The following is a 288,358-nucleotide window of genomic DNA, read 5'->3' as shown; positions in this document are numbered from 1 at the left end:
AGTAATTCATTTATATTTTGCATTTGATTTGTATTTTGTATTTGATTTGTTTTATTTATTGCATTTATTGTTCATGTTGTTTATTATTGTAATGTAATGCTTATTATTGCATTCATGCTTAAGTTGTAAGTTTGGCTTCCAGTCCAGGGATTGTACTGCCCGGGACGTGCAGTCCTTGGGAAGGGGGCAGTGTTACGAATTCGGTACTTAAAAAGCTAATGTTACTTCAATTATAAATTTATTGGTTTTATTTCCCGCGCAGTGCAGCGCGTGACGAATATTAAAAGAAGAAAGCTAAGCCGGAAAATTAAAAATACAAGAGCGCGTGCATTAAATAAATAAATATCTCTTTTTGATTTAGAGAAAGTACTGGAAAATTCTAGCGCGTGATTTTAAAATCTTATAAAAGGAGGAAAACATCTCAGTTTGTAGTAGTTGCTTAGTTTGTTGTTGTTTAGAAAACTACTGTTGTTGATTGAAATATTATATAATGTTTATAGAGACATTAGATATTTTAGGAAGCAGGAAGATGAAAACTGAGCAACACCTTTGCCGGGAATCGAACCACGGACCTTTCGAATACGCGCCCAGCGTGCAGACCACCACACCACGAAGGCATGCCAAAGAGGCGGGAGAAATACGTTATATGTTACTTAAATTATATAAAATATTATATAATATTATTTAAATTATATAAAATGGATGTTGATTGAATACTAAAATTCTAAAATACATTTCTTTATATGCTACGACTAAAATTCTGTCCTATTGTCAAAAGGCTATGAATTATAATTACGAAAAATGTTTTAAAGTAATAACTGAACTACGTAAATTTTAATTACTGAGTAATTTTTGTAGGTTATTAGTGTCAAAAGCATAAGAATCATTTTATCTTGCTGACTTGTTGAGAGACTTTCTTTATTGCATAGAAACAAGTTTCAAGTTTCAATACAATTCACAACTCTTACGAAATTTTCAAAAATACTGAAACAGATATTTGAGTAGTTTCATCCCTTTAAATCAAAGTTAACTTTCAATCTATATCTATAAATCTTTAGTTTGGACTTTAACAGCAAAAACGGAAAATCTTCGAGGTTTTCAAGCACGTTTTTCGGATATTATTAACAGCCTTTTATTTGTAAGAAACAGTGAAATTCAACCAAAATATCTCACTAAACTAAGTAAACTAAAAGTATTAGTTTTGAGAAAAACATGAAATATTTTCGTTGGTGCAGATAATTCTTGTTATGTCATTATTAAGTCATTAGATAATTATAACCCCAGGAGAGAACTGCAGTCTCAAGTGACCACGAACTGTTTTCCGTAATTCGGCGTAGTAATTTTATCAAAGTGCATCTCAACTCGTGCTTTAATTTTTCGTCTAATTTTCAGTCTCCCTAAGGAACTCTAAAAGATGTGCAAGTATAAACGTGCTGTGACTTAGACATAGCCTACGATCTATAACCTATAATCATTCAAATTAAATAGATTTTATTAATTCAAAAACGTTAAGCTGTGAATATAAAAAGGTTACATAAAGTTGAAAATATTTTCTAATATCTGTAATAGTTAAATATAACTAATATAAAACCTCAGTAATTTTATACTTTATCTTTTAATAAAAAGTTTAAGCTTTGTTATAAATCTCATAAAAATTTCCAAATTCTTTCAAGAATCATAAATTAAATATTACATTCAATAGCACTTGTACATTACTACATATCATTTAGCAATTATGTCAGATTTTTATGTCAAACATTTCGCAAACATGTAGCCTATAAGAATATATGTCGTAACAAGTGCTACATTTCTAAATACAAAATAAACTAATAGTGCTAGCACGATCTCAATTTAATTTTAATTAAATACAAATAATTTACTTTTACAGTTAATTAATACTTATAGTTTACTAATTACTATTGTAGAAAATTTACATTTTCTTTCTTGCGGCTGCGCTAAGAGGAAGAAGGTAAAGTATATAATCTCGTAGAGAATCTTCGCGATGGTTGTGAAGACTGTGTGTCCTCCCGATGTGCTTTATAGACGTTGTCAACAATCCTGAATCATTCCAGAGTGATGTGGCGATTTCTAGGCCTGGAAACCTGTTATAGAATATAACTATGAAAGAATAAATTGTAACAGAAATGTAGCACAGGATCCCGGATAATATATTACGCCGCTAAGTACCTGTCTGACTAAATGCTTTATCAAACAGACTCAACTCACGTTGTACCAGTCAGGTGCATTCATCTGTTATTCACCATCTGTTTTACTAACGTGTCACAACCTGACATGATACGTTCACTCTTTTGTAAGGGATCCACTGCTGCGTATTTATACTGCTGCGTATCACTCTCATAAACTTTCAAAAATTCAAAACAGCAACTATAAATACTAAAAACTAATTACTAATATCCAAAATAATTACAGTTTGCTAATTCTTACTTTGTTTTATGCAAATAAAAAATAATTTCTTGGTTTAATTTTACTGCAGTGAATAAGAAAAAAAAAAATAGCATATTGTTACGAATTTGGTATTTAAAAAGCTAATGTTAGTTCAATTATAAATTAAATGGTTTTATTTCTCGCGCAGTGCAGCGCGTGACGAATATTAAAAGAAAGCTAAGCCGGAAAATTGAAAATACAAGAGCGCGTGCATTAAATAAATAAATATCTCTTTTTAATTTCGAGAAAGTACTGGAAAATTCTAGCGCGTGATTTTAAAATCTTATAAAAGGAGGAAAACATCTCAGTTTGTAGTAGTTGCTTAGTTTGTTGTTGTTTAGAAAACTACTGTTGTTGATTGTAGCGAATTCGCGGATTAGCGTTCTTTAGCTGTTTTGAATTACGTTCTATTGGATATTTGAGTAGTTAAAAGATAACTACTGTGAGATATTGTAATACTGCATGATAATTTGAGAAAATTTAAGCATTTTTGTTGTGATAATAATAAATTTTTGTTCATTTTTCATCGGACTTGTGCATTCATTTCGTAACGAACCCGTACGCACGCAACAATATGTTAGCTGTGAATATAACAGTTAAGTCTATTGTTTTAATTTATTTAAAAATTAAAGGGGTAAATAAAATATTACAGTATTTAGACTGTCAGGATTTTAGAAGCAATTAGAAATTTCGGAGGAGGAAACACAACCACTCAATAGTTCTCCTGCGAGATTCGAATCATTGAATCTTCCAGTCTGCTAACTGCAGATGCAGATCTACACCGTAAGATCACGCACTGTAAATGCAATAATTTCTTATGAGATAAATGTGTTTTGCATTTTATTTAAAATAAATAAAATTTCGTATTGTTTTAAATTGCATAATATTTGAAAATAAAACCAGACTAGCCCATTAACTATTGTTTGGCTGTACAGGAAGGAAAGTAAGCCATAAATCTGAAATTTTGTTTAACCGAGTAGGCTATAATACTAGTTAATACAGGTAAATGGTTCACCGTAAATTAATCGATTTTTGGATGCAATTCTCTTTTTAGTTTTTCATTCTATTAATCTTTTCCTCTAAAAATAAATTTCTTAAGAGAGCAATTCAACATCTTATACTAAATTTGCTGAGACTGCTTATTATAGATATTTCTCTGAAAACTAAAAATCAGTTCATACACATATAATGTACTGCTTTTACGAAGTCACGTGAAAGAAACAAAATTCATTCTTGCAAACGGACACTCAGATTTAAATTGTTACCAACGTTCTCAACATCAGGAAAGAGCATCTTGCAAGAAGCTTCAAGAATAGATATATTTGGAGAAAAGAACGCAAAGTTATTAAGGCTTACCTAGTACAGATAGTAATCTTAAAAATATAGTAAATATACAGCAAAATTATTTTAAATATAAGCTACATAAAACGGAAATTAAGATTATTTTAAACAATAAACATATACAGTTTAGGAAGCCATTTTAATTTAGAGAAGTCGAAGTCAGAATCACTTAAAGCATAAAAGCATAACCAACATCTTATGTTAAAAAATGATAAATATGAAAATCATCTGCATGATCACAGTGAAAATAAAGCTTATAATTCAGAACAGTTTTCTCACCACTATCCGCATACTTAATTCAGAGGATTTAGTGAAAAAGAGGCTTAGTTAATACAGCAAAGAAATTCATATACATCGATACCTCATCTTTCTCACCATTGAACTTTTATTGAAAAAGACTAACTGCTTTATATGTTTCCTCTGGGAAAGATAGCGTCTGAAAATGACTACGAGCTTCATGCAGTGGTCCGTACAGAATGCATAGTATTGCTGAATCCATACAAAAAGCTGAGTAGGTCAAATAAAATAACAATTTTCTAGTGTTCATCAATGGACAAAAACCAAAATACCTACCATTCGTCTAAAACACAGCTTCATCCAAAAAAGCAAACAAAAAGAGAAGAAAATTCAAAATAAATAACTAATTTTAAAGCTAAAATATTTTATTTAAAACTGAAATGAATTTTAAAGCAAAATGTGACTTATTATATTGATAAAAATATGAATAAACTTCCTCCTATTTAAAATATTGAAGTATCTTCAGGAAATTCATAATATTAAACGGCTCAGAATATTTTTATGAAATGCGTAATGGGATTTGTCTTAAAATTTGACAATTATCCGGACGTGTTGCTAACTAATACAATATCGTGAAGAACTGTGGTGTGGTAGCCATTACAAGTAAAAGTCGTCAAATGAAAAATCGGAAGACTAAACTAAAGAGATTTCTGATCTCAAAAGTCTATCCAAGATATTTTTTGATGAAAAATTTTTTTAATGTTTTTGGAAAGTCAGTTGTTCTTTGAATTTGGTTACAAAATCGTTCTACGATTCATGATTACAAATGTCGCCAAAATCGGCGATTTACTACAGTTTACAGGATACTCGCATAAAACGCGAAATAAGCGGAGATGAAAAGTGGCTACTCCGTCACAATTCATTTGATGATTAACTCTCCTGGAAATTGCGATGATGATGGCATTCGTTAAATAGGTGAGAATTGATTAAATTGCATCCTCGGGTCAGGGCACAATCAGATAACCTTGAAATTAATTGCGCCCAAGCACGCGTCTTTCAGTTCCAAAGATTAATAAATCTTCACATCCAAACAATTGCAATGAAGGGACAGCTGGGTATTTTAAAACATGTTCGCTATAACAAACACAATATGAATTCTACTCAGAAATGGACTAATAAAAGTTAATACATTCATGTTTTGTGAAACAACTAAGTTCATGCTGTTGTATTTATACTAATTGGATTTAATCCCTTTGAGAGGCAAATTAATTCATTAAGAGCAATGGCCGTAGCTCCTCATCAGCAAAATAAAAACTGCCTCATAAATTACACATTATTAACACAGTATTACGCTAACTGAAATGTTCCTCGTAAAATCCTATGATGCTTTCTATTCTCGGAAGTCTGTGTTGTTATAGCTCAGCCCCTAAATAATTGATATACTCCGTTTATAAATACAAGCAGTAAACAAACCTCACACTTTACTTTCTGATATCTAAGATGTGTACGGAGACAAAAGGGCCCCCCCCCCAAAAAAAAAAACATTGCAATAGCTTTGGCCATCTGCTCAGCATCTTTCAAAGGAGATATTGCAATGGACACGATGATACCTGACAAGAAGAAAATGGAAAGTACCTACATAATAAAAAATATAAATTGGTGACAGCATTCAGTAATCTGCATATTTGGTAGCTAAAATCATCATACCGCTCTGGAAAGGAATCACATGCGAAAAGTCAATTTAACTTATCAATCTTTTTTATGTTGTGGCTTATGAAGTTACTGAAGATGTTGTGACTTATCTCAATTGTCCGAGAGTATTATTAGAACAAACCTGCGAAAGTCTTCATGGCAAGAAGTACAAGATTGCGCCTATCGTTATCAACAGCCTTGAGCATTATATAGGTGACAGTAGCCTTTTACTCATTTCCGCCCCCCCCCTACTACGAACCTCTCTAGAGGACGTTCAGCTAGTCGAATGTTTAGAGTGCCCCCATGCCGCACCGACACTATACATTTACAAACATCCATTCCTTCTCTGGGATTCGAATCCGAGCCCTTCGGTAAGACAGTCAGCGTCGTTGACCATTATCCCGGTTAGGCGACCTAATGTTTCTTTTTAGGTATATAAAGAATTTTAATCAAAGGGCTGCTGACTCACATAACAGTGTAATAAACTGAGAATTTGTCTCTTTGTCAATACTCACTAAGCAGCTGAGGCTTCCTCATCCGCGCAATGCCCTAAATATTTCTTATACATATAATAACATCAACCTAAATATTTCTTACAATTTGTTTTTAGAATTAATTTCAAAAGTGCTTTCACCGTTGACATAAGCACATAATTATTAAGTTTGTTACAGCAAATCGATAAATAATGTTGCCTTGAAACTAATGCTTTTGTTGATTCAAACTTTCTCTGGGTATATTGTATATCTGCCTCACTATTGATAGAAAATTCTATGTACATATACTTTTTCGTCGGATACCAAATACGGTACGTAATTTACAACGCTTATTTATGTATGTTATTGTTCAATATTAATTATCAGAGAAGGAACAAGAATTTCAACGCTGTCTAATAATGCCTTTATAGAATCTTGATGAAACTAACTAAAGAATAAAAGATCCATACTACTGAAAATGATCTCTTTCTGAAAACGGTACTTTATTATCACATAGAAAAATTCCCATTGAAGTTTCATTTGAAGTATTTATGTTGTTACACCGAAATTCATAAAACAATTGTTTTAACTTCTCATAATTCCTCTTTTTAAGAGTAATATATAGCTTCTAAGCACCATATGTTCAAGGAATTTAAAAGAGAAGCTACACCAATAGAATGTCATGAAAATTTTAAAATTCTAAGCAAAAATTCCCAGCTTGCAGAAATAAAATAGCATGGATAGGCAACCATCAAGAACCTGAAGAATAAAAGCCGCAAAATTGTGTTGTTGGAATTTATAAAATATATCACATATTTGATTCAGAAATTCTTCAGTTTAGAGAAATTATTCATGCTCTAAATATCGTAAGTTCAAGGGATTTCAAACATCAGCGTGACAAAGAGAATGGCATTAAAACTTTAGACTTTTAAACGGACTTTCTTATCTTGCATCAACAAAGTGGTTAGTGCAGCAAAACAAGCAGAATTTGAGAAATAACTTAAATGAAACTCAATAAGTTTTCACTTAATCTAAATAAAATGTTTTAAATATTTTATAAAATACTTCAGAATCATCTCTATTTCAATTAATGCCTATTTATGATTCAGTTTTTCCATTTAGTTTAAAATATTTTAAGTTTTCTTTTTTATTTTTTTCTTGTAAAATTAAGATATAAATACTCGTATGTTATTTCAAATGACCGGCATTTTCAAATTAACGCATTCATTGGTAATAGACAAAATCTTTCGGTCTCTTCGCCGAGAACGTTGCTTAGAATGGTCCACAATGGCGACCGAATTACCCCGCGATAAAAAGAAATCTTCTTTTGCACTTCGATAGAGAATATCACAGTGGACGGGTCCGAGGTTCTCCAACCCTTCTTTCTCTATCATCAATCACTCGAGTGAATTTTCGTTTCCAAAACATTTCAAATGCTCCTATGCCGCTGTGGGGCACGCTGAAGAAATGGCAAGATGTTGAAGACTTCCACTGACCAGGCACTAATTCTGTTTGGCAATTCTCACAATTACCTTAAGTCGAAAGCCTGTATCAGTGGCGAAAAGTACACACTTAAAAATATTCGTGCATTCTCCGTGGTTTTCCCCATGTGTAACGTGTATACGAGCCAGTTTCCCTTAGAAAGTCCTCCACGAAGGCATCCCTCCTCTTAGGCAGATAGCCCTCGAGGCTTTGCCATAATACACACACACACACACACACACGTGCATTCTCCGGCATATGAACCTTGGTTTAGGACTGTGGCAACCGGATGCTTTGCCGCCGTGTGAACACGGCCCTCTGCAAAAACTCTGCAAAAAGCCCTCGAGTGCTGGTATCATAACAGTAAGAAAATAAATTAGTACAGTAATAAGGTTTAGCTTGAGATTTAATTCATGTTAGTTAACAATGCACCGATTTTAGTGCTTCACTATATGGTAAAATCTTAAAGTTTGACTTTCAGATAAATCTACTGCATTTCAAACAAAAATTTAAAGAAGTGTTTATCGTTCACTCTAGCTGAAATGAAATTAGTGCACAATGAAATCACTATATGGGGATAATATGTAGATTGATTAAATACTAATGCACAAAATTTCAGATGAAACTGCAATTTAGTGATTCCAATGACAAAGTTATGACCATTATCAAAACTAACATGAAACCTTTTTCCATATCAATCCGTTGTGATACTTGTAAAAGAACAGGAATTATGTTAATAAAATCCAATTAATAGTCTCCATAACAACTGGAGGACTCATTGTGAAATTCACTCAATTGTCTGAACTGTCGAAGGCCAAGTGGAAAGGAAAACTGGAAATTTGAACCGAGTTTCTATGCCCGAACAGTCTTTAGCTTTTATTGCTATTACTAATAATGTATGTGAATCTTTAATAAAAATCGTAATTTTTGAATTTTTTCAAATATAAAATCAGTTAATTAAAATACAGATGTAATAATAATATCTTTCAGAATAAAATTATTTTCAGCTCATTGAACTCAGTGTTTTCACTGAAAGTGACCGATGTATATCGGAGTTTCACCAAGTCACCTGAAAAATTCATTAGCTAAAAAGTGAATATTCGTGCCCCTGGCACCTATATTGAACAAGCTAAGAGTCTTTGCTATATATTGCTGATGGTCCTTCGCTGTGACCGCATAAAACTACCTTAAGTTCATGAATGGATAATATAAAGAAGACAGTAAGTTGAAAGAAACTTAATATTACTACAATACTGAAGTGTTATTCTAAGACTCTACTACAGTACACACCAGAATAATTACGGAGTTCCATAAAGAGCCTTAGAATGAATGGTACATGAAATGTGTCCCTCATAGGAGGTCTTGGATGGCGACTTAATGGTTTTGCTGGTTTGAAAGTCATAGAGGGAGGGACGTATTTATATTTGAGTTAACAGTTCTGCCAGAATGCATGTGCACATATATGCCTATATCCATGGAGAACTATGAATTGGGAAATTAGTCAAAACCAGACTGGTGCAGTTGTGGACTACAGCTGTCGAAGCTTTCATTATAAGAGGCTCTACCACAGATTGCAATGGGTATTGCGGAGAGACAGACAGGGGGAGTTACAAGAGAAAACGTACGCCAGCAAAATATTGGGCAAAATGGTTAGAGGATATTAGCTGCTTGCAGAAGAAATGGCAAGTATAAGCTCACCAACACGGTTTCACAGAACAATGTGAAACGTGTCATGGAAGCCTTATCACATGGATGCGAACTGTGAAAAGAGAAATGAGACGGCATAATTTTCAAGGTTAACTGATGCCTGTATTATCTAGATTCTTGCCTAGATCAACACTGTTATTTCCCAATCGTATAAAGTTCCTGCAAACACTTGTAGAAACATTAGATAATTTTGAAACAGGAGATGGAAAAAATGTGCTATGCCCGCGCCGGGACCTCTCAAATACGCACCGGGACTGCTACCGTTACACAACGAAGGCTTGTTTTCGTATACGTGATTATGGCAAAGGCTCGAGGGCTATATGCCTAAAGGAAGGGATGCTTTCGTGAAGGATTTTCTAAGGGAAACTGGCTTGTATACACGTTACACACGGGGAAAAGCACGAAAACGCCCATGCAGCCAGCCCGTTTGCAAGATTCGAACCTCGGACCGAACTACCAGTGTTCAGCGACTTTAGCGCTCAGCCTCTGTTGAGCATTCCGCTTTTAAAACAGCGAACTTTCATTAAAAAAACACTTTTTTAGAATATTAAATAAAATTTTTTCCATTGTTAAGGTGCAATGTAACAATTCGAAAGCAATAATTGAAATTTGCAGCCCGTTCGTGGGATTCCGACCTCAGACCGAACAACTAGTGTTCAACGACTTTACCGCTCAGCCGCTGTTGGACCTACCCAACGAAGGGCATGCTGAAAGGAGGGAGGAAATACCTTATACACTCACTTGTATCTTTCTGTTGTTATTTAAAATTAGTAAGTGCAATATACGTCACTATATATGTCTTAGATAAAGATTAGCTCTTTTATATATAACTAAGACTATGAATTTAAATAATTTTTTCTATTAAAAGCATAGCTTTAAACTGCCATGCTTTTAAATTTTATTTGACCGGTTTTCAGAGATGTAAGAATAACAGCTGTACTCAAAATATCAGCTATAAAAACATCTTTTATGTATTGTAAAGAACTAAATTCAAAACTATTCTCTATCTAAAAATGAAAGATAAAACCTTCTGTGTTTCATGTGAATGATTTTTCAGCACCTAACTAGCATTGGTTCTTTCCCTTAACTTCTAGGTCTTAAAACGTGATTTAAATTTATTATTCAATTTCGATTCCAATAAAGAAATAAATCCATTCCTTTTATTTTCAGCTAAGTGATTTGTTTCGTCGAGAGCATCTACGAAGTATATACTAGATTTTACATTAGCGAGATAAGTTTTCCTCTGCTCAGTCTCGAAATAAATGTTTTTCACAATATGCTGATCTCAGGAAATATGATTAGGAGTTCTGTGGTGAAGAATATTCTCACAAATATTGGGCAAAAATTTGTATCTCTTCTTTTGTATATATTTGTATTTTATTTTATTATTTATTTATATATATATGGTTATAAAAATTTAAAAACCACTATTTTCTTTTCCCTTCAATTATTTAAAGATAGGCTCGAAGGAAACTAAAATTTTACTTTTTAGAACAAATTCTAAAGCAAATTTAGTTGTTTTAGTATTTTATAACTTTTTTCATGTGCTGTATTTTTCGAAATTCCTTTTTAACATCTCTATTTAAATTTAAAAATACTCTCATTTGTATTTTTTTCTGTTTTAATCCAAAATTAGAGTGTGAGTGCATTAGCACAGTATCTACATTTTATATTTTTTGGCAGCCATAAAATTGAGATTTCCAAGCTAATTAGTTGCTAATTTCAACTGCTACAAAAAATGAGATCAGTAGTAAAACGTGTTTATCTGAAAGCAATATATTTTTTTTTCTTCAGATTCATTTGCTTATGTTACTACTTAAAACCAATCCAGGAAAAAAAATTGATTTAACACACGCAAATAGGTTTCAATGCATGAGCAATTCGAAAGTCTATGCCTGCTTTTACATAGATAGAGAAAACTTAATTCTTAATAGAGGCAAATATTACAGAACCAGAATTGGAATACAGAGCCAGAAAACTAGGTATTGTTACGTGCGTAGGGGTTTGCAATGGACTGAATGCACACAGAACCGATGACAGTTTGATAAAATTTATTGTCTCTCCTCCCAAAAAAACGGTTCTGGAATTTTCCACAAAAGTACTCGATACTTCTCAGTATCACAGAGCATAATCAGTAATTACTACTTCAAACTACTGAGAATATTAAACTAACAACGCTGTGCAAACCGCATTCAACCATCGAAGCTCGTACGGAGATCTCTCAATACTCGGAACTTACCTTTGAAGTAAACAATGGAAAATTGATTCTCTCTCCGATGTTATATAGTTTTTCCCCGACCGCCGAGAATTTTCTAGTACCTTCAATTTCTCAAAATTGCTGTAAGGCATATATACATACAATTAGGGTTATATATAAAGTGGGATATAGGTATACTTACATAAGAATTAGACCAATTACAGTTATACCCGAATGAAAACGGCGACTCGCCAGCTCGGCGCCTTTCATATTACATTATACAAAATTCGTAACAATATTTTTCAGTGCTAACTTGATAATGTGAAATCTTAACGATATAACATAAAACGAACGGTTTTTTCAACGCAATTCCTTATTTAATTTAAAGCTCCATCTGTGTGCGCAAGGTGTAATAAAGAATATGGCATATTTTCGGCTGTCCAAAGAACCGCCCAAACACTCTGAAACAGAAATACCGAAACGAAAATGATTTCTAGGAAAATGAATGCTAGTGAAAACGCGAAATTTTCGTTTTCAAGCAGTTTAATTCTTCACGGAATTCGTTTCCTTGCCATGAAAACCTTTGCCATTTTATTCGTTTCCTTGCCATGAAAACTTTTGCCATTTTATTCGTTTCCTTGCCATGAAAACAAATGAATAGTGAGCGCCGCCTGAGATAACCACTGACCTGACTTTGTTGTAAAAGTCTTACAATGTTATCAGCCATCCTGGCAGAAGGGAAAATTTCCTCCGTGTAAAAATATACATATAAATATTACATGGGCATACAAGGCCTGTGTATAAGCATAGATATGTTGATTACAATCATTGTCTTGTACAAGTTACATATGATAGATACATAAAATCATGACAGCTATGTGTACATTTAAACATTATATGAATTCATATTTACAATACTTTTACTGAGATAAACAAATTAAACTTGTAATTCATTTACACATTGACTGGATTTTCAATATCATTTAAACTGCTTTACAATATTATTTTTATCAAGTACATACAAACTACAAATGAATACTCGTACATTTATTTTAAAGTATAAGTTCATCAAGTTATGGCAAGTGGTTTGGAGCTGTAATAGAATTATTAGGCTCTTTAAACTAATTTTAAGCAGTTAGATGAAAATTGTAATTAAGAGAAAATTACTGCAGTAAACAGCAACTAAATGCCTATTTTATATTATGGCAACAGATTTTGAAAAAAATTACTTTTTCATAAGATTACTAATAGTATTTCTTTTTTACTTTATTAACCCAAATAGCAGAGTAATATCTAAACATGTTTTCATTTGAGTTGTGTTCGAGCTCTTATCTACAATGCAAGTTAACTTCAGCCACCGCTCGTTATAACGATCATTTATTATAGTGGCTGTTCTATAACATGGCCCTTGCAAACTGCTTCCAACTGACACTAGAAATCGTTATAATGACACTATTCTAAGGACACTAGAAATCGTTATAATGAACATGAACTACATAATATATCAAAGGCAATTTTCCTTTGATTTATTTCATTATCCTTTGATTTATTTCATTATCCTTTGATTTATTTCACTCCTTTGATTTATTTCAATTTATACCAAAGGCAAATTATCTTTTGTTTTATACTTTTGCCTTCCATCCAAGGCAAAGGCATTGCCTTTGGTCTTTATTATCAAACTGCTTTTCTTGCAATTTACCTTTGATAAATATAAACATCTTTATATTCCTCAAGGGTAAAAATTTTAAGCGTAACAAGAGTAAACATAAAGAAGCATAAATTTTAGCTGTATTAGAATTAACATGAAGTCTTCCGCTTTAAAAATAAAATTTTAATTTTTTTCATTCCTTTGACACTAACTATTTTAGTTTATTATTTCGCATATCTAATAGAACAACTTAGAAAAGAAGTCATGTCTTTTCCTAGCTTTATATTCCAACCGTGACAAAAAAAGGAACTAAAGTGCTGATTCATCTAATCTGTCTAGCAGTAATTGCAACTAAAAGTAATTTCAACATTGTCCAGCAGTAAATGAAAAACATTCACAAAGATAAATTAGATATGGATACAACTGAAAAAAATGGTACCTTACATCTCATTAAATGGCAAAGTCTATAATTAAAAAAGATGAAGATTGTGAACGTTTTTTTTAAATGAAGCAAGAAATTGATAACATGGAAAATTAAAAAAAATTTTATGCTTTCGTTCAATCTCCCGATACCAATTCAAGAGAGACTTTGAGTTTTTACTATTACTGTAAAAACTCTAGGCAATTGTTGCGCCATCTACGTTGACTTCGTGAATTTTTAAATTTGTTTTTGTGAAGTTGGTTAACTCTGAGCTTTAATGTGATTTCTTGCAGTACAAATTATGGTAAGAGTTACATTTTACATTAAACGGAGACAGAAGAGAATCACTGATATCAGCAGCCTGGTGTTTCCTAGACAAACTTACTCTGTATTCATTACCCATAAATTATTTTCAACATATTAGATTCAGTGTTAAATTTAAACTTTCAATACATTAGATTCAGTGTTCAGAAATAATGTATACGATATTGTGAAATTCTAGCACGGTTGAGAATAAATTCAAATCACTAATTCTTCTCTTAAATCAACTGGAAACAAAATTGTTGATTCCTTTCTTGGACTGAATGGAAATCATATGATAAAATATATATACTATAGAAACTGAATTTCTGTAAGGTAATAAATTAAATAGATTAATTTATATTTGAAGAAGTTTGTCCCTTTTTACTTTCTCTCAAATGTAAACTAAAAAGCGCCTTCCTAACTGAGAAAATGGCTACGAAATATTAATGGAAATCAGGCTCAACCATACAGACAATTAAAGCAGTATCAAGCTCATTAATTCTTTTAAATTATTGATAATGTTAAAGATTTTTACTTTAAATATTATATGTTAAACGTTTGCTTCTTGTGAAACGTTTCAAAGCTGAAAATTAATAACCATATATTTTTAATGAATTTTTAACTTTTTCCGTGACTAATTTTGAGCCGCTACTAGTTTTTCACCTGAGCTAAATGCCTCAATCGTCTCACCTTTACCCCGTCACAATCAGATTTCGTTCTTTCTAATAAAATTTGGCAATAAATATTGCTTTAGGAGAAAAGCATGGGAGCTTTATGTACCTCGAATCTTTTGTAACTAGATTCGCTCAAAACGAGAAAAAGGCTATTTTCCCCTTAGTCATTAATTTATTAAAATCAAATTTAAAACACATACTGAATGAAATATATTTCTGTCTTACTAAGTGTCTCGCATATTTTGTTAAGATTTGTGTCGGTGCCATCGTGCCAAAACCATAAATCTACAAAATGGTATTTCAAGAAAAGAGCTTTAAAATTGTGATACTGTGGGCTACATTGAGTTATGATTTTTACATAATTCTTTTGTTGCATTGCAGTCAATACACATATATCTGTTTTAGAATAATGTAAAATGACTAATATAAAAATGTCAAGAAAATGTATTTAAGTAAACAAATAAAATAACATGACTTTGCTGCGATGTTAATGAATATCATTTTTATAATAGAATTTACTTCTGCTTAAATTTATCATTTTCTTTCGGGAGAACAGTATTCAGAGCATAAAGTTCTGGGAAGCGAATAATATTCTTGACAGCAAGTACTTTAAAATAGTACTTGAAAGATGACATTTCTTATACACGAAATAAAGCAAGCAAATCATTTACGAATATTTAACCTATGAGGTATGAAGTGGCATTCAAAAACCTCATTTTTTTACATACAAACATACAAAATTCTCTTGTACCACAGACGTACATCACGGAGCTTACAGAAGTAAGTTAACTAAAACATTAAAAGTTGAATACATAAATAAAACGAACAAAAGCAGTGAAAAGCTGTCTGGACTTCACAAAAATAGTTCAAGTTCACTGGCCAATTTACTCCATACCTTTTCAAATCGTTCTACAAGCATAATCTAGGGCCATCAAATATTGGGTATGAGAAGATCAAATATTCCACATCCTGAGGTACTCTTTTTGAACATTCACTTAAATTGTTTGATCTTCGGTTGAAACGAAACAGATAACTTGCAAATTCACCGTGACCAGATAAAAACTGAGAAACTTTAAAAGTAATAAAGAGGAAAGACTCGGAATGCAATCTACGATAAATAGAAGGAAAGAACATTTTCGTGACCTCAGCATTTACAAGATGAAATATATTCCTCATTCCACTAAGCTAAAAGCTTCTTATAATGAAAGGACTTCCAATACCTCTTTGGAATGCTAATGTTGTTACCAATTCGTAAATTTAAGGCATCTTCAGGTAAGAAATTTGGAAAGAAAAGAATAAATATATTACGCTCTGTCTGTGCGAATATAACAAAACTTAAATATATTCTATCACATCGCCCAGAAGCAAAAGTCACTCGCCTTATCTGAACCAAAACGAATCAGTATATCACATTGTATTCGTTATGCGAACGTAACAAAAACTAAGGCACTCGTCCAAATCATCCTGAAGGAAATTTTTCTTCGCAATATGTTCTTATGTTTCTTTAGTCTATTACTTCAAAGCTCATAAAGAATATTTGCTTAAGGGATTGCATGCCTTCGTGGAAAATATTTTAAAGAAATATTTTGTATTCATGTTACACATCTCATTTCTTTTCCTACATCGGGATGTTCTGTCGCGTCAGAAAACGTGATCATTGTCAATATTCTCAGGTTTCTTTGCGCAACACTGTGGAAAAAGTTATTTTTAGTAACAGTTCTACTTCGCAATATATAAAAGTCACAATCGACAGAACATTTGCTCCACTAAAAGCTCACGAAATAACACGAAAAACACGCTGCACATGAGAAACTTCTTATATAAAGAACCCAATCATAGGACTTCAAACTCATATTGCTGTCATTAGATAGATAAACAAGATTACACAAAAGGAAAATCAAAATACTTCTGCGATTGAATAAAACTTGTCAGCTTGCTTAATCGCGACCACGTTTTTAGGACTAATGTAGAAGTGTTAAAGCACCTTTGAAACACACAATTATAAAAGAAAAAAATTTTATTTTGCAAAAATGCATAAACAGAAGTCTGAAATGTGTCAGATTTTAAGTCTCCAAAAAGGGAGTGTTAAGATTGTTTACTCTGTCACGGATATCGTAGTCTACCAGTCTGTCCAGGTGTTGACACTGCTCAATTTCAAAACGTTGAGTGTGCTAATCAAAAACTCATTAAAGTTTTACCAAACATGAAATATAAAATTTGGAATTCAGAATTTGTCATTCCAGGTGCAGATGTTCCGGAAGAGAACTCTGTTATTCAAAATTTAATGGCTGTAATAACCATCATATTTCACAATGCGAGGAACATGCATATATATATATACATGTAGATTCTTCATTATTTAATTTCTTTAAAAAATAATATAGGGCGATAATATTTGATGGCAACAATTTAAAGAGTAATATAGTAGTTTACAGTGAAAGACCAAAATCGCGTTTCGAGACTTATAGCTCATTCGGGCTATCGCCCTTTTGGGCTAAAAATGACATTACGTAAAGTAACAATCTCATCTTGGCATAGAATTCAAATAAAATCTGTCGACTTCGAAGGCGATCAGATGACAGTTCTTTTTCAGGAGCAGAAACATTTTGAAATATATGACAACTGAATATATCGGAAATGTTTCACAAAAATAATTTTGTGAAACATACATGGCAAAATGAATTTACACATTCATAAATTTATTCGATATGATATATACTGGTGTGTGTGTTTGTGGATTAATTCTGTCTATAGCAATTTTCAAATTTTTGTTTTATTTGTATCTTACACTGAATATATAAAAGTGACTTTGGAAATCCAATACTAAATACGTAAATTCATAATTTCTTCATTCTACCTAAACATTATATTTTCTATTAAGGAAATTTTCAGTAGAAAGTGGGTTAATATTGTCCCTACGCCTTCCTTATAAGGAAAAAAGGCACTGTAATAAATAAAAAATATGCAAATCTAATGCTATTTTTTTTTCACTGTTTGTTATAAACTCATGTTTAATTCGTTCAGCTCAGAGAACTGTAATAAATGTTTATATTCTAGCATTTACCCATATTAATTTTAGAGGCTAACGTAATTAAATGGTGAAAAACATTTTAGTTTGCTTTAAACAACTATAATGTAAATCAAGACATTAGTTTCAGTTAAACTCCTAATACTGTTCTACCCTTCATTTTTTCTATTTGAAGAGCCAAAATATATGGTATTATCGGAGTTATTTTCTTCATTATTTTCTTAAATGCAGTTTAAATCATATCATATTTCTGCTTCCAGAGAATATAAATTTTACCCTTTGTTTTCGGTTTAAAATGGTCTAGTATAATTTTTATACCTTGATGATAAGGTAATATAAATGACCAAACCTCAGTTTTTCTCACTCTCTCAATCAGTCCTTTCCTTTGTTAGACTTTTTTTCCTGTGTTAGACTTTTATTTACACTTGAGCTGCCATTTTTTGTTTATTTTATGTCATCACTATTCACTTACGAACAGAGTATTCTCTCATTTATTATTTTGTTTTTATTTTCATGAATATGAAGTTATTCATCGCAAATTTTTCGGATTAACGCCTGATATATTTTCCAATATTTATTAAGATTAATTCCTCAATCAATATATTTTCTTCTTTCAGATATTTTTTTTCTTTTTTTTTCTGGTTGTTGTATAGATGCTGTAGGTATTGAAATAAGGATGAAGAAATGATTGAGCAGCTATTTATAAACTGAATTTTATTCAGGGCATCTTTTCGAATAAAGTGCTTCGATTTTTTTAACAGTGAGACTATTACGAAATATCTGGAAATTCACAGCACGTAGATACTATCTTCCCGGTAATATAGTTGTCCAATTTGCCACTAATATACACAGTGCCAGTTAGTTAAATAATTAACACAAAAAACTAATGAATTCTCATTTTTGTTTTCGTTTTCCCTTTGTTAAAGGACATGTTTGAAAGTACACATATTTTTAATTTGTGATTAATATAATAATAGCAGTATGAGGTTTTATGATTATATATAGTTATCTCAGTTCCATTTATATGCTTTGTAGGGTGTTTCTCCCGCCTTCTTAGCGTGCCTTCGTAGTGTAGCGGCACCACGCTCGATGCGTTTTCGAGAGGTCCGTGGTTCGAGTCCCGGCGAGGGCATTGCTCATTTTTCACATCTCTCCTGCTTCCAAAAAAAATCTTAATGTCTCTACAGTGGCGCCCGAACTAAAAAAAGTGGTGGATGATGAATCTCCACCACCGGGATTCGGCGATTGGGTCCCCTAATCCCCAGTCGCCATTTAAAAGGGGGAGTATATAAGGTAGATTTCCCGCCTTCTTAGCATGTCTATGTAGTGTATTGCTCACCATGCTCTACGTGTATTTTAGAGGTCCGTGGTTCGAGTCCCGACGAGGGCATTGCTCATTTCTTCAGTTTAAAAAAATTCTAAATGTCTCTACAGTGGCGCCCGAACTAAGAAGGGTTATGGATGATGATTCTTCCCCACAAGGATTTGGCGATTGTGTCTCCTAAAACTCCAGTCGCCCTTTAAAAGGGTAGTATATAAGATATTTCCTCCGCCTTCTTAGCGTGCCTTCATGGTATAGTGGTCAGCACTCTCGACGCGTATTCGAGAGGTGCGTGGTTCGAGTCCCGGCGAGGGCATTGCTCATTTTTTACATCTCTCTTGCTTCCAAAAAAAAATCCTAATGTCTTTACAGCTTAAAGATATATATCAGAAATAAGAATTCACAATTATGTTAGATAAAAATACATATGAAATTTTAGGTATATATTGTTGAGTTCGTACGGATTCGTAATAGACTGAATGCACACAGGTCCGATAATAGTTTAATAAAATCTATTTTTATCAAATGAAGCGTTTTAAAGTTCTGGAATTTTCCACAGTACTCGTACCGGTGTTCACAGTATCACAATCAGTAGTTACACTTCAAGCTTCTAAGAACATTAAGCACTAGGCAATGTAAAGCGCATGTAAAAAGAAAGCTAACCCGGAAATATCTCAGTTCACATTGAACTAACTCGCAACAACAATAACTGAAAGCAGATGCCAAAATCGAAAAGATGAAAGCGAATTTCACCTTGGTTCTCAGTTAGGCAGTCTCAAGATTTGTTGTCGCTAGTTGCAGTCTCGCTTTTACAAGTAAAATGCAGTTCTTCAAATATGCTACAGAACAAAAAACGTCAAAATAAAAAAGGACTGCGTATTCTGCCAATTTTTAACTAATGGTTATCACTTTGCTGACCAATGTTATGTACGGAGCTGAAGATTATATTATACGATATACGAGACGAATAACATTGATTTTAGTGATGAAATGGAGGACTAAGACACCAAGACATTCACTTGGATTTCCTCAAGCAGCCATTTCCGATGAACGTGAAAGCTGGATAATTGTATAATTCCCGAAGCGGCTTCTAATATTAATGTACTTGTATATTATAATATAAATTATTAAGATTAAAATAAAATATAAATATCTTTTATTTAGGTAATTTATAACATAATTTTGTATGATCAAATTATTTTAAAATTGTTTTGAGGAAGTGCATAAAGCGACGTTTGACGAAGTCTGTAACTCGTATATAAGCAGCCTTCCCAAGTTTCAGCAGTAAAACATTTGCTAAATTTCTTGGCATACACTCGAAAATATAGGACAAACTTCTTTTTGGCATGATCAAGTCCCAGGGACCGCTAGGGTCATTTGATGAGTTTTCACTTAAACAGCCAAGTATTTTAGAGGAACGTTTGTATTTAAAGTACTTTTTTTTGTAGCAACTTAAAATTAAGGATATTGAGAGAACGGTTTTACTTAAACAATTGCTTATATTTGTTTACAATTATTTTATTTTATTCCTCATTACATATTTTGGGGGATTATCCTCTATAACGTTTTTCCTTTATTACTTCAGGGCAATTATTTAGAGTATTCATATCACACGAAAATGACTCCATTAGGTACATTCCTACGGAAACTTTTGATATGCTTAAAAAGATTTGCAAAAATATTTCTTTTACATGACTTCTTGGAACATAGCAATACCAGTTACGAAGTAATGTATCAATACACTTTTGATAACTTTACTTAAATAATTTGACTACTTTGATTTGCTTAAATTATTTTACCTTTACATTTAAGCCCTGTCAGAGCATCCATTCACGCCAAATAAACCCTTATATTTTGTGTGCAATTCATTTTTTCATTTTATTTTACTTATACGAAATTTCATCAACACTGTATGAGCAGACAATTCTGCATTAGCAATGGCATTTGTTTCTTTCAGCACTTGAAATCATATGTTACTATTTTCACTGCATGACAGGTAATTTATTTACGGTTCCTGCTATTAAAGTGCACAGCTTAATCAACGTAATAAAGTGAACTATTCAAAAGAGTGTTTCCTAATGATATTTTGCAACGTGTTTGTTAGCAGCCATGCAATAATAATAATAATAATAATAATAATAATAATAATAATACAAAATATTAATAAAAACATCTTTAATACAAAAAATCCGTTTGTTAGGTATTTTTATAGAAGGAGACGTGAAAAATGAGCCGTGCTCTTCCTGGGACTCGAACCAGGACCTTTCGAAACACGCGCTGTGCTAACCGTAATACCACGAAGTCACGTTGGAAGAAGGGAGAAAATACCTTATAAGTTTTGCTGGATAATAGTTGTATAATATGTACATTCATTGCAAATTTTTTTTTCTATTTCCTTCGTACATTATCAAATAAATTAAAATAAAAACCTAAGTCCATCTAAGTTAAAATTCTGTAGTATTTTGTAGATCACAGTCGTTTATCTTACTTTTCAATTTAAGCAATGATGTTCTTTTAAATAAAAGATTGATACTCTTTTATTATATCTTTTTACATTTAGAAACGAAGTACGAAAATAAACGATCAAGGTTTTAAATTTAAAACTATTTAATGTTGACTGTCCATATTAATTTATGCTGCAAAACTTTGGTTTTTAGCAGATGACAATAGCAGACATTACTTTTATTTAAAAATAGGGGGTAAATTATTTGCATGATTTATCACTCGTTTGCATTTCACTAAAGTTTGTTTACTGAATTCGGAATCTTTACAATTTTTGCTTAGTTAGCATATCAGAGGTAAAACTGAGTAAATAGTGTATTTCTTCTGGAACAACAGAGATTTTTTAATTAGCATATGCGTATATAATAAATATTTCTTTTTATTCAAAAACTAATTTAATGATAAACTCCCCGGCTTATCTCAAAGGCGTATGTTTACACTAGCGAGCGAATATTAACTTGAAAAATTGAAAAATTTCTCTACTTATATTTATTTATTTTTCATTTCAATCAGAATTACTCGAATGTGTGTAAGAAGTGAGAAGCCGAGAATAATAGAAATTGACTTTCTCTAGCTGCAATTAAGAATTTCTCTAGCTGCAATTAAGAATTGATTTAGTCTGCTGTTTATTATATTTCCGAAAGAAATTTTTAGATTATATGTAATTTAAAACTATTAAATAAATTACATACTTACTAATTATAAGAAAAGCAATTTTCTTTGGCTGTATTAGAATATTTGCTTCCATCTCATGATGCTTAGTAGTACTGATTGTTATCCACGTTTCTTGTTCGGCTTGCTCCAAGTTGTTGTTTCTTGACCTTTTTTTGTATTAGAAGATGGATGAAAAGGAAATGTTTATTGCAGCGCCGAAATTATATTTTTTTTAACACAAGTGAAGAAAAAAGTAAAGTTTATCATACGGAAGATCTCCACTAAATTCTTTTTTAAAACAGTATAAAATCCTAGATTGTTTTCAAACAAAAAATGCAACTCAACGGAACTACATTTTTAGCTATATGTTAAAACATTAAAAGATGGAAATATAATTTTCTGGAACACGTGAAAATAAGAATTTAAAAAGGTCTTTTGTTGCTGATAATGACAAGTCGAAATATTTTACTCAGTGTTATCTTCCTATACGATTTTTGTTACTATTATTATGTACTAATAACATGAACGCACACATATTTTTAATACTTTATATATTTATTCCTATACTATATTTCAATTCAGGTAAAAGGATCTTTAAGCTTTGAGTTTTTAAGGGTAAAAGGATTATTAAGCTTTGATGTTTCTTTGATTTCTTATTGTTATGAGCTCGTATATAACGAATTCTACTGCAAACATCCTCTTGATTTTATGCGCAACTACATAGTAGTTAAATTAACTTTCAATAATTGTAACGCAGTTTTAAACTTAAGTGTCTTCGAGCCGGAACAAAGGTGAGCCTCAGGTAAAAAAAAAGGGGGGCGCCAAATTACCTACGAAAATTTAGAAATTCCTTTTTAAACATAAACTATAATTTTTACCTTTCAACTCTGAAATGCACCAATGAATATGAAAAAGAGTTTTGTGCTGCAAAAAATCAATCTAAATTAAAAGGAGAATTAATAGTATTAACATATTCTCAGAGAAAATGAGGTTTCAGTGTACAGCATGCACTATTTTCTAGCATTATTATTGGAAGTGACATACTGAAGTTAATTTGCACTTGCTGGAACGAGCGACATATGCTAAATATTCATAAAATTTATCATACTCCCGACATTAATAATTCTTTACTTTGTCTCATATTAATTTGCACTGCTCCTGTTTTGCCATAACTAGCTTTCCAAAGTCCACTTACTGAGCACAGACGGCGACGCAATTGCAGACGTTTTTTGCAGCGTGACGCACAAAGGCTCACTGGAATAGCATCGGGAACTGAACATGAGTGTTTGTAAATGATGTGTATCTTATTGTTAGTCTTTTGTGTAAAATTTGCCAAGGAATTTGCAAATGGTTTGAGGTTTGTTTTCTTGTAATCGTGTTTAATTTGAGCGGAAACTATGCATATGATTATTATTTCTAAATGCGACTCGTTTACTGGACGGATTAAAGGAATCGGTATACTAGCTTGTCTCATTCTTTGTCGACTGGAATTAAAATGTAAGTAAAGAAGCTTTTTTCTGTTATTCTGTCAATTACAGTGAAGGAATAAAATGAATTTTTTAAAGAAAGTAAAGAAGGGGTTTTGAAACTTTGAATGCTTTGACGAATATTTAGTTCATATTAGTTAGTTCTAACATAACTGATTTTGATACAAAAGAACATATTTTAAAAAATTTAAGTTTTATTCTAAGTTTCTAATCTATATTCGAAGTTTCTTATCGATATAAAAAATGCTATTAAATTTTACTGAAGGAAATTTTGAAATACAGTTTTAGAAAGCCTGAAAGGTAAATGAGCCTGATGAAATGTTGATAACAGATTTAAAACATAAATATTGGGCTAAAGAGCAGAATCGCCCACTTTTATGGCACTTGCCGATGTATACATAGAAAAGTCCATGGAATGCGCAATGCCAAGTTTCGTGCAATTCTCTGATGTTTTTTGTAAGTGAAAATAAGTCGATATGTACATGGATTTACTTTGGAATTCTTTGACTTGTTATTTTCAAGTTATTTATTATAGTTTGTGGAATTCTTTGACTTGTTATTTTCAAGTTATTTATTATAGTTTGTGGAATTCTTTGACTTGTTATTTTCAAGTTAATGCAGAATCGCCCACTTAAATGGCGTGTATCAATGTGTGTATGGACAAAGTCAAGGAAGTGCACAATGCCAAGTTTGTGCAATTCTCTGATTTTTTTATAAGTCGATGTGTACATGGATACCGACTTTGTGCAATTCTTTGACTTGTTATTTTCAAATTGGAGATATTGAGAAACGTGCGAAGCAGTGGATGATTCTGCACTTTCCCCAATATCGAATTCAGTTACACCAGAAACTGTAAATTTGTTCATTATTTCAAATAAAAATTAGTGGCAAACTCTTTATGCTAGCGAAATTTAACACATCAAAGCCTACTGAGTTAAGATGTGGGGCAAAAGTAAATAATAAATCTTAAATCTCGTTATTTTTAAAATCATTTCTATGTTACGGGTATTAACTCGTTAGTTTAAGAATTATTCATATATTTTTAAAGCCCAACAGCGGAAGAGCGTTAAGGTCGCTGAACACTGGTAGTTCGGTCAGGGCTGAGTATTTCCAAACCCTAAAGCTTCCAAAATGCATATGTTACATTTCTCTATTGTATACGCATTGAATGTGGATTTCTCACTGAAATCGAAATAATTTTGCTATTGGCTTAACATGGAGAATTCTTTTATTGAAATATTTTTTCTCTGTGCCATTAAACTGCATCTACTACAAACTAAAAATTAAAAACTGTTTTTAAAACATTTTGAATTCTTTGTCATATTGATCTACGAAGCACTAGATTAGTGAGTTTTTATTACATTATTGACAAATATAGTTTTTAAACAAACAAAACATTTTCAGCGCAGATAATTTTTTTGTCAAATCTGAGCTTGTTTTCAAAGCGAAAATAAATGATAACCGATAAAAAGAACATTCACATTTCTAACAAAGTAATTTGCTTTGATTTAATCTTTATAATACAATATATTTTACAATGATAGGCAAAACCCAGTGTGAAAGGTTATGTGAAGATTACGATAGTACCTACATAGTATTCAGCATTTCGTATAATCCTTTAACCAGATAATAATATTAAAATTAATTTTATCTGAACGAAGTTTTCCTTTTATAGAAACAGTCAAATTATGCAATTACATAAACGAATGCACTTTCAGACTATATACTTAGTACTGTTTACAAAGTGCAAGCCAAAGTTCTTCTCGCCCTTCAGCGCATGCTCAAGAATTACCAACCAGGCGAAACTAGTCGACTTTTCCATGACGTCAAAAATTCGAAAAGTGGAGTAGGGGTTTAAAATACGCGTCCGGGCTTCGAATCACGACGAACGGGCTGGCTGCATGGACGTTCTCGTGATTTCCTCGTGTGCAAGGTGTATACGAGACAGTTTTCCTAAGAATGTCGTTCACGAAGGCATCCCTTCCTTTAGTTAGATCCCCGTCATTAGTAATGTCATTGGGTCTGTTCATTACGTAATGAACAAACCCAAAATCAACCTTTTAAAATTATACATGTTTTACTGTAGTACCATACTTATTTTAAAATTATACATACTGTAGGGGTATCATTGTTTTTAAAATGTTACTGGAAAGATATGATTTGTTTTTTAAAAAGAATTTAAACTAACGGTGAAATATGCTTGGATAGTTTTAGAAAATCTAAATGGTTCGAACATGAAAATTATGTTCAATATGAGTTAATGCCTTATAGTCTACCTAGTATTATAAACATAAATTAAGAATTATTATAGATTATTATGCTATTTGCTATTTAACAAAAAGATGCTTTTCATTTCAAAATAGTAAATCATTATATATGTGTTTCATTTTTCAGAATATTTAAAGATATAATTAAATATTTTTTTCAAGTATTATTGTATTAGAATTTTAAATAAATAGATTTAATGCGCATAAAATTGCGTAGATATTATATATACTAATATACATAAAACATGCCCATCAAATTCCTTACCTGCCTTTATTAGATATGTACTTCCAGTTACTTAAATGTTTTGAATAATGTAAAGATTCGTGCTTTTGGCATTATTGAATTTAAAGAAATCAATTTTCTAAAGATTATGATGTATATATATGTAATGATAGCACAATTCTGGAAGCACTGATGTAAAAACAATGAGATGTAGACGCTTAGAAATGCCGATAGCGAAGATATTTGATGCTTAGAGCGTCCAGCCATCTTGAAGAACATGTAGTCGAACCGGATTAAATTTCGTATATATTTTAATTCACATTTGTGGCCACAATTGACTTGGTACTCCAATCGTACCTAGCATTTCCAGAACATTTACAATTTTGATACTATGGCGAAAGAAGCGATCACATAGCTGCACATAGATGATTGCAGCAGCGTCTTAACAGGATGAAAGCATAAGCGAAAAGAGAGAGAGTGTAGCAGTAGTAATGCACAGGAAGAAGTGAGGGAGTCAAAACTTTTTTTGTTTTCAATTACTTTGATTGGGCAATATATCTGCATTAAGTGTTACGTAAGATCGCCTGATTAATTTGAATGACGCAGTTTAGACATATGGCGCTGTTTCTAAGACAGAGAGCGGAAGTATCCAAATTAAATAAAAAATAAAAGAGGTTATAGCCAGTTTAAATTAGAAGTTTGCTTTCATATTTTTTTAATATTACATGCATATGCATATATATTATTTCTTTTTATCCCTCTCCTCTAAAACATACATGACATAGGAGCGCACATTTATCTCTCATGTGAAAAAATATGTAAGCAAGGCTCTACGTAGGAGATATCATTTATATCAGCGGTCGTCAACCCTTAGAACTTCAAGGACCACTACATATACAATTTTACATTTGGCAGACCACTAATATGAATTCAAAAAAAAGGTACATACATTTATCAATAATATAATAATCAGGAAACTACACATACACTGGTGTGCAAAAATTAAGGACGAAGTCGAAAAATTAACATATCAGCTGAACGAAGAGGCAGAGCGGACAGAAAGACCAATCAGAAGATTAAGTAAGGTGATGTACGATAGCACATGCGCAGATATGCAGGTAGACGTAATGGGGAGTGTCTGAGTAGTATAAAGCATGTTGTCGGTGTAAGATCAGTATTTCTGGCAAAGAGATTGCACGCCGTATAGCAGTTAAAATCACACCGAGTTGCTGCCTCAGCGAGAATAGCGAATAATCAATCTGTTAGACGACATCTGGATGCTTTTACCCGAGGTCGAATCATTGGGAAGTTGGAGGAAGGCCGCAGTGTGACAAGTGTGGCTGCAGAGTTCGCAATTTCTCACAGCATCGTTTCACGACTTTGGAGACAATTTCAAACTACAGGAAACAGCTATCCGGGGGTTTAGTAGTGGTCGTCCACGAGGAACCACACCCGCAGATGATCGGTATATTGCCTTACAGGCCAGAAGAAACAGGCGGCAGACAGCGGGAGAAATCGCTAGACACACGACACAGGCGAAGGACGACCGATATCGCGTTTTACCGTGGCCAGAAGACTGCACGGTGGTGGTCTGTTTGCACGACGCCCTGTACGGTTGTACCTCTAACGCCTGCCCACCGGAGAAGGCGTTCTCTGTGGTGCCGGGAACACCGGAATTGGAGAGACAATGAATGGGGACGAGTACTCTTTACAGATGAGAGCAGATTCAGTCTGAGTAGCGATTCTCATCGCATACTCATCTGGAGAGAGCGAGGAAGCCGCAGTCATCTCTCGAACATCATTGAAAGGGACAGGTACGGAGGTGGCCGTGTTCTCGTTTGGGGAGGCATCATACTTGGTAGTCGTACAGACCTTCACATCTTCGACGCAGGTTCAGTCAATGGGACCCGTTATTGTAACGAGATTCTTCTTCCATATGTGCGTCTTTTTAGAGGCGCTATGGGTCCGCAGTTCCTTTTCATGGACGACAATGCACCATGTCATTGCACAGTAGCTGCCGAACAGCTCCTAGAGAGTGAGGATATTGAACGTATGGATTGGCCAGCACAATCTCCGGATCTCAATCCCATCGAGCATGTATGGGATTTTCTAGGCAGACGCTTGGCAGCTCGTACCTTACCACCAGTAACGATTCCTTCGATTGGCGCTACAAGACGAATGGGCAGCAATGCCTCAACAACTCATTGACACCCTCATTCTCAGCATGGGCAGACGCTGTGAAACCTGCCTAGCAGTCAGGGGAGATCTTATACCCTATTAAGGACCGGATGTTTCTTGCTGGACACCCATCACAGGGATGTTTCGGCCTTCAGTCGCATTGCGCTCCATGCTACTTTTTCAATAAAGCTTCTTTTTATCCCTCTGATTTCTCTTTTAGTAAGGTTGCTTACAGTACTCATGTCCTTACGTATTGGGGATCTTACGGTATTAAATGTGTTGATTTGGAAAGCTTTTGTACAAAGTTATATTGAAAAAACCGTCTCGTCATTAATTTTTGCACACCAGTGTATTTCGTTCACATTAAAAAATTTTATGAAAAATACAAAATTGTTACCTTCTTGTACAGAAAGCTTCACATTTTCATATCACTGATTAGGAACTTCACGAAAAGCAAGAACAAACCGTCAAACGCTAAGCAATATCAATAAACTGACAGTGTTATGCCGCGAATTTTTATTTGTTGAAACATAATAATCATCATTTACTCAGCAATGTCGATATCGATCAACAGTTAGACAAAATAAAAACGTAAACTTCCAGTGATACAATTATAAACAGGAATGCAAATGGTTCTCATAAAAATCCATCAAGATGCCAATTGACACGAAAAAAAACTATGTTATTAACGACCACAATAGTATATGTTTGTCATTCAAAAGGAAAGAGAATTCCAAATCACTCTATTATTGATAACAGAAGCATATCCATTGATGCCAACTCTCACTTTCAAATGTCGCTATATACACCTGCAAAAGTAGCTAAAAAAGCGCTAAATTCAGAAGGAATTTCGCTAAAAGTAGTAGCTAAAATTTTTAAAACATGTGTAATCCATATTCCATAATAGGTTTTGTTACTCGTCATTTTTAAACTGAATCTTCATAAAAATATAAATAATGCCCCAATTTTTCTGCGGACCATCAAAACGTTTTCATGGACCACTCCACTTTTACAAAGTATGAATACTTACTGCTTCTTATGCTGAAGCACCATTATTCTAGAAGATATACTATTTTATTGTAAAAGCCAAGGCCCCTTTATTATTTTCAGTTCTTCAATAAAAATTTTATTATTTGACTAAGCATCATCTTGAGTGACAGATGCTCCTATAAATACACTTTTTAGAAAGGATTTAGTACTTGTTGCTACTGCTTTCCGGACGAAGAAACCTTGGTCTATGTCAAGGAACCGAACAAACCATTTATCAACGAATTGTTCTGAATTATATCTGAATAAATTGCAAAAGGAAATATTCAAATAAATTCCTTTTACTTCTTTGTACGATGTAAAGGAAGTATTGTAACCGCGAAAAATTTCGGTTTTCAGATTTCAAGGGAAATATCCATTTTTACTAGTTCCGTCGCGATCTCTATATGTACGTACGTAGCATAACTCAAAAACGGGTAGCCGTAAAATTTTGAAATTTTCTACACCTGCCTTGTTGGTTACAATCGGCTGTGCCAAACGGGCACGTTACTCTAAGAGTACTTAAGCTCAGTGAAAATATATTACAAATGTAAATAAAAAATTTAGTAAACTTTCGTTGTTTTATTTTTTACATTTTATTGATGGTTACATCATAATAATTTAAAAAGCATAGTATTAGATAGATAACAGACATATTTAAAAAGCAACAAATGGACTTTTACTCTATTCTAATGTTACAGGTAAGATAGTTAAATTTATTATTATGTTATTATTTAACTATGAATAATAACACCTTTATTATTCACGATACTTAATACTTTATTATTCATGATAATTACATATTATATGTTCGTGATGTATTTGAACAGAACCTCCGGTTACCAATCGGAAAGTCCGGTGTTCGAATCCCGGGAAGGCCATCCCGTTTTTCATGTCTCATGCTTCAGAAAACCTAATGACTCTACAAATAGTTAAATGAAGACCATTATAGATGTCATTTATTCTGTTTCAAACAAAGCTATGTCACACTAAAAACAAAGCTCATGATAGAGTTAACGTTTCAACTATCTTATTCAAAAACTTGAATTTACGAATTCAAATCGTAGTTTCCTAACATTTCTTTTTCATACGCGACAGTCATTCTCCAAAGAAATATATCACTTTGTATCAAACAACATGTAGGGAATATTCACCTGAGGTGTGTATTATAAAAAAGAAAAAGATCAAACTTTACTTGAATGATTAGTCAGTTTATACATTTTCGTAGTCGAAACTTGTCGAACTACGCAGGTGGACGCAAATTACTTAGGCGGATTGAAAACTAATTATTGTGGAAGGAATGTCTTTTTCCCCAGAGTGGAGACAGATGGCGCTAGTTGTCTTACATCGGTTGTATGGGTATGTAGTGTAAGTTCACAGAAGCGTTAGAGGAATTAAAAAACCAAGACGTTTAGAAAAGTGGTCTCTCTCGGAAAGACGAGCTTTGATTCCCTTTTTAGTGAAAAAAACGTGTCCGCATTTGATAACCCGCCCTCAAATCGTGGAAGTTTATGATAAAGAAGTAATGAGCACACAAAGGGTAGCGAAATAGTGTTCGCTGTTTTCAGTCGTGCAGAGAGGTTGTGGAAAACCGCTATAGGGTAGCAAGCGGCAGTCCAAGTTCTACGACAAAACTCAATACGGCAACAAGATGAAAAAATGATTCAGAATGATTGATAGGTTACTGCACGTGCAATCGCATCGATCTGCAACTGCGCTATGGTACCGTGTAAAGTTGATATTGTAAGGTTTGGTGCCAACTGGGTACCACGTGCATTAATTGAAAAGCACAAAACCACGCGAATGATGTGCAGTCTCACGTTTCTTCAGCATAACATTCTAACTTCATTCATCAGATCGTCACTAAGGAAGAAATGTAGCACTTCATTCATCACATCGTTACTGGTGACGAAATTCGGCTTCATCATTTCATCTCCACAATCAAATGAGTCACTGTGGAGTAGAGACAAACTGGATCACCAATGAATAAGTTTAAGGTTACACCCTCTGTAGGTATACTCTGAGATCCATGCAGTGATATCCTGAACAAGTATCTAAAGCGCAGCTATAACGTTACTGTCGATCGTTATCGTGCATACAAGCCATACAACGCTAAAGCCCTGGCCATACAACGCTATACAACGCCATACAACGCTAAAGCCCTGGCATGTTAAGTGATGGTGTTATAGCTACAGACTACCGATATTTAAACTGAATTATAATTTAGAAACACCAAGAATCACAAACGAATAACAAGTTTAAAGCTTTTACTCTTTAGATATCAAAATGAGCTGCTATTTCGAATAACAAAAACAATAGACTCTAAATTCGAAAACAAAATAATCACGAGCACCTACTTGTTGCGATTCAGTATAAAAGAAATATCGAAACGTAAAAGTTAATTTTACGAAATAATTAAACACATGCAAAAAATATAAAATAGTACAAATCTAAAATAATTATTACTTATAACTGGGCCACTACACTGCAGCCCCACCAGTAACTACATTATGTTAAAAAGTTGGAGAACTAGGGAGTGATTAGTATTGCAATGTTAATCATCGTCAGAGAATTAAGACATTTTTAGAAGAATTTAGATATAAACCTTGAATCTGACAAGTAAACGTATAGTTTTACCTGTACGAAAACGTTTTTGATCCACATCTCGGTTTGACTCCAGTCTCTGCAATTTGTTATGGTCAGGTTTTTTCAACTAAGATTTCTCCTGAGCTAGAATTATAAGGTGGTTTCAAGCGAATGAGGGATACATTGACATATTTCCCTTTTATGCTAATCGTAAAATATTATTTTTTCGATCAACGACAGGGAATTGCTCTTCATAAGGAAGTTCCAAAGGTTTGTTTTACCCAGTCAATTCCCTGAAACACATGACAACAGTTTTTTACGTCTTTATGTAAAAGTATCTGTTTAGATGAAATTTTACGAATCTGTCCCTCTCCGACAACTACCATCAGTTTCTTGAGATTATTAGTAAACGTTTTCGAGGCTATCTGAATATTTGTTTTTTGAAAAGCTTTCCAAGAGGTCTCAGATTCTGGCCATAAATTACTTACAAGAATGATTTATATCTTCTCGGATAGCAGTACGCCAAACCAAAAGTACTGCTGGTAATGTGTCAGTTCAAAACAGACTGTTGTGAGCTTTTAATACTGCTCTTAATGTTCTGGGAAGGCTCTCAAGTTTGCCATCACAACAGAAGAGCAAATTGGTTCCGCAGATTTTGGACAAAGCTCGTAATGTGTCACATTTAAATTGGGATCAATGATCACTAACGAGTTTGCTTTTACTTCCCAAACATGCTAAAAGGCTCTTGCTATACTATCAGCTGAAATATTATCTAAAGGAATTGGCTTCGATCCAATTCAAAAATCTGTCAATGCAATTAAAACAATAAATATTCCCTTTGGATACAGGGAGTGGTTTTATGAAATCTATGGGGGTTACAGAAAATCTTCCTGGTGGTACTTCAAAATCACCTAATTTTGTCTTACTCTGACGTTGAGTTTAGCTGTTTGAAAGGAATACATCTTTCTTATTCTCATCTTTCTTCGGTTAAATGAAATTTGATATTATTAGTTTTCAGTCGATTTTATTCCTAGATGTGATAAACCTTGAATTCGTTGAAAGCTCTGTTCTTTGAGAACACGAGTAATATGTGGCCGAATATTTATAGTTGAGGTATCACACCGTGAATATTTCTAGTAACACGTTCTAGTTACACGTTCGATTATATAGATCAATAAATTAAGTTCTGATTTAATAACAGCATAATTTGGCATAGTGCATCTTATTCTGGATAAAAAGAAAAGTTAACTTTACACTCAGCTGCTAATTTAGAGAAAAGGAAGTCTGTTAACAAATTAACACAATGATTTGGTTTTTGACATGAGAAGCCATGGAGTTAGTATTGGACGTGAACGTAAAGGTGAGAGTGAAAGACTAAGGATTAATTCACGATGGGCCTTTAAGATGTGCGAAAAAGCTGCTAGATAGAGGTAAATAAATTAAGTTTGGGTTTAATGAAGATATACTTCTGTGAACTATACACTCTATACTGACTGAAAAAATGCCAGTACTGCTCTAAAAAGAAAACATATAACTGACCGCTTCCAGAAGAAAAACTAAAACTATTCTAATATTACTTTAAATTAACCTACTTGGAAACACAGTGCTGTATGCCGATTCCTTTAAAGACTATATGAAACTCATTTTCAGCTACAATGCATCATTATATGTTTGTCAGTTATGCACGTGTACAAGTGCAATAATAAATTAAAAGTAGTAATAAATAAAATCTGGAGGTCAAATGCCTGCAATATAAGTGCAATATTAATAGATATCCTTCTGAGGTCTGACTTTCAGGAAATAAAAAATAAATTCAAATATAGTCACTTCAGATATTGGCTGTTATCAACAGAAACAAGAGACTACCATATAAATAGTATTATCGATTTTACATTAGAAAAGCTTCGGTAGTTTTCTTGTTTCGCTTTTGGTTTTGAAACGGATTCCCTTGCCAAGAGATGAAAGTAACATACCAAATATTCATTAGGGAGTGCTAAACATGCAAATTAATTTCTTTTTTATCAGACATTGGATTTCTTGAAAGTCACCATTTTATGTCATAAAACGCATTCTAATATAAAATAGGGGTATGGCTATGTAATAGTGACAAAAGAAACATCTTTATGTCACTTTATTTTTCCGAGTAGAAGAGCTGAACACTTTTTATGGCTTCAAAAACAAATAATTAGAATACCTAGAAAATTCGTTTCAATTTTCTTCAATTAACTTAAACACGCTTCAAAGAAACTTGGTAATTTTATGTTTCGCTTCACGAAATTATTACATTTTAATTACAAATGAAATACTTTTCCAGCATTCGTCTTAAACAACAACACCCTTTGGATAAAATATTATCAATAAAAGAAATACAGATCAGCACATGATCCCTGTACATCTCTTGTAAATCATAGTGTCGTATAGCCAGTGGTGTAACCACTGCTTTTGCCACCGCTGGCGATACGTCTACCACCTTTTTCTTTGCGCAGTAAAATATCTGTAAACTATCAAAACGGCATATAAAGAAATCAATAAAAGCTCTCTGCTTATAATTTCGATTCTGAATTCTTTTTCAGTTGTAGTCCTTCACTGAATACTCTCCTCAGTTTGATATCGTTACTAATTCACTGGAGAAAAATTTGCAACAAAATTTCTGTTGAGTTCGATCTTTGAGCTATTTTAGAGTTAAATAGGCATTCTGATTTCAAAACTGTAGTTAGTTTACTTCTACCAAGTCAACTGTTTTTACACCGTATGTGAATATTTCCACTCTCCGAGACATCGAGTGTGGATCATGCGAAGTACTTCTGCTCTCCTGTTGGCTGACATAAAGCATCCGATTGGCGCCGGATGAATTAAGCCACAGGAGACTAGTGATGCATTACTTGTTTAGACTAGTTCCGTTACGCCTGGATTGGATTGGATTATTCAATTACGGCAAAGCACACGAGGGCTATCTGCCTGAAGAGAGGGATGCCTTCGTGGAGGACTTTCTAAGGGAAACTGGCTCGTATACACGTTACACATGGGGAAAACCACGAAAACGCCCATGCAGCCAGCCCGTTCGCGGGATTCGAACCTTAGACCGAACTACCAGTGTTCAGCGTCTTTACCGCTCGGCCGCTGGTGGGCCACCGTTACGCCTGGGATACTATAATGAGACGTTGTGTGTCGTCACTCTGATATAGTCAATCTCGTTCCAACTTGGAGTCCGAGTTCTTGTTTGCATTAAACCTCTGTCTCATTGAGCAATTTGTTAAAGCTTTGCTAATTGAAGGAGGAGACTGTTTCAAGTATCTCATTTCGGCATTCCCTAGTCTGTCATTTCAAAAGACAAAAGCCAGTGCGATGTACACAGATTCGGCAGCTTCTTAGAGATGAACATTTCATTGGAACAATGACAGAATTTCAAAAGAATGCTTGGTTGGTATTCAAAAACATTGTCAAAAATTTTCATGGGAATATATAAGCACAGAATTTCAGCGAAATTGTCCAGCAACATTTGGAGAAATTCAAAATGCTTGGTCGTAACATAAGCATCAAATTGTACGTTTTACGTAGCCATCTTGATAACTTCCCTAAAATCTTGATGCAGTCAATGATGAGCAGCATGAACGATTTCACCAAGATTTTAAGGTTGGCTGTTAATGGAGCCTTCAGGCAAGAATGTCCTCGCATTAAACACTTCAGTAAAAGGCCACAATGTATGTTTACCGTTCGGTAAAACAACCTTACTATTTGTATGGATAAAATTCAACTTGCAATAACTACATATAGTCTTTGTATGAATAAAACTATTCTTTGTGAACAGCATGTTTGGCAAGTTTTTCCCTTTATTTTTCTTTATATACATGTTTTACGTGACTTGTGGGACAAATAGAGAGTATCCTTCAGCTTAAAATATAGACGTGACAGACAGAAAGAGGTTATTTTTTGATTCAGAGGCCAAAGGTTAGTCAAAAAGGGCTACAGATCTAAGACAACGAAATTGTTGCTCCCCAGTGGCACCTAACTGATCAGAAAATGCTTTCGCTTTTTGCTCAGTTGAGGAGCTTTTAGTGGGAAAGTAATGGAGGATATGATAGATCAGTGCTTCTCGACCTTTTTTGGTCCGCGGACCGGTAAACCTTACGAAAACATTTCGCGGACCGGTGGAATTTTTCCCCAACACCCCCCCCCCCAAAAAAAACTTTACAAGGTATTCAAAAATTACTACATAAGTTAATTGTAATATTCTTATTACCGTTTGCCTACAATCATATTTAAATATAAAGTAAATATTGTAAAATGCTTTCGTTGGAAAGAACATCTCTACAAACAACACATTCAGGTTTTAGACAATTTTCTTCTGATTGTGCCCAAAGGACAAAAGCACATTTCAAATAGTCTGCGATATAGTTCCTTACAAAGCTTTTTCTTTTTTTGGCAGATTGTGGACTATATCCACTTTCATCTGTATTTGAAGGGGTGGACGACGTACTTGGTTTTGAAGAATCCTTTCTTTGCCTGAAATTTAACAATGTGCCTTTCGTTTCTTTCTTACTCATCCTGATTAATAACACAGTATTAAATTCAGTAGTTATTAAAAACGTACGCTGGTGTATAGTTTTCAGTTGTCCAAGCGTTCAGAAGAATGTAAGCAAGATAAAAAGTGGAGGCGTCTAGCGATAACCTAAGGCGCCTCAAACACTACAATTGATATTCAGCGTTCAAGTAATCAGGCAGACAGGGGCACACTATCTGGTGTACTAAGTGTACGGCACGGCAATTTATGAAAGGTGATTAGGTACATAGTTGCCAGTTTGTTATATTTTTCGTCATAGATTGTATTACTTTCTAAGCTAGTAAATTATTGTTATTGTAATGTAGGTGCTGTTATAATATCGGTTGTCGGCCGATGATAGCTGTTTTGGACAGAGATAGCTGAATATTTCGCGGACCGGCAAATATTTCTTGTGGACCGGCGGTTGAGAAACCTGTGATAGATGACGTAATAAAAATGCTAGACTTTCTAAACTGAAGCTAACAGTCCTAATTTTGTTTGGATGTGCTTCATCTTTCTTATATCGCGCCTTCGTAATACAACTGTAATCTCATCAGCTGTAGATCTCATAAGCTGTAGATCTCATCAGCTGAAGATTGTAACAATCTTCAATTGTTTATTTAATCTTCAATTGTTACAGTCTCAATCAATTGTAACAATTGAAGAGCCTCAAATCCCCGCTGCTAGGGCACAGCTTCCTTTTCTTATTTTCTAGCTTACAAAAAAGTGCTCAATATCTCACAAATTGCTCCCAAACTAAATGCGACGGACAGCAGTTTGTCACTACCAGGATTTGGCGACTAGATACCCCCTTACCCATTCGTCCTGTAAGTGGAGGAGAATGCATAGGATTTTTTTTTTCTTGCGCCTTTGTGAACTGGAAGCACGTCCGGTTAGCAATCGGGATATTGTGAGATAGAATCCCAGCGACAGTATTACTCATTTTTCCTGTTTCATGCTCCGAAATAAATCTAAGGACTTTACAACTTTTTTTTTTTTTTTTTTTTTTTTTTTTTTTTTGTAGATAGATACGAGACAGTTTCATAAACGCAAGGTACTCAGTTTAGGTCTTAAATGCTTCTTGATTACTTTATATTTAAAAACGCGCCTCTCACAAATAACACTTACAGAAATTGGGAAGAAAATACACAGTAGATTTCTATTACTTGGAATTGTGTTTTGAAAACATTCTGTATTTTTGAATAAACTGAAAAAATACAAAATTACCATTCTTACACCTCTCTATTTCGTTTCTTCCAGCAATAAACAGAAACAGAACAACAAGAAATAAAACAGAAATAAAACTCCTAAGTATCTCTCTTTCAGTTAGGTGCCCACCAGCGGCCGAGCGGTAAAGTCGCTAAACACTGGTAGTTCGGTCCGAGGTTCGAATCCCGCGAACGGGCTGGCTGCATGGGCGTTTTCGTGGTTTTCCCCATGTGTAACGTGTATACGAGCCAGTTTCCCTTAGAAAGTCCTCCACGAAGGCATCCCTCCTCTTAGGCAGATAGCCCTCGAGGCTTTGCCATAATTACACACACACACACTTTCAGTTAGGGATTCTTTCTTACTTATATCATCATGTGGTAATATTTTCTTGATATTCGTATTTTTCATTCTAAAGTTTCGATGGATGAGTTTTGATGAGCATTTTCGGGGTTCACACTACATATAACTTCAATACGAAGCAGCGGGTTTTTCGAAATGTGAATATGATTCAATTTCTAGTTTCGAAGGCCTCGATGGAGACCTTTAGTCCTCCACGCAGATATCCTCTGCTTATATATCTCAAGCAGATAACTGAAGTGAGATTTGAATAACACAGTAATTTTCAATCCTTCTTTCTGTTTCGAAAATCTGCATGACTAACTACTCTGAAACTATGTTTCAGGAAAAAAAGACACCCCCAAAAATGCGCCACCAGGGAAGACCGCGTCCTTCGCTCTCCTCCAGGCACGCCACTGCGGAGAGCAAAGAAGAAATGATCTTTAATTCACACAAGAAAACTTTTTAGTTTAACTAAAGACGAAAACACTACAATTAGTCTACATGTAGAGAAAAGCAGAAAATCTGTTAACATTTCCTCTTCGTTAGAATCCATTAGACAGATAGGTCAATGATATCTGTGCTTCATAAAAACGGCATTCTTTGTGTTCAGATTCTTTACAGCTAAATCTGGATTCATTACGATTCTATTGGATTGCATTCATTAATAATATGGCTATCTGGCTACAGGTCAAAGATGCCATCTGCATAATTTTATAAGAGAAGCTATCTTGTATTTACGTTACACGTTGGGAAAACCAAACGTGTAACGTGTTTTGCAGGTATGCTTAGAAATATATTGTCTATTCATTCAGCCGAGATTCAACAAGTTTGGAACTACCAGAGCTACTATTTTATCCATACGGCCACTGTAGTAAAGGAAGTTCCACATATAAAAGGTGTTTACATATTTTTTACAATGATTTCGATAAAGAATTTTAAAAAGCAAATATTTTGGGATAAAACTTTCTGGCAAAAGCTTATTATTTAAAATGAAAAATATAGTTTGCGACTTTTAAATTCATTCTTCTTTCATGTAAACAAGCTGGGGTTAAATGATGTGGTTTTGCTCTTTCCGAAAAGAAATATTCCTTTTCCGTAATTCAAAAACCTTGCAAAATGCTTGTATTAAAATTTCGAAGTGCAAATATGCAACATTATTAATCGGAAAAGGAAAAATTGGACAATCATTAGTGTTACACGGAAAGAAGACTTCAAATGAATACCAGAAAAGGTTAAAAAAAATAAAAAAGAGTACAGTTCTATATCTCCCGTTCTACTGGGCCGATTGACGAGATTCAAATTGCGCTTTTCATGTCTCGAAAGCGCGACTTAGGATATATATTAGATTTACATATAGCATTGTTTTGGACTTTTGTTAAATAACATACCATTTTTTTTCCATATTTCGATTCTGCGACTCAAATTATGTTTAAATATTAAATTTTGTAAAATTTGGTGCGAAATTTACGGTGAAATTTAAAGATTTAACGTGGCGCATTTTTTTTTCAGTTTGCGCGAAGAATAATTCACTTGGCGAACTTCTTAATACATGGCAAACTATTTTCCTTTCCCTTCCATTGAGCAGGAGAGGAAAAAATGTCAAAAGGTCACATCGTTTCTTCTTTCAAATAATTTTTAACAAAGTGCCTAAACAGTATTTGATGTTATTGTTTCTTTCAACAAATATGCCAAATTTCAAAACGCGCCAATATATAAATTCACGTATATCTTCGGAAATTTTGAATAAAAATCTGTAAATTTTTGCAGGTATGCTTAGAAATACATCTACTTTAAGAAGATAGTAAAACTTTTATAGATCATAATACAAAATTGTTTTCGAGAAATTTATAAAAATTATTTTAAAATACAAATTTTAAAAATAAATCATAAAAAATAGGCTAATTTTATTTGGAATGAACCTAAATTTCTAAGTATCAAAGAAAAAAATCAAATAAGTTTAATAAAAAAAAGGAGATATTAATAAATAGATATCAAATTCAATTAACATTGAGGAGATAAAATTTTAAAAGCTAATTTTATAAAAACTATTCGTGCGATTTTTACAAAACTTGGCAATTTGGCATAATTTGAGTCTTAGAATCGAAATATGGAAAACTTCATTTCAGAAAAAGTCCGATTTTGTGTGAAAATACCTATATTAGATATTTTCACACAAAATGCTACATATAAATCTAATACATATCCTAAGTCGCGCTTTCGAGACATGAAAAACGCAATTTGAATTTCGTCCATCGGAGCTTTACAATTTAAAAAGGTTAAAAAATTTAATGTTTACCAGCTTTTGCTGAGGCGTGACTCAAAGCAGAACCATTTACAATTGTAGAACTCTGCATGAAAACCATTAAACAGGAGATAAATGGAAATACATTATGACGCTTGATGATCGAAAACGAAGAGAAAAAATATTTACAAGCCTTTTTTTGTGAATGCAACGAAAGTTTCAGCAAGAAGTTTATGATTGTTGCAGGATTCTGTTACAGTGGGGGATTAAAAATAATGAGATTGGAAAAAAAGTGCTAAAATCAGTTCAACGTACTATCAAGATTACGCTTTATGTCCAAATATTTACAAAAGAAATTACATTCCTTTATCCCGATGACTTTCAAAGAGTGAAACTTTCTCAAAACAAAGCAATAATAATAGTTTGAAAAGTATCATTCATTCCTTGAAAAAGTGAAGACTGGTGCAAGTGTTGCATATATATCTTTCCAAAGTATTCCTGCAAAATTCCCTGATGTTTCACCTATGGAGTATTGTACCTCTGGTCTCTTGAAAAGAACTCTTTGTAAGCGCAAACCTACCGCGATTGATGGACTCTGAGTAGTAGTGGAAGAGGGATGGAAATCAATACCCCTGGAAATTTAATGGAATGCTTTTCTGTCATGGAAATCACGATGGAGGCTTATAGTCTAGAAAAAAGGCTATCAAATCGAACATTTGAATAAAATAATCTTTAAGTTTTGCACATTCATCAAACTGCCCTGAAATAATTTAAAGAAAAGTGCAAAAAAACTCTGTATATTTGACAGTTTTAATTTTTAACAAATAACTGGGCCAAAATGACATACTGGCGAGGATGCGAGGCCCACACCTTCAAACTGGGGCAATCCTGATAAGACAATTTAAAATGATAAACATATAATTAAAAAAACAAATTGACTCAAAATGAAAGAAGACTGCAAAATACCCTTTACTGTTATACTGTTTTCTAATGTTTCTAAAAATCCGCCGACGCAGAAATCAGTTGAAAAGTCTTTAAATGCATCTGTAATAACAGTAAGTCAAATAATAATCCAAAATTTACAATTTGAAAAGGTTACAAAACATAATGTCCACCAGCTTTTGCCAAGATATGTGGCTCAGCGCAGAATGTATGAAAACTGTTTAGAAGGAGATAAATGGAAATAAGTAATGACCCTTGATGAAGCATTGTATTTACCCAAATGACTACAGCCCCCTCCTTCCCTCCCAAAAATAAACAGGCCTATTTATTATCAAAAATGAAAAGTAAAAATTTATTAATCTGGTTCTGTCAGTTCAGAGGAAGTAAGGGGTTTATGATTGCCGCAGGATTCTCTTACAGTGGGAAATTGAAAATGAGGAGAGTGGAAAAAAATTACATATTATAACATATAAGCTCGATACGTTTAGAAGAAATTTCGCTTCTTTATTTCAGCATTTCTCGAAAAAATGGTGAATAAATACTCAATTACATATATACATTTTTAACGCATTCGTGCGAAGTCCAGTGATGTTTCACCTATGAACTATTGTGTCCTTGGTCTCTTCAAAACAGTTCTTTCTAAGTTCCACATAAGAGTTCTTTTTAAGTGTTTATGTTCAAACCCACGACGACGGGTGGACTCTGGATAGTAGTGGAAGAGGAATAAAATACTGTATCCCTAGAAATTTTATAAATAGTCTTTCTTTCATGGAAATCACGATGCAGACTTACTGTGCAGAAAAAAGGCCTTCAGATTGAATGTTTAAAAAAAGCACTCTTTACATATAAAAAATTAATTAAGCGGCTTCAAATGTTTTCTTAAAAATGGGTAAACATCCTCTGTAAAATTAAAGCGACGTTAATTGCCTTTCGAAAAGCAAAGAATGTCTGCTTCAGTCTAATTTTTCCCCTTGGTAGTCAATATAAAACTAAAACAATATTTAAAAAATTTAAAGCTTTAAATTTTTTTAGTGAGAACAACACATACATTCTCAATAGCAAAATTCAGAGAGATATTTAATAGTTTTGACCCATTAATGGTCAAGATAAGATTGCTGAACAATGGTTGTTTGAACAATAGTACGATTCTTAGAGTTGGAATTTCCATGGTTTTCTCTATCTCTGACGCAAGTAGAAACAATGCCCTTGGAAAGTATTCTCCAAAGCATCCCTTTGTTAAACAGATATGCTTTGTCATACTGGATTAAACGACATTAATAACTTTGAGTAATTACCTCAAAACTTTCACGTTATTTGACAAGATATTGCATGATTGTCTTTTTATTTTTTTCTGTTAAGCTGACATTATTTAGCTTCCTCTCCTCATCTACTGTAACTTTTGAAAATTATATTTTGTTGAAAATGCGTGCAATGTAGTGTATTTTCTCTTCCATAATATAATGAGAATTATTTTTTGATTGTCCGATATTAGAGGACCACTTTAGTCTAGCAGGAGGTTGGAAAGGAAGTATTAAAGGGCTTTCATAGAGACGCATTGAATATTTTCATATAGCAACTTCAAAAAGGAATTCGCACATCTCCCTTCTTCAGGCATCATTTATGTAGTATTTGACGACAAGGAATATAACTAATTTTAAGTAAAATACCGTTACAACAATTCGAAATGAAATTTGGTAGCATATAGAAGCATACTGCGTGCTATTTTAAAGTAGAACCTTTTCATACTTAAATAACTTTTTATCGCCAAACGTTTGCTATTATCCATCTATTTTAGACGAGACTTTCCTTTGACTATGTTAACTGAGGACTTTCGATTCAGCAAATATTGATCATAAGAAAGAAATTTTATAGTTTCATGATAAAATTATTCATGTTTAGTGTTAAACTCTAGTGTTAAACTACTTGAAATTAAATAAAAGCATTTTTTAGGAGATCCTAAAAATGATTCAGACACAATAACACGCCGAATAAATACTAATTCAGAAGTCAAACAACAAAAATCAGCGTTATATTTACAAAATTTTCACAGGACTAGTTTCGATGGTTTTACCGAACCACCATCTTCAGCTGCAATTGCGGTTTTGCAGCTGAGGATGGTGGCTCGGTAAAACCATCGAAACTAGTCCTGTGAAAATTTTGTAAATATAACGCTGAGTTTTGTTGTTTGACTTCTGAATTAGATCCTAAAAGGTTAAGTATTAAGAGTAAGGTTAAAAAGTGTACCTTAAACAAGTTTTCTGAAAAGGAATTTTTATATGAGTTTAAAATTACTATGTGCTTTTGTTCAAAATCTATGAATTTTATAATTTTATATTTTAGTCTTATACAAAATAAGATTTATTACTCATTTTATAACTCGAATTCGCAATTCACAAAAGTTACCAAAAAAAAAAAAAAAAAAAACTAAAGTAGGCATTTTTATTTAAAATTTAGGTGAACATAAGAAAAATTCTTATAAAAATTACTTTTCATTGAATTCAAGATATAATACTCATATTTGGTCATAATGTATTTTTCAGTGATAATAAGTTCACGCTATGTAAAGAAGAATTGCCAGGTTAGATAGAACTTAATCTAGCTGTGCTTGTGTTGCCACTTCATGGAAAAAGAAAAAAATATAAGAGAACGAGATGCTTAATTTTCAGTTTAATAAAATGAAAATTACTGTTATTTCGATCAGGAGGTAAGAATGTAAAACATTTCCTAATTTGCATGCTGTAATTACCACTTCTCAGTCTTTTTTTTTAAGTGTATTCTTATATCTGATCTAAAATTATTCAGATGTATTCAATGATGTACGCTGAAAAATGATTTCAGTCAACAAATTCCTTATATTACGGCATTACGAATTTTGACGTTAAGAATTATGAAACGCTTTGCATTTAACTTATTAAGACATGAATAATATTTTACTATTGGAAGACCATACCTGAAGTTACATTTTGTGTTTAAAAGGCTGCTCTACCTCCAGTATTGAAACTGTTCTCATAAAATCTTCAACACTTAAAAAAATACTGCCCAGTAACCAATTTTTAAAAAATTCATATAGCTAAGTATATATACAACATTTTTAGCAATAAAGAAATCTGTTAATCTCAATAGCCTTTAATAATGATTGATTTATCTCAGACTTAAGTTTAAAATAAAATGATAAAAAGTAACACAAAAAAATTCATTTGTCATGCATCTTATTGTTTTAAACTTTCCAAAAAGTAAATTCTAATATTGCACAATTACCTGTGTACCGTAAAGTTACCAGTCGTATTGTCTCTCGCTCAATACGCAAAAGAAATGTAGTGTGGTTTTCGAGTGCGCTACAAGTAATACTTAGGCTGAAGATTTTAGCCGCGTTTCTTCTACGGTAAACCCTTGCCGAACGCTGACTTCCAGAATGCGATTTTGCGCTTACTCGTTATCTTAATTGCTTCTCTTTCATTTGTTCAGAGCGAGTATTTCCATTATACGGTGTACGCTGAAGAGCAATGGCCGCATTGCGATAGACCTGGTTCAAAAATTCATTCATTAAAAAGTCAAATATTAGTAAAGTAAAACCTGAGCTTCAAAGTTCTCCTAATTCAGGTTAAATGCTTCAAATGGTTCAGATGGCGGTGCTGAAACCCTCATAACATTGCATCCAAATGTAGAGGTTTTATTACTTCTACCGAACACCACTTCCAACCGCTGGATCAAGGAATCACGAAAACATTCAATTCCTGTTAGGTGAGGCAACTTTATATCTCTGAAAATAAAGATTTAGACAAAGGAAAGCATGACACACTAATGGTGTTTCGGAAGCAATTCAGGATAAGATACTACATAAAAAGGAATAAATTCACATAGAATATAGGATTTCTAATCATTGAAAATGAGGCTAAGTAAACCGTATAAATTGCAAAAGCAATAAGCGACGAAGAGACTTTCATGTATGGAAGAAGGAGAAATAAAAGAATTAATTGAGAATGACGACAGCAAAATGACAAATGAAGAATTGAATGACCTTATGACACTAGCCGACGATGAAAGCAGCGATGGCGAAGAAGCTAACGAGCCTCTACAAGAAATTAAACGAATTCTTAGAATAGGCACAGGAACTGTCTGATTTGTAGTGAAGATTCACCCAAATGAAGAAACGTGAGCACACTTTATGAGAGGTATTGAAAAAACATTGCATTGCCTTACCGCGAAATGTTTAATGAGTTGCCTCAGACACTGCTCCGAACAAAAGTCACCAGGTATTTACAAAAATAATTTTATCATGTTGTACCTATTTATTAAGCAGTAACAGAAATACTTTCAATTAACATTTGTTTCATTTTTCTCTTTCAGTTCCAATAACCTTTAAGTTTGTATAAATTATGCACACTTTCTTAATTATACGCAACACGTTTCTTCCATATAAAATCAACGTTGCGGAACACGATTTTACGGTAAGCGCAAAGTATTAATGACGTAACCCTTGCGCTATGTAAGGGTTTACTGTAGTCTGCTGATTATGTCTCCATCGATTTTAAGACGCATATTTTAGATACCAATTGCACGATATAAAAAACATTAATCAAAAAATTGAAAGCTTTCAGATTTTATATCACGGCCAAAGTGGCTTTTTTTAACGTTTTGTGTGTTACCTGTATTTATTAAATATCATGTTCTTCGCGCTTAAATCATAAAATTCAGTTCAACACCAATAGCACAAAATATTTGAAAAGAGCATATCTTTAGAATTTCTGATACACAGTCTCGCGCCCGGGAGATAATTTTTTTTTTTTTTTTTTTTTTTTTTTTTTTTTTTTTTTTTTTTTTTTTTATACAGTGTTACTATTGTTCAATTTGAAATCGTTGAGTATGTTAGTCAAAAATTCGTTAAAGTTTTACAAAATAGGAAATAGATAATAAAACAAATTCCAAATTTGGGTTTCCAGATATGGGCATATTCGAGTGGAGGACCATGTTATTCAAAATTTAATGTCTCTGGGTTCCGTTGAATTTTTACAGGGAAACATACATACATTCATGCACATTCTTCATTATTTAATTTATTTAAATATAATGCAGGACTCTAATATTTGGTGGCAACAATTTAAAAAGTGAAACGCAGTTTATAGTGAACAACGCAAACTGCCAAAACGAAATTAATAGCCCTCTGGGCCAACTGCATCTTTGGAGTAAAAATAAATAATTAAAAATTTAAGACAATGAAATAAAATCGTAAAATAAAAGACATTTAGTAAATATTTTGTTACGTTATTCCGGTTTTTATAACAATAGTATAATTACCCAATTTAATAATTTGGAAAAAGAAATTTCTTTGGAATAATTAATAATTCTGAAAAAAATTTACAATTTTAAGTCACCAGGGATTTTAATGTGCACTTTATTTTAAGTTACTTTTACACTAAAAAAAAAAAACTGAGTTTTAGAATCAAAGAAATGCAGCTTTACAATTATGGTTTTTATCCAATAATGCTGATCCAGTGTAAGGGAGTCAGGAAAAAAAAAGGTCAAGTTTCATTTTCGTTGTCAATTTTCAACCGTTTCGAAATTCGGAGTATTCCCTGCCTAGTTTCAACATATTTTCTGTAGAAGAAACAAAGATGTATGACAAAAAAAAAAAAAAAAAAAAAAAAAAAAACTTGATTAAATATTAACATGACTCTCATCAAAGAATACAAAACAAAAAATATCTTAAAATTTTGCATAGGAGGGGAAAAGAACAAAAAAACTACTAGAAGTCACTGAATTGGTTATTAGTGTCTTCCCTTGGAGAGCTCCGTCCTTGCTTCTTTTTGTCATACGTCAGCACAATCACAAGATTAAACCTGAATACTTGAAAAAACAGAATTCTTTGGAAATGAAAACCCTCTATTTAAAATCGACAGTGAAAGGTGATCCAAAGGAGTGCGTTTTACTTGACACTATAGAATTTATAACAACGATGAATTATCATTTTTACTTAGATTTTTCTCTCTCAAGCAGTAACTGAAAGCGAATAGTAACGTTATGCGGCTTACTAGCAAATTGTAATTCTCACTTCCTGTAACAAAATCTTCATTTCCCTATAAATCTAGTTCAGTGACAAAGGAAAAGAAAGGCATACAGTCAAGGATTAAGATTACCAGACAGAACATGATCATTAAGAATGAATTATTCATGAAAATGATGGCTACGATACAGGTGCTCTTTTCTGGTTGAGTGATGTAGAAAATAAATCCCTCTCCATCCGTTTTTTTTTTTTAAATACAATGCATAATAAAAAGCTTAAAAAGTACAGATAATAAAAAACAATATATTTTATGATATGTGGGGGAAGTCATATTGTACAAACTAATGTTCCTGAACTACACTCCTATACTAAATGACTGAACCCGTTTTACAAGAGTATAATTCTATACCTGTAAAAACAGGTTCATTTGATAAGAAAATGTTAATAAATTGACCAGGATGTTTTTCTCGGACCTAACTGTTAACGATAAGAAATTATAACATAAAGGTTGGCGAATTATTGCCTCTGTTACGGCTTAACTGTTGCTATAAAAAAAAAGAAAAAAAAAAAGAAAAATAGAAACAAACTAAACTTTGTGCCTTTTTGTCACTTACAGCTGCTTGCAAGTACGCTAAAGATGTAACTAAAATACCTGAACTTACACAGATCTACAACATACTTTGGATCGGAACGAGAAGTAGCTAATCTTCTAACATTTAAAAAACTCGATCAAACGTTTGATAGATATAAGTTCGATTTTCGAGCAGCTTCTGCAGGAAAACTGCAATTACTCCCAAAGAACTTTTAGTTAGCTTTTGGCTATTTTACATCCCAGTTTTAAACTATGCCTCTTGCTGTAAAACTTGTTTCCTTAGCATTATATCCATTTTCTGCTGCATTACTTGATTAATTTCATCATTAATCCATTCGCATTGCATTGGGTTTCCTTCGCATTACATCAGTCTCAATGCAACGACAGACTTGAAGTGTACCTCATAGCTGGTATTTTTTGTCACTGCATCTTAGGCCATAAGACGTTTTCGTTTGAAACATGTTAAAAATTTTCACCTTTATCACAATTGCCTATCAGCCCACATGATCTCAAAACCTGTTTTGTTATTGCTGCAAAAAGCAATAAAAAATACCTACGATAGCCCGTGTCTGATTATCGTCTTGATATCGTTTTAGCAACTTGGCAGTTCTCAACCGTACTTCCTTTTTTTTAACAGATCGGAATTAAAAGTCTAATATAGCTTCATTTCCTAGAAAATTCCTTAAATTCTCATAAATATACCCTTCAAATATAAAAAGCTAACAAACTACTAAGGCATATTTTACTCTGCTGAAGATTATATATATAATAAAAAATATTTCAGATGTGACAAAATTATTCAAAGATTTCCAGTTTAATTGCTGTAACATTCATCCCTTAATAACCAGTTAAAAATAAGTAACAATAGCAATAATTTGTAGTAAAAAGGTTAAGAAATTGAGCACTTTTACACGAATTGGTTAAAAATAAGAGAAACAATATAGTAATGTTTCTAAACAAAATTTTTTAACCGAAATCCAGCGAGTATAAGCCCTTGAACTTTTATAGAAAAAAGAATACATCTGCATGGCTAAATTCAAATTTCTGGTACTTTATTGGTCAATACAAAATTTCACCTAGAGATGCGTCTCCAAATTTAGTCTATTGCTAGGACACTGTGAATGAAAAAGCTAATTTCACATAAATGCGCTGTAGAAAAATGTATTGCAAACGTAATGGCTCGATCAGTGACGAATGGAACCTCATTAAAAAAATGTAAACAAAATCTCGGGGATGAATAGTTTCTCAAAACAGGGAAATTAAGGCTTCTTCGTAATATAAAGAATTTTGAGATATACTTATAGAGAAAGAAGTTTAATAAGTTTATAAAAAATTGAAATTTTTCGCAGAAGATATAGTAACTAAGCTCGACATGGATTTTACATGACATAAACAAAAGAAGCTCAAGTGCACTTTTTCTTTGAAATTTTCAGAGAATGAAAAAATGATACCCTTTTCCTTGCCCTTTTTATCTGAAAATCCCACTTTCCTCCTTTACTTTATCAAAAACCATGAAATGCAGTCTATTTACTCTATAGCTATTTGTTTAACTGGATGATAGTTGAGAAACTAGGTTGCGTATCCACTGCTTATTTGCAAATTTCACACTTGCTATCAAAGAGAAAATTTCTTTCTTTAGTTCTTACAAACATGAAATTCATGTCTTTTGAGAATCCACTTTACCTTGGCGTTACAGAGATATTTTGTATTCTATATCGGTTTCAGATTACACTAATTTGAAACTTCCGTTTTCGAATTTTATGATAATAATGATCTCTTCTGCTCTCCTGAACACAATTTTCATATCATTTGCATATTTCTGGTTTTACACGCCTGTTTCTGGTTTGCACCCTTGTTTTTAAAGACTACGGTACACAAATTTTGCCTGAGGAACAAAGTTTCAAAAAACAACGTCATCATGCTTGCTATTATAATCCTATTGGTTCTAGGAAAAAAAAACCCACAGGAAAAAAGCTTACAGGAATAATGCTCACAGGTATAAATGCTCACAGGATAAAATCAAAAAAGCCCTGACAGAAATATGCCCACATAGAAAAAAAAAAAATACTCACATGGAAAAATGATCACTTAGAAATATGCTCACACGGAAAAAAGCTCACATAGGTATATGCTTGCATGGAAATAAGCCCACTGATAAATGAAATACGTAGAAATATCCTTACATTAATCAATCGATAATTAATCGATTTTAACATCGTACACCTACTTGAATTTTTTGAAGAAAAATTATTTGATCTTTTAAACAAAAATATTGGACAAATGATCATATTAACCTTTTCAAGGACGGTATATAAAAGAATGAAAACTATAGTAAAATTTTTCATATTCTGTAACATTTTATACCACTGTCCGCTGTACGACATTTTTATTTCCTGTAACTGCCCATAGTTTATTTTTGTTTTTATTTACTCTGTTTTTGCATACTTTTGATGTGCATCTATAGAAATTGATGTCTGAATGTAGTTATTTACGTTTGGAGCCAAAAAAGTTCTAGAAGACCACAGTTTCCAATCGAAGTGTGGAATCATTATAAAGCAGCTTTCGAAAATCTCCTAAAACAACAAATTATTACGGAAGGTTTCATAACATAAAGTACTAAATTCATTATTTAATTGTAGCCATTCTAGTATGCGGTTTTTGTTTGACGGACTGAAAAAAGAATTAGCCTGTCAACGTTTATTGCTAGCTATTGTAAATACAGGGCGTACTGAAGTAAAAGAAAATATGAAAATTTACATTTGGTAATCGCGAATCATGTAAGAAACTATGATGAAATCGATGATAAAATTAGATATTTACGTATATTAGCTAATATTCAGTAAGTTTGTAGAGACATTATGTATTTTGGAAGCAGGAGATGTGAAAAATGAGCAAAGCCTTCGATGGGAATCCAACCACAGACCTCTGGAATACGCGCCCAGCGTGCAGACCACCACACCACGAAGGTATGCTAAGAAAGCGGGAGAAATATCTTATAATTTTATGTGAAGTATACATGATTTTTATATAACAAGGTATTTTACGTAATTTAAATAAAATAATTATTTCTATTTGCTTATTCTTCTAAATGTTTATATTATAAAATGTGTAACTTGTACTTACTATTATTTTGTTTCTTTAACAATTAAAATTGTAATAATTTTTCGCTGTATATTCTGTTTCATTTTACTTCCTTCCTGCTCTCTTTTTCCTAATTCAAAACGGCCCATTTGTTAATCTTATACAGCAATTAAATCTACACATAAGTTATACAGTTATATATATATATATATATATATATATATATGTACCATAGATGTTTTGGTAATTTAACTAATTTTTCTTTGAAAAATTCAAGTAGGTGTACGATGTTCAAATCGATTAATTATCGATTGATTAATGTAAGGATATTTCTACATATTTTATTTATCAGTGGCTTATTTCCATGGGAGCATATATCTATGTGAGCTTTTTTCCGTGTGAGCATATTTCTAAGTGATCATTTTTCCATGTAAGCTTTTTTTCTATGTGGGCATATTTTTGTGAGTACTTTTTTCCTGTGAGCATTTATATCTGAGCATTATTCTGTGAGCATTTTGTGAGCATTTTTCCTGTAAACGTTTTTCCTGTGGGCATTTTTTCGGTTATCAGTCTTATTAAGGGCAGCATAAGAGCAAATGAGAATACAGTCGCATCAGAATTATTCACCTTAGTCTATATCAGTGTTAGTTTAGTACATTGGAAACTTATAAGGCCATGCAAATAGGTGACACTGTCACGCTATTCAAGAATTCCACTTAGAGTAAAATATTTCGGGACCATTTCGGCTGACGCCTCTTTGGACTTCATATCTTTAGAATCTCCGATAGACAGTCTCACGTTGGTGATATAAATATATTATTTCATACAGTGTGTTGCTACTTCTCGCTTTTAAATCATTGAGTTTCTTAATCAAAAGTTCGTTAAGGTTTACAAAATATGAAATAGATAATAAAACTCATAATTCTATAATTCGAAACTCAGGATTCGGGCTATCAGATGCCCATCCATCGGCTGAAGGACTACTTTATTCAAAATTTGATGGCCCCAGGTATTGTTGTTTTTTCACAGTACGAGAAATATTCATACATTCATACAAATTCTTCATTATTTATATTTCTGTAAATAAATATAATACAAGGCGATAATATCTGGTGGCAACAACCTGAAAAGTGATACAGCCGTTTTTAGTCGTATGATGCAAAATGCCGTTTCGAGACTACGCCCCTTTGGGCTAATAATTGCAAATAAGTAAAATTTAATACCTTTAGTTTTATGCAAACACTATTTTTAACATATGCAATTAACAATTGTCATAAACATCTACTTGTCAATAAACGTACTCAGTGTGAAGGATGTATTCAAATAATCGTGTTTATTATACTTTGCAGAAAAAGAAACTGTCGAGTTTATTCAGATTGTACGTTAGTGTCAAGTGTTAAGGAAAAAAAATTCAGGATTAAGTGAAAATATGAAAGTGTTCTTTGAGGGAAAAATAAGTTTGGGTGAAAGCAGACAATCAAAAGAAACTATTGCTCACAGTCACCTAAAATTCGGCTCATTTGGTTATTTTGACCTTTCGTTAGTCAGCTTCTGAAATCTAATGTACCAATACGAGCATATGCACACACATTCAGGAGGGAAAAAAAGTATTTAGACAGTTCTATATCTCTTGCCCTACTGGGCGGACTGACGAAATTCAGCTTGCGTTTTTCATTATTCGAAAGCGCAACTTTGGATACATATTAGATTTATATACAGTGGCTCTCAAAAGTGTTCGTTAACGTACGAGTTTCAGTGAAATATTGCTTTATCCCTTAATAAAAATTATTATTTGAGAATAACAATTTTTCAATAATATCCAAAAATTTAATTTAAAAATACATTAATTATTTTATAAACATGGTAAAACATTTTTTTTTGGAAAATCAATAATTAAAAGGTAACAGCAAAGTTACCTCACAAAAGTCTTCGTACACTTTAAAGAAATCTATACATCTGAGTAATTGCAAAATTTCTCTCAGTTAGTATTTCATAGGATAGCCTGCAGCATTTATGACAGCTTTCAAACGTCTGGTATAGAGCTCACCAGATTTTTAGCCCAAACGGTCAATTTGCCCAGAAGAACTATTAATTTCGTTTTGGCATTTTGCGTTGATTCACTATAAATTGCGAATCACTTTTTAAATTTTTGCCACCAAATATTATCGCTCTGTGTTATATTTAAAGAAATTAAATAATGAAGAATCTGCATAAATGTATGTATGTTTCTCGCAGTGTGATAAAACAACGGTGTCTAGGGCCATCAAATTTTGAATATCATACGTCTCCACCCGAATATGGGCATCTGGAATTTGAAATTTGGAGTTTGATTTTATTCAAAATCTCATCGAGATAGTATGAAAAAATATCGGGCCTTATATTTGAATTTAGCTCCCCGCAACAGCACGTTTTCTACAACTTATTAAAGTGTACGAATTCTTTTGGGAGCCACTGTATAACATTGTTCTAACATAGGTATTTTGGTATAAAACTGGTCTTTTTCCTGAAATGACATACAGATTTTTTTTTCTTAATTTACTATTGAATTGTTACATTCTTATGTTCTGTTACGTAGCCAAAAGTGGTGGTGATTTGTGAGCACGAAGTGTGTGCAGATATTTTAATTTAGATTCAGATAAAAAGATTATTCAAATCTTTCATCTGCATTATTTATTCTTAAAAATATAACAAGAATTCGCTACTTAGTCTCTGACATAGAGTTTAAAAGTGTGTATTCCCAAAGCATACACGAAGACTATATTACTGGTCCCCCGAAGCAGTCTAGGACAGCGGTTGTCAACTTTTTGACTAAAGTGTTCACCTAAACAAAAATTGAAAAACTTTAGTACCAACGCTAAATTTTACAGTGATTATTTTTGGATTTCTCAAATTATAATACTTTAATTCTAAAATTTAGTGAGATATTTGGGCCTCTTTAAGAGAGATTTCTTTATGTGTGGTCTTATATTTCGCTTAGTATTAACAGTAAATTACGAACCACTTTTAATTTTGTTCTGTATTTATTTTTCAGATATAACATGGAAGAAAATCCTTGTTCACACAAATAGGTGGTGCAAAAAGGCAATAAAAATTTAATAGCTTTATTTCAAATTCCTTTAAGGGGAGTTGGAACCCCAAAATCTTCAAAAAATTGTGATTTTGGAATTTTGCATTTTCAAATTCTCTACACTTTTATCTTTCTAAAAATACCATTCTTTAATCTCTATGAAAATTAGAACTGTAAAAAAATCTAGTTTTAATTTGTCATCTACTGCTTTGATCAATGAGGATTTTTACATAAAAACGCGTTTTTCTCCAAATGTGATTTTTTTATACTCGATGTACCTTTTCTCAGGAACTATTGCTCACAGGTATCTGAACTTTTTATGGCTTATTTATTAGGTTCCCTAATATTTACTGAAATGAGCTTTTGTAATAAACTTGGAAAAAAAAATTTTTTTTAATTTTTTTGTGTGAGAAAAGTGCTAAATTTTACTATGCCTAACAAAATATCCTGTAATTTACTCTAAAATTCAAAATGTTTGAAAAGCTCATTTCAGTATAATCAGGTAGGTAAACTTTAATTACAGAAAAAATTTCAAGCTTGTATCTACAACAGATTTTGAGAAAAGGTACATCGAAAATGGCCAATTTAACATTGTCGATATAGGGGTTTCTGATACTCCTTAAATTCTTTTTTTCAGTTCAGCCAAACGTTAACAACTGTGTTGTTTTTGAAATCTTCAGTTAGGGATCGATCACAGGAAATTTCTGTCAATTGCTCTTTTTCTTCATGAGATAAAATTCAGGTACACTGCTCAAAAAAAAAAAAAAAAAAAAAAAAAAAAAAAAATGAGACAGTCCTATTCTCCCGATCTACTAGGCCGATTGACAAAATTCAAATTGCGTTCTTCATATCTCGAAAGCGCGACTTAGGATATATATTAGATTTATATATAGCACTATTCTAACATAGGTATTTTGACACAAAATCGGACTTTTTCTGAAATAACATACCAATTTTTTTACATATTTCGATTCTACAACTCAAATTACGCCTAAATATGAAATTTTGCAAAATTTGGAGCGAAATTTACGGAGAAATTCACAAATTTATGTTGGCACTTTTTTTTCAATTTGCGCCAAGAATAGTTCACTTGGCGACCTTCTTAATATATGGCAACCTAGTTTCCTTTTCCGTGAGAGGAAAAAAAATCACCATCGTCTTTTTTCCAAATAATATTCTTTATATTATACTCGTATTTTTAATTATAACTTATTATTTTAAGTAATTTTTTATTTTTCGAATTTCATTTTAATTGTTTAAGTTGCAATTTTTTTTTTTTTTTCCGAATAACTGTTTTAAAAATTTCTATTTACCTATTCGAACTGCGTAAATAAAGGTGGAGCGTTTATTTTTTATCAAATAGTTTTCTTTATATATATTTTTGGTCATAGTTATTATTTTATGTAATTTTTAAATTTTTATACTTTAATTTTTATTATTGTCTCTTTAGATAACTGTTTTAAGATTTTCCATTTATTCCTTCGAACTTAGCATTTTAAATATATTTATTAATATAAATTTTCCAGAATTTGATTTTATTTATTTGAATTGCGTTTCTTTCGGAACAATACTTTCTAACCCACACTACGATGCGTTTCAAAACTGCATATATTAAAAGAGAAAATACAGTAAAGCACAGTTAACACGCCTTTCAATGTTCCGGTCAGAAAAGATATATATAAATAAGAGACATGTATAACCGACATTTTAACTTCGGATGACTTGTATACACTGCTTTGAACAGTTTTCTCATTGTACCCATTGCTTTACACAATTTTATCATTGTACCCATTGCTTTACACAATTTTATCATTGTACCCATTGCTTTACACAATTTTATCCTATATTTGGTTTCTTAAAATGTTATTCATATTTTAGTCAAATATTTTATTTTTGAAATCGCAAGAATCAAATATCACAAGATTAAAAAGTTTTAAATTAAAAAAAGTACAAATACTAAATTTTACTAAAAAATTTATATTTGCTTCTCTTTTTCTTCAGGCATTCTACTTCATTCTTGCTCTTTTTCTTTAGGCATTCTGCAAGTAAAAATCATCCAACTTTTCGAAATATCTTGATATTTCTGACAATCATTTTAAATAAAGTTATCGCCTTCCATTTCATAAAGGCCTACAAACGGCCGAGCGGTAAAGCCGCGGAACACTGGTAGTTCACTCAGGGGTTCGAACCCCGGTAAACGGGCTGGTTGCATGGGCGTTTTCTTGGATTTTCTCATGTGTACCGTGTATGAGAGCTGGTTTTCCTTAGAAAGTTCTTAACGAAGTATTTCGTCAGAGCCTTGTTCAGCGACTTTACCGCTCGGCCGCTGTTTCATCAGGAGGGAAAAAAACGCCTTTAGGTGACATCCACATACAATACTGGATAAACTCCTGAATCTTCAAATAATTCGACAGAGAAAATCATGTGATTCTCTATTTATGATACTGTTGCGTAGAGAATTTGTCTGATCGCGTTATAAAAACTAGGTGAATTATTTTCTGATGTATGGAAATCTTAATTTTATTTGATTCTGAATTATTTATTTTAATGCTTTAATTTTGGGGAAAAACAGATGCTTCTGGGAATATTATTTAGTTTAAAGGATATTATTTATTTTTCTTTTATTTGCAATTTTTGTACAAGCTTTGATTCATTGTGAAAGAAGCAGGGAAAGGGAGGCAATTTTGCTAAGTCATGATTTCGCGCGCTTTGTCCTTTTGAATGTTCTAGAAGAAATTTCATTGTGCAGTTGACCTTAGGACAGGAAGTACGTGACAGAAGGGTCAGAGGTTGCCACTTAACCTTCGATGTAAGTCATTCAGGTTTTGGCGATCGGAAGGTCCGGTTTGGCTAATTAAAGAGGGACGCGCATGCGCCTTACTTCCGCATTCGGGGTTGAAACGCAAATTTTGCCCAAATTAAGGGGGCGATAATTGAAACCATAGTGGGAGCCCGCGTTTGTGAAGGAGAGGAAGAAAATTCGAGTTTGAATGACTTTTCATGCGGAACTTACTTTTGAACGTTACTCTTGAAACTTGCTCTGGGGTTGAGCGTTAGAAACGATGTAATTTACGAAGAGAGATGCTCCCCGGCCGCGTTTTGACTCAGAGGCGAGAGACTTTACTCACTTACTCTTGGAATCACTTACTGGGTGGACTTACTTACTTTTGGGCTAAGATTGTAACTTCGAGCTTGCTCTTGGGATGAGCGAGAGAAGGCGAGCTGTAATTGCCTAGAGAGACGTTTCTGGCCGGGAGCTGCAAACATGCTTCCCTGCCGCGTTCTGGTTAAAAGGCGAAATTTAACCCGGGCGAGTGACTTAAGACTTTCAGGATCCAGGCGAACAGCCGTGCTGGGCAGCAGTGCTCCTGTTTCTGATTTCCAGAGTGAAAATTGCTTCGTCGTTATGAAAACCAGTTACCTGCCGTGTGTGTTTCGCCAATAGTGCCAGGACAGGACGATGTCCTCTGAAACTTCCATTTTCAACCATGGATAAGCGCCGCCGACGTCAACTCTTATTAGGATACGAGTCCTCCACTTCAAGATGTACACCACAAGATAAGTTTCTATTTTTTTGTGTTTGAACTTTAAGTAAGGTTTCAACGACTTCCTTGGAATGTAAAATAACAACGTCGAATCTTAAATTAATTCTCAGGCTTTCAATTGTTTCCCTTTCCCCTTCTAAATTACCGAGACAAACTTTAAGGTTTTTATATGAATTAGGATGTAATAATTTAAGTTGTTTGTGTAATCTTCCTTAGAACAGATGTGAATTGCAAATAATATGTTTTCCTTAACCTCTTAGAAATTATAGAACGGGTACCCGTTAAATTAAAAGAGTTATGTAATAGATTTGCAAATCATGAGTTTAGATGTAACAAAAAGTAAATGACAAATTGAAGAATTCCCCTGTGTCTAAAATAAGTAAATTGAAAATGTAACACAAATAAGAAATTTGACTCTCTGATTACGATAAGACTTAATTTTTATTGTGAGGAATTTGAATAAACTGATATTTTATCTGGAAACCTATTACTTATGTTTTCTGTATATCTGTTATGTGTTTTTCTTATATATATTTTGATTTTACCTGTTGTTTATTCGATCCTCTCACGGCGCGGTCCCGGATGCATTTTCACAACGCAATGCATTAAAAATTCACTTATACGATCAATAAAAGTTTGGTAATTAGCAAACTCTTAAGAGTTTAGTTTCTCAGTTGATATTTAGTTAGTTACGGTTTCACCTGTCTGTTTCTGCATTAGTTTCCTCCCTAAGAGGAACTAGTAACACAGCATTGGTGCCCATGATTTTTCGGCAAAGTATAGAAATAAAACATAGGTTTCTCTCTCAGAAACAGAACATTGGTGTCGTAGCTACTTAACATTGGTGCCGTGACCAAGATTCGAACCTGGGTGTCGTAGCTACTTAACAATACGATATGATGTTCTATAACGTAATTTAAATTTATACAAACATATAGTCTAAAACCAGTCGTTCTTCACTTTAATCTGCAATGATATCGTTTTTGTCTTTTCTGCTAACACAAGCTCAATTGACGGTATTTGCTGGTGTACACGTCTGTTGTGTAATTTGAAGAAAAAGGCTAGAGGGCGCTGTTGCTCGCTTAGTTGTAGAGAATAAAGTTTGTTCATGTTGAAGGCGGCGGCCTAAGAATACGCTCTGTATATAGTAATTAAATATTGTCAAAAATGTAAAAGTGTTAAAATTAGTAAACCCACTGAACCACCATCATCTGATTTGGAGATGCACAAAATTATTAGATGGTGCATCGGCGTAAGGAATTAAGGCTTTGTGAAGATTTTAGGTGTTCGATCCAACTGTTTCGATTTCAATGGATATTTCATATTCAAGTGACAATGGAATTCCAAATAAAGGTAGGGAAATCTTAAATTAATTATTTAGTGATTATTTGTAGTACATTAGTAAGTATTTATTATTGCTGTCGTGGGTGTATTTAAATTAAATAAAATGGAAGAGAAGTTAGATAGATTGAAACGTAAACGTTCCACATTGAGATCGTCTGTTACTAGGTTAATTAAAGTGATTGAAGATAAATTAAAAATTGAAGGGGAGGAAAATTTGATTAAAGAATTACGAGAATTGTTTGAATTATTAACCGAAAAGAAAAATAATTTAAGAACGCTTGATGATGAAATACAAGAGTTAATTGATGTTAACTTAATTGAAGAAGATTGTAGTATAAGCGAAGAATACAATGACAAATGTATAATTGCTTATAGTCAAATTAAGCAGTTTCTAGGTACGGTTACCGCAGTACCGCCAGCAAGTTCTGATTTAAACCAGTCTAGTGGTAATGGAATTTTGCATGTAAGTTCCAGTTCTAGTGGGAGTAGTACGCTGAAATTACCAAAATTAATGATTGATAAATTTTGGGGAGACCCCAAACAATGGAATGAATTTTGGAATAGTTTCGAAAATTCGATACATAAAAACGAAACGCTTTCAAAAATACAAAAATTTGTATACTTAAAAACGTTCTTAACGGGACAAGCTTCGAATGTTATGTCAGGCTTTGAGTTAACAGAAAGTAATTATGATAGTTGTGTAGCATTACTAAAGGACAGATATGGTCGAAAAGACCTGATCATTAATTCATTCATGAATAAAATTCTCAATTTAGAAGCCGTTAAAAATTCTGCTAACGTAAAGGCTTTACGTAAATTATATGACGAATTAGAAGTTTCGATTCGTAATTTGGAAACTTTAGAAGTAACTTCTGGCTCATATGGACATTTATTAATTCCAATATTATTAAAATTAATTCCGGACGATTTAGTTTTGGAATTTAATCGGCAAAGAGGATCGAAAGATAAAGTTGAAGTTTCGGAATTAACACAATTTATTAAAACGGAAATAAAATGCAGGGAAGTTTGAAATCTAGTATTAAGCGAAAGGAAAAATCCTGTGCCTCGCGAGTCGATCAATCAAAATATGAAACTAGAAAATATGTAAAAAATACACCCACGGCTGCATTTCATACTGCAGTTAACCGAAAATGCATCTTTTGTGATAATTTGCACGAGTCATTTAAATGCGAAGTGAATGTTTCTGATAAATTAAAGAAAATAAGATCCGAAAACCGCTGCTTTTCTTGTTTTAAAAAATTCCATACTTCAAAAAGGTGCAGAAATAAAACTAAATGTAATAAATGTGGCGGTATGTATCACAATGAATCGATTTGTACTAATAAATCCCTTGTAAACAAAAATTCGGAACAAGGTTATTCCGAAAATGCAACTGAATCTCTGACTTTGAATTCTGAGGAAAGAAATAAAGTTCAAAACTTAAAATTGATTGCTTCTGTTCCTCAAGGTGATAATAATAATGACTGTAATGCCAGGAAATATTATTACAAACTTGTACAGTTTATGCTTGTTCTAAGTATAAATCAAAATTAACTAGATTAATTCTTGATCAAGGCAGTCACAGATCCTTTATAACGAAAAAATTGGCCGACCATTTAAAACTTACTCCAATCCGTTATGAAAGACTTTCTGTTTATTCATTTGGTGCGACGAAGGCAATGAATCATTCCTATCCGGTCGTTGAAATCGAAATTCAGAATTGGAAACAAAATAATAAAATAAAATTTGAATGTTTGATCTCGGATGTTATTTCCTCGGCGTCCATCAGTGTGCCTAGTAAACAAATTGCAGACTTCATGGAGCATATGGGGTTGCAGATCGCCGATTGCGCAAGAAAAAATAACAGATGTTGAGATATTAATTGGAGGGGATGAATTCTGGAATGTAGTTTATTCTGAAAGAATTAAAATATCTGAAGGGTTGTACGCAGTCAGTTCTGTGTTTGGTTGGGTTGCCGCAGGAATCGAGAAAAATAAAACAAACAAAAATTGTTCTGAAAATTTAGCGGTAATGACAAACACTGTTGTGTTGAAAGATTTAAAAGGTTTTTGGGAATTAGAACATATGGGAATTAATGATTTTGACGATTATTCCGATATTGACTGCGAAATAGTAGACCAGTTTGAAAGAAATTTGCAGTTTAAAAACGGAAGATATGAGGCAAATTTAATCTGGAAATACAGTCCGAATAATCTAGGAAATAATTTTGAGGTAGCTAAGAAACGATTCGCAAACCTTCACAATAAACTAAGTAAAACTCCGGAGATTTTTCGGGAATATAAAAATATAATTGAGAACCAGATATTAGAAGGAATTGTGGAAGAATGTCCAAATAATGATACAAATTTGGGATATTTTATGCCGCACCGAGCAGTGATACGACCTAGTGAAACTACTAAGATAAGAATTGTGTACGATGCTAGCTCAAGGACAGAGGACACGAATTCGTTAAATGACTGCCTTGAATCGGGACCTAATCTAAATCCAAATATACTAGACATTATGTTAAATTTTCGTAAGTTTAAGATAGCGTTTTGTGGAGACGTTGAAAAAGCCTTTTTGATGATAGGAATTGCTGAAGGTGATAGAAAATTTCTAAAATTTCTTTGCTTTAATGAAAATAATGACTCCTTTAAGATTATGCAAATGTGTCGCGTAGCTTTCGGTTTGACTATATCTCCTTTCATTTTGGCCGCCACTATAAAATATCACATTCGAAAATATAAAGATAAAATGCCGGACAGTTTCCAAATGTTAAATTCTTCTGTCTGTGTCGATGACCTATATTTTGGAGCAGGAACGGTTGAAGATGCATATCGATTATCTGTAGATGCGGTTAATATATTTAAGGATGCTGGGATGAATTTCAGAAAATTAAGAACTAATTCTAAAGCATTAAACGATTTATGGGTCTCAGATGGGATTAAGGAATCAGATAACAAATTAACTAGTGAATCAAATTTCTTAGGCATGATTTGGAATTCCATTGAAGACAATATAAAGTTAAATTTAAAAAATTTAATTGACTTTTCTACTGGAAACGATTTTGCTACAAAAAGGAAACTTTTGCAAAGCATCGCCCAAATATACGATCCATTTGGATTTATTGCACCCTTTGTTATTCGGGCAAAAATTATTATGCAAGAAATCTGGTGTTCCGATTCTGACTGGGATGAGGTCCTTCCTGCAGAGATTAAGGACAAATTCAACATTTGGCGGGAGGAACTTAATGATTTAACTGAAATATCGATTCAGCGAAATTTCTTTGATGACGATCCAATGAATATAAGCCTTCACCTATTTTCGGACGCTAGTCCTAAAGCATATGGGGCCATCTCATATTTCAGATATTGTACGAGTGATTCTAAAATTAAAACTTCCTTTATCATGTCGAAATGCAGAGTTGCACCTTTAACAGCAATCACGCTTCCTCGTTTAGAGTTAATGGGAACACTCATGGCTGCTCGAATGTATAAATATTTGAAAAAATTGTTTGGTGATTTAATTGAGGATGTTTATTTTTGGAGTGATTCCGAAATCGCGATTACTTGGATTAAAGGTTCGCCAAATAATTGGAAACCATTTATCGCCAATCGTGTTACAGAAATACAGAGTATATGCAACAAAAAATTGTGGAACCCTTGCGAAGGGAAACAAAATCCTTCCGATTTACTAACTCGAGGAATTAGTGCTCAGTCACTAATTAAGAATGATTTGTGGTGGCATGGGCCACACTGGTTACGTTTTCCTATTGAAAACTTTCCAAAACAAAAGAAATTAAAACCAAATTCAGAATCGTTGGAGTTAAGAAAAAGTATTATTTTGACTGCACCTGTAATTAACAATGAATCCCCAATTTTGCATATAGAAAAATTCAGTTCTTTAGGAAAATTACTTCGAATTACTGCCTATGTATTTAAATTTATTGGGAGGCTTCGGAAAAGGTCTACAGGGAATGGACCTTTAAGTGCTTTTGAGATTAAAGCAGCTGAACATTATTGGGTAAAAATTACGCAACGAGAATCGTATCAAGCGGAAATAATTAAGTTATCAAATAAAAAATCAATTCTCGATTCTTCCATCTACTCCCTTAATCCAAGGCTTGATGAGGAGGGAATTCTTCGGTTGAAAGGTCGCATTCAATTTGCAGACTGTCACGAGAATTTAAAACATCCTATTCTATTACCCTCAAAATGCAAGTTTACCGAGTTGATCATCACGGACTCGCATGAAAGAGTATTCCATGCTGGAGTTAATTCGACACTAACTCAGATCAGAGACAAATATTGGATCATTAAGGGAAGACAGCGTGTTAAGACTATCATCAGCAAATGTGTGATATGCAAACGATATAGTGCTCGTCCTGGGGTACAGGATATCGCTCCACTTCCTCCAGACAGAATCCAAGAGGCGCCTCCATTTGCTGTGACCGGGTTGGACTTCGCCGGTCCGTTTTTTACGAAAGACAGGCAAGGTAAAGTTTACATGCTGTTGTTAACGTGTGCGGTCACTCATGCCTTACATATAGAGATAGTAACTGATCTCAGCACTGAAAGTTTTTTGCTAGCTTTCCGAAGATTTTTAGCTCGCCGAGGACTGTGTACCACCGTGTACTCCGATAATGCCAAAACTTTTAAAAGAGCTGATAAAGAACTAAAATATATTTTTAAAACTTTGAGTGACTCATCTGTGAAAGAATTATTTTCTGCTAGAGGCATAAATTGGAAATTTATTATTGAGAGGGGTCCATGGTGGGGAGGGTTTTGGGAGCGTATGGCACGAACCATAAAATCCAGCTTGCGAAAAATTATTGGTCGATCATCCCTTACTGTGAAAGAGCTTGAAACAGTGCTCATTGAAATCGAGGCAATGATTAATTGTAGACCAATTACCTACGTGTTTACCGATCCCAATGAACCTTCTCCACTAACACCCTCTCATTTTCTGGTTGGTAGACGATTGCTATCTCTGCCTGCTAATAAATAACATCAAATAATTTGATTGGATCAAGAAATTCAATTATTAAACGATATAAATACCATCAAGATATTTTAAATCATTTTTGGAAGCGTTGGAGATCAGAGTATCTTTTTAATCTGAGATCTGCCAATATTTGTCCTCCACACTCTAACGCATCTCAGTTTAAAATCAAGGATATTGTCTTGATTCATGACGACAAACAACATCCCAGAAATCTTTGGACAATAGGTAAAATTTTGGAATTAATGCCAGGCAGAGATGGTAAAATAAGATCTTGCATAATTAAAACACCTACTGGTACCTTAAAAAGGCCTATACAATTGTTATATAATATGGAACTTAACTAATGTTTGTATTTTGTATTTTTAGGTTTGATTCTCCTGACCTTGCTGATAGGTATCATTTAATGTTTTGTAAAATTTTATGTGCTTATAATTATGTATGCATGTTTGTTATATTTAACCATTTCTCCAGGATTTATTGTCAAAATATTAATTGAATATTCTAGAATATATTATTGAAAGATGAACTCTCCACCGAGTTCAGGTGGGGAGTGTTGTGTAATTTGAAGAAAAAGGCTAGAGGGCGCTGTTGCTCGCTTAGTTGTAGAGAATAAAGTTTGTTCATGTTGAAGGCGGCGGCCTAAGAATACGCTCTGTATATAGTAATTAAATATTGTCAAAAATGTAAAAGTGTTAAAATTAGTAAACCCACTGAACCACCATCATCTGATTTGGAGATGCACAAAATTATTAGAACGTCCAAGTGCTTTCTCTTTGAACGCCTATATTCTTTGAAGTATCCTGAAAGTATATTCAAAAGTGTCCAACTTTTTGAAACATCTTGGTACGTCTGACAGCCAAATTTCGCTGCAAATGTTTACTTACTTTTCTCCCTAATTTTCTTCTTTCCTTCTACATTTATTTTCAGTGCTCGTACAAGACAATTAAGATTTTTCGATTGTTAGGATTCCATAAATTTTGCATTCTTGTCAATTTTTTAAAATATCAATTACATGAATTGCGTTTTAGCTAAAGACAGCTTTTTATTTTCTAGTCATTTTACTATAAATAAAGTTCAAAGCGAAGTCCAAAGGATAAATATTTTAATTAAAAGATTTTTGCTAAATGACAAAGAAATAAAACAGTCCAGCCTGGTTTACTCTGTACCACCGAGTAACCCGATTCTTATATCGGCTGAAACAATCTAAATCATATTAAAGATCATGTTTTTTATACAATCTATAACGCGAGAGAAAAATTAGCTTCTTAAAACATTCTTTCTAAGAGAATTAATATAAAAGATTATGTTTATATATATATTTTTAAAGCTGGGATTTGAAACAATCTGTCAAACTTATAAAGTTTAATTTCATGGTCGTTATAATTAAAGTTTCAATTTGAAATGGTCATAAAAGGAAAACTACCGGACCAAATGTTATCAAACTTGGGAATTGTGTAAAGGAGGTTATGGGGATTTATTTTCCGCCGAAAAAAAAAAGACTTCAGAAACACACCCCCAAGGTAAAAATGGCGCTGTATACAATATTGTTAATGGAAATAAGACACGAAAACATCTGTTTAAAATGTGTTTAATATTTTCCAAAACGTGTTACAAAGCATGTTCAATGTAGCGTCCAGCATTTTCCGAAAGCAAGTTAAATCCTGTTACTGCATTCTCAACAGCAGCTCTTAGCATATCAGGAGGAATGTTACGGACATGTCAGTGTATCACATTTTTCATTTCTGCCAAATTGTTTAGATTATCACCATAATCAGTGCTTTTGAGATAACCTCATAGCCAAACGTCACAGAGATTGAGGTCTGGTGGGAAGAAGGCAAGTGCTGGCTTATAAGACGTTCATTCGTGAAATGTTGCCTAAGTAACTGTGCAATACATGTTAGGTGGGGCCCAGCCCTGCATAAAAATCGTAGTATCTAAAATGCCACGTTACTGCAGTTCATGTATCACGAAACATTTTAACATTGACTCTAAGTGAGCTGCAATCACAGTGGTCCAGCTCTTCATAGGAAAATGGTTCAGTTATAAGCTTAGCTGTCATTGAACACTAAACGGTGTGGAATGACTGCTATACAATCGAATGCAGTAGGCGAATGCAATAGAACTAGATAGATAACATGAGAGGTTTTTTTGGCCCAAATCGAATAAAAGCGTTTTGAATCAGTATCTTCATGTTTTAGTGCCGAATTCAGGCTGCAAAAATTACAAATTAGCGATCTGTAAGAAAACGATTTCCAGATTGTACGCACTTGTGCGAGTGATTTGCGATCTCATATTTTCTAATCGCTAATTCGTGGTTTTCACGAACAAATTTCTCACTTACACGGATGGCGCACTCGACTTTTGTCGAATTTAACGCTTTTAAAAGGCAATTTGCCTACTTCAAAGTTTCTTAAGCGTATACAATATATTTAACCCGTGTAACAAAAGGTTAATTTAGATTCCGACCCATATTTCGTTTAACAATTTTGCATACAGCGCCATTTCCCCCCTGGTGGTGAGGTTTCGAACTCTTCTTTTTTTTTTTCGCGGAAAATAAATTCCCATGACTTCCTTTACACGATTACCAAGTTTGATAACATTTGATCCAGTAGTTTTCCTCTTTTGACCGTTTTAATGTGGAACTTTAATTATAACAACGCTGTATATTATTAAATTTTAATTTGAAGCTATGCGTTATATGTATACAATGCGTAAATTTTTCGCTTTTATGGATAAATAAATAATCGAAGCAAATATACTTAGGATAATGGACCGAAAGTGAAAAAATTTCCCCTCCCTCCGAAAATAAAATATTGAAACTTCGACCTTGAATTTATTGTGTTTTCGAAATATTTAATTTGACTTATCTTCAAAGTCCTAGTTCCGACAAAAATTCCGAATCACTTAAGCTGAAGTAAAAGATTTAGTATATATTCACTGTATGTTAATAAAGTAATCAGAGTGTAATAAAATAGATCATAGAATTTACGCTGATGCAACTTTTTGTCTCACTGCACAACATGTAATGGAAGAGAAGGCTTGTAGAGATCTGTTTTTGACATGCCTCTAAAAGTAGATGTCATAATCCTTTTGTCTCTTCAATGTCAAAAAATTTTCCTTTGAGAGACAGCTTTAGTTTTGGCGAAAGAAAAAAAAATCATAAGAAGACAAATTTGAAGAACATGCAGGACGATTGAGTACACATACTTATTTTGGGAACACAAGTGGTCCTCCGACTGGTTATTGAATAATGAAAAGATGCATTGTCATGCAATACAAAACATTTGGAATACGTTTTCTGACTGAATAATGTAAGATTAAAAGTCATCTACTTAATTCACAACCATTTACAAGTTAACTACTCGGGCAATTGCAGAATCGTTTTGATTTTGAACATGTAAGACAAACCTAATTTCACTGGATTTAAACACTTCTTTAATCTTCCGAGAACGTTCCTTCTTTAGCTCATATTCCAAGAATATTAACTGAATACAATTATTGTAAAAGAAATTGAATATTCATTTGCACTACGGCTTGGTAGTTTACTAACGAGTTAAACTTAAATTCTGCTTTTTGTGTCTAAGAATACAACAATATTTTAAATATTTACAAATAAAATATTAAATTGGAGATTTAATTGGAGCCTCAACAGTTGCCTAGCATTTGAAAATTGTTAAATACTAATTGTTTATTGCGAAGTCTAACCCAGGCTGCATGGTTGGTTTTCGTAGTTTTCTAGGTTCTCTATGAAAGCATCTTAACCAAATATCCCCCATGTACTTTCTATGTTCAAATAATCAACTAACTAAGTTTAAGCGCGATTTCCAAGTGAAGTTACTAGCAAAACCGGAATACTCATTAACTATTATTATTGTTTAGATTTTAAATATTTACAAATAAAATATTAAATTGGAGCCTCACCAGTTGCCTAGCATTTGAAGATTGTTAAATACCAATTGTTTGTTGCGAAGTCTAACCCAGGCTGCATGGTTGGTTTTCGTAGTTTTCTAGATTCTCTTTACAAAGGTTCTCTATGAAAGCATCTTAATCAAATAGCTCCCATGTTCTTTCTATGTTCAAATAACCAACTAATCTAGTTTAAGCGCGATTTCCAAGTGAAGTTACTAGCAAAACCCGAATACTCATTAAAAATCATGTAGCTTGCCAATCGGGAGTAACATGAAAGATGCGGCGCCAATAATTGAATTGCTGTTACGGTACGCTCTTTCTAAACTTTGATGGTCATTCCTTAATTAAATAGCCCACCAGCGGCCGAGCGGTAAAGACGCTGAACACTGGTAGTTCGGTCCGAGATTCGAATCCAGCGAACGGGCTGGCCGCATGGGCGTTTTCGTGGTTTACCCCATGTCCAACGTGTATACGAGCCAGTTTACCTTAGAAAGTCCTCCATGAAGGCATCCCTACCTTTAGGCAGATAGCCCTCGTGTGCTTTGCCATAATTAAATAATCCAATCCAATCCTTATTTAAATATAATTGATTTGTAACTTCTACTAGAACTGACGGTAAGAATTGAAGTACAAATAAATAATATCGTGTGCTATCTTGATTAATATAAAAATAAAAATATTTACATAGAAATATATTTGCATTTAGACAAAGTTTTTTTAAATATTTGCAATTACTTTATGAGAAGGATTTATTAATAACCATAATAATTACTTATTATATTACTGATGATTAGAATTCAGTTCTTGAAAATTACATTCTAAATTAGAGTTTTAAGCATCTAATGAAAATACGCTATGCATAAAAATACATTTCAGGAAAAAAAAATGAGTTGATTTTTTATGTTTAAAAACTTCTTAAATTCATTTAATAAACATCGTACCACGTTGTTAATTGAATCCAGAATTTGGGTGTCGTTTATATAATTATTTTTACTTGTCCACAGAACCTGCAGACTTATACAGCCATTAAGTAGCTGCACATAATTTCTACATAACCATTGAACTTCCATTAATTCAGTCTCTAGAGGGTTGTATGTTTATATCATAATTTGACTTTTATAAATATGATTATTCTAAATCTTATGTTTCTATAAAAATATACTGTGCTTTAAAAATATAGATGATAGTATCAGCCGCTCTTTCAGCCACTTCATAAGCAACAGCTTGTTTAGAAATAAATTATGCAGTTAATGTCATAAAGTATTTTCGTAAAATTCAAATAAACATCAAACGAAAGTTCTCAGTTTTAGACAATTCGATTTAAACGACGTTAAAGTAAAGTAGCAGATGATAAAACGCCGAAAATAAAAATTTACTTATTCAAATATTTTTTTTAAATAAGGAAGAAAAAGAGAAATTTAAAAAAATAGTTAAAAATTTGAATAATATCATCTATAGTTTTTAAAAAATAGCTCTTCATATAGTATTAATAAATATTTATTACGCATCATTGAGGGAAAAAATTTCATATAATTAATTCTCTGTAAAATTTTACTTGAAATTTAAGGTTAAAAATAGCTGTGGCAATTCACTGTAACAAAAATCCATAAACCACATTTGGCGTTATTATCGCTCAAAAAAAAGATGCAAATTTCAACACGCGAAAATATGTAAATTCGTGTATATCTTAGAAACGTTTGAATAAAAATGTCTAATTTTTTTCAGATATGCTTAAAAATACACCTACTTTAAGATGGTGGTTAAAATTTTATAGGTTATAATTCAAAATGTTTTTCAAAAAATTTATAAAAATAATTTAAAAATAGAAATTTAAAAAATAAAACACAAAAAATGGGTAAATTTTATTTGGAATGAACCTAAATTTCGAAATGTGAGAGAAAAAATCAAAAACATTTAATAAAAAAAGAGATATTAATAAATATTTGCCAAATTCAATTAACATTGAGGAGCTAAAATTTTGAGAGCTAATATTTAAAAAACTACTCGTACGATTTTTACAAAACTTGGTATTCTTGCATAATTTGAGTCGTAGAATCGAAATATGGAAAAAAATTGGCATGTTATTTCAGAAAAAGTCCGATTTTGTGTCAAAATACCTATGTTAGATTAGTGCTATATATAAATCTAATATATATCCTAAGTCGCGCTTTCGAGACACGAAAAACGTAATTTGAATTTTGTCAATCGGCCCAGTAGAACGGGAGATATAGCACTGTCCCTTTTTTTTTTTTTTTTTTTTGAGCACTGTACATCTGAATAAAATGGATTTGTAATACATTTTTTTTTTCATAATCCTCAGGAGAATATATGTTGAGATTATTTATCAATGAATTCTTTGATTATTAGCTCGAGTTTTTATCATTGTATTTATTGTACACTGCCCCCCCCCAAAAAAAAAAAAATGGGACAGTGCTCGTATATCTCCCGTTCTACTGGGCCGATTGACGAAATTAAAACTGCTTTGTTCATGTCTCAAAAGCGCGACTTAGGATGTATATTAGATTTATATATAGTACTATTCTAACATGCGTATGAAATTTTGTAAAATTTGGAGCGAAATTTACGGAGAAATTCACAAATTTATGTTGGCGCTTTTTTTTTCAGTTTGCGCCAAGAATAGTTCACTTGGCGACCTTCTTAATATATGGCAACCTAGTTTCCTTTTCCGTGAGAGGAAAAAAAGTCACCATCGTTCCTTTTTTCCAAATAATATTCTTTATATTATACTCGTATTTTTAATTATAACTTATTATTTTAAATAATTTTTTATTTTTCGAATTTCATTTTAATTGTTTAAGTTGCAATTTTTTTTTTTTTTCGAATAACTGTTTTAAAAATTTCTATTTACCTATTCGAACTGCGTAAATAAAGGTGGAGCGTTTATTTTTTATCAAATAGTTTTCTTTATATATATTTTTGGTCATAGTTATTATTTTATGTAATTTTTAAATTTTTATACTTTAATTTTTATTATTGTCTCTTTAGATAATTGTTTTAAGATTTTCTATTTATTCCTTCGAACTTAGCATTTTAAATATATTTATTAGTATAAAGTTTCCAGAATTTGATTTTATTTATTTGAATTGCGTTTCTTTCGGAAGAATACTTTCTAACCCACACTACGATGCGTTTCAAAACTGCATATATTAAAAGAGAAAATACAGTAAAGCACAGTTAACACGCCTTTCAATGTTCCGGTCAGAAAAGATATATATAAATAAGAGACATGTATAACCGACATTTTAACTTAGGATGACTTGCATACACTGCTTTAAACAGTTTTATCACTGTGCCCATTGCTTTACACAATTTTATCCTACATTTGGTTTCTTAAAATGTTATTCATATTTTAGTCAAACATTTTATTTTTGAAATCGCAAGAATCAAATATCATAATATTAAAAGGTTTTAAATTAAAAAAAAAAAAAAAATACTAATACTAAATTTTACGCAAAAATTTATTTTTTCTTCTCTTTTTCTTCAGGCATTCTACTTTATTCTTGGTCTTTTTCTTTAGGCATTCTGCAAATATATTAAAAAGCATCCAACTTTTCGAAATATCTTGATATTTCTGACAATCATTTTGAATAAAGTTATCACCTTCCATTTCATAAAGGCCCACAAACGGCCGAGGGGTAAAGTCGCTGAACACTGGTAGTTCACTCCGGGGTTCGAATCCCGGTAAACGGGTTGGTTGCATGGGCGTTTTCGTGGATTTTCTCATGTGTACTGTGTATGACAGCTCGTTTCCCTTAGAAAGTTCTTCACGAAGTTTTTCGTCAGAGCCTTTATCAGTCTTTAGATGCTAAACATTTTGAAGGTATGAGATGAAAGGAAAGACTGGTTTCATCAAGAGGTTTTGGTTTATTTAATTATGACAAAGCACACTAGGGCTATCTGCCTAAGGGGAGGGATGCCTTCGTGGAGGTTTTTCTAAGGGAAACTGGCTCGCATACACGTTACACATGGGAAAAACCACGAAAACGCCCATGCAGTCAGCCCGTTGGCGGGATTCGAACCTTGGACCGAACTACCAGTGTTCAGCGACTTTACCGCTCGGCCGCTGTTTCATCAGGAGGGGAAAAAAACGCCTTTACGTGACATCTACACACAGTACTGGATAAACTCCTGAATCTTCAAATAATTCGACTGAGAATATCATGGGATTCTCCATTTATGATACGATATGATGATTTATAACGTAATTTAAATTTATACAACCATATAGTCTAAAACCAGTCGCTCTTCACTTTAATCTGCAATGATATCGTTTTTGTCTTTTCTGTTAACACAAGCTCAATTGATGGTATTTGCTGGTGTGCACGTCCAAATGTTTTCTCTTTGAACGCCTAAATTATTTGAAGTATCCTGAAAGTATATTCAAAAGCGTCCAACTTTTTGAAACATCTTGGTATGTCTGACAGCCAAATTTTCTTTGCAAATTTTTGCTTACTTTTCTCCCTAATTTTCTTCTTTCCTTCTACAGTTATTTTCAGTGCTCACACAAGAAAATTAAGTTTTTTCGATTGCTAGACTTCCGTAAATTTTGCATTCTTGTCAATTTTTTATAATACCAATTACATGAATTGCGTTACAGCTGAAGACAGCTTTTCATTTTCTAGACATTTTAACTATAAACAATATATACAGTAAAGTCCAAAGGATAAATATTTTAATTAAAATATTTTTTTGCTAAATGACAAAGAAATAAAACAGTCCAGCAGGGTTTATTCTGTACTACCGAGTAACCCGATTCTTATATCGGCTGAAACGATCTAAAGCATATTAAAGATCATGTTCTTTTATACAATCTATAACGCGAGAGAAAAATTAGCTTCTTAAAACATTCTTTCTAAAGAATTAATATAAAAGATTATACTTATATATATTTTTTTAAAGCTGGGACTTGAACGAAACTGTCAAACTTTTAAAGTTTAATTTACATGGTTGTTATAATTAAAGTTCCAATTTGAAATGGTCATAAAGGAAAACTACCGGACCAAATGTTATCAAACTTGGGAATCGTGTAAAGGAAGTTATGGGAATTTATTTTCGGCGGGAAAAAAAAAAAAAAAAAAAAAAAAAAAAAAAAAAAAAGAGTTTAAAAACTCACTGCCAGGGGGAAAATGGCGCTGTATACAATATTGTTAAATGAAATAAGACAATAACCATGAAGAAACATGAAGATAACTGTTCAACTGAACACGAAAGCATCTGTTTAAAATGTGTTTCATATTTTCCGAAACGTGTTACAAAGCATGTTCAATGTAGCGTCCAGCATTTTCCGAAAGCAAGTTAAATCCTGTTACTGCATTCTCAACAGCAGCTCTTAGCATATCAGGAGGAATGTTACGGACATGTCAGTGTATCACATTTTTCATTTCTGTCAAATTGTTTAGATTATCACCATAAACAGTGCTTTTGAGATAACCCCATAGCCAAAAGTCACAGAGGTTGAGGTCTGGTGGGAAGACGGGAAGTGTTGGCTTATAAGACGTTCATTCGTGAAATGTTGCCTAAGTAACTGTGCGACACACGTGAGGTGGGGCCCAGCCCTGCATAAAAATCGTCGTATCTAAAATGCCAAGTTACTGCAGTTTCTGTATCACGAAACATTTTAACATTGACTCTAAGTGAGCTGCAATCACAGTGGTCCAGCTCTTCATAGGAAAATGGTTCAGTTATAAACTTAGCTGTCATTGAACACTAAACGGTGTGGAATGACTGCTATGCAATCGAATTCAGTAGGCGAATGCAATGGAACTAGATAGATAATATGAGGAATTTCTTTGTCCCAAATCGAATAAAAGCGTTTTGAATCAGTATCTTCATGTTTTAGTGCCGAATTCAGGCTTCAAAAATTACAAATTAGCGATCTGTAATAAAACGATTTCCAGATTGTACGTACTTGTGCGAGTGATTTGCGATCTCACATTTTCTAATCGCTAATTCGTGGTTTTCATGGACAAATTTCTCACTTACATGGATGGCGCACTCGACTTTTATCGAATTTAACAAGTTTAAATGGTAATTTGCCTACTTCAAAGTTTCTTAAGTGTATAAAACATATTAAACCCACGTAATAAAAGGTTAAGTTAGATTCCGACCCATATTTCGTTTAACAATATTGCATATAGCGCCATTTTCCCCCTGGTGATGAGGTTTCGAACTTCCTTTTTTCTGCGCAAAATAAATTCCCATGACCTCCTTTACACGATTACGAAGTTTGATAACATTTGATCCAGGAGTTTTGCTTTTATGACCGTTTCAATGTGGAACTTTAATTATAACCTCTCTGTATATTATTAAATTTTAATTTGAAGCTATGAGTTATATGTATACCATGCGTAAAGTTTTCGCTTTTATGGAAAAATAAAGAATCGAAGCAAATAGACTTAGGATAATGGACCGAAAGTGAAAAAATTTCCCCTCCCTCCGAAAATAAAATATTGAAACTTCGACCTTGAATTTATTGTGTTTTCGAAATATTTAATTTGACTTATCTTCAAAGTCCTAGTTCCGACAAAAATTCCGAATCACTTAAGCTGAAGTAAAAGATTTAGTATATATTCACTGTATGTTAATAAAGTAATCAGAGTATAATAAAAATAGATTATAGAATTTACGCTGATGCAACATTTTGTCTGACTGCACAACATGTAATGGAAGAGAAGGCTTGTAGAGATCTGTTTTTGACATGCCTCTAAAAGTAGATGTCATAATCCTTTTGTCTCTTCAATGCAATGTCAAAAAACTTTCCTTTGAGAGACAGCTTTAGTTTTGGCGAAAGAAAAAAAATCATAAGAAGACAAATTTGAAGAACATGCAGGACGATTGAGTACACATACTTATTTTGGGAACACAAGTGGTCCTCCGACTGGTTATTGAATAATGAAAAGATGCATTGTCATGCAATACAAAACATTTGGAATACGTTTTCTGACTGAAAACGTAAGATTAAAAGTCATCTGCTTGATTCGCAGCCATTTACAAGTCAACTACTCGGGCAATTGCAGAATCGTTTTAATCCTAAGCTTGTACGACAAACCTAATATCACTGGATTTAAACACTTCTTTAATCTTCCGAAAACGTTCCTTCTTTAGCTCATATTCCAAGAATATTACGTGAATACAATTATTGCAAAACAAATTGAATATTCATTTGCACTACGGCTTGGAAGTTTACTAACGAGTTAATAAAACTTAAATTCTGTTTTTTTGTGTCTAAGAATACAACAATATTTTAAATATTTACAAATAAAATATTAAATTGGAGCCTCACCAGTTGCCTAGCATTTGAAGATTGTTAAATACCAATTGTTTGTTGCGAAGTCTAACCCAGGCTGCATGGTTGGTTTTCGTAGTTTTCTAGATTCTCTTTACAAAGGTTCTCTATGAAAGCATCTTAATCAAATAGCTCCCATGTTCTTTCTATGTTCAAATAACCAACTAACCTAGTTTAAGCGCGATTTCCAAGTGAAGTTACTAGCAAAACCCGAATACTCATTAAAAATCATGCAGCTTGCCAATCGGGAGTAACATGAAAGATGCGGCGCCAATAATTGAATTGCTGTTACGGTACGCTCTTTCTAAACTTTGATGGTCATTCCTTAATTAAATAGCCCACCAGCGACCGAGCGGTAAAGACGCTGAACACTGGTAGTTCGGTCCGAGATTCGAATCCAGCGAACGGGCTGGCCGCATGGGCGTTTTCGTGGTTTACCCCATGTCCAACGTGTATACGAGCCAGTTTACCTTAGAAAGTCCTCCATGAAGGCATCCCTACCTTTAGGCAGATAGCCCTCGTGTGCTTTGCCATAATTAAATAATCCAATCCAATCCTTATTTAAATATAATTGATTTGTAACTTCTACTAGAACTGACGAACTGAGAATTGAAGTACAAATAAATAATATCGTGTGCTATCTTGATTAATATAAAAATAAAAATATTTACATAGAAATATATTTGCATTTAGACAAAGTTTTTTTAAATATTTGCAATTACTTTATGAGAAGGATTTATTAATAACCATAATAATTACTTATTATATTACTGATGATTAGGATTCAGTTCTTGATAATTACATTCTAAATTAGAATTTTAATGATATAATGAAAATACGCTACGCACAAAAATACATTTTAAGATAAAAAATGAGTTGATTTTTTATGTTTTAAAACTTCTTAAATTCATTTAATAAACATAGTGTCCTCGTTGTTAATTGAATCCAGAGTGTTGGTGTCGTTTATATAATCATTCTTACTTGTCCACAGAATCTGCTGACTTATCCAGCCATTAAGTAGCTCCAGATCATTTCTACATAACCATTGAACTTCCATTAATTCAGTCTCTAGAGGGTTGTATGTTTATATCATAATTTGACTTTTATAAAAATGATTATTCTAAATCTTATGTTCCTATAAAAATATACTGTGCTTTAAAAATGTGGACGATAGTATCATCCGCTCTTTCGGCCACTTCAAAAGCATCAGTTTGTTTAGAAATAAATTATGCAGTTAATGTCATAAAATTCAAATAAATATCAAATGAAAATTCATTTTAAACGAAGTAAAGTAGCAGACGATAAAACGCCGAAGGTAAAAATTTACTCTTTATTTTTTTAAAAAAAGGAAGATAGAGAGAAATTTTAAAAAAATAGTTAAAAATTTGAATAATATCACCTATAATTTAAAAAAATAGCTTTTCATATAGTATTAATAAATATTTATTATGCATCATTGAGGGAAAAAATGTCATATAATTAATTCTCCGTAAAATTTTACTTGAAATTTAAGGTTAAAAATAGCTGTGGCAATTCACTGTAACAAAAATCCATAGACCACATTTGGCGTTATTATCGCTCAAAAAAAAAGATCAAAACCAAATTTCAAAACTCGAAAATATGTAAATTAATGTATATCTTAGAAAATTTTGAATAAAAAAGTCTAATTTTTTTCAGATATGCTTAAAAATACACCTACTTTAAAATGGTGGTAAAACTTTTATAGGTTATAGTTGGAAATGTTTTTCGAAAAATTTATAAAAATTATTTAAAAATAGAAATTTAAAAAATAAAACACAAAAAATGGCCAAATTTTATTTGGAATGAACCTAAATTTCGAAATGCGAGAGAAAAAATCAAAAACATTTAATAAAAAAAGAGATATTAATAAATATTTGCCAAATTCAATTAACATTGAGGAGCTAAAATTTTGAGAGCTAATATTTTAAAAACTACTCGTACGATTTTTACAAAACTTGGTATTCTGGCATAATTTGAGTCGTAGAATCGAAATATGGATAAAATTGTTATGTTATTTCAGAAAAAGTCCGATTTTGGGTCAAAATACCTCTGTTAGAATAGTGCTATATATAAATCTAATATATATCCTAAGTCGCGCTTTCGAGACATGAAAAACGCAGTTTGAATTTTGTCAATCGGCCCATTAGAACGGGAGATATAGCACTGTCCCATTTTTTTTTTAGCAGTGTACATCTATCAGTAATTAAAATTTTATCCTTGTAATCCTAAACTTAATTCATTTAACTTTCCAATAATATCAACTAAATACGCTAAACACGCCAACCATAATTCACTAAATAAACATTTTTGCAATTCAAATTTGGAGTCACAGATGAAAATTTAAATTTTTTATCGTAATTCAAAAAGAAGATTTAAAACTTTACCTCTGGATAACCACCTTGCTTTGGAATGTAACAAAAGCGTTTCACGTTCACTGCCCATCTCTTGGCATAAAATTGTAAATGTTCTTGAATTTAAAGCTCAGCTTTACATAAAATTAACAATATTCACAGCTTGATTCAAAACGATTTTCAGGTTTTCGGGGATTGTTTTGGCTACTAAAGCTTCATGATGAATGGAGCAGTGAGTAAATTTAGTTTCAGTTGCGACTTTCTTTATTTGAGAAATAACACCTGAATGTTTTCCATTAAAGACCGAGCTCTATCACTGCATATGGCAATGCACTTATTCCAATGAATATCATTCTCAGGCATAAAATTGTCAATTACTTTGAAAATTTCATTTGCAGTTGTTCTATCATGAAGGGATTCACAATATACCCATCGGCAATTTGTTTATCTTCTTTGAAAAGCATGTAAACTAATAATTGAACAAAATTCGTTACATCAGTAATTTCATCCAATGGCAATGCGAAATACCTACTGTGCATTTTATTTTTTGAATAAGTGTCCCTTTTAGGGAATTTTCCATTTCATGAATTCGTCGACTTACTGTATCAATTGATAGTGGAATATTATTCACTAACATAACCGCTTTTTCACTAAATAATGTTTAAAACGATATTTTAGCTGTTGGTAATTTAAGGTTAATACTACTTTTGGGGAGCAGCACTTCTGTTTGCTGCGCGTCTAGGTTCAGCGCCGTCTCTTTTGCTTTTGCACCACTCTCACAAGGCTAGTCTTTATAAGCTTTATATTCATCAATTTACCAAACAACCAATCATGGAAATGTCCATCACCTGTACAACTACTATCTATCATTCAAACCACAATTTTATTGCTTCTTTGACAGGGGGAGAAAAGCAAAGAAAGGGGGAAAAAGCAATTTAATTTGAAGTTAATTTTGCTATGCATATTAAATCAATATTGCAAGTTCTCTCCCTCTTTCTCTTCAGCTGGCAGCTTTTTCCTTTAATAACTGGCTATATATCTTTCTCACTTCATGGTGCACATGCTGGTCATTTTTGTTACTGAAAAATATTGAAATAAATATTCAAAAATATTAATTTGAATATTTTTTTCAATATTTGATATTATTGAAGAATATTTCAGAGCGTTACCTAGTTTAAAATAATCCTTCCCAATTTCCCATGTTTTATGAAATGACGTTTAACATAAGAAAAGATTATGAAGCTTGATGTACAAATCTGTAAAACATAAATTAATTAAACTGAGTGAGGGTCTGAAATAAAATTTTCTTGTATTATTATTAAACCTTCAGCAAGTGCAATTAATCTATGAGATACTTTCTTTACATTTAAGTTTAGGGAGGACAATCCCACTAATCAAAGTATTGATATGTAAAACTTACTATAAAATATGGCTAACTCTTGAGTAAAATATTGCCAATATTTGTGATGGCTATATGTGAAAGTAATTTTAGAAAGTTATCTTCATCTTCAGTTTTTAGTGGACAGCAAAACTCATATTTCAATTTATACACAGCTACCTAGATACTTATGGTTAATTTTAAAATTGATCTTATCTTAACATTATCATGTGTGCTTCTGAGACTATTTTTTTATTTTCTGAAGCTATTTAGACACTGTTCACTCAGCAAAGAATACAAAAACAAATCGAGAGGGTCTACCATTTCCTGTTCTGTATTAAGTAGTGAATTTTAAATCTCCATAGTAAACTAAGTGTCGAGCCTTATTTAATGTATTGAATACACGGAATATGTATGCCCCTGCCTCCAAAAAAAAGTTTAAAAGTGCAGATTTTAGATTATAACAAGAATAAGATTCCAAGGCACTCTTCAGATAACAAAGAGTGCAAAAAGTAAGAGTAGTAAGTAAGTACAAAGATACAAGGTATGAAAAAATGTAACTTTTTTTATGCATGCCAAATCATAATGTCAGACCTAAAACCAAATTAATCACTAAATGAAAACTACTTGAATATAATACTGTGAAATAAATATATACACACACACACACACAGAAAAAAAAAAAAAAGTAATACAAATCTTTGTTTAAAACTGCATTTATTTGTTTGATATATGACAGACAAGAAATGCAATCATTAATCACATCAAGATTTCAAAAAAAAAAAAAATTAGCAATAAAATGTTCCCATAATTTCAGTCATTTTACAAGAAAAATTATCACATTTACAAATATGGTTGATTTTTGATACACAATATACATTTCTTAAGACAATGCAACTCTGATACACTGACTTTAAAAGTGAAAAACCATACAGAAATAATGCTGCTTTTTTCACAAAAAGCTCAGGTTATTAAGCAATAAAATACAAAGTATAGAAAGGTCATAATTCAAATTTACTACATTCTGAAAAAGGGCAGAGATTTCACAATGTACTCTGTTAATGTAACATATTTCATACACAGTTTGAATAATAATAGTAATTTTAAAAAAATGGGTAAATGATTCAATAGATAGTTAAACTTACTCGTGATAATAATGAAGCTATCAAAATTAAAAAGGAAACAAGATCATGTAAATTATATAAAAACATTTAATGTCTAACTAATGACAGCTGCCCACAGCAATTAAAATTTAAATCAATTATATTTTGGCAGCTACTCTTCCAGAAGCTTATCTTAAAGCTACATTAAACTATTTGCATCATTATAGCTGTAGCTTTCATTCAAGAAAACAACTAAATAAAACAGACTTAATTCTTGAAGGTCTTAGGATAAGAATTAATAATACCAAATACTACCAGATTTCAGTTTAAATGAATACATACAGTTCACAAACACACAGAATTATAATCTTCCAGACTATGGAAAAAATCTACAGAAGAAGCATTTCATTCAAAAATAAATACTAGAAAAATACATTACAGTTAAGTCCCAAAGAATTTCTGCCAGCAAAACCAAAACATTATGGATTATATACAAACTACCTTTTTGTTCAATATGCTTAAACACTATTTATGAAGATAACCAAAACAAATCAATGCAATTTTGTTCTTCACACCATTTTTCTTTAGTTTTTTTTAAATTTCTTTTAATTTGAAAAATAGCAAAAAATAATTTATCTTTTTAGTGCAAACATCTTAGAAGGAATTGCCAAATTTTCAGAATGCTTCAACTCCATCATGTGCAAGCAATACCATCACCTTACTGTGCATTCTTTTACTTACATTTGAAATGTTTTTATATGCAACTGACTTTTTTTTTTTTTTTCCTTCAAGTAAAATTTTAAAGTATGCACTTGCGAGATTTGCTTGCAATGAAAGAAACTATGGCAAAGTTTCTGCAGGAATATAATATTTTATTGTCAAACCACTAAAAAAAATAATAAATATGAAAGCCTTTGTAAAGTAACTGTCATGAAATTTCTGGCATATTAAAAAAACAAAAACACTGTTTAAGTAAGATAATCAGATAAATACTTTACTACAATATACATGTTCAGAATAAAAAGTAAAGGTTTTTTTTAATTACAAGATATCATTCTTTTCCATTTGTAAAAGAATGCCAAACTGTGCCAAGGTGGTTGTGTTAATACGTAAGCACCTAAAAAATTAGTTAAAATAGGAAAAATTATAAAATTAATTATTTTTTAAAGAAAATCTTATAACTCTTATTTCCCAATTTTTTAAAAATACCTTTTACACTGGAAATTTTGAATTTCTTTTTAAACTATAAATTTAATAAACTATATATATATAACAGCAAAGATAAACACACCATTTTTATTATTTTATGTGCAAATACAGAAATAAAAACAGAATGCCAGCTATTCCACGTCACCATTATAGTCTAAAAATTATTTCTTTAGACATCGGGCAAAATAAAAATGAAAGTATTCCTTCAAAATAGTTTATTCAACCCAGTGTTTACCAAAACATGTGTCTAGCACAAATTAATTTTCGCTCGGAAATAATAAAAGTTATTTCAAAAGCTTTTAGAATATTCTTCTATTATGATTTATACAATGTTGCTTCCCAAGAAGAAATAAATGTTTAGCATAATTGATGACATCAGCACCAATTGTACAAAAGACAACTTTTAAAGCAAAACAATGCACAGCAAATATTTTCATTTTCTCTTTCAACAATGCAATCATACATATCCTCTAACAAAATCAGAAGATAATGTTTATCCTGTATTTTATGCAACATCATAAAAAATACATTTTTCAATAAGAATAGAAATTTTAAATTACTAAAGTATTGCTTCATTTGTAGATATTTGCCATTCACTATGTATTTCATTTAGGTGTTTGAATATAAGTATGGATTAAATATTTTTTAAATATGTAGGGCATTAAAATTATCCAGGGCTTTTATTACAAGAAACACTACAAATAACTAATAAAATTACAAAGCATACAAACTGGTTAAAAATACATTTAAATTTTTACAAATAAAAAAATTATACCAAAAAATCTCAGCTTAAAATATAAATTTACAATAAGGATTTTAAATCTTTACAACTGAGAAACAATTCTCAGTCAACTTATTGCAACATATATGATGGGTAATAGGTAGTGACTAAGTGTCAAATGCAGAAGCTTAATATTACGTCTTCATATATAAAATTTTAAAATGTAAAATGCTGATATTACAGAAACTGAATTGTTAAAAAAATTAACAATTTAAATCCCGTAAATGCATACAGTATTGAGAAGAATGTGCAGTACATTTAAACTAAAAATGTCTTCTAGTGAGTTATTTTTCATCATAAATACAATATTCTTTCAAGTGTTCAATAAATTCAACTTCATATGTGCCTTATAGTTAACTGAAAATGTCATAATGTAAAATTCCTCAACAGCTGCAGAAGAAAATATTTTTCAATGGGAATTAACACACAGATCTAATTTACTTAATGCAATGGATTCAGTCCTTAAAATCAAACAGTTTTCAAATCAACTCTTTGCATTTTTCAAACCCAAAGCATCTCTCAGGAGCTTTGCAACACTTGCAATATCATTTTCTTCCTCTCCTGTAAATAAGAAAATAAAAACTAATATATATTAAACATATAATTAGAATACTATAAGTATTTTATTAATCTTAAATGCGCTGCTATATGACTATTACAAAACTTGCTGAGTATAACCCCCCCACCATGACCAAAGATGATTACAGTTTTGACTACCAAACCTTTTATTTAATTATACAATCACAAACAGTAATTGTCTTGGAAAGCTAGCAGCCAGAAAAGGTTTCACAAACTCTCTTCTCTCTATCTATATAAAACACAAACATTATTTAAAAAAAAACTTTTTTAATTAAATCAAAAATGATAAAAATATATAATAGTTGTGCTAAAAAATTACACTCAAAATTAGTGGTAACATATGTAAAAGATACAAGTAAGAATAAAATAGCAACTGAAAAGTAGAATATAATCCACGAATATATTTCCAAAACCCAAACTTTACAATGCAGCCTTGTAATATCGGAGATAGATTTGATTATTTACTCTTTATTTTATTATTACTTTCAATCTGCTGATTAAGAACATTTTCTAAACCTTTTTTTTTTTTTTTACTTTTAGGGGAAACATCTCTATCTATACTTGCAAGTTTAATCAATTATTTACCCCAGGGGAAAAAAAAATTGCATTGCTTATTCCTTTTCTCACCTCTATATATAGACACACACAACAGACAAACACTGAGATATACGAGTATTTAGCTTATTCAATGCAAACCTGCACAGTTATGCTACTGCAAAATCAGTCCTTGACTGAAACTACAAGAGCAGCATATTTTTTAAAGATAGCTAACAATATATAAAGGCATGTTTTAAAAAAGAAAGAAACAAACAAGAAGGAAAGCATTATGCATTTTTTATGAGTAGAGGCAAAACTGGATACTAAAAGTGAGCAAAAGGCAAGAAAAACCAGCCTGGAGGAGTTGTTGGATCAAACCAAAATGGACAGTACGGCCTGGAAAACCAAACCAAAGAAACTTGTAGGTGATAAGGAGGAGAAAGATGCGCAAAGCAAAATGACACAGAGGAGTAATGTGATATTCCTTATCAAAATGTATGTGGACACCAAAGTGAACAAAGAGGATATCATGGATAAGGTAACATTTCTGTCCCCCTTTCAACAAAGCAAACAAAAACTTGCAAGGGCACGTTCCCAAGCAAATTTAACAAACCAAAAATAATATGTGATACTTTTCGAAAATTATAAAAATTTGCAGTATTACATTTCAAAATAGCATACAATATTTTTAATATAACTATCTAACAAATGCATTAAAAACTGAAAAATATGAATTATTTAAGCCATTACTAATTACAGTTTTAAATTATTACATACATCATTATAATCAGACTCATACCTGTCTGCTAGGAAGAACAAGGGAATGATAAAACATGAATTTAAGAATTATTTATCTTTCATTTACAAGAATGGATGAACACATTTTAAAGATAAGAGAAAAATGTCCATCTTAACCATTTAAATTAAAAATCAGATTTTGCCATTTCTGAACTATGGCACAGATTTTATGCCTTCCTTTTAGTATTTGATTCTGATTCAGTTGTTTTTAGACACTGCTTTACATATATTTCTAAAGCACTGTACTACCCCATTTCATTTTAATTTCTCAAACTATTTTAGTAGTCAAACTTGTTTGGCATCAAACACCAACAAAATCTACATCTACAAGGTTTGCACACACTTCTACACACAGAAATTTAGTACTTTTAAGGAACATTAACTCTTTGAAAGTTGTCCAGACGTTATAGTGGTTAGGGGAGCCTACAAATGGAACCGAAGGGCCCGGGTTCGAATCCCAGAGGAGACATGGATGTTTGTAAATGTATAGTGTCGGTGCGGCATGGTGGCACTCTAAATATGAGGCGAGCCGAAAGTCCTCTAGTGTGGAATGGTGGGAGTGGAGAGGGGTGGGAGAGCCCCGGATCCTCCCCCCTCCCCGAGTGCTCTTCCTCAAAATTGGGGAGGAAAATAGAAGTCCAACCTCTCTTTGGAGTAGTCTCTTGCAAACATTGTTCCATGTAACATGGGCAAGACAACAACTCTTTGAAAATCAAAGACATCGCTAACCTGTATGCTTGAAATATGGAAGCCCCCAAAATACCTTTTGAGTTCACAGAAGTTTCCTCCCCTCTTCATCCATTAACACACAAAAAGGTGTGAAAATTTAAAATGCCATCATTTCTACCTCTTAACAAATAAAGATAAGAAACCACAAATAAATACTTTCAGGACAACCTGTCTGCAATAAGCTGATACGATGCATTTGGGGACATTGCACCAGTTACTGCATACCTTAGGAGGAGCCAAGAAACGAACATGGCAATTTTGGCCATTTCAGGCAGTTGTAGTCGTTTGAATGAAAGGTTCTCTAAGGCATTTTGGTCTTCAAGGAGTTAACAAAAAATAAATTAAGGACCTACCAGCTAATGGGAATTGAATAAGATCAATTAAAGATATTACCTATGCCTGAACTTCGCTTTTGTAAAATAACAGGCTTTGTACACATTTCTGCACACGGAAATTAAGTACTTTTAAGGACTTTTAAGGACCATTAATGAAAAAAATTAAGGACCTATGAGCAAATGTGTACTGAATAAATTCAATTAAAAATATTATCCATGCCTGAATTTCACTTTTCTAATCCCTAAGTTTCTAATCCCAATCATTATTAGTAAACATGAATTAATTAAGATGATTATTAATAAGTTTGAGAATAAAATAAACAGTAGCATTAAATATTTTAAACTTATAATAGTTGGTTATATTTAAAAGAAGATAAGTGACATTTACGTTTTACTAACAGTTAGCTTTGTGTTGATTTTTTTTTATGTCTCATTTTGTCACATACTAGGTCAGTCTAGAGGTTTAGTAAATAGCAGGCAGATTTTATATCAAACGGCATAGGTTAAAATGAGAAGTAAGATCATAATCAGCATGATTCAAAACAAAAGACTGAATGCTGTCACCGCTGCTGCTTGTCTAGAGAGAGACCTGCTGATTAGAACAAACCTGAAAGGCCTGATGTAGGCACAGTTGGCAAGTGTTGAAAGTTAGTTTTCTGTTTCAGGCTTTGTTTGATGCAGTTAGTTTCATAGCTTCGTGTAGAGTTCCAGGGGTTGTAACCCAGTTAATATATTTTAAGGTTCCAATAAGCCATTAAAGCACCAGAGGTGATAAGTTGTTTTGCATTATTTTAAGTCTCAGTAGATGCAAATAAGTTTTACTTGAATTTTTACATTTTTAAATTTTATCTTGTAACAACCACAGTGATTATTAATTAAAGGCAACAACTCGCTTTATTATGTAGAAATAATTTTTAAGAGTAAGGAGTTAGTTATAAATAATTAAATTAGGTAGTTAGTAACCTTAGTCATTATGGATTTACATGACAACTATCAAATTGTATTTTTTAACAATATTTGTTAAAAAAAACCCTATTAAAATCAAAATCTAATAAATTAATCTAATTGATTCTTAAACAATATTAGGATAATTACACATTAAAAGCTACAAAACAAAAAATGTTTTGTAACAACAACACTCAACAAAATAGTTATCCGCTATTTTAATTTGAAGCCTTCCCAGATATTTTGGCTACTTTATATCGATTTCCTTCTCTTTAAGCATCTTTTTCTGACAAATATTTGTCTCAATATGCATATCAATGCTCTTGCTAGTCTTTGTATGCTTTATCTCCTAACTTGTCAACCTCTCCATAATGTAGCTATGAGGGTTTAATTGATCTGGTAAAAGTTAAATAGTCCAAAACCCCCAACAGACATGAAGCTAATTACCACTATATCTGAAAGTAACTACAATATCAGACAAAGGTTTAAATAAGCCTCTTTTTTATTTAAAAAAAAAATTAAAACATAAAAGCATGTTGATGCTAATAAAAGTCAGTTACAGCTCACGGTGACGTTATTAAACAAGAACAGTCAAATTCAAACTAATAATGTGGACTAGTGGTCAAAGATTATACAATTTAATTTTAATTTTATCTGGCTCAGTAAATCTATCATATGAGGAAATAGAAATGGGAAATTATAGTAAAGGCTGAACTCATAAACAATTGGGTAATTTAAATAATAATAACTGCACATATCTTTGGAGAATAATTTTCTTTTTATATTCAGTTTCTTTAACACATTTCCTTTTCATTTTAGAATTTTTGGATTTAATTAAAGATTTCTGTTATTCTATAAGAACACTAAATGCATTTAGAATGTACAGAACGGCTAATTTGATTTCTTTAGTAAAATGAACATTTAGAAGAAATTTGAAATACATATGGTAAAGGCCGGTTACAGAGCTGATGTGGCAGAATTTTTAGAATTTAGTGAAACATCGAACAACAAAATCTAGAAATGGCAAAACTTTTAGAATTTAGACAGGCACTAGGCAGCAGAATTTAGGATCCACAGAGATTGCATCAGGTGGGAAAATGCCTAGTGCCAGCTATGTGTATGATGCATTAAGACATATTAGATGAAGCTTTTAAATTTAAGTTCTCAATTTCCTTATTAATAAAAAAATCCCTATTTATAATGCCTGTCCATGTGATAAGATTAGAAGCATTTTTGATATTTTCCATGCTAGTGTCTAGTGAAAAGTAGAGAAAATAAAGAGAAGATAAACATGTTAAGATTCTAGTTATCAGAAGTAAAACATTTAAACATTATGTTTTCATTGTTCTTCCAGACATTCTCCAAAATGTAAGAAATTCATTGCAAACTTTCTGTAAAATACATCCATTACGTGTTGATACCATGGAGACAATTTTCATTTTGTCACATATTTCTCGAATCTTCTAGAATCGTGGGTCTATATATCTTGCCTTCAAATCCTTTTAAGCTTTCCAAGCTGTAATGTCTAAAATCCTAAAGAAAAATAATCCCTACCATTTCTGTAACAGCAAAAAGCCAGAAATATTTTGGGAAAAATGAGGGGGGGTGTAAAATTAATTTTGTAGAGAAAACTGATGCACATTCTGACAATTTTGAATATTCTGAGACAATTACATGGGAAAAACTCTTACTATGAAATATTTAAAATTACATAGCTAATTTTGCTTTTGCTAAAAGCTGTTTTGTAAATTGTACTTTATAGCATTATACATTCGTTATTTTTCAGATTTAAAATATTGTATAATAAGTTGCCAAAATGAAACTTTATAATACGACAGCGAAAAATAAAAATATTTTATTTTAATGTTATTTTTTAAATATAATTTCAATATATTACCATTATTTTAATAAAGTTTATCAATGTTACGATTTTTAAAAAAAATCATTGAAAAATTTTCAGATCTCAGAATTAAAAAGTTTCTATAGGAACTGATCTTAAAATCGCCAAAATGTTGAAAAGTCACCAAATTTAGAATGATTTAATACAAGAATTCACATCCCCCAAAGCAAAAAGTTTTTAAGAGCACTTTATTAGTAAAAACGAATTTTGAAATGCTTATGTTTCACTTCTTGCATATACGTCGGTGAAACCCCAAAAATATTCCTCCAAAATGCTAATTCCCACTCAAAATGGCAGTCATAAAAAGAGACAAAAATTTCAGATCATTAAAATTAAGGACCTTCTGCTGATTTTGGTCAAAATTAAGGACTTTTAAGGACCAAAAATCAATTCCATAAAATCTAAGGACTTTTAAGGATGCTTAAGGGCTGTACGAACCCTGAATAAGATGCATTATTATTAAAAATAATCCACTATTAACCATAACTATAAAACAAATGTGAAATTAAAATCAACTTCATACAATTTTTAGAGTAGCATTTAATATTTTACACTTATAATAGTTAGATATATTTTAAAGAAGGTCAGATGCATTTTATTTATGTTTTAGTAACAGTTAGCTTTATGCTGATCTTTTCTTTTACATTCCCATTTTGTCACGTAGTTGCTCAGTCTAGAAGTTTAGTAAATAGCAAGCAGATTTTATGTCAAACAGCAAAGGTTAAAAGGAGAAGTAAATCATAATTAGCTTGATTCATATGAAAGTTAGCTATGCTGTCTCTGTCTGATTCAGTTAAGTGTAGGAGCTTTGCGCAGAGTTGGTGGGGTTGTAAACCAGTTAGCATACTTTAAGGTTCAAATAAGTCACTAAAGTACCAAATATGATAAGTTGTTTTGTAATGTTTAAGTCTCATCAGGTTTAAGGAATAACGTTTTACATTAATTTTTACATTTTTGCATTATATCTTGTGATCACAGTAAGGTTAATGAAAGGCTAATAACTTGGTTTAACATGCAGATATAACTTTAAAGGGCAAGCAGTTAGTTACAAATAATTAAATTAGGTAGTTAGATATGCTTAGTCACTAAAGATTTACATGACCACTATTAAATTTTACTTAAATTTTGAAAATATTTATTAAAAAAGGTACCATTAAAAATCACAATCTCAGAACATTTTAGAATTTTAAAGATATGTAATTAATTTATGGCACTGATACTTAAGCGACAGTAGAATAGTTATACATTAAATGCTACAAAACATTTATGTTTGTATTAACATAAATGTTAATCAATGTTTTTTTATTTATGTTTTGTAACAACACATGAAATACCTACATCTTTCTAATTTGAAAAACTTCCCAAACATTTTAACTAATTTATATCAATTTCTTTCTCTTTAAGCATCTTTCATAGCACAAAGAAATTTGTTTCAATAAGCAAACAAATATTTCCACTAGTTTCTGCTTCATCTGACTTGTCAGTTTCTCAACACTACATTTTTGGATTTAAATAAAGATTTCTGTTATTCTAAAAAATGTAATGTATTTAAAATGCATAGAAGAAATTTGCAAATTTTATTTCATTAATAATATGAACATTGGGAATAAATATGAAATGCTATATGGTCAGGGCCAGTACCAGAGCTAGTGTGGGAAAATTTTTAGGATTTAGTGTACCACTGAGCAATAGTATCTAGAAATGGCAACATTTTTTAGAACTTAGGACAGGCACTCAGCGGCAGATTTAGGGGCAGAAAAATTTTAGAATCTAGGGAGACACTAGGCAGCAGAATTTAGGACCCACAGAGATTGCATCAGGTGGGAAAATGCTTAATCAGCCCTTTAAAATATGCTTTGAGACATGAATCTTTTAAATTTGTAGTTTTCAACTTCTCTAATAATAGAAAAGATTATTTCTGAAATGCCTGTCCATTGTGACAATATTAGAAGCACTTTTGTTATTTTCCGTCTTTGCATATAGTGGAAAGAAGAGAAAAATAAAGGGAAGATAAACATGTTAAAAGATAGACTTCAAAAATAAGAAGTAGAAAATTCAAGTAATTAAGTTTTCATTTTCCTCCAAATTGTAAGAAATTCATCATAAACTTCCTGTAAAATACATCCATTATATGTTAATATCCTAAAGACACTTTTCATTTTGTCACATTGTTCTGGAATCATAGGTCTATAAATCTTGCTTTCAAATCCTTTAAACCTTCCAAGGTTCAATGTTTAAACCCAAAAGAAAAATTATCCTTAAAAATTCTGAAACAGCAAAAAGCCAGATGTTTTTTGAAAAGCTATTTCAGAGAAGAAAAAGTGTCAAATGTATTTTACAGAGAAAACTGTGCACATTCCGAGAATTTTGGATATTCTGAGACAGTTACATGGGGGAAAAACTCTTGCTATGAAAAAACATTAGACATTTTAAAATAATTACAACAGCTATTTTGCTTTTTCTAAGAAGTGTTACAGAAAATTGTACTTTACAGCATTTATTATCTTTTCATTTTTCAGATTCAAAACATTCTAATAATAAGTTGCCAAAATAGAAAGTAATGTCACTATATAATATGACAGGAAAAAATGTTTTATTTTAATGTTATTTTTTAAATATAATTTTAATATATTATCATTATTTTAATGAAATTTATCTATAATGTTTTAAAAAAATCTTTGAAAAGTTCACAAATCTCAGAATTAAAAATTGCGTATAGAAACTGATCTTAGAAGTACCAAAATGTTGATAAGTCGCCAAATTTAGAGCTGTTTAATAAAAGAATTCCCATCTCCAAAATGGAAAAGTTGTTTATGAGGTTTTCATTAACAAAAAATAATTTCGAAATGCTTACATTTCATGGTCTCGCCCAGAAACTTGAGTACTGCATCATTTATATTGGAAGTACGAACAAATTCAAATGATAATCCATCAAATACATATCTGTCAGTGAAACACTAATAAATATTCCTCCAAAATGTTAATTTATACTAAAAATGACAGTCGTGACAGTCGTGAAAGAAAACAAATTTCAGATGATTAAAATTACAGACCTTCTGGTTTCAGTCAGAACTAAGGACTTTTGAGGATAAAAAACCCTTTCCAAAAAACCCAAGGAGTACCCTTAAGTATTGCACAAACTCAGTATATATATACACACACACACTCATATATACATCTAATTTAGTGACATAGGAATCATTAAGATCTGCAATAAGTACAGTGGACATTTAAAAAAGAACTGTCGGAAAAATAACTGTAATGTGTGTGTGTGTGTGTGTGTGTGTGTGTGTGTGTGTACAGCAAAATGTAGGAGGGCTATCTTATCTGCCTAAGGTGAGGGATGCCTTTGTGGAGGACCTTTTTAAGGGAAACAAGGTCACATACACATTACACATAGAGAAAACCGCAAAAACACCATGCAACCAGCCTGTTTGTCGGCATTCGAACCCCGGACTGAGTTACCAGTGTACAAAGACTTTACCACTGGGCTGATGTTCAGCTAAATAACTGCACGAGAACATAGTAGCCACTTATATTTATCACTTCTGAAATCTATTAAAAAAGACAACACTTTTGTGCTAGAAGGAAAGACTATTTTCTAAGTATATATAAATGTCTAGTTTTAAAACTCTTAAAAAAAAACTGAAAAACAAACAGCAGAAAAAGAAACACAAAATTTACAGTAAAACTTTTAACCGATCTCTAGTAAAAGTTATTAACTGAAAATTATTGTCATAGTTGAATTCATAAAAAAAAAAGTTAAGGTCAGTAAACATAATACAATACACTTTCCTTGCTAATCACACTAAATAAAGAGAAAAAAAAAAATACATATAATTAACACTACATAAAGAGATTTGTTACATGAGTAATGGCGGAGATTAATAAATCAAAAAACAAACAAGAACAGACTACAATTTATATAATACTTTCTCAAATAAAATTTTCATCACAAATGCTCTATATTTTATTCATAAAACTGAAGATCCTCATGTGACAACATTTTATAGTCTTGTAACGATTATATTAATTTTTATTAATAGTTAGATTTTGAGTTAAACTTCCTTTCCTATCGATTCTTAACTTACCACTTCTGGCCAGAATGTAGTTTTAGAATCACATCTGAGTACAAAATGAGGAAGAGCGGTCTTAACCGCAAAGTTCTACAGTCTTAGGAAGAGAGATACCAGATACTCTGGTTGCACGCATCCGCCTTCGTAGGCTACTCTCTCGTAAGCTATTATTACGCTCGGCCGTACTTTAGGCCCTTGATAGCTTCGCAGTCTATTAACATTAAGGGGCCAACTCTGTTAGAATTTTAATAGCTTCGGCTATATCTCTTTAGTTAAGATTAGTTTAATTTTTAGTCTCTTAAGTTCAAGCCCAAGTGTCGGCTTTATTGTTCACTCCAAGACGGAGTTTTGTTAATTTTTAGTTGGAATAATAAAGGGTTATTTTACACTTCTATCTTCTTGTTTCCTATCACACGACTCAAGCGATTACTCGCTTATCAGTTCTTAAAGGTCTTCACTTCCAACAATAGCTTAGAATTACACAGTGAGGAATCCTACAGTCTCTTTATTATATAGACTGTAATTTAAGCAGAGAACCAACTAATGCTTCATATAAGCAATTAAGAAATAGTTTTAAAATGCTTTTATGACTGAATGCAAGAGAATGTTCCTAATACAAGTTTAAGTTCAAAAAGTTTTTAGCTCCACGTATCATTTATTCTCCAAGCATTCAATGATTTAGCTTCCCAACCCTTAACTTTCCAAAAAGGCTGAAGGTGAATGGTATTCATGATTATAATTAAAAAAAAAATAACCCTCCCACTTTGTACTATGACTTTTCTTCCAATGCATATACATACTATAACCCCTTGCCTGTGGAATATATTTGAGAAAAACGTGCCAAAAATGGAATTTTTTTCCTCTTTAACTTTGTTCGTTATCATCATCAAAATGTTAGAAATAGATTATTTTAAAAAAATTTATATTTTAAACAAAATAATTACTAAATTCAATATTTTCACATATATGGAAAATGATAATGGATTACAGCAACATTGTGCTTAAATTATAACAAAATGAATCAAATGACAAAATTTTCAAGATAAATATAATAAACTAATAAAACAATATTTATATCAACTGTCATGAATTTCAGGTCTTGCAGACTTTTACGGTGGATTTTTACATGAACGGGCCAAGTTTTGTTAGTTTTGCATTACAGTGTGTTTCAAGGTCGACTTCTTCTTTGTACACAAAATGTAAATATTTTCTTATCATTTGAAATCTATCGTAGGACATAACTTTGCGAAAGAATTCAGTTTCAAGACATGTCTTTTTTGACCAAAATATTGAGACATCAGGTTTCTGAATAATAACCTGTAAAACATTGAGCAACACAAATATTTTCATTTCGTGGTCATTTGCAGGCACTGAAAATTTGGCTTCAGATTTTGGCTTTTTGGCCTCAAATGTTGCATTTCAGTGCATTGCTGTGCATATCTATTAGTCTCTTCCGTAATGGTGTGAATCAAATTGTCATCAAAAAATAGTCCAAAATATTGTTTTTCTTGAGTAAAAATAGAAGTGTCAACTGTTGCACCCACTTGTGGATGCTGGAATGGGAACCTTACAGTGGCTGGAGGAAGGTAATTCAAATGTAGTGGCATCCAGGTTCAGTATGAAAGAGTTTCACTTTCGTTGTCACTTTCAGAATAGTCATACTCTTCTGTTGAAATACTGGTATTTGAGCATAAAGAGCTTAACGAGTATTTTTCATCATCGTCTGATTCCGACATTGCGAACATAATGTGATTTGAATGAAATTTGGGAAGAAATGCAAAATTGCAAAAATCCGACAAGTGGTGCGAAACTGCTGAACATTTCGTGGAAACGTATCGCGATCTATTAGTAAAATGGGAAATTACATATTATGCATTGGACAAACTAAGTTTGGGCATCACTGAATTTAAACATCGATTTTCCTTTTGCCTGAATTCTGGTCAGACATTCCAAAATTGCCGCATCTGCATTGCCGAACTGAGTTCGGGCGGTACAGGCAAGGAGTTAATTGGCTAAACACATTTCAAGATGCAAGTTTGTATATTTGAAGGTATCATAGCAAATATTTTTTAAGGTATATATGTGGCTTAACTACTTGAAGGGTTAATCTGAAACCGGATTTTATTTAGCAAAGCATTATTATCTCTCAGCACCTCAGGAAGAGAAAGATTTATTATTAAACCAGTATGCAAAAGTTGAATTAAACCAGTATGCAAAAGTTGGAAATGGCTTCTTATTGAATATGATAAAACATTATAATTACCAAATAAAATATATATTGTATATATAAAAATTCAAATTTTCCTGCACAAAACAAATTGAAAATTAAAATACAAGATGTTCTAAGAAAAATTATAATTCTGCACAAGCCAACTTAAAGGAAATATACTTTTGGAAACTATAGGTTTAACTTCAAATGATTACTAACCATTTTCCTCATGTATATCCCTTTCAAGTTTCAACTTGTCTTTGGCCCTTTGCAAAATACCTTCTTCAATTGTATTTTCACTGATAAATCTAATCACTCTGACATCTCTGTAAGAAATAAAACATGTAATTAAAACTCAAAAAGTAAAAACCTTTAACAAATAACTTTAAAGAATCATAGGATTACTCTTTTACGGTATCACTCTAAAAATTATTCCAAATAACAGAAGTTAACACAGAACTTCTTGCTTTCACATTTAAAAGTGTAGCAAAGTCTCATTAATTTGAAATTAGATAATTTAAAATCTCATTTAATTTTGAACAAATGCTGAATGAAGGCTTCAGTATATATTAATTAGGAATAAATGATATTCAGAATACTTTCAATAACTCAAACCCTGATAATTTGAACAAACTTTGTAACTAATACTTTGAAACTCATAATTTTAACAAAATTGCTCAAATTATCAATTTGAGTAGTTTCGTCAGTTTTTAAGAATTCAAATTTAATAACAGCTTATTGTACAACCCCTTAAAAAAATCTGGTTTTACCAGCTATGCCAGATTGTTATAATCAATGGAAGAAAATGATTTATCAACCAGATTGTATTCTCACAAGCTGCTTGATAATGAATTGAGAAATTTATATGACTGACTTTCACACAAATGAAAGCATAACACTTTTTTCTTATACTTTTATTTTAACCTAACCAATTATTTTATCACTAGACTAACCAATTTTTTTTTTTTTTCCCTTTAAGCCTAAATGCAAAAAATGAGACGGTTTGGAAACTGAAAAATACACACACACTTATCCTGCTTAATAAGATGTAGGTTCTCCTTCGTAGTTAAAACAGTTTTGATGAGCCAGGGCATGCATTCAGTTAGATGTTGATAAGATTACTTGTAGTATATCATACTCTGACTGCAATAGAAGCCCACCTAATTCTTGTAAATTGCACAACTGTGATACTGATGCCTTACATGCTTTGTTCAAAGTGAAACTAAAAGTCTTGATACAATTATGTTAGAAAAATTTAGATGCTATCCATAGCCACACACTTAATAGATGTAAAGGCAGGTGTAGAAATTCATCTATACATGCATTCCAAAACTGACAACATTAGATAAGCTGTCAGATAGATTAGATCATTGTCAAACTGAACAATTTAAAAATGTGAATTCTTGACTTTCATTAATGCGCATAGCTTGTCATCATACAATTTTGCAGAATTATAATAGGCAAAATAGAAAGGAATAATGAATCTTGTTCCAGCGGTCTTGCGTCACAAATACCTATCTTCCGAAGTAACTTTATACATTCTTCTACAAATTTTAATATTCTATGGTGATTTTTGGCTAGGCCAGCGACAATCAGGGTTCGTACACTTTTCTGCACACGGAAATTAAGTACTTTTAAAGATCATTAATGAAAAAAAATTAAGGACCTATGCAGTGGCGTAGCGAGCATAACTGGCACCCGGTGCAAAATACCTTTTTTGGCGGCCCCCCCCCAAAAAACACTTACAGTAATATAATGTATAGAATAAATTCATAATAAGAAAATAATGCAAATAATAATAAAATGCTGAATCTGCCATAAAATACTCTAAAATATATTAAGAACAGTCACTACCTAACTACACTAGCATTGGATTCGGAAAATGCATCTGTGTCGGCGGAAAAATCAGTTTTTAAACAATTAAAAGTTTAATGTATATTATAGATAAGTAAATATATTTATTAACAAAAATATAGTATTATAATACATTAATATAATTAATTACTATGTATACATTTTTCTCGTCTTGGATGAAGCAAATTTATCAATTACTTCATCAAAGTCGGTCATTTTAAATTTTTCTCTTTCCACATTTAAAAATGCTAGATGGCTTAGGGGATCTTGTCCTATTGTCGATTGTAAATATGTCAAAATTTATTTTAATTTGCTGAACGAACGTTCATAGCCAGCATTTGATAATGAAATAGTAAGGAGTATTTGAAGTGCTACTCTTTGGTTTGGAAAAACATTTTCTCCATAATGGACTTTTAGGTTCAGTTTCTTTTCTACTGTGGAATAACATCTTGCAAACATACACTGCTCAAAAGAATTAGGGGACATTGCGAGTTCGGTATTAAATAAACGTATAATCGACAAACTTTTTAACAAAAGGAAAAAGAAAAGATTATAAAGGAAAATTATAACGTTTACTAAGTTGGGAATATGCAAATTTAGCCTGTGACATCGGAAACTATGCGTTTTACATAAGGAGTAAGGAGCAACCTGCAACATTCTTTTTTAGTAGGAGACTAAAAACAGCTGACATGCATTGAATGCTTTGTACCAGTGAATATACGATGTCTCAGCAAGATGACTTAGTTTATCGGTAACCAGGGAGAGCATCAATCGTTTACAGGATAGTCAAACGCTATCCATTATAGTGGAAGCATTACGAGTTTCCCAAAATATCATTTCCAGACTATGGAATAGGTTTTTTTAGAAACTGCATAAGTTTGAGGAATCCGGGACAAGGTCGTGTTATCATTTTAAAATAAAAAACGGGAGTTACACGTACATTTCGTTTAAAACAATAAAAATATATCTCTGTTTTAGAGAAATAAAGTGGTCAGAAAGAACGTTTTGTATGGGAGATATTTGGTTGATGTACTACAAGTTTTATTTTATTACACATTTTGTCAGACAAATCAAGAAAATAAGTAATTAAATATATTACAATAATTATTAATTTTAAATATATTTTCCAGAAATCAATCGAAACAAAAACTGAAATTTTCTGGAAAATCTTCTTCGGAGACCATTTGGCGCCCCTCTGCGAACGGCACCCGGGGCATCATACACCCCCTTGCTCCCCCCCCTTTGCTACGCCCCTGGACCTATGAGCATATGGGAACTGAATTCAATTAAAAATATTATTCATGCCTGAATTTCACTTTTCTAATACCATACTAAAAATAAAATAGATCCATAAGTAGTATGGATTATTACCGAACGTAAATTGATTAACATAATTATTAATAAAGTTTTAGAATAAAATAAACTTCATGCAGTTTATCAAGTAGCATTAAATATTTATTTATAATAGGTTGGACATATTTGAAAGAAAATAAGTGACGTTTATGTTTTACTAATAGTTAGTTTTATGTTGATTTTTTTATGTCTTATTTTGTCACATACTTGATCAGTCTAAAGCAGAGGTTCTCAACCGGTGGTATGCAAGAAAAAGTATGTCCACAAAAAGAAGCAAAGTATTTTTAACTATTTATTTCAAAAATTAAAACCTCAACATCCTGATTGAGTTTTTTCTCTACCACTAATAAATTGATGCGATCTGAGCTTTGTTCACGAGTGGTGGTGGTAGTAGTACTTTGGTGGTACTAAAGGTTTTCAATTTCTATTCAGATGGTACACATTAATCAAAAGGTTGAGAACCGCTTGTCTAGAGGTTTAGTAAATAGCAGGTAGATTTTATGTCAAACGGCATAGGTTAAAACGAGAAGTATCATAATCAGCATTATTCATAATAAAAGACTGAATGTTATCACCGCTGCTGCTTGTCTAGAGAGAGACCTGCTGATTAGAACAAACTTGAAAGGCATGATGTAGGCATGATGTAGGCATGGTTCGCAAGTGCTAAAAGTTAGTCAGGCTTTGATGCAGTTAGTGTCATAGCTTCGTGTAGAGTTCCAGGGCTTGTAACCCAGTTAATATACTTTCAGGTTCCAATAAGCCATTAAAGCACCAGAGGTGATAAGCTGTTTTGTATTAAGTCTCACTAGATGCAAAGAATAAGCTTTACTTGAATTTCTACATTTTTAAATTTTATCTTGTAACCACAGTGATTATTAATTAAAGGCAACAACTCGCTTTATTATGTAGAAATAATTTTTAAGGGTAAGCAGTTAGTTATACAGAATTAAATTAGATAAATAGGTAACCTTAGTCATTATGGATTTACATGGCCACTACTAAATTTTATTTTTTAACAATATTTGTTTAAAAAAAGCCCTATTAAAATCAAAATCTAATAAAATTCCACAGTTTAAAATACATGTTTATGACACTGATTCTTAAACGATAGAAAAATAATTACACATTAAAAGCTAAAAAACATTTATGTTTTGTTAAAACAATACTCAACAAAATATTTATCAGTCATTTTAATTTGAAGCCTTCCCAAACATTTTAAATAGTTTATACCGATTTCCTTCTCTTTAAGCATATTTTCTAACAATAATTAGAGATTTTTCTCAATATGCAAACCAATGCTCTCGCTAGTTTCTGCGTGCTTTATCTCCTAATTTGTCAACCTCTCCACAATGTACCTATGAGGGTTTACTTGATCTGATAAAAGTTAAATAGTCCAAAACCCCCCATAGAGAAGCAAATTATCACTATGTCTGAAAGTAACTACAATATCGGACAAAAGTTTAAATAAGCCTCTTACTTGAAAAGAACTTAGAACAAACATAAACGCATGTTCTGATGCTAACAAAGTCAATTATATATCACGGTGACATAATTAAACAAGAACAGTCAAATTCAAACTAAAGAGTTGGACTAGTGGTAAAAAATTACAAAATTTAATTTTAATTTAATCTGGCTCAGTAACTCTATCATATGAAGAAACAGAAATGGAAAATTATAGTAAAGGCTGAAATCATAAAATAGCGTAATTTACATAATAATAACTGCACATATCTTTGAAGAATAATTTTCTTTATGTATTCAGTTTCTTTCTTCAGCATGTTTCTTTTTCATTTTAGAATTTTTGGATTTAATTAAGGATTTCTGTTTTTCTAAAATCACTAAATGCATAGAAAAAGTGAATAATTAATTTCTTTATTAATATGGAATTCAGAAGAAATATGAAATATATATATGGTAAAGGCCGGTTACAGAGCTGATGTGGCAGAATTTTTAGAATTTAGTGACACACCAAACAACAAAATCTAGAAATGGCAAAACTTTTAGAATTTAGACAGGCATTGGAAGCAGAATTTAGAAAGGCACTATGCAGTCGAATTTAGGATCCACAGAGATTGCATCAAATGGGAAAATGTGTATGATGCATAGCTCTGTGTGTGATGCATTAAAACATATATGATGGATCTTTTAAATTGTAAGCTTTAAATTTTTTTATTAATAAAAAAACCCTTTTTATAATGCCTGCCCCAAGTGATACGATTAGAAGCATTTATGATATTTTCCATGCTTTCTAGTGAAAAATAGAGAAAATAAAGGGAAGATGAACATGTTAAGAAAAAGATTCTAGTATCAGGAATAAAACACTCAAATATTATTCATGTCTTCATTGTTCTTCCAGACGTTCGCCAAAAAGTAAGAAATTCATTGCAAACATTCTGTAAAATACATCCATTACGCGTTGATACCATGGAGACATTTTTCACTTTGTCACATATTTCTCGAATCTTCTAGAATCGTGGGTCTATAAATCTTGCTTTCAAATTTTTCTAAATTTTCCAAGTTGCAATGTCAAAAGTATTAAAAAAAAATTATCCCAACCAATTCTGTAACAGCAAAAGGCAGAAATATTTTGAAAAAAGAAAAAAATGCGGGAAAAGTGTAAAATTACTTTTATAGATGAAACTGGTGCATATTCTGAGAATTTTGAATATTCCAAGACAATTACATGGGAAAAACGCTTACTATGAAAAAATTAAAAAGAAGATTTTTTAATTAATTACATAGAAGTTTGCTTTTGCTAAGAGTTGTTTCGTAAATTGTGCTTTATAGCATTATACCTTGTTTATTTTTCAGATTCAAAATATTGTATAATAAGTTGCCAAAATGAAACTTTATAATATGACAGCAGAAAATAAAAATGTTTTATTTTAATGTTATTTATCAAAGTTATGATGTTCTTTAAAAAAAAAAAAAAAAGTCGTCAAAAAATTCTGATTTCAGAATTGAAAATTTTCTCTAGAAACTGGTCTTAAAATCGCCAAAATGTTGACAAGTCGCCAAATTTAGAACTGTCTTAATGCTAATTCACATTCAAAATAGCAGTCGTGAAAACAGACAGAAATTTCAGATATTAAAATTAAGGACCTTCTATTGATTTGGGCCAAAATTAAGGACTTTTAAGGACTAAAAATCGATTCCAAAAAATTTAAGGACTTTTAAGGACTCTTAAGGACCGTACGAACCATGGACAATAGAATGCTCCACCAATTGAGTACAAAAGCTAATAGTCATATAACAGGCGGCACAGCAACACAGTTGGTTGTAAGTAAGTGGTCTTGGGTGTGAAAGTTAACATTTTATTCCTTTTCATGCTAAAATTATCTCAGTTGCCTGCCTTACATTAAAAATCCATTTCATAACATTGAAAGGTAATCAAAAATCACATGTAAGGAATGATTAAATGATTTTTTTAATGGAAACATAATCCTGCTTGGAAGTTCTTACTTTAATATTATTATAATTCAGATTAACAAAAAAGTCAGAAACAGTATGGTATATCTCTATATCAAAAGTTTTTTAAGCAAAGTAGAATCTTTTCCATACTTTAGGAACTGGCAGCTTACCGAAATATAAACCAATCAACTACCCAAAACGAATATTTAATATAAAAATAATGCGAGCCATAAAATATATAATCCTAAAAAGTATAAAATGTAACTCATACTTAATGAAAAGTTATTAATAGAAATTTGTACAAAAGCATTTGTTAATATAAATTATAATGTTAGGCAGTTGGTTATTTGCAAAATATTGAAATTAAAACTAAATTTATGGAAATTGGAAAATGATGGGAAAATTAAGTCACCTATTGTGAAAAATAATTTTCTTTAATATGGTGTATGATCAATTTAAATTCAGACAGATATGCATACGTCACATCTTGATTTCATAGACTTTACCAAAGTGTTGATCAAGTCTAGTGGAATTGGACACCACTCTTATAAAAGTGCACTTTTCAGTTCCTGGAGGGCCTGGAGAGGAATCTGGTGCACTGAAATTCAGTGCCTTAAGGCAGTGGTTCTCAACCTTTTGACTAATGCGTGCCATCTAACAAAAAAATTGAAAACCTTTAATACCACCACTCTTGAACAAAGCTCAGATCGCATAAATTTACAAGAATTAGAGAAAAAAACTCTAACAGGATGTCGGGGTTTCAATTTTTGAATTTAAGAGTTAAAAATGCTTTGCTTCCTTACATACCACCGGTTGAAAACCCCTGCCTTAAGGCATCCCACACATGCTCAATTGGGTTCAATTTGGGTGAGACGGTCAATCCATTTGAGAGGTAACTTCTATTTGCAAGTATTCTGACACACGTGTGCTTGATGAGGCCAAGCACTGTCATCAATTAGCAAAAACTCTGGGCGAATAGCACACCTAAACAGACTAACCTGGGGTTCCAATACCTCATCCATATGTCTTCAAGTGGTTATAGAACCTCCTTGAAAGATATCCAGCTTGGTGCAGCCATTTGTCATGATTCCTTCCCAAACCATTAAATCGTGGTCGCAGAAACTGGTTGTTTCATGGCTAAGGGAAGGCAAGCTATGCATCGCTTCCCCTCTCTAGTAGATCAAAATATGTATAGAATGTCTGTTCAGACTATACCTGGACCATCAGTAAGCAATATTTGGACCCAGACATCTAGGCTCCATTGAACATGACGTCAGCACCAGTTTAAACAGGCCCCTCTGGAAGCTGTATTGTGTGGGACACACACCATTGGTTTTCTTGCATACAGTCCAATGTTGTTAAGCCTTTGTGCAGCAATGTTCTTGTGGCAGCCTGAAAAGCCCATTTAAGTTCTTGTGGCAGCCTGAAAATTTGAAACCAAACCTCTTGTAGTCGCTTTGCGGTTTCTTTGAGCCAACAAAGGTAGAAAATGGCCTTATAATGCAGTTCCTGCTGTTGCTCACCCTTGACCTGGCTATCTATCAACTGATCCAATGCTTGAAAAGAGGCTCCAAACTCTTAATATAAGACACTTTGAGAGAGAATCAAATCTAGGGCAACCTCCATTTGTGTTTGACCTTACTAACTGTTTGCCACTTTTGACCTTCACTGAAATGATGCCTTTGAGCCGTAATTACTAAATACTGATCACTCTCAGAAACCACATTCACTTTAAACAACACTACAGACCAGAATTCCAACATGCTTCCACTGCACGCCACATTGTCAATAACTGAACTTGAATATTTCCAGCACTAACATATGTGCAGGAGTGCAATTTTGTGTTCAATTGTATTTACTTAACATAAATAATTTCAGCATTGGACATTAACTTAGAGAGAGGATGTATTTTCACATTAAACTTTAATTTTGATGACCAGTGTAAATCCTATTTTGAAGCAGATAATACCAACCCCAAGAACAACGTAATCAAATTCTTTTGTGCAATGAAGGAGCTCAGAAGTATCTTCATAATTAATAAATTATCCCAATTAACATTCCTCATTTTTAGCAATTTATAACAGCTAAGGAGTGCTTACACTCGAATAGAGAAATATACATTTTATTCCTAATCACAACATTCCCCAAAAATATTTAAATCTGCCTTGCCTTATTTGGATTTTTCACAATACTACTCTGCTAGCTCCAAGGTAAAAACATGATTCTTCTTCATTCTCATAAAGCTAAGCAGTCAAAATTGCAGTAAGTACTTGGCAAGGTGACTGCTAAGGCTTTACTGCATGCTTCTCTACCTATTGTTCTCATTAATCAATATTTATTCAATAATAAAAAACAATGCAATTTTGTTTTTCAATAATAATAAACATTGCATTTATTAATTTTGGAAATACATAGTACATGAAATTTAAAATTAAATTATAATTGAAAATAGTAATTACATTAGAAATATTAAAATAATAGTAAAAATTAATGGACTATTTAAATAAAAAATAATAATTATAAATGAAAAAGTGTCTGTAAAATAAAAAAAAAAATAAAAAAAAAAAAAAAAAATCGCATTTAAAGCATACCACGGAACAAAATGAATTCTCCAATAGAATACTTACACTTTGCATTTCACTAGCATTATGAATGAATTTTATTCGTATACTGCATGTTTGCTTTATGCATACTAGCTTGGACTTCCTGAGGTGAATGAACTAATTTAACATTGCTTCTACGAAATTTTGCCTTCTCATATTCACATTCTCTGAATGAGCCATTCCAAAACTATACGAGATTCATAATAAGGAGCACTAAGGTGCCATTTTCACTCGGTAAGACAGTGAACAAGAAAGGGGTACAACTGGCCTCTCAGGATAATATGTGGAGGCGCAAAGATTGTTTTGCACAATGGTTAATAGAACCAAGCACATTCCATGAAAAAGAAATCGCTCACATCATAACATTCTCATCGTCTTGTCCAAGAGATTCTCTGTAACAACAAACAGCAGTGAGAATGGCTATGTACTCTAATAGACAATATTCTATGATGATCTGCTTGTTCTGATACATTCCTAAGCATCACAACTATTAAACTAATTGGAAAAAGTAGCTACTGTAATTCGTCTGACTGCACAAACATGTCAACAAAATCTCTGCTAGTGAAAATATCAGTTGAACAATCAGTATTTCTTAACCAGCTAAAGCTTTTCGTCTAGACTGTGATGCGTGCCAGCAAGAAAAGCACCCATTTCCAGCTGGTATACTGATATTATACAGCGTTTTCTGATTCACCCCCGGTGACCATACATTTGTGCCAATGTTTTAAAGATCCCTAGATGGCATTCTGTATCCATTACTTTAGAACTGAATATAGTTTTAGGATACTGACCTTCAACTTGATCACATTCTGTTGTCAGGTGTTGCGGAGGGAGGAGGGAAAGCGTAATGTAAACAACTTGGTTCTTTTACTCACCTCGTGTTATAAACATTTGTATTTCTGATAACCCTCTTTTTTTTTTCCCCCTACTATGTAGATCTTTCAGGATTACTATGTGGGTTCTATTATGTTTTGCATTGCTTTTTTGCTTATATTTCACATACTTCCCTTTTTACTTCGGAAAGCCTCGACTTCAGTTTATTATGGCAAGCAAGCATTAATTATCAGAGAAGGATATACTCACATGGTGAGTCAATTAGTGACATGAATGCAAGTGATGATTCACTTCCTAAAGAGCAATATTTTTAGTGATTCCCATATTGGCATTCTGTCAGATAGAGAGCTCACCAAGTATCTGCTTTTTAGTTCACGTGAAAGATTTTGTTACTTTCTTCTTGTAAATAGTCTTTCTTGTAGTTTTTTTAAATTAATCTAAAAGCTGATTAATGTATTTTATCAATTAAAACTTTGGAATAATTTGAATAGCACTTCTGAAAATTATTTCTCAAAGTAAGCATATTTTTTTATATATATATTTCAGGGTTCGTAGCCACATTTTAGTTAAAAAAATAAGCACCTATAAGCACTTTTCAAGCACATTTTAAGGAAAAAATAAACACCTGTCTAATTACATTATACATAACTGCATAACCTTAAAAGAAAAATTAGACTTGTAATTTAAAATATGAGCAATGCAATATTTATTAAGAGAACGAGCATTACCTCAACCGTGGAAAACAATTAACTTTTTTTTTTTTTAATTTTAAATGACAGTTCAATTTACAGAATTAGTTTACAATGAGAGAAAAAAAATATGCAGAACTAAACTATATTACAAGGTTTAATGATGAAATTTCAGTTCAAAATATAGAAAATAAATAATAATAAGCCATATTAATTGTATTTGTTTGGCACCTAATGATAAATACAATTTATTTTTCCACTCATATTAATATTTAAATAATTTAACTTAAACCAAAATTCTGAACATTTTCTCAATTTTCATTGCATAACAGTTTTTCCTTAACATATATTCCAAGCAAAGTAATTTAAGTAAAAAAAGAGGCACATTTCTGAAATCAGAAGATGGGAAATTGCTTCATTCAGTCATCCTTTAACAGTAAAAGCTTAACTAACCCGCATACTCGGAAATTGCCGAATATTCTGGATAGTAACTGGAAAAAGAGGAGTGGGGAAGATTGTAGCCGTTCTTTAGATTTAAATTTAGGCTAAATAAATGATTTTGACATTTCGATATGTGCATCATATAAAAATAGACCAACGGAATTGAGAAATATTCTGCTTAGAAAGCACAGTAAAACTCTTTTAAGTGTTCATGACAAATCTTAGACTGAACATCAAAATTAATTATCAATGCAAAATACCGCAATTGCACAATACGTGCGGCGTAATTCTTCCATATGTGATATTACGCAATCGGAATCAACACCTGCCGGTATTCGGAGAATAAAGAACTAAATAAAGGAAAAGAAAGAGGCTTACTAATCTGGGGTGTTTCCGATTCTAATTTTCAACAGATTGCATTAAATTTTCGGAACAGAATCAATCTTCGCTTGGGTTGGGTAGACCGCAAAAACTTTTAGTCCTATTCAATCCAGCTAGGACAGTGACAAAAAAAAAGTCTGTTGCTTCAACATTAAAGATTTTGGGGAGAAACTCCCAACCTCTGTACTGTATAATGTATTGGGGGAAAAAAAAAATTGACTATTCGATTACTTTCCTTTTATTTATGCCATTCCGAATATTATTCCTTAGAAAGCTAATCTGTGAAAAACACACCCATTTTTGGAAGTTTATCTATACTTCAGCAGTTACTGCAACTGTATTATTATAAATATTCATACATATGCTCATAATATAAGCATAACGATCATAATAAACATGAATATGAACTGACCACGTGAAACAAGAATGCAAATTATTAAAATCTTGATAGAAATTCAAACGTGTGTAGTATTTGGGTGGGAGGAAAAGAATGTACCGGAATTTTCTACCGTTTTCGTAATTCTTTGACCAATAAATAGAACGACGTGCACCTGTCTGTACTCTCGCGCACACCATAGGTTACGTTAATGCATAGGAAGGGGGGAAAGCAATTTCCGGAAGTATGATTCACTATCTGACGTTGCATATAAGGAAGAAAAGTTATTTATTTAGTTTCGGCTTTGGTAGTGGGGGAAATGCGCGTTCATTAAAAACAAAGAATTAAAAAAAAGCACTAAAAGCAAAAAATAAGCACTAAAAACAAAAGATAAGGGCTTTAAAGAAAAAGTAAGCACCTATAAGGGCCTTTATATTTTATTTTCAAATATAAGGACTTATAAGCACTTGTAAGGACCGCTACGAACCCTGTATTTTCATGTAGAGTAAAGGAAAATATTATTAAATGCTAATTTTAACATAAATGATAGCTTCTGTAATAATTTGAAATGGTACTAAAAATTATGACATTAGGTGGTAAACTTTTATTCCTTTCTAAAGTTAGGCTTAGCAGATGCAAAAGCCCTATTTTGTGGTATGATTCCTTTCAACTCCTATTTGTTCCGAGGGAACGTCTTAACCCCTTCGTGCCGGGTAGCGCAAACAGACACTGCGTAAGACACTGTCGGCGCACGCTTATTGCGGAGGCTGGCAGTGTCTTACGCAAGCGTCTGTCCAGGGCCGCTGGCTTTTTTGCTATTAAGCCTAAATCCATGAAATTTCGGAAGTATCAACACATTTTTCAATAATGCTCTATAGAGTATTTAAACGGATTATGCTTTATAGATATTTTTATATATACTTTAATTACCTTATTTCTTGTTTAAATGCATATTTTACACATTTTATTTTCATTACTCACCTTTTATGACTTTTAACATTATACATCTGAAAACTAAATATATTACTTAAAATTCTCTTTTCGTATGAAAAATTTGAAAACAGGGATCTACACACAGTCTTACGTTACATTCCTTGCACTCGTAATAACTCATTTGCCGTTTTGGAGGATTTTTCCGGGAATGTGAACAAACGAAGCATCATCGTTCACATTCCCGGAAAAATCTTCCAAAATGGCAAATCGTAATAACTCATCGCCAGATTCTTTATGATCAGAATATATCATAGTATCATTATCATTACTATCAGAATCAGTTTCAGAATCAATATCTGAAATATTCTGCATCATTTCTGCTATTTCATGCTCTGTTAAACATTTTCGACGCTTCGACATTGCAACGGTAAAAGCAGAAAGAATTCATGTCTAATAAGATCTAATTATTTTTTAAAAACTGAACTGCAAACCGAAATACCCAACGCTTTAGCGAAAATAAAACTTCTCTACTTACAATAAACAACTACCACGTGGAAATTTAAAGAGACGTCATAAATCACGCCATTCGGAAACATTTATTTCCCCTTATATAATCAAAAACACGTGTATTTGAGTCATGCTTCTCTCATTTCGAGTAGAAGGTCAAATGTACATGAATCTGAAACCATATAGACATACAATGCCATCTTGTGGCAGAAATTATATTTTTTAAAATGTTCCAGGATACTGGCACAGTCGGGGCTGAACGGAAAAACGCTCTGGCATGCCTGCGTGTTGGCCAGGAAGTGAGTGTGTTCGTTGCTGACATGTAGACGTGACAGTCGGCGTGAAGGGGTTAAACAAAGGCATGCTGTCTTGAAAGGATTAATCTTCAGCTAGATATTTTACTTTTTTACAACTATCTTTGATATAAACTAATGATTGCATTTCACAAACAGTTAATAAAATTTGAAGTTTTTAAATGCTTTTAGCCAGCCTATTGGCCATATCAGCCTACCCTTTGTTGAAGTCATAAATCATGACCTTTGCTCATGTTGCAGTGATGCAAGTTATTGCTTAACAAAGCAATGTCTCAAGGATTTAGGTCTTCTGGAAACCCAATTCCACTTACCAGATGATGACAGAAGTGTGTCACAGACCCTTTAGCAACCTTTAAGGAACTGACGAAACATCACATATATCATTATTAGATTTCCAATCAACATTTAAAAGCAAAATACAAAATTAAAACTATCATTACATTTGTTTTAAAAACACCTAATATGCGTCCAAAATGGCACACACAATATATCACTGCTTATTTTGGATAGATATTGAATGACATATTTAGTGTGTCACTGGTCATACAACATGTAATAAATTTTGACTACTGAACCTAAAATTGTATTGAAATGCACATTTTAATATGGCTCATAAGAATGTCACAGATAAAAGATTAATATGTTTTTAACTTTTCTATGTTTGATGCTTTTTCCAATGATTTTCACATTATGTATCAAACATTAATATATATTTATCTACAGTTTAGCACAAGATGTACTATAAATTTAAGGCTGAAATAATCAGGATTCTTCCTCCTTTCTCTGTAAAATTTTGATTCTAAAACAAAATGAAAGCAAATACAAAATAGAAATTCACCTTAACTGCCCCACTCTGTGGCATCGATCCTCAGCTTGTTTGTCATTATAGGGATTAAAATCAATATCATGAAGAATAACTGTATCAGCAGCTGTTAAATTTATTCCTAAGCCTCCAGCTCTTGTAGACAAAAGAAATACAACAATTTCTGGATTGTTATTGAATTCATCAATTAACTGCTGCCTGAAAAATTTAATAAAACGTAAAATATTTTGCTTCTAAAAATATAAAACAAGCATAACTCAAACAAAAAATTAAAATAAATCAGAGACCTGCAATTTACTCATGTACTGTTAACCCAAGTTAAACATTATACAGATTATGTATTGGCTGAACTAAAACAGCATTAAGGTTACGCATTAAGGAACATGAATCTTATGTCCGAAAAGATGAAATTTACAAATCTTTGACTGCTAATCATAGTTGTAAATTTAATCACAATTTCGACTTTGGGTCTGCAAGATTTATTGCAAACTGCTATAGCAAATCAGATATAGCATTAAAAGATTTGTTATTTTTTTCTTTTGAAAAAACTAAAAACGTTAATCATAAATTAAATTTGATAGCCTTTTAAATATTCCACTGCATTAAAGAGTAAGTTAAATTTGTATTTCTCTCTTTATAAATATATCTTTTTGGCTAACATATATTTGTAAGCACACGAAATATATTTTTAGCAGCCCATTTAACTTCAATCGAAACGTCACTTTAAAAGATAATGTTTTTTTGTAAAAAAATGTACTAGAAGCTGAAGAACAAACTCTGGTGAATTTTTTAGTCGATAGCAAAATGAAACAAGACCAAAAAATTAAGTTTTAAGAATTGATTTACTTGATGATGTACATAAGCCAAAATATGCATATGAATGCCATGTGATGCTAGCTTAATGGTAAACCTAACAGTAACAAGGTTTAACTTTCGAGGTCGTGAGTTCGAATCCTATACGCTTTTTGCACCCTGTCTGAAACTTTCTTAGCTTTTTGTTCCAATTTGATTTATATTTGTGTTTTATAATTTATTTCTATTATTATATGCATTAAATATACTGTTTTATTTATGCTCTTATTTATTTAAATTTTCCCTGCAAAAAATTTTTTAAATTATATAATACGAATTTAAAGCATACCCTGTACATATATATTTGAATTTAACAAACATTCTCTATTCGTAAAAAGCAAATTTAAAGTTAATTAAATTCAGATGAAATTTAATGCAAACAAATAAATGATTAAGTATTGTTGCAAACTAATCTACAATATCATTTAAATTCTGAGAGCATATGTAAATCAAGTGCAAGTACCAAATCCATGGATTTTGATACTTACACTTGATTTACATATGCTATCAGAATTTAAATGATATTGTAGATTAGTTTGCAGCAATAATTAATCATTTATTTATTTGCATTAAATTTCGTTTAAATTTACTTTTTACGAATAGATAATGTTTGTTAAATTCAAATTTCATTCCTTGCAGCAATGTCGCAAAAGAATTATTTAAATTTAATTTATCTTTATTTATCCTTTTCAAACCCTGTACATACATATATATATATATTTTTATTTCACTTTTATGTGAATGTACATACACGTGCTCAAACATTGGGATATTTACGGCTCTAAACATTCATTACCAATTAACATGATACAGTATTAATGCCCTAAACATTTTTTAACAAAAAATTACTATAATGATTGCTTTTAAATTCAGTCCTCTCCAGCAGAAGCACAGGAATTAATTAAATATTTCCATTTTCTTTACCTAATGTGTGTATACATAAAGAGAAAAAGCTTATTTTTATAAAAAGCTTCTTCTATAAAAAGAGATAGGAATTAAAAAATTTTAAATTAAAAGTAATATTTTATGGATTATGCATAAAATATAACTGCCCATAGTGCATTTTAAAACAAACGAGATTTCTAATAAATTATCGAGCTATGATCTTGAAGTCCACGGTCAGTGGTATACAAGCAGAGCAAATTTTGTGTAAATATTGTGAACCTTTCTTTACAGTTGCTCTGTATTTTTAAAGTATCAACTATTTTTTAATTCGTTTAACTCTTTTTTTTTATTTATTTATTTGTTTATTTTTTCACTAACAGTACATTTTAGTTTTAATAATATATACAGTCAAAAGTCATTAATTCGGACACCCATAATCCGGAATGATCTATAATCCGGACCTCAAAGCTACAAACTTTCTGCGCATGCGTCGCGTTGACACATGCGCGTAAGACCTTTACGGCTGCGAATATGTTTGTGCGTGTGCGCGTTTAATGTATAACGGACGGTTTAAGGTAAGCTAAAATTATCTATTTATCTATTTCAGTTAATGTTGCAGATTGCATTGTTCCTTAATCTTCGAATAGGATCCGGCTTATTATTTTTTGCAAACCATTACAGCAGTTTTATAAAAGTAAGCTTGAACTTTCGATTATGTCAAACAGAATTTCTGATATATATTTACTAATACGTAAAGGATTTACAAAGCGAAAGTATATTTCGAAGTTCATTAAACAAAAAGTGGAATTGCAGCAAAAAATGGATAAAGGCATATCCTTTGTTTATCTAAACTTTAACGTTTGTTTATCTAAACTTTGTTTATCTTTAACGCCGCCGCAGGCATGCTATCAATTGGAAGTTGATCTGTCAGCACTATCCTTATCTTCAGGGCAGATGTTTTTATTTTATTTGGCTTATAATTCTTTACTAAATGTAGTATTTCATCTCGATGTACTCTGTCTTTGATATGATTTAAATCAAGTTCCCCGTCATTATAATTCGCTTCCGATAGTTAAGAAAGTGACAGAGAGGTTATTGAAAACGAAAACATTTCGATTGACAAATTAGTCGGTATTCTCGACACACCAATTATAGGACTTGAACAGCAGAACTTTGTAACTAAACAAGAAATTATGTCTGTTTAATAGAATTAAAGAGAAAGTATTATGACATGAAACGAAGCAACTCAAACAACTTACACTGAAAGAAATGTTTAATAAAGTAAACAAATAAATATTAAGCTTTTTCTTTTTGCAAATTTTGATACCCTTTAGATTATAATTATTCTTTATTTCATAAATTACGGTTTCATATTTTTAATTTTGTTATTTCTGCATGCCATCTTACCAGATTTAAACTGATGATCTATTATCCGGAAAAATCGATAATCCAGAATCGCCGAAGTCCCGACGAGTCCGGATTAACGACTTTTGACTGTATATTATTTCATTAATATTTAAGGCTTCTAGAAACACAAAAACATTTTTTAAATTTATTTCAGCTTCTATGGAATTATGATGTTCATAATATGCATTATAACCTTACTTATCTAAAAATTGCTAGCGTACTTTACTTTCGCAGTTCATAAGCAGAAATAAAAATTTCCAATAACATGGAATTTAGAAAACAAAATTTTTCTGCGTTTTACGTCAGGACGACATATCAACCTAAAACAAAAAATACTCGCTTAAGCGGGAAAAATTCAGATGTTCAACGGTGTAACTCGAGAACTGCTTGTTTGGCGCCAAAATATTACAGTGACACCTAGCGGAGGAAAATGAAAATAATCTATGGATACGCGGCAGTATAAATGCTTGTACGGATGCTGTAGGTGTGTCTTCAATTGACACAATGCGTTCGTATGCAGTAGTGGAAACGGGCCTTAATGGTTGTGTTCCTGAGGCATATTTTCTGCTACTTGTGCTTTAATTTTTAATACATAAAACAAAAATGCCAAATTAAATTATTATAATACTTAAAAACAATATGAAATCAGATTTCAGAGTGAAGCCAGTTAAAAATAAGAGAAGCCTAAGAATTTTTTAAAAAAAAAATCTGAGTACATAGTGCTACAGAGACATTTATCCTCATACAATATTTATTTCTAGAACTTTCAATACTCTTATTAAAACTTATTATTATTATTCATAGTAATGGTTTTTCATGTTATACACATTTACAAACAGAAAACATTTATGCAGTATTTATGAAATTTTACAATGATTTTCTTTCTGTCTAAAATGCTCTTTAACGTTATTTTATTTTTATGCTTTACATTTCTTTTTGTTACATATCAAACAAGGCTTGTAATAAAAATTATCTTGAGATAATATTAATCTTTGATTCATACATCAATTTAATTTTATCCAATGAAAACTATATATTCATAGTTGGATGAAATACCATTTACATTCTTTCACTTTCACAACTATATTTGCTATTATACAACAAGCACAATCTAAATATAATCTCAATAAAATAATGTTGAAACGTAGTACAATTGACTCCCAATTATATGGGAGTAGATCAACCTGGTCCTATGTATACAGAAAGTTTGTTAATTGCAGAATATTCCAAAACATTAATGTATAAAAAAACACCATGTTGCATACTGCAAGACATTTTCTATACTTTTTGTTGTTTAATTTATAAAACACATTTGAAAATAATATAAATATATGCTTGCATATACATTTTTTAACTTTTGGAAAGGGGGAGGAGAAAATGGTGAAAGGGTTGTATGGAGCAAAAAAGGATGAGCACCGATGTAACATGGAGTATAAGCATAATAGGTAATATGTATAAACAATGTATGCATAAAATATAGTGTACTTACTGAACATGCTTTTTAATATGCAATATAATACAAAGTTATTCAAAAAGACGGACTCAATTCAATTACTATGTATTTCATGAAGTATGAATTGCATATGACAGTCTACATACCGAAGGAAAGAGCAAGTTCCAAAGTTTTGTTTACCACAGCTGGTGTGGTGATAGTTGTGTAAATCGTCGATAGGGTATTCATGCCAGTAGGCGCGCATTTTGTTTCACTCTCAGTTGTAGTAAGATGGCTACGATGCAGCATAAGGTTTTCTGTGTTTTCGAGTTTGCAAGAAATGAGTCTGGAGTTACAGTGCAGTGGACATTTCATCTCTGATTTGGCATTAACCACATCAAGTAGAAAAAGCAGCAAATGTTGTTTTACGCAAAGGAACTAGACGTCTCTGCAAAGGAAAAAGCTCAGGTCAACCGCAAGTATTACAGGATGACGCGAGATGAATAGAAGACAGTTTTGTGCTTGGTCTAAGAGAGTCAACTAACTGAACTTGTAAAGAACTAGAAATACCCCAACCAACAGTATGGCATATTTTGAAAAATGTTTGCCACACAAGCTCCACTATTTACAACTTACGCAGGCTCTCAGTAAGAATTGCAAAGAAAAGCATACTGAATTTTCTGGTGATATGTTAAAAATGATGTAGGAGGATGCGTTAGAACTGAGCTTAATTTTTAGTGATGAAGTTATGTTCTACCTTAGTGACAAAGGCAAAATGAATCGACACAATGTTCGCATATGGGGTCTGCACATACCCCATCCAGCATTACAACATGAGAGAGTTTAAGTGAAACTAAACATGTTCTGTGTCATATCACGGACAAAAGTGTATGGACCATTCTACTTTGTTACATGTTACACCATGTTAGAACAATGGCTTTTTCCTCAATTTACTGAAGATTCATACGACTTCTTTTTCGACTCCATTCTATTGGCACAATGATGTCTGAGGATTTTTAAATCAATCCCTTCCTCAGAGTTGGATAGATCACATAGGAAATCAAGATCTGGTTCTACACTTCTGGCTACCAAGATCTCCGGATCTCGCATTGTGCGACTTTTTCTTGTGGGACTATGTTAAGAAGACTGTTTACATTCCACTGCTAATAACAACTCTGGCTGACCTGCAGAGCCATGACATTGCTGCAGTGCACTCAGTAACAAAAGACTATTTTTCGTGCCCCTCGGGGGGAGGGTAAAGTTTGTCCAATGCTCAGATGTTGGCTGTGCAGCAAAGGGGGCACAATGAACATTTACAACTAGTGTACACAAACTCTGAGACTTCCCCTTTTCATTAACATACATATTGTTCATGTCCAATTTACACTTTATGAAACACAAAGTAATTAAATTTGGTCCACCTTTTTGAATAACTCTGTATATAGAAATATGCAGTTATATGCAACATTGTATAATTAAATGTGTAGCAAGCAATAAATTGGAGTTTATATGGTATAAACATAGCATGCAATAACAAATATAATATTTTACTGAAAGCTCTAAAATTCTTGAACTTAACTTTCTAAAGTAATTCCTTGGGTCAAAAACATGCTCAGTAATACTACAAATATGAATTTTATTATTGTTAAAATAATCAGTTGTAGCAAAAAGCCTCTATTATGAAACATTTACTATGTAATCTCAGTAATAAAATATACACTGCTCGACATTGAAAATGCAACACCTAGAAGGAGTGGTCAGAAAGTGATGAAATTTGGAAAAAAGACATAGACAGCAAGCAGCAATAAGTGATCTTTATTTCAAAATGATAGTCAGAATACAGAAGAGAACAGCGTCGGCTCAGTAGAATGTAGGACCACCGTGGACAGCGATGCACAAAGAAACATGTTTAGGCATTGAGCCAATAAGAACGCGGATGGTGTCCTGAGGGATGGCTCTCCATTCCCTTTCAACCATTTGCCACAGTTCTTCTGAACAAGGCAGGGGCAGAGTGTGCAAACAGCATCCAATCACATCCCACACATGTTCGATTGGTGACAGGTCAGGAGAGTATGGTGGACAGGGAAGCATTTGTATACCTTGCAGAGCATGTTGGCAGATGCGAGCACTCTGTGGTCGGGCGTTATTCTGCTGAAAATTTACATTATGCAGCCCTTGAAGGTAGGAGATTGCCACCGGCCACAGTACTTTATCCAAGTATCGTAGGGCCGTCATAGTGCCCTGAACACGAACTAGAGGTAACCTGGAATCGCAGGCAATAGCACACCAAACCATTTTGCCATGTTGTCACGCGGTAGGGCGTTCCACAGTTACTGCCAGATTAGATCTGTCTCCACGTTGACGCCACACACGTATGCGGCGACTGTTACTGGATAAACAGAAGCGTGACTCATCTGAGGACACAACGTTTCGCCATTCTGTCATTCACATCGCTTCAGTCCGGCACCATTCTAAATGTTGCCATCTATGCTGTGGCGTCAATGGCAGTCTTCTTAACGGACGCCGAGAGTGCAGGTCACGTTCAACCAATCAACGGGAAATGATTCTGGCACATGCTGCAGAATCACGGTACAAGTAACTTGCGGGACAGCAACAGCTTGCGTCGATCCACACGTGGCCGATGTCACTCTGGTTGCACCTGCACCCCTACTTCTTCCCATATTTCCTTGTTCCAACCATGTTCGCCATAGCCGATGCACTGTGCTCACATCCATGTGGATATCAGCTGCGATTTGACGTAAGGACCCTGCACTTCTCAATCCGATCACCATACCACTTGTAAAATTGTCTATCTGCTGGAAATGCCTTCGTTGACGGCGGCCTGGCATTCTCTCCTATTACACGTATCCTTCGGGACAAAAAGCAACTTTCTTTGATAATTCATCTGGCAGAAATAACGACACGAGTATTGCCCATTCTGTACGTTCCTTCCCTTATATATTACTTCACGTCCATCGGAGAGCTGCGCATTTCACATCATTCGCATAACTCAGTGACATGCGTCTACTCTAAAATTTGCATAAATTTCTGACCACTCCTTCTTGGTGTTGTATTTTCAATGTCGAGCAATGTACGTATTCTAGTAACACAACACATATTTGGCAGTAAAGAGTGGTGTAAAGGAAATGAAATGCTATATTTCTTTGGTAATGGCAACCAAGATTTTGCATAAACAAAAGAAAAAAATACATCTACTCTGACACCTAAACTTCTTATTTATGCAGCATACAGCATATTAACTATGTTGTTCATCATATAGCACAGTACAAAATTCTGTGTATTGTAAACTCAAAATTTTGTTCAAAAAGCCACTATTCTGCAGAATGTTCCTTTCGTTGCAGTCTGGGATATAAGATTTCCCCACAGGATAGGCAATAAAGCTGATAACTCAGTTATACAGCTGTCTATCCCCTGGTTTAAAGTAGTGTCTATCAGAAATATGGGGAAAAAAAAAAAAAAAGCATAGGATAACAGCAGCAATAGCAGATGATATTCATATGGTTTAATCACTTTTACTTAGCAGTTTCAGCTGTCTCAGATTAACAGCAATTTTAAGTTAAATTAACTGTGGACAGGTTTCCTAATATAACTACGGTTAATTTGAAGTTTACTTGTATTTTAATTTCCAATTTTTCATGAATTATTCTATTTTACTTAATTAGAGCATCATATTTCAGATGTAAACATTAATCTTAAATTAAAATACATACCTTTCTGCAACTGGAACCTGTCCATCCAACCTCAAAAATTTGTAACCTTTAATGTTCATGAATTCTTCTATTATATCTAATACCATTGTAAATTGACTAAACAATAAAATTCTGTGATCCTGAAAAGAAAAATGCAATTATTATTATACGAAATAGAATGTGATGATATTACTATATTGTGCAAATTAACTGGGACAAAGTGATTTTTTCCAAAAGAATTTTTAGTTAGCTGCCAACTGGAACCAGCACGTCCCTCAAAGCAATTTTAATATGCTTTAATGTCATCTGAATGTTTGCTTGTGACTTTAGAACCAGTTTAGACAACAAATTGAGATCACTGCACTATTTTTAAGCTTGTTTCTGTGAAAAGAGGATATTATTTTCGCATAATTCTTAAATACATTTTGCATTCATTCATTTTAGTGTACTAAAAATGAATACAATCCCTAGAAAAAAAGCAAATATTTTACTTACCAGTCACACATCCAAGACTAAGATATATTGCTTCCATGGTTGGTTTTGGAAAATGAAAGTGTTCCTTGAATTCTGAGAAGACACAATTAAACTGGATCACTTTCTCCACAAGGTAAAACAAATGTGAAACGTAAAAAGGGAAAAATTTCCAAAATTCAACCAATTTCTACTCCAAATTAACATTATTAGTCCAGCAAAAATTAGAAAAGACATTAAAAGAGATCTACTGTCTATTAGTATTGATATTATCCTTCAAATATGCAGCACAGACTTTTCACTGGTGGTCAGAAGGCAAGAAAACCAATTAAAAAAGCAATTCTGGACACATCAAATGAAGCAAAAGCAATTATTGTGGGGGTATACAAATCTTGGATTATAAAAAACAGGAAAAAGGTCATTTTTAAGCAGTGAGACTTATTTGTTCAGGGTTACAGATTTAACATTGTTAGGTGAAATAAGGGTGAATCAATAAGGTGGTGTATTTAATTATGGCAAAGCACACTAGGGCTATCTGCCTAAGGAAAGGGACGCCTTTGTGGAGCAATTTTTAAGGGAAACTGGCTCGCATACACGTTACACATGAGGAAAACCATGAAACCACCCATGCAGCCAGCCCGTTCGCGGGATTCAAGCCTCGGACCGAACTACCAGTGTTCAGCGACTTTACCGCTCGGCTGCTGGTGGACGTGAATCAATAAGACCTTAACATATCCATAAACCCATAAAATACCCTCGGAAACTCGTTTTATGGTTTCTTCACTGCAGATGGCACTAGGAGTCTAGTTCCTATTGAAGGAATGATGAACTCTTCAAAGAAATTTTAAAATGTAATTTTGTGCCATTTTCAAAAACCTTTGCAGGGACATTTCAACAGGACTTAGCTCTATGCCACAATTTAAAATCTATTAGAAGGTTCCAAGTCGAAAACAAAATTATTGTGTTAGATTGGCCTGGTAATTCAATAGACTTGTGATTGAAAACTTGTGGCACATTCTCAAGGAATATCTTAGAAAAATGGACTGCATGATTAAAGAGTGCATGATTAAGAATGTTATACAAGTGAGGTACTATACTAAAGATAAGAAACATATATGCAAAAGAATAGAAGAGTCAGCGCCTAAGCACATTCTAGAGGTAATTTCTATTAAAGGAGGGCATATTTTCAATTAATTTTATAATTATCACTGTATATGAAGGTATGCATATAAATTAGCAAAACATTACTTTATCCCAGTTACTTTGCAGATTATAGTATGTTTAATATCAATAGTTACAACATAGCATACCTCTTCAATAAATTTCGGCAACAATTCTTCCAAAATTTTAAATTTTCCCGATTGAAGGATATCATCATCAGAAAGAACATAAGACTTCAGAGTCTTGGGGGAAGAAAAATATATGTCAATTATACTTTTATTCTCAATATTCACACAGAAAAAATAAATGCAAATCATTCATAAAAATTAAAATTATTTTATATTTCTAAAATTTTTACATTTGAAAATTTAAACCTTTGACCAGTTGTTTGTCACTTTTTTAACCTCCTAAAAAATGCTAATTTTTCAACACCAAAAGCTATAATCATAAATTTCTAGTGTTTTCTTTTGATTCTAAAATCACCACGGTATGAATGTCCAATATTTTGAAGCTATGAAATTAATATACCTCGTTCCAAGGTATCATGTTTGAAGATTGATAAATTCTATTGGAGAGAAAGAAAAAATTCAAAATCTGCAAATATATGACATACACATGCTGAATCTTATATACTTACTTCATTTCAGTCAGACGTGATAATTAACAAAAGATTATTTATATGATTTAAAACTAGTATATAATATATACCAGCACCCACACTGAGGGTACCACGCCAATAGATGGCAGCACCAGTCTTCTCCTTTTCTACTCTGTGACATGAGAGAATTTCTTTACAATTATAACAGTTTATGATGTAATAATTTTTATGATTAATTTATAAGTTGTTTAGGATTCAATATTTTGTTCATAAAGGGAGGGGAGTTTACTGACCATGCGCTGGGGCTGAATACAAGTATATTAATTTCTTTGCTGCACTTGAGTTTTATTTGTCTCTGTTTAGCTAAAATTTTTATTTCAGCATTTAGCCCTTTCCCAAGAGAAAGACTCACCAATTTCAAAATTGCCATCTGGTGTCAAAACTTTACACAGTTGTGGGAGTTAAATGTGGCATGTTAGCCCCCAAAAGACACCCGTTGCTTCATGTTTTACAAAATCCTAGAATGCAAGGAAAATGAAAGAGATGATTGACAACTAATTTGTCATTCGGGAGTCATGCCTTCTTCCCTTTGTGAGGTGTGATAAGATCACACAAAGGGAAAGCTCACTTAAAATGGAAATGTACTTAAGGTCCATCTCATAGTGTAATCACAAAAACTGCTGGTTTGAAAGCATGCTTTTATTCTTCAGGGAAATTCTTTATTAATTTCAGATGAAAGACTAGGGAACACAAGAGAAATTTGCCTTTTGGGTTAGGATAAAAATAGGTTGTTTCGGAAATAAATTTTCACAGTTGGTAAAAGGAGGAAAAATATTTCTAAGGCCCGTTTTAGATGCAAACTAAAATTTATCCAAAAGTTGAAAAGGAACCCCTAGGAAGCCAAAGAGGTTCAATTCGGAATAACAGCTTTCAGGTGTATTAAATAATAAAATTGTTTAACGGCTTTTTTTCCTGAACAAAAATATATATTACAACCTATATTTACAAAAAAAATAAAAAAAAGGGGCCCTTACGGTCCTCGATAATCTAAAGTGTGTGTGCGTGGAGAGGAGGGGGCCATTATTGGTATAGCATGAAGCATGGTTTTTTTACATATTATCTAAAGCATAAAATATAACTTCAAAAATGCAGCATACTCTCTCAGCTGAGTCATAGTGTTTCAGTTTTCAACTTTTTTATTGTTCGGCTGAGTTTAAATCAAGTTCAAAAGCTTTATACCTATATTTTACATAAGTATGTACAGCTGGGCTGCATCACCAAAGAGCATAAATTTTATTTTTTAAACTTTTAATTTCTACTGAAATTTTAAAACGTTTTTGTCTTTAGACTTAAACTATATTCAACCACTCATCTCTACAGATGCACATCAAAAGTAAGCAAAATTAATTTTAAAAACAAAAATTAAGAATTGGAAGCTACCTGGATAAAAATGTCTTAGAGGGACACCGGTATAAAATATATACCAGCTCTCAAAATTCAGGATTTTGCTCTAGATTTTTTTGAAGTCTCAATTTTGTATCCTTAGGGTCCGTTCACGCAAAATTTTACCACAATTTAAATTATTTTATATACTACTCCTCAAAGGGTTAAAACAGATAAATTACTCAAGAACTGAATTATAACTATCTTAACCCAAGTGGTATAATTACCTTTCCTGGAGGGAAATACATTAGAAAATTATAAATTTACATATAGCAGGTAAAAGGCTCTTGTATAATGAGAGCAAAATCGCTAAATAAAACTAATATATTTATTTTAATGCCAAATACATAACCAAAATCTAATTCACTTGAATTGAATTAATGTTGGTGAATTTTTTAGATAATTGTAAGCAGATGAAAAACTGAATAATGAAAGAACTAAAATTAGAGAAGATTTCGAGTAAAGTATTATTAAGTAGAGGAAAGTAATTTTACCCTTTCTAATAATGACAAAATTTGATGGCAGTAGGAAAGTGAACAAAAAAATTTTCGATTAAACTGCAGCACTGAAAACAAGTTGCTAATAAGTTATATGAACCTCTGTTATGAAGTTATATGAAAGATGTTGCATAAATATAAAAGAAGTTTTGCACAAAGAAGCAAGAGATCGAAAATGAATACACTGTAAGCTTTTACTTATCTTTATATGTATTTCTCATAAAAAAAAATGTTTCTTCTTCATTAATCCTTTTGGTATTGCACTCTTTTGGCACTAACATTTCATCCAATTATGTTAAGTTCGCACGTAGCAGATAATTTATGTTTTTTTAAATGATTTTAAATATTTGCAAGGCATGCATTTAATAATATCATAACTAAAATAGCTCTTTTAGCATACGACTTTCACTTTCCATTAATTCCTATGTCTCTAATTTGTTTGAATTTGTTGCATCTAGTTTGATGTTAAACCTTTTTTATATACAACAAACATTTAAGTCTAGTAGTAAAATTAAAATATATTAAAACTTTAATTTAATAGTTTCATTTCTCATGAAATTACATTCTTTGTAGGTATACATATATACACAAATATATAATATACTGGCAGTGAAAAAGTAACATTTTGAGTTATATTCTCATGATATATGCTTCTAATTTCTAATTAAAAAGTTTTAGAATATCAATTTTAAAAATAGAAGGTATCAATTTATGTTCATATAATTTGATTTTGGAGATATATTTCAGAATAGTATATGTATTTTTGATGTCTTGAAAAAATATCAATTTAGTGTCATAATGATCATTACAAATTCTAGTTTTCTAAACTGATAATATTACCAAGCAAATAGATTAAATTAGTTGAAGGCAATTCCTTAGTCTGAGTCTTGCTGACAATTTAAAATATTGTTACAATAATGAATTCCAATGATTCAGACATTTTGTTTTATCCTGGAACTCAATGCCTCAGATCCAGTACAGAATCTTACAGCCTTTCTTAATAAGTAGGCATTAATAACTCACAGTAAATGCAATTTCAGTATTACACTTTACTGAAAGCATTTTACTGTTTACCTTTTCTTTTGTTATTTAAGTTTAAGGACTGTTATTAGAGACAGGAGTTTTAGAATGTAAGCTTTTCTCTTTGCCTCGGTAATTCTTACAAAAATAATCATTTGCTGACTTAGCCAATCAATAACTTTTATTCTAATCTAAATTTTTCAAAATAATTTATACAACTACACTTCTTCCTTTTCCTCCTCCTGTTTCATTCTGCCGATGTCACTAAATGTTCTTTATGTTTACAATAAATGCACTTATATATGCAAAATAATTTGCTTCTGAAAAAAGAATATTTGTTAGCTTTCTAAAATCTTTTCAGTCAGTATCAATGAAAAAAAAAAAAAGAAAATCACTAATTATTTGAACTTTGAATTCTTACTTTATAGGTTTTACATAAGTTGTGAAGTTCAAAATCTGACATTACACTCATATCTTCGAACACAAGATTTGGATCTGACTCACAGTGAGTAGGCTCCTGAAACACACAAATCAAAAACTCTAAATGTATATTACTTTAGGTGACTTAAAAAATATCAATAAATTACTATTCATATTTAGTTTAATCGAAATTTCAGGAAAAATAGCAAATTACACTTACAGATTAATACCTAATACGGATAAACACACATTCTAATCTCTGCAATTCATTCAACCACAACAATTAAGATATAAATTCTTATTCTGACCAATGAACATAATCACACAGCTGTCCTTATACAGTTGCCCCCCCCCCCAGATGAGAATTAATGAATGAATTCATATATGTTTCAAAATCAAATAAGTGCAGCAGTCCTGAAAGTCAGTTTCATATGGAATATATTTTTCAAGATTCATTACCTCTATGTGCTATAAAAATTTCTATATCAGACAGCTTAATTATCACATACTTTACTGACTTTTCTTTTAGTGGATGAATCTATACTAACTCTTAGTGACAAATTTGCATATGATTGTGTCTTACTGTGCATCTTTTTAAAATATTTTCAATTGTTTTAATTTGAATTGTTACATTAGATACGATAAATAATTTTTAACTTATAGTATATAACATACTGCAATATTTTTAACAGTTTATTATTCTGAGCATTATACTAAACATTTACATCATTTTGAAAGTCAAAAGCCAGTTAACATTTTATTTGTACTGCACTCAAATAGAACAAGTGCAATTAAAAAGCGATCCTAATAATAAGCATTTAGAAAATAAGCAACTATAATCTGAAAATTTCATACACAACCTGTCATATTCATATAATTAGTTTTAATTTTGATAAATATAATAATCAAACACCTTGAACTGAATTATTTTAGCTACTAGTGCAGCAAATTGCTTAAGTAAAACGTGATTAAATATGAAGTGAAAGAGAAGGATTTTCAAATGTTAAATGTATAAAGGAGATACTGTTCCCAGGAAAATTTAAAAATCAAAGTGATAAATGCATACAGATGCTAAATATGCTAAATAAATGAAGAACACTCTACTCAAATCTTTAAAACTATACAGTCGTAACATATAACCATAGTATATGTGAAAATCTAGAATTATTAGATTTACAAAGAAAAACCAAAACTTTGTGTGCTCAAAACTAATGTTGTTGAAGCATATGATAAAAAGGAAAGAATAACAACACAGAAATTGAACAAATACCTTCACATTATCATTTCAGTTAAATTAAACTGAGGCTAATAGCTAATGAAAGTACTGAATCAAAATCTTATTTAAAGATGCAAAATATGGATGTAAAAGCATCAGGCTTTTAAAAATATTGAAAGAAAACATTTCAGAAGATAATCAGGTAAGCTGATTATGAGAAAAACTTCTTGCATATTTGCCTAACGATTAAAAGAAGGCTACAATAATACAAATGCATTACCAAATAACTATACAGGCCATTTTGTTAACATGGAGGTTTCAGTGTATAACACAGAAAGAGTGAGCCACAGAAACAATGTATAACAGAGAAAGAGAATAACAGAAACAGAGTGTATACCATAAAAAGCAGGAGTGCTTAAGTATGTAACACATTTGTGATATAGGGGCAGTTAAACTACTATTCGGCAAAAAGTCTCTTTAAGATGTTGTCAGTAGAGAAAGAGACATGGCAGATGCACAGTTCCTTGGGCAATATTCTCAGTAATGAGGGAACTATCGAGAAAAGAATTTCGATCATTTTCAATGAAAGCACATATCTGCAAATGTAAATAATCATTCAAAACATATATTTATCAGATTTCACATCATTACATTTTTTAAAACTGCTTATATGGAAGGGTTAGTGATATAAAAATAAAGAGAAACTGTCGGAGTACAGCATTTCACTTCAAAGAGTAACTTTATGCAATTTTCTATAATTAGAGAAGGAATAAAAAAATAAGTGTTCAAAATCATCCAATATCCACCTTTTGTTATAGATTCTGCAACTGTGAAATGTAGTTTTTAAGATTATCTAGAATTTCAGTTACATATATGACAGTATTTGCTATAACAACAGGCCTGTGTATTTTGTGTTAAAAAATAATTACTATTTCTAAACTCATATAAAATAATCACTTGAAGGTAGAACTGACTAATTATAGGAAAACAGGTTAGGGCTATCTGTCTAACAAAAGGCATATTCCTAGTGAGATTTTTATGAGATAATAATAGAATTTTATGAGAAACTAGCTCGCATTCACATTTTACACATTGAGAAAAACCACGAAAATTCCTTGCAGTCAGCCTACACAACAGATTTCAGTATGAACTACCAGTGTTTTGTAATTTTGGCCATTAATGGGTCCATTTACTCGGTAATAGTAACAAGAGTAAAAAAAAAATCTGATACAAAATCTAAACTAAATCATTTATTTCAAGGTAAGTCATTTACACTGCAAAACTGCACAATAAAAGAGGCTTATGAAACTGATCCCCATGAATTTTTTTAAATAATGTTATTTTTATACAGACTACAAATTCATATATACACATTTTAGATATATAACAGAATTTCAAATATATGGACTAACAGGGATGACAACCAATCCACAGATTAAAAAGTAGCAATAAATGTTTTCTTCCTCACTCTCTTCCCTGAACAGACAAATATGTATTTATCGTAATGCAAGTGCAGGAAACGCTTGTTTATACTTCTGTTTTTTGTGCCTCACTTAAACAATTATTAGACAATTAAACTGTTATTTTCTTAAAAAGAAAAACATTTTTTGACAAAATTAATGAAATTATTAAAACACAACGCATTTTCATTTTAATCAAAATAATGCAATACAAATAATTTTTATTTACACAAAAAAAAAAAAAAAAAAAAAAGGCCAAACTGTTAAATATTCTAAGCTATAGCATTTTGGTATTCTAATAAAATATTTCATTTTGTTTCATATTGATTTTTACTGTAGAAGACACATTCAGAATTAAATTAAATCTGTGAATCACAAATAATAGTAAAAATCATTATCTCTCGTTTTAAATTTAATAAAATATGGTTCTGAATCATAGATATCAGTTCTGTTTATAAATGATAAATGATAATTTTTGTTTAATTAACTATAAAAAGTTTTAAATGATGAACATCTTAATTTAAAGTAAGATGCTAAAGATTTATAAGCAAATTATGATTTAAAAGCTGTTCTACAAAAGCTGAATATTTTGAAATTTAATTTTGATGTTGCCAAATTTTGTTTTAGGTTCTTATTAAAAAAATTGAGCTGATAAATACTTTATGTAAATATAGTAATCAGTTATTTACCCCTTTGACGCACGCAATCATTTTTATAATTTTTTTAACTAAAAACTCTAGAAATTGAATATTATGATCCTAGAGACAAATATTATGTGAATTTAAAAAAATTTTCTCTTGCCCATTGTTCTGTGGGTGATGGTCGCACTGTGAAACTACCGCACGTGTAGGACTTGGAAACTTACTGATGTAGTAGGAAAAAAAACTTACCTTTTTCCGTGCGCGTTTCCAAGAAATGACGAAATTTACGAATTTAAAACAAAATGCATGTAGGAATTGCATAATATATATATTTTTTACATTATTTTACAAAGTAAATCGTCAGAAAAAATTAAAAAATACACATTTATGTAATTTTTCTATAGCAGTGAAAATACCTACATAATAAGGACGTTTGGCTACATGGATTAAAAAACTCAGTAAAATATAAGGATAAAAAAAAAGAATCAGTATTTTTTTTTTTTTTTTTTTTTTTTAATTTCGAAGAACAAATATTTTTTGTGACTGTTCAAAGCACGTTTTGCCTTTTTGGTACCTGCATGCCCACATCGCACGTTTCACCACATGTATCTTCTTCTATGAGGTTTCTTCCTTGCGCTACAAAATGTACACTGATTGGATCTAAATTTCACTGGTATATGTCCAGAGTTATTTAGTTTCTTTTCATCTGGCACATGAAATTTGTGGGTTTTTTATGTTAATGAGGAGGGGCTTGGTCTTTTTGGCTTTGATACGGATCATTCGTTTCCCATTCATACTTATTTTATTCGTATTTCGTACCAAAATATTCAGAAAATATATTTAATTTAAATAAAACTTTACGCGATTTCTATTTTTAATTACAGCAAAGTATATTTACATTAAATTTAAACCACAGGAAATAATTTATAAAATCACAATACTAGCTTGGGGAGCAAGTGTGTTGAGGTCAGAGAAAAGTCTCTGGAAAGAAAGACCTTTTTACTGGGCAGGTGCATGTATTGTATAGTAATAAAATAGCTCTGTGATTTCAAAACCCCTTATCTATATCCAGTAAAAATAAACATGCCTATTTGAGAAGCAAGCAAACACCATTGTGAAGAGCAGTAGTTTCAAGGCGCGACTACCGAGCCTCTAGAGCATTGTCTAGACAATGCTCTAGTGGTGCAGCGATCGCGCCCTGAAACCACAAAGCAAATGCCATACATATAGAGGTTTTTTTTAATATATGCAGTTTAATTGTTATTTTTTATTGTTTATGATAGAAATCATGATGTGTGATGAATAACTTTTGAAATTTAAAGTTGTTTATATTAATAAAAGGAAGTTATTTTGTCTCATTGAAAACAAATTTTAAAAGGCATCCGATTTGAAGTACTAAGACCTAAAACATGTATGATTCTGCAGTCATTTTGTGTTATTTAGAGGTAAAAGATCAGTAATCAATTGATTTTCAGTCAAAAATTTCGGAAGGAAGAGGAGAAAAAAATTCGAAAATTGGTCGTTTCAAGGCGCGACCACCGTGCGTCAAAGGGTTAAACTGCTTTATGATTGAAAACGATGTGTTGGTAGTTCAAAATTGTAGAAAATAAGGAAAATTTTTCAGTTTTGGAGTTTTGGGACAATAATTTTATTCTTCCTAAAATGTTAAATGTTTAAGAATCTTATACCCATTTTTAAGAAGAGTATTTTAAAAATGTAATACTTTCCAAACAATGTTAGACAATGCTTGATTTTTGTCCTTCTTTCTCACCCCTCCTTTTTTTTAATTTATGAGAACTAAAATTATTTTATACATGAAGTTCACAATGAACTAAAAACTGACAATTTATACCAATAAAGAAACTGAATGTAATTTAAAATGTTCATCAAAATGGGTTGAAGGTTTATAAAAAATTTTGTAATTAAGTTGATGGAAATGAAAAGCATTTTTAATTTAGAATATATAAATTAATTAATTACAAAAGTTTGAATGATTTACAAAAGCATTTTTTCATATTTTTAATTACATGATTGCAAAATATTTATCTGTAAATATGTAAGAAACAATCATACGTGTACTTGTATGCATGTATGCATACAAGTACTACATGTACTTAATACTTTTGAAAATATTGTTTTCATTTTTTATTTCTAGACCATATTTGTGTTTTGATATAAAACTTTTACATTTTATACTGTAAGCAGTCCAATAAGAAATTCAGTATACAATGAATGCTAATTATAGCTCAATATATTAACTATATTAGTTTAATTAAGTTGCTAAATATGAGACAAGTTTTATTTTTATGGGTCTTACATTTGGACGCTTATCTTGTAATAGTATCAAACTTCAGAATATAACTTTGATTGTTGAATATTGCAGTTAAATACCATTTTAAAAAGCATACAAATTCATGGACTGCTTTTGTACTGATGATACCAAATTGTCATGAGAATCAACATTGCCATAAGTTTCATTTCAAAATTAAACTTTTGTTTCATGAACATTACTGTAGAGGTTTGGAAGAATTCTGAAGATTTTCAGTTGATGGATATTTAAAAAAATTTTTTTAACTGTTTAAAAAAAAATAAGTTTTACATTTTTATAGATACACACATTTTATATATACACACATTTTTTTTTTAGAAATAATTCCATTTCAGATGTCAATTTGTACAGAATAGAAAAGCAAACTGATTAATTTTGGATTTATTGTAGTACTGAGATTAAATCTCAGTACTACAATAAATCCAAAAGTCATTATATTTGTAAGTTAGCATAAAATGAATTGAAATTACAGGGAATCATTAAATACAGTGACATTATTTCAATTTTAATTGATTTTTTTTTATTTATTTATTTATTTTTAAAGGTTTTTCATTCTTATCCTATCAGCTAACTGATCCTATCTAGCATATTTTGATATAAAAAATATTTTTGTATCGATATTAAAGTCTATATATAATCTATGTATATATAATCTATTAAAGTCTATTCATAATTTAGTATATGTAGCAGCTAAACATGTAGTGCAAGATTAAAATGTGAGTAATAATAAATAATGAAAGATGCAAAAAATAAATTTTAAACTTTCATACATATATATATGAAAAAAAATTTTTCTACATGGATCATATATTAACCCCTTAACGCATTTGCCCATGCCTCACACGGGCGAAAGTTTCCGGCAAATTTGCATATGCCCGTGTCTCACACGGGCGCCCTTGTATCTCGCGTTATTTTATTTCTAATGCTTGTCTGAGATCCATTCCAGTAAAAATAAATAGGCTAGATTACAATTAAACTTATTTGACATAGATGGCACCACTATTCAGCATTTTTCTTGTGTAAACCACGTGGCGCATTTTGATGATTAGCTATAAGTTTGCTAGGAATTCTTTGCTATAAAATAGTCGTTTGGTGTGGAAAAGGTAATATATCCATTTTTATTACGTAAATATAATAAAAGTAAGCAGTTAACTGCAAATTATATTACTAAGTGTTTTTGTAATTTAAAAAAAGTTATCTGATAATGAGCGACTCTGACGATGACAATTCTGAATATGCCAATTTATCAGACAGTTTCAGCGATGAGAGTGATGATTTCTTGAGTGATGGAAGTGAATCGGAAGATAATGACAACGAGATTTTGGATATAGCAAGGAATTGGTATCAAATTAGTATAAATCAACCAAACGTTGCACCACCGAGATTTCGATTTGAAGCTAACCCTGGCTGTTGTTTTACTCTGACGGATTACGATGATGCTTTGTCATACTTTGAATTATTTTTTGATAACTCTCTCATGGACATAATTCTAACTGAAACAAACGGATATGCATTTCAATATCCAGGATCATCACAGAACCTATGGTCACCGATTACTATGGAAGAATTATACATATTTTTAGCCATAACTATACTACAAGGTATAATTAGAAAGCCTGAGATAAGGATGTATTGGTCAAAAGTTGAAATTTTTCAATCACCTATTTTTCCGAAGCTCCTTAGCTTTCGTCGCTATTCTGAGATAAAAAGATATCTTCACTTCTCTAACAATGAAACTTACGATGCTGAGATTCACCCCCATCCCAAGCTCAATAAGATATGGCCTGTATTTGACCATATAAATAAAAAGTGTTCTTCTCTATATACACCGGAAAGAGATATCACGATAGACGAAAGTCTACTACTGTATAAAGGGCGAATGAAATGGAAGCAATATATACCACTGAAACGAGCTCGTTTCGGAATAAAGATGTACCTTCTTTGTGAATCAAAAACAGGTTACTTATATTCATCCATTATATATACCGGAAAAGGAACGAATCTGAGCGATGCATATCGAGAAATGCCGGTATCAACTCAAGTAGTGTTGTCACTGATCGAGCCGTTATTAGATAAAGGGTACTGTTTGACGACTGACAACTTTTATACTTCTCCACAATTAGCAGATTTCCTGGTAAAACGTCAAACAGATACCTACGGGACTCTGAAAAGTACCAGAAAAGAAGTTCCATCTGAAATTAGAAATAAAAAATTGAAAAAGGGAGATGTTATAGCGTTTCAGAGAGGAAAAGTGATGGCGATGAAGTGGAAAGACAAAAAAGATGTCTGTTTGCTTTCAACAATCCATAACACACATCAGGAAAATACAAGTAAAACAGCCAATGATGGCACTCAAATAAAGAAACCGAAAGTTGTAATTGATTACAACGATACAATGGGAGGCGTTGATCGGCTTGATCAGCATCTCCACGATTACCCAACAACAAGAAAACGAGGAAAAAGGTACTATAAGAAAATATTTTTCCATCTTGTGGATATATCCGTATGGAATTCATTTGTACTATATCAAAAAAATGAAGGAAAACGGGACCATTTGGAATTCCGTAAAATGCTTGTGGAAAAATTAATTGAAAAATACCATTCAAATGTGTTACCCAAAAGAACAGGTCGGCCTGGTTACCAACCTGGGCCTCTGAGACTAACTGAAAGGCACTTTCCCGAATTTGTACCACCTACAGAAAAGAAAGCGGCCCCTTGTAGAAATTGCGCCGTTTGTTGCAGTAAAAGAGATGAGAGGGGTAAAAAGATAAGGAAAGAAACAAGATACTATTGTAGAAACTGTAATGTTGGACTTTGCGCAGTACCATGCTTCATGGTATATCATACCAAACTGAATTTTTAGTCAATTTTATGTTTGCAAGTATGAAAATTTGATTTAATTTGATTTTAATAACTTGAAATTCAAAATAAACATGTAATCAAATCGTTTTCACTTTGTTTGTATAATATATATATATATTTTTAAATTAGCCTATACTTGTACCCCTGTATGTTGTCTTTTCTAATACAAAGGAGCATAACAAAAGACAACTTTAAGTGAAATTATTCCAAAATTTAAAATAAGATTTTTTAATTAAATTTTCAGTTAAAAATTACTTTTATTTGTCGATCATGTCTTAAAATGCACTAGAGAATATGATTATGCAAGGAAAAAAATAGGTGATTTTTTTACCGAAAATTAGAAATTAATGTGTGCCTTAAGGAGTTTAAGCAACGCAGAGACAAACAGTCTTCTTAAATTTCATAATAGTTCTAATCAAGAACAAAATTGTTAAAGACCTAATTAAGTTAAATATTTTACTGGGAAGGAAAGGGATGATATTAAATTTTACATAATTCCTATGTATATTCAAGAATGGGGAATACATTTTTAAAAATTGTTTGTTGATATTCTAATATTATAATCTTATCTAACCATGCAACAGTCAATGATAGTTTATATTTATTAGCAGCATCCACTTATCGATTTAAGAGCAACAGGAGTTAAGAAAAGCAGTTCAATTTGATTTCTAAATAATTCAAAAAATGGTAATAGACAGAAATAATTTAAAGAAATACTCTTTCAAGAGTACCTGGCAAGTATTTTTAGGTGTTTAAAAAAAAATCTGTAACCTCTCTTTCCAGTTAGCAGCAATTTAGGGATTGTATTTATCCAATTTAAAAAAAACTCAGTGCCTCTCTTACATCTATATTCCTTTCCTTTTACTCAAAATCATTGATTAATGGATATTCAGCGCATCTTATATTACAATCAGTTAGTACAAGAGATAAAAAAACCTCAGTTTAATTTAGTAATGTAATTTTTGCCATATATTATTTGGCAATTAAAATACAGTAGATATATTCAACATAAATAATTAATTGCATTAATTAACATTTCAAGCTAAAATCTTTTGCAGGTACATTATTCAGTGTTTCACATAGGACATGAATTCAATATACATAATTATTTGCAGAAACCTTGCTATAAAATTTATGTAATATTTACACACACATCTTTTGATAATTCACGCAAGTAAAATATGTTCTACTTAGATAATTATTTGGCGTAATCTTACAAAAAAAAAAAAAAAAAAAAGTGTAACTTTCACAGATATACCTTTTCTTTTTCCCCATGTAAAATATACGTTCTAATTACAAAATTACTTCCAGTAACATTATAAAGAAAATACCTGTAATCTTTACAGATACATTCTTGGGAATTTTATAAGCAAAAAAATATGTTCTGTTTACATAAAGACTTCCTGTAAAATTGCAAGCAAAATATCTCTAAGCTTTACAGGCATTATCCATGCACCATTACTAAGAATTCACTTGTAACTGTTACTAAAATTCATGTCATTCCAGTTTCCATGAATTTATTTAGTAACGTTATAGAATTTGTTTTACAGTATACAAGACTCTGAAATATAACTCAATATTTCTCACAGTATTAAAATTAAATTAATTGTTTTCCATTATGTAAACCAAAACCCATAAGCAAAATTAAACTGAGAGTTTTTTTATTCATATAAAATAATAGCATCAGTAATACTTATGAAAAATGGGTTTATAGAAATCAAAAAGAGATATGGATGATAAAAATTATAAATACTTGCTGTATGCTGCTACTGTTCTGCTCTATGTTTAATCAATTAAACAATTATTTGAACATACATTTTATAATGAAACGAATAATCAGTGTAACAAACCTTCAGCATTAATTTAGATAATTCTAAAAGTTTATCATCACTATAGATATTCCTCAACAATAATGGATGATTTGCGGCTCTTCTTAGCTGCATCATCATTCCAAGCCCACTATAGCTTTCTTCCTTTTCTTCCCTATCTTTAACCTAAAATAAATAATACCTATAAGAATTTTGAAAATAGCACTTGACTAAAGGAATTTTATAACTGAATAAGGAATTATGACTCTCGCTTTGAAATCATCGAGTTTGTTAATCAAAAATTCGCTACAGTTTTACAAAAAATGAAATAGATAATAAAACAAATTCCAAATTTAGGCTTCCAGATGACCATATTTGAATGGAGGACTACATTATTCAAAATTTGACATCTTAGGTACTTTTTTTTTTTTTTTTTTTTTTTTTTCAGCGCGAGTAATTAGTAGTTCTTCTGGGAAATTGCCCCTTTGGGCTAAAAACAAAATTGCTTCAGTAACTTTCACTAAAAAAGAAGTGTTTAATAAAATAAACAATAAAACTAAGTTTTTTTGTGTGGGGGGGGCATGTTTTTGCTTAAGGTTATATGAACCATTATTAAATAAAGGTTAACAGTAAGTTTTTGTTTGTTTGTTTGTTCTTTCAAGGTATCATACTTCATTATTTTCATACAACTGTGACAAACCACAAAAAATAAGAAATTCATATGTACAGTCTGCCACAGGTGGCAGTGTTCAAGCTGTTACGAGATGCGAGACAATAGGGTATGACACTACAGAAGCAATAATTCGTTCAGCAATGCCTCTTCCTGACATCACAAGAATCATAAATTCACAGCCAGTATCAAGGGATTTTCACTATCTGCAGTGTCACCAAAGCACTGTGTCGATAGGTTACTCTTGTGATAGTGTTCCACCTATAATAAATCTGAGAATATAAAATACAACCAAAAAGAAATAATGCAGTGTGACTAATTCAGACTGCAAATTGTTTTAGACAAGACAAAACTAAGAATGCTCTTAAACTCTTACCTAGAGAGATTCTTTTTGCTAGCAAGATCCTCGCATAATGAGAACAATAACTTAGAATAATTGTTTTAATGACTTCAGTGCTGTTATGTATTGTTAATTGAACTTCCCCACATATTTTAATTAGATGTATTTTAGTTCTATATGCAGTAAGTAATACGCAATCTTAACAAGCACAACCAACACCAGTTATCAGATGGAGTAGTGCAATCTGTGCAACGTACAGTCATCACCCCACAAATATGTCATATTTTTGATTTTATACTTTCTACCTTTTATACTACAACAAACCTGAAATACATCAGAAAGGTAGAATATGCAAATGATTAGTATTTCCCTACATGAATACATTACATCCATGAGTGCAATGACATTTTGATTCAGTATTAAAAACTGAAATGCCAATTTTTCATTCAAAAATCACATTTACTCATTGCTTTTTACTTCCTTGTATGAAGTAAAAAGAAAGCATTGTAATAAAAAATTTTGGGCATCATCCGAAATATCCATTTTGACAGCTATCGAACGCAATTTAACAATGTTTTTGCATAACATCCATACGTAAGAACCGAATAAAGGGCTCTTTCTCAAAAAACATTATAAAGCTGATTTAAAATGAATTCTGAAGAGATTTTTTCGTGATGTCTGTACATAGGTATGTATCTCGCGTAATTAAGAAACAAGTAGCCTCAGAATGTTGAAATTTTGTATATAGGACTGCTATAACATGTAGATAAGCACCTCCTATTTTGGTTGCAATCGGCCGCGCCAAAAGTATACAAATATATGTATATATATATCCACTCTGTTATTCGGCTCAGTTTCTTTATTCTTATATGTTTGTAAATTGCACATTTTTTGCTTTAAAAATGATTGAAATATGTTGTTCTTATCTTTAAGTTAAGGTTTTTATGCCTTTACTTAACCTGCATGCAATAATTGTGGAATTATCAACAATTCAAAAGCTTTTTAAGTGTGGCGGTGTTTAGCATAGCAGCCATATTTGTTTACATTTGAAACTTAGCAGAATAGTGGATTTGTTACCGGTCTAGAGAAACTAAGCTTCGCAACAACAAAGTAATGTCTTCTTTTATTATTGTAAATTAAATTGTACTTGATTCATTCTAGAATTATCATTTAAGTTATTAGCTTGTTTTTGCACAGAAACTGTAATTTTAAATGTAAAAATTGTTTTCTTTGTTTTAACTGTACTTGGTGTTTTATGTTTTTCTATACCTTTAAATTTTTAGTGAAAATATTTTGAATTTTCATGTATTTTTGCTTTGCCGTGAAGTGAGAACTGAATTAATAAGTAGCGTATGCGCTTTAGGTAAGTGGCGCTGAATAGACTGTGAAAAACTTTCTTTTTTAGTTGTTTAATTTCTTTCATACATTTTTTTAGATTTATTACTGTATTTGAATAAAACATGTGGTAATTCTTCAGATGATATAATTTTCGTGCACTCCGAGTTATAAAATGATGCACTATATGCACTATCGACGAAGTAGATTTAATTAAAATTCATTAACTGTTAATTCAATATGTTTAAATGAAATGCAGGAAAGTTACATATAATTTAATATTCCATACATGGAAGTCAGGTGGTGTACACATCAGATTTTTATGCTGAAAGTCATGTTATGCATTATATAAGAAGAAATAATTTATATGAGCACACCTCAGAACTCAGTCGCAGGAAGACTGCAGCCTATGCTGTTTATATTCATGGAGATTCAATGACTCATTAGAATCTGCAACCCTGATGAGTCCCGGAACACCACATAATATGGCATGCAGGATCTCAATAATCCTCACTCACCAATGCCCAATATGACAAAACCTACTCCATACATTGCTGTCAGAGATAATGCAGCCTCTTCATAAACCCTATTGCACAATACCAAGTATATAATATGATGACATCAACAGTACCACATATTTCAACCCCTTTTTCAGATTTCTTTGAAGCTACAGTAGCAAAAAACACATGTTCAACAATGTACACAGATTCATCAAAGGTGTCATGTCTTTCCTGAAACATCCAGTTTTTGCTTAATAGTCTTACACTTTGCTTAATAGACTGCTGTGTCCATGTGGGCAGGTGGGGAACAAATGCTGGAAGTCTGCATTTTTCCTTAACCTTCCAGCACTCGCGTATGCACAAAATTTACAACAAATTCAGTTTTTAATGCATATTTTTCGCATATCGAAGCTGAGACGTTTGAAATTCATTTCTATTTCTCCTTGTCTTTTTTTTTTTTTTTTTTTTACTGAGCTTTTGTGCTACGTGGCAACCTTTTCGTAAAATTTACGACATGCGCGTGGCCGCGGGTGAAAATTCGGAAAATATATTTTTTCTCACATATTTTGTTATTTTGTGTTATTAATTGCCGTGTATTATTTTAATTTGAATACATTTCGCTCTGTAAATTTTATATCGGTTTCCATGGCAAAAAAATATGTGCAACCAGCTGATTTTGCTCACATTCTTCAAGATTTATCTGATGAAGAAAAGGAAACCTTTCAATGGGAGAACGATAGCAATTTCTATTCCTTATTTTCTTTTATTTCTATTTTTTGGAAATAAATAAAAATATTAAAGTTGTTTAAATTGCATTTTTGTAACCAGTAAGAAGTAAATTCCTTGTAGAAGTAAGTAATGCTAAACTTAATCTTTTCCTTACCAAGGTGTTTTCCTTTTTTATTTGTCTATACTTGACGAATATTAAAATTGGCTTTGTTTTGAAAATATAATTATTAAATAATAAATGAAAAAAATTTTATAATGAAATACATCATTGCATTTCCATCTCACTAACATAAGGTTAGGTTAGGTTACTTAATTACGGCAAAGGCTCGAGGGCTATCTGCCTAAGGGGAGGGATGCCTTCGTGGAGGACTTTCTAAGGGGAACTGGCTCGTATACACGTTACACATGGAGAAAACCACAAAAACACCCCTGCAGTGAGCCCGTTCACGGGATTCGAAACTCGGACCGAACTACCAGTGTTCAGCGCCATTACCGCTCGGCCACTGGTGAGCCTCACTAACATAAGAACTTAAAAATAATTTACTTATATTTGAATGTAATATCATTTGTATTTTGCAATAATAAGATTAATATTTTATTTCTTAACCAATTTATTATCAATATTCACTCATTCCTGTCGTTTTTCGTGCCAAAAACAGTAAAATAATGGATGACGTAAAAACTCGACGCATGCGTGCTCATGTAAAATTGCCAAGCGCGCGTGCAGGAAGGTTAAAATCACTTAGCCCCTGGAATGATATGGAATAAGATGGATATAATAAGATACTATTGGACACACATCCCATTCACCTCTAGTCTGCATATCCAATATTTCAATCAGCTGCTATTACATTATCAAAGTTTTAATGCTGAGCTATATCATCAAACTCTATCCCTCCCAACTTTCAATAGATAATACAAGATGGTATGTTACTCATGCTTTCCTATGTTTCCTCAATACATACGCTGCCCAATTTCTGCTTTGGCTAGTTTTCTGTATAGAAGATTTGCCAACTGAAAATGTATAATCATTGATTGCAAAAAGAGTGGCATAACAACACTTACCAGCCATTACAGCAAATGAGCACAGAATAAAAGCTGCATGGACTTCAGTACCCGTAAGTGCCATCCAAAGTACCTATCCAGCCTATAATAGCTGTTATTGATCACAAAGTGGCTGCTTAAGGTATTAAAATTCTGCATGTTATCTGTACTTCAAAATTACTTGAAACTTTAATCATTTCATCCTTTCATTATAATGTATTTGTAATATAAATGCAATTCTGCTAAATGATTTGCTTCATGGTGTAATAATTTTAATAGTCATCATAAGCGTGTATATGAGAATAATTTTTTAATTTAGTGAAATTACTTGACAGCAATATTTCTGATTAATTACATACTAAATTTTTCTCTCAAATTATTTTACAAAAATTCCATAACTAGAATCCTTTCTTTCCTAAAACTGAAGTTCTCACTTCTATGAAAATAATTAATATTTTTATCAGTTAAAAAAAGACACTACTACAAAGCAATCTAAAAATAAATAATGTATTAATACAAAAAGCAGCTTTCTATAAATTAAATTAAACACACGCTTTATCAATTCTTAAAATATTATGTTCACTACATGCATGAGTAAAAACCAACTGTATTAGAATGCTTTATTTCTTGGTCTACAGAGGCAGAGGCTGGGAAAAACTTGAAATATATGGTATACTTAATGCCATATATATCAACTGAACTGACAAACTTTTTTTTAATATTTTATTTGTTCCTCCACAGTTATCTCACTACACTAAACTATAATTGAAATCCTCAATTTTTAAAAATGTGCTTGATTTAAAATATTCCTATATTCATTATGTCGCCCAACCAGGTGCATGAACAGCGATGCTGACTGCTGTACCAGGGCCCAGGTTCAAATTCCAAATATTTGAAAGAGTCTGTACGGCATGGAAGCATTCTAAATGTGCGGCGAGGTGAAAGTTCTTTCATGAAGGTTGATGGTATGAGATCCTAGGACCTCCCTCAGGGTGCTCTCCTTCAAAACTGAGGGCAGAACTGAGAAAAAATCATACTGTCTCTTGTATGGTGCTCGAGGTTATTGCTATCTCTTGTATGGCACTCGATGTTATTGCTAGCGATAGGCACAAATCGCACTCTTTGCCACGAATGATGAATAATGGGCTTGTTCTGATATTACTGTCAGACAAGTGAGATAAGTCACAACAACATATTCATTATGCATGAACTACTGAAACACCCGTTTCTTTGCACACTTTACTCAAATTTGCTCGATTTATTGATGGCGGATATTAACTGAAATTTAATGTGAAATAAGTTAGCTTTCGATTAAAAGTTCAAATTAAGATAAATACTTTTTATTAAAAAATAAATAAATAAAGGCAGTAAGAAAAAGGGAGAAAAAGAAATGAAAACATACTTCTTCAGAAAATTTTGCAACCAGCTCTTTATACAGCTTAGCCTGTGTTTCAACCATAGGACAAAATTTTGTTTCATCATGTTTTGGTGGCAACTCTTTCAATACCTACACCAACAAAGTAAGTAAAAACTTTAAAAAAACACACATTTAGTTTTTCCTTTACCAGCCTAAAAATGTACTCAAATTTTAATAATCAATAATATACTGAATTTTAATTGAATAACAAGCAGCAAAGCAATAAAATGTTCATTTAAAACAGGAGAAATTTAGAAATTTAAAAAAGAAGAGAAGTAAAAGAAGATCACAGAAATGGAACCTTAATATGAATTTAGTCCTCTTCTATTTTGAATATATGCTTGTCACCTTTTTTTGCATGGTTATCACACATCTTATAAGAAAGCACACATTACATATTCCTTATCCTTATTTTAGGTCACTACAAATACCTCGGACAATCACTGAAAAGTTACTGTTTGCAATCCTAGGTACTCCTTTAGTCTTCAGTTTTCAAAAGAACTATGATTTAGAGGTCAAATAAGCCAATCCCTTGTTTAATTATTTTAACCCTCCACATACAGCTCTCGTGATTTCCATGGGATATGAAACCCGTCTTGTAATATGGGTAGCATGAAAATAGCGTGCGTAAGTATGTTTTTTAAAATTAAGAAAAAACTATTAAAATTTCTGCATTATACTAATTTTATTTATAAAGATGTGAATAGTAAATATACAAAGGTACAGAATAATAATAATAATAATAATAAAAGCACCCCATATTTCAGAGCCAGAATGTGTCCAAATCACATGGTAAGTGGAGGGTTAATATTCAAGAGAGATGCAAGGCACTAATATAAATAAAACTGAATCTGAATCTACCTTCAGTCTGACATACTGTTTATTACCCAAAATCATGAGCATAAACTCATCATGGCTACATAAAACTATACAAGGGCTGTATCTGATTTTCTGGCGTTTTCTAATTGTGATGAGACTGCAAAATGAATCTGAATTCAAGGATGGGAAATACAAGTGTTTACTGTTATTTTCAGCTTTAATTTTTATTTAGACAATTTATCCTTTAAAAAAAATTTAAAAAAGAGCCTCTATTTCCCTTACAAGTAATATTATTACACATAAACATATCACTATGATGTACAGTTTTTTTTTTTTTTTTTTTTTTTTTTAAAGCTTTACAAGCCTAGTATTTTCTTAAGTAAGTTAACTATTTCACAATTTTCTGGCTCTTCTCTATCGTCGAATTTGTTTTCTGAATGGTCCCGCAGCTTTCTCCCAAAACAAACCAGGCTTATTTGCTCGATTTTAATCCAAGAATCCATTCAATCCATCCTACAACATCTAGCATATTTATTTTGTACGGTTTCTCGATCATATCATACCATTCCTCCATGGCTACGGCAAGAGATGAAAAACGTTTACGGCTGTACTTTTTCTTCAATGCCTCCAAAACACCCTGGTCCTTCGATTGACACACTGAAGTTACATTACGAGGGAGAAACAGGGCTCTTATATCTTCGTTTTGTAACTGTTCTGCATCAGAAAGGGATGATGAACTGTCCATAACTGTCCAGTCTTTCCTTGGTAGATTTATTATTTTAAAAACTTTTCCACTGATGGAACGAATTGCTGATGAAACCAATCATCAAATATTGATCCAGTCATCCATGCATTTGACTGGTTCCGGCACCAAACAGGAAGATCATATTTTATTTTGGTTCCATTAGTATACTGTTTTACATTTTTTAAATGTCCTGGGATATTCTGATTTGCCTGTAAACACTAGTTTGAGATTATGGCTGTTTGTTGCATTGCTGCATGCCAAGATTATGGCTCTGTCTTTGTTTCTTTTGTAGCCATGTGCTGATTTTTCTCCTTGGATGACAGCGTTTTCGAAGGTAGCATTAACAAATTCAGACCGGTCTATATCCCAATTATAAATTTGATCTCCAGATGTACCCTCTTTTTCAATTAGTTTGTGGAAATAATCCTTGAATATTGCAATATTTTCCAGGTTAGCAAATAGCTTTTCCCTTTAAAAGTTTAACTGTCTGATGTACTGCGTTTTCCATCTGTCAAGCCAGCCAGCACTAGTAGTAAATCCAAACTCTCCTTGAAATTCATCATAAAATTTTAGAGCTTTTTCTTGAAAAACTGGTCCCGAAATGAGTGTTCCTTGTTCCCTTTTCTGCCTGAACCACAAATAAAGCACCTTGCTCACTTTGTCGTATTCACCACCTTTCATACTTCTTTCCCTTAAACTCTCCATACATGCTCTTTTTACACTCCAAGACGCGATTTCAGACCTTTTCTTCCTCCACGCTAACAAAGTAGTTCATTCAACACCTAAATCCATGGTATTTTTATTTACACTTTTCCTTTTGTCCTCTCTTTAAGGCATCTAGTTTCATTTCCATTGCCACATTGGTTTGTTTTATTTTCTTTTTGAACGACATTTTTACTTCACAGAATATCAAAAGTTCCCTAAAATATGTTAAAACTTATATGCCTGGATGTGAATTGAGGAATGATACAATGAACCGGTGCGAGTTTAGTTTGCAATAAGATACAATCACAAAACTTCAGACAAGTCTCCTAACATTTCGCAATGACAGAAAGGAATGTGAGCCCATGGCTACCTGACGTATCTTGAAATTTGTTAGGCAGTTCCAAGAATTAACGGCACAATGTGAAAGTGGCAAAAATTACAGAAAAGGAACATTCAAATCTTTGAACAGAATAGGAAAGATATATGCATAAATAATAAGTATATGTAGGGTATGTAATATTTGTTCTGTTTGGTCTAGAGATATGTTAAAAAAGTTCCCAAAAGATTGTCGATTTATATGCAATGCTGAGATATCAGGAGTTGAGTTTGCAGGACTCTACTATATTTTCAAATTTATTTTAAAAATTAAAAAAGAATTCATACATTTTGTAAAAAAAATTTAATTTCCAGTTGATCTTAAAGTATGTAATATTTTAAGCATCTCTCCCACATTAAGAGTTTACTATTCAAAAGATTTATAACACAAACACATATATATATGTATATTTAAAAACTTTTATACACATGTTCAATGCTAAAGTGGGCATTGTGGGCATTATTACCACTTTCAGCCTGCATGTTACCAGAATTCAATTTCAATAATATATTCTTCTGCCAGCTCTTTGTTTTATTAATTTACCAAAAACATTTCTGATGGATTGACTAATGTAAAATATTTTAATTTAAAAATAAGGCATAATTTTAAAATATTTTAATTTGAAATTAAGGCAAAACAGACTTTTTTTTTTTTTTTTTTTTTTTTTAATTAGAGGGTTAGTAATACATTAGAGAGTTAATAATACATATTGATAATACTTAAAATGGATTCAAGTTTGGTGATTTGAGAGTAAAAGAGATTGATTTACTTCCAACAACATATCATTTGCATTTTGTCTGCATATAAACTCAAATAAACAAATTCTGTGGGAACAAAGTAAATAGGAAATCTGAGCATAGTTAATTAACAGTTGCATGATTTTTCAACTGATGGAAGCATTTAGATTATGCAAAATGATTTTATATCTTTTGTATGGATCTCTTCTTCTTCGTGCCAATGGGAAATCTTTCATGCTTAACAAATAAAATAAGGATAGTAATTTTGGCTTCAATCATTAAAAAATAATAATAATGGTTTAATATAAATAAACAATTTTATTTTAAAATTGAACTACAGCACCTCAAGTTCTACAAACAACTGTCAGTTAGCACAAATGAGAATACTGAATTGAAATGAAGATAAACAATAGTCCTCATAGTAAAGATGCACACAACAAAGAAGAAAACTTAGATTAAACATATGCATTATTAAGAAAGCATTTATAAAGCATCGTCCAATGGAAAAAATAATACAATAAGTAATGTGATAAAGGAATACAATTATTAGAAACTATTCTATGTTATTTAGTAAATTTTGTAATTTTACATTAAACAATATTCTTATAAACATTTTTAAATGCTAATACAAAAGCAATACCTCTCTTTTAAGTCTTCTCAATACAAATGGCTTCATAATCCTCTTGGCATGATCTATGCGTTCTTTTTCATATGAAAGTTTATTTTCATTAGTTTTCTAAAATATAAAAATACCTTAATATATAAAAATAAGTAAATAAAAAATTTTCTAGAAATACTTGATTCTGAGTTTTTTGGTTCATTTTTGTAGTAGGTCTATAAATAAAACATTAAGTATTATGTAGAAGAATTTAATTCATTCTTTAAAATTAGAATTATTATGCAACTTTTTTAATAATAGTAACATGTACCTATAAAATTGAATTTAAGCAAACCGCAAATTTAAGTTATTTATTATCAAGTTTTACTGCATTCTATTAAATTGATTTGTTTACTGAATTTTAAAGTATAGACTCTTTTGATATACTAGCATGTTGAATAATTTAGTGAAATGGAATATGTACTTAGTACTTTTGTCGAGATAGCACGAATTTTATAAAATAACACCACCTGGTAGGTTTACTCAGATAAAGGATTATGTAGGCATAGAGAGAGAATTCGTTAGGGCCTTCATAAAGAAAAAAATCATTTTTCATTTTAGTTCCAACTCTTCCTATTTAATTTTATTATTTTTGGTCTTGCAGTATTCACCTAGACTTGTCTCTTTACTTTTTAAAACTTAATTTTAGAATTCTTTTTGGACTTTCTTAAAAGTTATATATATATATGTGTAGTATTTATTTTAAGTGCATAGAAAACACTAATACTTTTAGCAGCTTGCAGTCATCATGACTGAGAATGGATATTTTGATACACTGTAGCTTGGAGTCTACATAGTTAGATAGATGGATGGATGCATAAACTAAAAACTTCCACCTGTGGCTGTTTCAAAACACAATTTTTATTCCATGATAATTCACATCAGATCATTTTGGTAGACAAGGTATTTATTCAATCACAGTTTAATACAATAATTTTTATGTATGCTGGTTTTAAAAGTATAACATAAGCATCTTATACAGGGAAGAAAAGCAGTATGGAGATATTAACAAGGTAGAAGTTACGAAAAAAAAATGACATAGTTGCTTCCAAAAAGTATTTATACTAAGTAAGGTGCATAAGTACAGCTAAACTGCTAAAAATTCAATTTAAAAATATGAAACTTTTTCATGGTTTTAAACTTAATTTGTATTCCTTGGAGATGGTATATAGACAGTTTTCTTATTATAAATTATTATGAATTATTGGTTTATTACTTTGTAGCTTTAGCACAAGTCATAGGCTTTTTTAATTTACTTTTAATTACTTTATTTTGAATATATAAATTTACAAAAAAAAAAAAAAAAAAAACGTTGCACACAGCCCAGCTCCTTTTCAATTCAATACCATACTCAACTTTTCTCCAGATGACTGCTCATAATTCATTAATAATTTTTCTCCAAAGACCAACTGTAATCCAACATAACTGTAACAATCCAAGGTCAGAACTATTTCCCATTTTTTTTTCTTATTTAAATGTATAATATTATTAAGTTATTCACATTATGATATTAACCACTTCGCCGTTTCCCGAGACAAAGCGTACCGTTTTATGTTTACCATGTAGAACGCAGTGAAAATGAAAATAGGAGATTTATGGCTTAATTGTTTATGCTTTCTTCAGGACTAAGTTGTATCAGTATCATACAAAGCAAAGTTTACTTAAAAAGACAGGAAATAGGAATGCACTTCCATTTCCCTTTTCATCTGGCACTTTAATGAAAACTACTGCTCATTTGAAAGTGTGATTTTAGGGGATCTTCTTTGTTAATTTTCACATAACAAATTAGAGAACAAAGAAATTTTTCTCTTTTCTTAGGTCTTGACAGCTGGTGAATGGGAGAAAGAAACATTTCAATGGTAAACTGAGGCCAGTTTCAGAGGGGGAAAAGATAGTAAATATTTGAGTTTTAAAGGAGAGTAAAGTGATTTAAATTTACAGAAAATTCATTTTAAAGTGAATGTCACATGTTTTCCATTCTGCACTTATACTCTTACTTAAAGAGATTTCAGAAAACATTCCATACTACATTCTTTTCTCCCATTAATCAATTTATTTTCCATTACTCTGCAGATACTTTGTGCTTATAACAAACAGGTACCTATTACTAGGTTATTTAGTTTTTGACATGATGATTTCTTATTACATGCAATGTACAATAAATGCATAGAAAACAAATGTAACTATATTATAGGACTGGTTAAAAATAAAAGACAATTATTAATTTTGATGTACGTAAGGTAAAGCATATCAAATCAGTACTTACACTCACAGCTGAAAACATCTGCTTTATTTGTTCAGTTTTCCCAGAAAATATATGAGGCATAGCAAAAATGAGCAAAGACATAAGTTCAACTAAATTATTTTGTAGTGGCGTACCAGTTAGCAAGAGTCTTCTGGGAGCCTAACCCAATAAATAATTGCACAAATTAAAGATATATATTACAGAAAAATACAACATGACACCATACGAAAATGCTTATTTTCAAAAATCAGCAACAATAAACAATTGCAAATTAGCATATCAAAGAAATTAAACCTACCTTAACTCTCATTAGATGTTGATATCTTTGAGAAGCCATATTTTTCAACATATGGGCTTCATCAAACACTACGTAATGAAATTCCAAACGCTTAAAGAAACTTCTGTCTTCAGCACTGCTGGTTATCATATTATACCTGAAAGAAAATATTTCAGTTAGTCATTTAGAATTTCCTTTAATTAAAAAGTATAAATATTAGCATACAGCATACAGATGTTACACTAAACTCAGCAGAGATAAAATATTTTAACTGAAATAGAGAGATAAACATGAAACTACAAAACAGAGATAAATTGTTTCCTAAATTCATCACATATTCATAGCCAAACAAATCTGCAATGACTTTCCTCTGAATGAATCTAATGACCCCCCCCTTTTTTTGCATGCCTTCATGGTGTAATTCGAAGCACATCAGGTATTTAAGTGGAAAGTTTGGTACCGGCCAGGACATCGTAGATTGCTTCAGTTTCCTTGCTTCAGAAAAATCCTAAAGGCTCTACAACTTAATTAGTTTTCTATGCTTACAAGTTTTCAAGTCATTCACCAATTACAACCTAATAAAACTGCAGTGCTAAATCTCAAGTCTGTATTTTTAAAATTTAGTTCATTCTTAGTTAAATCTGAAACATGACATTTGTGTCATTACTGATATGCTACTAAGCTTTAGAAACAGGAGAGTTAAATATGAAACATGTTACATATATCAAACATTATCTAAAATTAGGGTAAATATGATATTTGCACAAAAGAAAGCATACTAACTACACAGTATTTCTCTGTATTACCTGGCACTTTTTTCCCCCTGTTGTTCTGTGATTTTTTTTAGTACCAGATGTCGCCAATTTGGTGCATCTTATTTCCTGGTGATAAGTGTCTTAACAGTCATTGCTTATGTGGCCACATTTTTCAATATTTTTTTCCCCCACTACAAGGAATTTCACGTCTTAGTATTTGCCCAAAGATGAAGAAACAGGTATTTGTTTCCACAAGAAAGGTTCTTCCAAAAGACAGATGATATTTGAGTAACTGCCTTGTGAAATTAAATGCAATTTGATGCCAAATAATTACACAGCCTTTGCTCGTATCAGGAAGAAAAAGATGTCAGAACACAATTGTGATTTCTCGGTACACAAAATTCCTTTTGTTACTGTTGTACGACTCATCTACTCAAGATGTCACTTCAGTTTTGTGAAGCAAAAGCTTGCTTCAAATGAATCAACAGATGATTACAGTGATTACTAAAGAAAAAAGGTTAATTCTTCATTATTTCATCCTAATTTTTAAATTAATGAATGCAATGAAAATATGGAAATTGGTAAGATGTTATTTAAAAAAAGAAAAATACATAATGTAGGCTACATTCTGTCACCACAATGGGTTTCTGGAAGATTTTGTTGTGAAATAAAAGATGTTCCTTTACTGTTGTTGACTGTTCAATTTTGTCTAATACTAAGAAAAGAAATAAACCAAAGTGCATCAAATATGGCACTAAAAATACAAGGTATGTCAGAAAAGTACTGACTATTTTTTACTGCTATGGTAATATATCACATGAAATATAAAATGCTATTTTTTAGATTACCAAATAAAAGTTTTTTCAAAATAATAATATCTGTTTTCTGTAAAACAAAACTCCTAAATACCATTACACACATAAATGTATGTGAATTATATATGCATATATTGTTTAAAATATTTCATCTTCTTAGATACAATTAATAGCCAGAAGCTGCAAAATTAGTTTGGAATGTGAAAATACTCAACACAAAATGAATTAAAATCTTTTAATTAAATCAGCTTTCTATTATCTTTTCTACCTATCAAATTCATGAAAATTTAATCTAAGAAAAGCAGCAAGTCAGTTTCAGATCACAGGAAATGAGGGAAAGTAAGGAAGAAGAGGCTTATGGAATACATAGTCTAGGTTAATAAATATTAGTTATATAAAGTTGGGGAAAATAAACTGATTTTGGTATAAAGTACCAATAAAAGATTGATCAAATTGCTCATACAAGTTTTAAAACACTGAAAGTAGAAAGTACAAAGCCATACACTACTAATAAGTGAGGTCATACACATATTCACAGGTTGAGTATAATTTAAATTTAAATTTTGTTCATATTTCAAATTTTGCTTTATTTAAACATTTATCATTGTTTTGTAATTAAAAAACAAAATGATAATTACAAGGTAACCAAAAACGTTCTGGCCATTTTGGGCAATCAGAAAGAAAAAGTCATAAAACAAATAATAATCACCACTAATCCTCAAAGTAATCACCATTGGCCTCCAATGCCTTTCGCCAACGAGTGGCTAGCTGTACAGTGCTATCGAGATAGAACTTATCTTGGATGCAAAGGAGTCTTGGATGCAAAGAAGTCCGTGAGGGCCTTTTCAAGGTCTGGCCAGTTGTTGAAGGATTTCCCATGAAGATGGCTGTCCAGGGAATGCAAAATGTGGCAGTTCTCTGGCACGAGGTCTCGGGAGTATGGTATAGTGTTTCCCAGCCCAGTCATTGGATGGTATCCTTGGCCTTCCGAGCCACATGCAGCCTCGCATTTTCATGGAGGAGGAGTAAACTCTTACGACTGACCAATGCTGGCTCTTTATGCATCAGTGCCTGATGCACATGTTCCAACTGCTGCGAGTACAGGTCTGCCGTGATGGTTTGGCCCACTAGCAGGAGCTCATTCGTGCACCACTTAGCGACTAGTCCACCAAATAAAGCATGATCTTGTGTGGGTGGAGAGGTCTCGCAATGTGAGGCACAGGGTCCTGTGGTGACAAACAATATCCAGAATGCCTGAATTCCAGACACACATAACTGGACCCACTTTCCATCACTGGTAAGTACTCTAGCAAATATGGATGTATCACGGTGACAAGAAAGCACTGTCAAACAGGCAGTGACATGCTGTTACTTGTTTGCATCGGATAATGAGTAGGGTACCCACTTGCTCAGCTTGTATGCCTTTCCTGTGGTGCAAATGGAGTATTGTCTATATATGATACACATGTGGTCGACCTCTGTGTGGTGCATCACTAAGAGACCTAAATTTCTGGAACCATTGCCTAGTGGTTCGTTTGTTAATGGCATCATACCCAAAGGCCTGGCAAATTCAGCGACTTGATTCTGCTGCTGACAGGCCCCCTGTAAAATCCACAACAAACAACTTCGAATGAGCGCCTTTGATGCGGCCATTTCAATAAGTCATTGTGCGAGTTATGTTTGAAGTACTGATGCAACACGCTTTTATACTTTTGGTCAATGTCCAAACTCCCATCCTAACCACTTCATTGCCAGGTTTGGTGACTGTTTTTATGTTGGGGTTCTCTCTTCCAATGTCATATCAGAAACGACAAAAACATTTTTGGTTACCTTGTACACTTATCAATGACTTATGACTTAATGAGCTGGAATACAAGATGAAAGATTTTACTAGAATTACCATAAAATATGTCTTTTTTTAAATGTCAAAATTTTTAATAAAATTCAGAAAATATAATTTTAATTAATATTAATCTTTACCGAATACAATATATTCCATCATAACAAGAAAAATAATTTCTTAAAAAGAAATAACCAAACTACTGATAAAATACAGACTACATAAAAACAGGTATGATTATTAGAATAAAATGGAATATATCATGAAAATTTTGGAACTGAGACTGGTAAGTGGAAAACAATACATGCTTTTCATAGTAGTTTTTTGCCATATGCTATACCTTTAAGGTTGCTACCACAATCTGAAGCAATGCAAAGCAGTTTTTTAATTTAAAACCTAAAAAGTTACTCTTAATTAAAAAAAAAAAAAAAAAAAAAAATTATTCATTGTAACTACACCAATCAAAATAAAAAAAAAAAAAAAAAAAAGTAAAAAATCACAGGAACCAACCATTTTAATCATGTCGTTTTGCTCTTTGATTGCAGATATTTTATTTTAACATTTTATTCTTTTTATTAAATCTACCTACTTAGATATGTAAGATTCGAACTTGCCCCGCCCCCTGACCAATGCCTTAGAATTCAATCCCAATTAGCAAGATTAAGCACTTACTTATCAGGTACACAATTGGACCACGTGACCCAGTAAGCTCCATCCAAGTCGCCGAAGAACTTCTACCATCATCCTTCTTTGCCCATTTGAACGGCAGCAGCCGTAAAGGTAGCCTGCGACTTTTAAGTTATGCGTTATTGCCACCTTTGCCATGACATTATTGCTTGAAACATCTCCAGGCATCGGAAGTAACTGACTCGAAGATACATATATGCGCAGGGCTCATCAATGCTTTTCACGAAATTTATTCTCATTTAAGTCATTGTGCCATGTTATGTTAGGAAAGCCATGTCACTCCTTATATGTATTATATGCAGGATGAGGCTTTTTTAGCCCACGAGCCTGACACAACGTGCACTGCACCTGAGCCTTAAATCATGTCGACGAGTGATGACTGACAACACTTTTATGGAGAAAGTCATATGCTATGTTATGTTGCTCCAGATATTCTGAGTATGATGTCACAATTAATTTTAAATAATCTGATCGTACACTAAGTAAAACTGAAACTGCAGTACCAAGAAGATAAATTGCAATTTTCTTGAAATTTATCGACACACTGTATAAGATTATGGCAATTAGAATGGTCATTATTCAGGCAATGAATAGGACTTTATAAAATACTAGGAAAAAAGATGGGAAATGTAAATCATCATACAAATATAAAGTGGTTATATTTTTTTTATTAATATTACATTTTACTACCCATTAATGATGCATAGCATCTCATGATATTGCTTGCACAATCTGTTCAATTGTTGTTTGAGAGATAATAGTTCAGCCTGTAGCAGTCTCATTTAGAAACATGCCAGATATTTTCAATGTGCAACACATATGGGAATCTGACAGGCCATAATAGCATGGTGATACCTCAGAGACAATCTTTGTGAAATGTTTGTTGTATATGGATCTACACTAGTACTGAACTTTGGCACTGCTTACAAAAGCTGCACTTTTGCTGGTATTGACTGGGAAGACTCCATTTAGTTTTCAGATTACATATGCTTCACAGTACGTTTTTCAAAGGAGATTGATACATCATGTAACCTGTTTCCTTATCAGTAATGCACAGGAAGGGGAATTTAGCTAATCCCAAATGATAATGTGTTGGTATGGTAGAGAATAGCAAAACGTATGAAAGGCGAAGAAGCACTGTCATTAGTCTCGTTTTCATAAGATTTAAAATGGGGAGGGGACAGAATCATCTTTATTTCTTTAAAATATGAAAGAAAAAAATGTTTACATAATTATTTCATATAAATCTGAGAAATGCCAACCTGTTTTGCTCTCCAAATATCCTATAATTTCTATTGGTTCATATCAGAAATGAAGCAAAAGAATGAAACTGAGATTAAATGTTGAAAATGATGCTGTTCTGCATTTACATGCAAGTTATTCAAACAGAAGTCCACTGACAACGAGCAGCAGAGTGGGTGCTACAATTTCTGGTGATACAGCTGGGTGACAGAAGGATTATTATTCCCGTAATGGTCAGTAAAAAGGTACTTTAAGTAATTTCCTTTAAAATTTAAAATTTGTTTGTTTGATAGATGTTAGTAATTATAAAAGGTTTTGCTTCACACTAGCTACAGTGAATGTTACAGAACTTAGTAACTTTGATCATTTGCATACTTTGTCATGACATGACCCCTCTTTATAAAAGCTTTCCAACAATTCCAACAAGCAGTGCTGCAACCCCAGTTTTACTCAGTTTATATGTGCTCATAAAAAAGGAAGAAACCTTTTTATCATTCAAACAAAATTTAACTAAAGTATATATATTAGATATTTAGTGGATATACAATATTTACACAGAAATTTAAATAAATTTAAATGCCTAATTTCAATTAGCATAATCAAGCACTGGCATCTTTCCAATAAAAAATCTTTAATAAAATATCATAATGCATAAAAAATCTTTAATAAGATATCATAATGCATATAAATTTCAGTACTTAAGGAAATTGCTTACGTTGTGATCATCACATCAAATTCATCTACTTCATCATTAAGGATTTGCATACGTAGTTCACGACGGCTTTCTTGGCTCCCATGATAACAGATTACAGATACAGTGGGCCACCATACTTGTAGTTCTTTCTTCCAATTATCTAAAATATAATGCATGTATTTAATCAGAAATAGTTGAAATCCAGTTTGCTACATATAGAATAAATCAATCACTAATCAAATTAAATACAATTTGGTATATGGCAGAAAAAAAAAAGGCATGTATTTCTTATAAACATTTACAATTTTTTAAAATGGACCATGGCTTCCAAAGCTATGTTTAAAATTAACAAAGCTTGAAAATGGCATACTTCATTAAAGTTTTAAAATTAAAAAACTGGCATTTTTTTTTCTATCAATTACTAAAGTAATAATTGTAAGTAAATGATGCCTAATTCAAACTGGATTGTTTCTAATATTAAATATTTAACTAAAATTTTAATCATGATAGCATCTGAAAAATTTACATTTTATACACTAAATATTCAAGAATAATTGTTTAAAGTGTGCATGCACATTTATGTGTTACCTAATCAAAAGCTAATTATAAAAGCAATTCCGAATAAAAACATTTTTCAAAGTTAGAAATTGCATATCATTTTATCATTCAAACTTCATTCCTGTCTACTTTAAAAATGACGAATTTTAAAAAAAAATACAGAAAACATAGAAAATAAATATATTTTTGAAATATTTATAACCATGGTAAAAACTTACCTAAAGTTGAAGATGGAACTACAATTAAATGAGGTCCAGAAATGCTTATTTCTTTCAAGTAAGCAAGAAATGCTATCGCTTGAACAGTTTTGCCTAAACCCATTTCATCTGCTAAAATTCCATTCACTTCTTGATTATGCATAAGTAACAACCAATTCAGGCCTAACATTTGATATGAAGTCAAATGCATTCTGTAATGAAAATCAAATATATAAAAATTAACAATATATAAATGTAAGATTTCAAAGATTACAAAATTTGATCAATTGAATGTTTATTAATTAATCTTCTAAAATTCAATTGTTGATAATAATTATTTTTCATAGATTAAAATGTAATAATAAAATCTAAAGAGAAAACAAAAAATAAAAGCAAATTAAATCTAACAAGACTACAGAGATCAAAAAGCTTTTAACTGATTCCATAAAACAAAATTCTAATTTATCGGTCAGAACTTAAAACACATCGGGTTTTAACGAAAGTTTCCAGCCACCAAAAATATCGTCTGCACAAACAGTTTGTGTTGGTGTGTTTAATCACATTTTGTCAAATGATTTTTGACCTTTGAAAGAAAGAGACTTGCTTTAGAACACTGTGCTGTGAAATTTGTAAAAAAAAGTGTTAAGTACAAGGTGTCTCAAATGAAACTATCACACTACCAGATTAGAACCATCATTTACTTCAAGTTATGTTGCAAAAAAATCAGCTACAGAATGCTACCAAATCATGTGCAAAGCTTTAGATACTAATGTTGCATCATATGACACTATGAAGGTTTGGTACTTAAGTTCAAAAACAAGGACTATGACATTCAAGAAGTAGAGCGCTCTGGCCGACCTACTGATGTTGATGAGGCCCGCCTGCGAGAACTTGCTGATGAAGACCAGTACGCAACCACTCGAGAGCTTGCTCAGGAGTTATACGCTCCTGCCATGTTCATTAGTCACTCTATGCAATGCATAAACCTGACGTACAAGTTCAATCACTGGATAAATTAAAAACCTTATATTTGTTGCAGGTGCCGCATTTGTGAAGTCTTTGTAACATTATGTAGTGTAACCCGCAAGACCAAGAATTTTAGAAAGACTCTATTGTGACTGTGTGGTACTGAAAGTTCAAAAACAAGGACTATGACATTCATGAAGCTGATTGCTCTGGCCAGCCTACTGATGTTGATGAGCCCCACTTGCAAGAACTTGTGGATGAAGATCAATATACAAACACTTGAGAGCTTGCTAAGGAGGTTAGGCGTTAGTGCCTTTCCATTAGTCGAACTATGCATCACATAAACTTGATGTATAAGTTTAATCACCGAGTGCCACATAAGCCAACTCAAGCAGGTACAAATAGATATATTTGGCCTGCACTAATCTGCTCATATCAATGCAAGAACAAAATTCTCGACCGAATCATCACTTGTGATGATAAGTGGATTTACTTCAACAACACAGGCTGCGAAGAAGATTGGTCTATGCCTGGATAGTCCATCAGCAGCATTGTAAAGCGCAACTCGAATAAAAAAAAATCATGCTTTGTATCTGGTGGGATTGCCGTGGTATTATCCATAAAGAGTATCTGGAAAAAGGTAAAACCCTTGAAAGTAAGAAGTGACTGAACTTTGAATGGGATCTTTTAACACAACCCCCCATATAGCCCTGAACATCGTTACTTTGGACTTCTACCTTTTTACACACCTGCATCTAAATCTTGCTGGTTCTCTCTCCCATTCTGCGTTGGACGTTCAAAATGAGGTTACCAATCTTTGACTTGAAATTGTAAAACAGCGATAGCTGTTGAGATCAGGTGAATTATAACAATGCAAAATCAGGTCATTTTTTTCCTACGATTTACTTCAAGCAAATGCTACAAAATGCACATATATTCTTTGTCAACAAGTTCCCCAGTTTGCAGAAATTCATAATCAAGGCAACTGACAAAAACATTCATTATCATGATTTTTGACTGATTTGAATGTTTTCAGTCTTGGTTCATTTCTCAAGTGACATTCAGTCCACCTGTTTAATTGTTTCTGTATGAAAACCAAAAATCTATGAAATCATGCAACTTAAAAAAAGACTCACCTGAAGGAATCATATCCTTGGCCATATGACAATGTTATTTTGCAGGGGAGGGAAGTGTTTTTGAAACAATTTGAAAAGTAACATGCCAAAAATATGAATGAGCTCTCAAACCTGCTCTGCAGGATATATATAATATAAGATCTTGCTGAATGACATATTTAGTTGTTAAATAAATCTCTGGCTTAATCAGTTTCGTAATTAATTGAAAGCGGAGAGTTCATCGGAGAAAGGTTCATCTTTGGTGCATTTTGTGCCTTCCTTACACATCTAATAACGATTAAAAATTCTTTAATGGACTTTATGATAAAATGTCTACCATCTCCATGCAATGGTTTTTGAATGCTGAATTTACTAGGTCTTCCTGCTGCTGATCTATTTCTGGCTAATTCTACACTCTCAATAGGAGTTTGCAAAAGGAATAATGCAATCTCGCGTCTGAAATCTAAAAGACACTTTTTATTTCCAGTAGTAGAAAAATCATGATATTTAGTAAGTTTAGGTACGGTCTCACCTTATATAATTTATCAGTATTGTCATTTGACTCTTGACAGCTAAATGCAAATTCTACTTCACATTTTTGTACTACAAAAGTGATATCGATTCTCGTATGATAGGAACAGAAATGTCCAGGACATTATCAAATGACCAATGAATTTCTTCTTGAGGTAAAGAATGATATCCCATAAGCAATAATATTCCAATAAATATTTTCATATAGGCTTCAGATCCAATAAATTCTGGGAGATCTTTTTGCTGAGCATATATATTTGTCTGTTTAAAGAGAAGAGAGTAAATGTCTAAACCAAAAAGAAAATCGAAAATCTCTCCACTTGTTTTATGCCTTTCATAGTTTCTTTTCCATCTCTTTCTTTATTTTCTTTCTGAGACATAACTAAGGGTTCCTTTTTTAATCCATTTCAAGTTTTCAGTTTTCTGCTTTTTAAACTTTTTCTTATGACTACCACTGCTTTTAGAAGGCTGAAATTTACTTTTTATGCGAATTTCAACTTTTCCAGCAATATCACGTGGTAAAATATCATTATCATTATTTAAAATATTATCATTCCCTTTTTCTTCATCACTAGCTTCTGCAATTTCTTGGGGAAACAACAACAATATCAGTTTCATTCTGGTCATTATTAACATTATCATCATCTGTTTCTTCATCAAAAAATCTTTGAAGGGCTTCTTCTAATGTAAGATACCTCATTATAGAAATTTTTAAAGCAGCCACAACATAAACCAGTACATCGAAAGGAATGACTAAAAAAGGAGACTACCCGTTTCCTGCTGACGTTGCGTCAGCGCAACACCTGTTTTCCCTTCCTTCCCAACACAAATATAAACATCTGATTGATGTAATGTTCTGATAAATGGTAACCTTGACTAAAAATAGATCACTCATAAAGACGGCGATTCCTTAGTTAAATATTTTCGGCAAAAATACCAGGTCGAAAATTTTGCTTAAAGTATGAGATTAATTATTATAAACAAAATGATTGTTGAAAGCAAATATTTTTTACAGAAGTAATCTTCATAATATTCCCTACACAAAATCATCTGGTGGTATAAAATATCTTACATAGTTATATTTATATACGCATTTATTTTGACTGTTGCGTCAACGCAACACCAGCGGCTAATGGGTTAACCACAGATGGGGTGAAAATAAATTAAAAAAACCTTGTGTTACAATGAATGGCAACCTACTGAATACGGTCTACTTGCTAGCCCCACCAACAATAAATTACAGATAAACTACATATGTGTTGTCCAATGGATGAATAACATTTTGATCACATAAAATTCCTAAAATTTGGAAAGATCCAATAAAAACATACCTGTTGTCAGTAAAAATTTTTACGTGCACTATAACTATTCTTAAGCATTCGCAGAAAATACATTTTAGCCTCTTCCCCCCCCTTTTTTTAAATTTACCACTCGTTCACAGCTTACAGAAGTGTATAATAAGTAGCTTAATCAGCTTTATAAACTACTTTCCTACAAATATCTTAACTAATAAAAAAATGCAAAACATAAAACGTGCACATTTGATTTTTACCTATCATTCAGTAAATCTGGTTGCTTACTGACATAACCAGAGGAACTCTCTTTGTTCTCCTTCAAATTTTCCACCAAGTCCTCCATGTCTAATGCTATCCGCTGGCACTTTGTCATCAACTTAGTAATTGCATTCCTCATATCAAGAACTTTCTTGGCACCATTAAGCATATCAGTTGACAATGATTTATCATTCTTTAGCTTTTCAACCTGTTAAAAAATTCCCATTAACATCATAAATTACATAATTATATTTAGATTCCTTTAAGAATTCTGTGTAAAAATTTAATATGAAATTCTAATGAATATCACAGAACTCTAATAAATTATGCAATGTAAATTATTATTGAAATTTGAATAGCATAAAATAAGTTTATGTAAGAGAGAGATTATGTAAATTCATTAGTGACTAATTTTTATATACTTGAGAGGCAATTCAACTAAGTATTTGAAATCACAGTTTTATGTTATAGAAACTATGTTACGAAATAATAAATATTAGTTACTTGAGGAATCTGGTAATATTTATTTCCTCTTTAGCTTCATAAACACTTTTGCAAATAAAATAACACCAAAGCCAAGCATAAGATTAAACAAACAAGAAATTTAAAATATTTTGAAAACATTTTTAGGTATATGTATCTTAACATTTAAGCCTTAAAATGTACAAGTAACTCAGAATACCATAAATGCTAATGCAAAGAACATGTTTGCAAAAGTCAGTTTTCAGAGATTTTCAGCAAATTCTGAATATAGTTACAAGTATAGAAAAAGCACATGCATTTGGAAATCTGTTGTTCAATGACTGTAAATTTTACCAAGCTACCCGCAGGCAACAGAAGAAAACCTCATGCAGCCAGCATATTTCTAGTTGATCATCATTAATATAAATTAGTAGTATAAAAATTCACAAGAAATCTTGAAATGCTTAACAATCACGTCCTCACTAAATTGATAATACATTGCATTTAAAAAAAGTAAAACTTCATTATTTGCAGTTAATTTCCAAAAGAAATAAATTTCATATTCTAATCATGTCAATTTTTAAAATGTCAATACTCCCTTCAGCCATGTTATAAAACAAGAAAACTAGCTAATATTAGTTCTTCAATGAGAGTGTTTGTACAAAGTTTTTTGATTGATAAATACACTCACTTCTAAAAGTTAAGCACGAAGATGTAAAATGCAAAAATAAATCAACAAATACTACTTTGATAGACACAAAATTCGGCAGGAAAGTAGCATATATATTTATGCATAAAACAAAATAATTATATACAGAAATGAAAAGAATATTAACTTTTTGTAAGTTATCAGATAATGACATACTGGAGAATTAAACAGAATTATGTATAAAGTGAAAATAAACAGCATAAAATGAAAAAAAAAGGACATTAATAGGGTATGTGATGCTCCTCATCTGTATACAAAGTTTACACCTTGTGACCCTGCTTTCAATTAGGTGGTCAACAACCGCAGAATTAAGCAATCACCCTTCTTCTTGTACAGCAGTTTCTAGCTCAATAAGAGTGGCTGGAGGTGGGAAACATGAAGATACAGCACAGCCGAGAGCATCCCAAAGATTTTCGATGGGATTAAGGTCAGGCGAATATGCTGGCCACGCCATACGCGCAATCCCTTCACTTTCCAGGTAGTCATTGACGATGTCAGCTTTATGGGATGTGCGTTATCGTCCATTAAAACAAAAGTAAGGCAAACTGCTGCAGCGTATAATCTCACAATGGGTTCTAGAACTTCATCTCGATACTGGACAGCTGTTAAAGAACCCTGTTTAAAGATGTGCAGGTCGGTGTGGAATCCTAATGAAATCCCTGCCCACACCATAATACTTCCGCCTCGGAATGCGTGATGTTCAGTGATGTTTTGGGACTGATGGCGTGTTTTTTCTTCAAACATATCCTTATATGCTTGTCATCTGGCTCCAGAGCAAATCTTGACTCATCAGTAAATATGACATTGCCCCAGTCAGACACATTCCAATTAACATGTTCCCGGCACCACTGTAATCATGCCCCTCTTGATTGGACGAATAGAGGAACACAAACTCGAGGTACCCTGGCATACAGTCCACTCATATGTAATCTTCAGCATACAGTAGGTGCAGATATCACCTTACCGATGGACGCTGTAACCATAGATCTCACACATGTGGAGGTCGTTCTGTGATTCCATTTGGCTACAATAGCAATATATCGATCTTTCGTGGGGGTTGTAACCCTTGGGCAACCGGCTACGGGCCTTCGGACAACCGTCTGTGTGGTTTGGAATTGTTTCCATAAATGTGAAATTACAGAATGATGAATGCCGAAGAAACAAGCAACATCTGTGATCGACTGTCCTGCTTCAATGCACCCCACAGCACACCAGCGCTCAGAATCTTCCATTTGTCTTCTGAAAGTCATAGAAACACGTATGTCTTGAAAACAAATTGCACGAAAGTTTTAAACACCTTCTATCAGCACTTGCAACCAACTTCTGTAACCCTTCAAAAAGCTGGCTTCTTATAAGACTGCCTTTATTGCATATTTCTTGACATGAAAGCGTGATTGGTTGTTACCTAACATATTTGCATACTTCCATCTACCTCTGCAGCGAATTGCATCCTCTCCAATTCTGATTGGCTTCTGAAATTAGCATTTTCCTCTCCGTGCTTAACTTTTGGAAGTGAGTGTATTACGAGTACTTCCAGTACCTAATCCAGTATTTTACCCAATCCTTAAATAATTGCATAAATTCTATTGCTGCTTAAAATGAAAATAAAATCTTCAAAAGTTACCGAGCTACCTAGAACTCTTTTTATAAGTGATCCTGATATTAGCATTTATTAGTGATTTTATTACATAAAATTTAATATCTGGCTGCTGATTTGAATCCTCATTTGGAATATGCTTGAAACAAAAATGTAGAATATAATCAGTTAAAAGTCTTGAATAACATACCAAAAAAGAAAAAAAAAAAATCATATATTTATAGTGTTAAAACTGAGTTAATATTTCATTAAGACAAATAAATTTTCAATGATATTCTTAATTTCATGCTCCCTCTGTGAAAAAGGTACGAAACCAAATCAGTAATTTAGCACATGGATCGAAACTTTACTCAACATATAATAATGAATTTTGAATACATGTAAATACTTTTATTGAAATTACATTTAAATTGTAAAATCTCTTGTGTAATGTAAATTGAAAGGCTTCAGAGTGCAAAGCATCCATGGAGAAACAGGGTTACAAGAGTAAGTCCATTTCATATCTCGTCAAAGCGGAGAGATACTGAGTGACAAGCTGGCAATGATTTGAGACTAATTTTTGTCACCAAATTTCATGAGAAAATAGCAAAAGTCACTAAACTTGACAACCACTTGCAAACATTTTGGTTCAATCCCCGTGTCATGTAACTAGATCAATCCCTACGTGACTGCAACAGTTTTTCCTTCTAGCAATTTTAAGAAATCAAAGGTATTGGAAATATCTTGGACAATAGGGAAAAACTACATAAGACTGGTGAAAACATCAGTTTCGTTCAGAAATTAGCTGAAAATATAGAGAGATCAACCATGCAAGCTTAGGCATTTGAGACTTTTCGTACTGCCTTGTATTCAATGTTCTTAGCAGTTTTAAGTAGTAACTACTGATTGTGTTGTCATACTGAGGACAGCTGTAAGAGTACTTTTCTAAGAAAAGTTCCAGAACTGTATTTTTTGGAAAAATAAATTCCATCAATCTATCAACAGATTCTGTGCGAATTCAGTTCCTTATGAACCTAGTATATGAACGTAATACAATTTTTTGCCAAGACAATTGCCATGAAGAAGCAACTGACAGCTGGTGACAGCCTTTGCTTGAATTTAAAGAATAGATGAAAGCCCGTCACGAAAAGGTGAAAGGGCCCATGAAGTCTGTCAAAGAGATGAAAGCAGTTTAACAAAAGATGGAAGTGTGTCAAAAAAGATTGAAGCAGGTGAAGAGAAAATTAAAAGACAAATAAATTACTGCCATAATATAAACAAATCTGAGGCTATTGAACACAGAATATACATAGTTCAAAATAAAGTTCATGATTTCAAAATTCAAGTTCATGGTTAAAAATAAAATTAATATTTTTCCATAACAATAAGTTTCATGGTTTTTTTTCAAGGAATTAGAGACAGAGTTTTTGCTACTGTTGAACAACAAAATGAAGAAAGAGATAATGCTGTTGAACGACAAATCGAAGAAACAGTTGTCTATGCTATCGAACAACAAATCGATGACAAAGTTTCTGCTGTCGCCAAGGGAGTTGATAGCTTGAAGAAATCTATAGTGACAGCTTGAAACAATTCTGATGGCTTTAAATTCCTACCTATGTCTTCTCAAACCTCTCTAAAGCTATCCATATGTGATGACAAGTGTACAAGAATCAGTTCTCTCTAAGAGAAGATGCAAATGCCTGTGATTCCGAAATTAAAGCCTGTCATCTCACAGCTTCTTTGAGAGCAGACGATGCAAGGAATATCTTTCATATTCTGCCCGAAAATCAGAAGTTAAAAGCTTTATCTGGAGTACTGCAGCTGTGCTTTGCTGAGAAACGTTTAACAGAATACAGCAGGCTTCAGTTAAAGACAACAAAGGCAAACTGAAACACTCACACTTGCTACAGATGTTGAAAGGTTGTCTCATCTCGCCTCTTTTTTACTGCCCCACTGAAATAAGAGAAATCCTTGCCCTGAAGTACTTCATTTGATGGCATCTGGGATCCTGAGATACAGAAAGCCCTGCGAATGGCCGATGTTAAGGATATAAAAAGTACTTGCTATAAAATGTATGCTATTAAATTTGAGGCAGCCCAGCAAGCAACACACACAGAGCATCATCCAACTGCAGGCTGCTTATGTCCAGGAGCTAGTGGATCAAGTGATTGTTCATCTAGATAATTTAAACACATAAATAAATTCCTTGAGGTGGAATAAACAAAAAGTTAAAAACCTTTCATATTATGTTTGGGATGTTATCTACCATCATACAGTTTATGTGGAAGATATTACAGACCCTCACATACTTGGATTAGACTTTCTAACGAAATACCGTTTTTCTTTGGACTTTGGAATAGAATACCCTAAAAATTATAACAGCCCAACAGACGTACTTAGTAGACATTGCATTCCCTGACTACTGAGGACAATCATACTGGTGAGAGTTGCCAAACTGATACAAAAAAAAAGTCATTAAGAAAGGTGAAATGGTTGCAGCATGCACTCCATGCCCTGTGTTAAACAAACCAACGGTCCTCCAGTCACAGTATTTTCAGACAGCATAACATCGGATTTACTGCAGGACAAAACATCCACTAATATCATCCAACATACAGGAGATCAAACACCAATTAAGTAATATCCGAGACATCTACCAATTGCTAAAAAGGAATAGGTAGAAAAACTTGTAAAGGACATGCAAAAAGGGATGTTACTGAGCCTTCAGCAAGTTCTCAGGCCATCACAGCGGTTGGAAAGAAAGATGGTTCAAACAGATTTGTGTTAACTATTGCATTTGAATGATGTCATGAAGAACAGCTATCTCTTCCTAGAATTGAGGACCGGAAGCAAGTGGTTTTCAGTGTTTGATTTAAAGAATGTACATTCAGACCGAGAAAAGACACCATTTACTATGTAAAAAAAATTTGGGAATTCAAGGTGATGACGGTTGGACGGCAAGGTTTGAAAGCCTGATGGAGACGGTACTGAGAATTCTACAAAGCCTGTCATCATCAAAGTCGTCATCATAGGGGAAAGTTCTGAAGAACTCGTAGAAACGTGCATCAGAAATTAAAGGAAGATAATCCAAAGCTAAATCCAGGCAAATGACAGTTAAAGATTGGAGATGCTCTGAAAATTGCTATCAGCTGAGGAGTTTCCCGGGCTTTCTACCTACAGTAGGAGATTTGTGAAGGACTTTTCTTCCTTTCATCACAAGACCATCTTCACAAACTAACACAGAGCAAGCAAAAGTTATTGTGAACAAAAGAAGCTGAGGATGCATTTAACAAACTGAAGGAGGCTGTAACATCTGCGACAATCCTGATGCATCCTCAGCATGACAACCTATGACCTGGATGAGCACAATGAAGTGTTGGTTTGTCCAATGAAATAAATGGTCAAGAACATGTCATAGCAAACATATATCTAAACCAAAGAGGAGTTACTGTGTACCATGAAAGAGTTGCTCACCATAGTTAAAGCCATAGAACATTTCCACCATAACTATGGCAGAAAATCTCTGCTCTGGACAGATCATGATTTGCTGACCTGGCTCTTAAATTTCAAGAATCCTGAAAGCCAACTAACCAGTTGGTACAGAGACTGCAGAAATATAACATCACTATCCACCACTTGAAAGGATTGTCACATGGACATGCCAATGCCCTGTCTAAAAGACCCTGCCTAGAAAGCTGCCAATGCTGTTGCAAGGTCGAAGAAACATACAAGCTGGTTAACGCAGTCATACATCAAATTACAATTTCCTCATTGTCTCAGATGACCCATACAGTAAGTCAGGGAAGACAGTTCTAAGACAGTGACATTAAACCTGTAATTGATTAAGTCTGCGTTATGCACGTACATTTGTGTTGCACAATTAGACGCATGGGTGACAGGAGTCAAACCTATTCTACTGTACAGTGGCAGCTTGTAATATGCAATGTGGAACTGCAGCACCAGCTACTTCTGCTTATTATTTTTAATATTTAATATAATGCGCCCTTCATTCTTTAATTCTTTCTTTATACTTCTACGATATATAATCCTTAAGCTTAATGTCAGTAGCCATCCCCCAGTTTATGAAAAGGCACAAAAGTCTTTGTATGGAACTGCATGCTTCAGAGTTCCAGTGGCATGGTGTTTGGCTGTTCTGCATATGTGCACACAGAAAGCAGCACATGAGCCAGGGAGAAAGAAGAGCACTGTCGCACTTGCAGTGCCGAAATTCTGCCGTGTTATTGGAAACGAGATTTCTTTTTACTCCGTCCATGTGGTATTTGGCTGTTCTGTGACTGCGCACTTAGGAAGCAGTACACGTGGCCGAGAGGAAGAAGAACACCATCGCTCTTGCAGTGCCAAATCTGGCACGCCATTGGGAGGTGGTTCTTTTTTTTTTTTTACTCTGCATGTGCTGTGTTTAAAAAACCATATACCATATTCTTGATCAGACTATTCAGCTATTCTATTTGATTAATTTTTTTGGTTCTTTTATGTTACAGGAAACTTTAACCATTTCCTTGCATCCTCAAGTAATAAATTCTGTGACTGTAAGTTAACTTCAAGAGCTTTTGTTTTCACAGCTGTCTCTCCATGAGAAAGTTACAATTAAGAAAAGAGGTCGTTCAACCCGATATTCTAATATGTCAGCCAGGCACAGCAACAACAAGAAATATATTTGTAGTTTCAATTTTGAATGGTACCAATGAAAAAGTTAGCTTTGAGGTTGTGAAGTAAAAAATGCTTGTTTTGCTTCCCATGCTTGCTGTTTGGAGGTAATGTAATGTGGACACATGATGGTTTCAGTAATACAGTCAAAAGTCGTTAATCCGGACTCGTCGGGACTTCGGCGATTCCGGATTATCGATTTTTCTGGATTATAGATCATCAGTTTAAATCTTGTAAGATGGCATGCAGAAATTCTAAAATTAAAAATATGAAACCGTAATTTATGAAATAAAGAACAATTATGATCTAAAGGGTATGAAAATTTACAAAAAGAAAAAGCTTAATATTTATTTTTTACTTTATTAAACATTTCTTCCAATGTAAGTTGTTTAAGTTGCTTCGTTTCATGTGATAATACTTTCTCTTTAATTCTATAAACAGACATAATTTCTTGTTCAGTTACAAAGTTCCTCTGTTCAAGTCCCGTAATTGCTGTACCGAGAATACCGACTAACTTGTCGAATTTTTGTCGTTTCAATCGAAATTTTTTCGTTTTCATTAACCTCTCTGTCACCTTTTTCATGTCTTTATCCATTTTTTGCAGCAATTCCACTTTTTGTTTGATGGACATCGAAACATACTTTCGTTTTGTAGATCCATTGGGAGCTCCAGCATCGGAATTTCTATTTGACATAATCGAAAGTTCAAGTTTACTTTTATAAAATTGATCTTACAGTCAGCAAAAAATAATAAGCTGCATCCAATTCGAAGATTAAGGAACAACGCAATAATAAACATTAACTGAAATAGATAATTAGATAATTTTAGCTTATACCATCTGTTATACATTAAATGCGCATGTGAAAACGTATTCTGCGCTTGCGCACACGCATATGCGCAGTCGTAAAGGTCTATCGCGCATGCGAAAACGCCTATGCGCATGTGTCAACGCGGCGCATGCGCAGAAAGTTTTTAGCTTTGAGGTCCGGATTATGGGTGTCCGAATTAACGACTTTTGACTGTATAAGCAAAATGAAAGAAAAATCTGAAAAGCATGAGAAGTAAAAGAAGCACGTTGATAATGTAGTTTCACTGTCACTTTTAGGAAACATTAAGAAGCTTAGTGAGGGATACAGACTTTCAGTCAATGAGCATAACATAAAGGTTATAAAGAACCGTGAAATTTGGTGCAAAATAATAGACTGCCTTTTCTTTTGTGGAAACTTTGAAACTCCCTTACGCGGACATGATGAAAAAGACAGTTCAGTAAATCCAAGAGTATTTAGAGGATTAGTAAATTTTGCATCTAAATTAGATTCATATTTGAAGAAACACTTAGAAACTAGTGCAGTCTTCAAATGTGTTTCTAAGACCATTCAGAATGAGATACTTGGTTGCCTATTTCAAATACACCATGAGGAGATAAAGACGGAAATTAGAAAAGCTTTAATGGATGATGACACAACAGATGTTTCGGAACACACTCAGATGGTCCTTGTTCTACAGTATGTATTAAATGGGAAAATATTTGAGCATTTGTGGGATTCTTTATTCCAGAAAATCAAACTGCAGATGGCATATCAAAATGTATTTTAGAATAATTGGACATAATCCTTGAACGAAATGAAGAAAAATTGATAGCTCAGACATTTGATGGTGCAAATGTCATGAAAGGCAAAAAAGCAGGAGTTCAAGCAAAAATAAAAGCAGTTGATACTAATGCACATTTCACTCAACTTAATTAAATAATGAGAAATGCAGCAAGTATTTCACGTAACACAAAAATATTTTTTTCTGAAATTCTGGCTATTCCAACATTTTTCTCAAGATCACTGCAATGTGTCCATTCTAAAGAAGCATATAGACGTTAGCATTCCAAGTCCTTCCTCCACAAGGCGGAACGCCAACATACAGACAATAAACAGAGTTCATGAAAATTTTCAACCCTTAAAAAATTGCCTTACTGAAATTCAGTCAACATCAAACGTATTGCAGAAGCAACAGGAATTTTAAAATATCTAAATAATGATAATTTAAAGTTTTGGTTAGAGCTTTTTTATCAAATTATGCCTCATGTTGAAATAATACAGGGTTCGTACACATTTCTACACACAGAAATTAAGTACTTTTAAGGACTTTTAAAGACCATTAATGAAAAAATTAAGGACCTATGAGCATATGGGAACTGAATAAATTCAACTAAAAATTTTATTCTATGCCTGAATTTCACTTTTCTAATACCATCCTAAAAATAAAATAGATCCATAAGTAGTATGCATTATTGCCAAATGTAAATTAATTAACATAATTATTAATAAGTTTGAGAATAAAATAAACTTCATGCAGTTTATCAAGTAGCATTAAATATTTTACAAGTAGCATTTATAATAGGTTGGACATATTTGAAAGAAAACAAGTGACGTTTACGTTTTACTAATAGTTAGCTTTATTTTGATTTTTTTATGTCTTATTTTGTCACGTAATTGGTCAGTCTAAAGCAGAGGTTCTCAACCAGTGGTACGCAAGAAAAAATAGGTGGTACACAAAGAAGCAAAGTATTTTTAACTATTTATTTCAAAAATTAGAACCCCGACATTCTGATTGAGTTTTTTCTCTAACACTCGTAAATTGATGCGATCTGAGCTTTGTTCACGAGTGGTGGTGGTAGTAGTACATGTTATTTATGACACTGATTCTTAAACGATATTAGAATAATTACACATTAAAAGCTACAAAACATTTATGTTTTGTAACAACAACACTCAACAAAATATTTATCAGTCATTTTAATTTGAAGCCTTCCCAAACATTTTGGCTAGTTTATACCGATTTCCTTTCTTTAAGCATATTTTCTAACAATAATTAGAGATTTGTCTCAATATGCAAACCAATGCTCTCGCTAGTTTCTGCGTGCTTTATCTCCTAATTTGTCAACCTCTCTACAATGTACCTATGAGGGTTTACTTGATCTGGTAAAAGTTAAATAGTCCAAAACCCCCGATAGACGTGAAGCAAATTATCACTATGTCTGAAAGTAACTACAATATCGGACAAAGGTTTAAATAAGCCTTTTATTTGAAAAGAACTTAAAACAAACATAAACGCATGTTCTGATGCTAACAAAGTCAATTATATATCACGGTGACATAATTAAACAAGAACAGTCAAATTCAAACTAAAAAGTTGGACTAGTGGTAAAAAATTATACAATTTAATTTTAGTTTAATCTGGCTCAGTAACTCTATCATATGAGGAAACAGAAATGGAAAATTATAGTAAAGGCTGAAATCATAAACAATTGCGTAATTTACATAATAATAACTGCACATATCTTTGAAGAATAATTTTCTTTATGCATTCAGTTTCTTTCTTCAGCATGTTTCTTTTTCATTTTAGAATTTTTGGATTTAATTAAGGATTTCTGTTTTTCTAAAATCACTAAATGGATTGAGAATGTATAGAAAAAGTGAATAACTTCTTTACTAATATGGAATTCAGAAGAAATATGAAATATATATATGGTAAAGGCCAGTTACAGAGCTGATGTGGCAGAATTTTTAGAATTTAGTGACACACTAAACAACAAAATCTAGAAATGACAAAACTTTTAGAATTTAGACAGCCATTGGAAGCAGAATTTAGAAAGGCCCTATGCAGTCGAATTTAGGATCCACAGAGATTGCATCAAATGGGAAAATGTGTATGATGCATTAAAACATATTAGATGGATCTTTTAAATTGTAAGTTTTCAATTTTTTTTAATTAATAAAAAAAATCCCTTTCTATAATGCCTGCCCAAGGGATACAATTCGAAGCATTTTTGATATTTTCCATGCTTGTATCTAGTGAAAAGTAGAGAAAATAAAGGGAAGATGAACATGTTAAGAAAAAGATTCAAGTATCAAGAATAAAACACTCAAATAATATTTATGTCTTCATTGTTCTTCCAGACGTTCTCCAAAAAGTAAGAAATTCATTGCAAACATTCTGTAAAATACATCCATTACGCGTTAATACCATGGAGACATTTTTCACTTTGTCACATATTTCTCGAATCTTCTACAATCGTGGATCTATAAATCTTGCTTTCAAATCCTTCTAAATTTTCCAAGTTGCAATGTCAAAAATACTAAAGAAAAATTATCGCAACCAATTCTGTAACAGCAAAAAGCCAGAAATATTTTGCAAAAAAAAGAAGGGAAAAGTGTAAAATTACTTTTATAGATGAAACTGATCCATATTCTGAGAATTTCTAATATTCCGAGACAATTACATAGGAAAAACGCTTACTATGAAAAAATTAAAAAGAAGATGTTTTTAATTAATTACACAGAATTTTGCTTTTGCTAAGAGTTGTTTCGTAAATTGTGCTTTATAGCATTATACCTTGTTTATTTTTCAGGTTCAAAATATTGTATAAGTTGCCAAAATAAAACTTTATAATATGACAGCAGAAAATAAAAATGTTTTATTTTAATGTTATTTATCAAAGTTATGATGTTTTTGCAAAAAAAAATCGTCGAAAATTCTGATATCAGAATTAAAATTTTTTTATAGAAACTGGTCTTAAAATCACCAAAATGTTGACAAGTCGCCAAATTTAGAACCATTTAATAAAATAATTCACATTCCCAAAAGTGAAAATTGTTTAAGAGCTTCTTATTACAATAAATGAATTTCGAAATGCTTATGTTTCACTTCTTGCTTAGAAACTCGAGTATCTCGTCATTTATATTAAAAATAGAAACAAATTATAACCGCATGAACCCATTCAAAAGATAACCATATACGTCATTGAATTGCCAAAAATATTCCTTCTATATGCTAATTCACACTCAAAATGGCAGTCATAAAAACAGACAGAAATTTCGGATGATTAAAATTAAAGACCTTCTACTGATTTTGGCCAAAATTAAGGACTTTTAAGGACCAAAAGTCGATTCCAAAAAATTTAAGGACTCTTAAGGACCATACGAACCCTGTAATATACAACCAAATGCAATCCAGAAAAATTAGTGTGTTTAAAGTTAAAGAATATATAACAAATTTCAAAACTGCTATTTTAGAATTAAGAAACGCAAAGTTCTGTGAGAATTCTTCAAAGACACTGATGGCAGAAACTAAGGAAATATGTGACTTTACATGTATGTACATAATGGACAGATATTTTCCCACTTAACACTTAGCTGCTGCTATATTGTTCAACAAGAAATGCTTTGCTAGTTTTAGTTATATCTTACAGAAGAAATAGTGCTGACCATTGAAGTGTATCCAATGATTGACAAAGAAAAGCTTGAAAGTGAACTAAAAGTATTCTATGGTAGGTCTGATATTCATTAATACTGCAAATTAATTGAGCTACTGAAATTTATCTTGGAAAATAATCTAGATGATGTTAATGAAATTACGGAACTGATAAAAATTCTCTTGAAAGTTCTCCTGACTACATCACAGGCAGAACACTGCTTTTCAACATTGAAAAGAATGAAAACTTTTCTAAGCACTATGAATTCGGAAAGACTAAATGCGCTTGCAGTGCTTTCAATAGAGAAAAATTTCCTCAGTTGACATCCAGAGATCAAGGAGAAAATTATTACAACTAAAACAAGAAGAACGGATTTCATATTTAAATGAATAGATAAAAGATTGAACTGCAAAAATTTAGGTTAAAGTAATTAAGAAATGTTTCATTTTGTTCTTGTAAGATTTTATGAAGTTTTAAAATAAATTTTCTTTTTATACATGTTTGTTTCGATTTATAAAATTTTAAAACAAAGGTTAAAATTTGTTGGAACAGCACCAGCACTATTTTTAGCTACGGTGCCACCACTGCTACTGTACTTAGAATAAGGAAAATAATTTTTGTGCTACTGCTGTCACAACAAACATCAACAATTAATGTTCAATTACTGAAAGGTGTAACTCTGAAAATCAACACAGTGTTGCAAACTTGCCACAAATATCAATGGAGGACACCACTTAACAACTTGTTTAATTTCAGTTTAAATAAAAAGAAACCTACTTGGCAGGATATTTAATTTTTTTTTTTAATATTTAGTAATAAATTTCACAAATATAAGCCTACCTGTTTTTTTAAAAAAATTGCTTTTAATTATATGTTTTATCATTTTAGATGGGCTTATGAGACATCCTGCTTTATTAGCACTGCCCCAGTTTGAAGGTATGGTCCTGCTACCCAGGTCAGTTTGCCATTTTGGAACAGTAATTTGTTAAAAATTAAAATCTGTCATATATGCAAACAGGTTTTACACATTTTAGAAGGATTTCAGGGCAGTTTAATAATGTTTAAAATATAAAGAGTATTTTTTTAATGCTCAATCCAATAGCCTTTTTCCTGGATTATAAGTCTGCATTGTGATTTCCATGATAGAAAAAAAAGTGCCTTTTATAAAATTTCCAGGCATATTGGTTTCTATTCTTCTCCCACTCCTTTCCATAATCCATCTATTGCGGTAGGTTTGCACTTAGAAATCTTTTCAGGAGACCAAAGCCACAACAGTCCATAGGTGAAACGTCGGAGGACTTTGCAGGAATACATCGAAAAGGTATAACACATCATTGAGTAAGTCCCGGGATTAACCAACAGATGGCATAGTAATATCAACTTGACTTTGTTGTTCTAAAGAACTAACTTTCAAATGACACGTGTCTGAATTTCATGGCTTTCGGACCGGAAACAGCGAAGCTACTGTGGTGAAAGTGACACTACTGGTGCATTTGTGGACAAAATGGAGAAAAACGAATTTTGAGTATTGATTAAACATTGCTATTTAAGGATCAAAAACAACCATTTGCCATTCGTATGCTGATTTCAAGCGCGATCACACGGCTATAAATGATGCGGCGTGCTCGGATAAGCCAAATACAGTAGTCACTCCGGAAAATGTGAAATAAGTGTTGAAAATCGTGATGAATGACTGCAAAGTGAAAGTTTGCAAGATTGCCGAGATGGTAAACATATCAACTGGATTTGCATGTGCTCACAATGGAACAAAAGCAACAGCGAGTCGACGATTCACAGAGCTGTTTGTCACTGCGTCGGTATGTGAAAATGAACGAAACATGGATGCATTATTTCACTCCGGAGTCAGTACCTGTTATTGGTGGGTCTGAAGGATGAAATCGCAAAAAAAAAAAGACCGCACATGAAGGAAAAAATCATCTTCCATCAGGACAATGCAAATACTGTTACATTGAGCAAGTTGGACTTCACTCTGCTTCCCCACCCACCATACTCCCCAGATTTAGCCCCCCAGCGACTTCTGGCTGTTTGCTGATCTCAAAAAGATGTTCCATGGTAAAAGATTTGGCTCGAATGAGGAAGTCATCGCTGCCACTAAAGCTTATTTTGTGGACAAGGACAAATCGTTTTACAAGCATGGTATCAAATAGTTAGAAAAGCGTTGGAATGATTGCATAGCTATTGATGGTGATTATGTACATGAATAAACGTGAATTTTGCGAAATGGATGTTGTTTTCTTAGTTAGTCCCGGGACTTACTAATTGATGTGTTATATGCATTACCAGTATCAGTCACCATTTTGTCAAGAAATGTAGTGCTATTTTTCGAAGTATAATTTGTTGCTCTGCCTCAAAGAAGTTTCACTTTTTGAAAGATGTTGAAATAAAGAAATGGAATTTCTTCTGTAAATATTGTAAACACCAAGTTGATTTTTATTTTCGCACTCTACTTATTTTTAAGTTCCCACTGTAAGACAGTCCTGTGACAATCATAAACTCCTCACTTTCTCTGCATTGACACAACCAGATCTGTAATTTTCTATTCGTCACTTTTGATAATAAATAGGCCTTCCCCCCCCCACCGCAGTTATTTTTATAAGCCCATGCTTCATCAAGGGTCACAATGTATTTCCATTTCCTGCTAAACAATTTTTATACAAGATACTAAATATTGTTTTGCGTTAAGCCATACATATGTCTTGGCAAAAGCTGGTGAACATTATGTTATTTAGCTTTTTTAAGTTATAAATCTTAGTTTATTTTATTTACTATAGCTACAAATACTGTACTGGTAAATTAATTGCCTTGTAACATTTTTATTTCCATATATTATAGTTTTCCTTTTTTTACTGGCTTTGGATTAACCATGATTTTGAGTTAACCGTACATATCCTCTCCTATATTATCCCTATAAATCGAGAGTTCACTGTAATTAATTAGGAACAAGATTTTTTTTTCTTCTTTAATTGTGAAGCACTAAAAATAACTGTTTATAACAGATAATAATTATCAGCCATCTAGAAACTAAACCCATTTATGGACTTTTCAACAATAACAACTTGGAATGTATACTGCTGAAGCTAAAATTATGCATATTTACTTAAATTAGGCACTATAAAGTGCTAATTATCTGAACTGTTTTATCCAGACCTAGTGAGTTGCAAAGCAACTTATATATCAACTTTCTTGCCAAGTAACCTAAGTTTAATGCACAATTATTTCTTTCAATAGCCATCCCCTTTCTCACTGCATACACATTATACAATACATTCTGTATACTAATGGGCCTATCTTTTTATATGTTGATGAAATATTTTCCCTTTGAACACATAAGGGGGTAATACAAACTATTTTTAATGAGCAGTAATTATGTCCCCCCCCTATTTCAGTTAAAATAAAATAAAACTTTTTGAAATGAAAGTCTATTTTCAGAATATTCTTAAGTAGTCATGTTTTATCTAATATTCCTTGTTAGTTAGAAATTAATAATTAGTAATGTTTAATGTCAAATGATAGGACTTATTTACAATCACATATTAAAACCAAATTACTTAATTCCAAGGAAAAAGATTTACAAACTAAAATATATTGAAAGAAGTACATATAAAAATTATTTCCTTCTAATTATCAAAAATAAACTGCAATACTTACTAAATCAGACCATCCACTGAAAGGACGGCAATTAATTATGGCCTCGGCTTTCTTTTTACTGCACCCAGGGATAGTACCTAGTTCATCAGCAGAAGATTCTTGAAAAAATTTTAGCACAGCACTATGAGCTGAAGTGAGATTTTCTTCACACTCACTATCTTCACTATCATAAATATCTTCATTTCCATAATCTTCATCATCTTCTTCTTCAGAGTCATACTTTTTGCGTTTACTTTTAGTATTCTTTGGTTTTGAAGCATTTTGCTGTGAACTAGCAGATTCACCTGTATTATGGCTAACAGATGCTTTCTTTTCTGAACCTACATGAGTAATACTTACTGTTTTACTGATGACAGGCATAATGCTCACCGATTTATTAACAGAAATATTTGTCACTTGATTCACTGTAACAGAATCACTTGTTTTAATGCCTACAGAATTCTCTGTTGGCTTTATAGTAACTGAGCTGTTCAAAGATTTGATTCGAACCAAATGTGCAGATTTAGAATTTGAATTGGCAACAGATTTGAAGGATGGAATGTTAGAGCTCTCAGCTTGTCGTTTCATTTCTGCCACATTATCAATATTTTTCGTCCCATTTACAGATGGCTCAGATAATTTACTTTCAGTTTGATTTGCTGATGAGTTGCCAGCTCCAATCTGAGTAATCACAAGTCCCTTGGGCAGATTTGGAATAGCATTAGATACAGATACATTTTTTGCAGGTTGTTCATCACTTTTTGCAGCTGAATTTGGTACAGGTTTTATGGTTAATGATTGCGGGACTGTTAGAGCTGTCTTTTTTTGTAAGTCATTTGTATTAGATACACTATTTGATGCTACAGCTGATGAATATGGTGCAGTGCTCGACACATTACTTTTTGAATCAGAAGAATGATCATTGCTATCACTTCCACTACTAGATGTCAATATATGTCTTTTTTTTTCTTTTTTTTTCTTTGGAGGTACTACAATATTTTCCTCATCACTGCTATCTAAAACTATTTCTTCAGTGACATTAGTTGGTTTCTGTGAAGTTCCTGAATTGACTTGTGCACTTTCTGAAACTCCCTGACAGTCAGCAGCCTGATATGGACTTACTTGAGAGAAAGATCTCTTTCTAGTAGTTCTTGGGGGTTTTGTTCGAGATACTTCAATTGCTTTCTTGAGGTCCCAATTACACTTCACCAAAATATCTTGTGCTTCCTATACAGTAAAAGTGATACAAATGAAGACTGATCATAAATTTATATGAACAATTTAATACAATATGACATAAAAAAGATAAATTTCTTAAACTATTTAGGAATTTTATATATTACCTATGAGGCAATTTATATATAAAAGCTATATTTTTAACATTTAAAATGTCATGACATAAAACACTTAAAAACTAAATAACCCATGAAAATTCTAATTATGATTCAGTACAAAATCTAAAATCCAGATTGATCTAATATTCATGCCTTCCAGCAATTTCTTTTAAGCAAATTTTTGTGAAAAACAGAAGGAATGAGATTCCTAGAGCAGCAAATACTTAACCTTTTAACTGTCATGCCCGAGATTCACTGGTGTTCGAAAATGTCCCGGCCGAGTATTTCTTGGGGTAAATTTTTTTTTTTTTTTTTTTTTTTTTTTTTTTTTTTTTTTTTTTTTTTTTTGAGTGCATCGTATTGTCATACCCGATTATATATCGGGAGATGTTTATTTTGGCTACATTTGGTTTTTCCAATAAAAAAATTTGACAATTTGTGTACCCAAATCATCAAAATAACTTGACAGTTAAAGGGTTAATGCTTGTAAAATACAATTTTTTTTATAATAAAGCATCTGGAGGGTACTCATTCCTAATTTACTTACATTTTACATTAATAAATACATACATTTATAAATTAAATAATATACATTTTATATTACTTAAAAAAAAAAGTTACTATTCTGTTTTGAGGACCATAAAAAAATTGCAGCGAAAATGTATGCGCAAAAGCACTAAATCTAGCAAATGCGCACATTTAACAGCGCGCCATATCTAGCGTACACGCTGATTTCAGATCGCGTAAGTTTATATAGTTCTATATTTCTTAAGACGCCATTGAAATACTAGTTTAATTTTTAAATCCTTTTTTGATATCCTATGAATTTAACAATTTGGGAATTGCCCATGACGAAAAGTCTGCAATAGAATTTTGGGTAAAGTGCAGAATCACCCACTGCTTCAAGCGTTTTTAAGAATTGCACATACTCGGTATCCATGTACACATCGACCTATTTTCACTGCTTGACGCGTTTTTAAGAATTGCACATACTCGGCATCCATGTACACATCGATCTATTTCACAAAAAAAATTACCAGAATTGCACAAAAATGGCACTTTGCACCCCCTTGACTTTATCTATGTACACATCGACCTAGTTTCACTTAAAAAGTAAAAGAAAATTGACAAAAATCTAATTGTTTTTTTTACCCTTGTAAAAAGCGGCAAACAACTAAGTGGGTGATTCTGCACTTTACCGAGAATTTTTTCAAAGAACAGGCATCATTCATTATAGAAAAATATGTTTGAACAACCAACGAGATGAAACTATGCTTTAGCAATAACTCGGTAGCGAAATAGTGATGCAGGCATCCATTCAGTTATGTTTAGCAATTTTTATATAAATTATAAAAATGATCTGAAATAGTTATTTACTGTTATGCTTCCATTCAGTCATGTTTAGCCTTTTTATATAAATTATAATAATAAAAAAGTATTATATGAAATTAAACTTTCATCTAAATAAAAACATCAATCTTAAACAGTTATTTACTATTATACTTCCTTTCTTGCGTTAGGGTTGCCGCAAGAAAGCATTATTTTTGGCAGAACTGGCATCAACAATATTTTGGGGATTTTTTACGGCCCTCAAAACCGAATAGTACCAAAAAAACTCCACAAACTGGGAGAAGCGATTAAGTGGTCACAGGCATGATAAAACAATTCCTTAGCAAAACTTATCCCTGAGTAAAAAAAAAAATATTTTTTTGCATTGCAGTAACACTTAAATGTTGAACTCCATATTCAATCAGTAACACTTAATAGTGAGGTAGAATGTAATGAGATGGGAAGAGTCAGGTCAGAAGAATGATCACATGACATGCAGAAAGTAAAATGAGCAAGCAAGTTTAATCATTGCTGAAGAATACCAGTTTAGTTAATATGACTTACTGAAGTTAAGAGAGCAAGGGGAGAATTCTTTTCAGACATCATATAAATTTAAAAATAATCCTAAACAGAAAAGGGAAGGGGGTAAAGTACATTGTTAAGAGAAGAAGAATATTACGGCAGAAATTTAAAGCAGGGGGAAAATTGCTGTTATTAGTTTAATGGCTTAAAATACCTTAATTCAGCAAAATTAAATTTGTTGAGGATGTTATTACATGCATGCATATATTTATTTAAACATTAATGACATCATTATTAAGTTCACAGCATCCAAAAATGTTTCCCAAGTTCTTGTAGGGAATGGAATTTGTCTCTAAAACAAAAATGAAATGAGCGTAACCATTTTATATTGGAAGAAGAAATGCACAGCGTTAAGAACTGTAGTTCCATCCCTCAAGGGATACAGTAATAAAAATTAAAATATCAGAATTCTGAAAGTGTTACAAAGATGTGGCTTGGAATAAATGTCATTAAAGTTTTGCGCACATGAAAAGCTTCAAAGAATTTCAGTTCACCACCTGAAGCAAATTTTGAAAAATTTTCACAGAACAAAAGTCAAAATTATGATTATGTGCTCAACTAGATCACCTAACAAAGATTTGTTTCTCTTTTTTGAACTTATGATTAACATTCTTTCAAGTCAAATTTTATCATTGTTTTAGTAAGCTAATACATATATCAAACCATATTGGGCATATAAATTAAGAATTAAAATCGGTGATGGGAATTTTAGGAACTGAACTGCTAGAGTGCCACATGGAAATTGTACCTGACAAGTAAACCTTCTCTCCTTTGATGCCAGTTTGACAAAGAAACCCATATAATTTCTGATGTCACAAGTAGAAAAACTGTGAAATCTTAGGGTCAGATGGGAAAAATATTTAGGAGATATGGGACTCACAAAGTGTCAGTAAAGTGATGGAAACATGACACCAAAAGTTGCTAAAATGCTCGTTTCATGTATTTATATGAACTAATAATACGGTAAGTAGGTGGAGATACCATACCACACCATATTGGGCATATAAATTAAGAATTTAAATCGGTGATGGGAATTTTAGAAACTGAACTGGTAGAGTGCTACATGGAAATTGTACCTGACAAGTAAACCTTCTCTCCTTTGATACCAGTTTGCCGGAAATCCATATAATTTCTGATGTCACAAGTAGAAAAACTGTGAAATCTTAGGGCCAGAGGGGAAAAGTATTTAGGAGATATGGGACCCACAAAGTATCAGTAAAATGTTGGAAACATGACACCAAAAGTTGGTAAAATGCTCGTTTCATATATTTATATGAACTAATAATACGGTAAGTAGGTGGAGATCTCAATATAAAAGAAGAAATAACTCGCTGAAAAGAAACAATATATGTTTAGATGTTGAAAATGTGACTTGTTATTGACTTCAAACAAAATCTGTTACAAGAGACAATCAGTGTGCAATTCCTCAAATAAAGAGCGAGACGGGCAGAAAGACAGTTCGCAATGGGCACATTTTACAAAAGCGATAGCCTCACACTTTACACACTCATTATTTGTCAGTGAATCGAAGCAGTTATCCATTGGCGCAATCCACATTCCAGGTTTGTCATTCAAGTATCTGCCCTTATAAAAAGCATACTTAATCAAGTTCTTGAGGAGCGCTGAACTGATATAGTGAAAAGGATTGCTGGGCCAGAAAACTATCGCGTTGCCAAATGTGCTCCGTGCCTCGATAATGATTGTGTCTGTTTCGTAACGAAAAAGATTTTTAGTGTCTGAAGAAATGAATATTCAGAGGGTAGATCTTTCCCATACATCCTTCAGGTACCAGAACTTTTTGAAGAACTTTGCCATTAGGTACTTCGGAAGCAGACAATGCATGAACATACAAGAAATAGAGACATCATTATGAAAGTACATCCATCTATACACACTTTTTTGATAATTTTTGTGTCCTGTAGCTCCTAAATGCATACTTGCCAATCTATGACACTCAAAAATCCGGAAATTTTTTTAAATCAGATTTTTCACAATGTTAAAAAGACTTTTTAAATGATAAAAATATAGTTTCTAATAATGAATTAACTTTAAATAGTTACTAATTCTTAAATGCAAGCAACACAAAAATACCTCACACATAAAACATTTTTATTACTTGCATTGTTTAAGAAAAGAAAAAAAAAAACCACTTTAATCAGTTTTTGTATAAATGTTATGAACAGTGGCAGATTTTGCTTTTGTTAAAAAAGAAACTTCATAATTTTGTTGATAGCAATTGCCACGTAGGCCTGCTTTCGCTAAGAAAAGTTTTTCTAATGTGTCATCACTAATATTAGATCTAAATTAATTCCTCGTTTTTGCAACAACACTAAAAATCCTCTCACACTCTGCATTACTATGGGGAACTGTCAAGACGGCCAACATAATTCTAGACAGTTCACTATATTTTAAAATTCCATCAGCACCTTTCAGTTTTAATTAAACTCCACTGGGTGTCAATCCTAGCTGATTTTATAACTTCATCCAAGTTTTCTAATTGTAAACTGCCGAATTGCGATTGCAATATTATCAGTGACAACATCAATATCATCATCTTTCATGACTAAATGAAGTAACAAAGGAAATCTGTTCAAAATGTACCTTATAGCAGAAAAAGATGCATTTGCTAGAGCAGAAACATCAGCAACTTTAGCACGCAAAATCACTTCATCGTTGACTAGAAATTTATGTAATATGTAATCACATACTCGACAGAAGTAACTTCTAACACGAAGATAAAACTTATTTTTGTCTTTTTCTGAAAGTTCTTCCTTGTACTTTTGTAGTTGCAGTCCTATTACCAAATCTCCATCTTTTTTCTGACTTTCTATTTCACCATAAATCACATCATATATAGAATTACAAGACAAAACACAGACTGGTTTTACAAACTTTGATAAAATGTCTTTAAACAGATCATAAATCATTGATTGCAAAACATGAATTAATGGAATTCTGCTTTGTAGAACTGTGTTAAGAACATCAAATGATGGCAAAATGAATTGTAAAAAAAAAGCAAAAAGCTTTATTAAAGTCCGAAGAAAAAACATAAATATTCGTTCTTCACAAGATAAACTTACAGTAATCAGAAAATGTTTCATGTGTTGAGCATTTTTTTTTTAATTTTGAAATAAATTTGTATCAGCTTTACGCTTATATTTTGCAGTATTATTTTGAGAACTGCCAATTGAATTGCTGAATGGTGCAGAAATTACTTTATTTTTCTCAAACCTATTTTTAATAATGGAAGTAGTAACTACATCTCCATTTTACTTTAGGTATTTTATAACTTTCAATAGAGCCTTTTATCTTAACTCTCGAAGCATTTACTTCTTTAAAAAATGCAAGAAGTGGGTTCCATTGATTGAGGATTCTATATAAGCGTTTCTTTAAAGACCGCCATAGTGTACACACGTTTCAAAATTTTTCTCATTTCAGTATTATATTATGCAGCTGTTGGAACTGTTTCAATTTTTCCTTCCTTTTAGAACTTCTTTCAAGATAATAATAAATATCAACAATGTGTTCGTCCACATTTATTGGTAAAGAAGCTAAATTTAAGAGGTCACAGGTGCACTTCATAATCTGCAAATCTGAACTTTCCTTTCTTAAGATGCCTGCAACACCAGACTTCAAGCCTACCATTACTGGTGCATTATCGGCACCAAGTGCTAAGCAATTATCCAGGGGGACTGCATTTTCTTTTCAAGTTTTAATAATTAGCTGTACTATATTAAAGCCTGTCGAACGTCCTTCTAAAGTGGTGACAGAAAGTAAATCGCACTCAATTTCTGAAGACTCTGGATTTAAAAAAGAAACGACAATTGGATAGTTTTGAATCCGTATTATAGCTTCCATCCGTAGAGAGGCAGAACGGAGCTATTTTAATGCAATCAATAACTGAAGATTTATTTTTCAAAGCCATTTTTTTAACAATTGCACCTGTTTTGGTCCTTGCACTTGAGTATTTCTTAGCGATTTCACCATCGGGAAACATTTTTCTAAATAAAGCTACAGCGTGATCCGATGCATTCAGTCGCAGGTTATGCTCCAGTAAAAAAGCAAAGAACAGACATTCTGCATTGATAACTTTTTGGCCCCTTGTTTCCAAAGAAAAATTTAATTTTTCGTTTTTTTTCAAAACAACTCATGTTATCCTTGTGTTTTTGTATACGCACATGTTTGAGAACATCTGCCCTTCCACCAAGCGAAATCGAAAAATCGCAATGACAGACGGTACACATCGCAAATTTATTACATTTCCTTGAGGAAATAATGGAAGGAAAGTCAACTGTGTACGATTTTTGAAATGTACACGATATTTCACCTTTCTCGCAGATATAACAAAAGATGATAATTTCTAAAACTATTTCCCGAAGGCACGTGTACTCACACAACTCAGGACAAGATGAACGAAATAACTAAAGAACATCTAAATGAGTACAAAGCCTTAAACTTGCTTTGTGCTCATTGGCTATATATGCCAGATGACGCACAGTAGAGCTCGATGCCCATTGGAGAACTGGAGAACGACGTTTCTGGATATGTATATGCTCTCACTCACAAAGCAGAAGTTCTCATCTGATTCACAAAGTTTTGTTTTAGATACAATCAACAGAAAATTCAATTGCTTTCAGACGTCCAAAATCACTTCTTTTTTCTGTTCATATAACGAAGTATTAAGCAAAGTTCCATAAAAATCGTGAAAAATTTTAAGAATAAGAAATATATTGTAAATCGGGTTGGCGGGAGAGCGGTTGAAATTCGGGAGTTTCCTTGGCAACTCTGCAAATGCTTGTCCTTCAGCCCCTAAAACTTCAGTTTTTCTACTTGTGACATAAGCTTTTAAGCCAACTGGTATCAAAGGAGAGGTTTACTTGTTAGAGTGGAAATGTTGCAATTAATTCCAGGCTATTTAATTAAACCGCTTGCTATTACTATTCCATATAGCAGGCTGTATTCCTGCTATTCCAGATAGCCGAGTACTGGCTTAACTGTAGATCTCACAGAGCTGTGAACCACCAATTCCCCCCTTTTTTTTGTTGTTGTTGTTACAATATGTTACTTTTAGGTAAAGTTAATATTTTATATGATATGTTATTACAGTTTCAATCCCTGGATTATTTTATTTCTGGATTCAAGCATTTGAACAAAACAATGAATTTTATTGATAGATGGAAAAATAACCTGAAAGTTGAATTTCCAGTAAATTTTAACAATTATTTAACTGACAGAAGGATGAAATGTAATAACATGGCTATTACTGTTACTTCTAATACAGGAATGTATTTTTTGATGGTGAGATGAAATGTTTTTAAAGTATTTATCAATGGCCATGGGAAACAAATTTTGTCAGTGTCAACTAATTTCAAATAAGTAAGTTCATGAGACAGCAACAGATTCAGAAACAAAAAATTTTGGAAGGCCTATACACATCAAAGTTATTGTTTTTTGTTTAGCAGGATGACATGGTTTTGCATAAGAAAGGAAACAAACAAAGAAAAGTTTATAGTGGCAAGGAGTTAAATTCATTTCAGATAATTAGAATATCAAGAAAAGGAAGGCAGTTAGTAGATTGAATTCCAAACGTGGCTGGATTAACTGAATTCAGAAAAGGTAAAATCTTCAATCATCTTTATACCATCAAAAGTACAAATGAATGTCCCAGATTCACAACAACAAAAAAAAAAAAAAAAAAAAAAAGTTTATAATATTATTTGACCTCAAAATAGTACATGTAGATGGCAGCAGGAGACAGACTGAAGGGATTACCTTAGCCACACATAATCCTTCAGTTTTCAAACAAAAACTCAACAGTTAATTTTTTCACTAAAATTCCCCTACGCAACACTTACTTTGTTTTCCATAATGAAGATTAATTACATTCTATTCATTTATAAGTAATTTCAGAAATCTATTTCATAGAGGAAATAAAAAGCAGATTTCAATGTTTATCTATAACTCAGTTAAAATTGTAATTCTCAACAAATGAATTATAATCAAAACAAAAATATTTATTCATTACTAATTCTGAACTTAATTCTAATGAAAGAATAGCAAAATCTATTCAAACCTAAGATAGATACATTTTCTTTTCTTCATGATTACTAGAAAAATTTTCTTTTCTTAATGATTTCATCAGCAATATTAATAATATTAATTCAAAACAAATTACAGAACCTGAAAGGTTTGTTCAAATAGCACTTATGACAATATAGCATACATAGATTCGATAAAATAAATTATTTCAAGAATTTTGTACATTATAATAAAATAAAATGCTAAATAATATTAAAAAGCTTTATGTTTATATTTTTTAAACTTCTACCATGAAAAGTATTACAAAAGTTTTTTCATTAAAATAACAGTTAGAACATTAAAATTTCAATTGCACTGAAACATTTTGTTAATTAGCTACATACCATAATGTCAGCTCCAGGAAATGCATCCAGCAATTTTCTAAGATTCTGTTCTTTCTCACAAAACACTTCATATTCATCCATAGCACCCCTAGGATGGCTATCTGATAATCGCCTTATATTAGAATTAATGCCTGCATTTAGAAGCTGACTACTGTCTTTTCCTGATATAAGTATTTGATTAGAATTGGTGCAACTGTTCTTTGCCCTACTGTATGTTTTCACAGACGTCTTTGAATCTGCAACAGAGATTCCCGAGATATTCAAAGATGATTGCTTAGTTTTATCTGAAATACACTTCAAAAGCTCATGCAAATATGGACGTTTCACTTTCAGCACTTTTTCAGCATTTGACACATCAGAATTTTCAGATACATTTGCAGCCCATTTCTCCGATAAGGCTATATTCCGAGAGCAGATTTCTTTGAGTTTTGTAAATTCTGCAGATGTCAATTTTAATTCCAATAAAGGAGTGTTAGTATTTGAATTTTTAAAAATTGATTTGAATTTTGAATTTAGGCATTGTAGGAGAAAAACAGAGTTTTCAGAAATTTCGTATTTTCTGTAACTAAGTGGACTGTAACTCTGGACACTGCTTGGTGCAGATGATGTTGCAGCTACTGAAGAACTAAAGTAGAAAATACAGATTTTGCATAAAATTTTATATTCAAGGTTTAAATAACTGTATACAGTTTCTTAAACCAATAGTAATATTTCAATTTAAATATATTACAAAAGCAATAAAATTAAAAAATGAATTACACAATATAAGTGTCAAAAACACATAAAAATAAACAAATTTATTTATCTTACATTATAAAGATAATGACAATACTTTAGCATAAGAATCATATCAATTTGACATATTTGTTAGAAATTAAACAGCTTCCTATGAATGAAATAAGCTGCTAAGCAGCAAACGAAAATATTGAACACTTGCATGGTGAAGAGAGGGATTATTTTTACTAATATTAGAACTACTTTCTTCTAAAGATCACTTTTTCTAAGACTTTTTATACTTGTAACCAGATGTGAATTAAAATCGGTGTTATATCATTTCCCTTTTATCTCTCAACCTCAATTTCCTGCAGATAAACAACTGTTACCATAATCATCAGTCAGCCTATCTCTAGCCCATAAAAACAGAATAATCAGAATTTTATCCTTGTCATCATACAGCCAACCCCTATCTTACGAAAATAACATTCAGGCTAAATTAATTACAGTTCAAATATTTCATGACCCAGTGATTCCCCATTCTGTTTTTGAATGAAAGTAAGGAATTTATAAAACATGTTTTAATTTATATGTCTATGAATAAAAGTAACTATAACCTAATATATGTTTTTACGTGTCTCCTCCTAATTCATTCATTTACTCATTGGTACTTACATATTAATAAAACCAGATTAGTAGAAGTTGCCAAATTTTCAGAATGTACAGTACTCTGGTGATCATGCTCATAACAATCCTTCAGTTAAACAATTTTTGTATGCATTCTTTTTTGTTGCATTCCAATTCTAATGGTTTTTATAAGCAAATCATATTTTTTGTCTTAACTTAGTTTTAAAATAAGAGCTTGCAGAATTTGCCAGCAATACAAGAAACTGTGGAAACTTATAGCAGGAATACAGAATTTTGCTGAACATTTTCTAATGGGAACAACAAAGAAATGCATTTCCTCGTTTATAGCCACTGTTTGCCAGGGTTTGCATGAAGTCAAGTACCTGTAATTCTCTGATTCTTTTTTAAGGGAAAACAGATCACTCTGAACTTCTGGAGAAAAATACTTCAAAAAATTTACAGAAACACTTGTAGAGGAATGTAAATGTTTTATTTTTTAATACATCATGCGATCCTTATTTAATAATTACAATTTATATTTTAAATTGCTAAGGTATGTTTCCTTTTCATACGTTGGTAATTTTTATCAACTACGATAACCATCTAATCTTTCTTTAAAAAAAAAGGCATGAAAACCATCAAACTGCACCCAATAAAAAGCTTTGACCATTTCATCATAAAAAATCATAAAAAATCACCATATTACATCAAGGTGGTTACATTAATACGTAAGTACCCATTCATTTGCATAAATTATTGATGCATTTATTTTTACAGATGCTATGCATTTGACTTCTGCCATTAGCCTAAAAATCCACATCTTTTATAAAAGATATTTTCCTTATCTGTATACATGAAAGCTAAACAATGTCCCCCCACCAAAAAAAGGGGGTAATTATGTAGTATGCAATCTATTACTTTTAGTTAGTTATTTAAATGGTACCACTAAAATTGATGGTTCCTTTAATAATTTATTTTTCTTTTCATTTTATCACATCTTTGAATATGAAAGCTACTGAATTCATTTTATGAAGCCATTATTACTGAATTCTGAAGCCACTGAAATTTAATGGAATTAAAAATTTCATGGGTATTAATTTAATGAAGCCATTTACAGTTACATATTCCTATTAATTTGTGCTTATTTCCATATTTAAAAATAACTTTTTGTGGTGCCATCTAAGAAATAAATAACAGCACTTAAGTATTAACTGAGAAGCACTGTTTACGAGGTAATTTGATACAATTAATTTTTCTTTATTTTGGATGGAAAATGTTTGGCAATAGTTTCAAAGGGCTTTTTATCTTGAGCTACAACTTTCCACCACCATGTGAATGCCACTAAATACTAGTTGTCGACTCATACTCCTACTAGTTCCATGTCTTTCAAACATCACCATGCGCTCTTCGATTGACTCAATTTCATTTTGTGCAAACTGGAACACTGGCATTTACTTTTTAATATGTTATAGCCTTGTAAGAAACTAATAGCATCACCTTCATTGTTTGGTAGATTCCACAGACCCATGATAGAAGTTAAAAAAAAAAAAAAAAAAATTAGATACGGCTGATAGCATTAATGGCCATTAAGCATTTAAAGATAAGATAAACTGTCATTTTTAAGATTCGCTTCAAATACAACCAAATGTGATTCAACCAGAGAATCTGCTGCATTTCTCCAATTTGCACACAATTTATGAAACTTGGATGATGTAGAGCATGACATAAAAGCCATAATTGAGAATGATAATTTCCTTTCAGAAATTACTCTACATTTGAAACATCTTGCGAGAACTGTTTACTCCTGGAGATAAAATCTGGGTTAATCTCCATCAGCAAAGGCCCACTACAGGAAATAAGTAAATTCATGCCTAAGCGAGATGATCCCTATGTGATATTAATCCCTTAACCTACGATTTAGATTCGAATATGTTGGGCCGAAATTGTATACAAGCTCGCGCAGCATTCGGAACATTTCCACAACTTCTGTAACATGCTAATCCAGGCAATCGTAAACATGACAAATTATGTAATTTTCAAAGAAAGTATAGGCGAATAATTATTGATGATACATCTGATGACGATCAACTACCAGAATCCTGGCTTTGGAAAGAAATAAGAAATAGTCCAAAAATCTGGGACTATACGATGACTCCTTGTATAAGAGAGGAAGCCTTATGTCAATTAGGAGTCATTTGCAGCCCATTTCTCTGATAAGGCTATATTCCGAGAGCAGATTTCTTTGAGTTTTGTAAATTCTGCAGATGTCAATTTTAATTCCAATAAAGGAGTGTTAGCATTTGAATTTTTAAAAATTGATTTGAATTTTGAATTTAAGCATTGTAGGAGAAAAACAGAGTTTTCAGAAATTTTGTATTTTCTGTAACTAAGTGGACTGTAACTCTGGACACTGCTTGGTGCAGATGATGTTGCAGCTACTGAAGAACTAAAGTAGAAAATACAGATTTTGCATAAAATTTTATATTCAAGGTTTAAATAACTGTATACAGTTTCTTAAACCAAAAGTAATATTGGTAGAAGATAATAAAAGTAGAGGAGAATTTGATATATCAGGGTTGCCACTCAAACAGGAGAATGAAATTCCCTGACTTTTCCAGGTTTTCCAGGTATGTTTCGAGAAAATTCAAGTCTATCCGCGTAATGTACGTTGGCTGTGCTAAGAGGTAAATTAATTATGGTATTACTTGTACTGTGTAGCAAATTCACTTAATTATTCAATAAATCTCAGAGGACATTTATTCTTATTTATTCTTGGTACACTTTGTTTGATAATTTTGTTTACTTTTCCACTTAAGAAACTTAATAAAATTTAAGATATATACATTGGATAACAATTGTACGTTTTATTTAATTATTACTCATGATCATCACCAGTTCAACATGAGGCTAATCCGGTTCTTATAAATCACAACGCAATGCTAAAAGTTAGGTTAGATTTCAGGTAAATTTAATTTGTGTGAGGTGTCTTCTTAAAAGGCACCTTAACACTTGAAAACACAAATATAATTATAATAGGAGTTGTTTTCTCCACTGAAGATTGAGATTAGAATCTTCCCAATCTGGAATAAAATAAGGCTTTTTTTGCAGACATTCTGCAGCTAAATGAAAGAAAATCTATTTAATGATATTTTTTTACTAAATTGAGGTATTTTATATTTATTTCACACTTTAATATTACTTTCTTTAGTTCATGCACTGCACATGCGATTCTCGAGGTTACTGGAAACCAAAAGTTGTGGGAAACTTGATTTGCCTTTCTAAAACACAATCAAATTGGAGCTGTGAAAATTGGCTCTATGCCAGCTGCCCGAATGACACTCACGTGATACACAATTCGCCAAAAAAATGATCTCTTCCGACGTCAGCGCAAAACTCGCCTTTTTTGGCAGGATCGTTGTATGAAATTCCCTGACTTTTCCAGATTTTGACTAAAACACTTAAATTCCCTGACTTTTCTCTGAATTTTTTGGTCAATTTCCGAATTCCCTGCCTTTTTCCGGTTTTCCAGGTAGCGTGGCAACCCTGAGTTCTTTATCTCTTATTAATTACCAACTGGATTCGTGAAACAGCAGCAAATGGATTTATTAAAAGCATTATGTATATATTTTCTTTTTTATAGTTACTACTTTAAGTGGCTGGCCATGCCAGCAGCTCGTTATTAGAAAATTGAAAAATATAAGAAAAATGAGGTTCGAGACTAAAAGCCCTTTGTCAACAACAAAGGAAAAAACATCAAACTTTAGCTTCATGTGGAAAAATTGTTCCAAATATGTATCCATGGAAAAAAACGTAATGTTTCAAACATTACAAAAGTTAGATCTTTAATGTTAAAAGAAGATCCACTAAGTCAAAAGACAGTTGCAAAATCATCAAAATGTTCAGTGTCAACTGTAAACAAAGTGATTAATGCTGATTTTAATCTTTAAAAGGTGAAAAAACATAATGTACATCATCTTTCTCCACAACATATCGCCAAACAAAGCATGCCTCCATAATTCTTTATAAGAAACTTTTACCTGGACACAAATAGAATAATGTTATCAACATAGACGAATCTTGGGTGTACGTAAACGACTGCTACAAAAAGAGATCCATGTATTATCACCAAAGGGGAGAGGAAAAAATCTTAGAACATGGTTCAAGGAATCTAAAGAGTTTTAAGGGATATATGATTGTTGCTGGTTTTTAATTTAAAAAAATAATTATACTGTAAAATAATACTGTAAATTTAAAAAAAAGACAATGGAGAAAAATGTTAAGATCAACTCCACATATTATCAAAAATATTTTTATACCCAATTTTCAAATATGAAATATCTTCTTTTTACACACAGTGTGATCAATCAGTATAACTGCATCAAGACAAAGCAAGCAGCGACACGTCAAAATCTACTGTTTATTTCCTGGAAAAAATGGATCAAGAAATAGGTATCACGGCCATACCCTTCATTTATATCCCTACTAAATCTCCTGATCTATTACCGATGTACTTTTGTGCTTTTGGACTTTTAAAGTGGGTTGTCCAAAAATCGATCTACAGCCTCCTTAGACTTGCCTCCTTAGACTCCTTAGAGAGCAATGGGATAAAATACCTTTTGCTACAAAAGACTCTATTGTCTTGGAAATTACAGGATATAAAGATGGTGAAGAATAAAGGTTATCAGACAGAACATTTAAAACATAAAAATTTTAAATAAAATATTTCTGTAATCACAACAAAAATCAACTAAAAAATGTGAGAACAACTTCTATACATTCAAATTTCTTACAATGTCATGCACCTTTGCATCAATAATTCTTCTTAGAAAAAAAATCAAAATTTTTAAAATAAAAAATTTCAATTATATTAAGCAGTTAACATCAGCACAGATGTGATCCACTTTACAAAATGTTGCTTTAATAAAAGATACATTTAGTATCTCTTTTTGTTACCAAATGAAAGAAATGTGATTTTATTTTTACAAATAAAGTTCATTTCAGTGCTTGTTTTCTATAATGATTGTACAATAGTCTGACTAACTGCAATATAGCACATACAGTAAAAGAAATCTTCAAGTTTTGATTGATTGTTAAGAACTATACGATTGGAAATTAAAATATATCAGTCATAGTACCAAATATATTTTACATAAAAGCCTAATAAATTTCAAGGGCCAATACTACAACTAGGCAGGATTAGAAAATATAGACAAAGTAATTTGATACACATAAATAACATTTAAATAACAGACTATTTTGCTTTGGCTCTCTCCTACACAATAAACTAAATGCATGATTGTCACAGCTGTCACCTTTATGGCTTCCAACATTCTGCATTTTCAGTTTCGGATGCTAGTATTATATTGAACAAATATTATTTCTATTTATATCAAGTATATATTTATCATACCTATATTTCTTTTACTGTTACTTTATGTTTTAACACATAATTTTTGTGTGATGTAGAAATGCTTGAAATTTTTTCCCATAAAAATTAAATGAATAGTACAGTCAAAAGTCTTTAATCCGGACTAGTTGGGACTTCAGCAATTCCGGATTATAGATCATTAGTTTAAATCTGGTAAGATGGCACGAAGAAATTATAGAATTTAAAATATGAAACTGTAATTTATGAAATAAAGAGCAATTATGATCTAAACAATATGAAAATTTACAAAAAAAAAAAAAAAAAAAAAAAAAAAAAAGCTTAATATTTATTTGTTTACTTTATAAAACATTTCTTTCAACGAGCACATGCGTAAAGCATACATTACACATAGTCGTAGAACATAGAAAATTGCAACCAGAAAACTATTTGATGTATATTCATGATATTTATAGTGACGAGGAATTTGATTTAAATCATATCAAAGACGGAGTACATCGAGATGAAATACTACATTTAGTAAAGAATTATAAGCCGAATAAAATAAAAACATCTGCCCTGAAGATAAGGATAGTGCTGAAAGATCAACTTACAGTTCATTGGGCGCCGAGACGTCCCCCCCCCCTTCGCAGAGCAGCGTGAAATTAATAAACAGATTTCGGAATGGTTAGAGAAACAAAGGATATGCCTTTATCCATTTTTTGCAGCAATTCCACATTTTGTTTGATGGACATCGAAACATGCTTTCGCTTTGTAGATCCTTTGGCAGCTCCAGAATCGGAAATTCTTTTTGACATAATCGAAAGTTCAAGCTTACTTTTATAAAATTGCTCTAACAGTCTGCCAAAAATAATAAGCCGAATCCAATTAGAAGATTAAGGAACAACGCAATCTGCAACATTAACTGAAATAGATAATTAGATAATTTTAGGTTAGCTTATACCGTACGTTATACATTAAACGTGCATGCGTAAAAGTATTACGCGCATGCGCCAGCTTTGACGCATGCGCAGAAAGTTTTTAGCTTTGAAGTACGGATTATAGATCCTTCCGGATTATGGATGTCCGGATTAAAGACTTTTGACTGTAATAGCTTCTTCACATTACATCATTTTGACTTGAAAGGAGTTCCAAAGAATGCTCTGCCTTCACAGAAGGTGGGATAGAAAACACAACTGCATGCCAGATACAGATTTTAACTTATAGATGAAATAAAAGAATTTATCAGAAGACAGGAAATAAAACTTTGCTAGAAAAATTGTATGCTACACATACCAGGTAAATTAATTTTAATTAATATTTTAATCAAATTTTATTTACTTTAAAGTTTAGTTAAGTTCAGTTTACATCACATGAAAAAATTTGCAGTTTACAGAAACAGGACCCCAAACGATAAAAATAATGAAGTGAAAATACCTTTCCGATGACTTTTGAGTATCATTTGCCGCTGGCTTATTTGAAGTGCTTTGTTTAGTTTCTGACACACCTAAAAATTAGAAAATATATATATAAACATTTCTGCTTTATTGTATCTTTCTGCTTTATGCCTAGAATGACAAATTCCCATATTTTGATATTTATTAAAAAATTCAAATAATACAAATTTGAAATAAGGACAGTTTTTCCTCGGGAAACTGAGAAATTGTAACCACGGGAATACAAAACAAATTAGTAATTTACCTTCACTATTAAACAAAAAAATTTGGTATAAATTCCTTTAAGAGTTGAGGTAATTTAAGAATTTTTCTAAATATGAACCCCAATATAATGAACCCAGTCTAAACACAAACATCTGACGTGAAAAGCACGACTTCATTATACAACCTATAAATTATACATATTTTTTACTGCATTTCATATAAACTTATTGCATTAGAGATATATTTCTCATTCAATTAAATCAGTTCTCACTTTGCAGCAAGGCAAAAACACATAAAATCTCAAAACAACTTCATTAAAAATTGTAAAATACAGAATAACGTAAAACATCAAATACAGTAAAAAACAGCTTAAAATAAAATAATTTTAACAATTAAAATTAAGAGTTTCTATGCAAAAACAAGCAATTCGGCCAGCGAGCTGGAAGACCAAAATTTCGTTGCACAAAATATTTTAGTTCACTTTGGGTCTTGTTTGACCAAGCTGTCAGACATAGCTCTATCCTAGGCTGATACTATGGAAATTTTGAAACATTAGTGATTCAGGGAAAGAAGTATTGAATCTTATGAGCTGGGGCTATACAGTTGATTTGTCTTTTAGAGAATGAAATTTTTATGCTTATTAGTTTGTTTTGCTTGAGTACAAATGCAAATAAATGCTCTCAAAGTTTGACCTTTGAAAAAATATATTTACGGGTGCTCCTTGGCAATAATTAGTGATTTGGGGCAGTATAGGACACCGAGTTTGTGCAATTCTTTGCCGCAACATAAATCCAAAATACCATGTCAAAGAATTGCACAAACTCACTATCCATGTACAAATCGACCTATTTTCACTTTAAAAAAATATCAAATAATTGCAGGCTCCCTTTACTTTGTCCATACATATTGATCTATATTCACATAAAAAGTCAAAGAATCAGCCAACAAAAAATTACATAATCTCAATAAACTACATTTTAAATCAAACAATGAAATAACAAAAAAGGAAATTCCTCTTTGCACTACACAAAGAAAATATCCACTTATCTTATTTACGAATTAACATGTCTTCAGTCAAATAAAATTCCTTAACAGCATCCAAAAGCTTCCTAAAATTATCTGAACTAGAATCTGTATAATGGCATCGCAGCATGCACAAAAATACCCTCCATAGTGCTAGTATCCTCCAACATTCAACCATATACATTTCCTTCCTACAAACAGGACACTTATAATGGCTACTAAGCAAACCTTCATTTATACACCAGTCAATAAATGCTTTTTTCCTTTTCATTTCAAATCATACAGAAACTTCAGATTAATCTTACCACATTCAGCCATTTTACCACGTAAACCATAAAATAACAACATACTTCTTATCCAAAATCCAACACACAAACAAACCTTTCCAAATCTTTTCCCATCGTTCAAATTCAACACAATCACGCAACCTATTACGTCATAATAGGGTTTCCATAGCATTCAACTGCTCAGGTTACCATAAATGAAAAAAAGACTTGCCGATAAATGAAACAACAACTTAGCAATAATCCAATAGACACCCTTAAATCTACTCTAACCATCAGGCTTAATTGCCTCAGTGCGCGATAGAAGCAAGATAAAATTTAGCAGAATAACTTGTCTTTCATCGAATCTCATGCTACATAAACAATAATGTATAGCAGACGCTCTTAAGTTATTCTAAAATTATACTTTAATGACTCCAAGGAATTTCAGTCAGTATAGCAGATTGTACAGCTTTCTGATTTGATCCGGCTTAATTATTTTTTGCAGGTTTTTTTTTATTACAGCAATTTTATGAAAATTAAAGTTTGAACTTCCGATTATGTCAAAAAGAGTTTCTAATTCTCAAGCTGCAACAGGATCTACAAAGTGAAAGTATGTCTCGATGTCTATTAAACAAAATGTGGAATTGCTGCAAAAAATGGATAAAGGTAGATCTGTCTCAAAATTATGCAAGGAGTATGGCATTGTGAGGTCAACTGTATATGACAAAAGAAAACAGAAAAAGGAACTTTTTAAATGTTTTGTGGATTCTGACACACCACTCACAATGAATAACAGAAAAATTATTCGTTATGCTAAAAGTGAGGACTGAAAAGGTCAGACAGTGTCGCAGCAAGGACGTGCCATTGAAGGTTCAAGCTAAAATATTTCACAAAGAAATGAACTTAAAAACAAAGAGCACATATTCAACAGGTTGGTTAACAAAATTTTAAAATCGCCATGGTATAAGGCAATTCAGAATTACAGGTGAAAAAGCTTCAGCCGCTAATGAAGCTTCTGAACATTTTACAGATGAATTCATTGAACTCATTAATAGTTAAAAGTTACCTCCAGAACAAATTTACAATGCTGATGAAACTGGACTTTTCTGGCAATACATACCACAAAATATCTTGGCTAACTCTATAGGAAAGGTTTCAACTCGTACTAAAGATTTCAAAGCGATACTAACAATTTTAGCATACGCAAATGCTGCAGGAATACACAAGTGTAAACTTTTCGTAATCGAAAAAATACATGACCTCAAACATTTAAACGAGCCCAAATCTTTTCCCATCATTCAAATTCACCACAATCACGCAATGTATTACATCATAATAGGGTTTCCATAGTATTAAACTGCTCAGGTTTCCATAAATGAAAAATTTCCCATTTTATATACAGACAAAAGTTGTTAATCCGGACTTCGGCGATTCCGGACTATAGATCATCAGTTTAAATTTGGTAAGATGGCATGCAGAAATTATAAAATTAAAAATATGAAACCATAATTAATGAAATGAACAATTATGATCTAAAGGGTATCAAAATTTACAAAAAGAAAAAGCTTAATATTTATTTGTTAACTTTATTAAACATTTCTTTCAATGTAAGTTGTTTAAGTTGCTTCGTTTCATGTGATAATACTTTTTCTTTAATTCTATTAAACAGACATAATTTCTTGTTTAGTTACAAAGTTCCGCCGTTCAAGTCCTATAATTGCTGAGTCGAGAATACCGACTAATTTGTCAATCGAAATTTTTTCGTTTTCAATAACCTCTGTGTCACTTTCTTCACTATCGGAAGCGAATTATAATGACGAGGAACTTGATTTAAATCATATCAAAGATGGAGTACATCGAGATGAACTACTACATTTAGTAAAGAATTATAAGCCAAATAAAATTAAAAACATCTGCCCTGAAGATAAGGATGGTGCTGACAGATCACCTTCCCATTCATTGCGCTCTGCGCCGTTTCCCTCCCACCGCAGAGCAGCGTGAAATTGATAAACATATTTCGGAATGATTAGATAATCAAAGGATATGCCTTTATTCATTTTTTGCAGCAATTCCACTTTCTGTTTAATTCACTTCGAAACATACTTATGCTTTGTAGATCCTTTACATATTAGTAAATATATATCGGAAATTCTATTTGACATAATCGAAAGTTCAAGCTTACTTTTATAAAATTGCTCTAACAGTCTGCAAAAAATAATAAGCCGGATCCAATTCAAAGATTAAGGAACAACGCAATCTGCAACATTAACTGAATTAGATAATTTTAGCTTAGCTTATACTGTCCGTTATACATTAAACGCGCATGTGTAAACGTATCATGCGCACACACATATTCGCAGCTGTAAAGGTCTTACGTGCACGCGTCAATGCGCAGAAAGTTTGTAGCTTTGTCCGATTATAGATCATTCCGGATTATGGGTGTCCGAATTAACGACTTTTGACTGTATATATCGTGCAAATAAAAGAACACAGATGGCACAAATGTTAATGAATGGTTGGTTTGAAAATCATTTCATACCCAAGGCTCTGCAGAATTCGGTTAGTTTACCTGATGACACAAAAATTGTCCTAATGTACACAACAGTTCGGCTCATACTTCACTTAAACTTTTAGTGAAAGATAATATAATACAAAGTCCAAAATCCGGACTGGTCGGGACTTCGGCGATTCCAGATTTTTCCGGATAATAGATCATCAATTGAAATCTGGTAAGATGGTATGCAGAAATTATACAATTATGAATATGAAATCATAATTTATGAAATAAAGAACAATTATGATCTAAAGTTTATCAAAATTTACAAAAAAAAAAGCTTAATATTTATTTTTTTACTTTATTAAACATTTCTTTCAATGTAAGTTGTTTAAGATGCTTCCACAAAAAAATTCAAAAAGTTTCTTTTTCTCGTGTCATATACAGTGGACTTTCCAATGCCATACTTCTTGTATAATTTTGAGACAGATATGCCTTTCTCAATTTTTTGCAGCAATTCCACTTTTTGTTTAATAGACATCGAATAGACATCGAAACATGGTTCTGCTTTTTTATTGCCCACATTCCTTTGGCAATTCCAGAATTGGAAACTCTTTTCGACATAATTGAAAGTTGAGGCTTAGTTTTTATAAAATTGCCGTAATAACAATAGTTTGCAAAAACTAATAAGCTAGATCAAATTAGAAGATCAGGGAGCAGTGCAGTCTGCTACATTAATTGAAATGCCTTAGAATCAGTAAAGATAATTTTAGCCTAGCTTAACCCTTTGAGGAGTGATATATAAAATAATTTAAACTGTGGTATAATTTTGCATGAACTATAATTTATGGACCTTAAGGACACAAAATTGAGACTTCAAAAAAATCTAGAGAGAAATCCTGAATTTTGAGAGCCAGTATACATTTTATACCGGCGCCCCTCTAGGACATTTTTTTCCAAGTAGATGCCAAGTAGCTTAATCTTTGTTTTTTTAATTAATTTTGGGTACTTTTGATGTGCGTCTGCAGTGATAAGTGCTTAAATATAGTTATGAAAGTCTAAAGACAAATTTTTTTTTAATTTCGGCAGACATTTAAAATTTCAAAAATAAAATTTATGTTTTTATGCACTTTGATGGTGCAACCCAACTAACCATACTTATGTAAAATATGGGTAAAAAGCTTTTCAACTTGATTTAAATTCAATATTATTATTTTATAAAAAAATTTAGCAAATATAACACTGTAACTTGATCAGTGTGTAAATTGTATCATGCTGTAACTGTAGTATAATATTACAAGCAGATGTAACTCAGCCGAAAATTTAAAAAATTGAAAAATGAAGCACTACGACCGACTCAGCTCAGAAAGTATGTTGCATTTTTTAAGTTGTATTTTATGCTTTAGATAATACGTGAAAAAAACCATGCTTCATACTATGATACGAAGATTCGCCCCCCCTCCACGCACACACACTTTAGATCATCGAGGACTGTAAGGGTCCCCTTTTTATTTTTTGTAAATATAGATTGTAATATATCTTTTTGTTCAGTAAGAAACGCCATTAAACAATTTTATTATTTGATACACCTCAAAGCTCTTTTTCTGATTTTCAACCCCTTCGGCTTCCTAGTGGCTCTTTTTCAACTTTTGGATAAATTTTAGTTTGCATCTAAAATGGGCCTTAGAAATATTTTTCCTCCTTTTACCAACTGTGAAAATTTATTTCCAAAACAACCTACTTTTATCCTAACCCAAAGGGTAAATTTCTCTTGTGTTTCCTAGTCTTTCATCTGAAATTAATAAAGAATTTCCCTGAAGAATAAAAGCATGCTTTCAAACCAGCAGTTTTTGTGATTACACTATGAGATGGACTTTAAGTACATTTCCATTTTAAGTGAGCTTTCCCTTTGTGTGATCTTATCACACCTCACAAAGGGAAGAAGGCGTGACTCTCGAATGACAAATTAGTTGTCAATCATCTCTCATTTTCCTTGCATTCTAGGATTTTGTAAAACACGAAGCAACGGGTGTCTTTTGGAGGCTAAGATGCCACATTTAACCCCCACAAGTGTGTAAAGTTTTGACACCAGATGGCAATTTTGAAATCGATAAGTTTTTCTCTTGGGAAAGGGATAAATGCTGAAATAAAAATTTTAGCTAAACAGAGACGAATGAAACTCAAGTGCAGTAAAGAAACTAATATACTTGTATTCAGCCCCAGCGCAGGGTCAGTAAACTCCCCTCCCTTTATGAACAAAATATTGAATCCTAAACAACTTATAAATTAATCATAAAAATTATTACATCAGAAACTGTTATAATTGTAAAGAAATTCTGTCATGTCACAGAGTAGAAAAGGAGAAGACTGGTACTGCCATCTATTGGCGTGGTACCCTCAGTGTGGGCGCCGGTATATATATTATATACCGGTTTTAAAATTGTATAAATAATCTTCTGTTAATTATCATTTCTGACGAAAATGAAGTAAATATATAAGATTCAGCATGTGTACATCATATATTTGCAGATTTTGAATTTTTTCTTTCCCTCCAATAAAATTTATCAATCTTCAAACATGATACCTTGGAACGAGGTATATTAATTTCATAACTTCAAAATATTGAACATTCATACCGTGGTGATTTTAGAATCAAAAGAAAACACTAGAAATTTATGATTATAGCTTTTGGTGTTGAAAAATTAGCATTTTTTAGGAGGTTAAAAAAGTGACAAACAACCCGTATATACTATATACTGGTGCCCTTCAAAGGGTTAATAGTGTCTATTATACATTATTGGCAGTGTATCACAAGATTGGCGACAAAAGCCACGTTGTTTTACTAAATTTTGCCTTGCTCCTATTGCATGCTGAATTAAGCCTGAATTGTATTAGTTTAGTTATTTACTATACCTACATTTATTTCTTGCACATGCTTCGAACTAATTCGAGTCCTAAATAAACTCCCACATATACTTAAGGCTTTATCTAGGGCCGGCGCCCGATAACGCCCCGTGCAGTCTCTACAGGTCCTAAATTCTGCTACAAAGTGCTTTCCTAAGTTCTAAATTTTCACCAGGCCTAAGCTTTGGATCCCAGTGCTTTTCCTAAATCATAAAAACTTCTCCTCCCTTAGTTTTGCCGCTCGGTGCTTCCGCAAATTCCAAAAATTGTGTCTTCCCTAAATTCTTCCCACTTCTGGGTTTATGGTGAATAACATATCAGTTATTCTTAATTAAAATAGCACTAAATGTAACCTATGAGTTTCATTAACGAAATCTATTTTTAGCATATGAAAAGAAATTTTTGTTGAATTTTTCCTCGTCAACATTTCTTAGAGCATTTAACAAATCTATAATCGTCACCAAGCATAATGTTAGCAGAGAAGGTTGCCTTACTCTTGTCATTCAATACTAATATTAAAAAAAGTTTAGACATCACTGCATGAGTTATTACTGAAGCTGTCATGTATTGATAAACATGTATTGTTGAAAGCAAAAAATATATATAATGACTGGCCAGGTTGGTGTCAGGGATATAAAATAGTGAATGTTTTGGTTTGAGATGTAATGCCAAGCACAACACTCAGCTGTGGAGCCAAATTATTAATCTCACAAAATGCATACATGATTGTTCTTTCATAACGATGTATTTTATTTAGTGCCTAAGTGAAATTAAGAATCCGAATTTTTAAGTGAAAATCTCCACATGTTTTATTATGGAAGGAAAAATCAAATGTGCATGCATAAAGCATTAATAAAAAAAAAAAGGTTTGTGGCTTTGAGGTCCGGATTTTAGATCATTCCGGATAATGGACGTCCGGATTTCGGACTTTGTACTGTATTACCAGCAGCTAAAGATATCCTTTACACATCAGTGAATGAAAAAGTGGCTAATGAACTTAATAATATTCCATTATCAAATGATACAGTAACTCGACGAGAACATCAAATGGCAGATTTCATAAAAGAGACATTTATTCAAAAAATAAAACACAGTGAGTATTTCACATTGCAAATGGATGAAAGTGCTAATATAATGAACTTTGTTCAATTATTAGTTTACATATGTTTCGAAGAAGATAAACAAATTGCTATTTATTTTTTAAATCTCTTCATAATAGAGCAACTGCAAATTAAATTTTCAAAGTAATTGACAATTTTATGTCTGAAATTGATATTCCTTGGAATAAGTGCATTGCTGTATGCAGCGATGGAGCTCAAGCTTTAACAGGAAAACATTCCCCAGCGATTTCTCAAATAAAGAAAGTCGAACCGGAAACTAAATTTATTCACCCCTCCATACATTGTGAAGCTTTAACAGCCAAAGCAATCCTTGAAAGCCTGAAATTTATTTTAAATCAAGCTGTGAAAATTTTTAATTTTATTAAAAGCCAAGCTTTAAATTCAAGAATATTTACGATTTTATGCCAAAAGATGGGCAGTGAACATGAAACACTTTTGTTACATTACGAAGGAAGGCGCTTATCCAGAGGCAAAGTTTTAAATCGTCTTTTTGAACTTCGAACAGAAATTCAAATTTTCCATCATAATTCAAAATTTGAATTGCAAAAATGTTTATTTAGTGAATTATTGTTGGCAGGTTTAACATATTTAGCTGATATATTTGGAAAGTTAAATTAATTAAATTTACGGTTACAAGGACAAAATGATAATTTGTTTACTGTTAGAGATAAAATAAAGGCAACGTAAAAAAAACTCAAGCTAATAATCAAAGAATTGGATAATAATATTTTAAGTTTTTTGCCACTTTTAGAAAGTTTTCTAACCGAAAATCATTTGAAAATAGAAGAATTAGTATCCGACATTAAAAATTCTTGTTTTTCATTGATAAATAATTTCAATATTTATTTTCCCAAGGATTTTGAGAAAGAAAATTGGATTAGAAATCCATTTTGTTAAAATATACCGGAAATTTTATATCGCTAAGAAAAAGAACAATTGATAGAAATTTCCTCTGATCGAACTCCAAACCGGAAATTTTATATCGCTAAGAAAAAGAACAATTGATAGAAATTTCCTCTGATCGAACTCCAAACCGGAAATTTTATATCGCTAAGAAAAGGAACAATTGATAGAAATTTCCTCTGATCGAACTCCAAACCGGAAATTTTATATCGCTAAGAAAAAGAACAATTGATAGAAATTTCCTCTGATCGAACTCCAACTGCAGATTTAAAAAATAACACACTGGTTAACTTTTGGCTTAACTGGAAAAAAAAAAAAAAAAAGAGTTTAGAAGCATTTCAAATAAAGCTTCAAAAATTTCAAATAAAAAGTCCTGCCTTTGAGTTACAACTAAGAACGAGGAACCTTAAGAACTGGTAAGTGAATAATCACTTAGTTCAGTGAACAGAGAGCAGAACTCAAGAAGGCTTTAATACCCTTTATTATTCAAAATAAATTTAACAGCCAACTCCTTCTTGGAGTTTACAATAAAGCCTCCACTTGGGCTTGAAATCAGGAATACTAAGAAGTAAAACTTAACTAAATTAAAAAGATATAGCCGAAACTATCAAGATTCTAACAGAGTTGGCACCTTAATGCTAACTAACAGCGAAGCTATTAAGGTACAGCCAAGCGTAAGAGCTTAAGAGAGAGAGTAGCCTAAAAGGCGAACACGCGCTGCTCAGAATATCTAGCTCTCTAATGAAGTCAGTAGAACTTCAAAGTTGAATACCATTTTTGCCTACTCATTTGCATTTGACCTCGAGTCTGAAAATACGTTCCGGTTGAAAGTTGTAAGGTGAAATTAAGAATGGACAGGAAAGTAACTTTAACTAAAAATTAACTGTTAGATAAATATAGTTATAAATATTTTGATATTTACGGAAAATGCCGTCGACCACAAAAAACAGCGTCAATTACGGCAAACCAAAAAAAAAAAAAAAAAAATGTACTAAATACCAAAAAAAAAAAAAAACATTTCATTCTTATTTTCTTTTCAAATTTATTACATTATCATTTAGTTATATTTAATTTTTCATTAAAAATTTCTATTTTTTTTTTTTTTTTTTTTTTTCCCCCCGAAAATGCGTGATAGAGGGGAAAACGGGAGTCTACTCAAGAATAATAACTAACATGTGTAATCAAGGTTACACCAAACCCAGCATGTTTAAAAATCGATATGATATATGGGAATTAAAAAGCATCAGCTGATACTGAAGCTGCTGAACTATTTGTAGATGAGTTCATTGAACTCAATAATAGTGAAAAATCTCCAGAAAAAATGGTAAAAGTATAGTTTAGGGTACCCCTTGGCGAAACTTGGCGATTTTTGGCGGTGCATGAATACCGATTTTGTGCAATTCTTTGACTCGTTATTTTGGCTTACGAAGCGGCAATTTTTGGCAAAGCCAAAATAACAAGACATACAATTGCACAAACTCGGTATCCATGTACACATCAACTTATTTTTCACTTAAAAAAAAATCCCTGAATTGCACAAAAATGGCATTGTGCACTCCTTTGACTTTATCCATCTAAACGTTGACCTATTTTCACTTAAAAAAAAAAATACCTGAATTGCACAAAAATGGCATTGCGCATGTTTTATCCATATACACCTCGACCTATTTTCACTTAAAAAAAATCCAAGAATTGTACAAACTCGCATTGCGCACTCCCTTTACTTTGTCCATGTACACATCGATATATTTTCACTTAAAAAGTCAAAGGAGCACCAAATTCTACAATATAGGCAAACAAAAAATACATAATCTTAATAAAATACATTTTAAACCAAACAATAAAATAACATAAAAAAGGAATAACATGTTATACATTTAAGCACTACCAAAAGCAAATATTCAGTTACCATGATTTTTGAATTCGCTTCGTACACCCAGAGCCACGTAAAAATCAAAATATCAATCATACTCAAATGACATTTTTTAAACCAGGTACTCTTTCTGATCGAACGCTTCACATAGTGACCATTTGAACCTTTCTTCCTGCAAACTCATTCAAATCCATCTAAACGGTTTTTAAGTTCGACTAGAGGCATATCCTTCCCACATGCAGGACACTTATAACGGCTACTAAGTAAACCTTCATTTACACACCAGTCAATGAAAGCTCTTTTCTCCTTTCGCTCCAAATCGTACAGAAACTTTAAATTAACCTTACTACATTCGGCCATTCTACCGTCTAAAGACTCACACCAACACACACCACAAAAATGCTTACAATTCAAAATTTCCCAGAATCATGCACTCGATTACGTCACAGTAGGGTTTCCATAACATTCAACTACTCAGGCTACCATAAATCAAGCAACAACTTCGCCATAATACAAGGGGTCTCTACCCGAAAAAATTTACAACACTGATGAAACTGGTCTTTCTGGCAATATGTACCATGAAATACCTTGGCAACCTGTACAGAAAAGGCTCCAACTGGTGTCAAAGATTCCAAAGCAAGACCAACAATTTTAGCTTGTGCAAATGCTGCAGCACGCACAAGTCATCGTTTCGTAATCGAAAAAAATACATGACCTTGAGCATTTAAAGAAGTCAGATTTTCTCTGTTATACATTGTGCAAATAAAAGAGCATGGATGACACAAAGGTAAATGAATGACTGGTTTGAAAATTATTTCATACCCGAGGCTCGGCAACATTTGAATTCGGATGTTTTACCTGATGACGCAAAAATTTTCCTGATTGCAGACAATTGTATGGCTCATACTTCAAATTTTACTAAAAGATAATGTATTTGTATTATTCTTTACCCTAAATTGTACATCCACTATTCAGTCTATGTATATTGGAACAGTGGTGCCCTGAAATGCAATATAGAGCAGCATTTTTACAACCATGGTAATTTCTTGAATAATAGCAAGACCATTCAGGAATTTTTGAAATAATTTAGCATAAAATCTGCTGTGGGGAACATCACAAGATTGTAGGAGGATGCATCGCCAGATACTTCAAAAAATGCCTAGCATAATTTATAGCCAACTACCACATTTCATGGTGAGGATGATGAAGATGATAGCCATGAATTTGAAGGTTTTCAGATATCGCAAACTAAAGGTTAAATTTTTCAACTGATGGATTTTGTAAAGAAATGTGGAGAAGCGGTAATAAAGGAAGCTTCAATCATCAATCAATTAACAGACGGCATAATTGGTAGTGTGGTTCTAGATTCAGAAAATACTGCTACCAATAGTGAAGAAAGTGACACAGAGGTTATTGAAAAAGTTCCACTTGACAAGTTAGTCAGAATTCTTTACACAGCAATTACAGGACTTGAACAATCAAACTTTGCAACTGAATAAGAAATAAGATCTGTCTATAGTATTAAAGAAAAAGTATCAGCACAACAACAACAACAACAAAAAAAAAAAAAAAAAAAAGCAATTTTAACAACTTACATTGAAAGAATTGTTTAATAAAGTAAATATTAAGCTTTTCTTTGTAAATTTTGATATGCTTTAGTTCATAAATGATCCTTTACTTCACAAGTCATGATTTCATATTTTTCATTTTATAATTTTAAATGCCATTTTACTAGATTTAAACTGATTATCTAATTTCCAAAAAAATCCCAAATGTAGAACCGCTAAAATCCCGACGAGTCTAGATATCGGACTTTGTACTGCATATATCAAATTCAATTAACACTGAGGAGCTAATTTTTTAAAAACTACTCATGCAATTTTTACAAAAAATGGCAGTTTGGCATAATACGAGTCATAATACTCAAATATGGAAAAACATTGGCATGTCATTTCAGAAAAAGCATTATTTTGTGTCAAAATACCTATATTAAAACAATGCTATACATATAATACATATACTAAGTCGTACTTTCAAGACATGAAAAATGCAAATTTAATTTTGTTAATCGGCCCAGCAGAATGGGAGATATAAAACTGTTTTCCCCCTTTTTATTTTGTCATTGCACACAGAGTACATTTCTACAGCTTTGATTAAAGGAACTGCTAATCCATCCCTTAGATCTCAACTCTTTTGTCAGTGACACCACTACACCAAACATGGCCTTTTTAAAATTCCTAATATTAGCTCACACTCTCCCTATAACTTGTTCAAATTTTCAATCAGTAACAAAATACTTTTTATTTATCCACTCAAATTCATTTTTTTTAACTTGTAGTGGATGACACTTGATGTTAATACAGTTTTTTTTCCACATATTAATACCAAATGACATCAATAAAACTAGTGGTCTTCCTGCAGAATTAGGGATATTTGTCAAAGCTTAAGTGATGTTAAGATCAAATACTGATGTGCGGTTGAATTCATTACTGAAATTCATTGGCCCAATTTTCACTGCGCGCAAATGCATGAACGAGACATTCCATCAGTTACTGTGAACTTTGGCAATAATGGTGTTCATAGAATCGAGCCAATATCAATGCAATTCCCCACCAAACGCAGCTACGGTACTGCTGAACGAAGAATGCTACCAATAGTACTATCATGGGCAACAACAGTACATAAGATGCAAGGTAGCACTGTAGATTCACTGTAAAACTCTTCGCAGCAGGTCAAGCCTTGAGCCGTGTGAAATCAATAGATGTAATATTAATTGGTAAAACTCACTGGTAAGGTTCCTTGCAATAATGAAGCATTACAAGAGATGGATAGAATGAGAAATTATAGACCACCATCAGCTTCATAAATTAGAAATGAAAAAATGTTAATAAAAAGTAACTAAAATAAATTTTTTCTTTGTTGACCTAAGTAGCAATTGACTTTTTTATAAATATATATATATATATATATATATATATATATATATATATTACAGTCAAATACCGAAAATCAGCCGACCTGAAATCCGCCTTGCCTTTCAGAACATAAACATTCAGTTTATAGGTTCCGGAAACAGCAACACTGAGTACAAAATATCTGGTGATATATAAGAAATAATATAATATATAAGAAAAAATTACTTACCGAATAATGGTGTCATAATTACCGAATAATAATGAGTCATAACGGAAATACCAAATTATTGATATCATGATAAAAGTTTTTCCCCCTTCTAATCTGCATTGAGGTAAGAAAGCAGACGATTCACTCAACTCTTTGTTCAAGTTCAGGATTCACATTATATTTTCTGAGCTTTGTTAGAAGAAACACACTCATGATTCACGCACTCATTCACTCAACTCTTTGTTCAAGTTCAGGATTCATATTGTATTTTCTGAACTTTGTTAGAAGAAACGCACTCATGATTTTACTGCTTGCAACGTTGTAAAACGTAAACACGTTGCATTGACAGTAAAGCAAAAAGGGCAAATTCTGAAAAAGATGGAAGCAGGTGCTACTCTTCGATTCATAGCAGAATGGTATGGAATTGCGACATGATTGTGTATGATACACAGAAAAATAAAGAAAAGCTGTTGAAATTTTACAGCAACAGTGATTCTAACACCAGAATCCGAAAGCGGAAATCTTTGCACGAGGCGAAATCGGCAAACCTCGATGTTATGTACATATAATATAATCAATTTATCTATGTAATAATAATTTAATACATATAATAAATTATTGCAATAATGTATATAATAATTTAATACATATAATAAATTATTGCAATAATGTATATAATAATTTAATACATATAATAAATTATTGCAATAATGTATATAATAATTTAATACATATAATAAATTATCGCAATAATGTACATAATAGTTTAATTAAATGTATCTAATATACATTATTCATTTTGCACTTTTAGTCTGAATATTATGCTTTATCTCTTCTGTCTTGAAATCGCAAAATCCTCACAACCTCTAGTCCCAAGCTTTACAGATTTCTGGAATTCTACTGTACTTGTTCACATTTATGTTGTTATGATATCATTAATTTTTGAAATGCTAAATTAAAGGTTACGTTCTCATTTATTCACTCGAATGAAAAAGCCTCTAAGCAAATATGTGACCATCAATTCTTTTTTATTTCTTGCGTTTACGCTGCACTGGTTTCTTTTCATTAGCAATTTCTATATTTTCCATAATGGTGGAAATGTTACATTTATGTTGCATTGGTTTCTTTTTATTAGCAATTTCTTAAATTGTCGACATTCTCCATGAACACTATTTGGTTTAACCTTAATAATAATACAGTTTTTTGAAATTTTAGATTTTTAAAGAAACGTAAAAATGTAAACAATAAGTTTAAACAGCTATTTTTAATTATTAAACAATATAAATGTTCAAATTCTATTTTAAAGTATAGATTCAGGCTTTCTTTTGTGTGTGTGTGTGTGTGTGTGTGTGTGTGTTCTGTTGTTTGATTTGCATACAACATCTGTTTCGTTACTTAAATTTTAGTTACTGAACAGCAACACTTTTATCTTTTGAAAGCTGTTCATATTCTTTTCGAGATTGTTGTAGTTACGTCCGAACTCACTACCAAAATGAAAAAACAACCGGTTCTGCACTCTATTTCTGCACTACCATTTCATCTATCATAAACAGGTTTTATTCACTTTCGACAGCATTGATTAGCATCTGAGTGGCGCGGAAACTGGCGATCGGTGTAATGCCATCTATTGGTACATTGTCAAATGCTTGTTACGAGTATTATTTGGTTTAACCTCGATACTAATGTTTTTTTTTTTTTTTTTTTTTTTTTTTTTTTTTTTTTTTTTTTTTAAGTTTTAGATTTTTTTCTTTGTATATGCCTTATGATGTACCTTGATACCAAATTTCAAGTATCTAAATCATTAAAAAAATGGTCTAGTTTTGATGAGCAAGTCAGTCAGTGAGTGATAAAAATTACACTTTTCAGATTTTACTGATTCCATAACAATAAGAGGTAGATTAATAAAATTTTGAATTCAATATGTTCAAGGGAGTTCTAATAGACATACAAAATTGCAAGTTTGTAGGTCTAATACTTTTTGAGAATGAGAAGGGAACTTCGAATGTTGCTCGAAATGGTAAGGTACACACGGATGGTGTCGCACTGTTTTCTTTACCGTCTGTTCCAAACTTGGCTGACAAACTACCATGTGTCTAAATACCTGCGGCTTAATTTGTTGACCATGTCTAAGTGGGACGGAAGATTTATTCACACTGTCAACAGGCATGTAAAACAGATTTGGAAAATCAGGTTAGAAACATTTCATTGTGAACCAAAAACTTAATTTTGTTGATCCAATAATAGATACTTATATATAAAAAGTTTAAAGACTGTGACACACCATGTTGCATAACCAAGACAATATTGTGTATTTTTAAATAAGCATTTTATTATTACTATTTTTATTATCGTTTATTTTTCAAAACTGTGTTTTTGTTTTAATACTGTGTTAAGTGTGTAACCATACAGTCAAAAGTCGTTAATCCGGACTCGTCGGGACTTCGCCGATTCCAGATTATCGATTTTTCCGGATTATAGATTATCAGTTTAAATCTGGCAAGATGGCATGCAGAAATTACAAAATTAAAAATATGAAACCATAATTTATGAAATAAAGAACAATTATGATCTAAAGGCTATCAAAATTTACAAAAAGAAAAAGGTTAATATTTATTTTTTACTTTATTAAACATTTCTTTCAATGTAAGTTGTTTAAGTTGCTTCGTTTCATGTGATAATACTTTCTCTTTAATTCTATTAAACAGACATAATTTCTTGTTTAGTTACAAAGTTCCGCTGTTCATGTCCTATAATTGCTGTGTCGAGAATACCGACTAATTTGTCAATCGAAATTTTTTCGTTTTCAATAACCTCTGTGTCACTTTCTTCACTATCGGAAGCGAATTATAATGACGAGGAACATGATTTAAATCACATCAAAGGAGTACATCGAGATGAAATACTACATTTAGTAAGGAATTATAAGCTAAATAAAATAAAAACATCTACCCTGAAGATAAGGATAGTGCTGACAGATCAACTTCCAACTCATTGCGCGCCGCGGCGTTTCCCACTCTCGCCGCAGCGTGAAATTGATAAACAGATTTCGGATTTCGAAACATACTTTCGCTTTGTAAATCCTTTACATATTAGTAAATATATATTGTAAATTCTATTTGACATAATCGAAAGTTCAAGCTTACTTTTATAAAATTGCTCTAACAGTCTGCAAAAAATAAGGCAGATCCAATTCGAAGATTAAGAAACAACACAATCCGCAACATTAACTGAATTATATAATTTTAGCTTAGCTTATACCGTCCGTTATACATTAAACGCGCATGCGCACATGCATATTAGCAGCCGTAAAGGTCTTACGCGCAGACGCATGCGCAGAAAGTTTGTAGCTTTGAGGTCCGGATTATAGATCATTCCGGATTATGGGTGTCCGAATTAACGACTTTTGACTGTATTTCCTTTTTTGTGTGGCAACAATGCTTCTGTGCTTATTGTTCTTTTAGATGTGTGCCAAGTCAGAAGCCGTAAAGCTTTGAAGACTCAGGTGTTAGAAAACACTTGTTCGCCGCCACCCAGGTTATGAAAACCCATCCTGTGTGGAACTCATGCGAAAATGGCATATCTTTTTCTACCCTTACGTTATAAAGTTCGTAATTGAGATAAATAAATCTTGTGAAGGTACAAGGTTATGAGTCTTCAGATATGTCCTTTGTTGAGCTAGTTCGAATATCCGGCAGTGTAAATGCAAAATGCTGCGTGCTAGCGTCTGAATGGCGAGGGCTCATCTGAGTTGAAGGCGTTGGAGGTACTTTGGTGAAGTTGGCGGAGCTACTGGCCGTCTTTACCAATGGTGAATCTGAAAAGTAAGTGCATCTACTTGCAAGACAGGCATTTGCCTGGGAAAGGAGTTAACGTAATAACATAATGTACATTAATATTAGGTGGTGTGAATTATTTTGAAGTCAAGGAAAAGGATCATGGAAAGCAATAATAGTTATTTCTATGAAATTAGGTTAATATAGATATTAAGTTGGATAGGGTACAGCATAACTGAGTTAATTTACCTTGTAGTAAAAAACTTATATAGCAGAGTTTTCTAACAGATGGCAATTTGTATTTTCCAGAGTCTGGCAGTAGTTCTGAAATTACTTCCTAGATGGCGACACTTATGTCGTGTTATAAAGCAGAATAAAATTATTTAGGAACAAGTCATCATTCAGTGCTCAATTAGATTTAAAGATAAATTATCAAGGGGAATAAGGAAATACAATCATAGTTTACGTGTTTAGATGTAAAAGGACCGCTTTCGGTCTTTTTCTGTTGTCTCTATCCTGGTAGTTATAGTCCAGCTATGGAATGGAGCTGTTATTTACTTTATGAATGTTTCTTAAAAAATTTTTTGCAATTTTAGCAAAGCAGACGTTGATTTTATCAATATTGAGTTCACGATGAATTGCCTCATTCCTAATGACAATTTGCCATCTGCCTCAAAGTTATATTTTGTACTTGTTGAATTCTTTTCATTGTTACCCCAGACTGGACGGGCATAAGTGATGATGGGACGCAAAATGGATTGAAATACAAGAACTTTATTTTCAATAGGCAAACCAGAGTTTCAGGCAATTAGGGGGTTGAGTAATGCTTTTACACCCCGAAACTTGTTTAAAGTATATGTAACGTGTGGGGCCCATGTAAGTAAGTCTTTGGTCTAAGATGACACCAAGGTATTTAATTTGCTTGGCCCAAGGAATGCTGATACCATATATTTTGAGGGTGATATCCAGGTCCAGGTTGGTTTTGTAGGTGAAGTAGACAGCTTCTGATTTCTCCACATTGGTCTTGATTTTCCATTTTATCATCCAGGACTCTAGTGCATGGATGTGTTCTTGTAATGTTTGTACAACTGCGGCCATAGATGCGTTTTGGTGGAGGATCGCCGTATCGTCTGCGTAAAGTGCTAGTGTAGTGAGGGGGTTGTGTGGGATGTCGTTCGTATAAATTGAAAATAATGTGGGGGAGAGCAAGCTTTCCTGTGGCAAACCGGCCAGGGTTGCTTTACGTGTAGAGTGGGTATTGTTATAACGAACGACAAAGTATCTATCGTAAAGATAGGAATTGATGATGTTTATGATGTAATCTGGGAAACCCAGGGTGATTAGTTTGTAAGTGAGGCTCTGTAACCATACACAATCAAAAGCTTTCGATATATCGAGGGAGAGAGCTAAAGTGATTAATTTTTTCTTGAATCCATCTGCAATCAGCTCCGTAACTCTGTAAAGTTGATGTGTGGTAGAGTGTTTTCGTCTGAATCCATACTGTTCTTGAATCAAGATGTTATTTTCCTGCAGAAAATCATGGATTCTTGGCAGGATAACAGCTTCGACAATCTTGCTTAGGGTTGATAAGACTTATCGGTCTGTAGGAGGCGGCGTAGGTTGGATCTTTATCCGGCTTCAAAATCGGTGCTATAATTGCTGTCTTCCAATTGGTCAGGAAGTGCTGAATTTTAAGCATAATGTTGATGATTTTCGTGAACTTACAGAGCATCTTGGGTCCCATTTCTTTTATCATTTTGTTGCTTATTTTATCCAGTCCTAAACATTTACGATTTTTCCTCTTCTCGATATAACTACTAACTTCTGACGGCATGATTAAGGGTGTGTTGTTTGTGTGTGTTCTTGATTGGAATTGTGTATTGAGGGAAGAGACCAAGTATTCTGTTTGTGGGTGAGAGATGTTGTGTGTACGAAATTGAGAAGCATAGTTTTCTGTAATAGACTCAGCTTTCTCAAAATCAGTGTATGCGATCCCGTTGGGGCCGTTAATGGGCAGAATATTGGTGTTGCGTCTCTTAAATTTAGAAAGCACATTCCAGATTGAATTATTATCCGATGAAAGCGATTCTAAATGTCTGGCACAGTTAAGCTGTGCATGTTTTTTTATTAGAGTCCTGACTTGCTGATTTAGCTGGTTTAATAAAATTTTATCAGAAGGACATCTGAATTTTTGCCACTGCTTACGTGTATGGTTCCGTCTTTTAATCAGTTCTCTGATGTCACTGTTTTTATATCTCTTGTCTGCTTTTGCAGTTTTGCTGTTTTTAAGGAGTGCATCATGCAACTCTTCTGTGAATTCTTCAGTGAGGGCGTCTAACTCATCTCTCGTTTGTACTGTATGTGTTGGGTACTGGGTGTTGTTAAGAGCTTTGGCATAACCTGCCCAGTTTGTATTAAGGGCTTTTTTGTATGGTGTACTGTAGGTATTGGTATTAACTTCCATTATCACAGGATTGTGGTCAGATGCCATTTCAGTCAAACTTTCAATATAACTCGGTGAGTTAATATTTTTTAGGATGAAAAAGTCAATGACCGATAGTCTACCAATCCCACAGTGTGTTGGTTTCTCTGGAAATGCTAGGTTAATATTGGCCGCTTGGGCAAAGTGACTAATAATGCGTCCGTGTTCATTAATATCCCAACAATTCCACTCGCGGTGGTGTGCGTTGAAATCTCCACCTATAATGACTCGATTGTTAATATTTAGTAGTGTTTGCAAATCTGTTTAAACAGTATTTGTAGGTGTGTGTATAGGAAAATAGGTGGAGATAATAGTGATTGGTCGTGATGTGTTTGGGGTAAGTGTAATAGCTAAGGCTTCAATTGCTAAAAGCTGTGATAATGGTGTGACATAATGAGAAATGGAGTGCTTGATCAAAATAAGTAATCCACCTCTTGTATTACCTCTAGGCGCATATCTGCCTACAGTTGATCTGTCCCATCTGTGTGTGACATAATTGCAGGCTCTAAAATAATTTTGAGGGCCAAGCATGTGTTCTTGTAATATCAGGGGCAAATTCGTGTAAAAACTCCTTGAGCTCGTAAGCTTTCGGGAGCAATCTATTTGTGTTCCATGTAATTATAGTTAAAGACATACTTTGATTACACTGAGACATTATGAATTTCATTAACTATTTCAAAAAATAAGAACATTTTATCCACAGGATCCGTTAATTCTCTCAGCTTAGGCATTAAAGTTTTAAATACATTATTCATTACCTTTATGTTATGAATTCCAAAAATATTATTAAATTCTGCAACATTCTTCACAAAATTTACAAATTCTGAACATTGATTTTTCTCCTGCGGAAAACTGGAATCATTATTTTCAGAAGAGATTTGCTTAACACTATTTACATTAGAAACATTTAAATTTTTCAGAGCATTACTAATATCAGCAACATTGAATTGTACATTATTCTCAATTGACTGGTTTGGTGCAGCAGTAGCTGAGCTGGGGATTTGCATATTAGCTTTATCTTTAAAATTTGGAATTTGATTTTTTGTCATAGCAGCATATGAGATTCCCTTTTTTACAGTGCTATCTTTTTTCTGTTGCTTACCCTTATTTTAAGAGAATTTTTCGCATCCACAATACGACGCAACATGATTTTTTTGACAATTGCTGCATTATGGCTCTTCAATGTGTTACTTAGTTGGACAGTCCATAGTCTTGTGTTCTAATGAGCATTTCACACGTCTAGGTGCGAAGAAGCAGTTCTCTGAAGAATGGTGCCACTTTTCGCAATTATAGCACTGTGGCACCTGGTTCTTGGATACGTACTTCTCCACAGTCACAGCAAACAGTAGCAATTCAGTAATATGAAAAATTTGATCAGATATTTCATTTTTCATCACTTGGCAATGGCATGGGGGCATGTGTTCTCCGTCTAGTCAGTTGAGTCACCTTGCTTATGGCGAATCCTTTGACTGCCAGTTCATTTGCTAAAGCTTTGAAGTCAGCACTTTTTTTTCCAGATGAAACATGTTGCTTCAGAACATTTTAAAAATTATGTAAAATAAATGTTTTGTTTTCTGAACTTGATTATGCAAATGTTATTTTGTTTCAACACTCCACTAAGTGGCTCAATAAAAATTAACAAAGCAAATATTCACCATCATCGTGAATCTTACCTAGCGACTGATGCCACATTAAAAGTAAGTGTGGAAACATAGCAGCTATAACGAGTAGGAGAGAAGTAAACATGCACTTGGTGATTCTCTTGGCATTGAAGAAATGGGAGCAACAATAATGAAGTACCAAAAGTTATTTTACAAGGTACATAATTTCAAATTTTAGGATTTCTGCATAAAAAAAACTTGAAGCCAAGCTTCTGCATAAATATTACCTTACACAAAATGTATCTTAGAAATATACATATGAAAATTTAACAAATAATAATTTAACCTGTACGTGCAGTTACCCAAAATTTCAATTAAGAATGTCTCAACCAATTTTGATTCTATACTGGTGTTTCCCCCCTTACAAAGATTTCATTTCGAATATTTTTTCCCATGATAAAAGTTGCCACAGTTTGAAAGCCTACCATGTTTCATTAATTACATTTCGTAAACTGAAATCATGAATTAGAGATCAGCTGTTTAAGAAATACTTAATCGCAGTCTTAGAAAAGACTAATTCTAAGACTAGTCTAAGAAAACAATAATTTTCATACTATTTTATTATTTTCTGTACTATTCATTTCTGTTGGTAATACTGCTCACGAGCTATAAATAAATGTTTATAATATTCCTTTGTAAGCACAGCAGTGATTAATTATTCTGAACATCACTTCTACATATAATTCAAAAATTATGTATATATATATATATAATTTTTTATGACTCATCTGTTGACAGTGCTATTGTTAAATAAGAAATACTATTTGAAGCAAGGTTTTGATAAATAATGAGATATACCTACCACTAGATCCTGGTTGATAGCGTTTCGTCTTATTTTGAAATCTGAATTGTCGAAGGCTTGATATCAAACTAGGAGATGAGTTTGTTTCCGATTCACAACTACCTGGCATGATGACACAGAAGTTTCAATTCCTTCATTAATTTTCTTAGGCACTAGAAATAGAAAACACACATACAAAACAAGACTTACTTAATTTTTTTTAATCTATATAAAATGCAAATTTGACAAAAAGGTAATGATTTAATGCCCAATAGGATGTAGTTTCTCATTGTTCAAATCTTCATTGTATCAACAGTTTTTAAGAAATAATTTAACTTGCAAGTATTTGCAAGACATGCAAGTATTATTTATAAAATATGAAGTATTACATATGTAATGACACAAAGTTTACACATATATAGCATACATTTTTTTTTCACTTCTAAATGTAAGTCTATATTTATTTTGCATCATTACAAAGATTAATTTAACAATATTAAATTTAATCAAAATAGTTTCATTTTTCTTTTAACAGTAGAAAAAATTCACCCCAACTACAATTTATTACTTTAATATTCAGTCAAAAGATATCTCACTTCTATCATTACACCTCTGTTTGCATTTGATATGATGAAACAATTCTGCTTTATATCAACTATTTATACTTCAGATTCATAATATATTTACCCATATTTTGTAATTTAAAAAAAATTGCTTTGGTATTTGAAACACTAACAGTCTTAAAACAATAAAACATGAACTCTAGTTATTGGACTGCAAGATAACATTCGCAGCACTACAATTTAATGACTTCTATGTTAGGAAAAAATAATCTCGTTGCCTTCGCACATTCATTAGAATATGACTATTAGACTTATTATTCATTAGAACAAGACGAAAAGAAGAACTTTTATAAGTGAAAACTGAAGGAAGCATAAAAATCGTGAGTTGTTGAAAATTCTCTTTGTCCATAAAAATCTTTAATTTCTAAATCTATATTTCATGTTCGAATTCAAAGACAGAAGTTCCACTAAAATAAAATATTACTTTTAAATCAATAACGTCTATATTCACTATTATGAGATCCACGTTTTCGAATAATACACGTTTAGATTACAAGAAATACAGTGCTTTCGATATTCTGGCATTTCCCATCATGTTAATATTTATTCATTAACAACAGCCTGTTCCTACAAGTAAGCTCTCTTCAGATAAATATGTACTTTTTCCAGCAAAGAATTTTTCTCTCTTGTTCAAAATAAGGAAATGAAATATCTGTCATCGAAGATTCATTATTCTTTTCAAAATTCATCTGTCATTATTCTTTTCAAAAAAGTCATTTAAAAAAATCTGTTGTCTAAGGAATTTCAAGTAAATTTATTTCAGCAAAAGTTAAACAGTAATACAACCAGCTAATATCGAAGTTCACGCCATTACATATAGAATATTTAGGATCTCTTACTGCATGATCCTCAAAAGAACGAAAATAGTGCATAAAACGATCTGCTACAGCAAACACTTAAAATTCCTTTAGACATGTACAAATATCCATTTCAATTAACAGAACATAAAACTTTTTTTTTTTTTTTCTTTTGAAGTATAACAGGTTAGGGACAAATTTTGTTCCATAGAAGCGTAAAACATAACGTAGTTCACAAAAGACAAAACTGCCAATAACTTAATAACATAACATTCTGAACATAACATTACATACTTCTTAAATTTTCAGCAAAATTTTAGAGACTATGAATACCCATGTTTTAACACACACATACACGGGATCGAAATATATCAAAGTAGCGCAAAGTTAACGATACGTATCGATTATTGCCATTCTTTATAAACAAATAATAAAACCATGGTTGTTGAAGACATATTTGTTTAGTATCTGATTTCTAATTTGGTTCTGTTATATTGCTAAATTATTTATTAAAAGTTAAGTAGTGTGCATTTATGACGAAAACGCATGACAATTACTTTTCGATCCGATTTCATATATGTATTAATATATCACATTCCTGCTCATATGATCTACATATGTATCAGATAACTAGATATCAGATAACAGTCCTTCTGGATGTGTATTATTTTACAACTTTTTCTGCTTTGAAACCCAAGTATTGAAACATTATGTGTATGCTTGTGAAACTTTTATTTCAGATATTCTCGTATAACTAACTATATTTTAATCTCACATACGAGTTCAATATATTTTAAAGATAGAGGGCCCTAGTTTGGATACCGTCGAGATGGAAGAACGGATCGTTTTTTGCAAGGAGGTTAAAATAGTTAAATATAATTGTAAAGGTGTTAAATAAAGCAATGCTTTTCTTTAAATATTAATTATTATTCATTTTTTTAAGTTAAGATAAACTGTTCTGTTGATAAAATTTTTTGCATAAACTTATAAATTTCTGAGCAGTATAGTGATAAAATTAAGTAAAATATTTACACAGTTGAACATGTGGAAAGATGTATCCAAAAACTTATATAGGTGTATTTCCGTAATTCAACTTAATTAAAGGCAGTTTCTTTGAGACTAATAAATATGAAATGCGCATAAACTGAAATCAATGAATTCACATAAATCTGTTTTATTTTATTAAGATTTATTTTCTAACCTAATCAAATCCGTGAAATATGCAGAAACATCATTTTTTAAAGGCTTTAATGTTATGCGCATGCATTTAGATTTCGAACTATTTCTTAATAATTTGCTGTACATAGTAAATTATGGATATCATCTTTATTACTTTAAAACAAAAATTCAACAATAGTGAAGGATTTCATTATAAATTTAACATATTTTTACTGGAAAATAAATGCACGGAACAGCTTAGAAACACGTACATGTCACTGCCGTAATGCAATGTTTTGAAGTCACAAACATGGAGGCCGCTTGTTCGGCGGAGTTTCATTCCCCGATAGTGGAGGAAACTGCGAACCCTCCCTCCTTCTATTCTAACCTCCTTGGTTTTTTGCGATGTACTCGACAGAGAGCGAGTTTGGTGTCATCGTCTCGATCATTACAGAGATCGACGCGTCGGAAATTTTTCCGTCAGCTAGATAGCTGCCGTTTAAGTTTCTGACTGTCGTTTTAGAGCTAAACTGAGGACGGCGGATAGTTTCTGGAAGTGTACTTAATGGATATTTTAATTTCTTAAGATTTGTGAAAAACTCGAATAATTCGGTATAGAAATAACGCATTTGATGCTGACGATTATAGATTATTTACTTATTCTACAGTAGCAATTCCTTAATTAAATTTTAGTGAAAATAATATATTTGGTATTTTCCTATTTCACATATAAAGAAGGTGCATACTTTTAATTTAAAATTATAATTTTTCAACTAATGTATATATCAATGTACTTAATTTCATGCTTAGATGAGTAATTTATAAATTTTGAAATTTTATGTTTTAAATTATAATGTATTGCCCTCTAATTTTATTTTAATTTGTAGTATATAAAAATGTAATACATTAACACGTGCATTAAAGAATATGCAGTATATAATTCAAATTATTAACATCCTAAATTCAATATTTGCATTAAATTGCTTTGGGTTAAAAAATCATTTAAGTAGTTTTAACTGTACCGATATGAATGTCAGTTTCCAAAATCTCCTGTATTAAACAAGTTAAATTTCTGTATAATTTTCGATTAAATTCTTATAAATATTATAATGCAAGATTTATAATTAGTTACCAATTTTTTTAATGTGGTCTGCTTTTAGATATTACATCAGTTTTGTATTTTTATTCAGATCTTGAAGTGCTTGGTTTTGGTTTTATGTAATTACGGCAAAGACTCGAGGGCTACCTGCCTAAAGTGAGGGTTGCCTTCGTGGAGGACTAGCTCGTATATACGTAACACATCGGAAAAACCACGAAAGCCAGCCCGTTCGCGGGACTACAATCTTCACCGAACTTCCATTGTTCTCGGCCGCTTGTAGCATCGATTTAAAAAGGGTATAAATAGGTATATGTACTGCAATTTCTTTCACTGCATCTGATAAGATATTTATCATACAGTTTTATATTTATTTATTTATTTATTTAAACAGATTAACGTTCTATGCTTCTGGAAGTTACTAATAATATGTTGGTAATGACGCCCATGCAGCCAGTCCGTTCACGGGATTCGAACCTCGGATCGCACTACCAGTGTTCAGAGATTTTACTGCTTGGCCACTAGTGGGATCGATTTAAAAAGGGCATAAATAGAAATGTGTACTGCAATTTCCTTTCAGTGCATATGTTAATATATTTATAATACATTTAGATACTTATTTATTTAAAACAGGTTTTGTATGTCTTAAATTTTTATGCTTTTGGAATTTACGAGAAATATGTTGGTAATGGCGCACATGCAGCAAGCTCGGGATTCGAACCTCGGTCCGAACTATCAGTGTTCAGAGATTTTACGCTCGGCCGCTAGTGGGATTTAAAAAAATGCCTTAAATTTTTATGCTTTTGGAAATTACCAGAAATATGTTGGCAATGAGAAATATATTGGTAATGACAGATATATTGCTATATTGGTTATTAGAGATATGTTGGTATTGCAGCCAATCCGTTCGCGATATTCGGACCTCGGACTGAACTACCATTGTTATATTTTGATATATTTGTAATACAGTTATATATATATAGTTAATTATTTATTTAAAACAAGTTTTGTTTGTCTTAAACGTTTTTGCTTCTGGAAGTTACCAGAGATATATTGGCAATGACAGATATATTGGGCTGAGAAATAAATGTCAAGTTGGTGCATTTGAGAGGTTACATATGCTATTTGTTCTGGTATTTTCACCAAATGGATAAATTTACATAGTTTTCAACAAAACAAAATCAAATTGCGATTCAATCGAAAGTTTGGATTTTCTGGTGTCATCGGCACTGTAGGATGAAATTTTTCCTTCCATTTTATATAACATATATATGTTTATGTGTGTGTATTTATATGCAAGATGATATGTTTTGTGATTTATCCTATAATTATTTAATTCTTTTTATTTTCCTTCCCATTACTTTTGTTAAAAATTTCTTATATTTTTACTCACTAGTAAATCGTCTTTTAATGCATCAATCTAAAGTTTTCTGCTTATTGGTATCTTCGATACATAGTATATTTGTAGCTACGTGATAGGTATAATTCCTGAATAAATAAAATTATTGATATATTCATGGGTTGCTAAAAATTAATTTTTTTTATTCAAATTCAATAGGAATAATAAACACGCGTACGCGATGCTATATTTTAATGATTTGATTTATGACACTGTTACATAACCTTTTAAGACAAAAAATATTTTAACCATAAAACTGTTAACAAATAGCTTACAAACATGTAACCTTTTAGAAAATTTCCATTTTGCAAAAGATCATACGTAAAATTATGCTTACGCTCTTCACATATCTGCAGTTTTGTGTAAAATATCCATTGACTCTTCCCATTTCTTTTTTCTGTGCTCTTTACTAAATGTTCTATTAAACTACCCCTCCTTTCCATGAGCCTCGAGCAATGTAGAGGTAAGACAGACTGGTTGCTATGCAATAAACGTCACTTCTTCGGCACGGAATCTCCACTTCATTTTCCGCCGACGGAATTTGGAAGGGTCAGACTCGCTCTCCCGTTTGCTGTCGAATGGAAAGAGAATCCCGACTGGTTTTCCGATATCAATCTTGACAGGTGTCCACACTAGACCCCAGAGATAATAAATAAAAAAATAAAAGGCAACCAGTTAAAAGTGACCATATTCTAAAGAAAGTTAATAAACTCAAAATGATGTGAAAGCATAGCCAATGCTACAAAATTCGCTCAAGTATTGCTGAGTGGTAAAGCAGAATATATATATCTGAGTGCATTTTTTATATCTGAAATAAAATCTGTTATTAGTTGCTGATGAAAAAGTAAGAAAATATGGGGGGAAAGTGCAGAATCGCCCACTGCTTGGCGCGTTTCTAAGAATTGCACATATTCGGTATCCATGTACACATCGACCTCTTTTCACTTGAAAAAATATTCTAGAATTGCACAAAAATGGCATTGCGCACTCCCTTGACTTTATCCATGCAAACATGGACCTATTTTCACTTAAAAAGTCAAAGAAAATTTACAAAAATCCAATTCTTCTTACTCTTATAAAAAGCGCCCACCAAAAATCCAATCAAATAAGTGGGCGATTCTGCACTTTAGCAGAAAATATTTTTTATGGATAGAAATTTATGTAGCCGAGTATTGAAGTCTGGTACTTCAGCAACACTGAAATATCAATTTATATATTTTATGAAAGTAAAAAAAAAGTTTTATTTTTGAAAAATTTCAAAAATCTGAATAATTATCAGAACATATTCTTAAATTAAAATAAGAATATACTGTTTCTTAGAAGTTAATATTTATAAATATATGCCTTATGCATGGCCAAACTGAGACTCGGAATTCTTATAATTCACTCACGTTGTAATGGAGTAGTTTTGCTTTTGAAACATAATTGTCATTTGAAACAGAATTGTGATAAGATGTCTTTTTAATAATTACTAATTTAATTTTTTTGAAATCACATTGTGTGTATAATAATTTCAAATAATGCCTCATTTGCTAATCTCTGATAAGTTAAAAACAAAAGGGAAATAGTGCCATATCTGTAACTACCATATTGATATTATTCTTGAAATGTGTAGTAGTTATCAACATAGCAGAAAAGATAAATGTTTTCTACCCTCAGAGTCGTAGCTAGGGTTTTCAGCGCCCAGGGACAACTGAAGATTTCGCGCCCCCTACTGCTTGCCAAGGATGGAAAACATTTAATTCTACGTAAAATGTCGTAACACCAGTTTGGCGCCCCTTGGATTCTGCGCCCGAGGACAGATGCCCCCTTGCCCCCCTCTAGCTACGCCCCTGTCTACCCTGTTAACACCTGCATTCATAATGTACCTCAAATCTTACTGAATGCCCTATAAATATCTGTACTATGATTTGAATTAGGAAAAACGAAACATATCTAACGATCCAAATTTCCAGTGAATTAGTTTTTATGTGATGCAGTAGTTAGGTTTGATCTCTATATTAGCCCTGAAATGGGCTGAAGGCCAGTGTAATAGAAAAAAATAACTATACTTTTCTTTAACCCCAATAGTTTGACAGCTTACAGTCTCATTCCCCCCTTTTTTCCATGCTTTTTACCATTACCATGATGAGATTCTATAGATTAAGAGTCAAGAAAAATACATAGTTCTATTTTTTTAAATTAATGCTTTATTTTTACATTATTGTAAACAGCAGTACGCCACTTCTTTTATTTTCAGTTTACTGCTATTAAAATCTGTTTTTAACTATAACCGAAAAAAAATTGAAAATCTGAAGGAAAAGCTTTATTTATTAGCTATAAAAAGTATAGAAAAGTTTACGATTTGTACATCCAAAAGGAATATGCTTCCTCGAATACTGAGCAAAAGCAGGAACAGTTATTTTGGTACAGTTCTGTTATCAGGACTGGATTCAGAAATGTATGAACGTATGTTTGTATGTACGTGCTTATATATGTATTTGTATACACACATATATTTGTACGAGTAATTATGCATACAATGAACACATACATACATTTCTTAACCGGATCCTGATAACAGAACAGTACTGCTATTTTTTATGCTTGTAAGTTATTGTTGAAATAAGAAAAAACCTTGGTAATTTACTTAAAATGTTTCTTTTTTATTGAAAACATCCGCTAATTTTGAAACATGATAAACACCTAATTGTGTTTCTTGAATATTTCTGAATTGTAACTTGTGGTTCTTACTGACATGATGTCTGATGACTTTGAAACAGAATTAGCTAATACAGGAATCTAACTGAAGCAAATATTCTTAAATCTTTGTGAAACTTGTCCAGTCTTTATGAACCAGCATGTGTAAAAGACCATTAAACATTGATGGGTGGTTTCTGGAATTGGATGCATAGTATGAATTTTACTGTTTTCAACTCTTCTTAATTTTTAGTATCTACTCAACATTTTGTGAACTTCTAAGTTCTGTGCAATAAAACATTTGTGAATTTATTTTTCTTTTTAGTCAAACTAAACTTGTAACCCTGGAAAATGATAATACAGTACATAGGTTTTGAGAATATAAATGTTATAGTAGCATGAGTAATCTGAGAATACAAAGGAAATACAGTACTTTGTGGGCTTTCTTTTTCCTTCCTTTTCACAAAAAACACGAAAATACTACATACTAATTTTAGATGAATATTTATGATGAGGTAATATGTTTTAAGATAATAAATACTATAACATAGACGCATTAAAAATAGTAAAACAACCTATTCTGCCTCATGCATCTATTTTGCTATTGCTAGAAATCCCTCTCCCTTTCCAACTCTTGAAAAATGCATATACATATATACATTTATTTAGATTTAGACTACGTTTCAATTTGTTTTATAAATTAAAAAACAAAAGTGTAGAAAATGTTCATAAGTGCCAAAACTTAAACAAAAGTATATTTTGATATTCATGAACTAAAACTAAATACTTAACACATAAATAAAATCCTGACCATGTTCTTCTCCCTGAAGCCTCCTTGGTTGAAAATCCCTGTTGTAGAAGATATATCAAGATAGGAGAGAAAAGAAAATTAAAAAAACAAAAATAATAACGTACTTTTCAAATTAAGTTGAATGTTTACCTCACAAAAGCATTCAAGGGATGGCTGCTTTGAAAACAAATATCTGGCTAAAGGGTTTTTTAAGGATTATTAGTAGATATTTATATTAGTTTTTTTGCCAGTGGGAAGAGAATGTTTTATCAAGTGAAGTATATTTTGGAAAATATTTTAGCTAACTGAGATCAGTTTCATAAAATATTGTCGCGTGTGTAATAAATATTGTGTGTGAGAGCCTTGTTGATTCGGGTGCCGATTATTCTGTCATATCCGAAGAGTTACGTCGACAGCTAAATGCTCCTATGTTTGCTGAGAATGGACCTGTATGGAAAACTGCCTGTGGTTAACCTGTAGCCGCCTCGGGACGCTGTGTATTAAAAGTTGATTTGAATGGGACTAAGAAGCCGTTTGAATTCCTTGTATTTCTTGAATGCAGTTATCAAATGGTACTTGGATGGAACTTTTTCCGTGCCACCGATGCCGTTATCGATTGTGGAAATCAAGAACTTACACTTGCAGAAAGCCTTCCAGACAATATATAAATAAGTCAGAGCCCTCCTTGTTTGCCGAAACCGATTATGTAATTGAAACAAACACCGCAAAAGGAATATGTGCCCTGAATTCAGAACTAGGGGAAGCAGGTGGAGCTATGATTGTTGTAAATAGATTTCTGATGTGCGAACTATCGATACCAGCTTCAATTGTCACTATAGAGGATGGTTGCGGTAAATGATGGGTAGCTAATTGTTCTCGACGAACCCAACTGATACCGAAAATGATGAATGTAGGCTGTTTAACAACCATAGAAAACGACGCTATTTGCTCCCTAAAGTGGTCAGGCTTCAGAAGGTTTCAAGGGACATAGTTTCCGGAAAAGATTATCTCAAGAAAACTTAAAAGAAATTTTCGGTACTGATTTGACCAATGCTGAGAAAGACGAGCTATTGAGTCTACTAGCTGACTTTAATGACATTTTTAACTTGACATGAATATAAATAAGAATATTTTAAGACTACATTTGTTTGACATGAGTATTGCGAAAAAATCCCGATGCAATGCCGTGAAGCACAAGATTGATACAGGTGACAGTGCACCAATCAAACAAAAGCCATACCGTGTGTCAGCCACTGAGAGGCGTGCGATTGCAGACGAAGTGCAACGAATGCTAAAAGATGTGATACAACCATCAGACAGTCCATGGTCATCTCCAGTCGTGCTTGTGAAGAAGAAAAACGGGGAATGGCGTTTTTGTATCGATTACAGAAAATTGAACAAGGTAACTAGAAAGGACGTCTATCCGTTACCTCGGATCGATGATGCTTTGGACTGCGAGCTGGAGCAAAAATTTTCTGTATAATGGATCTGAAGTCGGGCTACTGGCAAATAGAGGTTGATGATAAAGACAGAGAAAAGACAGCTTTTGTAACTCCAGATGGTCTCTATGAGTTTATAGTCATGCCGTTCGGATTATGCAATACTCCAGCCATATTTGAACAGATGATGGACACTGTACTAAGAGGTCTCAAATGGAATATTTGTCTTTGCTACCTCGACGACATAATCGTGTACCACCTAATTTCGAAGAACATCAAAAGCGTTTGAGGGAAATACTGAAATGTATCCAAAGAGCAGGACTGACGCTAAATTCCAAGAAATGTTCATTCGGCAAAAAGAAGCTGACTATACTGGAACACTTAGTCGATCAACATGGGATATATCCCGATCCACAAAAGGTAGAGGCTGTAGCAAAGTTCCTTGTTCCGAAAAATATCGCGGAGCTCCGAAGTTTTCTGGGCTTGTGCTCCTACTACCGACGATTTATCAAAAATTTCGCAGTTATCGCAAAGCCCCTGCATGACTTGTTGAAGAAAGATGCAAAATTTTCTTGGAAGCGTTACAGACTGAATCTTTCGCAGCACTCAAAAGGCTGCTGACCAGTGGCACTGTTTTGGGACATTTTATCCCAGCCGCAGAAGCCAGAATACATTCTGACGATAGCGGCTATGTCATCGGTGCAGTATTGGTTCAGATACAGGACGGTAAAGAAAGACTAATAGCCTATGCATCCAGGTCCCTTACTGCATCTGAAAAGAACTATTCCACCACCGAAAAAGAATGCCTTGCCGTCATCTGGGCAATTAGTAAATTCAGGCCATACCTCTACGGAAAACCCTTCACAGTAGTCACAGATCACCACTCTTTATGTTGGTTGGCCAATGTTAAGGATCCATCCGGAAGACTTGCACAGTGGGCTCTCAGGCTACAGGAATACGACATAAATATCGTCTACAAGAGTGATCGCAAACACCTCTCGATGCAGATTCACTATCAAGGAAGCCTCTTATAGAACCAATAATTGAGAACAATGAAGATATCCCTTTCCTTGCAGCGATCGTAGATTACGGAAAAGAGCGGCAGAAGGACAAACGATTAAAATCCATCATTACAACTCTCAAGAGAGGTGACGCATATCAAAATTATCAAATAAGAAATGCACTGTAAAATAAAATCTGTAAGGTTACTAAGAAAACTCATGGAAACTGGGATGCCATGGGTTATTTGAGTAACAGTAACAGGTGTATTCTTAGTAACTTTACAAGAATTTTGCCTGTGATGGTTACAGATCTTTTTCTTGTAATATCACAGCATATAGTTATGTAGTAGAACATGTTTTTCTCATGTAAAATCTCAACAGATATATCTGTAACAGTTACAGATTATTTGCTTGTATTATTATAGCAAGTTATTATGTGATTAGAAGATGCTTTTCTTACGTAAAATTCCAATGGTTGTATCTGTAAAGGTTTCAGATTATTTCCTTCTAATATCCCATTAAGTAATTATGTATATAGAAGATATTTTTCATAGGTGAAATACTAAAGTATATGTGTATAAAGTAATACTTGTTTTGTCTAAAATGATGCTTATTATAATAAAATATATTGAAATCAATATGTTTTGAGTAAAAGAATGATAGCTGTATCTATATATATATATATACATACAGATATGTATATATATATATATACATACAGATATCATTATACAGATATATGCAAGTGAATCATAATAGTTTGGCTTTTTAAATTAGCCAATATGACCTCAGAATAGCATTAATTTAAAAGATGTGCTTTCAACAGCATTCAATGTTCTTTTTCAAAAGGTAACATTATTCTGTTTCAGAGTATTTTTGTTTTATGAAGAAACTTATGTCTCATATTACTGAAAGGCCCTTCATATTATCATTTTGATTAATTTAAAAGTTCAAACTGATATGCTACTCCTTACATTAAATCACATGTTATGACATACAAAAAATAATACCTTTACATAAAATAATGGAAAAGCATCTGGAATTTATATTTGCCCTGTAAAATATCTGAAAACAAAAACAGTATGTTTTATTTACATGTTTAGTGTAAATTAATATGATATATTCTTTTTTCAAGTTTTTATGTATAAACTTTACATAAAAACCTGAAAAAAGAATTAATTAAAAAATAACACAATATAACATTTCATAAAAATTCGTTTCGACTGCTTGGAAAAAATGAATGATTTTTGCTCTGCACATGTAAACCACGTCTCCTGAATAAAGAAAAAATATTTCTTTTAAAATAATAATCATGCTCTTAAAAAAAGCTTATAAAAATAATGGTTATAGATGTTTTAAACATGTACTTATATAACACTTTTAATCATATTTCTTTATAATATCTTAAGTAATTAAGAACAGCTTAAATTCTTTAAAAAATTGGATTACAGTGATTGGATTACTACAAGCTACCTCAGTCAATCACTTTTTAAATTTAACCAGCATTCCTCATAAAATAACTAATTAATAAACATAACTTCTCTAGGATGCCCACTATTATTGAAGATCAAAATCTTCAGGAATCACGTATAGCAAGCTTAGAGAAAGTTCATTGTACACAAACAGCCTAATATGCAAATCTTTTCATAAATGAAGCCATCATAGACATTAAATATAATATACAGCATACTTATATTCAGAATTCATAACTTGAATAAATTTCTCGAACTGTTCCAGCATTCGAAAAATATTATATTTATTACCTTAAATTTCTAAAACAATATTACATATTGGTCCAAATGAATCACTGGGACTCATAAAACATTTCCCCCCCTAGCTTTCTTTTAGCACAGGATTCTGAAATTGTTTTAATGATTTAGGAAATGTTTGTCTTTCTTAAGGTGCTCATAAGACGAGTTAACCTAAATTTTTCGTCCAACCAACACTTTGGCTTATTTGATAACTTTCAAATTCACTCCTTTGTTTGCATTTAGAATTTATAACTTTAATTTTCTACAGAAATTTGTTTTTGATTCTAAAAAATTTCACTGGCATAATTTCATTCACTTCTGCATCTATTAATAGATGCAGAAGGTTTTTGTACCTTACATAATTTTAAACCTTATATAACCTTACGTAATTAATAACAAAATCAAAACATAGTTCAGAAAGTGCATAAAATTTAATTAATAATTACTACGAGTGTCACACGAAATGCTATAAAATTAATCAATAAAATAAGAATGAGATAAAATATATTAAATTAATATTCCACATGTGTGAAGTTTGGAAGTTTTACGTTAAATACTTTTTTTTTTTTTTTTTTTTAAATTAAGTAATTTTAAAAATGGCCCCTTAGAACAGGGGACCTTTCGTAATTAGATTTTGCAAATCCACTTCTCTAGTCTTTCATAACATTGCTTTTCTTTTATTAACAAGAAGTATTGCATTCAGTTATTGCATTTAAGATTTCCAAAAATAATGCTACTGAAAGGCATGAATACTTACTTAAATTTGAAATTAATTTGGGTACTATTCCGTTTTGAGGATCGTAAAAAAATTGCAGCGAAAATGTATGCGCAAAAGCGCCAAATCTATGAAACGCGCCCATTTAACAGCGCGCCAAATCTAGCGTACGCGCTGATTTCAGATTGCGTAAGTTTATATAGTTCTACATTTCTTATATATATTAAGATATTAAATCTTTATTATATATTAAGACGCCATTGAAATATTAGTTTAATTTTTAAATCCTTTTCTGATATCCTATGGATTTAACAACTTGGGAATTACCCATGACGAAAAGTCCGCAATAGAATTTTGGGTAAAGTGTAGAATCATCCACTGCTTGACGCGTTTTTAAGAATTGCACATACTCGGTATCCATGTACACATCGACCTATTTTCACTTAAAAAAAAAATCCCAGAATTGTACAAAAATGGCACTTTGCACACCCTTGACTTTATCTATGTACACATCGACCTAGTTTCACTTAAAAAGTAAAAGAAAATTGACAAAAATCCAATTGTTTTTACCCTTGTAAAAAGCGGCAAACAAATAAGTGCATAATATTTTGCACTTTACCGAGAATTTTTTCAGAGAACAGGCATCATTCATTATAGAAAATTATGTTTGAACCAGGGATAAATAGAAGGGCTAGGTCATTCCTTTGTTCGACTCCTCGCCGACTTGAGCCTCATGGAGGGGGGGAATCAGAAGTAATCTGACGTGTCTCTGTTGCACCTGCTCTGATTTCGCGCCTTTAAAACTGTAGTTTCATTCATTTGCGAGACGATTTTCTGGAGATCGCATATCCCAAATTAATGTTAATCATACATATTTGTTTTCTAATAATGCAAATATTTAAAATAATTTGTGTATATATATATATAGTTTTAGTCAGTTTTCCTTTTAAATTCTATATTTAAAGTATCTTTTATGTAATATGGCTTCTTGTGCTGTAGCAACGTGCCGTAACACTTATAGAAATACGAAAGAAAGAGATATTGTATTTCATTCTTTCCCAAAGGATAATTTGCTTTTGACGAAAGAATGGATACATAAATGTCGAAGACAAGATTCTATTAATGTGAAAAACGCAAGAATTTGCAGCGAACATTTTCTGTGCAGTGATTATGAAGATGACATGAGAAATCGCTTGCTTGGATTGCCGCAAAAGAAACTGTTGAAATGCAATGCTGTGCCGAAAGTAAATTTATCGTGTGCAATAAACGAAATAACACAAAGAAATCGGAGACATTTGAAAAGAAAACTAATGCAGAGTGCTTTTGAAAGACTACACGAATTAAGCCCAAAGAAAATTTATTTTGAGCCCGAGAACGAAATTGAAGCTGACAATAATAAATCAAATGTGGATGATTTTGAAATAAAACTCACAAGTGATTATGCCCTATGTGACAATATCCCTGAGTGCCCTAAGTGTAAAGATAAATAAGAATGTATTGATAATTTGAAGAACAAAATAATATCCTTAGAAAATTGTAATAAAATATTGAAAAATAGAGAAAAGAAAAATTTTAGAATGTTTGTTCAGCGACAAAGAAGGTGGACGACATCTAGAAAGAAATTTGTTTCGGAAATTCAGAAATTAAAATCCCAAAAAGCGAAATTTAGGAAAAAACAGAACAGATCGGAGAATTTGGAAAAACGTCTAAAGCATATTTTTACAAAGACGCAGATTAACGCATTGCTAGAAAATAAGGAAAAAGTCAGGTGGACTAGTGAAGATATTTCACGTTGCATTGTCATAAGAGCTCTGTCATCTAAAAGCTACGATTTTTGGAAAGAAAAAATGGGAATTCCTTTACCTAGCACTAGCACATTAAAGAGATGGTGCGCTAAATTTTCATGTAGTCCAGGAATTCAGAGTGATGTTCTAGCTGTAATGAAGGAAAGATGCCAATATTTGAATTCTGTAGAAAAAATATGCGTTCTCAGTTTCGACGAAATGCACATAGATTCTAAACTCTGCTATGACTCTAAACTGGACCAAATTCTCGGTCCTTTTCAAAAAGTGCAGTTTGTTTTAATCAGAGGTCTCATTTCGCAGTGGAAACAACCAATATTTTTTGATTTTAACACTCCAATGAAGAAAGAACTTTTTTCACTCATAAGACATATTCAATCATCTGGAGTAGAAGTGAAAGCAATAGTGTCTGATTTAAGAGGATCTACTACTTTGTGGAAAGAGTTACAGATTTCGATTAATAGTTCTCAGTTTCGAAATCCAGTATTCCAAAGGAAAAAAATATGGGTTTTTGCAGATTTAGCGCACTGCCTCAAATTACTGAGAAACCACTTTTTAGATAAAGGATTTGTTTTAGAAGATGGAACTGTTTTAAATGTTGATATTATTAAAGAGGTTTTAAATAAAGATTCAGGAGAAATTAAATCGTGTCACAAACTAAAACCAAATTATTTAATGGTCAAGGGAAACGAGAGACAAAAAGTCGCTCCAGCTTTTATTGTATCCTCTGTTATTATTGATTCGATTTTGTGTTAGCTTAGCATTCTAGATAAAATATATATAAAGTATGATATTAAAGTAATTGGCATAAGAAGGCCTGCCCCCTAACCCCCACTTTTGAAAAATTAAATAATTATTTTAGGTACTGTGAGTAAAGTTGTTTTGTCTAAATTAAGATAAGAATCTTACATGTATTTATTTAAATGAAATATTGATGTAAGCCTAAGTTAAAAAATTATTTAAAAAAAATATATGTTATTATATTGAATCGGGATAAAAATATACCAATGTAAAATTTACAATTAGGCTGAAACTCAAACTTAGATTAGCAGAAATTTTACCATATATAACCATACATGTTTAAAACTATGCCAATTTAAGGTTGTTTTTTTATTAATTTTAAATAGCTGTTATTATAGTTATCTTAGAAGCAGTAGTACAGTTCTCTTAGTTAACATGCAGATAAAGAAATGATTAGAAACAAATAGGCATTTAAAGAAAAAAAAAATCCCTGCAAATAAAAACAGGAACTTTATGCTAAGAGTAGCGCACTTTATCTCTTATTTTAAAATTGAGTAAGTACTATTAAATTTTGTAATGTTCAGTGTCAAATGCATACTGCAGTAACATTGTCTCTTCCAAATTATAGCTATCTTTCACACACAGCTCATTTTAAACGCTGGTTCTTCAAATTTAAAACGCTAATTTCTATGTTGTCAATTGCATCTCCGCGCTCGGTGGCATCATTGCTACGTCATCACTCCTCACTGCATGTTTCAGGGGGAAACGCTCTATGAGCTAGCCCTTCTCTTTAGTCCTGGTTTGAACAACCAACGAGATGAAATTATGCTTGAGCGAAAACTCGGTAGCGAAATAGCGATGCAGGCATCCATTCAGTTATGTTTAGCAATTTTTATATAAATTATAATAATGATCTGAAATAGTTATTTACTCTTATGCTTTCATTCAGTCATGTTTAGCCTTTTTACTTCCTTGTACGAAGTAAAAAGGAAGTATTGTAATAGCGAAAAATTTCGGGTATCATATTTCAACGAAAATATCCATTTTGACCGCTATCGAATGAAATTTAGAGATGTTTTTGCGTGATATCTGTACGTAAGGACAGAATTAAAGACTCTTTTCCTCCAAAAAAAAAATCATAAAACTGCTTTAAAATGAATTCTGAAGAGAATTTTTCGTGGCGTCTGTACGAACGTACGTATCTCGCATAACTCAAAAACGAGTAGTCTCAAAGAACGTTGAAATTTTGTATATAGGACTGCTAATACATGTAGATGTGCACCTCGTATTTTGGTTGCAATCGGCCGCACCAAACGTATATAATCCACTCTGTTACCCGGCTCAGTGATCTCAGTTTCTTTACTCTTATATGTTTAATTGCCGCAATTATTTTTGGCAGCACTGGTATCAACAATAGTTTGGCAATTTTTTACTTCCCTCAAAACAGAATAGTATCTTAATTTGGTTAAAATAATATTAAAAAATAAATCTTCATATATATGTCTAAAAATAAGACCTTCATAATTTTCTTTTCTTTGAAAGATATTTGAATTCTGCATTAGTTTGGAAGAGTAAATCATTGGGCAATTAAATGCCAAGCTATAAGTGAACTAATGTAGTTTACAAATGCACGGAATTTTATTTCTTGCATTAACTTTCAAAGAAATTAAATTTTTTTTTTGCGTATTTGCATCATTTGGATTGATAGAATGTGTCAAAGCATGCAAAGGCTATCAGCCTAAAGGGAAGTATACTATATTCATGGACGGCTTTGTAAGAAAAAGTAGCTTGCACTTCTATTGTATTCATGTGTATATATACACATTGCTAATGCTAAAATCAATGCTTCATTAAAAATTTATTATTATTCTATTTTTAATACTAACATACAGAACTGTTTTAAATTCCAACAAACAATCATAATTTATTTTTAAGAAAACTTATTTTATGATTTATATATTATACTACATGAATAAGAGAAACATTTGTCAAGAAATGTATTAAACTTGTATTAGCAGATTTATGCTATCCTGGTTACAAGACTATCATACTTCAAAACTGTATTAAAACTGGGCAAAATAAAATAAACATAAATATAAATTCTACATTAAAATGTTTAAAAACTTATAAGTATGCGATGGTAGTTACATGTACAATATAATAAATTTTATCATTTATAAAATATTAATGAAATGATATTTTTAGAAATAATGTACAAAATTTTAGTTTTCGTTTATAACTAGTTTAACGAATTTTTAGAACCATATTATAGCCCATTTCTATCTTTCCCCTGTTGATATTGGTATATTAAAATATGTGAAATAATTAAGTTGCATCTAATTAGTAAAACAAAGCACTACGAAAAGTATGATTCGACATATTTTTAATCAATATAATTACTTCATTTTGGAATTATAACATTATCGTAAGAAATTAATACCACTGAAAAATATTATTACACTAAAGAATAAACGAGATTATCTCAAGACCGTGTTGTTAAGTTTTTGCAATTTTAATTCATAACACATCTCGTACATAAACATATCAGACTGAATTATAAACCAAGTATAATTAATCAGGTAATCCTAGAAAAAGAATAAACTAAACCTAGTAAGCAAAAAATATATACATTACGTTCAGAATTCTAAATGTTTACATAAAACATTTCTCGCAAGGCCTTCTGGGAAAAAGATGTCAAACTTTCTGTGGTCAGACGATTGCAAACGAACGCTAACATGATTAATTTTGTTTTCAACAACCACATTATTATTTCAATTAAATACCACAATAGTGATTAAATTTTGGAATAATTAGTTATAAATAATACGGTCAATTTAAGGCGTAATTTATCGGATGCACAATCACAAAATACTAGTATTAGATCTGCATTTGGAATAAATATTTTATACTCTTTCAACTCATTACGAACACTGATATTACTCAATAGCACATCTTAAATGTTAAAATACTTACTCAATACATATAACAGTGCAAAGTGCATAAGAATAATCTGCATAAATGAACAAAAATATTTTAAATAGTAATTGTAACTTACTTACCTCCGTTACACAACCAACAGGCATTCAGCCATGTTTTTTTCTGAAACTAGCTTTCAAACACCTTTCTCCTGATTGGCTGATCTCCAGTCAGTCGCGTGATTTTTCCGCGCGGCTTTTGAAACATTATCTGTAATGCTACACGTAATTCATCTGTACTCGCCACAGATCGCTTTCCAACTATTCACATTACAGGAAATTCTTGTGTAACTTTTTGATTTCTGTAACTTTAGAAGACTTTCGCCTGTAAAGAACGACTTTTTTTTTTTTTTTTTTTTTTTTTTTTTTTACAGTGTGATATACTGTACAAAAGAAGCTATGATCCTATGGGATAGCAATGGTTCTTCGTTATACTAAAGCAACTTCGTAGCGAGGCTCTAAGAAGTCTTCATGATGCTCCAACCGCTGGCCATCTCGGATTTGCCAAAACGTATGACCAAATAAGGAGGAAGTACCATTGGCCAGGGCTATATGGAAGCACACGGCGGTATGTATCCCACCGTAATTTATGAAACCGTAATTTATGAAATAAAGAACAATTAGGATCTAATGGGTATCAAAATTTACAAAAATAAAAAGCTTAATATTTATTTTTTTACTTTATTAAACATTTCTTTCAATGTAAGTTGCTTCGTTTCATGTGATAATACTTTCTCTTTAATTCTATTAAACAGACATAATTTCTTGTTTAGTTACAAAGTTCCGCTGTTCAAGTCCTATAATTGCTGTGTTGAGAATACCGACTAATTTGTCAATCGAAATGTTTTCGTTTTCAATAACCTCTGGGTCACTTTCTTCACTATCGGAAGCGAATTATAATGACAAGGAACTTGATTTAAATCATATCAAAGACGGAGTACATCGAGATGAAATACTACACTTAGTAAGGAATTATAAGCCAAATAAAATAAAAACATCTGCCCTGAAGATAAGGATAGTGCTGACAGATCAACTTCCAATCCGCGGCGTGAAATTGATAAACAGATTTTGGATTTCAAAACATACTTTCCCTTTGTAGATACAAATTACATATTAGTAAATATATATATCGGAAATTCTATTTGACATAATCGAAAGTTCAAGCTTACTTTTATGAAATTGCTCTAACAGTCTGCAAAAAATAATAAGCCGGATCCAATTCGTAGATTAAGGAATAACGCAATCTGCAACATTAACTGAATTAGATAATTTTAGCTTACCTCCGTTACACATTACACGCGCATGCGCACAAACATATTCGCAGACGTAAAGGTCGTACGCGCACTCGTAAACGCCTGTGCGCATGCGTGAACGCAACGCATGCACAGATAGTTTGTAGCTTTGAGGTCCGGATTATAGATCATTCCGGATTATGGGTGTCCGAATTAACGACTTTTGACTGTATAAAAGTTTAAATGAAGAAGATGGCAGTTCTTTTTATATTTTATATCTTTATAATTAAATAGTCATCAATTAAAAATGCTTCAGTAAGTAGAATATTTTAACAAAAATAGTCAGTTGAAAAAGGGACGTTAATACAGTTTTTGATTAGTCTTTATTCAAAAATATCACTGCTCTGCAAGAGGACAAGATAAAAATACAAAGTCTGACAAAAAGCTGAAATACAAAGTTTGACATTTCTTACCTACTTCTTGTAGTTTTGCTAAGTAGCCCACCAGCGACTTTATCAGTCCGAAATCTGAAGCATACCTGAATTCTGTGGATGTTTGTGTCTTACCTACTCTAAGCAAATATTCACGAGTGGAGAAATCCCTAAATATGGATTCTTCAAATCCTTGTTAATGGGCTGGCTAAGAGTTTTTTTGGTTTTGATCATGTTGAACGTAAAACAAGCCATCTCTCCTTAAGAAAATTCTCCACAAAGGGACCCCCTTCTGCAGATACCCCTCATGTGCTGTGCAGTACAAATAATCTAACCTAATTTAGTATAAACATATCTATTAACAACAGCAGTTTTGCCATATAACTGTGGCTCAAGTCTGTGATATTAATAAAGAACTATCACCTATTTTTTTAGAATTAAAACTGTTCTGCTTCTTTTAACTATTGCTTGTGTGTGTGTGTGTTTGTATGTATGTCATGCCTTCAGACATAACATGAAAATTTTGATTTTGTATCCTATCACATGTAGAACAACAAAGTTCTTTAATATTATCAGAATACATTGAAAATCTTCTGTCATTACCAAACTAAGTTTAGTAACAGTTTGCACACAAATTGAAAATTTGTTTGTCATTATCAGGTAGATTCTTTAAACAATCTCTGAAAACGATACAATGTCACTTGTGAAATGTGGTGTTACATAGTTTACTATGAAAGTTTTTTTTAATCTGAATTTTGTATAATCTTTGCTTTATTTTCTTATATAACAGCATAAGTGCTATGTATTAAACAATTTTTATTGCGTGAATGTTATCGGAAGGTTAAAGAAGTATTTACATCCGGTGATATTAAGTTTGTCTTACAAACTCAGGATCAAAACGATTCTGCAATTGCCCGAGTAGGTGACCTGTAAATGGCTGTGAATTAAGCAGATGACTTTTAATCTTACGTTATTCAGTCAGAAAACGTATTCCAAATGTTTTGTATTGCATGACAATGCATCTTTTCATTATTCACTTTCTTTCCCCAAAACTAAAGTTGCCTCTGAAAGGAAAGTTTTTTGACACTGAAGAGACAAAAGGAGTATTACATCTACTTTTAGAGGCATGTCAAAAACAGATCTCTACAAGCCTTCTCTTCCATTACATGTTGTGCATTCAGACAAAAAGTTGCATCAGCGTAAATTCTATAATCTATTTTTATTACACTCTGATTACTTTATTAACACACAGTGAATATATACTAAACCTTTTAATTCAGCATCAGTAATTCGGAATTATGGAACTAGGACTTAGAAGATAAGTCAAATTGAATATTTCGATAATCCAATAAATTCAAGGTCGAAGTTTCAATATTTTATTTTCGCAGGGAGGGGAAATTTTTTCAGTTTTGGTCCATTATCCTAAGTGCATTTGCTTCGATTCTTTATTTTTTCCATAAAAGCGAAAATCTTACGCATGGCATACATATAACGCATAGCTTCAAATTAAAATTTAATGATATACAGGGTGGTTATAATTAAAGTTCCACTTTGAAACGGTCATAAAAGGAAAGCTACTGGATTCAATGTTATCAAACTTGGTAACTGTGTAAAGGAGGTCATGGGAATTTATTTTTCGTGGAAAAAGAAAGTTCGAAACCTCACCACCAGGGGGGAAATCACGCTGTATGGAATATTGTTAAACGAAATATGGCTCGGAATCTAACTGAACCTTTTGTTACACGAGTTTAATATGTTGTATACCCTTAAGAAACTTTGAAGTAAGCAAATTATCATTTAAAGGCGTTAAAGTCGATAAAAGTCGAATGCGCCATCCGTGTAAGGGAGAAATTCATCCTTGAAAAACCACGAATTAGCGATTAGAAAATGTGAGATCGCAAATCACTCGCACAAGTGCGTACAATATGGAAATCGTTTTCTTACAGATCGCAAATTTCTAATTTTTGAAGCCTGAATTCGGCCCTAAAACATGAAGATACTGATTCAAAACGCTTTTAATCGATTTGGGCCAAAGAAAACCCTCATGTTATCTACCTAGTTCCATTGCATTCTCCTACTGCATTCGATTGCATAACAGTAAGTGAAACATTTTTCTAGTCGACAGCTGGACTAGAGCAGTCGACAGCTGGACCACTGTGATTGCAGCTCGGTTAGAGTCAATGTTAAAATGTTTCGTGGTACATGAACTGCAGTAACATGGCATTTTAGATACTATGATTTTTATGTAGGGCTGGGCCTCACCTCACATGTGTCGCACAGTTACTTAGGCAACATTTCACGAATGAACATCTTATAGGCCGGCACTTCCCCACTTCCCACTAGATCTCAACCTCTGTGACTTTTGGCTATGAGGTTATCTCAAAAGCTCTGTTTATGGTGATAATCTAAACAATTTGGCGGAAATGAAAAATGTGATATACCGACATGTCCGTAACATTCATCCTGATATGCTAAGAGCTGCTATTGAGCATGCAATAACAGTTTTTAACTTGCTTTCGGAAAATGCTAGACGCTACATTGAGCATGTTTTGTAACACGTTTCGGAAACGATTAAACACATTTTAAACCGATGTTTCATGTCTTATTTCGTTTAACAATATTGCATACAGTGCCATTTTTACCCTGGTGATGAGTTTTTAAACTCTTTTCTTTTCCGGCGGAAAATAAATTCCCATAACCTCCTTTACACGATTCCCAAGTTTGATAACATTTGGTATTTTTCCTTTTATAACCATTTATAAAAACTTTATATACCTTTTATAACCATTTTATAACCTTTTATAACCATTCCTTTTATAACCAGTATTTTTCCTTTTATAACCATTTCAAAGTGGAACTTTAATTATAACCACCATATAAATTAAACTTTAAAAGTTTGACAGTTTGGTTCAAATCCCAGCTTAAAATATATATATATATATATATATAATATTGTATGAACTTAAATCCATTTAGTGCGAATACAAGTTATTATTACTTGCGCAATTGCTGCAAAGTTAGTTAATAATAATTTATTTCCTAAACAGTATTGATTAATTGATTATATTATCTCCTAAGTTTAATTAAAGTAGAATTATTTTAAGAACTTTAAAACTTAAAAGGTTGGAGATAATATATAAAGTGGGTACATTAGGTAAGAGATAAATAGCGCTAATAGCTGCTATTTAGCATATCAAATGTTGTATGAACTTTAATAACTTGTATTCGCACTAAATGGATTTAAGTTCATACAACATTTGATATGCTAAATAGCAGCTATTAGCGCTATTTATCTCTTACCTAATGTACCCACTTTATATATTATCTCCAACCTTTTAAGTTTTAAAGTTCTTAAAATAATTCTACTTTAATTAAACTTAGGAGATAATATAATCAATTAATCAATACTGTTTAGGAAATAAATTATTATTAACTAACTTTGCAGCAATTGCGCAAGTAATAATAACTTGTATTCGCACTAAATGGATTTAAGTTCATACAACATTTGATATGCTAAATAGCAGCTATTAGCGCTATTTATCTCTTACCTAATGTACCCACTTTATATATTATCTCCAACCTTTTAAGTTTTAAAGTTCTTAAAATAATTCTACTTTAATTAAACTTAGGAGATAATATAATCAATACTGTTTAGGAAATAAATTATTATATATATATATATATATATAAATTTTTATAGTAATCCTCTTAGAAAGAATGTATTAAGAAGCTAATTTTTCTCTCGCGTTATAGATTGTATAAAAAACATGATCTTTAATATGATTTAGATTGTTTCAGTCGATATAAGAATCAGGTCACTCGGTGGTAGAGAATAAACACTGCTGGACTCTTTTATTTCTTTGTCATTTAGCAAAAAATCTTTTAATTTAAATATTTTTCCTTTGGACTTTGCTCTATACTTTGTTTATAGTTAAAATGTCTAGAAAATGAAAAGGTGTCTTCAACTGAAACGCAGTTGATGCAATTGATATTTTAAAAAAATTGACAAGAATGTAAAATTTATGGAAGTATAGCAATCGAAAAATCTTAATTTTTCTTGTGTTAGCACTGAAAATAACTGTAGAAGGAAAGAAGAAAATTAGGGATAAAAGTAAGCAAAAATTTGAAGGGAAATTTGGCTGTCAGACATACCAAGATGTTTCAAAAAGTTGAATGCTTTGAATATACTTTCAGGATACTTTAAAGAATTTAGGTGTTCAAAGAGAACACTTGGACGTGTACACCAGCAAATACCATCAATTCAGCTTGTGTTAATAGAAAAGACAAAAACGATATCATTGCAGATTAAAGTGAAGAGCGACTGGTTTTAGACTATATGGTTCAATTTTAGACTGATAGTTCGCTCCGAGGTTCGAATCCCGCGAACGGGTTGGCTGCATGGGCGTTTTGGTGGTTTTCCCCTTGTGTAGGAACCAGTTTCTCTTAGAAAGTTTTCCACGAAGGCATCCTTCCCCTTAGGCAGGTAGCCCTAGTGTGCTTTGCCATAATTAAATAAACCAAAACCTCTTGATGAAATGAGCCTTTCCTTTCATCTCATACCTTCAAAATGCCAACCTCTAAAGATTGATAAAGGCTCTGACTTAAATACTGATGAAATGGATTGAATTGGATTATTAAGTTACGGCAAAGCAGGGCTATCTGCCTAAAAGGAAGGATGCCTTTGGGAAGAACATTCTAAGGGAAACCAGCTGGCATGCACGTTACACGTGAGAAAATCCACGAAAACGCCCATGCAACCAGCCCGTTTACCGGGATTCGAACCCCGGAGTGAACTACCAGTGTTCAGCGACTTTACTGCTCGGCCGTTTGTGAGCCTTTATGAAATGAAAGGCGATGACTTTATTTAAAATGATTGTCAGAAATATCAAGATATTTCGAAAACTTGGATGCTTTTTAATATACTTGCAGAACGCCTGAAGAAAAAGAGCAAGAAAAAAGCAGAATGCCTGAAGAAAAACTGTTTAAAGCAATGTATGCAAGTCATCTTAAGTTATAATGTCGATTATACATCTCTCTTATTTATATATCTTTTCCGAACGGAACACTAAAAGACGTGTTAATTGTGCTTTACTGTATTTTCTCTTTTAATATATGCAGTTTTTAAATGCTTCGTAGTTTGGGTCACAAAGTATTCTTCCGAAAGAAACGCAATTCAAATAAATAAAATCAAATTCTGGAAAATTTATATTAATAAATATATTTAAAATGCCCAGTTCGAATGAATAAATAGAAAATCTTAAAATAATTATCTGAAGAGACAATGCAACACTAACAATTAAAATAAAGGTCTAAAAATTTAAAAATTACCTAAAATAGTAACTATGACTAAAAATATAGTATAAAGAAAACTATTTGAAAAAATAAATAAACGATGCACCTTTGATTTAAACTACGCAGTTCGCATGAGTAAATATAAATTTTTAAAACAGTTATTCGAAAGAAACTATGCATCGTAAACAATTAAAATGAAATTCGAAAAAGAAAAAATTGCTTAAAATTAATAACAATTATAATTAAAAATATAATATAAAGAACATTATTTGAAAGAAGGAACGATTGAGTCTTTTTTTCCTCTCACGCACTATGTAAAAATGGAAATGAAAATAGGTTGCCACATATTAAGAAGTTCGCCAAGTGAACTAATTTTGGCGCAAATTGAATAAAAAGCGCCAACATAAATTGTTGAATTTCTCCGTAAATTTCGCACCAAATTTTACAAAATTTAATATTTAGGCATAATTTGAGTCGTAGAATCGAAATATGTAAAAAAATTGGTATGTTATTTCAGAAAAAGTCCGATTTTGTGTCAAAATACCTATGTTAGAATAGTACTATATATAAACCTAATATATATCCTAAGTCGCGCTTTCGCGACGTGAAGAATGCAATTTGAATTTCGAGAATCGACGCATTAGAACGGGAGATATAGAACTGTCCCCCCCTTTTTTTGAGTAGTGTACATGTACAGAAAAACAAATGATTACAGTTTGAGAAAAACTGGATGATTTATTTAAGTGATAGAGATTCACAAAATGAAAAAGGTGAGTAACGCGTTTATCCACCTCTGGCCCTTATGCAAGCAGTTATTAGGCTTGGCATTGATTGATAGATGTTGCGGACGTCCTTCTGAGGGATATCGTGCCAAATTCTGTCCAACTGGCGCGTTAGATCGTCAACATCCCGAACTGGTTGGAGGACCCTGCCCATAATGCTCCAAACGTGCTCAATAGGAGAGAGATCCGTCGACCTTGCTGGCCAAGGTAATGTTCGGCAAGCACTAAGGCAATCAGTAGAAATATGCAGTGTGGGGGCGGGCATTATTTTGCTGAAATGTAAGACCAGGGTGGCTTGACATGAAGGGCAACACAACGGGCCTTAGAACTTTGTCGACGTACCGCTGTGTTGTAATGTTGCGACGGATAACAACCAAAGGAGTCCTACTATGAAATGAAATGGCACCCCACACCATCACTCCTGATTGTCGGCCTGTCTGCCGGAAGGCAGTCAGGTTGGTATCACACCGCTGTCCGGAGCGTCTCCAGACTCGCCTTCGCTGGTCATCGGGGCTCAGTTCAAAGCGGGACTCATCACTGAAGACTATTCTACTCCAGTCAGTGACATTCCAATGCGAATGAGCCCGACACCACTGCAAACGGGCTTGACGTTGTACAGAGGTCAATGGTAGTCTGCGCAAAGGGCGCCGTGACCTAGCCCCCTTTCTGTGAGCCGTTTATGAATGGTCCTTGCGGTCACTGAAGCACTTGTTGCACGCACAATCGATGATAATGATGCATCCTGGGCTGTGAGTGCCGCTTTGACGATTGCTCGGTCTTCACGTTCTGTCGTTTCTCTAGGCCTACCGTTTTCTTCTTGACGTTGTGTGCGGCCATGGTTCGTCCATTCCTGCCGACATCGTCTAATAGTGGCATTGCTACTGTTCAAATATCGAGCTATTCGCCGATAAAACTAACCGGCTTCTTTGAGCCCAACTACACGACCTCTCCCAAATTCTGACATCTGCGCATATCGTTCGCGCCCCTGTATGCGAGACATAGTTACTGTCTATCAGGGTACACGGAATGGAATTCATGAAGAATTTATGACCTGGAATCGTAATTTCTCCTCTTAAATATCCTGCCAGATGCGCAGATCAGATGCGCTGTAGCGACAACCGTTCATTAATTTCCAGCCAAAATGCAAAAGTTTGCATTTTTCTCCGAAACCTGTATGCATATCAATTTGTGTCCAGTTTGCTTTATATCTTCTCGGAGCGTCGTGGTGAGTCGTTTTTTTGTCTAAGAGTGTATTTATTTTGACTGTTTTGTATCTTATTACGTCCCTTTCTTAGTGTATTTTTATGTATTCTGTAAATAGTTTTTATATTTTCTGTGTACTGTTTGCTTTTCACATGTACATGTCATGAACCTAAACTCGTTAGATTGCGCGATACCAGCCTCTCCTTGGACTTTCTCTACCCTGTCCCGCATGGTCACCCACCTCTTACCTACTATGACGCCCGTTTACTTCGCCAGGTTTCTGCTGTAATGTGCCCACGTGGCGTATAAGTAATTGACACACATCGCGCTTCGCACGATATCCCTGCCATAACTGCATTGATTGATTGTCAAAATAAAATATTAACTAACTGCAGAAAATTAAGTTTATGCTTTTCATTAAATGTTTTTCAATTTTTCAATAATTTTCATTTGTGTAATTGTTAAAAATAACTGAATTTTTGAAAAATCAAGCTAGGAATTTAAATTAATCTGAACAGAATGAAGGTGAAAATAGTGAAAATTCACTAAGAACTCATTAACCGCTCTGTTCAATTATCCGCTCTGTTTCGTCATTCATAGAGTGAAACTAAATTAAACAATTTTTTTTTAATCTGAAATGTGTCAGATTTTAAAATATGTCCAAAGGCGTTTTTTTTTTTTACATTTTGTGTATTACCTTTATTTATTTATGATGTTCTTCGCACTTAGCCATAAAATTCAGTTGAAGAGCAATATCGCAAAATAATTTTTAAATGAGTATATCTTTAGAATTTCCGATACACAGTCTCGAGCAAGGAGCTTAGAATAGAAGAACGAGGGTTCACAGTTTCCTCCACTATCGAGGAAAGAAACCTTACCTAACAAGCGGCGTCTATGTTTGTTCTGTTAATATATTGCATTACGGCAGTGAAATGTACGTGTTTCTGAGTTGTTTCGTGCATGTATTTTCCAATAAAAGTAAGTTAAATATGTAATAAATGTTCCGCTATTGTTAATTTTTTGTTTAAAAGTAATAAAGATGATATCCATAATTTGCTATGTACAGGAAATTATTACGAAATAGCCTTAAAAAATGATGTTTCTGCACATTTCAAGGATATGTTTAGGTTTTATTAGCAAACTGTTGGCTGGACTTTCCAATTTTTCCTTTAAGTGATATTTCTGACGTATTTACAATATTATAATTTATTAAAAAAATCATTTCATGTAGAAAGTTTAAGAGATAAGAAAGTTATTTTATTCTAAAAATGTTTAAATACTTCAGTTTTAAGCTGTTATACACTAAAACAGAAATTCACATATTTAGCAGATAATTATCTAAAAAATCAGTCACAGGTTGCATTTTTTTAAATGAAAGTTTTAAATAGATCCTTTTCAGAACCAACAACCTATAACAACAAGAAAATAAATATTAATGAAATAAAAAACATTTATGTGAATTTAATGATTTCAGGTTATGTATGTTTCATATTTAGGAATCTCAAAGAAATTGCCTAAGCCGAATTACAGAAATATACCTTCGTGGAGCTACAGCTCCTGGTAACTTTTTAGCAAGATCGCTGCAATGTTTCTACCTACTATTATTTCATATCTTTTTGCAGCATTATGCGCAAAAAATTTTTTGAGACCAAATAGGTCTTATGTCTCATTACTAGTTAACTTTATAATTTCTATTTCAATTATATAACCTTTTGGATACATCTTTTCACATGTTCAATTGTGTAAATATTTTACTTACTCTTATCGCTATACTGCGCAGAAATTTGTAATTTTATGCAAACAATTTTTAACAACAGAACAGTTTATCTTGATCATATTCACAAATCATATTCATAACAGTTAAAAACTCAACTCAGTGGTGCAGCAGCCCAAGTGGGCCAAGGTCAGCAGTGCCCCGAAATCTGCTTTCTTGACCGTGAACCCCGGGGTACGTAAGCATATGCCCTGAACAAGTGGTCAGTTTAATCGCATGACCCCCAGGGTTTAGTCCCCAAGCGAACTTGGTACTCATTTTATCAACACAAGGGATGGAAATCAAGGGATGAAAGGCTGAGTTGAGCTTTACCCGCCCGGAGATCGAGCCCCGGACCTGTGGTGCTGTTGCCCGATGCGCTAGCCACTGCGCCAACGGGCCTATGCACAAATAATTAATACATAAAGAAAAACATTACTTCATTACAATTCATAATGTAAGATTAAAAAAACTGATAGAAACGCCAAATATACGAACTTCGCCAAATGTGAACTTCGGCGCAGAAACGTCAGTGAAAGAACTTCGCCAAAATCGGCAGTTGAGGAAGGAGAGGAAAAGAGAGGTGTGTACGGGTTTAAATCGGCATAATCTGCCGATGTACTAATATATAAAATTTACCTTATTATATTTGTGTGTAATAAATAAAATAACGTTATCGTGAAGGTCGTGTTATTATTGATTGAACCATTTTTAGGAATTAGCGAGCTTTTCTATGCCATGAAATGATTCAGTGTAAAACCGGCAGTAGAATTTCAAAAGTGGGCTAAATCACGGAATAGGCTGCATCAGTCGATGCGGTGTTTACTTGTCCTATGCTTGGACCCTCCTTTTTATGGCGTAATATTGATTACGCCTCTTCTAAAAGACATGTTATAAGTAAGCTGTACCTTCGTATTTAAAGAAAATTTGGTACAACTCTGATACACGCCCTAATTTCACCAAATGTCGCGATATGTGTTCTGCGATGGGTTTTGGCTCGATTGCATGTTGTATGGCAACCCTGTTGACGTTGAAAAATCTTTCGCTGGAGTTCGTTGGTTTGCGTCATGCTTTGTGTCTGAGAAGCTAAGGGAGAAAATAAAATTGTGGAAGTTGTTGAATTGAAGTTCGGCAAAAGGAAATATCGTCGTGGCCGTCCTGTTGAGGGGCAGTGGGTATTTGGAGGTGTGGAAAGAGGGTCTGGGAGATTGTTTTTAGTGGCTGTGCATGATAGAAGCAGGGATTTGTGATTATTTGTTATTTTATTTATTTGTGAACCATAGTATGAAATTCTGGATAGTGTGTCTGGCTGTCATATAAATACGAAAGTGATTATGTGGCGGCATGTTAAAGGCGGTATGTATTTCTGCTGTTCGAAAAAGCATTAATTCATGGTAAGTGCATTTTATTGTATTCTTGTTCTTATTTTGTAGAATGTTATGTTCATTGTTTTTTTAGTATAAATTTCTGTCGTTATTGTTGTTTTTTTTAATTGTTTGAAATTTTAGTTATTTTGTTGATTAGTGCGTACCGTCTAAATTGTGCAATTCATAGATGTTTTTAAAGTTGAAACAGAACGCTGTATACATGGTATTCTTTGAAATTTATTGTTGTTATGTTAATTTATTAAAGCGAGGTGTGCGTGGTTCGTAGATTCGTTTGTTGCGTAAATTGTGCAATTCGTAGACGTTTTTTTAAATTGAAACAGGACGCTGTGTACATGGTATTCTTTGAAATTTATTGTTGTTATGTTAATTTATTAAAGTGAGGTGTGCATAGTTCGTAGATTCGTTTGTTGCCTAAATTGTGCAATTCGTAGATGTTTTTTTAAGTTTAAACAGGATGCTGTGTACTTGGTATTCTTTGAAATTTATTGTTGTTATGTTAATTTATTAAAGCGAGGTGTGCGTAGTTCGTAGATTCGTTCGTTGCCTAGATTGTGCCATTCGTAGATGTTTTTTAAGTTAAAACATATGGGTTGTACATAGACTCTTGTCATATAATTTTGGTTAGAAACTTTACGGTTTTGTTATCTAAATTTTTTGTTTTTGTTTCGGATTTTTAGCTTAAATTGGGTGTTCAAAACGTGTTTTTTGCATTCGCGAAAACCGTGCTTTTGGAGACATTTTAGGCTTAAAGTTCGAAATGTAGACAAAAAATTTAGATAGCAATATGGCAGCGTGGAGTTTCTCGCCAAAAATGTTTGGCGAGAAATTTGGCGACTTGAGGGCGCATATCAGAGTAGTTCCGAAAACTTAAATTATATTTTAACTGAGTTGAAATGTTAGATTCATAATGGGTTGATCTTTGAATTATGGTAACTTGGCGATTTTTTGGTGAAAATTTGGCGACCAAATCTGCTACAGCAACCCTCTATTTTTTTTTTCCGCCATTTTGTCTTCACGAAGTAAAGACATGTTTCTTTTCTTTTTATTTACTCAACACTTTTTCCAACAATCTACTAGCCGAATTACACTCATGCTAGAAATTTTATGTAACAAAACTGCTTAATCATGACAAATATTAACTGCAAAATTGGGAAAAAGTGCAGAATCGCAAACTCCTTGCGCGTTTTTCAGAATAGCACATACACATATACCATTTACACGTCGACTTATTTTTACTTAAAAAAAACATCCCAGAATTGCACAAAAATGGCATTGCACACACTCTTAACTTTATCCATCTACACTGCTATTTTCTCATAAATTACAAAAATTTGCACGAAAATGCAGGAAAATTTTCTTAATCTTTAAACTCGATAAAAAGCACATATATGAAATTACCTGATCGCGAAAAAGTACATACCCTTTCCAAGCATGAACATTTCCACATATAAAATAAATACAATATCCGAAAGCTTTTATCTCTAAATTATCTATTATATTATAAACGTCACTAACGAATTTATACGCAAACATTAAAAATAGTTACAAATACTTAGTGTCAAATATTTAAATTATTTCCATACACGTTTGCTTCAACTGAAACGTATACCAAATTCCTACAAACATAAAATTCACAAAATAACTATCATTTAATTAAAATATCACTAAACCATGTACACATCGACTTATTTTTAATTAAAAAAACATCCCAGAATTGCACAAAAATGGCATTGCGCACACTCTTCACTATATCCATGTACACTTCTTTTTTTCTCATAAATTAGAAAAATTCCACGAAAATGCATGAAAATACTCAACGTATACTACTCAAACGTATTCCAAAGTACTACAAATATATAACTCACAAAATCACGATCATTAAATTAAAATATAATTAAATTAGAAAACACTACTTAAAATATAAATAAGCACATACATTAAATTAATAAAAATTAGATTACAATCCTAATTACTTTAAACTAAATCATTGCTAATAACAATTTTCCAATAATACCACATTAATTTATTTACTCCTTATATTTAGAACAATGCATAAAAATAATATCCTCAAATGATTAAAAATACTAACTTACCTAATCTTCTTCACAATCTTCATTACGTGGCTGCAGTACTACTGCTAATTTCTAAATCCTAAATCCAGTAGTCAACTGGAAGTCTATTCACCAAGTAATAAGAAATTAATAAAATTTCACCTATACTCAAACTACTTTCAGCAAACCACGTACCCTTCCTTACACTCCTTTTCACAAAATGTCCATTTTCACCATATTTCTTGCACCGCCATTTAAACTTAACTGTAATATCCTTCCTTTCACACAATCTCAACTTATTATTATTATCAGATAAACGCATTAAAAATTTAGAATTCACTTTACATAGCGCCATGCAATCCGAAAATTAATCAACACTATTTCACACAACACACAATGAAGCTTTTCCAAATTAACCCCCTTTTCCGATTAAAGAACTGTAATTCGTCCATTAATACCACGTTTCACACAACACAGAATAAAGCTAAATACGAAATTTCCAGATTTCCCCACTTTTCCAATTAAACAACTGTAATTCGTCCATTAATGTCACATGACATATCTCATGATCTCTCATTTCCCTCACACAAAATAATGCGTAATCGGAACTGAGTGCTTCTCACATTATTACCAAAGTCCTAGGTAGTAACCTTTATCGCCTCCAAAATGTCGCCAAACTACCAGTTACCATATTGTAAAGATCAACCTTACAATGTTCTGCCCGAGATTTTTTAAATTATAAATCTACTTTTGTGTGTAGTGTGGTAGTGTTTGCATTTAACGCAACATCTGATCTCTGACAAATGTATTATTAAGATACCAAACGATTGAAAACGATCATTACCAAACGATTGAAGATATTGAATACATGATTTAAAATTTTAACCGGGCACAGCTTCAGTATAGCCGACCCGGAATTTTAAACAAAAAATATCGCCAAGAGCAGCGATAAATGATATGATGTGGTAACCCATACTATTCGCCAAACTCAATGTAAACAAGAGGATGGAATTACGGTTACAGCTAATATAGTAGTCAGTTACATTTATTCAATTTCAATACAAATTACCGAGATATCCGTTTATTGAAAGTTTAAAATGCACGTGCCCTGTATTCTTACTTTTCCGGCATAGATTTCTCTTAAAATTTGTCTCACGCTGCATTGCAGGGGGGAATACAACATTTTAAATTAGGACAATTCGTAACACTGTTATCGGCGATTGTTTAACGCTCAGATACCGTGGCGAATATTATTTTGGATATATTTTTTTGGCTACTTTGGAGGTGATATTTTTGCGTTTATTTAATGCTTGCTCTAAACCTGCTGTTAGTGATGTTGTAATTAAGTATCAGGAGATTTAAAAGGAAAATCTAAGGGAGTTTTCAAACAAGCGTAAAAGTTTGGGAAAGCCAAGCATTCCAGACAGTTATTTTATGTATGAATTAACAAGAGAGTATGAAATTTTTAGACGATTTTTGATGGATTTTGGATTATTGAAGGATAACGTTTGTTGTGAAAAGACACCATGCGGGATAGTTAGTCAGAAAATATCATCGAATAGTAGTACTTGTCGATGCAAGAAGTGTAGGGCTGAGAAATCAATTAGGCTAGCATCTTGGTTCGCCAGTAGTAAGCTCGCGAATGTGAATGCAGTGCGCGATGCCGAGTTTTGCAATTCTCTCATGCTTTTTTAAGTAAAAATAGACCGATGTGTACATGGGCAAAACCAATGTAGTGCGCGGTGCCGAGTTTGTGCAATTCTCTGATTTTTTAAGTGAAAATAGATCGCTGTGTACATGGGCAGAGGAAATGTAGTGCGCAATGCCGAGTTTGTGCAATTATGATGATTTTTTAAGTGAAAATAGATCCATGTGTACATGCGCTAACTTAAGTAAAATATCGGGTGCTTGTCAAATATGGCGATTGGGATGTTCGGTAGTTACTTTACTCTGGTATCTTTATTTTCGTTGTGTAATTGTTCTGAAAAGAAATTTTTTACAACTCGAATCAATTTAGTTGGTTATGCGCGAGTTTCTGCAACTCTTCGATTTCTTTTAAGTGAAAGCAGATATCTGAGTATATGAGCAATGCCGAGTTTGCCCAATTCTCTGATTTTTTTAAGTAAAATCGATCGATGTGTACATGGGCAAAGCCAATGTGGTGCGCGGTGCCGAGTTTGTGCAACTCTCTGATTTTTTTTAGGTGAAAATGGATCGATGTGTACATGGACACCGAGTTTGTGCAAATCTTTGATGTTTTTCGAGCGAATACGGATCGTTGTGTACAAGGGAAAACGAGATAGTGTGTGATGCCGAGTTGTATGTAACGCATTTTGTGTGCAATGTTTAACATATCGTTTGTGTATTTTAAATTTGTATTGTTGTTTTAATTGTGAATTATATTTAAGACACCATTTTTCATTTAAATTGTATTTTTAATTGTTTGGTTTTGATATGCTTATAATGCTTTTCAACTTACGATAGATATCGATAGTCCGACGATCTACTCAACAGAACAGTAGCAGAACTGTAAACTTTGACCCTATCAGTAACGTTTACCTCATTATTTTTATACGTAGTGTTTGCTATCGTAATTGCACTTGATAATATGTGTGTGTGTATGTGAAGCATTGCTTAGTGTTCCAAATTTGTAGTATTTATTTTCTTATAATATTTTCTTTCATTGTGAGAAATTAGATTTTTCTTTTATTTATTAATGTGTAAAATTCTAGTATGCCTGCCTACAGAGAATATGACATGATTTAGGAATTTAACAACCTGTTTTTCATTAATGTGAAGTTTAAAATTTTTAGAAAATAATAAAAATTGTCTAGTTACTGGTATGTAAGGGATTATGTCGTTACGTAGCAAAAACTTAATTTGTAAATATGATAAAATTAATATGTTCCACAATATTAATTTAAATTAAAAAAATCTTTTTTATTTGTGTAAATGCTGAAACTTAAAAATCTTTGAAAATACTGAAGCTGTGTGAAATACAAGTATGAGAGACTGCGACGTTCTTTATCGTTTTAATAATTGGTAGAATTCGCTTACTGTATCATAGTAATTTTAAATATAAGCAATTTATTACACTTGTTTTCAGTTACGCCTAAGACTAAATGTCAAAAATGTAAATTTAAAGTAGAATTTGATGTTAATTTACAGTAATAAACAATTCATTATTGTTATTTTTAAGAGAAAATAGAAAGTACGTGTAGCATAAATGCGAGAATACATTGTGACATCACAAGCTTATTCCCGCTCGTTTATGGTAAAAGTTTATGGTCACGCAGCTCCGCCTTGTCAACTTTGTTGGTGCAGCCATTCTACGCTTTTACCAAATTATTTAATAAGGGTGAAATAGCTAAAGGTTTCCGGTATTATTTTTAAAATTGCATCCTTTTAACCTTGATCATTTCCATTAATCATTTCTTAATGTTTCTTTCTTTTAAAATCGTGTATAATAGTCGTAGGTTTATTTCTATTATCCACGATTTCTGGTGAAATCAAGATGGCCGCCATTTTTGAAACACGAAGTTCCGTCGAAAATCTGGATGGCAACCACTTTTCAAAATAACGTATTTCATGTGCTTTGGCGTCAAAACAAATTCGCCAAATTTTGAAGGTGGGCTATACTGAAGCTGTTCCTTTAACCGTAACTTCTCAAAATACAGAAAAGAATTATTTTGCTTAAAGAATGTTTTGATTACTGATGAGTGTGTCTGTTTCGGAGCTTACTGCAGAATGGATGAGTATCTGAATATGGATTTCCTATCAGTTGGAGCGAAGATGTAAAAAAAGCGTGATTGAATGGTGTATTGAGAAACGTTTGATTACAAGATCGCATAAATGCCCAATCTGTGAAATTGATAGGAAACTAGTAGAGCGAAAGAACTGTATGTTTGAGTAGTTTTTAGTGGATGTGTAGAGTAACTTGATGCATTGAGTTACAAGGTCTGTTCAAAAGCACTCGTGGTTTGTGAAGAGTAAATTGAGTATGTGTGGTGTTTTGCGAGATACCTAGAAGTGGTTGGGTAAGTGCGGGAATGATTTTATACCGTCGGAATTACGTATTGCTAAAAATACGGTGACAGATTGGAAATTTTTTGTAAGAAAATGTGCATAGAGTTATGCTTGAAGAAGAAGGTGGGGAGCTTGAAGGAGAATGTGATGGGGTGCAAAAGGAGAGGACTGAAGGTAAGTTTTATTTATTATTATAAACTTAAGTAAAATATGGGTGCTTGTCAAATATGGCGATTTGGATGTTCGGTAGTTACTTTATTCTGGTAGCTTTACTTTCGTTTTGTGTAATTGTTCTGAAAGCACTTTTTTTTACAACTCGAATCAATTTAGTTGGTTATGCGCGAGTTTCTGCAACTCTTCGATTTCTTTTAAGTGAAAGCAGATATCTGAGTATATGAGCAATGCCGAGTTTGCGCAATTCTATGATTTTTTTAAGTAAAATCGATCGATGTGTACATGGGCAAAGCCAATGTGGTGCGCAATGCCGAGGTTATACGCGATGCCGAGTTTGTGCAATTCTCTGATTTTTTAAGTGAAAATAGATAGATGTGTACATGGAACTCGAGTTTGTGCAATACTTTGGTGTTTTTCGAGCGAATACGGATCGTTGTGTACAAGGGAAAACAAAGTTGTGTGTGATGCCGAGCAGTAAGTAACTTTTTATGTGCAATGTTTAACATATCGTTTGTGTATTTTAAATTTATGTTGTTGTGTTAATTGTAAATCATATTTGAGACATCATTTTTGTTATGTAAATTGTATTGCTTGGCTTTGATATATTGATAATGCTTTCCGACTTACGATAAATACCGATAGTTCGACGATCTACTCAACAGCAGCAAAGCTGTAAACTTTGACCCTATGAGTAACGTTTACCTCATTATTTTAATACGTAGTGTTTGGTATCGTAATTGCACTTGATAAAATGAGTTCATTGATAATATGTGTGCATATGCGTATGTGAAGCATTACTTAGTGTTCCAAATTTGTGGTATTTATTGTCTTATATTATTTCCTTTCATTGTGAGAAATTAGTTTTTTTATTTATTAATGCTTAGAATTCTAGCATGCCTACAGAGAATATGGCGTGATTTAGGAATTTTAGAATCTTTTGATATGCGTAGCAAAAAAAAAAAAAAAAAAAAAAAAAAAAAAAAAAGGGGGGGGAACGTACGTTTATGCGTTGATGTTAGATTGTTAAATAAATATACTGTTCCAGACGCATTGTAAGGATCTTAAGTTTTACTAACGTTTATTTTATTTTAAATCTTTACTATCACTTCTTATTTTCTACTTCCGGCCAGAATTATAAGCGTTAACTTATTTATGCAAAATTTGTCTGGCGAACGCCAAGTACTTAAGTTGTGGCTTTTTGCCAAGCGAGAGAGAGGAAGGAGATAATCGAAGCAGGCCACTTACCTTCGAAGTTTTACTCAGTTGCTGGTTGCCTTCCAGGCCAGAGGTTTAATCCTCGTGATAATTTTTAAACGTATTGTAGTGTTAACAGTTCTCTGTACTACATACGGCTTCCTGTTAATATAAGGCCAATCTTCCACGTTTATTATTTCAAAGTTAAGTTAGCGTTTAGTTATATTTTTTATATTCTTACGTTTAGACCACAAGTAATGGGTCTTTGTATTCCGAAGTACGGAAATTATTGTAAAGAGAGAAAAATAAAGGGTTTTGTATACCCTTCTTGTGTATCCTGTCTACTTCCCACAGTCATTGAACATAGCTTTAGTAAGCTCTCTGTTCCGAGTCAGGTCCTTGCATGTTCCCAAAGAAAGTAAGACGGAACATTGAACCTGATAGCATATCCAATGAAACATGGGACAGAACTGCTCTACAAGATCGTGAAAGCGCAATACATCACGGTGTTAGACTTGACGAAGGGACATTGGCAGATCCAGAGGAGAGAAGATAAGCATTTTACAGCATTTGTGACGCACTCTGGCTATGATCAATGGAAAGTGTTACCATTTGGAATTAAAAATGCAGGAAGCATATTTCAAAAAGTAATTGACAAAGTTTTAAGTCCTCATAAAAAGTACTGTCGTTCATATATCGACGATTTGGCAATTTTTCCCGAAGACCGCAAGGAGCATTTAAAACAGATAAAAGAGGTATTTAAAAACTTTATGAAAAGTAGGTCTTACTGCAAATTTAGAAAAATGTGATTTTGTGAAAAGGAAAGAAATTTCTTGGTCATATTATAGGTTCGGGGAAACATTCACAGGTTCCAGGAAAGGTGGAGTCTATGAAGAAGATACCTAGACCGACTACAAAAAAGGAAGTACGCGGCATTTTAGAACTTGCCAGCCACTATCGTGATTACTTGGGAAGGAAGAGAGTACCCATTAACATTTCAAGGGACAATGAAGAAGAAAGAGCTTTTCAGAAACTAAAGCAAAAGATTTCCGATATCCCATCACTGTTTACTTCAGTACTGAATAAACCATTCCAATTATACATTGACGCGTCAGCAACAGCTTATTGGTGCCTGTCTGTCTCAAACAGATGATCAAGGGAAAGAACACCTAATAGCATTTTTCAGCAGGAAACTAACACCATGTCAGAGCACATGGTCTGCAATTGAGAAAGAAGCCTACCCACATAGCACAAAAACAGCTCGCGGGATATGCGCACATCCCGCGAACCTCCTCCCGAGTGCTTAATGTCACATCCCGGGATATCCTCAGGACATCCTAACCAAGTCCCATCGACAGCGTGCGGGATGTTATTAGGATATGAACTCCTACTTACTACATCCTCAGGACATCCCACAAACCTCCTAAGCTCATCCCATTATATCCTAAAAACATCCTATCTATGTCCCATCGACAACATAAGGGATGTTATTAGGATTTAAAGTCCTACTTACTACATCCTCAGGACATCCCGTAATATCCCAATTTCCTCCTAAACTCATCCTCCTGAGCGCTTAATGTCACATCCCAGTATATCCTTAGGACATCCTATCTACGTCCCACCGACAGCGTATGGGATGTTATCAGGATTTGAAACACTAGTTACAATATCCCTTTAACCTCTTAAATACATACTCTCAACTACTTAGTGTCACATCCCAGTATATATACAGAGGAAAATTCCAGTGAAAGTATGTGAAGGTGTGATGATCTAAAACTTACTTTTTTTACAAAGATAGTCTCAAATCCTTCTCCTATGGTTACTATGGAAAAATCAGAAATGTTGAAAATATTTATACAACTTTTGTTTTTAAATCTGAATTTGTGTATATATTAAAACTGAGCAAAGAAATTAAAGTGAATTATTAATACAAAATATTAAAACTGAAAATTTTGCTTTTATTTTTAAGATATTAAAAATCTTTTGATCATTTTTAAACATCCAATAGCCCCCAAATTGAATTATTCATAATTAAATTATTTTACAAAATCAGTTTCTAATTTCAGTTAATTTGTATTAAAAATTGAATAAAATTACCCATTTAATAATCTTTACATAAATGAATCATCTTTCTTTAAAACATGTAAGGAATTTATAGTGTTTTGATGACACTGTTGGGAAATTGTTAAAAGGAATAAATTGTATTTTTAAAACTAAATCAATTCCTAGCCTCAGAATAAATGAATATGTTTTCGTAACATGAGAATGCTGCAGGCTTTTTTATATATTTAATATTTAGTTGTAAAAATTTGACATTATGTTAACAATTCTTTATATCATTCAAAAGGTAACTCAAGAAGCTCTTCTAAAATTCTATCTTTCTGCTCACACAATTAAAAAAAAATCTGAATGGCCTCAGATTTTAGCAGTCACTCAAAGAGGCTAAAAGTTTATGAATGCATAGATTATCAATACAGATTGGGCAGTGGAAATAGCAAAACATTTTATAAGATACTGACACGAGAAAGTTATATATCTTCTATATATTTGAAAAATGAAGAAATATATCATGTAATTAAATGCATTTTAAATCTATCAGATTAAAAATTAAGAAAAGCATTGTTAAGAACTGTGTGTAATGCTTTTAAATAGCTTGGCTTGTTAGTCAATAATATATTAGATTTCAAAGGTAAATATGTTAAATTTTGCCAAATGGCAAGACTTGAATGAAAAGTGAAACAAGTTTACGACCGACGATATGAAGTCACATTTCAAAACTAATAGCCCTTTTAGATTAAAAAAAAAGTTCTGAAAATAATTTGCAATGGTTCATTGGTATTATTTTACACAAAATTCAGTAAAATGAAATTTACCCGTTGAAATCAGCACCAAATTAAACTTTGTAAATTCTAGCGCATGTTAAAGGTTGTCTCATCCAGAATTTTATTACTAACCATTCATTTCAGAGCAAAATAAAACAGTAATTGCCATTTATATGACAATCAATATCAAAAATTTAAATCTGCATTTTACGCAACATAGAAAAACTTCAGAAGATCTACTGTTTACCATGCAATTAAGGCATTTTATTCTGCTATCAACTCTACCAATTATTAATTCCATTAAGTATATTCAGTTTACTCTTTCTGCTCAATATATGCAATGTAAAATTTTCCATAAATTTATTTATTCATTTTATTTTGAGGTGAGCTTTTATTCAACTCTCAATGTCAACGAGAATGTTTAGTTCATTTTTTATTCGGTCTCAAAAGAGAAATCAAAATACGTGGATTTATGTACGTGTATTTATGAATCAAAATACGTGAGAAATCACAGTGAGAAAAGCACTGCTACCTTAAACTGTGATTATATATAACAAATGCAGTGAATTATAGTTAAAAAATAGTGAAAATATTTATATTTCTGAACTATTTCATATATAACATTTTCAGTTTCGCATATGTGGCAATTTAAGAATTTTTTTACCTATACCAATTTTTTGAAATATCTGCAAATTTTTGTATCTTCAAGGAAAGCTTATTCTTTCACCTTTAGTATATAAGTAATGGTAATTTACCAGATAAAATTACTTAATGGGAAATACAGAAAAATATCTAACCACTTACCTTTGTGACTTCATCTGCAAAGAGACTAAAAAAGTAGTTCAGCTAAATCTGCTATAATAAATATTTATAATAACACTAAATTATACAATATCTATTAATATGACAAATTTTTGTAAAGCTATTTATTTGGATGAAAAATAAACACATTCAGAAATTTATGGCACTATATTATGATTAACAGAGGAAAAACACTTTTCAAAATTCAAAATAGATTTTATTAATCCAATTTATCACATTTTATTTGAATTCATGAAAAACAATCTTATATCCATGTATTCTTATGTATATAAGAACTCTTGATAAATTGGATCTCTGTCATTGCCTTTCACAGCACCTAAAATAAAAAAACACTCACAATTACTATATGTGAATATAATTCATAATTAAATTTAAACAAATGACTATTAGAATGCAAATTAAAGGAAGCATTTAAAATATTTTAACATTTAGTACCTATAAACAGAGTAGCAATTATTTGATTTTTCGATTATAGTAAAATAAACATGGGGGATGCCTTTTAAAATTTTTTATGTCAGAAAATAAACTCAAACCACCAGCTGAACATATGAGCAGTTTTATCAATCAGCCACTGGTAGGTAACCTGGATACTGAATCAACATATAAAGTTGCCAAGATAAAGATAGAAACAAAATTATGATAATCACATCTTACCTATTCATAAAACTACTTTAAATTTAATGTGTAGGCAAGTCCAAAAAGAGTGAGAATGAATTTATTTTGCAACATAAAGTAAAGTCTTGCAGGAGCAAAAAAAAACTTCTCATGAGATTGGCAAGTAAAAAATAATTAACTGCATCTGGTAACATTTATCTGACAACACATAAGTAATTGTTAGCTACGTGCAGAAAATAAAATCTGATCAGGGGCGTAGCTAGAGGGGGGCATCTGTCCCCGGGTGCAGAATCCAAGGGGCGCCAAACTGATGCTAGAACATTTTAGAATTAAATGTGTTCCATCCTTGGCAAACAGTAGGGGGCGCGAAATCTTCAGTTGTCCCTGAGCGCTGAAAACCCTAGCTGTGACTCTGAATCTGATCATGTTAATGCAATTTTAAACTTTTGAATTTAACCGCAGAAATTTATCAAAGAAGTACTTGTAACAGTAGTAAATGAAGATGTGGCTAATCTTTACTGTATGGTACACCTTGGTTTCTGTCTGAAAAAAAAATCGCAAAGTGGTATTGGTTGTTTCTGAAATGTGGAAGCCCATTGCGTCAAATAAGTTTTTCGGTAACCCTAATGTTGATAATGTTGGTGAAAGTAGCCTTTGGGAAAAAAAAAACTTTTTTTGTCAATAAAAAGGAGTTATTTCTGCAAATATTGCCAACGTGCTGTGATAAATTTAGTTTTGTGCTACTTTTTTTAATAGTAAACCTTTTGTACGGTCCCAGGTTTTTGGGTTTTACTATTCTTTTCAATTGCTGTGTTTGGTTGCACGGAAGTGGTATGGTCTTGTATTTTGAACATGCTATTTATTATTTTGGTGTGGGTACCATCGTTTGAGTATGTCTGAGGTGACTAAGAGATGAAAAATTTAATTGAATTGCTTACCTGGAGGATGGTGGTGGGAAGCCTAAACATATGCATGTGAAAAAAAACGTATGTTAAAAAAATGACGTTTCATTTATTTTTTTGTCTCTGTGTGTTAATTTTTGTTAGAAGATTTGTTGTTTAATGTTTTTATGTTAGGGAATATGTATTTTTGGTAATTTATTCCTCTCTGTTTGTGTATTTTTGGTTGTCTGTGTGTTAAGACAGTGGCGAATTTTTTCTGGTAACTATGATATTTTTAACTTTCTGATTTTCTTAAAGTGAAAATAGATCAATGTGTACATGGACAAAGTTAAGGCAGTGCACAATGTCCAGTTTGTGCAGTTCTCTGTTTTAATAGGTCGTTGTGTACATGGACACAGAGTTTGTGTATGTCTTTGACTTCTTATTTTGGTTTTGTGTAGCGGCCACCTCGAAATTGGTGCTGATCCTCTCAGGCGACGATCTTGATATAAAAAAAAAAGAAACGATTCGCCAAGGGTTACAGTAGAGTAAATTTTTACCAAAGATGTTCTACCATAATCACCATTTCAGTGGTTTAAACACTAGTGGAGCAGTATGCAGAGATGAAGATTTGAGTTTTGTTTACACAGTATGATGTTTAGGCACTCCAGCCATTACAGTGAACAAAATTATAATAAACATAGCCATAATAATTGTCTATAAATATTGATGTTTAGTAAACTTTAACCATTAGATTACATTATTACACCATGTTATTACCATTCTGCATTAACTAATATATTTCTTATGCTAGTATATACAGAATCCTTAATCGAAGGGAAAATCAGAAGACTGTGCATGTATTTTCCTTTAACTGAAACATGGAACCATACAAATCTCAGCCTTACGGGACATGCCACACTATGCAGATAGACAGTAAAAAGTGCTTGTGTTGTTTTTATTTGTTAGAGGTATGAAATAAATATACGGTTGATCTTTACATTATGGTAACTTGGCGTTTTTTTGGCGAAAATTTGGCGACCAAATCTGCTACAGCAACCCTCTATTTTTTTTTTCCGCCATTTTGTCTTCACGAAGTAAAGACATGTTTCTTTTCTTTTTATTTACTCAACACTTCTTCCAACAATCTACTAGCCGAATTACACTTATGCTAGAAATTTTATCTAACAAAACTGCTTAATCATGACAAATATTCACTGCAAAATTGGGAAAAAGTGCACAATACCATACTCCTTACGCGTTTTTCAAAATAACACATACACATAAACCATGTACACGCCGACTTATTTTTACTTAAAAAAACATTCCAGAATTGCACAAAAATGGCATTGCTCACACTCTTCACTATATCCATGTACACTGCTTTTTTCTCATAAATTAGAAAAATTTCACGAAAATACATGACAATTTTCTCAATCTTTAAACCCGGTAAAAAGAACATATATGAAATTACCTGATCGCAAAAAAGTATTTAGAAATTTTAGGATTTCCAAATATGAACATGTCCACATATAAAATAAATAAAATATCCAAAAACCTCTAAATCATCTATTACATTATACACGTCACCAACGAATTCATACCGCAAGCATTACAAATACTTAGTATCAAAAATTTAAATTATTTCCATGCACGTTTACTTCAACTTAAACGTGTACCAAATTCCTACAAACATAAAATTCACAAAATAACTATCATTTAATTAAAATATCACTAAACCATGTACACGTCGACTTATTTTTACTTAAAAAAACATCCCAGAATTGCACAAAAATGGCATTGCGCACACTCTTCACTATATCCATGTACACTGCTTTTTTCTCATAAATTAGAAAAATTTCATGAAAATACATGACAATTTTCTCAATCTTTAAACCCGGTAAAAAGAACATATATGAAATTACCTGATCGCGAAAAAGTATTTACCCTTTCCAAATATGAACATTTCCACATATAAAATAAATAAAATATCCAAAAACGTTTACCTCTAAATCATCTATTACATTATACACATCACCAACGAATTCATACCGCAACCATTACAAATACTTAGTGTCAGATATTTAAATTATTTCCATGCACGTTTACTTCAACTAAAACGTATACCAAATTCCTACAAACATAAAATTCACAAAATAACTATCATTTAATTAAAATATAATTAAATTCAAAAACACTACTTAAAATATAAATGAGCACATACATTAAATTAATACATACATAAATACCCATTTCGAATTCACTTTAGTTACGGCCATGGGATCCAAAAATTCACGAACACTGTTTCACACAACACAGAATAAAGCCAAATACAAAACTTCCAGATTTTTTCCCGATTTCCCCCCTTTTCCGATTAAAGAACCGTAATTCATCCATTAATATCACATGACATATCCCATGATCTCTCATTTCCCTCAACAAAATAATGCGTAATCGGAACTGAGTACTGCTAACATTATTACCAAAGTCCCAGGTAGTAACCTTTATCGCCTCCAAAATGTCGCCAAACTACCAGTTACCATATTGTAAAGATCAACCAAATATACTTCTAGATTTTAATTTTTTTTTTTCTTGTTTTACATTTGGATTACCTATCAAAAAGTAAGGAATTTTGATATTATTACAATATCGGAGTTAAAATAACAATTATTGGACATGTTAAAGTAATGAAAATTTTAAATTAGGTTAAAAAGTAACCCTTAATGTGGCATATTTTTAAATTAAACTCTATTGACATTTAAAACAACAAAACATCCCTCTTTATTAAGGACTTTAATTAACTAATTTTAAATGCGGAGCTATGAATGGATTTTTTCCCTTGCATGTTATAATAACTGAAACAAAATTACTGATACAGTCAAAATTCCTAAATGCAAGTACATAAAATTTACTTTAGCAATTTAAAGAGATGAGACACACTGAACACATGAATAAATTTCTATCAAAGAATAATTTATTAAATTTGGCCCGTTCCATAGTAAACTTTAACCATTAGATTACATTATTACACCATGTTATCAGTTTGAAAAGCAAGTCATATGCCAGATCTTGGATGTAAAAGAAATGCACAAAATAATATACAGATTATTGAAAAATGATGTATACCAATGTTTATAGATATGATTAAATGTAACAGAAAATTTACTGTCACAACCACATTTTTAAGTGAAATGTACTATTTTAACATTTTACAATATTTAAGGTATGGCATTAAATGCAATTATGTGCCTGGATATAAGTTAATAAATTAAAATAATAATAATAATAAAAGAATGAATGTCATGAAAAATTTCAAAAACAAGCAGAATTTAATTTAGAAGACCTTTAGACACTTATGATAAATAAATTTGAGAATTCTTCACCCAAAATTAAATTATAATTAACTAAAACCAGTTTGACTGACCTTCTACAAAATCCTTCAGCTGCAATTTTTTCTAGCTTGAAAACCAAATTCTTCTCCACATGGTAATAACATCTTAACCAGTTGAAATTCCTGCAGAAAGTTTGATAACACAGTAATAGAATAGAAAAATTAACACAAAAGTATAGAACATCATTTAAACTTAACATTATTACAAATTTTGGTGCTTTCTGACTATCTGCAAAGCTGTGAAAATTGGCAAAATTGTTAGTTTATGGTTCATATCTACTACTCTGTTCACAAGTAGTAATTCAAATAAGCACTTTATAAGAAACAAGAAATTTTAGGATGCACACACACAAAAATATATACATTGGGTCAATATTCACATATTTTTCATCCAATGGAATACTATTCAGAAATAAAGATTAAATATAAAGCATTTAAATACATGTGTGTGGTATGCATATTCATAGTTTGCTATTATCGTGTGCATACTCTTGCTGTTTTAACATAAGTTGAAGCTGTGAGGGCAGATGATAAGAAAGTATCAGAATTTTTCATGTATAAGAAAAGATTGCCCTGACAATAGTATCTCAATTGTTTAGCACTGACATTTACATAGCGCATTAGAAATATATAGTAATATATGTATAATAAAAAGATAATTGCATATTATTAATTCATTTTTTTAAATGCCAAACTTTAACAATTCTTTCACATATAATTAAACAGAATTCTTTCACATGAACATCTAAAATCCATTCTTAACTAAAGAATAAATAATAACACCATGTAAATTTCTTATCAAGCCCATCATTTCCGAAATGTCTACTTCTGAAAATTCCCAGCATTTCTCAATATATTATTAAATTACTAAACTAAGCATCAATGATCGTCATGTTCGCTAATGTGGCAATATCTTTCACACTTCATTGTTACCACAAGTAACAAGTAGGCTTCAATAAATCTTTAACTGTTACATGCTACTTTTGTCTAAAATTTGTACAAATAATAAAATTAAATGAGCTCTTTATAATATGCTCAAAGAAATAATTTTGTATGAAAATTTGTATGTTATATATTGGCCTGATTAATGATTCAGGAAATAATTCGGGTTTTCAAAGTGCTTCCAATAATTCAAATTTCAGCTTGTGTCAAAATAAAATCTATAACACAAATATAAGCAAATTTCCTTATGAACAATGCATTTTAACATTATTCAATCACTGGCAATCACACAGTACTGATTGCTTCAATAAACATTACTGTAACTGTGTTATTTAAAAGACTGTAATGTTTTAATTAAGGAAATAATTAAAACATTACAGTCTTTTCCTCCTTCTAACACCAAAAGAAAACCCAGATAAGAAATATAAAAATAAATTATATTACTGATTGACACTTTACATTAATTACACTTATGCATATATTATTTTATTATAAATTATTTCAAAATCAAAGAAGAGAAGGGGGAGAAACTTTAATATTGGCATTTCTAAAATGATATAAACATTAATCATTTAGTACAGTTTGTTATTTCAGGCAAAAAGAATTCACTTTTCTGGATAGCATTTATATTTCCATCTCACTTTCAATGAAATATTAAGAGAAATGCATATAATTTAAACACCAGTTTATTTTATTTATCAGACAGATTATGTAAACTCAAAAAAACCTATCAGTAAAATTCGGTAGTAATAATTCTGAATGTTAGGCAACTTGCAAGATTCAACAAAAATTATCAATACTTTTATTATAATGACAATACTACAGTAACATGAACATAAAATTAAACTGCATATAACTATAAAATAAGTCAGCATATAATAATGGTGCATTGGTTTCTAAAACAATGGGCTCGATGAAAAAATACATGTATTATGGTAGCTATTCATATTCTTCAGCTTTCCTAATATTCTCATGTTCACTTTACATAACTAAAGTATCTAAAATACAATAAAAATTCAAACAATATTTATGAGAAAATTTAAAAGCAATCATAAGCATTTGATTGAATGACTATATTTTGTCTTGCAAGTCGAATCTTAAAATGATATGCAGTTTGAAAAATGCTTAATCCTTTTATAAAATATTCAAAAAAGATTAAAAAAAGGTACTGTTCTGTTATCAGGACCGGGTTCAGAATTGTATTTATGTATGCTTGTATATTTGTATGTTTGTGTGTCTACATATACACATCTATGCAGATACTTACGAACACAGGTTCATACATTTCCGATTCTGGTCCCGATAAGAGAACAGTACCCCCCAAAAGATAATGTTTCAACCATACATATTTTGGACAAAACAATGCAAACTCTTATTTTTATACAATTGTTCAAACTATTTAACATAAATTTATTGCTGCAATAAAATAATAAGCAATCTAATCACACATATTATTTTGAAACTGAATGCATAAACTAGACTAAAAAAAATTCAGTCATAAACATTTGGATAGCAGGGCAAATTAGATATTTGAAAAGACAGCCAGCCATTGAGATACACGTAATTCACGACAGAATGGTAACAATTCATAAAGCTGTGAAACATTTAACTGTCAAAATGACATAAATTCGAAAAGCAAAAAAAGTAAACATACAAGTATTGCAACTGAACTTACCTTTCATGCAACAAAAAACATCCATACAAGTTAACCTCATGGCGCAGCCATTTTGGATTTCGTTTTAAATCAGATAGATGTTTACTAGAGCTGTAGCAAACCGCATGTATTCGTTACCGAGTAACGGGTACAACGGTTGACTCGAAGTACCGATTCGGTACTCACAAATTCATTTCGTTACTCGCATCTGTCGTACGATGCGGTTTATTCGAGTACGAATGATGCGGTTGCTATGCGAATACGTATGATGCGGTTGCTGTTCGAATACGAATGATACATTTGCTAACAATACCCGTGTGCCACATTTTTCATTGATAATTTCGAATTTTTTTGGTTAACTCATCGGGCAAACTTTTGTTTACATTATGTGTTTTAGTTGAAATATTGTTTAGTTGTTGATATTTAAGAAAATGATCAATTTTGATAGCGTGAAGCGTTATTTTGTATTTGCTTTTTACATTTAGATTTATAGCACATATTATGTCTGTAATTTGAAAATTTAGATGATTATTGATTTTTTTTCTTGAGCGTGCCATAGGGAGATTTTATTGATTTGAATTATTTATATACTGCACTTAGGTATTGTTTAAATAAGAATATGTAGGTTAATATAAGTTCTTTACTTAGGAGTAAGTATTGTAATCGAGAAAAATTTTGGGGTATCATATTTCAACGGAAATATCCATTTTTGACGATTACGGAATCCATGTGAACTATTTTTTGGGTGACGTCTGTACGTACAAACACAATTTTTTTTTTTTTTCCCAGAAACGGATTGTTAATGTAATATTTACTCTAAGCTGATACTTATGACTAATGATTATGATTAAGTTGATACTTGAAAGGGATTTTTTTCGTGATGTGTAAGTACGTATATATGCATTTCACATAACTCAAAAACGATTAGAAATTTTGTATATGAGCCCATTATAACATCTAGATGTGCACCTCCCTTTTTATTGCAATCGATAATACTACAAAACGTAAATATGTATATTTTAAATAAATTATAATTAAATGTAAAGTACATATATATATATCATTATAATTAAATGTAAAGTACACACACATTTATATGTATATAAATATAAAATAAAAGCCAAGTAAGGCAAAAATAAAAGCCTTGGTTTTTATTTTATTTATTTATCACTAAGTAAGTTACTTGGTTTTTATTTTCGCAATCGTTGGTTGTAGTCAGGACTTAATTTTTAAAATTAGAAGTGCTGGAGCTCTATGGAAGGCCATCAGGAAAGATGAATAAATAAATAAATAAATTAAATAAAAAACAAATAAAATAACTAATGCAATAATAAAATAATTAACAACTAGAATATTAAATGATTATTATTATAATTCAATAAAAATGTAAAGACAAATGAAAATTTAATTAATTCTTAAATTAATGATGAACAACTAAGTAATGAAATAAAATACCAGACATCGTCTGGTTTGGGGGCTGTGGCTGAAATTGAAATTTAAGAACCAAGCCAAGCATTAGCTAAATTTAGGCCCATGATGAGCAAATAGTGTACTGTTTACCAGAGTATAGATAGAAATTTGGTTATGTAGCCTATTCTTCTAAAACGATGTTTCGTCGCTGCCTTCCCCCACCAATTCCCTTTTTTTCGGTTTCGGATTATTTGGTTACGACAATGCACACTAGGGCTATTGCCTAAGGGAAGGGATGCCTTCGTGGAGGACTTTTTAAAGGAAACTGGCTCATATGCAAGTTATACATGGGGAAAACCCCGAAAACGCCCGTGCAGCCAGCCGTTAGCCGGGAATTGAACCCTGGACTGAACTATTAGTCTTCAGCGACTTTGCCGCTCGAGCGCTGGTGGGTTCTTCGCTGTTTGAAAAATAGGTGTTCACTTTTCGATAAAACAAGCACCTGTTTTCTTCAATTAAAACAGGTTATACGACATGACTCTCTTACTACTTCATTCTCACTTAGCTTTTGATTTCTAATATTGATTCAATATTTTCTGTAAGCATTCTGATTAGAATAATGGACTTCAAACATGTGCAAAAGGCGTGTATCTGAATATAATTAGGTTTTTATAACATAGGGTCCATTTTATTAATTTCTAAAGCAATAGAATCACATTATCGCTGTTTTGAAAGAAAGCAAAAATGTGACAAATGTATAATGAACATTAATATACATGCTTTACTAGAAATTCACCCTTTCGTCATTAGCGGTTCTGATGAAAGGAATGGGGAGCAGCAGCAAACGAAATAACGAATAACGGACAAATAACAAAATCTAATCTTTAATGCGGTCTCCCAATTTCTTTAGCCCACCAGCGGCCGAGCGGTAACGTCGTTGAACACTGGTAGTTCGGTCTGAGGTTCGAATCCCGCGAACGGGTTGGCTGCATGGGTGTTTTCGTGGTTTTCGCCATGTGTAACGTGTATACAAGCCATTTCCCTTAGAAAGTCCTCCACGAAGGCATCCCTCCCTTTAGGCAGATAGCCCTAGTGTGCTTTGCCATAATTAAATACACCAACACCAATCCAGTTTCTTTATTTGTATTTGGGAAAGTTTTATTGTCATTATGAAAAGTGAAATTTGATATGGCTACCGCATAACTTTTTAAATTATGCTTATTTTTGCTGCACTTCATTTAAATTTATTTCCTCGAATTATTCTAACTTAATTAAGCGATACCCGAAGGCAAGTTACAAATGGCATCAAACACTGCAAATTTTGAAATTAAATTTCCCGGTCAATCTCTGTCTACGGGACTCAAACTTCTTGTATTTTTATTTTTTCATAACGAGTATAAAACATTTCCAGCTATAAATATAGGAACCAGAAGACAACATTAAAAGTTAGATTTCATAATTTGTCCAAAATTAATTCTTTTTAAAATTTGACATTGACAAAATATGAATATTTTAGTCATTTAAAATACTTCTGTATTTTTGTTGCACCGTATTTAAACTTGCTTCTTCGAGTTATTGACACTAAATTACATTAATTCCGTTAACTATTAGAAAATAGTTATAGCAAATCATCTAATTACGACATCTCTAAGAGGTCACTTTCTAAGAAATCTGTATTTTTGAGAACATAAACAAACATTGGTAGTGAACATCACCTTTAGACCACGATATTATATTCAGATACAACACCTTCTGAGCACGTCTGAAATTCATTCTTCTGCTCAGCATAATTCGTCTGCATAAAATAATAAATAGTATTAGAAATCAAAAGCTAAGTCGAAGTAGAAACAGTCATCTCTTCTAAACCATTTTAATTGAAGTAAACAGACGTTCGTCTTATCGTAAAGTAAACACCTATTTTTCAAACAGCGGATGAAACGGAAAAGAGGGAATTGGCGGGGGAAGGCAGCGAACGAAATGACACTTTTTGGAGCTGGGATGAAATGAGAAAGGACGAAAAAGTACTAAGCCAATAAGACAAGGTCTGGTATTTTACTTTATAATTTAACAATTCATCATAAATTTAAGAATTATTTTAATTTTTATTTGTCTTTACATTTTTGTTAAATTTTACTTATTATTAAGTATTATTTTATTATTTTATTAAGTATTTTATTTCAGTTGATAATTATTATGTTACTTTAATTATTCAACTATTTTTTATTATTTTAATTATTAAGTTTTTTAACAAGTAATTTTTTAGTATTTTAATTACTAATTAATGTTATTATTGTAATATTTATTTTATTTCGTTATTTATTTTTTATTTTATTTTTTCCTGACGGCCTTCCATAGACGCTTCTGACTTCTGAGACACCACAAAAGGAGGTGAATTATTTGTATCCAAAAATACGACGCGAAACTTCCTATCGCATAGGGCCGTATACCGATAAAATAGGCTCAGGATACGAATACCGATCGATTTTACCGAAAGTAACGAGTAACGATACGAAAGTAACGAGTACTGGTTCACCGAGTAACGAATACATACGGGTACACAATTTCTCGTTACTTCTACAGCACTAATGTTTACGGATTTGCGGAAGAATACGAGGAACTAGTAGTTTGCCGGATACAATGTGCAATGACGCGAAAGAATATAGTTCTGTAGAACTTCCTACATTATTCCGTAATAAACAGTACTATTTCCTATTTTTTTTTTGTCTAATTAATTAATAAATAAGGAAATAGTTAAATAATTCCGAATTCACTTTTAATGAAATGTAAAATTTTGTATGTATGGGACGACCACCTTCCATCCAATATTTCTGAGAATATAAACAAATTTTGGAATCTGAGAGTATCAGTAAATAAATATATAGAATATCGCCTTTCAAACGACCACTTCTGAAAGTGACCAATAGTTCTGAGATTATAAATAAATATTGATATTAAGCATTATTTCTATAAGACGACCATCTCTATATAAGACCAAAGTTTCTAGAATCTTGGATAGTCATCAGAGATGTATCTTTGCTGCGAAATTATCGCACGACTGTAATTCAATATCAATAATAGATCCCGCGATTGAAAAACATTTTCTGTCCTGTAATTAGAGGAAAAATATTTTCCTTATGAGGTATTTCTCCCGCTTGCCTAGCGTGCCTTCGAGGTGTAAAAGTTCTGCATGCTGGGCCGGTATTTCAGAGGTCCGTGGTTCGATTCACGGCGAAGGCGGTTGCTAATTTTTCATCTTTACGGCTTCCCAAAAAAATCCTAATGTCTCTACAGTGGCGCCCGAACTAAAAAGGTGTTGGATGAGGTATATCCACACCCAGGATTTAGTGATTGGATCCCCTTAAAAAAAAGTCGGCCTTTAAAAAGAGAAGTAATATGAGGTATTTCTCCCGCTTTCCTAGCGTGTCTTCGGCCCACCAGCGGCGGAGCGGTCGCACGACTGCTCGAACGAAAGTCGCTGAACCCTGGTAGTGCGATCCGAGGTTCGAATCCCGCGAACGGGCTGGCTGCATGGGTGTTTTCGTGGTTTTCCCCACGTGTAACGTGTATACGAGTCAGTTTCCCTTAGAAAGTCCTCCACGAAGACATCTCTCCCCTTAGTAATGGTTCTGCACACTGGGCCCGTATTCCAGAGGTCCGTCCTTCGATTCCCGGCGAAGGCAGTTGTTAATTTTTCATGTTTCCTGCTTCCAAAAAAATACCTAATGTCTCTATACCCAAATTTAAAAAAAAAAATCCGTTTCCTTAATTAAATATATCTATATCTAATTTTACCTATATTTGTAGTAGGGTTTGTAATCTGTAAGTAATTATACATGTAATTTATACATTTTTTATAAAAAAAATATATGTTATTTAGAATTTTGCAAATATTCTAGAAAATGCTAATCCATTGAAAAAAATCTTTTCCATGACTAAATAAATTTTTAAAAACGTCAGAAAAATAGCAGTTAAAATTAATAACAAAATAACAAGAATAAATCATCAATCATATCAATATTTTTAATGTACAGCATTCAGAAACAACTTAGTAAAATACATATGAAATATAAAATAATTTGCAATGTCAAAAAATTAAAACTGGTAAATTTGAAAATAAATATCCTCAAAATGTTTGACAACGAAAGTCCTCCGGACAATGCAGAATGAATATCCTCAGGATGTGAAATTGGTTAACTCCTCAGGACATCTGAGAATCAACATCTTCAGGACATCCTGTCATATCCCGGGACATAGCGACTTAAATAAGACATCCTTAGGATGTTAAATTACGATCTCCTCAGGACATCTGAGAATCAACATCCTTAGGACATCCTAAGTATGTCCCGGGATATTGCGACTTAAATAGGACATCCTGAGGATGTTTTGTGCTATGGGGGTACAGTGTTTTAGCAGCTCTTCAGAAGTTTGATACACGGATTTTTGGAGCAGAAGTCCAGGTCGTATCTGACTATAATCCTCTGACGTATTTAGCCCAATCTCAACCCCACGAAGTCAAACTCGTGCTTTGGGCGTTGGCTTTACAAAGGCATAACGTAAAGATTTCTTACCGAAAGGGACGACAGCACGAAAACGCAGACGCTCTATCCAGATTACTTGCTGAGCGACTGGGTAGCTTGGTATACAGAATAAATCCAGCTAATATAATATCAGGAGCTTTTTATAGAAACACGCATATATTATTGTTGGTATTGTTGTATTAGAAGGAATTATTACATATGTATGAATATTTAACGTAGTATTATGTATTGTGATGTAAATGTGTTATATAAAATTAAGAATTTTGTTATATTATCATATATAAGTATTGAGTACGTAGAGGTCTTTATATATTTGTGAGTGTGCGCAGGGATACAATGAAACAGGCACATAGAAAGATATACGATGAAACAGGTACATTGCAACATGTGCAGCGAAACTGATATAATTTTACTATAATTTAGAGATACATAAACAATGAACTTAGATTTTAACTGTACGTGTGGTTTCTAAAGAGACGTGTATGCTTCCCAAGGAGGAACGTGTAAGATGAAAAAAACTGATAGAACGTCAAGTATACGAACTTCGTCAAATGTGGACTTTGGCGCAGAAGCGCCAGTGAAAGAACTTCGCCAAAATCGGCAGTTGAGGAAGGAGAGGTGTGTGCGGGTTTGGACAGTGCCTTCTAGAGCGTCATATTCTGCAGATATACTAATATGTAAAATTTACTTATTATATTTGTGTGTGTTTAATAAATAAAATCACGTTATCGTGAAGGTAGTATTTTCATTATTGATCTACCATTTACTACGAATTAGCAAGCTTTTCTATGCCATGGAATGATTCAGTTTAAAACCGAAATTAGAATTTCAAAAGTGTTCTTCAAGTAAAGTGTGTGTTTTGTGATTATCTTTCCAAGGATAAAATAAAGGTAAACTTTATACATAAAAATAGTAACAATTGATTTCTTACTTCTCATGAAAATTATAGAACGAATTATCTTAAACGTTCAAATTATACAGTTTAAATCCTAGCATATATCATTGTATGTTAAGGAACGAAGATACCAGGTATAAACAGAAACGTTAAAATGTATTAAACATATTTTGATTATTATGAAGTAATTTCTTTCACATCTGGAAAGAAAACAACATGACATTCTGATATATTTCAACATATTTATCAAATTACGTTAAAAAAATCAATACTTACATGGGAAAAGTAATCGCAGAAATCTCTTTTGAAAATCGATTTGTGCATCCATATGCAACACAAGATCACATGTTTCAAAAAGAAAAAAAAAAAAATAAAATCTTGCAATGACAGACTTCTTGCTCAAGTCACAGCGACAGTAGTAACATGGCCGCCAAGATTCACGGTTTGAGTTGAAGCTAACCTCCTCGGTCTCGCGCGCTGGAGATGGAAATGTTTTCTTTCTGTACAACGTTGCTATTGCTCGCTTTGAAATCCTTGAGTTTGTTAATCAAAAATTCGTTAAAGTTTTACAAAATATGAAATCGATAATAAAACAAATTCAAATTTGGACTTCCAGATGCCCATATTCGCAGGAAGATTACGTTATTAAAAATTTGATGGCTCTAGGTACCGCTGTTTTATCACAATTCCAGAAACATACGTACATTTATGCAAATTCTTTATTATCTAGTTGCTATAAATATAATAAAGGGCGATAATATTTTGTGGAAACAATTTGAAAAGTGAAACAACGCTTGTAGTGAATCAACGCAAAATGCCAAAACGATATTAATAGTCGTTCTGTGCAAATTGCCCCTTTGGACTAATAAATTAAAACCTAGGTTACCAAACCATGGCTTTGCTGAAGTCGCAGGCATATTCACAAAAAAGCATATAGACGTTTTCTTCTATGCTTTGCTCCGATTCGTTAAAACAGTAAACGAAGGGTTACAGAATGTTGTGCTTGGCGACTTTTACTTCGTCGCCTTTGCTATTTATTTGTGAGCCTGGAGTGCCAAAAAGCGATAGTGTAAAAGTAAAGCATCGTCGAATAAAATATAATTTTAGTTATACTTACTCATAATTTAAATAAAAAGAGTAGGTACACTGCGCCCTTAAATGTTTATTGAGTGTTTTCATTTGGTTTATTTTGCGATGCTCAGATTCTAGAACTTGCATAACGCTTGTTGATGTGCATTGAAAGTTATGTCTAATCTTTTCATTGTACATTTTTTAAAAATATTCCTTTACTTGGATAAATTAATGCGCTAATGGAAATTTACACAACAGAGTCTTTCTAACATAAATGACAAAAAGGTACATATACCATTCCCAAGTAAGCACTTTTCTTGAAAATAGTTACCGACCTTTTAACAGTACAGTTCCTTCTTTATCCAAATGCAAATAAACTATTAATAAGATCAGCAGGTTATTTAAAATGTATTCCACATAATTTCCCTTTGCTTTAATTTATAAAATAAAAATTTATCTAAAGAAACAAATGCCATTTCTTTCCTCTGTACCGAACGCCTACAAGGTGTGTTTGGCTTGGATCTTGGATCATATCTTTACTGCTGGCTTTAGCTACTAGGAGCTCTTACCAGTATATTATCATTTTACCATAGGCCATAAAGTTAAAAATTTAAGAGGTGTATTTAAAATACACCGCGCCCGAAGGCGAGATCAATAAATGAGAGAACTCATAAAATAAGTTTTGCTAAGTTGCATATCATGGCATACCATGGGTGATTATATACGTAAATGGTGGCGAGAAGCGAAATGAAATTCTAAGCTTCTGCGTGAGTCAAGAAGAGCAGGAGCACGTGATCAGCGTCCGGCATTTAGATTGGTCGAGGAGTCAGAGTTCGAAAAATGAAGTTTTTGTAGTTTTTGGCAATAAATAAAGTTCGAACATAGTAAAAGCAACATCTATTTGTGAATTTAAGAGTCTTATGTCTTTTGAAACACTTGAAAATCTTCTAAACTTGCGATATAATCATTAAATGAATAGGAAACTGTAAAAGGTGAAAATGAGGTCATGTAGCTCACTAGGGCTAATGAGTGAGAGTAAGCACTTGGTGTTACCACGAACTTTGATTTTAAAACACACGATACGAAATATTAAAAATAAAAAGTAAACATCTTGGTTAAATAAGTAGTAAAACGAAGAATTCATCGATGAAAAATAAAGTCCTAATTTTGCAAAGTTCATCTTTCTTGAATAGTAACTGCAAAGGAATAGTAATTTTTTTTTTTATATACATTATATACACTACCACCACTTAGAATTGTGGTGGATCGTTCGAGATCTTTTCACTACGTTCTCAATAGTAGGGTCATAGTCTGTAAGCGATTTAATAGCTTCATAGGGAGAATTTCTCATATCTTCAAAGAAGTTGTGTGCAGAAATTAGGATTTGGTCGTGAATTGGATTGATATCCAGGTCTTTGTGAATTTGAGAATTTCGCACGAACCAGGGTGCGTTCACTATGCTACGTAAGATTTTGTTTTGGAATACATTTAATTTTTGTCTGTCTATTTTTCGGGCAGTAGCCCAGGCTGGAACTGCATAGAGGATTATTGGTCGAATAAGTGAGATGTAGATGTTTTTTCTTGGTACGGAGGCTTAACTTAGAGTTTCTTCCAATTAATGAGTAGAGAGCAATGAAAGCAGCGTTAGCCTTATTTGTAACATATTGAATATGATCTTTGAAATTTAGGGTTTTGTCAATATAGACACCTAAATATTTATAGGAGTTGGCAACAGGAATATCTTGGTTATTGAGTCGGATATTTATATTCACTGGGATATTTTTTCTGTATCTGCGAAAGAGAACTACGCAGCATTTATCAGTATTTAGTTTGATTTTCCAGTCTTGACAAAATTTGTTAATAATGTTGACTTGGAGCTGAAGTTTCTCTAAAGCATTATTTGGACTTCGTGAACTGGTGAGGATGACTGTGTCGTCGGCATATTTGAGTATATTAGAATGAAAAGGTAGAGGCATATCATTTATGAATATTGTAAAAAGCTTCGGTCCTAAAACACTGCCTTGAGCTACTCCACTGTAAATCACTTTTTTTGAAGAGATTGCTTCACCACAGCGCACTTGAAAAGTACGATGTTTAAAATAAGAATGCATAAGCTTAATAAAGCTGTTTGGTAAAAGGAAGTTAGATAGCTTATGAAGTAAGCCAGCATGCCACACTCGATCGAAAGCTTTTTCGAAATCGAGGAAGCATGCCGCTACTCCGTTCTTTTTTGTAAATTCTTGGGCAATAAATTCAACTAAATTTAATATTTGATGTGTGGTATTGTGGCCTTTGCGGAATCCAAATCGATGCTTGTATATTAGATTAAGGCGTTCTAGATGATTGGTGAGCCGAGCACTAAGTACTCGTTCGAAAACTTTTCCAAGCGCTGGCAGAAGACTGATGGGTCTGTAATTATTTGCTAGCTTTGGATCTTTTCCTGGTTTCGGGATCGTAACAATGATCGAATGTTTCCACTGCGATGGAAAGTAGCTGAGTCTAATACAAGCATTAAAAATATTTGTAATTAAGACTATGCATCTTCTAGGTAAAGCTTCTAGGTAAAGCTTCTAGGTAAAGCTAGGTGTGTTTGGCTTTCGTTACAAAGCCTATAAGGCGGTAACTCGCCATTCCAAAAATTACCATCAAGGAGACATTATATCCAATGAGAGCACACGGAAGGAAAAAGGTCTGTAGGCTTTGTGAATATACAAGTCGCAGCAGTGGAAGGCTAAACAATCATAACTACTATTAAGAAGTTAAAGTTTCAGAATGCAGTTCTTCCTTTTATTTTGCATCTGGTGAAGACCAACAGTAAAACAACATGAGTAGTGTGGACAAAAATAAGACGAAAGTATTAAGTCAAGTGCCCCCCCCCCCCATCAGTCGACGATTTATACTTAGGTTTAAGTGTTTATAAGTTTAATAATAAGTTTCTGGTGAAATGTGCAGATCGATGAATTGAAGAGTTTAGTATGAGTAAAAAATGTCAAGGATGGAGAATGTCAGATGGATATTTGTGTTCTACTCTGGAGAACGTCTAAGAAAGTTGATGCAGTTGCTTGGATGAGTGACAGCAGAATAGAAGAAATTTCTGAAAGTTTTTGAATATAATTTTAAATTCTCCCTACTTTGAGATCACAGTGGATTTGGAATGAACTAAGGGGCGTTGATAATCTCTCTGAGTGCTTTGTTTTGAAGAACTTAGATAAATTCAAGGTGAGGTTTGGTAGCGTGGCTCCACACAGGACTAGCATAGAGCTATGTTGATCGAAGTATAGATTTATATAACATGAGCTCATTTGAAGTGGCCTTATAACTTCTTCTGCCAAGAAGTGGGCGCATAGTTGTCAACGTGATATTAATTTTTTGCAGTTTCCCTGAGATGTTTTTGAAAAGTCAATGTTGTTTTATCCAGAATGACTCCTAGATATTTAACTTCGTCAACCCTGTCAAATTCTTCATTAACAAAAGAGGTCAGGGTTGTATTAAATTTGTTTGTCTTTTACGAAAAATTACTGCTTTTGATTTTTCAGCATTAACTCCAAAGAGTGAGCCAATTTTCTAGAAGGTTGAGGTAATGTTGAAAAAGGAGTCGGGCAACTGTAACTGTTGAAGCTTGAGTCATAATTGTTGCATTAATTATGCGCTTTAAAGCACTACCTATTTATTATCGTTTTATATCTTGAGTTAAGTTGCTCTAAAATGGTAACATTGTTAATATATCTTTAAGTTTGTTTTGAATATATTTTAGTTTTGTTGTTAAAAGTAATGAATTTAGTTCTTAAAAGAAACAGTTTGGAATTCTTTTATCTTACCCAACATTTGGTGACAAATCGGACGTGATTGAAGCCTGTAAAAGGTCAGTTACATTTATATTTGTTGAAAATATTTAGTAACTATTAGTTCTGCTTGTGGAATGGTGCCTTTTGACCTAGGTGCCTTTTGACGTCTTACCCCAATTAGTATATAGTTGAAAGTTTCGAAATATTTTTAAAAATAACTTTTTTCAGATACAGTAATTTTTTTTAAATTTAAAATTTGAAGAGATTCACTTGCTACAAATCCAGGCCTCAAAGCTGTCTGACTGAATCTATGTTATCAAGGTAATTTTTGTCTCAAGTGCTGAACAAATACATACAATACACACATGATATAAATATTGTTACGAATTTTGTATTTAGTTAGATATTTTTAGTAGAATTATTATTAAAATTGTTTTATTTTCCCTACAATGCAGCGTGTGACGAGTTTTAAGGGAAAGTTACGCCGAAAAAGTAAAAATACAGGAGCACGGGCATTTAACAATGAATAAAAGTTTATCTTGGTAATTTATATTTAATTTGAATAAGTGTAATTGACTACTGTTACTGTTGTTAGCTGCAACGTAATTCTACTCGTTTTGCTTTCCAGGAATTGCTAGAACTGTCTCGCTCCGCCGATATAAAAGTTATAAAAAGCCGGAGAGAGAGACATCTCATCTCAGTTGTTGTTTAATGAGTTGTTTTTGTTAACATCTGCCATAGTTATTGACCGGATTAGCTTCCTTTGCTCTGTGAATTGCTTTCTATTTAACGTTTTTAGTACTTCAAAGGATAACTACTGATCCTATAGTCAGGGCTTAATTTCTAAAATTAGAAGTGCCGGAGCCCTATGGAAGGCCGTCATCAAAGAGGAAGAAAAGTAAATAAATAAATAAAATGACTATTAAAATCATTAATAATTTTAAAATTAAATAGTTAATTATTATCAAATTAATTAATAATTAGTTAATCATTATTAATAATTACGATTTGTTAATTATAATTTAATTATAAAAATTAATTAATTATTATTTATTTAAATAATTAACATTAAATAAAATGTAAAGAGATAAACAAATATTTAATAAGCAATTTTTAATACAATTTTATTGCAAAAAATAAAATTTTCGTGATCAGATTTCTACTGAAATTGTTGTTCAGTTACGTAAAAGAAATGCCGGAGCCTTCTTAGAGCTCGGTGCGTTCCGCCAAGAATTATGATTTATCCCCAAATCTAAGAAGTGTCGGAGCAGAGCTCCGCTCCAGCGCAATTTAAGCTCTGTGTATAATGTATGCTTAAAAATTACGAATAAAATATTTCACAGTGTATAATATCCTGAAATTTAGCGGGTTACTAATTAAAGAAAAAAGCTCTTTCTATGTTTTTAAAATTTTACTTTATTCGAGAGGAATGTAGAATTTCTTATCAAAATTTATATAATTACCCACTTTGAAGACATACTGACTGAAAGCGATAGATGGCGCCACAAGGTAAATTTTCTTTCTTTTCGGAGGAAAAAATTGTAAGGGCATTTTCCTCGCACAACTTGTTTATCGTTTATTATTACAATACTTAATTCAAGAAGTGATTTTTGCCTACGATATGGATACGGCAGTACAATTCAGGAGCCCGTTAAGCAGAACTGACATAGTCAATGACGGCTTTTTCTGGAATAGGAAAAGAACACTTAATCAAAATGATTTTAACACATTTACAATATTTATTTTATCGTGAATAAATATTTCAATGTGTAAATTATATTAATGTGTAAAATGCATATTAACTGTGAATTTAAAGTGGAATCTATTTGTGTTCTGAATCAAATTCAAACTTACGAAACATTAAAAGTTTATTTAATGCATTGTATTCTAGCTTTAAACCCGTTTTTATATAAATTTTTTCTGTCATTCTGATGATATTCTTTCAAATACATAATACCTCAATATTAATGTTCTGAATAATATGCATATGTGAACATGTTTTGTTATTTTACTAACATATAACTTCAATTTGATTTAAATGTCTTAAGTATACAGAAAGGATATAGTTTAATTAAAAACATAGAGAGAAATTCGAAGAAAATTTGAAAAGTTGGCATTCTAAAAATCGTAATTGATTACTTTTGCATCCAAGGCAATACATTTTTAATTTAGGCCATTTCAAATGCGTATAGAAACTCGTGTTTCTCTTTAAAGATTTTACAAATTGCTATTTAAATATCGAGTATCCAGTTCGCGTGATTGAGAGAAAGTTCTTTAAATTTGCTTTCGAGGATTTGGATACGAAGCCTTTTGGCTTCATTTAAACTAATGAAATAATGAGTAACATTTTATCAGATTATAATACATTAATATCGAAACATCTTCTTAAAATATACCTTTTAGGGGGTTGCATATTGTGGTGCATCGGGTGCACGGCAAATCTGGCGATTTCATTGCTAAATAATAAATTTATTCTTATAATAAATAAGTAGAAAATAAGTATAATATCGTTATATAATAAGTTATATAATCGTCTTATAATAAGTAGAAAATAATATCGTTATTGGAAAAGAATTATGCAGTGACATATGATCGCATCTCGAAATTATGAGGTCAAAGTTTGAAGCGTATTTGCCAATTAAGTATATAATGAATTTTTATGATAAACCGGTGATTTCCACTGACACACTGCAAGTAACAAACTGTCATTGAATGAAAGAGCGCACTTAACGATTCGAATGAAAACCAAACTTATCATGAAATTCAAGGCAGAAGGCTCAGTTTCAGGACCTCATTACAAATGAAAATTATAATTCAGTTTGCTTCTACACATCTGTGCGAAAAAGGTCTCTAACTGAAATAAAAACAAAGAACCAAAATTGACTGGATGTATGTGCCGATATCAGACTTAAGCTTACCAGCATACATCTAAACAAGGTACAGCTGTGTAACAACCGGTAGACTCATCCATCGCGTTAATGTGATTTATTTAATTTTTAGTGTAACATTAATTTAATTTTTTGTTAATAAGATTAATGTTATCCTAATTCTAAGAGCCTTATTAAAAGCTAATATAAATTTTCGTCTATTACCCTAATTACTTAATAGCAGTATAAAATTTAATGAATTTTAATTATTTTTAATTTAAAAGCATAAGTATGCTGGTAGTAACACATGGTAAAAATTTTTCTTTCAAAGTGTGCAAGTGTAAGGTGATTCCCAAAACAGTTTTATTTGTAAAAGTGGTCCCTGCTTCTTTTCTTGAGAACCGCTTCTCTATACACACAAAAAATGCACTATTTTTTAATAAACAATCCAATGCAACTCAGATGTTTACAAAACATCAATTATTTAAGAGAACAAAGTAAAACATAAAATTAGGCAAAGCCACAACCTAGATTTTAGTTAAGACTCAATGGATTTCGAGGGCATACATGTATACGTCCCCCTTCATCAGGAGAGAAAAAATCCGAAAAGGATAAGCCAGGACATTATTGATAACAAAAAGGAGTAAAGTAAAGAAAATGTAGCACAATCTGTCCGCAGTAACGATAACGAAAACTGAAACATTAAGTTAACCAAATTTTAAAAGCGCTTCTAACACTCTTAAAATTCTACTAACTGAATTTTTCTTAATTTTTAATTTTTTTTAGTAATTTAACTTTTAGTTCTCTTTAACTCTTTTTTAAATATAAATAAGGCTAATATTCCACAAGCGGGGTAAGTTGGCGCCAAACTATTTTGGCCTTCAAAATTTGGCGAATTTTTTTGGCAGCAATGAAAGCACTAAGATGTGATTTTTCAACATAAACAGAATAGTAACTTTTAAGTTTTGCAGTAGTGAAACATCGTTATTTTAAGTAAACAGAATAGTAAAATGTGATGATAAAATACTAGATGAGTAATACAAGTGTAACAGTTTTGCAACAGATCAGCATAGTCCTATCTATGTAATTCATCATAAAATAGTAGAATGAATTCTTGTAAATAATTATTGAGTAGATAAATAGACTCATCAGATCAGAGCACTGCGAAGTGAGTTTTAAACGTAAACAGTGGTGAACAACGATTATTATGTGCAAATAGAATAGTAAATGAAACTGATTAAATGATAAAACAACGTCGTGGAATTTAACACATTAAACAACTTTCGTTCAAAACTTTAAATATTCCACATCTTTCGATTGCCACATGCAAGAAACAAAAATAATAATAATAATAAAAAAAAATAACTAAATAAATAAAATTCAATGAAAACATTCATAACTTCTCGTCATCTGAAATCTAACATTCTTCCACCAACAGCTTAACCTTCTGCAAATATTTATATGAATATGATATTAAATACACACACACACACACATATATATATATTATAATAATAATATTAAACAGTAAAACTTTTAAAAACAAACACAGTATTTCAAAATTAAATTTAAAAAAATTCTCGGTACACTAAATTCGCACTCTTACAATTACCGAAATAAAGCTTAGGTTTGCCACAAGAAAACATACAGCCGGAAACTGCAACCAAATCAAAATCGCGCCAAATAAAAAAACTCTCTCCAAGTTTGGCGCTTACCCCGATTATGAAATATTAACCACAACTACTGTCTGGCTTACTTTTCTTTGCTTCTGATGAAAAAGGACGTGTATCTGTTTTCTCTCGAAATCGACTGAATCTTAACTAAAATCTACGCCAGCCACAATGTTACTTTCAGTCATGTCCAGTGGCGGATTTAGCATTCGAGAATCCCCAAGCGCAATTTAATTTTGTGTCCTTCCCTAAATATTTTCAATATCACCATATTGATCAAATATTTTATATACCATATAATCAAATATTTTCAAAATCCACTATAGTTAACATTTTATGCGTACGTTTTTACAATAGCACAAAATCTATATTATTAATGGAAATATTAATAATAATACAAACAAATATACGATTTATTATCCAGGCAGACTATTATTTAAAAATAATGTGCTTTGGAATATAAAATAACATAAACTACGTAATTAGTAACTTTTCTCACTTTATCTAATTTATCAGTGAGAGATATATACCCTACTGGACAACTTCGTTTTCAAAAAACATATCTGTCAATAGAATTAAACACAATTAAATAATTTTTAATTCTTTTGAGAACTGAAAATGATTGTTCACCACTTGCGATGAAAATTGGAATTGTCAAAAATAATTTATCTGAAAGGGAGATTGTAAGCATATGAATTAATAATTTGAACATATCAGTAGGATTCAGGACATTTTCTAATGCAATAAAATGAATAATTTCATCTTTAAAATATTTATTGTCTACATCATTTTGATATTTTGAACATGTGCTTTCCATAATCATTGAACTGGACGTCAGATTTTTTTAATTGAGGAATAATTTAAAATCCTTTAGCATACCACCGTAAATGGCCTCCCCTCAAGATAATTCAGGGATTAGTACATCACAAATAACATTACTACGTTTATTACAAATATTTGTTTTGAAGTAAATTACGTGTCATTTAAAGTCATTTCTTCAAACTGCAATTTTATTTTAATTCTAGCAGTTACGCTTTTTAATTAGAAAATTGGTATCGTTCTCAGTTTCGTCAGAGTTCTTTCTGATATTCATGATAATGGTTTCAGAAGATTTGATCCTAACAATAAATTTTACTAGGTGTTTTGTAATGATTTGCTTGCATTATTTATTCATGGTAGTAACTTACCCCTTAAAACTGTTCATAAGGTTGTTTCATATTCATTGAAATATTCTATTAACCTTTTCGTCTCCAATTCGTTCAGTAGCTTTTCATTATCGGATGTACTTATTTGAATTATGTCTTCTTAGATATTCTGATAACTAGATGTTAATGCTGAAAATGCACCTGCTCTTGAATTTGTATAACGTAGTAATTATTCGTTTTATATGTGTATATTAAATATGGGTCAGATTATTTATTAATATATATCATCATTGAGGAAATGCCGAGCGACGTGCATATCGATCTTGAACAAAATCAAAATAAGATAATGCGCTAATACAGTATTATGCAGCACAATTTCAACTTCCTCTTAAATTTAAAGGTTACTGTACTAATTTGATCTTTTATTCTTACTTACAATCCGCTGTATTTGTCAACCATATTTTCAGCCTTATCGAACATTTACCCCTTAGAGATTTTGTATCTATTGGTAAATCTCTTAAAACTTTCAGAACTATTCCTTCTAAATAATCAGAATCGTGATTTTCGATATTATGGAAACAAAATATCCTTATTTTATATTTATATTTTTTCAACAAATCCCGAAATATAAGTTAATTGATCTACTCTGCCTTCCAGCAAGGAACAGCATGTTTTTCAAAACTCCCATTACAAAAAATATCAGTAACATTTAAATTCACAATTTATACGCAAGATAGTAACGGAGTTTAAGAAAATATATGCAAAAGCGTGCTACATTTTTTTTTTACTTTATACAAATAAATATATTATTTGGAGAAAAAAGTGCAAAAATTGTTCACTAGTATTGATCTTCAATTGTTATTAGCAATTTCATTGACAATATCCAGAAGAGTCTACCAATACCCAGGAGGAGTCATTTGCCCGATTCATTGAGGTTTGAGGTGGCAGAAGATCGGATGGGCGGCAATGCGGATGGATTTTCAAGTTCACGTTAGAGAGTAATTCAGGTCGTCAGCTGAGGACAGAACAACGCATCAGGTACAGCCAATCTCACATTGTGGAAAAACGCAGTTACAGAGCTGGTGGAATAAAAGTTTGGGCTGGGATCTTTCACGTTGGTCACATTGACCTGCAAGTCAGTCATGGAGGAACTTTGACCGCTATGAGATGTTAAGACGAGATCCTTGATCAATATGTCCACCCATATGCCGCTGCTATTGGTCCTGGATTCCTTTTGATGGATTCCAATGCGTGACCGCACCGAGCTCGGGTTGCTGAAGAATATCTTGCGGGTCACAATATGGAGCTGATTTAATGGCTAGCTTAATCCTCAGGCCTGAGTCTTGATGAAGCATCTTTGGGACTACCTTGGGAGACAGGTTGCTGCTCGAAATCCTCATCCATGATCGTTAGATCTTGAACAAGGATTACTCCGTGTCTGATCGTTGCTTCCTATTTCACTGAACGAAAGCTTAATTGAAAACACGGAATGCCGTACAATGTATTGCAGGTTTCTTACAATAATCCAGTTTCTGTTTCAGTACTAATTTACTAATATATTACTTATTAGAACCAATTTTTGTAATGTTACCATAGCATTTTCCCTCAAAAAACTGTGATGTACGGTTTCTCCAAGACTGGGTTTCTCTGCTAAAAGTGCAATTTTTTGTTGTAATTCATGTTTGTGCTGAACTTTAGAAATATTCTATGTCGCATTCAATAAAAAACTGTTTAGCGGGTTTGTCCTCTAAATTTCTTGTTTTTATGTTACTGCATTCTCAAGTTAGACACAAAAAAACATGTTGTTCCTTAACTTTTGGAGAGCAGTGTGTATGAGCTACATTGGAAGTAGAGTCTACAATAATAGAGTAATAAACTGATTCTTGAAATTTAGAAATTGAATATTTCTTGATTTCGCTACCTATTAAACTTATAAATTTGTTGCTTTTCGTGTGCGACAAATAACTTACCTGTTCATTACCTGCACTACTAAATTTTTGCAAATGAATTTTCAAAAATCTATCGAGTTCCGCTAGATACTCAAAACATCTTAAAAATTTTCCTTTTCGACTTGAATTTGTGTCTTCTCTGTGGCCGAAATGTTGCTTCTTAACTCGCCAATAATTTCACAGTAGCTACGACTCGTTATAAAATTGCTCCCCAATACATTTATTTTGAATCAATTTTCTTGTTCTAAGTATCTATCAATACGTTCGACAATTGATATCCTTTTTATATACGAAAATTGATTTTATATGGCATGCAGAAGTTTCGCTTTCGTTTAAGCTTGTAGCTAAATTTCTCCACTCATTGAATGACGTAGAAATTTTGCTGAGCTTGGGAAAATAGTCTACCATACATAACGTAATGCATATATTAACCAGGGAATTTATTAGTGCCACTTGCTTTCACACAATAAAAATTTGATTTTCAAAAATTTCTATAATGGGTTTAATTTCAATCTAAATATTCTACTTCACGGGTTATAATATTCCCATTATTGTATGATTTTATTTATTAAATAGCATTGTATCATTTATCAGACAAGTGGCTGAAAACCAATATTTTTGGAAAATATGCGGTCTTCATTATTTTTACCATAATCTGCTGATAATTTATTTTGTTGATTCTACTTCTTTTCGCTGTTATCTGGTTTATCGTTGATTATTTCTACATAACAAGTTGATTTTTCAGTTTCATTTGCAGGTTGCTCATAGGTTCTTTTGTATTCACATTTGGTTTTATATCGCTTTCGGGTTCATTTTTTTTTTCAGCTCGCTTTTTTGAATGAATTATAAATTTATCCAGCGAAAGTTTATTTTTATTATTTAAAATATTATTATAAATTATTTAAAATTATTTAAAATAAAAAGCGAAGCCTTAAGTTGCTAACAAGTTGTCGGATTTATTTGGAAGATCTTAAAGTATCATTTGATATACATAAGTTATGACTTGTCGTTCGAGATTATTTCAAGCTGGTCACTAAACTTTTGAAATTAAACAATTCAAATTTTCAGTTAATTAGAAACAGAAATTTTCAATAACTCATATGAGTTGATACAAGTATGTTATATATCGTGCAGGTACAGGTAAAAGTGGGCGGGGGGCAAGAATTTCACCATTGATCATAGAAGTATAGTCACGCAGTTCCATCCCAGTTTTGAGGAAAAACACTCCGGGGGGCCTGCAACGCAGCCAAGCTGCAACTGTCCATGCAGCACAGGTTATTCTAGAAAACAATGTAGATCTAGCCGCACTACAAGAGTTTCATTCCACTAACAACAGGATCACAGGATTCAGCAACTTCAAAACTTACCATTCCATAGACAATCAAGCAGCCATCGCCTAGAATGGTCCACTCACGCCCCTGCTAATCCATAAAGGATATTACACAGCAACTGTACAGCTGGAAGGGCCTTATGGTCAGATTGCCATCACCAGCGTGTATTTTCCTCCTTCACATGAAATTGTCACTGAACTCAAGGAGCTGGAACAAGTCATGCTGATTCCGACTAGGAATAAGATAATCACTGGGGTTTTTAACGCCTCTATGGGGTGCGTCAGAGGAAAACAGGCGTGCTTGCCCTATCCTTGACTTCATCACTTCTCATAACCTTGCAGTCGTCAACCCCACCGTCAGCCCTCCTACATACTGGACTACGAGGGCTCAGGGGTGGCCTGATATCACTTTAGCCACCACTGGTATACTTAATAATATTCACGACTGGAAAGTTAGCGAAACACCCTCGTTCAGTGACCATCGCTACATTGAGTTCAAAATTGATTCGGAGCACCAATTTATAACAAAGAACAGATCGAAAACGAATTACATAAACCTCAACAAATTTAAAGATGCACTCTCAACCCATTTTGAAAGTCTCGTCGCACAATGTAACAGTTGCAACAGTGGTAAAGATATCGACGCTATGCATGAAGATCTTATGAAAACACTGCTCTCAGTGTGCGAAAAAGTCTTGAAAAGGAAAAATTACGCAGCATCGAAATGCACCCCTTGGTGGAGCCCCACGCTGACTGCTGAACGCGGCAAAAACCTTGCCCTAAAGCGCAGAACACAAGCATGCAAGGATCCCATAGAAAGAGACACTCCCTAATTTTTCGAAAGCACAGATCTGCTTACAAAAAACAGATTGCAAAAGCGAAGTTTTCATCCTGGAAAGCGTACTGTACAAACACTGCGAATAAGTTCGGAACTGTCTTCCATATCGCACATGATAAGATGTTAACACATACTAATCTTACTGCCACAATAAGCAACTAGCACATAAGTAGTGGCGCACATTCTGGACAATATCTTTAGACTTGAAAACGCAGACACAGATAATCCCGCACAAAGAAATATCAGAGCCAGTGTTGAGCAATATTACAATACCAAGAAAACAGATTTTGAACCACTGCCAAACGCCAAAGAAATGCGCGCCATTGTTAAAGCATTAAACACCAATAAAGCCCCAAGTCCTGATGGGATAGATAATGGCATTCTGCAAGCCATTAACAGTACGCATCCGGTGTTACTGTATGCCTACATTACTGCGTGTTGGCGCAACAGATATTTCCCAGCCGCCACGAAACTTGGTGAGGTGGTGCTCTTCCTCAAAGCGAAAAAAGACCCTAATGTACCTTACCGACCTATTTCCTTCTTACTGTCTTGGGTAAAGTACTAGAGAGAGTCGTCCTTCAAAGACTTAAACACTATATCCTGTCTGGACAAAGCATAAGTGACAAACAATGCGGCTTCATTCCTGGCAGATCGGTGGATCCCGCGCTGCAGCATCTACGAAAAATAATAGCAAATAACAGAAGAAATAACCAGCATAATTTCATTATCTCTGTGGACATACAGGGCCCCTTCGACTCGTTGTGGTGGCCCGACGTACTGAAGATATTACAGGACATGGGTTGCTCTAAGATCCTCTCTGACCTTATTTACAGCTACCTAAGTGATCGCCGCTTACAAGCCACTACGGACGCAGGAGTGCACTCACGTTCCATTAATAGAGGCTGTACTCAAGGATCCTGTCTGGGTCCACTGCTTTGTAATCTTGTAGCCGACACAGCGCTGACTCTCTTTAACACAGATCCTCTCACGGAAATACTAGCTTATGCCGATGACGTTTTGCTGGTGACCAAAGGGCACAGCCGCAACGCATATGAGACTAGGGCGCAACAAGCAATGGACAAGATGGCCAAATAGGCCAATGACCATAAGCTAATTATTGCCAACTCTAAAACCTAAGGTATGCTTATTTGCCCAGGTAAGCGCCGTCAAAGAACCCCGTGCATCAAACTTCATGGGGAAAATATTAAAATAGTCAGAAACCTGAGGTACCTTGGAGTTATAATTGACGACACATTTACTTGAATGCCACATTTAAAGGAGGTCAGGGCACAAATTCACAGGATATTTCATTCCATGCTCAGAACAGCAGCACCAACATGGGGAGTTTCTTCGAGGATGCTTAAGACGTGGTACTCTGTAGTTGTTGAACGTATTGCACTGTATGGGGCCTCTGTGGGGCATAACGATCACTACTAAAATGAAGAATCTGCTACCCTCAGCACAAAGACCATTCCTTCTAAGCATTACGCGAGGATATAAAACCTCGCCCACTAATACTCTAAACATGATTTCAGGACTGCCGCCTCTGCATCTCTTAGCTAAGCGCGAGAGTGCAATAGTGCGAGTGCTCCGACTCAAAGAGACAATAAGTTTGTGGGACAGGACGTATGTTTATACTGACTATGAGCAAAGCATTCCCGAGCCACCTTGCCACTCGGCCGAATTCAACATCTCGATTACCTGCAGGTCACCAGCGTGGTTCAAAGTCACTGCAATCTACACCGATGGTTCCAAAGGAGAATGTGGCACCGGTACCGGATACTGTGTTCTACATGGGAATCAAATCTTAAAGACCTGGGAAAGAAAGCTTAAGCACCCCAACTCAGTTTTTCAGGCTGAACTGATTGCATTAAAAGCTGCACTTGTCTACGCACTGGAAAATAACTATTCCAGTATATATTCAGACTCAGCCTCTAGCCTCCAGGCAATCCAAGGCACATGTAGTAAACAATCCACTCGTTAGGGCCATACAAAAGCTCTTACTAAGGCCTGAACTACTATAGGCCTATATACTACTAAGGCCAAAATACTATAGGCCTGAACTCCAGTGGGTACCTGCCCACACCGGAATACTGGGTAATGAAATTGCAGATGCAATAAGCAAAAGAGCACCAAATGACCCCCACATTCGCACACTTGATATGCCTCTCCCGGGCTCGTTCTTAAAAGCTGAGCTCGAGAGAGAATTACTCAAACGTTGGCAACATCTGTAGGAGACAGAGACCACCGGCAGAAGAGTTTACAAATTTTTTCCAAAAGTGTGCCGGCTTGTAAAAAGTGGCTCGTCTCACTTCACTCAGTTTCTAACAGGACATGGTCCCTTCATGACTTACGTGCATCGCTTCAGACGACGAGAAAACGACCATTGCTCATGCGGGATGGTAGGAGATCCGGAGCACTATCTGTTCGCTTGCAGAAAGACCGCCAAATATCATCTTAGGCAACCAGTAGCAAACCGCATCCATACATGGGCCGTAGCTACTTCGAAAAATCGCAATGCATTGAAACGCATATGCGATTGCATAAATATTGCACGCAAAATCTCAGACAGGCTGGAGTAATTCTCAGCTGCCATCTTCGTCACCAGCACAGCCCCTGTATGCTCTGTACCTGTAATGAACTAATTTTATCTTAAGTTAGCATATTCGGCTTTTCTTATTCCCTGTATATATTTATCTCCTTGAACTGTAAACCCTGAATTATGAACCTTGAATTAAATATTTTGCCTTACTTCCACTGTTTTGCCTTTTTTTAAATTTTATTTATTATTTCGCTTTTTAATATTTTACTTCTTATTATTTTTAGTATTGCTATTTAGTATTTAGCTCTATTTTAGATATTACTTTTACTGTTTTATCAGTCACTTTGTTAATTGCTCATATATTGCACTGTACTCATTTATTGTTCACGTTGTGGATATCTTTTGTAACCACCTATCCATAACTCTGTAAATATGTAACTGAAATTGTTCTTCTCACTCGCAATGCACCCTTCTTCCATCACTGCACTATCGTCTCTTCCAGCAATTGTTTACACTGCCTCCAGCACTCGTCTTGAGCACAATATGTATATATAAGTGCGTTATGTTGATCAAGTTATTTCCGTTAGCGGGGCTACCTGGTGGATATGCTAACTACCCAGTGGACCGGCTGCCTCGCTGTCGGTGGAAAGAAAGGTAAGAAAGTTGAGGGGTTCACATCCCTTTTCTCCTGACCTCCTTAGAGGACTATCGGTATTTTGAATGCCTCCTTGCCACACAGACACTATACACTTCAAAATAGCCCATGACTTCTCCAAGATTTGAGCCCTGAGCCATCGGTACGTCCATCAGCGTCATTAGCAACTGTACAGGATGGGTGGCAGTGGGCTATATACAGTGCGAATACTTAAATTGGAACCCCATGAAAAACTCTTTTACAAAAGTTTTACTTACCTTGAATCTTCTAAAAGCTTGATATAACTTTTCCACTCTACAGGTTGCTTACAATAATCCAACTTCTTTTTCAATTTCAAGTAAAGTAACTTTTAATTAAGAAAATGCACAGAACAGTTAGTTGAAAATGTTATTGAAAATGTTTAGAATTAAAATTTAAGCTTAGATACAAGAAAGCTGAATCAAAGCTTGAGATTGTCAGTGCTTATATTTTTTTTAACACTGACATTTTAAGGTAAAAAAAAAGAAAGATTATATTGATAAAATAATTTATAATATAGTAATAACAATAACAGTTTATCATGTTTTTCTCATAAAAGCTAACAAATATCAGAACTATAAAAAAAAAAAAAAATTCGCAATCTATCCATTTTTCTTTTTTAAATTTAAGTTTAGATTTAAATTCTAAGCAACTTTTCCAATTAACATTTTGTGTATTTTTAAAATTAAGGGTATTGAAACGAAAAATAAATATTTGATTACTGTAACTAGGCTGTTTAACATAAAATTTAGATAAAAAATTTTAGGTGTTTTAAGTCAAGCAAAATTTTTTGTGAACAATAAAATATTTTGTCAGATTAGTCATAAACAATTTTCTTTCTTTGCGACAAATAACCCTAAAATGAAAATTAGTAGATAATTTGCTTGTTAATCTAATAGAGTCAGAAGAATTTGAGTTAATACTATAGAATTAAAATACTGTAACTTCAATAATTTTCTTTAACAAATCTCCAAAATCTTTGAATATTATGAATCTATTATTTAAATCAAGGGCCGCTTTCGTTAGCAGTTGCTA

At 32.3% G+C, this 288,358-nt stretch overlaps 1 protein-coding gene and 1 long non-coding RNA gene across 3 annotated transcripts; both read right to left on the bottom strand.

Annotated features, from left to right (window-relative positions):
* Positions 1–79,461: 79,461 nt before the first annotated feature.
* Positions 79,462–214,860, bottom strand: Etl1 (SWI/SNF-related, matrix-associated actin-dependent regulator of chromatin, subfamily a, containing DEAD/H box 1). 2 transcript variants are annotated; one of them, XM_085825367.1, is made up of 19 exons: positions 214,706–214,860; positions 213,013–213,164; positions 190,364–190,433; positions 182,221–182,845; positions 172,575–173,780; positions 156,245–156,453; positions 152,102–152,292; positions 151,347–151,485; positions 145,314–145,449; positions 145,037–145,174; positions 142,753–142,848; positions 138,716–138,820; positions 132,738–132,881; positions 122,381–122,476; positions 118,551–118,643; positions 116,791–116,909; positions 108,499–108,681; positions 94,184–94,290; positions 79,462–82,417 (listed from the first exon to the last, which is right to left on the bottom strand). In XM_085825367.1, exons 2-19 carry the CDS (start codon positions 213,119–213,121, stop codon positions 82,341–82,343), a joined length of 3,843 nt encoding a protein of 1,280 aa, XP_085681493.1. In that variant the 5' UTR covers positions 213,122–213,164; positions 214,706–214,860; the 3' UTR covers positions 79,462–82,340. The 2 variants fall into 2 exon arrangements, with proteins under 2 accessions (XP_085681493.1, XP_085681494.1); XM_085825368.1 differs by having other exon boundaries at positions 214,039–214,788.
* A 40,441-nt stretch (positions 214,861–255,301) lies between these two features.
* LOC146995060 (uncharacterized) lies at positions 255,302–262,863 on the bottom strand. Its single transcript, XR_015043497.1, has 3 exons — positions 262,632–262,863; positions 260,048–260,137; positions 255,302–255,443 (listed from the first exon to the last, which is right to left on the bottom strand). It is a non-coding gene; the product is annotated as an uncharacterized LOC146995060 (long non-coding RNA).
* Positions 262,864–288,358: the final 25,495 nt, after the last annotated feature.

The sequence above is a fragment of the Stegodyphus dumicola genome, chromosome 10 (assembly GCF_044657685.1).
Source record: "Stegodyphus dumicola isolate Sdum_Otavi_A_Nest chromosome 10, ASM4465768v1".
NCBI lineage: Eukaryota > Metazoa > Arthropoda > Arachnida > Araneae > Eresidae > Stegodyphus > Stegodyphus dumicola.
Note: the sequence above shows the minus strand (reverse complement) of the source record. Positions and strands in the feature narration are given on the sequence as shown.

Coding starts and splice junctions, on each gene's coding strand:
- Etl1 (XM_085825367.1), bottom strand. CDS start 213,121: ATGCCAGGTAGTTGTGAATCGGAAACAAACTCATCTCCTAGTTTGATA. Junction 173,781..182,220: donor TTCCTGGAGCTGACATTATG/GTATGTAGCTAA, acceptor TTTACTGTATAG/GAAGCACAAGATATTTTGGT. Junction 116,910..118,550: donor TGCCGAAATTTATTGAAGAG/GTATGCTATGTT, acceptor TTTTCTTTTCAG/GATCACAGAATTTTATTGTT.